General features: G+C 47.0%; 7 protein-coding genes across 9 annotated transcripts; 3 read left to right on the plus strand and 4 right to left on the minus strand.

The window, feature by feature from the left end:
* Nucleotides 1–6,983: 6,983 nt before the first annotated feature.
* On the minus strand, nt 6,984–124,323 carry PPIL2 (peptidylprolyl isomerase like 2). Its single transcript, XM_064168356.1, has 20 exons — nt 124,156–124,323; nt 123,976–124,025; nt 122,738–122,783; nt 120,332–120,394; nt 119,032–119,083; nt 95,970–96,021; nt 88,535–88,626; nt 85,859–85,948; nt 74,441–74,516; nt 71,638–71,798; nt 68,955–69,030; nt 66,450–66,556; nt 41,423–41,512; nt 38,661–38,694; nt 26,162–26,279; nt 23,080–23,136; nt 10,729–10,801; nt 10,506–10,568; nt 9,886–10,025; nt 6,984–8,292 (listed from the first exon to the last, which is right to left on the minus strand). The coding sequence occupies exons 1-20, from the start codon at nt 124,185–124,187 to the stop codon at nt 8,199–8,201; spliced, it is 1,566 nt and encodes a 521-aa protein (XP_064024426.1). The 5' UTR covers nt 124,188–124,323; the 3' UTR covers nt 6,984–8,198.
* On the plus strand, nt 100,571–108,788 carry LOC135188919 (calmodulin regulator protein PCP4-like). The gene is made up of 3 exons (XM_064168711.1): nt 100,571–100,733; nt 107,766–107,882; nt 108,700–108,788. The coding sequence occupies exons 1-3, from the start codon at nt 100,571–100,573 to the stop codon at nt 108,786–108,788; spliced, it is 369 nt and encodes a 122-aa protein (XP_064024781.1).
* Nucleotides 124,324–128,583: 4,260 nt separating the features above from the next.
* LOC135189004 (protein HIRA) lies at nt 128,584–176,409 on the minus strand. Of its 3 annotated transcripts, none has more exons than XM_064168901.1 (25): nt 176,203–176,409; nt 166,144–166,206; nt 165,331–165,441; nt 164,463–164,553; nt 162,908–163,002; nt 161,400–161,495; nt 159,666–159,826; nt 157,502–157,669; nt 156,546–156,659; nt 154,246–154,316; nt 151,170–151,275; nt 149,445–149,672; nt 147,868–147,953; nt 147,198–147,395; nt 145,662–145,832; nt 144,021–144,225; nt 143,186–143,290; nt 141,650–141,798; nt 140,981–141,142; nt 139,807–139,865; nt 138,440–138,545; nt 136,523–136,645; nt 133,904–134,067; nt 130,999–131,087; nt 128,584–129,404 (listed from the first exon to the last, which is right to left on the minus strand). In XM_064168901.1, exons 1-25 carry the CDS (start codon nt 176,294–176,296, stop codon nt 129,288–129,290), a joined length of 3,132 nt encoding a protein of 1,043 aa, XP_064024971.1. In that variant the 5' UTR covers nt 176,297–176,409; the 3' UTR covers nt 128,584–129,287. The 3 variants fall into 3 exon arrangements, with proteins under 3 accessions (XP_064024971.1, XP_064024972.1, XP_064024973.1); XM_064168902.1 differs by having other exon boundaries at nt 176,260–176,408; XM_064168903.1 differs by having other exon boundaries at nt 176,226–176,407.
* A 415-nt stretch (nt 176,410–176,824) lies between these two features.
* On the plus strand, nt 176,825–179,772 carry MRPL40 (mitochondrial ribosomal protein L40). The gene is made up of 4 exons (XM_064168904.1): nt 176,825–176,993; nt 177,668–177,751; nt 178,736–178,891; nt 179,248–179,772. The coding sequence occupies exons 1-4, from the start codon at nt 176,920–176,922 to the stop codon at nt 179,555–179,557; spliced, it is 624 nt and encodes a 207-aa protein (XP_064024974.1). The 5' UTR covers nt 176,825–176,919; the 3' UTR covers nt 179,558–179,772.
* A 1,026-nt stretch (nt 179,773–180,798) lies between these two features.
* C30H22orf39 (chromosome 30 C22orf39 homolog) lies at nt 180,799–181,853 on the minus strand. The gene is made up of 3 exons (XM_064168905.1): nt 181,751–181,853; nt 181,476–181,643; nt 180,799–181,073 (listed from the first exon to the last, which is right to left on the minus strand). Exons 1-3 carry the CDS (start codon nt 181,847–181,849, stop codon nt 180,948–180,950), a joined length of 393 nt encoding a protein of 130 aa, XP_064024975.1. The 5' UTR covers nt 181,850–181,853; the 3' UTR covers nt 180,799–180,947.
* Nucleotides 181,854–182,720: 867 nt separating this feature from the next.
* Nucleotides 182,721–190,991, minus strand: UFD1 (ubiquitin recognition factor in ER associated degradation 1). Its single transcript, XM_064168217.1, has 12 exons — nt 190,737–190,991; nt 190,145–190,277; nt 189,224–189,256; nt 188,296–188,417; nt 187,841–187,971; nt 186,953–187,025; nt 186,183–186,251; nt 185,487–185,552; nt 185,152–185,199; nt 184,723–184,811; nt 183,952–184,033; nt 182,721–183,336 (listed from the first exon to the last, which is right to left on the minus strand). Exons 1-12 carry the CDS (start codon nt 190,920–190,922, stop codon nt 183,262–183,264), a joined length of 1,107 nt encoding a protein of 368 aa, XP_064024287.1. The 5' UTR covers nt 190,923–190,991; the 3' UTR covers nt 182,721–183,261.
* Nucleotides 190,992–191,289: 298 nt separating this feature from the next.
* On the plus strand, nt 191,290–205,908 carry CDC45 (cell division cycle 45). Its single transcript, XM_064168216.1, has 19 exons — nt 191,290–191,440; nt 192,784–192,843; nt 193,134–193,226; nt 193,633–193,770; nt 194,379–194,522; nt 195,837–195,892; nt 196,548–196,596; nt 197,349–197,410; nt 197,752–197,802; nt 198,977–199,096; nt 199,488–199,619; nt 200,000–200,098; nt 200,343–200,504; nt 200,697–200,835; nt 201,193–201,276; nt 202,448–202,566; nt 203,001–203,077; nt 203,793–203,859; nt 204,907–205,908. The coding sequence occupies exons 1-18, from the start codon at nt 191,390–191,392 to the stop codon at nt 203,855–203,857; spliced, it is 1,701 nt and encodes a 566-aa protein (XP_064024286.1). The 5' UTR covers nt 191,290–191,389; the 3' UTR covers nt 203,858–203,859; nt 204,907–205,908.
* Nucleotides 205,909–219,814: the final 13,906 nt, after the last annotated feature.

Consider the following 219,814-nt stretch of genomic DNA (forward strand, 5'->3'; position numbering starts at 1 on the left):
GATGTGCTCCTGCTAGCTGGCATGCCAGGACCTGGACAAGATGCCTGGGCACGTCTCTGGGCAAAGGAAAGCTGCTGCACTTTGACCGTTGAAGTTGGGGAATCCCATTCACTGCCAGCCCCTTTTCCACAGCGACCCTTGCCCTGCCATGGCTGGCCACAGGCTTGGCCCCCATCTCCGTGCCTCCTTGGGGTGCCTTATTGTGGGAAATGTGAGCAGGCTGAGCCCAGGATCACGGCACTGGGATGGCTGAGCCATCCCCCCCCCCACAAGCCCTGGGTTCCCTCTCCCGTGCAGTGCAACCCCAGGCTGTCCAGCAGCTCAGAACGGGGGAGCTGGGTGGGCGCCAAGGACTTTGATCCTCAGCCATAAAAACCTCCTCCACAAGCTGACATCTCTTGCAAAATAACCTCCTGGGGGGGGCTGAGCTGCCGTGAGCTGCCCCCACGGCCCCGGCAGCCCCAGAAGAGGAGGTCTGGCTGTCAGGGAACGGGCTTGCCTGCAGCCTCTTCCCATAGAAGAGCAATGCTGGTGCCAAGTGCCAGCGCTGGGCAGACGTGTGTGGCACCAAACACATTTTCCTTGGACTGCTCCCAGGCGCTGCTGTGCTCCTCCCTAGGACATCTGCACATGCCGGTGCAGCAAAGCCAGCTGAAAACCTTCCCAGTTGGGAAACACCAAGCAGAGAGCATGTGCCCAGCACAGCACCCAGCCCCTTCTTCCAGAGATGCCCATCAGGACAGGACAGGACAGGACAGGCACAGTTGCCTGCCTCAGTGCTGGGTGGATGGGAGCCTGCCTGTGCCAGGGTAGCAGGCACAGCACCACAGGTGTGTGTCCAGAGCTGCTGCACCAACAGTGGCATTAGCAGGAGTGGATGCTACTGTCTGCTCTCAAACCCTTTAAAAAGTGGCTTACCTCTTAACATTGATTTTCTTTTTTAACTTCTGGGGGTGCTCAGCTGCCACAGCCCACCCAGGCTTGGGGTGAGTGATGCTGAGCTGTTGGGTGTGAGCCTTGTGCTGTGCTGGCCATGAAACACCAGCCAGAGTACGAAAGGGCTGCAGGTGCTCTCTGCTAAAGGGCTCAGTGACCTGCTGATGAATAATTTCTTTTTCCCATTTTGGCAATCTTTGAAGTCCAGCACCTTCCACCATGCTGGCAGAGCGAGGCCTTTTATGTTATTTAGAGGCAAAGATGTGAAAAGAGGGATTTTTTTGTGAACACCAGACTGCAGCTTGATCAAATCAAGGCAAGATGGGGTCTGCACAAACACAGATGTGTAAAACAACAGCAAAAGAGGCCTGAGGCTCTTCATAGCAAGAAGCCTTCTAACGAGGCAACCATAAACCTTATCCTGTAGTCCAAAACACCACCAGATCCTCAGAGGAGGTGCTGGTCCCCCCTGAGTTCCTGCTGCACACGTCCTGGGTTCCCAGGCAGACACAAAAGGTTCCCTGTTCTTGTCAATTTTATCAGCACTTCTGCTCTTTATTTGTAGCTGCAGCCTCCTGTCTCACACCCACGCAGACACCTGTCAGTGGGACACCTCTGCACTGGGGCTGGTTGTACTGGGGATGTGCTTCAGCCTGCTACTGCACTCCTGACTGTCCCTCGGGGCTGGGAAGTTTAGGGCATTGGTGTTTTTAATACCATTCCAGCATCACCTAGTCGTAGCTTTCCAAGCTTGGCAAGACCTTGGAGCGTTTTTGCACTCTGCCAAGTAACCTGAGTGACTTCAGCACTCCTCTGTGTGTCTCCCTGCAGCTGGGCTCCAGCATACACACCCTGAGCCTCATGGCTTTGCAGCCCAGGGCTGCTCCCCTCCATTGGAGCACTTCAGCCTGCAGCACCCAGCTGGCCCCGCCCCGAGTTTTGGGACCATTTGGCTGCTGCGTTCCTGGTGCTGGCTGGGACTGAGCAGAGCTCAATGCAGTGGTGCTGAGCTTGTGGCAGAGCTGGGGCCGCTGCTGCTGGTGCCCACGGCGCAGCAAGAGCTTGGCAGCGTGGCAGAGGTTTCTTCCTTCATCAGTGAGAGCACTGAACTGCCCTGTACCCACCGCCAGGATGCCATGCGTTGGGGTGAGAGCAGGCTTTGCCCCTGCGCGGTGCCTGCAGAGAGACAGGCGTCTGCCTGCCTGTCTGGTCCCAGGGGAGAGGATGAAGGCACCATCCCTAATACACCTTTGCCCTCTTGCCATGCCAACCGAGGCCACAGCCTCCACCAGCTCCTCAGAGCTGGGCCTGACTCTTTCTGCAGCAAAAGGAATTCGGTGGGTTTGGGGTTTTGGTTTTTTGTTTGTTTTTCTTTTACACACACAAAAAAAAACCCCAAACTCTGAAGACCTTTCTCAAAGAAGAAACAAAGATTAGCAATACTGTAAGCAGTGGAGACCAAGCACCCAAAATAGCAGCCCTGGTTTCCTCGCCGCGCTCTGCCTGCAGCCTGCACTATATTTGTCTCCAGCTGCCGTTTCTGCTGCAGTCAATCCGCGGCTGCCGCTGGCGAGGAACCCATCTATTAAAAGCTCGGCTGAGCCCCGCGGTGCAGATGTCTGTGGTAAAACACTCTGGCCGGTCACTTGAAAAAAAAAAAGGCAAACAAACAGTGTCCTTCTCTGCAGATCCTCCCAGCCCCAGCGAAGTCCCCTCAACTCCTCACCGCCCGCATCGGCCGGGCTCGGGAGCAGCTGTGGAAGCCCAGTGCGGGTTTCCGTCTGCGTGGGGAGGGATCTGCTGTGCAGCCGCTCAGCGCAGCTTTGGAAGGGCTGGCCCCTCGCTGTTGGTGCCTTAATCTCCCTGACTTGCTGCAGGCCACCCTGGCGAGGTGGATTCCTCCCGGGTCAGTTGCTGTTATCACAAAAACAAATGGATTTTATCATCCCTTTCACCCTGGGATGAAAGCGCAGATAGAAAGCCCTCGACTTGCCAAGCTGCCTTGGTGCAGCTGATGGCTGCGCGCTCTGCCCCCAGAGAAGTGGGCAGAAGGAACGGGGGAGGCCTGGAGCCATCTCTGCCTTTGCCTGGAAAATGACCCCGCGGGGCTGCCTGAGAGATAGCCCCAAGAGGCTCTTCGGAGGCTCACGGCTCTGCCCGTGGCTTTCTGCCCCAGGGCATCGTGGCCAGCGCTGCTATGATGCTAGACCCAGGCAGCGGCAGCGGCTGGGTGCTCTTCTGAGTGGCCCCAGCAGGAGGAGGGGATGCCGAGGGAGGCAGGAGGGCGAAGAGGCCGTGCCGAGGAGGCTGGAGGCAATGCAGCCTCTGTGGCCAAGCAAAACAGCGGCTGCGGGGGGATACAGTTGCTGCCTATAAATAGCGCCGGGAAGCAAGCCTTAGGCAGGGCAAAAAGCTATTCAAGCTAAAGGACAATGTTGGCAGGAAAGCAAATAGATATAATTAGCCATTAATAAAGGGAGGCCAAAGATTAGAGAAAGTATCTAATATCAGAAAAGTGAGAGCTTGGAAGGCTTTCCAGGGGGAGGGGGAGAGGAGAGCTGGACCAGCCTTTAAAACAGGCTGTGGCTATACTTTAAAAGCCATTAAGTTATGAGCTGTCAGATGCAGCCTGCTGTGATTGCTGATGAGCCTTTTTCTCTGTGCAAAAGGGAAGGTTTGGCCTCACCATGATGTCAAGAACTGCAGAGGAGCTTGGGAAGCTGCCCAGTGCACAGCCTCATGAGTGCAACTAACAATCCCCTCAGGGAACAAACTTGTCTGGAGGGACACTTTAAACCCAGAGCTTCCCAGCAGTGCTGGGAGGGTAAGGCAGGCACCATTACCTTATCACAGGCATGTCCCAGCCCAGGAACGTGGGACTTGGGAGGCTTTTTCTCACCAGGATTAAGGCATCCTGCTGGCAGCAGGAGCCCCTGCCAGCCAGACCTGCAGATGCCAGCGAAGCACTGCTGTAGCAGGTCACATCCTGCACAGCCAGCCCAGGCTCCTGCATGGTCAGCCAGGCATGATGCCCCTGCACCCTCCCAAACTCCACAAAATTCAAAGGTGCCAGCTTGAAGCATAGAAGAAAACCTTGCAGAGATGGAATCCCCTGGGCCAGTGGTGCAGGACCTTTTCTTTCCTTCTTACAAAGGCAAATTTGGACAACCAAGTACATGAGGGACACACAACAGCAAGCAGCAAGCCTGCTCACCCCAGCCCTGCTGACCTTTAAACAGACGTGGTGGGAGCAAAGTTGGTGCTGGCATTGCAGCAGCGCTGAGACTTCGCAGAACTCCTGCTCCCACCCTCACAACAGACACCAAGTGGCCATCATGCCTATACATGCCCTCATGTATGCCCTGTGGCAGAGCCACCAAGGCAAGCAGCACAGTCTTGTACCAGATGCAGGGACTGCTGCTTGCAGAACACCCACTTCGTGCCAGTGCCAGCCCTCCACCCTGGCCCCGGCTCCAGGAGTCCTGTCCCTGCACTATCCCCTTGGGAAAGACCAGGATGGAGATGCAGAGAGTTGACTGAGGGAACTCAGAATACCCCTGGCCTTCATGGCAGGCCCACTCAGAGATTGCTGTGAGCAGTCAGCAGAGCTTCGCCTGAACAAAGCCCAGGACAGCTCTGCTCACCCACGATAAGAGCAAGAGCCTGACACAGGCAGGGCACAGGCAGATGGCCCTGTTATCTGCTCCAGGCTGCTGTGGTGGCTTTGCTGCTAGGGGAACTGCAGGATTAATTTCCCCTTGAAGTCTCTGCAGAGAGCCCTGTGCCTTTCTGGAAGACAAATTTTAGCTGAGAAGTTGTTATTTGGCTTGAACTAAAATTGCATTGTGTGTGCTGGACGAGCAGGTGGGGCAGACAAAGCCATCATCTCCTTGGCCTTGAAACTCCTCGACTCCACTGGCTCATGCCATCAGCCCTGCATGGCTGCAGGACCCTTCCCATCCCATGTCGCATGGAGCACCTCCAACATGTGCCCAGGCTGGGGCTGAGACCAGAGGGCTGCTCCTCCTTGAGGCTCAGCTGGGTCCCACGGCTGGAGCTGGGGTGCAGGGAGCAGTGCAGGCAGCAGCAAGCTCTGTGTGCCTATCTGGGCATGGTGGTGACAGGGAGATGGTTCCTCCCTACTTGCTATTTCCAGCAGATGAAGTCACCAGGCTTCAGTGCCTGAGCTCAGCAGAGGGTGAGTCAGTGCTGGCCTCCCCAAGGCAGCTGTGTGCAGCCCCGCGGTCACCATGCCCCGTGCTGGCGCAGCAGCACTGCCATGCCTGCAGCCTCAGCTCCCTGCAACGCCCAAGGGTCCAGCTCAGCAGCGCTCAGGCTTTGCAGCAGTGCTGCAGCCCACAGCCCCACTACACTGCAGCCCCACCAGCAGCTCCGGGCAGCACAAAGGAGAAGCCTTTCAGAGCCAAACAGCTACACCTCCCTTCGGTGGGCAGTCCCTGGCAGAGCCATGGGGTGCCCCAGCCCACGACCACAAGTAGCCTTTTGTTTAAATGTCACACCCTGTTGGCTGCCAAGGGCCAGGCTGTGGCTGCTGGCCCCAGAGCAGCACAGCTGCCTCTGGTGAAGCTGTCCAGCATGGACCTGCATACTGAGGTCAGTTTTGACACTGCATGGCTACAACCACTGCTCACTGGGCACTAACAGCCACAGCTGGACCCTCCCCAAATCCGCCTGGGCTGGTCATGGGATGTATGGAAGGTCAGGGTTGTGGGAACGGGGAAGAGGCTGAGCTGCCATGGCACCTTTCATAGCAGCACTGGGGCTGGGCTGATCCTACCAGGAGCTTCTCTGAGTGAGCAACTTTCTCCTTTTCAGAGGTTTTCCACTGCAGGGCTTAAGGCCTGGGCAGCAGACCCACTGCAACAGACCCTGTGGTTCTGCTGACTGCCAGATCTGCAACTGAAGCCCATCTGACCAAGTATGCACAAGTACAGGTGTGGGAGGGTGCAGAGTGGTGGGAACTCAGAACACAAATTCGCTGCAGGCCTGGCTGAGCACTGACAGCCCTCACTCGCTGCCCTGCAGAGGCTCTCAGTGCAAACCCCAGCCCAGCTGCTGACTCAGCACATGGCCTTGGCTGAGCCACTTGAGCTCCGCAGTGAAGCACACTGGGGACAGGGACAGGCCAGGGCCAGCATCTCCCAGCCTGGGAGGTACCAACAACAGCAGGGAGCACTAGCATGGCTGTGGGTCGTGTGGTGATCAGAGGCTAAAGAGCTTCACCCCTGCTTAGAGCACAGCTAAAAGGGTTACACTCAGCCTTTCCCACAGGCAGGAAAGGGCTCTTTATGTCTAACCTTATGGGAGGACCTTGTGATGAAACGGCCGTGCAAAGGCAGAAGGGCAGCAGCCAGTGCGACCTGTGCTTTGCACTGCAGCTCTCCTTCGTGGAGCGCAGGGAGTGCTGCCAAGAGGCTGGAGTGGCAAGGGAAGGCAGGCAGTTATCTCTGCAGCCCGCTGCTGCCGCAGGAAACTGCCCCTTACAGCAATCTGCAACAGGCGCTCCTGCTGAAACAGGACTCCTTGCCACACCTCTGCTGCCTTCCTCGCAATCAAAAGCTCCTTTCTTTTGGAATAATCCCCGTTTGAATCGAGTACAAAAAGAATTTCAGGCTTAGGGATGTCATTAAAGTGCCTGCTCCAGCTCTAGCAGCACTGGGAACACAACAACTGCAAAAGGTGCTGGAGCACAAGTTAGGGAGAGGGGATCAGGGAACGGCCAGCCCAGGAGGAACGAGAGGTTTCAGCAAGACACAAGAAGCACAGCTTGAGGAAAGTCCCATCACATGCCCTGTTCCAGGAATCAAACTCCTGTTATTTCAAACACAACCCCCTCCTCCCCCCATTATTCTTTCGGACTGGTTAGAACTTCCTATCATTTAACCCAGACGTAATCACACCCGCAGCAATCCCAGAGCTCCTTCTGAGGATCTCAGAAGGTAGGAATGAATCATTTCCTTGCACAACAATCACCTTTGCAATGCCAGGCTCTTGGAAATGACAACTGAAGAGTCAAAGGAAAGCACTGGAAAGAAAATAAAAGCATTTAATGCAAACCAGTTCACCAAAAGTTGTTGCAGCAATCTTCTCTCCCTCGCAGCACAAAGCCACCAGCCCAGAGGCGTTGGTATAAAGCTGACTACAAAACTACCTCCTTGGTCACAGGGACAGGCAGGGAGAGCCTCTCTGCCACCTGAAAACAAGCAGGATGAACTGAGAAGCAGCGTTCAGATCTAGCCTGCTAGGTCTCTGTGATGGCAACACCCAGAGGCTTCTGGATGGCAGCTCCACAGGCTGCTTCATCTTTACCCCAGAAGGCCTTTGTTAAGCTTCCCAGCGCTGCGTGGCTGTGCAGTGGACACAGCTGGGCTGCCTGCAGTGTGTGCCCCTGCGAGGAGCAGACTTCAGGGAGGCTTAAAAAACAGTAGTAAAAGTTGTTTCTGCTGCCACTCAGGTGCTTCAGGCTGCAGCTTCTGGGGCCTGAGGCATCATGGCCCCCAGGGCTGCCCAGTGGCTCAGGGAAGGCCAGCTCCTGAGAGAACAAGAGATGCAGCTACCCTAGGCTCATCTAGATTCGCTGCATCCCAGGCTGTCAGAGGCTTAAACGGGTACAGAGTGAGCTCATTCTGCAGTGAGCAAGGCCCTGCAGAGACTGGCAGCAGTCACTCCAGCCACGATCCTGGCAAGCCCACAAAGAGCAAGTCACAGAACTGGTCCTTGTTGAGAAGCAGCAAGCAGCTGGAAGGGCAGGGCAGGCTGAAGCCCTCTCCTCCCACCCCCAAAGCACTGCAGCAGCACAGGCACCTCTCCAGCAATGAGTCTATTCCTTCGTTTGGCAGCCTTGGCTCGCCTGGAGGCCATTACCTGTCAAAGGAGCTCTTTCACCAGCAGGACTGCTCACTGGAGGAGTGTCCTGCAAGGCCGAGCTCTGCCTGGTCTGCTGCCAGCCCGGCAGAGAAAGGCTCCAGCTAATCCCCAGTGGAGCTGAGCTGCCTGCTCCCTGCCTAGCAAAACAACAACAAAAAGGCCTTCGAGGAAGATGCAGCAGGGGGAATGCAGCTCTCTAGAAAACAAAGCCACATTAACCAGCCTTAACAAAGCCACAGTTCTGTCCCCCCGTGGAAGGGCAGGCTGGTGGCTTCCCTCCCAGGACAGACTGTCTTTTGGGCTCCGTGGGGACACATGGGAGGCTGCCTCCTCTTTTCTTGCTGTGCTGCTCCAGTGCTAGGCTCCCCACGCTGCTACCAGGAGCTGAAGTCCCCAAAGCCTGTGACCTTCTTCTCCTTCTTTGCAGCTGTGCTGGTCGAGGGTCCATCATCTCCTGCGCTGCGCTTCCTGCAGCCAAACACAAACAAGTCTCAGGGGTTACTTACTGCTCGGTGGGGCCAGGGCAGTTGGATGCCTTTCCTCTCCTAGCAACTGCTCCAGCAGAGCCAGCCCATCCCTTAGCAGTCAGGGAGGAGCACAAGCTCTGTGCCAGCACAGGGACTGCAGGTTTGGGACGGGGTCCTTTGGCAAACCCAAAAGAGGGAGAGTCTGTCAGTCTGTGCAGATGGTTTGGGTCAGGCTTTGAATGTGTTCAAACCCCAACAAGCTCTCCAGGCCAGAACTGAGGATTTAACAGCTGCACTGCTTTAGCACAGTCACAATGAACATGTGAGCCCATTTCTCTCACCACTTTCTCACCTGCCTTTGTGCAGCACAAGGATTTATGGGGCATTAGGTGTAAAGCAGCTGGGCAAGTTTGTCCGACCCTTTCCTGTTTCTTCAGCACAGCCTGTTGCAGTTGCTGCTGCTATTCTTAGCCTCTCTAAAGCAGAGCTTACAGCCCTGTGGAAACACTGTGCAGCCAGCTCACGTGCTGTGGGTTTATGGTCAGGTACCAGTAGCTGATAGGGAGAACCTGCCAAAGGGCTGCTGCAGCCTGAACTCCTGGTTTCAAGGCAGGCTGCAGTGAGTGAAGAGCTAGGAAGGAAAAGCTTTTTCTCTACTGTTTGGCCCCTTCCACAGAGCTGCAAGCACTGCCTGGGCTTTCCCTGCACACACAGTGCAGAATGGCAAGAATTTTAAGCTGGACACAGTATTTTAAGGGGCAAGCAACACTTTGTAGCCAAAACACCTAAGTGACCTACATGGGCTAAGGTATTTTTGTCCTCAGTGAGGCAGACGAAAGTCAGACGGGCACAGGGAAGCTGATTAAACAGCTGCCCAGGTCTGCTGTCTGCAGCAATAAACACCTTTGTGCAGCAGACAAGCAGCATTTCTGCAAATGCTTCCAGAGGAATCTGCAGCAAAGGAAGTGGGAATCATTTATTTTAATCTGTCCAAAACTCATGCAAAGCTGCCACGCAGGGGGGATTCTGTAGTGTCCACAGGGGAGCAAAGGATGGTGCCAGTCCCAACGGGTGTACAAAGGGTGTCTGGGAGAGGATGCTCTAGGACAAGCCTGTAGAACCAGCCAGTCACCCTGGAGCTGCTTGCCAGACACCCTGCACTCCCATGGCAAGCCTGGGAAGCTGCTCCCTTTCTGATCCTTTCAGTTGTGCTGCTACAAGGAATCAGAGCCACAGGTTGATCTGGGCTCAAGGCTGCGACTCTGTACAGGAGAGAAGCTGCTAAAAGAGAAGTATCTGTGGGACCATGGCCTTCAGAAACAGCTGCAGAAAAGGAAGAGAATAAAAGATGGTGTAGGAAGTGACACAGAACAGTTCCTCAAGGCCATCTTGGTCACATTTGAGTGCTAAAAGAAAAGCTCAGTTAACTTGTAATCCTGAAAAACAACAGAAGCAGAGGCAGCTCCTGTCTGTTAGGACTGCATGAAGATGTCTTTGCAAAGCCTGCTGGCACAAAGCAGCTTGGACAGGGCCAGTGTCCAGCAGGAAAGAGAAGTAAAAGACCCAGCAAAGATCAGGTGGGCAGGGAACTCACGCTGCAGCCAAGTTGATGTACTTCCCAATCCCCTCTCGGTATGTTTTAGGAGTCTCAACCTCTTTCTTTGGTGGGAGCACCTCAGCTTTTGTTTTGGCTGCTTCTTCTTCCAGCTGGACCTTCTCTCTTTCTGCAGCAACCTGTGGGTAGCAAAGAGTGCAATTCTGTTGCAAGAGCTAGTTCAGAGTAAGGAGAAAATGTCTACAAATCTTTGAAGCTCTAAAGCACTCTAAACCAGCAATCAGCACCGCTATGATTACAGAGCAGGCTTTAGGAGACAGACCTCAAGGGCTGCTATAAACAGGCTGTCTGCAGCCTTCAGCACAGGACTTGTCTCTCTTCCCACCTGCAGCTACCCACAGCTACTGTGAGCATTTGTAAAAGAAGCCATCCTAAGCATGCTGGCCTGGGAGCTGTGCCAGACTCAGTTACAAGACCTCTCTGCTCAAAGAGCGGCAGCGATCCTGGCACACAAGGCAATGCTGAGTGGCAGCTGTTTAATCTTAGCTTGCAACCATATGTGCCAGGGGGGTGCCCACGTTGAAAGGAAAGGCATTAAGTTACAGCAGTCTCCAAAGCTTTGGCCTTTCAAAAACCCTAACCACCCAAACTCTCCTCACCTGAGCATCTGCCTCTTCATATGGGTCCACGAAAACAGTTGTTGTCTCGATTCGTATTTCCTCCTGGGAGCAGAAGGGAAGAATTGCAAATCAGGCTACTGATGAAGCTGTGCCACCTCCCCCACGTCTGGCTTTCAGAGAAGCAGCAGCTGCAGAACTGCACTGCCATGAGGCCAAATGCATTTGGCTCCCCCCTGCATAGCCCTTGGTGCTTCACATCTACCTTAGGACGATCTGTTTTTGGGTCACTTTCCACATTCTCCATAGCAGTCAGAGTCTCAAAGCCACCAACTACCCTAAAAGAGGAAGGACACAAATTCCAGCTGTCACAACACACTCAAAACGTTCCCTACAACTCATATATCCAATTTGTACACATTACACCAGCGTGCTTGGGGGAAGGGGAATCAGCAGCCCAACAGACTTGGTCAAGAAAGTAAAAACAGTTTCATTAGCTTCTCATTTTCCACTTCCCCCCTGCCCCAAATTCTGTGGCAGACCAAAGAGTGATATGAGGAAGAAAGTGAATTATAACTAGAGCACTATGGGAAAGCAGTGACAGAGGTGTCCACAGTAACATCAGTAATGCAGGAAGCAAAGGACTGATCCAGAAACAACAGAGGCTGGGGCATGACCAAGTTGAAAGCAGCCCTGCAGAAAAGGACTTGGGAGTACTGGTGGGTGAGAAGCTGGGCAGGAGCCAGCAGTGGGGACTTGCAGCCAAGAAAGCCAATGGCACATGAGCTGCACCAAAAGCAGCGTGGCCAGAGATGGAGAGAGAGGATCCTGCCCCTCTGCTCTGCTGAGACCTCACCTGGAGTGCTGCATCCACCTCTGGAGCCCTCAGCACAGGAAGAACATGGACCTGAGTGTGCAGGTCCAGAGGAGGGCCAGGAAAATGATCAAGGGGCTGGAACACCTCTGCAATGAGGACAGGCTGAGGGAGCTGGGGGTGTTCAGCCTGGAGAATACCCCAGGGAGACCTGGTAACAACCTTCCAGTACCTGAAGTGGGCTACCAGAAGGCTGCAGAGGGACTGTTTGCAAAGGCCTGTAAGGATAGGCCAAGAGGCAATGGTTTGAAATTAGAGAAGAGAATTAGATTGGATGTTAGGAACAAGGTCTGCACCTTCAGGGTGGTGGAACACTGGCACAGGTTGCCTAGGGAGGTAGCTGAGGCCCCACCCCTGGAGATCTTGAAGGTTAGGCTTGCCAGGGCTCTGAGCAACCTGCTCTAGTGGAGGATGTCCCTGCTGGCTGCAGCGGGGTTGGACTGGCTGACCTTTGGAGGTCCCTTCCAACCCAAACCACCCTACGGTTCTGTAAAACACACACCACAACCACCAGCTTGTGAGGACTCTGGGGAAGTGCAGAGCATGGAGTCACAGCCATGAGCTGCTGCTGGGACACTTTTCCTGGCAGCCTTTGTGCACGAGGACATTTGATCCTTGGCCTCTCATTTTTCAAGTCAACATATCCAAGTAGTTCCTTCAAACTGTCTAAGAAAGGCTGAAGACTTTCTGGACTGTTGCATGGTCATTAAAAAAGAGGTGTGTGTGTGGGGGGAAGTGTGTGGAACAATGGGAAAGTTCCAGAAAAAGATATTTGGAAAGGATAAATGGGGTGACCCAGATAATTCTGAGCCTGTCATCCTGGCACCCATCCCAGCAAAATAATGGAACAGTGGAGACAGGACATGATTAAGAAAGAAAGGAAATAAGTAATGGCAATCAACAAGGGCTGTGGAAAACAGCCTGCCAAACAACAGATGTGGTACACAGGGACAGCAGTGTCTGTGGAGCAGACTGCTGCAAGGGGGTGATTGAAAAACCAGAAGGCCGTGGAGCAAACACAGCACACACGAAACAGAACTGCCTGCCAGGTGTCAACATCCAACTTTAAATAGGAAACACTGAGTCAGTTACGTTTCCAGGGGGGTCCTGCTGGGATCAGGTCTTGGTCCCAGGGTATTTAACACTTTTCTCCACATCATCACTCCCAATTACATTTGAAAACAGCTATATTTAGAGGAGCAGTAAATAAAGATGCAGACAGGTCCTGATGCAGAGCGATCCAGACCCCTTAGCACAGCAGACTGCTGCTGGACAACAGCTGCCTGAACAGAGCCAGGCAGCAAAAGTACAGCCCCTGCTCAATGGCTGTGGGACAGTGAGAAACAGCATAACTCTCCAAAACACTGCCCCTGGAGCCAGTGGAGCTTGGGGCTGGGAGCCTGGCAGCAAGGGCAGCACCTGCCCATCAAGGACTGCAAACCCCAAAGCGAGCAAGCCTCCAGCCTTAGTGGGGAGGCAGCTGCTCTGAAGCCTGACTGCTGCCACTGCTGGGGCTCAGGTACCAGCACAGGCTGCTAAGAGCTGGGCAGACAAAGTGGCAGAAATATCCAACCAAATGAAGCTAGTGGAGTATGTTGAGGGTTTTATCACCTAGCTCTACATTTCTACCAAAGAGATGAATGCTACCTTGGCCAAAAAAGCCATCACCTTCACAGGTGTCTGGCACAATCATACGCTTACACTATGGCACCTCACTCTGGCAGGCGTCTGGCAGCCAGACAGTCCTCTCCAGTCCTGGCAGAAGCCTGCCCAGCTGGCACCAAGAGAGATCCACGACCATCAGCTCTGCTACTGACAATCCACACCACACTACTTACACGGCTCACACACTCCTCCCACAGGAGTCACTTTAGCAAAGGTGGCCTGAGAGGCAGGCGGCTCCTCCTCATTGGACACCCCTTGTGCTTAGTGCCACCACCCTTGTGCTTAGACCCCACCACAGCAAAGGATGCAAATCAGAAAGGATGCTGCTCAGCACATGACCCAAGCAGACCTGTCCTTGCTAACATCTCACTGCTGCTGTGCTCCTCCAGACTTCTCCCCTTTGCTCCCCAAGGGCCTGTCGATACTCTGTAATCAGGCTGTGGCTTTTAAGAGCAATTAAAAGCATGCATGCAGGCTACAACAGCCTCGTTCATCAGCACCTAGAGGTAGCACGCTGGGGAAGGCTGCAGAGGGCTTGAAGACCCTGCATGAACTTTGGAAAGTTCATCATGAAACCTCGGTTTTAAAACTCCTCCTCCAGGCCACCAGCAGAGTGGCTTACACTACTGACGATTAACACACAGCCTAAGGTACACACACACTGTGTTTTAATTGCCCCTAAAGGAAACTTCTGATTTAATACTGGAGGATTTTCTAGCCAACAGCTCCACTCATTATCTGCTTGTATGTTCTCATTTAATTAGGTTCTGATCATCTGCAGCAGCCAGATCAGCTATGCACTGGCAATCTCGGCTGAGTAATGCCTCAGCCCATCGCTGGACCTCCCATGGTATTAGCCCTAATGCACTTTGGTGAAGCTCATCAATCTGCAGCTGCTCTGCTAATTAAGCTTTATTGGCAATACTCTGTCACTTGCACATGTCACAAGGGCTGTGACAGAAGTGGCATTCACAGGTCAGCAGTAAATGACTTAGTCTATTTTGAGATGATCATAAAGGGCTAAGGGGTAGAAGACAAACTTGTTGTGCCTGCAGAGCAGGCAATTCTCTTTTCTTCTTAGCTTCTTGTCTCCAAAAGACAAAATTGCCTTTTATTTTGCACCTCTGCACTCTCTAAGGTCTTGCAGAGCATCTCTAGACATACTAATGTCAACATGACCAGCTCTCAACATCACAGGATCACTGGATGTTAGGGGTTGGAAGGGACCTCCATAGATCATCAAGTCCAACCCCCCCCCGCCACAGCAGGACCAGACAATCTAGCTCAGGTTGCACAGGAACAGATCCAGAGAGTTCTTGAAGGTCTCCAGAGGAGATTCCACAACCTCTCTGGGCAGCCTGTGCCAGGGCTCTGTGACCCTTACAGTAAAGAAGTTCTTCCTCATGTTGAGGTGGAACTTCCTGTGCTATAGTTTCCATCCACTGCCCCTTGTCCTATCACAGGGCACAACTGAGAAAAGTTTGTCCCCTCCCTCTTGACCCCCAGCCCTCAGATATTTATAAACAACGATTAGATCCCCTCTAAGTCTTCTCTTCACCAGAGCAAACAGCCCCAGGTCCCTCAGCCTCCCCAGTGCCTTCAGCATCTTCATAGTTCAACCCTAACCCTTGGGCTGTCTCCAGCAGATTCCTGTCCCTGCACTCTCTTAGATTTTGCAGAGCACCTCTAGACAATTTAATGTCAACATCACCAGCTCTCAATATAGCTTTGTGTCTTTAGACAGTGCCACAATACCAATAAAAAAGAAGAAACTACTTTGAATGCCAACCACCAGCTCAGGGAAGAGAGCTGTGACCAGAGGAACTGAAAACAATTGAGTAGTCACTTTTGTTCAGGGAGCCCTTGGCAGGTCCAGCTGAAGCTGGCATTTCATCAGTAGAAATTAAAGTCCAAGCAGGGTGAGATCTGATTGTGAGCATCACCCAGCCAGGGAAAAATTAACTCCACCCTCACCAAGCAAGCTCTCTAAACATTACACCTCGTTAAAGTCAAACCCCAGCTGTTACACCGCTGCCCTGAAGTCACTTGGAGGATACAAAGTGCCTAAGCTCATGCACTGACATCTCTTACAGCAACTGCTACTCCAAGGAGGAGGAAACCAACAGGCTGGAGTGGTTTGGGGGATTCTTTGTGCGTCCCACAGAACGAGCTCTGGGTGTTAAGGGCAAAAACTCACAGCCATCTCACCACAAAAAAAGCCCACCAAAGCACAGGCAGAGATGGCCATGGGATGGCTAAGGCATAACCCCCCCACGCAGGGGCACTGTGCTAAGAGCCACTAGCTCTGGGCATAAGAGAAATAAAGACCATTCTACAAACACATCTGAGCCTGGGTTAAGGAGGGTCACAAAGAGGATCAGGGAGCACCTCTCCTGTGTCAAAGAATTTGGGCTGTGCAGCCTGGAGAAGACCTTAGAGCAGCTTTCCAGCACCTGAAGGGGACCTAGGGGAAAGGTGGGCAGGGACTGTTCAGGTGATAGCCTGTGGTGACAGGATGAGGGGCAATGGTTTGGAACTGGAGCAGGAGAGACTTAGGTTGGACATCAGGAGGAAGTTCTGCACAATGAGGGTGGGGGCAGACGCTGGAACAGGTTGTCCAGGGATTTGGCTGAGGCTCTATCCCTGGAGGCATTCGAGATCAGACTGGAAGTGGCCCTGGGCAGCCTGCTCTATGGGAGGTGTCCCTGCTGACTGCAGCGGGTTGGGCGAGATGCTCTTCGAAGGTCCCTTCCACCCCAGTGCAATCTGTGACTGTAATCAAATCTGTTCTCCATTCTCATTAAAACAAACCACAAAATGCAGGCTCCCAAAGTTCAGGCCACTGCACCCCTCAGATGTGCTACAGAGAGGGTGACAGGTCACACTGTGTTAAGTCTTCTTCATGCAACGTCACCGTGCCAAGCTGGGAGCACAGCAGGGAAGGGCAGAAACAAGTCTAACCTTTTCTGTGGTTTCTGGCTCTGTTGCCTTTATCAGGTGCCACAAAGGCTTTGTCCTCAGTCAGCCAAGCGAGGTCTAAGCAGATGCTGAGCTGACATTCAGTGGTGAAAAGGACATCACCTTCCAGACACCATTTCCACGAGAAGAAATGGTGAAACCGAGGGTTTGCCATGCACTTCCAGTAGATGCTGAACAGAGAAATGATGATCTCAACTATATATTTAGCTCAGCATCCCTGAGACAGCTTGTTGTATTTTTAGAGGAGCTTGATAAATGTTGCATTACATTTAAGCATGGACAAGGAGGGAGCTACATTTAGGTTGGTTGGGGGTTTTTTTTTCCTGTTAGCATAGTAATGAAAACAAAAATGTGCCCTTCCTTGTGCAATTCAGCTTTCTTGAAAACCAAGCTGGAAACCTTTGCATTTCAAATTTAGAGCTGTTATTTAAAAGCTTCCTTCCTTTTAAAGCTCCTTTATGCAAACTACTAACCTTGCTTCAGTGTCTTTGTACTAAGTCTAAGTGAAATATCTGGAGCAAGGTCCTAGCCATTTGCAAGACACCAGCGAAAGTCTTGCTGAACAGGAGTTAGTGCTGCCCTGAAAGCAAACTGCAGCTCCCCAGCAGCCTTCACAGGCTTCTCACACAGAGACTTCCTATTCCTCCTATTTGTGTTGAGCAGATTTATAGGAATGAAGCCTTATGCAAGGCTGGGGATGGCAGAGGTCCAAGGGGATAGTGTCCTGGTCAGAAGATGATACAAGAACAACGGACTGCACTTCTGTACAAAATGCTTTCAACTAGCAACAGAAACCAGCAAGGCACAGTGTTGTTATGTAAACACAGTCAGCCCTCAAGGTTATTTTTATAGAGTGGAATATGTACATTTAGATACACAGAGAGAGAAAATAATATAGACATGCACAAACAAGTACACTCGGGACAAAGTATCTGCCGTGTAGGCACCCGGCCTGGAATGGAGCAAGCAATCTGAACGTGCACCGAGGCTGCAGTGGGAACATCATAAGGGCTTGACCTAGCAGGCAAGACACAGTAATGACAGGTGCTGAGAAAATAAAGCAGCTTGCAAAAAGGCATTTTGAGAGCAGACTTGACAGCTGAACCTGGCATGTAAGGACTTCTCTGCTTTGGCACAGGGTGCTCATTCTGGAAAGGACGGCAGCCCTGGCGCAGCCCAGACAGCCTCCACTTCTCATGTGCTGCAGGATGCCGTGGCCACAGCTGCCACAGGGCAGCTTGCTTTATGTTCCCACCTCCCTCTGCACTCCTGTCCTGGTGTCTGGACAGCAGACTCTACACAGATTCAATGCAGAATCAGCTCCTCTGGCACACAATTTCTCCATTCTTCAGATGTACTAAAGCAGAGGAGCAACAAGAACCTGATTTTGCCAGCTTAGAAGCTATTGGGATTCAATGATTCAAATCATAGAAGGAAGTGGAAACAGCCACTGTAACTTAACTGCCCCTGGGTAACCCAACAGTGCCTGGGTCTATGTAGCTAATTACTTTAGAGGACAGGAGTTACTTTCCTTGCCTGGTTCTACAGAACTGCAATAGAAAGCACTGAGCACATGAAGGAATTCTTAGTACCAGAGTGATACTTATCCAGAGAAAGGATCTTCTGAAGAGGAGGGAACAGAAGAGAAGTGCATGTCAGCGACTGACCAACGTGAGCAAGCCTGAGGTTTTTCCCAAACCACCTTGTTCATTAATTCCAGGAACAGGAGAGTTGAAGAATGAGCAGCAGAAAGCTCGAGGGACAGTTCAAAGTCAGCTGCACAAGCAGATATGTGCAGCCCTGTATGAAGGGGAAAACTGTCTTCCATGCACTCATCTCCTGTCTCAGTTGCCACATCCTTTCCTCAGTTCCTGACAAACACAAGTGATGCTCTGAAAAACACACTGAGCTGCTGCTCAGATCATTTGCAGCTTGGCCACTCTCACCACAACACTTCTCATTTCACTCCCTCTACTGCCCTTCTTTTTGTCACATCACACACCTGAAACGTGCCCTCCCTTTCAAGCCCATCATGCTCTGCTTGTCTTAAATCTTCCCAAATTCAGAGGCAGCATTTCTATTTCTCTCCTCCTATTGATCTGCATGGCTCAATCACCTTCCATTATTTTAAACATGCACTCCTTCTTGTGCCCCTTTAGCTCTGGAACAGGCTCTCTAAAAGCATCCCCAAAGCATTTTCCCTGGGACTTTCTCTCTCCTGGATTCTGAACAGAGCACAAACTTTTGGTGCAAGGCAGGCTGAAAGACTTCACTGTCGTGATTTCCCTGGATCTATATGCAGCCTTTTTAGTACTTCCACAGCTCTCAGGGACAGAGCTGGTTTCTGTTTCTACTTATAAAGGGCAGGAGTGGTTCACAGGAGCTGTGAACCACTGGGGCATTAAAAAATAAAGAGCGAGCATGGCTGGGATGTGCTCTCATCTAAATTTCATACAGCACCAGCCAGGAACGTGAGTTTACTGTAACTGTAGGCCATAACATCCCTGTAGCTCACACAGCTCATGCAACAGCTGAACTCCCAGTTATAGCATGGCTAAGGGGGAGCCCCCCTCACCCTCAGACCATGACAGCAGCAGATGGGACCTTCCCATGCAGCAGTCCCCTGCAAACGCTTCTCATCCACTCTCCGCAGAGCAAATGCATCTTGGGTTACATCACTTGAGTTTCTAAATTAAACCTCTTGCAAGCCAACAAAAGCCACCAGTTAGCTTCCATGTTAATTACATCATTCTCTAAGTCAAGAGAAATGGTAACTACTAGAAATGGTAATTGCTAATTTAATCTAGACAGCTCTGCTGGAGAAGGAAATCCATGCAGCCTGCAACACAACTCCAAGGGGAGGCATTCTTCTCTCCTTCTCTGTCTTTGTTTTTGCTCCCCATCAAAGCCAAAATATCTCCTTTATTTTCAGTATCATCTGTCCTCATTATTGCTGTGGTGGGCAGGACAATCATGACAAGACCCTTTCCCATCCTTCAGCCACAGCCTTCTCCTGAGATGTGCACATTCCAGTGCAGCAAGCCAGACATGACACCTCTTCCTAGTCCCACTGCCTGCAGCTGCTGTGTGTTCCAAAGAGACTTAACAGCCAAACATCCAACATTAATAGCTGCTACTATGCAAAAAATGTGTTTCAGACCAGTGGGGACATGAACAAAATGCAGCTCCGGAGAATGAATGTTGCAATGTTTCACCCTGCACAGAGGAAGGAGTGGGGAATGGTTGCTCTTTCTCTCTTTTTTGTTCTCTGAAGTGTGAGAAAACAGTTGAAAAGTTCCACACAAACTACAGACAGGTCAAATGCTGCTCTCAAAGATATGTGACACTCACCACCATGAGTCAGAGTTGCATGGAAACAGCTGAGGTTTTCATGTTAACTGAAATAAGTAACCCTCAAATCTATACTAAAGTCACAACAGGCCAGTAAGCATCCAATTAAGACAATCAAACTTCAGCATTCAAAGAAACAAAGAATTCTGATTCTATTCTTATACCTAGATATCATTCTTAGATATGCTACCCAGCCATTATTGTGCTGTACAGTCTGAGATCAGATATGGCCACCAAATCCTGGCAACACCCAACATCTGAAATAGCAGACTGAAGCTGGAGTTTCACTGGATGCAGTCTCTGGAATATTTTGGCTTTTAAAAGTAAATGCAAGGTGAAAACAGCCAAAGGCTTTTAAGGATGGAAGAGAAATCTCAAGGGCTGCACACATCAGACTCTTCTGTTAAATTTGGGAGTAAATTCAGTTATTCAAGTATTCAATTTGTAGATGAATACAGTGACTGGAATGGATTTATCCAGCATTTTAGGTTTTTCACATTCTTCATTTACATGCAAGAGAGTCCAGAGGGAAATTTACCTGCTCTATGTTCATATGAGGATGTTTTCATGTAGTTCTCATGCAAGGAGCCAAATATGATTCTAAAGCAACATACTTTATAGTTTTTCCTTTGTATTTCAGCTAAGAACATTTGCAGTGCTGAAAAAGCAGAACCACTTCTTTCCTCTGACAACTAAGTTAGTATTTCCTGCCTTGGCAGGGCAACCAGACTCGATGATCTCTGGAGGTCCCTTCCAACCTCTGAGGTTCTGTGATTCCTGAGTAGCAAAGGACAATTCAAAAAGCAAAGAGTCTTTGCTAAAAGTGTGCAAATTTCTGCTCTATACACTGAACCAGATCTACTTGGACAGAAGGGTTTAGGAAGGGCAGGTCCTGCCTCACCAACCTGAGCTCCTTTTATGATCAGGTTCCTGCCTGGTGAATGTGGGGCAGGCTGTGGATGGAGTCTACCTGGACTTCAGCAAAGCCTTTGACACTGTCTGCCACAAGCTCCTAGCCAACGTGGCAGCTCATGGCTTGGACAGATTCACTCTGTGCTGGATCAAGAACTGGCTGGATGGCAGAGCCCAGAGAGTGGTGGTGAATGGTGCCACATCCAGCTGGCAGCTGTCACTGGTGGTGTTCCCCAAGGATCAGTGCTGGGCCCAGTCCTGTTCAGTATCTTTATTGATGACCTGGACGAGGGGATTGAGTCCAGCATCAGTAAGTTTGCAGATGACACCAAGCTAGGAGCAGGTGTTGATCTGTTGGAAGGTAGGAGAGCCCTGCAGAGGGACCTGGACAGGCTGAATGGGTGGGCAGAGGCCAATGGGATGAGATTGAACAAGGCCAAGTGCAGGGTTCTGCACTTTGGCCACAACAACCCCAAGCAGCACTACAGGCTGGGGACTGAGTGGATGAGAGCAGCCAGGAGGAAAGGGACCTGAGGGTACTGATAGAGAGTAGCTGAAGATGAGCCAGCAGTGTGCCCAGGTGGCCAAGAGAGCCAATGGCATCCTGGCCTGCATCAGGAGCAGTATGGCCAGTAGGACAAGGGAGGTTATTCTGCCCCTGGACTCAGCACTGGTCAGACCACACCTTGAGTGCTGTGTCCAGTTCTGGGCTCCTCAGTTCAAGAGAGATGTTGAGGTGCTGGAGGGTGTCCAGAGCAGGGCAGCAAGGCTGGGGAGGGGCCTGGAACATAAACCTTATGAGGAGAGGCTGAGGGAGCTGGGGGTGTTTAGCCTGGAGAAGAGGAGGCTCAGGGGTGACGTCGTTGCTGTCTACAACTACCTGAAGGGACACTAGCCAGGTGGGGGTTGGGCTCTTCTCCCAGGCAACCAGCAACAGAACAAGGGGACACAGCCTCAAGTTGTTCTGGGGGAGGTCTAGGCTGGATGTTAGGAGGAAGTTGTTGGCAGAGAGAGTGATTGGCATTGGAATGGGCTGCCCAGGGAGGTGGTGGAGTCACTGTTCCTGGAGGTCTTCAAGAAGAGACTGGCTGAGGCACTTAGTGCCATGGTCTGGTTGACTGGCTAGGGCTGGGTGCTAGGTTGGACTGGATAATCTTGGAGGTCTCTTCCAACCTGGCTGATTCTATTCTCTTCTCTTGTAAGGAATTCCTCTCTAAAGGGCAATGCACAGTGTGAAACATCACTTGAGCTATTTTGCTCCTAAGGTACTTGCGGTGTTGTACATGGTGCGAAGGCTTTTGGGAGCACACAGTCCCTGCGCTGCAGCGAGCTCAGCTACTCTCTCAATTCTTTCCTGGTGAATTATGGTAAAACTGGAGCACAGCAAAGACACTGGAGGACTATACAGGATGCTCACTGAAGCCAGGTTGCATCCAGAACTGAAGAACAGCCCCAGTTTCAGCTGTCCTAACCCAAACGCTGTTTGACGAGGTGGCAAGCTCAGGTTAACAACATTACTGTATGGGATTTAATGGGATATTTGCAAGGAGGACTCAAATTGTAGCTTAAGTGAAATAGTCTTAAGAGATGTGTAATGTATCTCCTCCCAAAATACATTTGCTTTCAGCTTTCTGTATTAGAATTTGCTTTATTTATCTGCTTGCACCAAATGACAAAGGAACTTAACATTTATCTAGGGCAGGCTTGAGACAGGGAAAAGAAATACATTTCAAAGGCTGCAATTATTGCAGAGATTAGTATTGGAACTAACAGCAGTGAAATAATTGTTTCAAGTGAAGGCAGTTTCTGCCTCAAGAACTCACAGCCAGAGAAGATGAATTAAATATATCACTTCCACTGTCCAGCCCCGTTGTGTGACATCCAATCAAAACAAGCAGCCCATGCATTCATTTTCAATTGCTGCCTTTCAAATGGATAAAAGTATGAAAAGAATAACCCCCAAATCTTCATTTAAAAGTGCCTGTAAAACCCTCAGGAGCTACCAAGAAGGCAGGCTTAGCAAAACTCCCCTTCCTGCCGTTTGCACTGAGGCATTTGTTAGAACAGCTCTGCAGGATACAGCAAATCCCACAGACCTGCAGCAGGGGAAGCAGGGATTTTGTAACATAAAGATTCTGTAATATCTTCTGTAATTAATATCTTGACATTTAGCATGTGAGGGCTTGACTGGAAAAGGTTTCTGGAAGGGAAAGATTTTGGAAGGAACATATTTTGGAAGCAGGTTCCCTTGCTGCCTTGGCATTGGTAGTATGTCTCTACGTACACATCAACACATCTCTGTGCACACACCCCTGTGCACACAAAAACACTGATTTTATACCAGTGGTAATTGTCAGGAATAAAAGTAAAGAAGTATAGAGTGAAAAAAGAATAAAAGGGGCTACAGGAGCCTCTGCAGAAGCCCTGGGATCTATGCTATGAGGAAGCACAGTCCTGTCATAACTGATTTCCTGGTTGACAGCTCTTAAGAGGATGAAAGCAGTGTTGAAGAGGTAATCTCTTGTGTCCCAGCAATTAGCATGCACAAATATTAACGTGGTTGGTTACAGGATGATGATTACTTTGTTCATGACTCCCTGGAGAGCCACCTACAGAAGGGAAGTAAGGCAACTTACAAACAGAGTAAGTTAGGGATGGAAGGAGAAAACAAGAAGTCTGACGACTGGTGCTGAAACGATGCTGGCCACTTTTGACCAAGAGAACTGGATTATGAGACAGTTCATGCTCCAGATCAATGGTGAGAACCAGTAGCCTCTTCTCTTTAGGCTTCAGACACACAGGAGAGTATGCCTGCTTCTAACAACCTTCACTCACCTTCCAAAAACTGTATGCTTCTTGTCTAGGTATGCACAAGAGCGGAACGTGATGAAGCTGGAACGAACAAAGACATAACAGTTAGCAAATGGACTCACTGGCATTCAACAACAGCCAGGCAGCACTTCAGAGATAACTGCTCCAACCTCCCTGCCATGGGCAGGGACACCTCTCAACTGGACTTTGTTGCTCCAGGCCTTGTCCAACCTGGCCTTGAACACCTCCAGGGAAGGGGTATCCACAACCTCTTTGGGCAACTGACTCCATAGTCTCACCGCCCTCATAGAGAAGAACTTCTTAAGCTCCAGTCTAACCCTGCTCTCCCTCAGCTTCAAACCATTCCCTCTTGTCCTGCCACTAGACACCCTTATGAAAAGTCCCTCCCCAGCCTTCCCACAGGATCCCTTCAGGCAGCAGCTCTAAGGTACCCAGAGTCCTCTCTTCTCCAAGCTTAAAAGCACAAAGTTTGAAGCTCTCTGAGAGAAGACAACTTCCTCTCTGGCTCCTCCCTGGGAGGCCTGCTGGCCAAGCTTCCTTTAATTCCTCTGTTTTATCTGGCATCTCTGAACCTTCTGACTTCTCATTTTCACACCTCACTAACAGCTCTAAACAGTACTTCAAGCATGGTGCCTTGCACTAAGTCCAGACTTAATCTGACCTCCTGCCCCTTCCATTCACCCAAGTGAATCTTGGGGATCCATTTGTGCTCTGGACACAGCAAACTCCTGCTTTGAACACAAGCATGGTAGCAGAACACTCTGAAGTGCCAAAAGGAATGAAAACCTGTGAAAGCTGGAGTTTTACTTAACTGGACTTCCAATTGGGGTTGGATTTTTAAGCATGGGAATTAAAGCAGCAAATCCAAAGCAATCCTTACTACTAAACTTTGCTCTAAAGCTGAATGCTTCTTTGGAAGACTTGGACTATGAGCCTATGAGACAGAGGTTTCCACACTGTGGTCTGCAGACCACACTGGCCCATTTTGGCTGGACATGGAGTGCTGGCTCTCCTCCCTGTCTCCATCTGCTACACTACATTAGAGACAGCTAAAAATACATAAGCATTCCAGAAGCACTTTTCCATATAAGCAGCTGCCTCAGGAAGTTATATGGTTGCAAAGAGGAGGGGCTGCAATCTGCCAGACTATCCATAGCTTGCTCTAGGAAAGCTTTGAGATGCTGTGCAGAATGCAAACTCCTACAAAGGGCAAAGAATACAACTTAGCCTTGTGGAAGGTCTTTGCCCCACCTGAGTGTCTGACATCCAGTACTTCAGATCATCAAGTGGTCAGTTATGTAGCACTGCAATCTAACAAAATCTGAGCAGTAGTGAACATGCAGAGAAAGCTTCTCATCCATCACCACTTCTCATCCATCACCACTTCTCATCCATCACCACTTCTCATCCATCACCACAGCCAAAATAAAAGGAAAGGTAATGGAATGAACATAACTCAGGCTGATCCTGGAGGAGAAGTCCTAAACATTACTCCAGCTACACCTTACCCAGGGCATGCAGCTCACTCTGCACCACAGTGCCTCATGTGTGGGGAGAGCTTCTCACCCAGTTCCTAAGGTCACAACAGTTGCCAGAAGTGTCTAAACACTGCCTAGGGAGCTTTATAAATATGGGCAGCTGGAGTCTCTCAAAGACTTCACAGATAAAGGAATTTCCCATTTCATTTGCAAACTTGCAACAGGGAAACAGAATCACATTCACAGCAGCAGGTGATGTGACTTGCTATGGCACAGCACTCAGGAACTCTCTCTGTAGCTTCTGTTTCTAGACTCCTTGTTTGCCTTTAAAAGACAAACACAAAAGCCTCTATTCTCTCCCAATACAGCACCTGAGTGCTGGCACTAACATTCAAATGCAAACTCAGCTCTACAGCAACTCCATCCTACAAAGTGCCCAACGTGTGCTTAGCCTGAAGTATGTGAGGAAGCCTATTAAAGGCCCTGAGACAAGCATTTGTGTTTAATTCATGCTAACCACACTCCTGCATAGTTTTCAAGCCATAATAATGCTTAGCATCAGGAAGATCAACAGCAAGAAACTTTGCTCTGCTTCCCTCTCCAGGCCCAACAGGCAGCACTGTACACAAACAGAGACCCTCTTTTCATTAGCAGCTTCTTCTACTGTTAGAGTGCAACCAATAAACAGTTGCCTCAAAGTGACACAGAGCATGTTCAAAAGATTGCAGGCAACTTCTCTACTAATGCTACACATAAAGGAGGTTATTACAGCTTCAATGTCTTTACATTTCATTTGTTGTTCCTTCTGTTTCTTCATTTCCCCCACTCATTTTAGTATTCATTCTGCTTTGGTACATTGGTAAACAAATTCTCAATCCCTGAGTCTGCAGTCTGCTACCTCTGGGTTCTACACATTTCAATGTGCAGAGCTGTTCTCATCTATACAGGAATTAGGAGAGTGAAAAGAAGCAACATTTCCACAGAGTGCACGTTCCATTTCATTAAGCCCTTTCAAGAAGTTCAGCATGGGGCTAAATCTAAACAGAGTGGAGAGGTGGAATCATAGACTGGATATTAGGAAGAGGTTTTCAACAGCAAGAGTGGTCAGGCTTTGGAATGGGCTGCCCAGGGAGGTGGAGGCTTTGGAATGGGCTGCCCAGGGAGGTGGTGGAGCCACCAGCCCTGGAGGTGTTCAGAAGTCATTTGTATGTGGTGCTTGGGGATATGGTTTAGGGTGAACCTTGTAGAGTAGGGAATTTCAGTTGGACTTGGTGGTCCTGAGGGGCTTTTCCAACTGGAGGTTTCTGTGATTGTTTGATACAGCAGGGATGCTGAAAAAAAAGGAACAAAAACTTCAAATGATAAGATCAGAAGAGAGAAATTAATGATATAATCAAGCTAAAGGTCTTTTTGTAGTGTCCACTTTGCTCCTGGCTTGGGCAACAGCAGCTGCAGCTACACTGATTTCAACATGCAGCACTCGACAGAGTATTTCACTTGACTGAACTTTAAAGAGCAGCTCGTAAAATGCCATTTGTTTTCTTAACAGAGGAAGACACAACGTCTAGAGGGGAACAATAAAACACAGAAAGCCAGTGACTACTTACAACTGGGATTTGTTTGTGTTGGGTCCTGAATTGGCCATACTGAGAACACCACGTCCTGTGTGGGACAAATTTGGCTTGAACTCATCTTTGAAAGGTTTTCCCCAGTAAGATTCTCCTCCTTAAAGAGAAAAGATGACAGAAGAAATGTTTGTTTCCACTACTTTCCCCACTACATTTTGTAACAGGCACTGACATGAAATTCAAGGATTCTGGCACTTCTGATCACTTCATGTATAATATATTCTTACCTCATCCCATGGCTGGGCTTGAAATCAGATGCTTGCAGCTGGCAGCACAATTCTCTGTCCTACAGAATCACAGAATTGCCAAGGCTGGAAAAGACCTCCGAGATCAGCAAGCCCAGCCTATAACCACGGTGTGCCATGACATCAGCTAACCCACGCCACCAACTGCCACATCTCATCCTTTCTTACAGACCTCCAGGCATGACTGCTCCACCACCTCCCTGGGCAGTCCATTCCGGTGCCTAACCACACTTTTGGTGAGGAAGTGCTTCCTAATATCCAACCTAAACCTCCCCTGGTGCACCTTCAGGCCATGCCCTCTTGTCCTGTCTCAAGTTGCCTGGGAGCAGAGCCTGATCCTCGCCTGACTACAAATTCCCTTCAGGTAGTTGTAGAGGTCCCCTCTAAGTCTCCTCCAGGCAGGACATATCATAGAATGAAACTGATAAGAACAGATACTACACCTGATAAGAACTACTACCTGATAAGATACTACAACCGATAAGAACAGATACTACACCTCCATCTCCCTCAGCCTCTCTTCATCAGACTTTCCTGCTCCAGCACCTCAATATCTCTCTTGCAGTGAGGGGCCCAGAGCTGCACACAGTGCACAAGGTGAGGCCTCACCAGTGCAGTACAGGGCAGAAAGACATCCCTAGTGCTGCTGGCCACACTGTTCCTGACACAGGCCAAGATGCCACTGGCCTTCTGTGCCAGCTTGGCAGACTGCTGGCTCATGCCCAGCCAGCTGTCACCCAGCACTGCCAGGTCCCTCTCTGCCAGGCTGCTCTCCAGCCACTCACAGCCCAGTCTGCAGCTGCATGGGGTTATTGTGCCCAAAGTCTAGGAGCCTGCACTTGGTCCTGTTGACTCTCATCCCATTGGCCTCAGCCCATTGACCCCCAGTCTCCACACTGCCAACTGTTTGTCAGCAGCACTGTATACTGTGTGCTAAAGAACTGTCAAGGATTTAGTATTTTACTGTTGCTCCACCATAGTTTTTTTTTGAGACATTCTATCTTTCAAAGTGGCTTCCTGACAAAACAGAGAGCAAAGAATTACTCATTTATTTGCACTCTGGCTATAGCACTGCTTCTGGGAGTAAAGCATTGTGAGCTAAAACATGTTCAGAGAATCAGCCACAGTCAGGAGCTACAAGCTCAAATGCTAATTCCTGCTAAACAATGAAGAATGCTGACATATATTGCTCCAGAATACAAGGCAAGGATTAGATATTTGGCCTACATACTCAGATGATGCAAAGACTTAAACACAATGAAGTCAGAAGGATGATAAAACTTTGCACCCAGACCTCCACAGCCTATTTCTCTGCTGTGGATAAAAAGAGGGTCTGGGAGACCTCTCCTCCTGGCTGTCATTTGTACATCATTTATGACAGATCTGACATTTTCATTTGCACTCTCCTCTAGGATCATTCTTAACAAGGAAAAAAAAAGGAGGCTGAGATGAGTCACAGTTTGAGAGTCAAATACATAATCTTGCTTGACAAGCCATGAAAAAATACTTCACCCTAGGACAGTATTAAAAATAAACCAAACACAACTACCCAAACAGGCAGCAAGAGTGGGCCAGCTGCAGAACTGGCTCAAGAATCCTCCAGAGTAACTGTAGTGCTTGTGAAGCAGGAGGTCAGTAAAGCACCTGCAGCACTCAGATCACCAAACTGCTTCTCTGTATTACATGTGCATGTGTAAAACAGAAAAGCAATTTGATGATGTGACTGCACAGGCAAGTGGCAAACAAAACTGAGCAATCAAGCAGGACCCTACTGAAAACCTTATACAGCAAATCACAAGAGTGAATCAAGTGAGAAAAGAGTTTGAAGTGACACCATGAAAACAAAGCATCACATGTGGGCAGCTGCAAGGGGAATTAAGTAAGCAAGAAATGCTGGAATCAAGCAAGCAAGGAATTTTGGAAGAAACCAACCCATTTAAAAACCCAATTAATTGTGTTCAAAAAACCTATTAATAGAGTTGAGTGTTGCCTGCTCTGCAATTTGACAAGAGGCAGCAGAAGGGGACAAGCCCTGTAGGGATTTCCTGCAATCAGTAGAGGAGTGATTACTTCAGCAATCTCTGGCTATTGAACGCTTTGAGATCAGCTAAATGACATCAGCTCAATCCCATATGCCAGTCCCTCTCAACAGTGGGTGAAAGGGATATGGCAGAGCTGTGCCCAGGGATGCTGCACTGAGGATGGATGCAAACCCCAGCTATTCTAGCCAAATCTAAAGTGTTCAACCTATTAGAAAACGTTCTGCCTAAAGCCAGTACCCTTCTTTGCTAATGAATCTCCTCATGTGTGCAACCTTACTGTGTCCAGAAAAGCAATGCTCCTGTAGCTCACTAAACAAACAAGTTACACTCAGCTACAGCAAAGCTCCATGCCAACAGGTGCTGCCCAAACCCAGAAACACTGCAAAGCCTGCAGACCCACTGGCCATCAACAGCACCATGCTCTGCACCACTTCTCTTCCCCTCCTTGCCTTTCAGTTTCCACCTTTCCACTTCCACCTGGCCTGGAGGAGCACCACCAGGGCTGCACCACTATACGCTGCAGTGTGATTATTTCAAGCCCTGTCTTTTTGCTCTTGGTCATGGCCAAGTAACAACCTTCACTTGAGCTTCCCCTAGAGAAATACATCTTTCACTTCAAAGGACTCCTCATGATTTGTAAAGCAGAAGCAGTTGCTATGAGCCCTAACCTAGAGGAGCATTTGCTGTCTAGAAATGTTGAGATGATATGCAAAGAACACAGCCCCCTGAGAAGGTGCACAGCAGCAAGTGGCCAAACCCCTGAGTCTGTTACACCCTTCATATGCTTCCAGCTGATGCTGGGATTACAGTGTTGTAATGCTGAAAGAGCAGAATCAAGCCTGAAGCCTTTGCTGGTCAGGAAAAGAATTCCAAGGGAAAGAGAAAAAATGATGAATGACAGAGAGACTCTCTCTTCCTGGCACAACAGGCAAGCAGACCCAAGAGCCTGGAGACAGGAGCAATGAGCCATGATCTTTAGGGGCTTGGGTATTTATTTCTGTATGATTCCATTTCAGCTCACACACTGCAGGGCAGAATTAATCTCCCATGTAAGCAGCCTAACTTTGGTTCATTCCAGCTCCCTGGAAAGAAGTGCTAATATTTCTGCAGATAGTTACAGAGATGAGCTCCAGTCCCTGCCTCCTCTTTGTCTGCCATACTGCTGTTTCCAAAGCTAATTCTGTCTGCCCAGGAGCTGCAGCAAGAACAGAGAATGGTCTGGGCAGCATGGAGGACATAGCTGAAGTATGGAGGCCTGGCAGAACAGGCTGCCAAGGGGCAGTGGAGACACAGCAAAGGCAGCAAGAGAGAACAGGCTGCCAAGGGGCAGTGGAGACACAGCAAAGGCAGCAAGAGAGAACAGGCTGCCAAGGGGCAGTGGAGACACAGCAAAGGCAGCAAGAGAGAACAGGCTGCCAAGGGGCAGTGGAGACACAGCAAAGGCAGCAAGAGAGAACAGGCTGCCAAGGGGCAGTGAAGACACAGCAAAGGCAGCAAGAGAACAGGACAGAAATAGTCTGGGGGGTTCTTATTTTGGTTTAAAGAAAAAACAAAACACCTAATGTTTAAATTAAAAATACTTAAAAAAAAACCCCAAACAAATCAAAACAAACAAAGGGGAAAAAAAAACCTCCAACCCAGGAGCACCACAAACAAAAAAAACCCAACAAAAACACCCCAGCTGTATTCTCCTTAACTTAAAAATAGCCCCAAAGTGCTGTTTACCAAACTCCTGCTAACCTCTGGAACGGTTCCAGGCTTCAAGTGTCTGCTTGAAGCAGGACCAGGCAGAGCAAGGCAGAAGATGGTGAGTTAAAGGTATACATTTTTCAAGTACTGAAGCCCAGAACCACCTTCTCCCTGAAGATTAAGTACAGATCCCTCATTGATCTGCAGCTGTGACAGCACAATGCTCAGCCAGAGGGGCCTGGAACAGGGATTTCAGATTCTTACAGAGCTCAGTGTAAACTTGGAGAAGTAACTCAGAGGCTCCAAACCTCCTGCTGATAATTAGGAAGCCTTGAGAAGCAGGGAGCAGACTGTCCTGTTTACTCTCAGCAGGGCTGGGAGGGGTGGCTGTGCCATCTTCCTCGTTTTCTGAAAGCAGAGTGGATGCAGACAGACAGACAGGAGGTGAGACCACAGAACCCTCAGACATTACACTTCCAGTATATGCCCCTGGGAGAGGTGGCTCCTCCTTATATTCCTCAAATCCTCTTCTGAAAGCACAGGAATCACCACTCACTCTATATGGAGTCAGGATGACGCAAAAAGTCTCCCCTGAAGCTGCCCCAGCAGCCTACAAGCAAAGCCCAAAGCAAACAAGTGGTGGCTCTGGGTGTCAGATTCCCAGCGGGCAGCACTGCCTGTCACTTCACCTTCCTCTCAGGTTACTCCTTGATAAGAATATCTCCTGTCACAGTGGAGCTGTGTGCTCACTGGACTTGCAAATGTTTCTGAGCTCCTGTTACAGAAAGTGCTGGGGAACAAAACAACCTGGAAAGTGCTGAAAGTCTGAGGGGTTCCCATGGCAGCAGATACGGCCCCGAGTGGGTGCTGCCACTGGCTGCATCCCTCAGCACCCACCCACAACCCTGCCCACGGTGGTCTCTGGCAAGCACAAAGCTGCAAACACACCTGGGATCAGCCATGGAAACACAGTGGCCCTCTAACAGCATTTAATCCATGCAATGCAAAGCCTTCAGAAGGCAGGAAAAAACCCAACCCTCATGCCTAGCCAGCTGCCCAAGGCAGCTGGGAGCCACTTCTCCTCACTTTTAATAAGAGAGAAACACTCTCTTCACCTAAAGAGGTGTTTAGCTAACTCTTACAGAGATGAAACCAACCAGACCACAGAGCTCACAGGGAAAATGAGACTGCATTCATCACTTCCATGGGCAGCCAAAGTGCTGAGGTATATTTAGCTTGTAGCTGAAGCATGGTTAGTTATTCAGCCTTGTATCTGCATCTTGTGCTGATGGTGAAAAGGTGACTAGATCTAAACTGACATCTGAGGCAGTCACACATTAGCAACTGTACAGAAGAGTCACATTTTCAGGCTGGATTTGAACTAACCCACCCCTATTCTTTGATAGTCTTTGTTCCTCCTAACGACATTCTCTTCCCTAAAGTAATTTTTAGGTGAAATTAAAGTAGTTGTACAACTTTTTTTTTTTTCTCTGCAAAGAGCTAAGAGCTGCACCTAAAGCTGGAGCAATGTAGCATTCCTAAAGCCAGGTGTGGGCTGGGAATCATCATTCATGACAGTTGTGATTTTAAATAAATCCTTCCTTTTTCTGGCATAAAAATTGCTAAGCAGGGGTAAGGAAGTGGGAGGGCTCTGATTCACAAAAATGATGGCTTACTTTCTGTAATTTTCTTCTTGTCATTTGGAACAAGGAGGTACATAATAACATCTGACACTTCTGCAGAGCTTTCCAAGTGAGAGTCTTGAATCGTTTTGCAAATATGAAAGCCTTAGCCCAGCCAGGAAATGTTGCTCTCCTTTCAGATAAGAGGTTATGGTAGGTGCTTCTAACCCCACACAGCACAGGCTGGATTTTCAGAGGGGCTGCAATTTTAGAGGAGTATATTGCCAGATAAAAAGGTCTTGCTCTTGGCCTCTCTCTCTGAGCTTCCATCACGCAAGAAAAAAACCATTAAATGGTAGAAAATCACATTGCAGAACTGACCAAGTTTGTTCACAGTCCATTGCTATTGACAGTTCAGAGGAGCTCTGCTTGTTGCCAAGGAAAAAGCAATTCCCATCTACCAGTGGTATTTGGGGTTGGAATTTTACAGCCAGTTTATGCCTCTTTTGTGCCCTCCTGGATTCATAATGGGCAGAGGCACACACAAGCCAATTTATGAGACCTTCCAACAGGCTGCAAGTAAGAGTGGCCAAAAAACACCTGTGCTGCTTTGAAAATGCAGTGCTCTGTGTATAATCTCCCTCCCCATACAAAAGCTTTAGGAGAAGGTAATGCTCTGTGTAGTCTCCCCCTCCCCATACAAAGCTTTAGCAGAAGGTAATGCTTTGTGTGGTCTCTCCCTCCCCATACAAAAGCTTTAGGAGGAGGTAATGCTCTGAGTAGTCTCCCCCTCCCCATACAAAAGCTTTAGCAGAAGGTAATGCTCTGTGTAGTCTCCCCCTCCCCATACAAAGCTTTAGCAGAAGGTAATGCTTTGTGTAGTCTCTCCCTCCCCATACAAAAGCTTTAGCAGAAGGTAATGCTCTGTGTAGTCTCCCCCTCCCCATACAAAGCTTTAGCAGAAGGTAATGCTTTGTGTAGTCTCTCCCTCCCCATACAAAAGCTTTAGGAGGAGGTAATGCTCTGTGTACTCTCCCCCTCCCCATACAAAAGCTTTAGCAGAAGGTAATGCTCTGTGTAGTCTCCCCCTCCCCATACAAAGCTTTAGCAGAAGGTAATGCTCTGTGTAGTCTCTCCCTCCCCATACAAAAGCTTTAGGAGAAGGTAATGCTCTGTGTAGTCTCCCCCTCCCCATACAAAAGCTTTAGGAGAAGGTAATGCTCTGTGTAGTCTCCCCCTCCCCATACAAAGCTTTAGGAGGAGGTAATGCTTTGTGTAGTCTCCCCCTCCACATCCAAAACTTCAGGAGAAGGTAATGCTTTGTGTATAGTCTCCCCCTTCCCATCCAAAAGCTTTAGGAGAAGGTAATGCTTTGTGTAGTCTCCCCCTTCCCATCCAAAAGCTTTAGGAGAAGGTAATGCTTTGTGTAGTCTCCCCCTTCCCATCCAAAAGCTTTAGGAGAAGGTAATGCTTTGTGTAGTCTCCCCCTTCCCATCCAAAAGCTTTAGGATATGAATCTCATTTTTCCTACAAGCAACATTCCTGCCATTATTTGGAACACAGAAAACTCCTAGCAGCTGCTTCACTTGCACTAGCATGAGTTAGAATTACTCACAATACTCAACCACTGAGTTGCCATGAGCAGGAGAAAAAAGGGCTGGATGACAAATCTAAAACTCATTTGCAAATAATTAATCACTACAAAGACTGACCATGACTCAGCTGATCACTCTGAATGCTGCCTCTACGGGGGATTGTTTTGTGAGGAAAGAAAGAAGCTGCTGCAGCACCATGAAATTTCTCCCAGTAGTCTGAGGAGACATTAAGTTGAAGGCTGTAGAAAATTAGGTTGGTCCTCTAAAGCAGAGTCAGCCTTACAAGACCTATCTAACTGCTCTGGCAATGCAGGTCTGCTACCTAAGCTGGGCTAAAGCTCTATTCCCCACGCTCTTTCCAGTGTGTATCTCAACTTCAAGGCACCATAATGCTAATTTCCACTCTCCTTCACCTCAAGGTTAACTGCTGAGTACCAGGAATCAGTTGTCCTTCATATGCCTGCCAGGTCACAGCTACTTTTGCCTAACGTAAAAAGGACACAGTGGGAGGCTGCATAACAAATAGAAACAAGAATCAGTGCTGCTTACAGCTTGGACTCTTAGCTGGGGTGGCTGTGGAAGTGGACAGTCAGTGACCACCAGCTTGGCATTTTACATCTGTGAAATGGCTCCAAATCACAAGCATGCTTAGCTAGGTGAGCTGAGAGCAGAGATGTGCACGTGTGACACAGAACCTTATGTCATGTTGGACTCAGTGTGCCCAAATCCACCCAGAAGCAGAACAGTCCAGGGCTTAGCTAGCACTGGAGTGGGTGATCACTCAAGCATTTGGGTGTTGCAACCATAAACCCAGCACCTGCTGCTGAACATGGGATGAATGTCAGATGCCAGAAACCAAAGGGTGGGAAGGTTTTCAAGCAAGTCTGTTCCAGTTCCTGAGCTGATTAACAGGAATAATTAAATATGCTGAGGTGCTGGAAGGTGTCCAGAGAAGGGAGACTAAGATGGTGAAAGGCCTGGAGCACAGCCCTGCGAGGAGAGGCTGAGGGAGCTGGGGGTGTGCAGCCTGGAGGAGGCTCAGGGCAGACCTCATTGCTGTCTACAACTGCCTGAAGGGAGGCTGTAGCCAGGTGGGGTTGGGCTCTGCTGCCAGGCAACCAGCAACAGAACAAGGGGACACAGTCTCGAGTTGTGCCAGGGGAGGTCTAGGCTGGATGTTAGGAGGAAGTTGTTGGCAGAGAGAGTGATTGGCATTGGAATGGGCTGCCCAGGGAGGTGGTGGAGTCACCGTCCCTGGAGGTGTTCAAGCAAAGCCTGGATGAGGCACTTAGTGCCATGGTCTGGTTGACTGGCTAGGGCTGGGTGCTAGGTTGGACTGGATGAGCTTGGAGGTCTCTTCCAACCTGGTTGATTCTATGGTTCTATGACTCTATGTATTCAGAAGGAAAAGAACTGTAAAACATATACAGGCTTAATACAGCTTCCACACACCAACCTGGAAAAGGTGTGTGGGTCTTTTAACAAACAGACAACCAAATCCCCATCTCAAACCTCTTAGCCAGAATGTTTCAGTTAAAGCTGAAGTTAAAGTTTCTTCGTCTGTGTGGAAGAGGAAACAAAGGATGTTCTTTTTTTTTTGAAGTCTTCCCACAAAAGGCTCTAACAGGAACAATTCTGGCAGTTGAAAATACTGCCAATTAAAAGGTAACTTCCACAGAGTCTTTCTTATTGTCAAGTGAAATATCTGGGAAGAAAGCCCTCTCCTACTCCTCATATGCTTCACTGATACTACAGAAGTCAAGTAAACCTCTCAAGGCCATTACATCTTGTGGACTTTTCAGCTTTCAAAGATGCATCTTTTAATTTCTTTTCCTAAGGTGAGTCAAAACCCCTGAATTTCCTTCCAGCTGCCTTGAGAAGCTCCTCAATTCAAGAGAGATCTTGAGGTGAAGAAGGTGTCCACAGAAGGGCAACAAGGCTGGTGAAGGGCCTGGAACACAAACCCTATGAGGAGAGGCTGAGGGAGCTGGGGGTGGGCAGCCTGAAGAGGAGGCTCAAGGCAGAGCTCATTGCTGTCTACAACTACCTGCAGGGAGGCTGTAGCCAGGTGGGGGTTGGGCTCTTCTCCCAGACAACCAGCAACAGAACAAGGGGACACAGTCTCAAGTTGTGCCAGGGAAGTGCAGGCTGGATGTTAGGAGAAAGTTCTTCACAGAGAGAGTGATTGGCATTGGAATGGGCTGCCCAGGGAGGTGGTGGAGTCACTGTGCCTGGAGGTGTTGAAGCAAAGCCTGGATGAGGCACTTGGTGCCATGGTCTGGTTGATTGGATAGGGCTGGGTGCTAGGTTGGACTGGATGAGCTTGGAGGTCTCTTCCAACCTGGTTGATTCTATGATTCTATACTACAAGACCCAGGTAAGAAGGGTACAAAGTACTGAACCCCTCAGTGCTTTGCTCTAAAGCTTGAACACTTGTGATCACAGCATGGAATCACTGGTGCTGGAAAAGATCTTTGAGATCACCAAGTCTAACCAGGGCCACTACTACAGCATATCACTGAGCACGAGAAAGCCATGGGATCAACATTTCTACACCACAGGGGAGCTGGAGAGAGCATCACTATATCTGCCCTGAGTTGTACCTTCATCTGGCCAAGAGAACACAAAGCCAGGCAGGCACCTTGGGTCTGGTCACCCTCCTACAGCATGTGGATCAAGATGCACAAGTGACATTTCTGCCTCCCATTCAAGGGCCCAGGATCTAGCAGGCAGTCAGGAACAAATCCTTACAGATTGCTTACAGGGTGTGCACTAAGTGGCTGCATTTAAGTGAGTATTAAACACACAGGAACGAGGGTTCAGAAGCAATCTAGCAGCCCACCAGGCTGTCCATCTCCAGCATTCCTTTGTCAGGTTATTTATTCAGCAGGTGATTATGTGAGAATATCTAAAATTCAGCTTTCTCAGAGAAAAATCAAACCCATTCAGGTGCAAAGAGGATAGTTGCATTGTTTGGGCTTCACAATAACTGCCAACAGCCCCATCAGATCTGCAGCACTCACCCATCTGAGTCTGCTGTCCATCCTGTTAGACCTTTAATAGCCCTGACAGGCATTTGCAAGGTGTAATGTGCTCATATCTCATTGAGAACGACAAGGAGGGAAGCAAGACCGAAAGGACAGGAGGTCATTAGACTCCTTTTTAGAAATAAAGGACTATACACTGGAGGTCTTCCCCCTCCGTGGGCTGATTTGCATTGCATTTTACAGCAGAGCTGAGTCTTGACCTGCAGTGCAGCTGCACTGCCAGCCCTCTGCCAACTGCTAATTGTGCTGTCTCACAACACTGCCACCGCTTGCACAAACAGAGACAAGGACGACAGCAGCAAGTTCATTTTCATTCCATAGCAGGATCTGAACTCTACCCTACAAGGGTGAAAGGTGTCTGAGTCAATCCATTACATTTCTCCCATCTCCTGACACCTCTTTAATTTCTCGTTTTAAAAGATGTTCCTAATTACATCTTTTGGGATTTGAACTGAAACTTTCCTTGTAACAGAATCAAATCACATTTCTTTTGACAGTCCAAGCATAGACAGTAAGAAATCTTGTTAAAGGACTTCTGCCATCAGAACATGGAACTGTAAACTAGTCTCAAATCTTAAGAGTATGCAACTGATGATTATTACATGCAATAGAAGAAAAGCTATTAGGCAATTCAGACTAATATTGTTTATGCAGTAAATAGAGCTATTTAACAACTACAAAAACAACTGTTTTGGATGACCTGTGAGCACAGAAGAGCACAGTGCTTGCACCTACAAGTGACACATGTATGAACTGGAATGAAAATGCAGAGAGCCCCACAGGATGGAGAGAGCAGCTGTGGAGGCTGCTGGCATCTAGCAGTGGGTAGATTAAAGGTGCAAGTGGAAAATGAGCACATAGCTAAGTGTGGTGAGCAATGCTCTGAAGACCCTTCAGCTGCTATGTCTCCTGCCCATTTCTGATACAACTGTCATGCAGATCTCCAACTACGGAGAAATTCAATGAAATTCAACAAGGGCAAGTGTAGAGGCTTGCACCTGGGAAAGACCAACCCCAGGGATCAGTATAGATTGGAGACTGACCTGCTGGAAGGCAGTGAAGGAGAAAAGGACCTGGGGGTCCTAGTGGATGGGAGTGGATGGATCATGAGCAGGCAATGTGCTCTTGTGGCTAGGAGGGGCAATGTCCTCCTGGGGTGTATTAGGAGGGCTATGGTTAGTAGATCGAGAGAGGTTCTCCTCCCCCTCTACTCTGCCCTGGTGAGGCCACATCTGGAGTATTGTGACCAGTTTTGGGCCCCTCAGTTCAAGAAGAACCTCAGGGAACTGCTTAAGAAAGTCCAGTGCAGAGCCACAAAGACTATTAAGAGAATGGAACACCTGCCTTAGGAGGACAGCCTGAGGGAGCTGGGGCTCTTTAGCCTGGAGAAGAAGAGACTGAGAGGTGACCTCATTCATGCTGATAAACATGCAAAGCCTGAGTGCCAAGAGCATGGAGCCAGGCTCTGCTCAGTGATGCCCAAACACAGGACAAGAGGCAATGGGTGAAAGCTGAGGCACAGAAAGTTTCATATAAACATGAGGAGGACTTTTTAACCTGCGAGGGTGACAGAACCCTGGCACAGGCTGCCCAGGGGGATTGTGGAGTCTCCCTCTGGAGATACTCCAAACCCTCCTGGAGGCGTTCCTGTGTGATCTGGGGTAGGTGATCCTACTCTGGCAAGGTGGGGGTGGACTGGATGAGCTTTTGAGGTCTCTTCCAGCCCCTGACATTCTGTGATTCTGTAAGGGAGAAAAACCAAGCAGAATTATTTAGTAACAGTGAAACCTGAAAGTTAGCAAAAGAGCAGCTTGGGCTTTACACGGCAGCTAGCTGGGAGAACAGATGGCACCTGGCCAGCCACCAATTCTGAGGCAGGTCTCAAGTATTTCATTAACACTGAATTTTAAAGCAGCTTTTCATGAATGTATTCCTTCCTTTGTTCTTTGCTCTTGGAGGCCAGCTGTAAAAGTATTATCACTGTAATTTATTTACTTTCTGGAAGGAAAAAGGAAGTACAGACCCAACAAGAATTCTGTGCACCCAAGTTTCAGAGTGAGAATTTTGAGCACAATTAAAATAGTCATAAAAGGATAACAATAAAACTGCTTTCAGGAAGAAATACTCACAATGGACCACAGATGACTGGTTAGGAAATGTTAATCTACAAGGTGTCTGGAGACAAACACAACAGTGCATAAAGTAAAAACAGTTCACTTGACTTGAACTCAGCCTTACCTGTTCCTGTTCCAGTTGGATCACCTCCTTGGATCTGCAGGATTAAAACTGTGGGTTATATATCTGTGTGAAAGACATTCAGTACATAAAAGCCAGCTCTGCTCAGTGGTGTACAGAATCATTGAATGGTTTGAGTTGGAAGGGACCTCTCCAAAAGTCATCCAGTCCAACCCTGCGGCAGTCAGCAGGGACTAGGGTTGCTCAGAGCTTTGTTGAGTCTCACCCCCCTTCAGGGGCCTCAACTACCTCCCTAGGCAACCTATTCCAGTGCTACACCAACCTCATGGTAAAGAACTTGTTCCTCACATCCAATCTAAATCTGCTCTTCTCTAACTTCAAACCATTGCCTCTTGTCCTATCCCTGCAGCCCTTTGCAAACAGTCCCTCTGCAGCCTTCTTGTAACCCCCTTCAGATACTAGCAGGCTGCTTTAGGTCTCCCTGGAGCCTTCTCTTCTCCAGGCAGAGCAACCCCAGCTCCCTCAGCCTGTCCTTGTAGCAGAGGTGTTCCAGCCCCTCGATCATTTTTGTGGCCCTGCTCCATGAGGTCCATGTCCTTCCTGTGCTGAAGGCTCCAGAGGTGGATGCAGTACCCCAGGTGAGGTCTCACCAGGGGAGAGTAAAGTGGCAGAATCCTCTCTCTCCATCTGCTGGCCACACTTCCTTTGATGCAGCCCAGCTGCCATTGGCCCTCTGGGCTGCAAGTGCACACTGTTGGCTCATCAAGTCCAGCCTCTCATGCACCAGAACTCTCCAGTCCTTTTCTGCAGGGCTGCTTTCTCTCAGCTCATGTCCCAGCCTATACTGACAATGAGCCAGGGGCAGAACCCTGCACTTGGTCATGTTAAGACTTCTTCTATAATGTGTCATGTTGATAAATCAGTAACAAGGAAACCATTAGCACCTACATGGAGGTTCTTTTACCTGCTGCTGTCATCTTCTACATTACTTGTCCCAGAGCAGAAAGTTTAATAAACCTGATTGGTCTCATGTGGGTGAAGAGTGAAAATGAGCAGCCTCAAATGGGTTAACCAGGTCATCCTTTCTGCTAGAAGCTGAGTCATCAGCTGCTTTCTACCTGATGATGCACTGCTCTTGGAACTGAAAATGCTTTCCATCTTGCTACCAATCCTCCTGATGACAGCAAAGCAAGAAATTAGGGAATATGGAGTATTTTCTGCACCTGAATCTGTAATTGCCAGCATCTCCCTCACTATCTGCAGCAAGAAAAATCCTCAGGTGAAAGCAGCCTTTCAACGGCAAAACAAATCACTGTGTATACATAGAGGAACTAGAGAGAAAGGATTCTGTAGTCCTATGCCAGCAGAGGGAGTGTGGTGTGACTCGTTTCAGAACAGCAGCACAAAAGCACAATCTGAACTGTGAGTCCAGCAGTGCACTGAGATCTATGCAGTGCTGCCAAGAGAGAAAAAAGAGCTTTTCTGAATTCTTTTTTTCTAGGATGAGAGGGAGGAAAGTAACATCCAGTGACATGCCCTGAAGGTGTACTCTGCCTAAGGATCAGCTTGTTTGGAAGTTACAGGACAACTACAACATCCTAAACTGCCTGGATAGTACCTGTGTAAATAAAGACCTCTGAGGACCAAGGCCAGTTTGCTGGTTCATTAGGTGCTCTTTAACTCCTTTACAAAAGGGTCTGGACACCTAGACCTGGAGCACACTCAGGAAAGGACAATCTGACAGTATTCAGGCTGAGGGAGCTGGGGTTGCTCAGCCTGGAGAAGGTTGCAGGATACCAATGGCAGCTGGGCTGCATCAAAAGAAGTGTGGCCAGCAGATGGACAGAGAGGATTCTGCCACTTTACTCTCCCCTGGTGAGACCTCACCTGGGGTACTGCATCCACCTCTGGAGCCTTCAGCACAGGAAGGACATGGACCTCATGGAGCAGGGCCACAAAAATGATCGAGGGGCTGGAACACCTCTGCTACAAGGACAGGCTGAGGGAGCTGGGGTTGCTCAGCCTGGAGAAGAGAAGGCTCCAGGGAGACCTAAAGCAGCCTGCTAGTATCTGAAGGGGGGTACAAGAAGGCTGCAGAGGGACTGTTTGCAAAGGGCTGCAGTGACAGGACAAGAGGCAATGGTTTGAAGTTAGAGAAGAGCAGATTTAGATTGGATGTGAGGAACAAGTTCTTTACCATGAGGGTGGTGTAACACTGGAATAGGTTGCCCAGGGAGGTAACTGAGGCCCTATCCCTGGAGATCTTCAAGGTGAGGCTCAACAAGGCTCTGAGCAACCTGCTCTAGTGGAGGATGTCCCTGCTGACTGCAGGTGAGTTGGACTAGATGACCTTTGGAAGTCCCTTCCAACACAAACCATTCTGTGATTAACATACCACAGCCTGAAACAGGAATTCAGTTGCTGTCTGAAGTTTCATCTCAATGGAATTTCAACAGGCCACAGCACTATTTACCCAAATGAGCATTTCTCTTTCTCCCCTTCTGTTCATTAACCACCCACCCACAGCATGGGGAAGCTAACAAGAGCCTTGCCAAGGCAATGACTCTCAAAGGCTTTGTCTGGAACACCAGCAAAAGCACTACTCAGTGCAGTGATGCTCCAATATTAGTCAGAGACAGTTGTTACTAAGACTAGCAAGTACGAATGCACTAAGTTGGCATCACCCTTGTTCTGATAGTGTATTTATTATGCATCTACTCCAAGTTGTCATGCATGAAGAAACTAAAACTGAATTAAGCTAAGTAAGTATTCTGTGCATTCCACTTGACCTGGTCAACACTCACCACAAAGTTACGAATTGATCTGTGGAAAATTGTTCCATCATAGTAGTTCTTCTTACACAACTTGATAAAGTTTTCACATGTCCGGGGGGTCTGAAAGAGAAGAAAGCAAGTTCTGATTAACCTTTAGGCAACCAAGTTGGTCACTGCTAACAACAACCACTTTTCATTTGTGCCTTCCAAAGAACCCATCAGGAAGCTGAGAATGAGTTTCTGTCTACAGGAAAACAACTCCAACCAGCTCTTTTAAAGTACACTGCAACACAGAGTGTTGCCTAAATTAAACCCAGACCTTCCAATTAGCACAAAGAAGTCTTGAACACTAGCTCAGGTAAGATGACCTCCCAGTAAACATAATGATGGTGAAAGGAGGCAGTCTCAGAGATGTTCTGGTAACATATTGCAACGTGTCATAATCCTGTTCCAAAGGTGGACTTCAAGCACTGACAGAAGATAATTTCCCAGAGAAAGCAAGAACCTGGCTTCTTTGCCACTGGAATGGGCTGCCCAGGGAGGTGGTGGAGTCATCATCCCTGGAGGGGTTTAAGAAAAGCCTGGATGAGGCACTTGGTGCCATGGTTTAGTTGACTGGATAGGGCTGGGTGCTAGGTTGGACTGGATGATCTTGGAGGTCTCTTCCAATCTGCTTGATTCTATGATTCTCTGATTCTCTTCCACCAGTTCAAAGTGAGCACATTGAAGCTAAGAGAGAAATATTTGGTCCTCTTCATTACTTGGCACTAAGAATGGGACAGACCCCACAAGTCACTAGACCACAGAAGAAATAAAAAGACAATCTGCTTTCCAAAACCTGCTATCTCCATAATTAGCCTTCCACTGCACAGATTCTCTTCTCTGCAATACTAAACTCTAGCATTTCATTTTGAATTCTCGCAGGCAACCAGCAACAGAACAAGGGGACACAGTCTCAAGTTGTGCCAGGGCAAGTCTAGGCTGGATGTTAGGAGGAAGTTCTTCACAGAGAGAGTGATTGGCATTGGAATGGGCTGCTCAGGGAGGTGGTGGAGGCACTGTGCCTGGAGGTGTTCAAGAAAAGCCTGGATGAGGCACTTAGTGCCATGGTCTGGTTGACAGGATAGGGCTGGGTGTAGGTTGGACTGGATGGTCTTGGAGGTCTCTTCCAACCTGCTTGATTCTATGATTCTACTCTACAATTCTAAACTATCTTCAGTTTAGAAGAAAAAAAAGCTGAGGAAGGACTTTTCAGGCCATTAGGGAGTGGCAGGACTGGGGGGAATGGAGCGAAGCTGGAGATGGTTAGGTTCAGGCTGGACGTGAGGAGGAAGCTGTTCCGCATGAGAGTGGTGAGAGGCTGGAATGGGTTGCCCAGGGAAGTGGTTGAAGCCCCATCCCTGGAGGTGTTCAAGGCCAGACTGGATGGGGCTCTGGCCAGCCAGATCTAGGGTAGAGTGTCCCTGCTCATGGCAGGGGGGTTGGAACTGGCTGATCCTTGTGGCCCCTTCCAACCCAGACTGATTCTATGATTCTATGTACAAACACAAACCCAGCCTGTGTCCTAGACGTGGACATGCTTTGAGTTCCACTGTGGATTGTGTGCATAAATGTACTGCAGTCTTACAGAAGAAGACATCTAACTCATCTGAGTTGTTACAGGCCTTGAAAACATCCTTACTCTTGCATGTGCTTACATGGAAAGCCCTAGCATGAGTCATGATGTCTGCAAATGAACACACACAAGCCTTGAAGTCTGAAAGACACTGATTCACTCTGCACTGGTGTGACATCATTGTTGGTCTGAGAGCTGCAGTGGGACTGAGCCATGCCACCTCAAGTGACTTTAAAAGCCAGAAAATTCAGATAAGGCAAGCCTGATGAAGATAATGTAAGGATGACATAAGCTGAGTCTCTTTCAAAACAGATCCACAACGACCTTCACTTTTCTGTGCTTTCTCATCTCAAACAACCATTCTCACCCTTCTTTATTGACACTGAAAAGTCCCTTAATTAGCCAAACAAATTCAACCTGCCATTATAAATTCTCTATAATGATCCCTTCTTAATTACTTTACACAGATAGAGATGACAGTTGTCAGCTGGGCCAGAACTGGGAAAACAAACACATTCTAATGCAGTCTTATCCCAGCTATTACTGAAAGAGTGCCCAAACATCAGAACAGACTGCTCAGGGAGGTGGTGGAGTCACCATCCCTGGATGTGTTTAAAGGTCATTTAGATGTGGCACTTAGCCATACAGTTCAGTGGTGAACTTGGTACAGTAGGGCTAATGGTTGGGCCTGATGCTCCTGAGGGTGTTTTTCAATCTGAATGATTCTATGATCTCAGATTTCCTATGGAATTCACTACTGGGTTAAAATGGTAATAGCATCAGAGTGGCTTTATGGTAGAATGCCACTGGGAAATGTATTTTGGTAGCATCTCAAGGGCAACTTGTAAATAAATGTATTCCATAAAGTTGTGTCAAGCTATAGGAGGTTTCCCCACAGTTCCCATTTTAGAGGATAATTGGCAGTCTTTGTACACAACCTTCCAAGGAAAATTTGACCCCTGAGCAATCATTTGTGCAGTGCATGTCTCCTTTATATGCCACACCTGGAATACTGCATCCAGTTTAGGGCCCCTCAGTTCAAGAAGGACCTCAGGGAACTACCTGGGAGAGTCCAGCACAGAGCCACAAAGATGCTGAAGGGAGTAGAACATCTCCCTTGTGAGGACAGGCTGAGGAAGCTGGGGCTTGGAGCTTAGAGCAGAGGAGCCTGCTGGGGTGACCTCATTCACGTTGATAAAGGTATGCAGGGCAGTGTCTGCAGAGGGACCTGGACAGGCTGGATGGGTGGGCAGAGACCAATGGGATGAGATTTAACAAGGCCAAGTGCAGGGTTCTGCACTTTGGCCACAACAACCCCAAGCAGCACTACAGGCTGGGGACTGAGTGGCTGAGAGCAGCCAGGCAGAGAGGGACCTGGGGGTGCTGGGAGAGAGGAGCTGAAGCTGAGCCAGCAGTGTGCCCAGATGGCCAAGAGAGCCAATGGCATCCTGGGCTGGCTCAGGAGCAGTGTGGGCAGCAGGACAAGGGAGGATATTCTGCCTCTGTGCTCAGCACTGGTCAGGCCACACCTTGAGTGCTGTGTCCAGTTCTGGGCTCCCCAATTCAAGAGAGATGTTGAAGTGCTGGAAGGTGCCCAGAGAAGGGCAGCAAGGCTGGGGAGGGGCCTGGAGCACAGCCCTGTGAGGAGAGGCTGAGGGAGCTGGGGGTGTGCAGCCTGCAGAAGAGGAGGCTCAGGGCAGAGCTCATTGCTGTCTACAACTCCCTGAAGGGAGGCTGCAGCCAGGTGGGGTTGGGCTCTTCTGCCAGGCAACCAGCAACAGAACAAGGGGACACAGACTCAAGCTGTGCTGAGGGAGGTCTAGGCTGGATGTTAGGAGGAAGTTCCTGGCAGAGAGAGTGATTGGCATTGGAATGGGCTGCACAGGGAGGTGGTGGAGTCACTGTCCCTGGAGGTGTTGGAGCAAAGCCTGGCTGAGGCACTTAGTGCCATGGTCTAGTTGACTGGATAGGGCTGGGTGCTAGGTTGGACTGGATGAGCTTGGAGGTCTCTTCCAACCTGCTTGATTCTATGATTCTAGGGATGGACAATGATAGGGCAAGGGGAAATGGGTGCAAGGTGGAGCAGAGGAGATGCCATGGGAACACATGGGAAAACTTTTTCACTGTGAAGATGACAGAGTCCTGGCACAGACTGCCCAGAGAGGTTGTGGAGTCTCTTTCCCTACAGACATTCAAAACCTGCCTGGATGCATTCCTGTGTGACCTGACCTAAGTGCTCCTGCTCTGGCAGTGGCGTTGGATTTGATGATCTTTGGAGGTCCCTTCCAACCCATAGCATCATGGAATCAACCAGGTTGGAAGAGACCTCCAAGCTCATCCAGCCCAACCTAGCACCCAGCCCTAGCCAGTCAACCAGACCATGGCACTAAGTGCCTCATCCAGGCTTTTCTTGAACACCTCCAGGGATGGTGACTCCACCACCTCCCTGGGCAGCCCATTCCAATGCCAATCACTCTGTGAAGAACTTCCTCCTAACATCCAGACTCCATCCTAACCCCTAACACTGTGTGAGGCTGTGACAGCACCCTAACAGCCAGCATCCCAACACAGTGCTATCAGGTACCAACGATGAAAAATGTCAGCAAGCATAAAAATGAGTTAAAAAAGGCTCTTTACAAATTGGAAATACCATCAGCAGTTTTTAGCCCAAGGCACTTTATCTCCTGGGAGCCAAGGACTCTTTGGAGAGAGAGACATAGTTAATAAGTTCTCTGGGGGGAATACAGCAGCCTGTAATTAATTCTTTAAGAAAAATGAAATCAGGCAAAAGCCTGAGCCCCCTAGGAACAATACCAAACCAGCTGAAATTTGCACAGGCTTGATCACCCACTGCAGATTTCCTCTTTATACATTTTCAAAACACAGTTTGTAAAATATACATCAAAAAAACCCCAAACCCCTTGCTGTAGTAATGTAATTTTTTAGGCAGGACTTAGTGTTGACCCTTTCCTCTAAATGGCTTAGAATCATAGAATCACAGAATCAAGCAGCTTGGAAGAGACCCCCAAGATCATCCAGTCCAACCCAGCACCCAGCCCTAGCCAGTCAACCAGACCATGGCACTAAGTGCCTCAGCCAGGCTTTGCTTCAACACCTCCAGGGATGGCAACTCCACCACCTCCCTGGGCAGCCCATTCCAATGCCAATCACTCTCTCTGACAACAACTTCCTCCTAACATCCAGCCTAGACCTCCCCCAGAACAACTTGAGACTTGTTCTGTTGCTGGTTGCCTGGCAGAAGAGCCCAACCCCCGCCTGGCTACAGCCTCCCTGCAGGGAGTTGTAGCCAGCAATGAGCTCTGCCCTGAGCCTCCTCTTCTGCAGGCTGCACACCCCCAGCTCCCTCAGCCTCTCCTCATAGGGTTTGTACTTCAGGCCTCTCCCCAGCCTTACTGCCCTTGTCTGGACATCTTCCAGCACATCAACATCTCTCTTGAATTGGGGAGCCCAGAACTGGACACAGTACTCAAGGTGTGGCCTGACCAGTGCTGAGCACAGGGGCAGAATAACCTCCCTTGTCCTACTGGCCACACTGTTCCTGATGCAGCCCAGGATGCCATTGGCTCTCTTGGCCACCTGGGCACTGCTGCCTCATCTTCAGCCTACTCCTGGTCCCTCTCTGCCTGGCTGCTCTCAGCCACTCTGTCCCCAGCCTGTAGTGCTGCTTGGGGTTGTTGTGGCCAAAGTGTAGAACCCTGCACTTGGCCTTCTTAAATCTCATCCCCTTGGCCTCTGCCCACCCATCCAGCCTGGCCAGGTCCCTCTGCAGGGCTCTCCTACCTTCCAACAGATCAACACCTGCTCCTAGCTTGGTGTCATCTGCAAACTTACTGATGCTGGACTCAATCCCCTCGTCCAGATCATCAATAAAGATATTGAACAGGACTGGGCCCAGCACTGATCCTTGGGGAACACCACCAGTGACAGCTGCCAGCTGGATGTGGCACCATTCACCACCACTCTCTGGGCTCTGCCATCCAGCCAGTTCTTGACCCAGCTTTCTAGTTGTTATTCCTTTTCCCAGGAACAAGCTTGTTTTCAAACGTGGCTGCAGAAATATTTAGTCTACACCAAATAATAATTTCACTGCAAGGCTTTCTTTAGATAATTGCCACCAAATTGGTTCCCATGGTCACCTCATGCATCAGACAGACACACTGGGCAGGTAAACAGCTCCTTAGCAACATTACCATTACCTTTTATAGCACTGCTTTTGTAGACACAAATAAAAAGGTGTGCATGCAATCAGTAATAAATCCCAGTTTCCATCATGCAGTTGAACCAGAATATCTGGCTCTCATTATCTGATCTACTCAAAGCAGTTAAAGTTCTCCCTCTCTGCTCTGGTGAGACCCTCACCTGGAGCACTGTGTCCTGTTCTGGAGCTCCTATTACAAGAAAGATCTGGAGGTGCTGGAATGTGTCCAGAGAAAGGCTACAAGGATGATCAGAAGGCTGGGGCTGCTCTGCTATGAGGACAGGGTGAGAGAGTTGAAGCTGTTCAGGATGGAGAGGAGAAGGCTTCAAGGAGACCTTACTGTGGCCTTATAGTATCTGAAGGGAGCTACAGGAAAGCTGTGAGGGACTTTTCAGGCTGTCAGGTAGTGATGGAGCTGCCCAGGGAGGTGGTGGAGGCACTGTCCCTTGAGATCTTCAAGAAAAGCCTGGATGAGGCACTTAGTGCCATGGTCTAGTTGACTGGCTAGGGCTGGGTGCTAGGTTGGACTGGATGAGCTTGGAGGTCTCTTCCAACCTGCTTGATTCTATGATTCTATGATATGACTGGGAGGAATGGAGCAAAACCAATAGTGTGTAGATTCAGATTGGATGTTAGGAAGAAGTTCTTCACCATTAGGGAACAGATTGCCCAGGGAGGTGCTAGGAGCCTCATCCCTGAAGGCCAGGCTGGATGTGGCTCTGAGCAACCTGCTCTAGTGTGAGGTGTCCCTGGCCATGGCAGGGGTGTTGGATCCTTGAGGTCCCTTCCAGCCTTGACAGTTCTGTGGTTCTATGATTCTTGCCAAACCTCATACACTTCAGGAACTTTTTAAAGCAGTGTCCTGTCCAAAGCAGGACAGAAAGGCTGGAGGGTTGTGGGGAAGGTCTGGGTCCTGGGCACGGAGCTCCACTCTGCACTGACCACACAAACAAGGGCAATCTTTGAAGTTTTTGTTCCAACTACAAAGGATGATGAGAAATAAACAAACCTGACTGCTATCTGAGTGTAAGATCTTCTGGGAGATGTCAGACTTGGAGTTTTGGAATGCAAAGCTGCCTACTCCTTCTGAAACCTCCTTACCACCACTTCCCTCACACCATTCCTGGAGGAGGAGGGGACGGTCAAAGCCCTTGCAAAGGCAGAGTGCAGAAGGCACCAGCAGCATCTTGCTGCCTCATGACTGACAGTGGGCTCCAGGCTCTCTTCTTACTTCTGGCTGCTCTTGTCTCAAGATGACCTCAACAGCAGCAGCTGACCTGCTGCCCTTCATTCACTAAAGAGGAAATGATTTAAATGGTTTTAACCTGCTGACGACGACTTAGACTCACATGCAACAAAGTCAAGAGCAAAATGCTGCCTTAATGTGTTAGAACTTTGATCTGAAAGACACCAGCAAAAAGAAGGTTCAGCTTTAAATCTACTGCAATATCTTCTCAGAGGGATGCAAAGACAGCCCTGAGAAGTCAAATGTAAAAGCTGTTAAAGGCTTTCAGGCTTTTGTCTCCACAGAGTGTGCTAGGACAGGCCTGACAAACCCTCCTGTTCTTCAGACAAGTTGGGACTGTGATGTCCTTCAACTTAAACCACTTTGCTCTCCAAAATACAACCAGTTAAATCAATCAGTCAATCATATTTATACCCAAAATGAGTCTCCTGCTCCAGCTATGCTCCTCATGTATTGTGCAGATGCCAGAGAACTGCCTTCCAACTGCTGAAAATTCACACCCAAGACAAGTGGTGGATTTTAATAACCAGTTTGAGACAGGAATCCAGGAGAGGCCTTAGCCCAGAAGATGGCACAAATGGGTGAGCAGAGACCAATGGGATGAGATTGAACAAGGCCAAGTGCAGGGTTCTACACTTTGGCCACAACAATCCAAAGCAGCACTACAGGCTGGGGACTGAGTGGCTGAGAGCAGACAGGCAGAGAGGGACCTGGGGGTGCTGGTGGATAGTAGATTAAGATGAGCCAGCAGTGTGCCCAGGTGGCCAAGAGAGCCAATGGCATCCTGGGCTGCATCAGGAGCAGTGTGGCCAGCAGCACAAGGGAGGTTATTCTGCCCCTGTGCTCAGCACTGGTCAGGCCACACCTTGAGTGCTGTGTCCAGTTCTGGGCTCCTCAATTCAAGAGAGATGTTGAGGTGCTGGAAGGTGTCCAGAGAAGGGCAGTAAGGCTGGGGAGGAGCCTGGAGCACAAACCCTATGAGAAGAGGCTGAGGGAGCTGGGGGTGTGCAGCCTGGAGAAGAGAAGCCTCAGGGCAGAGCTCATTGCTGTCTACAACTCCCTGCAGGGAGGCTGTAGCCAGGTGGGGTTGGGCTCTGCTGCCAGGCACCCAGCAACAGAACAAGGGGACACAGTCTCAGGTTGTGCCAGGGGAGGTCTAGGCTGGATGTTAGGAGGAAGTTGTTGTCAGAGAGAGTGATTGGCATTGGAATGGGCTGCCCAGGGAGATGATGGAGGCACCGTCCCTGGAGGTGCTCAAGCAAAGCCTGGATGAGGCACTTAGTGCCATGGTCTGGTTGACTGGATAGGGCTGGGTGCTAGGTTGGACTGGATGATCTTGGAGGTCTCTTCCGAGCTGGTTGATTCTATGATTCTTTGCTTGGCCCAGAGGCATGCAGAGAGAAGGGGCAAAGGCTTTCTCTCTATGGTTAGCTAACACACTCAGTAGGTAAGCCTGCATGGAAATAGCAGCCCCAGCAGCACCTGGGCTACTAGGCCCAACCAAGTTCCAGAGCTGAAGAGAGATTGCTGCTTGGAATGCTCACACAGCAGGTGAGCTTGTGGCTGCCTTCCAACACCTGAAGGATCTACAGGAAGCTGCAGAGGGACATTTCATAAGGGTGCCTAGCAGTAGGACAAGGGGGAATGGTTTGAAGCTGAGGGAGAGTAGGGAGTTTAGGAAGAAGTTCTTCAGTACAAGGATGGTGAGACTCTGGAGCAGGGAGGGGACTGTCCCCTTGTGCTTGGCTCTGGTGAGGCCACACCTCGAGTATTGTGTTTTGGGCACCTCAACACAAGAGGGATGTGGAGGTGCTGGAGCCAGTGCAGAGGAGGGCAAGGAAGCTGTGAAGGGCCTGGAGAATAAATCTGATGAGGAACAACTGAGGGAGCTGGGGCTGGTTAGTGTGAAACAGAGGAGCCTGAGGGGAGACCTCATCACTGTCTGCAGCTACTTGAAAGGACCTTGTGGAGAGGCTGCTGCTGGGTCCTTCTCACAGGTAAACAGTCACAGAACAAGAGGGAATGGCCTCAACCTGCTACTGGGTAGGTTTAGTCTGGATATTAGGAAAACCTTTTTCCCAGCAAGAGTGGTCAGGCACTGCAAGGAGCTGCCCAGAGAGGTGGTGGAGTCACCAGCCCTGGAGGTGTTTAAAACTTGTCTGGATGTGGTGCTTCAGGATATGGTTTAAGGGTGAGCTCTGCAGAGTAGGACTAACAGTTGGACTTGGTGATCCTAAGGGACTTTTCCAACCTGAATGTTTCTGTGACTCTGTGAATAGGCTGCTCAGAGATATTGAGGATGTTTCCTCCCTGGGGTGTTCCAGGCCAGGCTGGATGAGGGCTTGAGCAGCTGAGTCAAGTTAAGAGATGTCCCTGCCCATGGCAAGGAGGTCGGAGTAGATGATCTCTAAGGTCCTTTCCAACCTAAGCCATTCTGTGACTCTCAGAGACTGACTATGAAATCATGGTTGCAGGGAAAACACTGAAGAAAGGAATATACAATTTAGAAACCCAAAGCAAAACAGGGAAAACCCCTGATGATAAAGTTCAAGGAGAAATGCAGATTTTATTTTGTTTCACTTCTAAGCATCAGCTGAACCAATTTTAGTTCCATTTTGCCAGAAGTGGCAGCTCCAAACCAGAGAAAATTCATCTCTCTTGCTGCACCCTGAGACCTGAGAGGTAAGACTAATTAAGCCAGGTCACCACCTGATTTCTCAGCTTGCAGCTCTCCTTCCTCATCAGTTAAAATGGGTCATTACATTAGTAAAAGTAACCTCAACTCAGAATTTGTATTGGGCAGCTGAAAAGCCACCCAGGGGTAGATGAAAAACCTGTGGCACTCCTGTTGCCAAGGTACAGGAGATGGGAAAGGAGTTGTTGCCATGACGACAAGCAAGAAGGCTTTACTATGTGAAGAGCTAATAATGTTGAAATGCTCCCTCCCTGGGGGAATCTGCATGAACCTCCAAGAGAAATTTCACACTAAGCATTCAGAAGCTGCCATTCACCTGTCTGTATAATTTCCTTGTGTTAATTCCACTTCCCTTTTGTTTCTTTTTGCCTCTCTAAATTGGATGAACTGTAGTAGATGCACTGAGCGAGGCAGCCTCGGTGTGTGCTCACAGACCCCTATGTTTCAAAGCAGAAAGAATGTGAAATCATGACAAGCTCATTCCTCACAAATTAAAATGGCATTCTGTAGCCTTCATCTTATCACACACAAAGAGGTGGAACTAGAGGTGGAGATTTCTAAAGCTTCAAATGGTGCTGCAATTTCTCTAACACAGGTTTGTAACGTGCAAGGTGGATTTTGTTTTGCTTTAGTCCATAGGGTTTGGGGTTTTTTTTACACAGAGCATTTTCACTCTTGGAATTGTTCATTCCAGCATCTCTTCTAATGCACAAGCCCGTAAAGAGGTGATTTAATGACTCCATTCACACAATCACAGAATGTCAGGGGCTGAAAGGGACCTCCAAAGCTGATTCAGTCCAAGCCCCCATGCCAGAGCAGGATCTCCTATACCAGATCACACAGGAACGCATCTGGGTGGGTTTGGAACATCTCCACAGAGGGAGATATTCTCCCATCCCTTTCAATCTGCAACCCTTGTAGCCCACCCATCTCCCAGGAAAGAAGATGTCCCAATAAAAGCTTAGTCAGAGGCAAGTGGAGCAGTGGAGTGGTTTCAGGAATTGCCATCTATTGGGTGCTAATGTCTGTTCTCTCCACTGAGTCATGGAAAGAAACTGGACATATGAATGCTTCTGGAGTATCTCAGTGCCTAATACTGTACTGGAAGGTGATCTGAGCTACCCTGCTTCACTGTGCACTAATTCACCAGGAGCAGACTCCATTTGCTTCGCAGTAAAAGGGCCAAGAAAATCCCAAACTCCACAAAGCCCACTGCAAAAGCACAGGGAGACTTTCACTGTGGGAAGCCCATAACGTTTCCTGCAGGAGAAACATTTACTACAGACCTGCACATCACCCCCTGCCAGCTCCACTTCCCTGATAACAGCTCCCCTGTGTGCAAGGGGGTGAGCCAGTGGCAGGTTCTGGTGGCAAAGAGCAGCTGCCTGGAGTGGCTCTGTTCAGAAAAGACACAGTTCATAGAAAGGACACCACTCTCAAATGTGGTGGGGTCAGTGTGAGATCTGTGATCAGCAGAACATGGTTCCAGTGAGTGAGCACTGGGAGGCAGGAAAAAAGCACTGTGGGGTAAAACACTTGGCCAGATGCATAAAAAAGAATCAGAATGAGCAACTTGTGCCTCAGGTAAGAGATTGCTGAGTTGATAACAAACATTTGCCTGTGTTGCTACCTCAAAGCTTCAAAGTTGCTTAGAACAAAGAGCAGAATTATTGCATTCTCACTGCACAGGACCTCACTGTCATTTAATTAGCTGCTTAGCAAAGATTTCTAGCTAAATTTCACTTCTCTTCTGCAGTACTGCCATGAAAGTTGCTAACCCAAAACTTTCCCAAAGCCTGAGCAAGATGTTCAGCTTAAATAAGATGCCAATAAAAAATGACACACTTGGGTTTATTTTTCACTTGGACAATCAATCAGTTTAGCTGAGTGCAACTCAAGTTAAATAAGGCAGTTAATGCACTCATCTTATTTGTCAGTGTTAACTATTACCTCTCCAGAGGCAGAGTCATCATCCCTACCCACAGCCATTACTTTTCCTCCACCATTTACTCTGCTCTTGTCAGACCCCACCTGGATTTCTGTGTGCAGTTCTGGAGCCCTCAACACAAGAAGGACATGGAACTGTTGGAGTGAATCCAGAGGAGGCCATGAGGATGCTCAAAGGGCTGCAGCAGCTCTGCTATGAGGACAGGCTGTGAGAGTTGGGGGTCTGTAGCCTGGAGAAGAGAAGGCTTCAAGGAGACCTTATAGTGGCCTTGCAGTATCTGAAGGGGGCTTCAGGAAGGCTGGGGAGGGACTATTGAGAAGGTCTTGTAATGACAGGACAAGGGGAAATGGGTTTCAGCTGGCAGAGGGGAGATTCAAACTAGATGTTAGGAAAGGGCTCTTTCAAGTGAGGCTGGTGAGACACTGGCATAGGTTGCCCAGGGAGGTTGTGGAGCACAGAATCACCCAATGTGATCAAAGATCAGATTGGGGGATTCTGGGCTCAGCAACCTCCCTGAAGATGCTCAAGGGCAGGCTGGATGAGGCCTTGAGCAACTTGTTCTAGTGGGAGGTGTCCATGCCTATGGCAGGGAGTTGGTAGTGGATGTGAGGTCCCTTCCAACCTAAATCATTCTATGATTTATTTACTGCAGTGGGAGAAAAGAAAAGAGTTCTCTCCCCTCCCTCAAATGTGTCAGTCACTGGAGGGTTGAGGAGCTTGTCAGACAGGGTTGGGTGCTGATGAGGATGGGGTCAGCAAGCACAACATAGTACCTACTCTGCCCTGGTTAGACTTCACCTGGAATATTGCATTCAGTTTTGGACTCCTCAGTTCAGGAGGGACAGGAACCTACTTGAAAGAGTCCAAGGGAGGGCTATGAAGATGCTGAAGGGGCTGGAGCACTGACCTGTGAGGAGATACTGAGGGACCTGGGGCTGTTTGGTCTGGTGAAGAGAAAACTTAGAGGGGATCTGATCAATGTTTATGAATATCTAAGGGCTGAGGGTCAAGAAGGAGGGGACAAACTCTACTCAGTTGTGCCTTGTGACAGAACAAGGATCAAGGGATGTAAACTACAGCACAGAGAGTTCCACCTCAACATGAAGAAGAACTTCTTTACTGTAAGGCTCACAGAGCACTGGCACAGGCTGCCCAGAGAGGTTGTACAATCTCCTTCTCTGGAGACCTTCAAGACCTCTCTGGATCTGTTCCTGTGCAACCTGAGCTAGATTGTCTGGTCCTGCTCTAGCAGGGGGGTTGGACTCAATGATTTATGGAGGTCCCCTCCAACCCTTAACATCCTGTGATGCTGTGACCAGTGGGTACAGTTTAAATGAAGATGCAGCTTTAACTATTTCAGCAACCCCTAGAAGCTGTAAAACTTGGAGTATCCCAGATCCCACGATGGCTTCCTGGCATTTTGTCAGTCTGCAACTGAGTGCACATAAATTCTACCTTTTCAGAAGATGCAACCACTTCCCCACTAGACAGCAAAGCTCTGGTAGCTGTCAGCCTCCCAAGGTCATCCTGCTCCCATCAGAGGAGCCAAGGTACAAACATGTCAGAGAAAGATGAAGAGCAGCAGCTGTGTAGCTCCAAAACATCCCCCTCATTCTCTGGTTTGGGATCCCTAAGTGGCAGACACAGCTGGTATGGGATGCCTGCACTGTCAAATGTCACCTAGACAAGTGACACAATCCAGTAACAATTGATTCCTTCCCCAGACCCAGCTTGTCAGAGAGGCTGGGGAGGCAGAGAGGTTCAAATACACAAAAAGCCTTCCCACCAATTACCCAATGCCAAAGGCTGCCAGGAAACCATGCAGAGATGGCCAAGGGCAGCAAGCCACACAGTGCAGGGACAGGTCCACAGAGAGGTGACTGAGCACCTTCCTCAACCCCACGCTGAATGTGCCCTGGTGTTCCCCACCAGGGACTTCCACTACCCCTTCACTGCTGCAGAAGAGCACTGAGGACAAGCACACAACAGCAACATCCAGATGAGCCACTTCTTACTACCATTTCACATCAGTGCATTTCTCCTTCCCCAGGCATGGCTGTTCTGCCCCTCCAATTAAAAACATTCAAACGATTAGTTTCAGAACAACCTAGAAGTGACCTGCTGGTCAGCATGGCTGTGAAGAGCCTTCTGCTTAGAATCACAGAATCAACCAGGTTGGAAGAGACCTCCAAGATCATCCAGACCAACCTAGCACCAAGGCCTGTCCAATGAACAAGACCATGGCACTAAGTGCCCCAGCCAGGCTTTTCTGAACACGGTGACTCCAGCACCTCCCTGGGCAGCCCATTCCAATGCCAATCACTCTCTCTGACAACAACTTCCTCCTAACATCCAGCCTAGACCTCCCCTGGCACAACTTGGGACTGTGTCCCCTTGTTCTGTTGCTGCTTGCCTGGCAGAAGAGCCCAACCCCACCTGGCTACAACCTCCCTTCAGGTAGTTGTAGACAGCAATGAGCTCTGCCCTGAGCCTCCTCTTCTGCAGGCTGCACATCCCCAGCTCCCTCAGCCTCTCCTCACAGGGTTGTGCTCCAGGCCTCCCACCAGCTTTGTTGCCCTTCTCTGGACTTCCAATAACAAAGAAGAGCAATAGATTGCTGTAGCACCTCAAGTTAAAAGCACACCAAGAAACAATTATTTTATCCAGCTGTTCTCCCACTGGAAAAGGACAGTTTGGGGTTTCTTGGCTTTCAGTTTCTTTTGACAAGAACTTTCACAGTTGGAAGTTGCAACTCTGTCTTACAATGCCCTGTTTTGATGAAAAGAAATAATGCACTAAATAATTTGCAACCATGTCAGGATCATGTACTTGATCCCTTCAACCAAAATACAAAGTCAACAGAGCCTGGTAAGACATCAGCCAGCTATGTGCCATACAGTGCCATGATGATGCTGGCAGAATGGATGGTTAAGAGAGAGAAGGAGGGATTCAGAAAGAGTGGGGTATCCTAGCATGCCAGGGGGCCAAAAGAGATTTTCAGCAACTCACTTCTTTCCCACTGGAAATGGATTAGAGGTTTACAGGCTTCTGATCTTCAGAACAATCCCTCATCACACAAAAGGAGAGACGATTTCAGAGAAGAGGGGCTGGATGACACATTGATAGATCAGAGGCATATTTAACAGGTCAGAGGGCCTCAGAAGATTAAAGCAGCAGTGTTTGTAGAATAATGGCTTCTTCAGATAGTTATGCCAAGACATCATCATTAAGCACAGTTTGCCAGGTCCTAAAACCTCAAAAAGCATTTCTGGAGTGCTGGATGGAGCTTTGAAATCCATCTCACGTTCTTCTTTGTGATGCCAACTTGCCCTTAAACCTTATTAAACCTTAGAGACAGGTGAGCTTACACACAGCCTGCCATGCTCAGCATGCAGTTGCCACTGTGGGTATGTCTTTAACCACCAGATCATCACCCAAGAGCAACCACTTGTATGAGGAGAACTCACAAAGGAGAGATGAGAGAAGAGCACCAAATCATAGAATCATAGAATCAGTCAGGGTTGGAAGGGACCACAAGGACCAGCCAATTCCAAACCCCCTGCCATGGGCAGGGACACCCTACCCTACAGCAGGCTGCCCAGAGCCTCATCCAGCCTGGCCTTAAACACCTCCAGCCATGGGGCCTCAACCACCTCCCTGGGCAACCCATTCCAGCCTCTCACCACTCTCATGCTGAACAACTTCCTCCTCACATCCAGCCTGAACCTACCCATCTCCAGCTTTACTCCACTCCCCCCAGTCCTGTCACTCCCTGCTATCTTGAGAAGTCCCTCCCCAGCTCTTTTGTAGGTCCCCTTCAGATACTGAAAGGCCACAAGAAGGTCACCTGGGAGCCTTCTCTTCTCCAGACTGCACAGCCCCAACTCTTTCAGTCTGTCCTCACAGCAGAGCTGCTGCAGCCCTCTGAGCATCCCAGTGGCCCTTCTCTGGACACGCTCCAGCACGTCCACATCCTTCCTGCAAAGGCTCCAGAACTGGACCACCTGGGGATCATTTTGACAGGCTGTTGTGGACTGGTTTAATATCTATTAAAACCCACCAAACTTATTTTATATATATATATAAATCTGTGATATTATATGATATTTTTATATATATGTATGTATTTCCATGGCACAACAAAGTACAAGCACTAAACAAGAAAGGCTCAAAGCAACCTAGAGGCAAAGACAAGAATTTTTGTTCCCTTTCACAGGTACAGAGACAAAGAGTCTGCTGCTGTTTACTCTTAGGCAGGGCTGCTGTTTCCAACAGGCAGCCCAGGTTATTTGCACAGCTGCACTCCAGCAATCACACATCTATCAAAGATGTTACTGCCTGGGAACTCAGAATTGCAGCTACATTTATTGCTAATCAGTAAATCAAAACTGGGATGCCATTGATTTAAAAAACCAAATAACACAGCCACAGCCTGCAGCAAACTCAGGGTTTACCAGCTCCTAGCTCTCCACTCAAATCCTTGCACCATATTGCTGTGGTACTTCCACATCCAAGTCCATTTGACTTTAAGCACAGGATAAAAGCTCTGCCTTGTGCCTTAGAAGGCTGCTCCACTACAAGGTGTAACTGCTTCATAAGCAGAATACACACAGATTGGGTTGTTCAGCCCAAAGAAGAGAAGATCCTGGGGGACCTTAGAGCTATCTTCCAGTCCTAAAAGGACCCTACAGGAAGGCTGGAGAGGGACATTTTATAAGGGTGTCTAGCAACAGGACAAGGGGGAATGGTTTGAAGCTGAAGGAGAGCAGGGTTAGACTGGAACTTAGGAAGTTCTTCAGTACAATGGTGGTGAGACTCTGAAATAGGCTGCTCAGGGAGGCTGTGGATGCCTTCCCTTTGGGGGTGTTCAAGGTTATGTTGGATGAGGCCTTGAGCAGCTGAGTCTAGTTGAGAGGCATCCCTGCCCATGGCGGGGGGGGGTTGGAGTAGATGATCTCTGAGCTCCCTTCCAGCCTAAGCCATCCTAGGACTCTGTGATGATACAGGCAGTTGTTCCCTGCAGCACCCCGACTAAAGCAGCTACAACAACTTGAAGAGAGTAGAAAGATCACAGTGACTAAACCACAAGAACTCCAGTGACATTCACTGCCTTTCATCAGCTATTTCTTACGTGTTTGGCAATGCATAAGACCAGAGCTACAGGACTAACACTTGCTGGATGCTGTTAGAGCTCTGCACTGCCATCGGTACTGCTGGCAGGCAGAATTTCTGAAAGGTTTGTTTCCAATTAGTGTATACAACAATTGAGGCTTGTGCCCAGCTGAAGTCAGCTTCCTGGAAAACATCCCTAACAAATGGCTATCTGATTAGTCCCCATCAGGAGGAACAAACCTTATCAGAGTCAGGAGAGCGGGAGAAAAACAAGCAGGCACACCACTGGGACACAGAGAGAACAGCAGTGTGCCTCTGCTCATTTGAGGCTCACACTCAAAAGGGTGGGAAAAGAAATATCTAGTTTATCTTCTAAAGCTTTTGCATTGCTTTTTCTCAGGTCAGTGACTTAAGTCACACATCATCTGAACATGAGCCAGCAGTGTGCCCAGGTGGCCAAGAGAGCCAGTGGCATCCTGGCCTGCATCAGGAATGGTGTGGCCAGCAGGAGCAGGGAGGTCATTCTGCCCCTGTACTCTGCACTGGTTAGACCACACCTTGAGTACTGTGTTCAGTTCTGGGCCCCCCAGTTTAGGAGGGACATTGAGATGCTTGAGCGTGTCCAGAGAAGGGCAACGAGGCTGGGGAGAGGCCTTGAGCACAGCCCTACGAGGAGAGGCTGAGGGAGCTGGGATTGGTTAGCCTGGAGAAGAGGAGGCTCAGGGGTGACCTTATTGCTGTCTACAACTACCTGAGGGGTGGTTGTGGCCAGGAGCAGGTTGCTCTCTTCTCTCAGGTGGCCAGCACCAGAACGAGAGGACACAGCCTCAGGCTGTGCCAGGGGAAATTTAGGCTGGAGGTGAGGAGAAAGTTCTTCCCTGAGAGAGTCATTGGACACTGGAATGGGCTGCCCGGGGAGGTGGTGGAGTCGCCGTCCCTGGAGCTGTTCAAGGCAGGACTGGACGTGGCACTTGGTGCCATGGTCTGGCCTTGAGCTCTGTGGTAAAGGGTTGGACTTGATGATCTGTGAGGTCTCTTCCAACCTTGGTGATACTGTGATACTGTGATACTGTTGTACTGTGATCTTTCTGATGCTGGTGCTCTGAACAAGTGATTTCGAACACAGAAGGTATTTGGATTCCAGCCCTATTTCATGCTCTGTTTCTGAATCCTGTCACAAAGTAACTGATGACTTCAATCACACTGCAGTGCTGATTTCCTGCCCTAGATCAATAGAAAACATTTCTTGATTAGGTTTTTGGTGCTGGGAAAAAAAATCTCGTGGCTATCAATCCCATTGATTGGCACTTTAAAGGACTGCTATTATGAAGATCTCCAGATTTATTTCTAAATCAAAGTTACATATGGACTGAACTCCAGATAAGCCATGCTGCCAGGTAGCTCTCAGAAAGCAGGGCAAAGAAAGAACAGGAGCCCAAAGAGCTGTGAAGGGAGAGGCAGTAAGAACCCAAGGGGGGTGCTGAATACAGAGAGGTACTGGGTAGATCTCAGAAGCAGACTGCTGAGAGCACAACTGCAAGAATACTTTGCTTAAATACAGTCCACAGGAATGAATCATAGAATCAGTCAGGTTGGAAGAGACCTCCAAGATCATCCAGCCCAACCTAGAACCCAGCCCTAGCCAGTCAACCAGACCATGGCACTAAGTGCCCCAGCCAGGCTTTGCTTCAACACCTCCAGGCATGGTGACTCCACCACCAACCTGGGCAGCCCATTCCAATGCCAATCACTCTCTCTGACAACAACTTCCTCCTAACATCCAGCCTAGACCTGTCCTGGCACAGCTTGAGGCTGTGTCCCCTTGTTCTGTTGCTGCTTGCCTAGCAGCAGAGCCCAACCCCACCTGGCTACAGCCTCCCTTCAGGGAGCTGCAGACAGCAATGAGCTCTGCCCTGAGCCTCCTCTTCTGCAGGCTGCACACCCCCAGCTCCCTCAGCCTCTCCTCATAGGGTTTGAGTTCCAGGCCCCTCCCCAGCCTTGCTGCCCTTCTCTGGACACCTTCCAGCACCTCAACATCTCTCTTGAACCGAGGAGCCCAGAACTGGACACAGCACTCAAGGTGTGGCCTGAGCAGTGCTGAGCACAGGGGCAGAATAACCTCCCTTGTCCTAGTGACAGAGCAGATGAACACTGTGAGGCAGCAAGAGTGTCACTTGCTATTGTCTACTTCAGCAAGAAATAGACACCTCACAGTGTGTACTGAAACCTAACCCACAGGGCTATTTTAAAATGTGATTTGGCTGTTGCAAGTCCTCCCTCTGGACACAGGTACTCATTTCTCACATTTATATAGCAGCTTCACCCTCAAGCTTCCTAAAGCATTTCACAATCACACATTTGCAGCACTGTGCAAACACAACCACTGCTATGGGTGGCTTCCATAATAACCAGAGCACTGAGTATCACTCAGCAATTAAAAAGGGAGCCTGTGGTCAGGCAAAGAGAAGAAGAGGGCAGGCTGTGCCCAGCCTGTAAAAAGACAAGCCAAGCACCACTGTAATGTGCCTTATAAATCATACACTTGCTCCTCTCCTGCAGTTGTGCCACTTGAGAGAGCAGATGGATGAGTTCTGCCAATCACAGGGATTTTGTCTGTTCAAACAGCACTGACAACCTAATACTGTTATTTGCTCTCAGTGGCTCAAGTAGCACAATCCTGTGTGTGCAATCCCGAGGGTCCAATTTTGCTGGTGATCTCAGTGTGCATAAACACAGAGCTCTGGGCTGGAATTTGCTCCTCCTTTTCTTTCTGAAAAGCTGGGCTACTACCCATGCAAAATGTGTTGAAAAGTCAGGCACCAAATACCTTGGGCAAGCATTATGACAGAGTCCAGGTCCCCTGAGTTCATTTAAGGACCTTTCCCAGATTGTGCACTTCTTCAGGAAAACCAAATCCTGCATATAGAATCATAGAATCAACCAGGTTGGAAGAGACCTCCAAGATCAGCCTGTCCAACCTATCACCCAGCCCTAGCCAGTCAACCAGACCATGGCACTAAGTGCCTCAGCCAGGCTTTTCTTGAAGACCCCCAGGGACGGTGCCTCCACCACCTCCCTGGGCAGCCCATTCCAATGGGAAATCACTCAAACAGCTCCCAGAACTGGTTCAACCTGTGCCCTGAATAAGGCAGGAGAGCTGACAAAACACTTGGTATGTGATTCATTAAGACTATTATCATGCATATGCACAAGCTGAGTGAGCTGGATGTGTTTAGTAAGACTTCATTTTGGCATTTCCCAGAATCCCAGAACTTCTTAGATTGAATCATAGAATCAAGCAGGTTGGAAGAGACCTCCAAGATCATCCAGGCCAACCTAGCACCCAGCCCTAGCCAATCAACCAGACCATGGCACTAAGTGCCTCAGCCAGGCTTTGCTTCAACACCTCCAGGGACAGTGCCTCCACCACCTCCCTGGGCAGCCCATTCCAATGCCAATCACTCTCTCTGACAACAACTTCCTCCTAACATCCAGCCTAGACCTCCCCCAGAACAACTTGAGACTGTGTCCCCTTGTTCTGTTGCTGGGTGCATGGCAGCAGAGCCCAACCCCACCTGGCTACATCCTCCCTTCAGGCAGTTGTAGACAGCAATGAGGTCTGCCCTGAGCCTCCTCTTCTGCAGGCTGCACACCCCCAGCTCCCTCAGCCTCTCCTCACAGGGTTTGTGTTCCAGGCCTTTCACCAGATAAGAAAAGACCTTCAAGGCCATCAAATCCAACCATTAGTTTCACACTGACAAGACATTTTCCAGGTCCATCTTTGCAGTCTCAGTAGACCCAATGGATATGTTTGTGACATATACTTGTGTTATATGCTTGTAAGGATAGGCTGAGGCTGTTCAGCCTGGAGAAGTGAAGGCTCTGGGAAGACCTAATAGCACCCTTGCAGTAGCTGAAGGGGTCCTGCAAGAAGGCTGCAAAGAGACTATTTGCAAAGGCCTGGAGCAATAGGACAAGGGGCAATGGTTTGAAATTAGAGAACAGCAGGTTTAGACTGGACGTTAGGAACAAGTTCTGCACCATGAGGGTGATGGAACACTTGGAACAGTTTGTCCAGGGAGGTAATTGGGGCCCCATCATGGAGCTGCTCAAGGTCAGGCTTGACAAGCCTCTGAGCAACCTGATCTAATGGAGGATGTCCCTGGAGACTGCAGGAGGGTTGGACTGGATGACCCTGGAGGTGCTTTCCAACCCAGACCATTCTATGCTTCTATGTTTGCTCTATCTGCACTGAGCTACCTTATGTGTCTAACCACAGTGTAACACAGGAAACCCAAAGTTAGAAGCACAAACTCCTTATATAGTAAAGGCAGTAAATCAGGTCCCTCCCAGAAGAAGTGATTTAATAGACCTAGGCTGATGACCTAAAGAGGATGTTGTGAAAATGTTCTCAAAGCAGCAACTTTTTCCTACTTCTTCTAAATATACATCTTTTTTCCTCTCCAGAGTGCCAAGGGTCTGCTTAATGCACTCAGATTTCACTGACACAAAGAAATGAAAGACACAGATAGCTCGAGGCCAGAGTTGGAGCAGGTCTGGTTGTGTAAAACAGTGCACACTTCCAACCTGCACAGGAGGAAACAGTGTGTGTGAATGGGAGGAGAAAAGGCAACACAATGGGTACCAGACAGAATCACAGAATGGTGGGGGTTAGAAGGGACCTCCAGAGATCATCCAGTCCAACCCCACTGCCAGAGCAGGATCACCTGGGACAGGCCACACGGGAACACATCCTGGCAGGTTTTGAATGTCTCCACAACCTCTCTGGGCAGCCTGTTCTAGGAGTCCATCACCCTCACCATAAAGAAGTGTCTCCTCATAGAATCACAGATTCAACCAGGTTGGAAGAGACCTCCAAGATCATCCAGGCCAACCTAGCACCCAGCCCTATCCAGTCAACCAGGCCATGGCACTAAGTGCACCATCCAGGTTTTTCCTGAACACCTCCAGGGATGGTGACTCCACCACCAACCTGGGCAGCCCATTCCAATGCCAATCACTCTCTCTGACAACAACTTCCTCCTAACATCCAGCCTAGACCTCCCCCAGAATAACTTGTGACTGTGTCCCCTTGTTCTGTTGCTGGTTGTCTGGGAGCAGAGACCAACCCCCACCTGGCTACAGCCTCCCTTCAGGTAGTTGTAGACAGCAATGAGCTCTGCCCTGAGCCTCCTCTTCTGCAGGCTGCACACCCCCAGCTCCCTCAGCCTCTCCTCACAGAGCTGTGTTCCAGGCTCCTCACCAGCTTCGTCGCTCTTCTCCAGTATCTCAACAACTCTCTTGAATAGAGGAGCCCAGAAGTGGACACTGTGGAACTTCTGTGCTCCAGCTTGTACCCTTTGCTCCTTGTCCTGTCACTGGGCACCACCAAAATCAGCCTGCACCTTCATCCTGACACCTACCTTGCAGATACAGGTAGCCTCTCAGCCTCCTCCTCTTAAGACTAAACAGCCCCAAGGCTCTCAGTCTTTGCTCAGAGCAGAGATGTTCAATTTCCACAGTCATACTGGTAGCTCTCCACTCGACTCTCTCCCTGTCTCTCTTGAACTGGGGAGCCCACAACTGGACACAATATTCCAGGAAGTTTATAACAGGCAATTGAGAGAGGCTCCTCAGGACTGAGTGACACCAGTGACACACGTGGCCAGAACACCCACACTAGTAGGAATAGCTGCAGTCAGCCTGCAGGAGCCAACTTGAGAACATATGGCAAACCAAATGATTCAAGGCAATCTGCTCATTCTACTGCTTCCCCCAAATATTGCTGTACTAACATCCTCTGCTTTTTGCCTTATGACACAGTGTTACTATTTAAGAGCACGGAAAACACCTGCAGGGATGACAGGCACCTACAGAGTCACTGGCATGGCAGCTGCTGTGGAGATTCTCCTATGGTTTCCATAGGTCAGCCTGAGATGTTTACACATATCCTGCTCCTTACTCGTGTGAGAGAAAGGAAGAGAAGGGAAAGCTTGTCCTGTTTGCTCCTTTTTCATTCTCCAAGGCTAAAAAGGATGCATTCTCCCAGAGCACCTCTGCATTTCACCCCAGCTCCTAGCCAGCATCGCTCTCCTGAAATTCTGTGAGGGTCACAACAAGCAGAAATTTTACCATTTAAATCCCTCTTCTCATCCTTCTACTTCCTAAAACCTTCAGACCTATAACCTCTTGAGATAAAAATCTCAGTAAACAAGGGAAGGTTTGGGCTTTTTACACTGAAAACTTTGTTTCCTTTTATAGATGTGGCTGTCCAAATAAATAAGCAAGCAGTGACGTCGGAGACATCAACGTTGCCACAACTCCTCGGTCTGGCATAACTCTTCTCGTGTTTGTTATTCTAAGAGTCACAGATTTCCCCCAGAATCAGACTCTACAGACTATAAAAACACTCTGCTGGGTTTTAAAATGAATCTCTACCTCTCAATGGCAAGGGGAAGATGTTTGAAAGCTTGAACCTTAGAAAATGAAGTAAAAAAGAAGTAAAAAAAAGGTATGATAAGGGTTTGTCCTGTAAAGCTCAGGATTCAACACTGGTCAGGCCACACCTTGAGTACTGTGTCCAGTTCTGGGCTCCTCAATTCAAGAGAGATGTTGAGGTGCTGGAAGGTGTCCAGAGAAGGGCAACAAGGCTGGTGAAAGGCCTGGAACACAAATCCTATGAGGAGAGGGTGAGGGAGCTTGAGTCTCTCAGCTTGAGATGCTGAGTTTAGCCTGCAGAAGAGGAGGCTCAGGGCAGACTTCATTGCTGTCTACAACTACTTCAAGGGAGGTTGTAGCCAGGTGGGGTTGGGCTCTTCTGCCAGGCAAGCAGCAACAGAACAAGGGGACACAGTCTCAAGTTGTGCTGGGGGAGGTCTAGGCTGGATGTTAGGAGGAAGTTCTTGCCAGAGAGTGATTGGCATTGGAATGGGCTGCCCAGGGAGGTGGTGGAGTCACCATCCCTGGAGGTGTTCAAGAAAAGCCTGGATGAGGCACTTAGTGCCAGGGTCTAGTTGACTGGATAGGGCTGGGTGCTGGGTTGGACTGGATGAGTTTGGAGGTCTCTTCCAACCTGGTTGATTCTAAGATTCTATGAAATGAACTATTTCTGGGGATCTTAATTGCATGTACTCATAGAATGGTTTAGGTTGGAAAAGACCTCAGAGATCATCCAGTTCCAATCCCTTGCCATAGGCATGGACACCTCCCACTAGAACAGGTCGTTCAAGGCCTCATCCAACCTGCCCTTGAGCATCTTCAGGGAGGTTGTGGAGCACAGAATCACCCAATCTGATCTTTGATCAGATTGGGTGATTCTGTGCTCCACAACCTCCCTGGGCAACCTGTGCCAGTGTCTCACCACCTTTGCTGGAAAGAACCCTTTCCTAACATCTAGTTTGACTCTCCCCTCTGCCAGCTCAAACCCATTACCCCTTGTCCTGTCACTACTCAGGCTGACAGACTGCACTGATGCTTTATTCCTTGTCCTGCTAGTAACCTGCTGTGAAATCTTGGGTTATTCTCTCTTCTCTGTCTTCTTTCTTTTTTCTCACTACTTTTCTTGTCACTGTTTGGGTCACTGACCTTTCAAAGCTCTAAACACATACCTTGACTCACTGTAAGTGGTCCACTAAAATGTGTGGGACTGCTCACAGAGATCTTACAATATATCTCTATTACATACATAATATTATCTTATATCTATAAATATCTGAGGGGTGGGTGTCAGGATGAAGGAGCCAGGCTCTGGTGGTGCCCAGTGATAGGACAAGGAACAATGGGAACGAGCTGGAACACAGGAGGCTCCACTTCCATATGAGGAGAAACTTTATGGTGAGGGTGCTGCAGCCCTGGAGCAGGATGCCCAGAGACGCTGTGGAGTCTCCTTCTCTGGAGGCTTTCCAAACCTGCCTGGCTGTGTTCCTTGCTGTCTGCCCTAGGTGATCCTGCTCTGGCAGAGAGGCTGGATTCAATGGTCTCTAGAGGTCACTTCAAACCCTTAACATTCTGTGATTTATACATAGAGTAGCATAATATATACCATAATATAATGCATTCTACAGCAAAGCCTTGTGTATGTAATGAAAAGGCAGCAAAAGAACTGACAGCTGCTTACTGGTCTCTCTTTCAACTACACACTATTCCTTTCTTTGGGCAATTCCACTCCCAGCTCCTTTTCAGCTTGCTGTTTAGGGGGATTAGTTCTGTGGGGCACACAATACCATGTCACAGTGCAGCTCCAGGTTTAGGTCTCCTTTATTGGTGTGAAGTCGCACGTAGCCTTTCTTCTTCACGTATTTGTACCTCACAACATCCTCTTCAATAGCAGCTGTACCAAAGCAAAAGACAAGAATTAGCTACCTGGAAGCTTACTCTTTAATCTTTACAAATCATCAGAAAACAAATTGCTGGTTTCTACTTTCATACAAGCAAAGAATGGTTTGGGTTGGAAGGGACCTCCAAAGGTCATCCAGTCATAGAATCACAGAATCAATCAGGGTTGGAAGGGGCCACAAGGATCATCTAGTTCCAATCCCCCTGCCTTGGCCAGGGATATCCTACCCTAGACCAGGCTGGCCAGAGCCTGTGCTGGCCAGCCCAACCCCACTGCAGTCAGCAAGGACATCCTCCACTAGAGCAGGCTGTTCAGAGCCTTTTCAAGCCTGACCAGGGATGAGGGCCTCAACTACCTCCTGGGGCAACCTGTTCCACCACACTCATGATGCAGAACTTGTTCCTAATATCCAATCTAAATCTGCTCTTCCCTGATTTCAAACCATTGCCTCTTGTCCTATCACTCCAGGCCTTTGCAAACAGTCCCTCTGCAGCCTTCCTGTAGCTCCCTTCAGATAGTGGAAGGTTGTTATTAGGTCTGCCTGAAGCCTTCTCTTCTCTAAGCTGAACAACCTCAGCTCCCTCAGCCTGTGCTTGTGGCAGAGGTGTTCCAGCCTCCTGATCATTTTTGTGGCCCTCCTCCAGACCCACTCCACTAGGTCCATGTCCTTTCTGACCTCCTCCCCTGGAGCACTGGATCTTCAGGGACTGTACTCTGCAATTAATCTATGATAACCTCACATTAATGTCTGTGTAACACTTTCCATTAGAGAAAACCTCCAGCTCCTTGAGAGCCAGCAGTATCATTATATTTCTAAGTCACAGAGGCATTCATCACAAATTGTAATTTTCAAGTAGTGCCTACCAATCAAGAATGTTATTTTGAAACCAAATTGGTTCTTGTTAAACTTGAAAGCCAAGCAGGTACTCATCAGTCAGGCACAAATTGCTGACACACGAGCACCTAGCCAGCTCTGAAAACAAATGAAGCTGTTACTGGAAACATTACTGGCAAGTTAAACCAAAGGATCTAGGATGTTCCCACTTCCATTCTGTCATAATGTCCAGTTAGGCATTTTCAACACTCACAGAGTCACCTGCAGACCACTGTAATCTAGCACCAAGTAAAGGAACTCAGCTTGCTAAGTGCAGTTGTGGCAGTGTACTCAATCTTTGCCTAAGCATGTGGCAGCTCCATGTTAGTGCCCAAAGCTAGACAGAATCACAGAACTTCTTAGACTGGAAAAGACCTTCAAGATCATTGAGTCCAATCATTAGTTTCACACTGACAAGTCCTTGACCAAACCAAATCCCTCAGCACAACATCTCAGCACTATGAATTGCTATGGTTGGAAAGGACCACCAGGATCAGCCAGTCCAACCTTCATCCCAGCATCCTTCATTACCAGACCACAGCCTCAAGCACCACAGCCACTCTCCTTTTAAACACCTCCAAGAATGGTGACTCCACCACCTCCCTGGGCAGCCTGTTCCAGTGCCTGACCACCTGCTCAGGAAAGAACTTCCTCCCAACATCCAACCTAAACCTCCCCTGGAAGGAGGTTTAGGCCTTTCTCTTCCAACTTGGAATATTCACTGCTCAGCTATTTAATCATTATTAACACTAAATAAATTCTATACATTTGTGTTTAGGCTGGAAAACAAAAGGAGAAGTTCACTGCACTAAAAGCAGCAAATTAAAAGTTATTACCACTGTGCTGCTTTGAGGCTAACTGGAATATTCTGAGAGAAATTAGATCATTGGTTGTAAAAAGAAAATAATGATCAAGTCAGTATCATTCAGTGGTTTGCTAAGAGGAATAAAAAGCCAAAGTATAAACAACTTGCTCTCTTTTGCCTCAGAGCCCTTGTTGTTTTCATTTCCCCTTTGCTCTGCTCTCATATCTTCCACTAACAGATAACAAGTCAGCTTTGCTGATTGTTTGTCAGTATGGGAGAGAGAGGGTATGGCTCTCAGCCCCTTCTGGGCTTCTTGGTTTGCCCAGGAGGGGATTTTTAATCAATCCTGGGTGAAGCCAAAAGGGTGGTAAAGATTTTGTATGCTATTTGAGGAGAGATTGTATTTCATTCCTAATTTACATAAGTGGATATCCCATTTTGTGGTCCTCAGGCATAGAAAATACCTCATTAATTTCAGTTCAACCTAAGTAACTGCCAATCAAAGCTGAAATTAATTCATAATTGCTCCATTATTTCCAGAATGAGCTCACTGAAAAGTAAGGATGTATTTGCTCAGGGAATACATTTCCATGGTTTCATTACTGACCAATTATCAATACATGCCTTTGGCCCTCATAAATGTACATGTGCTAGAGAGGACACTTTAAAGCTGGCAAGTAAATAACAAGCTCATGGCTAGGTTGTTCTAGTACCTGCTTCGTGGGTAGTTTCAGGCACCATTGCAGTGGAGGTGAAGGAAGCACTTACTGCTCCAGTGGAGTAGTGAGCCTGTTCCCAAAGAGAAAGGAGAAAAAGACATCAGATCTAAGAAGCTGTCAACTCAAAATACTAGAGAAGTACTAGAGATGCACAAATGTCATCCCAATCATAGAATCAACCAGGCTGGAAGAGACCTCCAAGCTCATCCAGTCCAACCTAGCACCCAGCCCTGGCCAATCAACCAGACCATGGCACTAAGTGCCCCGTTCAGGCTTTGCTTGAACACTGACAGGGATGACAACTCCACCACCTCCCTGGGCAGCCCATTCCAATGGTAAATCACTCTGTGAAGACCTTGCTCCTGACATCCAGCCTATACCTCCCCCAGCACAACTTGAGACTGTGTCTCCTTGTTCTGTTCCTGGTTGCCTGGGAGAAGAGACTGACCCCCTCCATCCTGCTGAAGGCAGACTTTCTGCTCTAGCTCCTAAACAAACAAAGGTATGATGCAGCAATAATTCTCCCCATAACATCTGCTCTGATGGAGCTCTAGTTTGGGAGTTGAAGGAGCTTTCTGCTTCCATGACAGTTCAATATGCTGTTGCGCAAGGATTCTATTACAGGACTTTATTTGTATGTCCACAGGTGGAGATAAGAAAGAAGTGCTTCTGGCAAGACATCTGTACAATTCTCCCAATGTTGCTGAGCAAGTGGAAGGAAAATCCAGTGAACCACAGCAATGCTGTGGTGGAAAGTAAACCACCCCCCCTCCCACACATGGCCCTTCTGCACGCAGAGGCACTGTCCCTTGGCTCCCAATGTCTATTCTGAGCTTTGCAGTTCTCCTGCAAAAGGAAAGGTGAGCCTCACACAGGGATTTTGTAGCAAATTACAGAGCTCTAATAAATTCAGCAATGTGGTTGGTGACTCTGGGGTAATGCCTGTAAAAAACCACAAGGTTAGATTGCACCCATGTAGGTTTACAGTTACACTCATCCACACTCTGAGCTGACTCTCTGACTCTCCAACATACAGAGTTTGCCTCACATTGTCTCTCACCTCTTTTTTTTTCTGCCAAGCATCCTTTGTTTTCCTGTAGCACTATGATGCCCTGACAAAGGGGCAAATCATAGAATCACAGAATCAAGCAGGTTGGAAGAGACCTCCAAGATCATCCAGTCCAACCTAGCACCCAGCCCTAGCCAGTCAACTAGACCATGGCACTAAGTGCCTCATCCAGGTTTTTCTTGAGCACCTCCAGGGATGGTGACTCCACCACCTCCCTGGGCAGCCCATTCCAATGCCAATCACTCTCTCTGACAACAACTTCCTCCTAACATCCAGCCTAGATCTCCCCTGGCACAACTTGAGACTGTGTCCCCTTGTTGCTGGGTGCCTGGCAGAAGAGACCAACCCCACCTGGCTACTGCTTCCCTTCGGGTAGTTGTAGTGAGCAATGAGGTCTGCCCTGAGCTTCCTCTCCTGCAGGCTGCACACCCCCTGCTCCCTCAGCATCTCCTCATAGGGTTTGTGTTCCAGGCTCCTCACCAACTTTGTTGTCCTTCTCTGGACACCTTCCAGCACCTCAACATCTCTCTTGAATTGTGGAGCCCAGAACTGGACACAGCACTCAAGTTGTGGCCTGACAAGTGTTGAGTACAAGGGAAGAATAACCTCTCTTGTCCCTACTGGCCACACTGCTCCTGATACAGGCCATTGGCTCTCTTGGCTACCTGGGCACACTGCTGCCTCATGTCCAGCTACTACCCACCAGCACCCCCAGGTCCCTTTCCTCCTGGCTGCTCTCCAGCCACTCTGTCCCCAGCCTGTAGCGCTGCTTGGGGTTGTTGTGGCCAAGGTGCAGAACTCTGCTCTTGGCTTTGTTAAATCTCATCCCATTGGCCTCTGCCCACCCATCCAGCCTGTGACTCCTTGGTCACCCATGTTCCTCAGTCACTAAACCTCATTCAAAGCCATATGCTGCATCACACTTCATTTTGAAGTAAGTGTAATCAAAGCATGGAGACATGCACCCACTCCACAGTTACTGAAGGAAAGACTACTCTACCTTGCCCATCTCAAACAGCCTCTGACATAGAAAACCCAGGTGGAGATGAACTGTTTCTCCTGACAACTATGAACACACAGTAAGATGCACCTGGAAAAAACAGGCTTTAAAATATTTCACTAAAAATTCTGAATTCCAGTGGGAAAAAACTGGAGGAGCAGCTGTGGATGATTTATATATTTGCCCAGATGAGAAATGATTCACTTGCTCTGGCCTTAAGGTGTGTTCTCTCTGCCAGTAACTGCATGAAGCGACGATAAACAAATTCAAAGGGAGAGATCACAACCTGGGAAAAAAAGGTTCTGCCAACAACACATACACCATAAGCACATCAAAAGAGAGTCTTCCTTTTTATTGTGCTCCATGTCTAAAAGGTTTAGGCTCCTTGACAGTGATTTAACAAAAAGAAGCTCACTGACACATCCAATGTGCTTCTAAGGAAATCCCAACACGATTCTCACACTCTCACCTATGACAAACTTCCATGTAACAGCAAACAGAAGGAGTAGTGTCTGTTTGTACTGCAATATGGCCTCTGAGATGGAAAGCATCCAGTACCATTCCTGAAGAAGTCAGTCAGTGCCAAGCTACAAATTAAGTCAACTTACAGCATTCAGCTTATCCACTTTCTTCTTTTCAGGAGCCTTCATGGTGGCTGCCAGGATATCATCGCCTTTGAACTCCTTATAAAGCTCCAGTAAGGTCTCCCTGGTCTCTGTATTTGTGTTTTTCAAATAGTAAGAGGGATCCAATTTTGCTTTTTCTTCATCTGGATAAAACAAAGTTAAACCATTCAGAGTTAAAAGCAAAATTGTACCTTGTTCTCCTTTGGTTTGTTACATATCTAAGTTACACGACAATCTTCCAGCTGCTATTTCTGCTTGTTTATTAAATACAAAGGTCTAGGAACTGCATTTCTTCCTGCAGAAACACTAACAAATAGTAATAGATAGCACTAACAACAGCATAACTTGAAATACAGCACAATAAATGCCAGTATGGTGAAGTACAACAAAGAAAAAACACAACTTCAAATCAATTACTGCAAAAATGTCTTTGAAACCACAAGAAACCCTTTAAATTCATGCAAGTCTTGTAAACTACTTTGTACAGAACAATAAAAGCAACACAGAGTTGGGCATGAAATAAACTCCTCTCTTTGTCTCCTCAATGAATGGCCTGCCTTGTGATCTCCTGTTGGGATTGTTCCATCACAGAATCCTAGAATGGTTTGGGTTGGAAGGGACCTCCAAAGGTCATCCAGTCCACTCCCCCTGCAGTCAGCAGGGACATCCTCCACTAGAGCAGGTCACCCAGAGCCTTGCCAAGTCTGACCAGGAATGGGGCCTCAACTACCTCCTGGGACAACCTGTTCCACCACACTCATGATGCAGAATTTGTTCCTAACATCCAGTCTAAATCTGATCTTCTCTCATTTCAAACCATTGCCTTTCATCCTATCACTGCAGGCCTTTGCAAGAGGTCCCTCTGCAGCCTTTTTGCAGCCCCCTTCAGATAGCAGAAGGTTGTTATTAGGTCTGCCTGGAGCCTTCTCTTCTTCAGGCTGAACAACCCCAGCTCCCTCAGCCTGTCCTTGTGGCAGAGGTGTTCCAGCCCCCTGACCATTTTCATGGCACTCTTCTGGACTCACTCCACCAGGTCCATGTCCTTCTTGTGGTAAAAGCCCCAGAGCTGCAGTACTCCAGGTGGGATCTTATCAGAACAGATTCCAAGTGCCACAATCACCTCTCAAATGTGATAGAAGTGGGACAGAACTTTATTTTATTTTACTTTCTTTCATTTTACTTTATTTTATTTTACTTTATTTTAAAGTTAAGGTTTTATATTTCCTTTGTTTTTCACAAGATTCACTTATTCTCTGTCTTCACACATCTACTATTCACTGAATATTAAATAATCCATCTCTGAGCTTATTTTTAGTGAGTAAACAGGAGAGCTGCTTGCTTGCAGAACTAGTAGCTTTAAAAAAAACAACAGAAATGAGCATAATAAGGACCAGAAAAACACATCCTGCTTAGAACCAGCAATTAGATCTCATTAGAAACACTTCTAAAGGAAATCTCAGGGGCAAAGGAGAGAATGTTTTTCCCTTCAGTAATTTAATATTAACAGATATTACTAAGCACTTAGCTATCAAAAAAACAACCACCCCAAAATAATTGAGAAGCAAATGGCATAAATATCCAGAAAGAAAAAAAAATCATTTGTATTATTAAAATAATGGTGGGAATACTTCAGAAAAGATTTAGAAAAGCCCTGTGAGGAGAGGCTGAGGGAGCTGGGGGTGTGCAGCCTGCAGCAGAGGAGGCTCAGGGCAGAGCTCATTGCTCACTACAACTACCTGAAGGGAGGCTGTAGCCAGGTGGGGTTGGGCTCTTCTGCCAGGCAACCAGCAACAGAACAAGGGGACACAGCCTCAAGTTGTGCCGGGGTAGGTATAGGCTGGATGTTAGGAGGAAGTTCTTCCCAGAGAGAGTGATTGGCATTGGAATGGGCTGCCCAGGGAGGTGGTGGAGTCACCATACCTGGAGGTGTTGAAGCAAAGCCTGTCTGGGGCACTTAGTGCCATGGTCTGGTTGACTGGCTAGGGCTGGGTGCTAGGTTGGACTGAATGATCTTGGAGGTCTCTTCCAACCTGGTTGATTCAATGATTCTGTTCTATGATCTCTAATTTGGAGGATGTCCATTGCCATCACAGAATGTCAGAGGCTGGAAAAGACCTTGGAACTCACCCAGTCCAACCTCCCTGTCAGAGCAGGATCTGTTACAGGTCACAGCTGCACCTATAGCAGATCACACAGGAACACATCCAGGCAGGTCTTGAATACCTCCAGAGAGGGAGAGGAGACTCCACAACCTCCCTGGGCAGCTTGTTCCTGTGTTCTGTCACCCTCACAGTGAAAAAATTCCTTCTCATGTTTACATGAAACTTCCTGTGCCTCAGCTTCTACCCACTGCCCCTTGTCCTGTCAGTGGGCATTACCTAGCAGAGCCTGGCACAATGGACAATACACTGCTGATACACATGGAAGAGATCCTGGCAGCCAGGCAACGAGATGTAGGTTTCCTCATCTTGGTTCTGGTATATGCTTAACAGACATTTGGGCAAATCATTTTTCCTCCTCTACCTATTCCTAGAGGATATGGAAGGCTTCCCATGTTTGCACAACACTCAATAGAGAAGTTAATGATTTCTCAAGGCACCATGCCTTTGCTTCAAAACTTCTGGACACCTTGTGATGTGACAGGGACAGTTTCAGCAAATTATTCATGCTTCCAAGAAGCCTTCAAAGTTACCAAGAGCCACTGAGGGATCCATCCAGTGTCAATTCCATACCATTTGTGCATTTGGGTTGGTGTTTTCTCAGCCTACCTTCAATTCCTCCTTACCTGGATCAACTACTTTGATGTTGTTCTTGACATGAAAGAAGTTTGACACATTGAACTTATCCAGGTTTGTTGGATCCTGAAAATAACAAGCAAAAAACCAAACCACATGTCAGAGAGCTTGGCAGGCACCCACTGCATGCAACAGACTGGTGTGAAGGGCAGACAGCACAAGAAAAAGTGATCAGGGAGAGACTTCCATGCTCCCCAAACCACAGAAAGATGAATATAGAAAATAATCAACCCCAAGCAAGATCAGCAATGAGCCTGTTCACAGGAGGGCCCTTAGGGATCTCGAGTTTACTTCCAAACATAGCATTACACATATTTTGCCTACATAAGTTACTAACAGAGCTAAGCTGAATCTATTAATCATAGAATCATAGAATGGTCTAGGTTGGAAGGGACCTCAAGGATCATCCAGCTACAACCCCCTGCCATAGGCAGGGACACCTCCCACTAGAGCAGGCTGCTCAAGGCCTCATCCAACCTGGCCTTGAACACCTCCAGGGAGAGAGCACCCATAACCTCCCTGGGCAACCTGTACCAGTGTCTCACCACCCTCACTCTAAAGAACTTCCTCCTAACCTCTAGTTTGAATCTCCCCTCTCCCTGTTTAAACTCATTACCCCTTGTCCTGTCACTACAAGACTTTCTCAATAGTCCCTCCCCAGTCCTCCTGCAGGCCCCCTTTGGATACTGGAAAGCTACTACAAGGTCTCCTCAAAGCCTTCTCTTCTCCAGGCTGCAGAGCCCCAACTCTCTCAGCCTGTCCTCAGAGCAGAGCTGCTGCAGCCCTCTGAGCATCTTCACGGCCCTCCTCTGGACTCACCCCAACAGTTCCATATCCCTCTTGTGTTGGGGGCTGCAGAACTGCACACAGTACTCCAGGTGGAGTCTGCCAAGAGCAGAGTAAAGAGGGAGAATCACCTCTCGTGCCCTGCTGGCCACACTGCTCTTGCTGCAGCCCAGGACACAGCTGCCTGTCTGGGCTGCATGTGCACACTGTGAGAAGAAAGAACGAGGAGCTGCAACCCCCTGGTTCTTTCCTTCCTTCTGTGGTTTGGCCTCAGATCTATGCAAATTCTCCTTCTCCTTCTCCTTAGCTATCTCCTTCTATTTTTAACAGTGTGCCTGATTTGCACATGCTCTGTGAACATTTGCAATGCATTTCAAAATCCAAATAAACCTCCTAGCAAGTTGTGGCACTCACAACTGTTCCCATCTGTGCTGACAACTGCATATAGGAAGAATAAAAAATGGGGGGGGGGAAGAGCAAGTGGTGTTATGAAAACTCTGTGGAGTGACTACTCAAGATAGGGATTTGATGGGTGGACTGTCCAGTGGGTAAACAATTGGTGGATGATTGCATCCAAAGGGTACTGGTCAATGGCTTGATGTCCAGATGGAGGTGGGTGACAAGTGGTGTCCCCCCAAGGGTCTCTGTTGGAATCAGTGCAGTTTGTACCTTCAACAATGAGATCAACAGTGAGATTGAGGCACCTGCAGCAAGTTTGCATATGATACCATGCTGAGTGGTGTGGCTGATAAGACTGAAGGACAGGATGGCATCCAGAGGGACCTAGACAGCCTGCAGAGGTAGGCTGAGAAGAATCATGAGGTTCAATAAGGCAAAATCCCACACCCGCGTCAGGGCGATCCTAGATATCAATCCAGGCTGAGGGATGATGACATTGAGAACAACCCTGCAGGAACTGGGGATGCTGATGGGTGAGAAGCTGGACAGGAGCCAGCAATGGGCACCTGCAGTCCAGAAGGCAAACAGCAGCCTGGGCTGCCTCAGAAGCAGCATGGCTGGAGATGGAGAGAGGGGATCCTGCCCCTCTGCTGTGCTCTGCTGAGGTCTCACCTGGAGTACTGTGTCCAGCTCTGGGGCCCCCAACACAAGAGAGACATGGGCCTGATGGAGCTGGTCCAAAGAAGGGCAAACAAGACAATCAGAGGGCTGAAGCACCTCTCCTATAGATACATGCTGAAAGAATTGGGGCTCTCAGCCTGGAGAAGAAAAGGCTCCAGGGAGACCTCAGAGCTACATTTCGATCTTTAAAGGAGACCTACCGGAAGGCTGGGGAGGGATTGTTGAGAAGGGATTACTGTGACAGGATGAGGGACAATGGTTTGAAACTGGAGCAGGATAGATTTAGGTTGGACACGAGGAAGAAGTTCGGCACAATGAGAGTGGTTTAATACTGGAACAGACTGCCCAGGGATGTGGTAGAGGCCTCATCCCTGGGCAGGCTCCATATGGCCCTGGGCAACCTTATCCAGTTGGAGGTGTCCCTGCTGACTGCAGGGGGGTTGGACAAGATGACCTTTGAGGGTCCCTTCTAATCCAACCTGTGAAAACAGCAAAACCACACAGTCCATTAACTGTGAGTCTTTATACCATCTCTGGGCAACTTTCTGCACAACTCTGACCTTTTGCTAAAGAGAGCCAAGGAATGCCTGCTGGTGATCTAGGTTGCAATGCACTATTATTAAACAGTCCTTAATACTCTTCCTGTAATGACTTCAAGATCTTCTTCTCAAGCTCTTCTGCAGAATAGAAAGGTCAAAACATCAGCCCAGGACACCTAAGTCATTTCCAGAAATTCTACCAGGCATAAACCCATTCAAACTCCAAGCATCAAGACATGGACTGTCAAAAAAGCCTCTATCTTTGTCTTGCCTTACTGGCATAGAACTGCCAAGGAATAGGAAATCTGGACCTGTTTTCTAACCACTTTTCTATCCTCTGATACCATCCCTCAGGTGTATCCATTATTTATTGCCTCACACACATGTTTATGTATGTATCAAGAGATAATTTCAGCCTTGCTCTCTGACAGTCAACAAGCTGCATGGAAACAGGCTCAGTGTGTTTGCAGAAGATGTAAGTAGCCTCCTCCCAAATACTTTTTAGTAATCAGGAGCTGGAGCTTTCCCAGACAGAAGTCATAGATTCATAGAACCAACCCGGTTGGAAGAGACCTCCAAGATCATCCAGTCCAACCTATCCCCCAGCCCTAGCCAGTCAACCAGACCTTGGCACTAAGTGCCTCAGCCAGGCTTTGCTTCAACACCTCCAGCCACGGCCACTCCACCACCTCCCTGGGCAGCCCATTCCAATGCCAATCACTCTCTCTGACAACAACTTCCTCCTAACATCCAGCCTAGACCTCTCCCCAGCACAACTTGAGACTGTGTCCCCTTGTTCTGTTGCTGGTTGTCTGGCAGAAGAGACCAACTCCTCCTGGCTACAACCTCCCTTCATGTAGTTGTAGAGATCAATGAGGTCTGCCCTGAGCCTCCTCTTCTGCAGGCTGCACACCCCCAGCTCCCTCAGCCTTTCCTCACAGGGCTGTGCTCCAGACTCCTCACCAGCTTCATCACCTTTCTCTGGACACCTTCCAGTACCTCAGCATCTCTCTTGAATTGAGGAGCCCAGAACTGGACACAGCACTCAAGGTGTGGCCTGACCAGTGCTGAGTACAGGGGAAGAATAACCTCCCTCGTCCTACGTGTCCATGAAGACAGGAATGAGAGAAGAAGCAAAACCCACCTTTCTCTCCACAGTAAAGTGAAAACACAGTGATATCTTCTCACCTAGTAAGACAAACACTGAGCTCTCAGAGGGGGTTCAGAGATTTTGATGCGATCACTCAAGGTCTGGTGGGTACACTGCAAAGTCCATGGCACATCTGAAGTCCATATGCAGGAGCATCTGCCTGAGTTTCTGCTTCCTGGGCTTTGCTTTCCTTCTCAGACAGGCAAGTCACAAATCAGCAAGAAGAAAGTTAAGTTTTTCACTTTTTTTCTGCAGCAGAGTAAAGGTACTGGGATTCAGTAGAGGGCCTTGCACATAAATGTACCACCTCAAAAGGTGGAGGAAGAAAGGCTGCTTACCCTTTCCAGGGAAGGAAAAATCAAGACTTGTGTATTAATATCAATAGAGACAAATGGATTTGTATTAGAAATGCTGTATCCAGCAGAAGCAGGGAGGTGATTGTCCTCTCGTACCTGGCTCTGGTGAGGCCACACCTTGAGTATTGTGTTCAGTTTTGGCCACCTCACTACAAGAAGGATGGAGAGGTGCTGGAGTCAGTGTTGAGGGGGGCAAGGAAGCTGTGAAGGGCCTGGAGAACCAATCTGATGAGGAGCAACTGAGGGAGCTTGAGATGGTTAATGTGAAACAGAGGAAGCTGAGGCAAAACCTCTTCACTGTCTAGAGCTGTCTGAAAGGACCTTGTGGAGAGGCTGCTGCTGGGCTCTTCTCACAGGTAAACAGTGATAGAACAAGAGGGGAATGGCCTCAACCTGCCACTGGGTAGGTTCAGACTGGATATTAGGAAAAAAAAATTCCCAATAAGAGTCATCAGGCACTGGAATGAGCTGCACAGGGAGGTGGTGGAGTCATCAACCCTGCAGGTGTTTAAAAGTCGTTTGGATGTGGTGCTTCAGGATATGGTTTAAGGATGAACTTTGTAAAGCAGGGATAAAGGTTGGATTTGGTGATCCTGGGGGTCTTTTCCAACCTGAATGTGTCTGTGATGCTGTGATTTGTAGCAATCCACATTCTGCCACCTGGGGCAGAGCTGAAGGGCAAAACTTCACCTAGGTAGGCAAACTGCTTAAGCTGCATTAAGCATCATACACACAACCCACTGAAAAAGCAGGTTAAAAGAGGCACAGTTTTACACCATGTGATTTCTTTGGGGCCTGATTCCTCTTGCCATGTGGCTGGCCATGCTGCATCCCTAATTATCTTTGGGACTCTTACCCTCATATGCTGCCTCTGTGCCCCAAGTGTCACTTCTTCACCAGCCACTCTGTGCACACATCAATGCAGGATTTGCCCTCAACAAGCCCTCACCCACAACTGAGAGGAAATCTGCTCTGACCTTCTGTCACACAAAGAATGAAGGAGAAATAGCCGAGGAGTGAACTATCAATTAACAGAGTGCAGCTCAGCTCCCTCCAGCTTTGCTCATTAGTTATGCTTCCTGCCACAAATGCCAGTGGTGTTTAACAGCTTGTCGGGAACCTCGCCTGGTTCACGGCTGATTAGGTTATACAGAAACAGTAACACTGCCATAAGGAAGCACAGAACAGTATGAGCCTTTTTTCCCCTTTAGCTGCAGCAAACTTGTTTGCATTCTACCCAGGCTTTCCTTTTTGTCTGTTTATTTATCCAGGAACTCCCCACCCCACTTCTGTGCTGCAAAGCAAATGCATTCGTTAATGCACATCTACCAGGCAAAGCTCTCAGCAGGCTGCCATCAGAGGACTGTGACTATCACCGCTGGCACAACAGGGCTGGAGGAGCTATTGCCATTCTTCTGGAGGAAAGGAACAGACCACCTCTGCCTCTGCCTTACCTGCAAGCACTGCCACTGAGCAGAGCCACGTTTCTCACTAGCTCCCCTCCTCTGCCAGCAAGCAGCCCAGCAATAGCTCCTAAGAGTTTCCAGAGGAGGAATAATTTGTGCCTTATCTTACACATGTGAAAGCTGTGGCTTCTGGTTTATGAACAGAAACACAATGCAGCATGAAGAGCTAAAGGGGAAACTCTTCTTAGTTCCTCCAAACACCTCCTACCAAACAGGGTGTGAAGCCTCTCCTATAAGGACAGACTGGAAGAGTTGGGGCTGTGCAGTCTGGAGAAGAGAAGGCTCCTAGGTGACCTTCTTGTGGCCTTTCAGTATCTGAAGGGGGCCTACAAAAAAGCTGGGGAGGGACTTCTCAAGATAGCAGGGAGTGACAGGACTAGGGGGGAATGGAGCAAAGCTGGAGATGGGTAGGTTCAGGCTGGATGTGAGGAGGAAGCTGTTCCGCATGAGAGTGGTGAGAGGCTGGAATGGGTTGCCCAGGGAGGTGGTTGAGGCCCCATGGCTGGAGGTGTTTAAGGCCAGGCTGGGAGCTCTGGCCAGCCAGATCTAGGGTAGGGTGTCCCTGCTCATGACAGGAAGGTTGGAACTGGCTGATCCTTGCGATCCCTTCCAACCCTGACTGATTCTATGATTCTATGAAATCAGGGTATTGCAGCATCCTTACTTTGCTCTCCTCAACTCACACTTGTTGCAATGGGAAGAAGTCCACAGGACTGCCAGCTAAGCACTACCTGAGCCTGTTTCACTCTGTGCTTGTTTCAGCCTGCCCACTTTTACATGAGGGAATCCAGATTATACTTATTTATGTGCTTGCTAATGAGTCCCACATCATTATACAAGGAATAATTTGCAAAACATATGACTGAAGCAGACAGAGAATTGACAGTAGCACTAATGAATAATAATCATTTCTACCAGACTGTTGACCAGATTTTGTCACAAAGATTAAATGAGAAATTTACTTGGAAGAGAACTTCAAATCAGATTAAACATTTAGACTGAAAGCTATCTGCAAAGCTGTAAGACACAAGACTGAAAGAATCACCTAGTTCTGAATCACAGCCTAATGGAATCTTATGATGTCAAAACTCTTTCAAAGCTACCTTTAAAACAACTGCAACAAGGAACAGTAATGTAGCAGAATGGGAAACAGAAAAGGGAGGTAAGAACACTGCAAATAAGCTTCAACAGCACCAGCCTTGCTCTTGCAGATACACTGTCTCCACAGACATCCAAGTGCTCTACATTATACCTTGCCATTGAGTATAACTACTAAACCCTCAAGTACTTGAGCTGCCTGTCAGTTGGTAGCATATTCATGATACTTGCAAGGGATGCTAAGTTAGGCTGAGCTGATCATCTTCCAAGGTAAGAGAATCACAGCATCATAGAATTGCTTCAGTTGGAAAAGACCTGTAAGATCATCGAGGCCAACTGTCAAGCTAACACCACTGCGGTCATTGAACCATGTCCCCAGGTGCCATGTCCACACGTGTCTTGAACACCTCTAGGGATGGGGACTGCACCACCTCCCAGGGCAGGCTGTTTCAATGCCTTCAGTAAATCATAGAATCATAGAATCAACCAGGTTGGAAGAGACCTCCAAGATCATCCAGCCCAACCTAGCACCCAGCCCTAGCCAGTCATCTAGACCATGGCACTAAGTGCCTCATTCAGTCTCTTCTTGAACACCTCCAGGGACAGTGCCTCCACCACCTCCCTGGGCAGCCCATTCCAATGCCAATCACTCTCTCTGCCAACAACTTCCTCCTAACATCCAGCCTGTACCTACCCCAGCACAACTTGAGACTGTGTCCCCTTGTTCTATTGCTGGTTGCCTGGGAGAAGAGGCCACCTCCCACCTGGCTACAATGTCCCTTCAGGGAGTTGTAGACAGCAATGAGGTCACCCCTGAGCCTCCTCTTCTCCAGGCTAAACACCCCCAGCTCCCTCAGCCTCTCCTCATAGGGTTTGTGTTCCAGGCCTCTCACCAGCTTTGTTGTAAAGACTCTAATATCCAATCTAAACACCTCCCCGTGCAAATTGATGCCATTTCCTCACATCCTACCTCTTGTTCCTAGAGAGAAGTGCCCAACCCTCACCCCCCACTACAACCTCCTTTCAGGTAGCTGTAGAGAGCAACAAGGTTGTCTCACCTCAGCCTCCTCTTCTCCAGATTAAATGCCCCTGGTTCCCTCAACTGCTCCTCACAAAACCTGTTCTCCAGGCTCTTCACCAGCTTCATCACCCTTCTCTGGCCCTACTTCCAGCACCTCAATGCCCTTATTGTAGTGAGGGGCCCAAGAGTTATAAGAAACAGTCAAAAGACAACAGCAATATTCCATTTACAAGACATACAAAGCAATACAGGAGAAAGAAAAAAGGGCTGAAATAAGGATAAACTCTAAAGATCACAGCATCACAGTATCACCAAGGTTAGAAGAGACCTCATAGACCATCAAGTCCAACCCTTTACCACAGAGCTCAAGGCCAGACCATGGCACCAAGTGCCACGTCCAGTCCTGCCTTGAACAGCTCCAGGGACGGCGACTCCACCACCTTCCCGGGCAGCCCATTCCAGTGTCCAATGACTCTCTCAGTGAAGAACTTTCTCCTCACCTCAAGCCTAAATTTCCCCTGGCACAGCCTGAGGCTGTGTCCTCTTGTTCTGGTGCTGGCCACCTGAGAGAAGAGAGCAACCTCCTCCTGGCCACAACCACCCCTCAGGTAGTTGGAAAAAAGTGAACTCTTGCCCTGTAGAAGATGCAAAGCTTGACTTGAGTTTGTGGTAAGGTCAAACAGCTAAGCAAAAGAAATTTCAACTTGAGGGTAAAGAGCTCTAGTCTAAAAAACAGTCATAACAATGACTGCTGCTGACTAGGAAGGGTTTCATATGGAATCACATCACAAGTATTTCTGCCACTGTCAGCAAGATAATCAACTAGAACCCCTGACATCTTTTGCCTGAACAACTACATTCCAGTTTTGGTAGTGCATCTTGCACACCAGGATATGGTATTAGTCTTTCCCTCCTGCCCTTAGGCCTGACAATGTTGCCATATGTTGATGAAAACCTGCCATGCTCTACCCCAGGACATCTGCATTTCAACAGGGAACAAAGCAGTTTCTGTCTACAGAAGTGCAGCAAGCACTGTGGATTCCTGTACAAAGAGAAGGACATCACAGATCAAAGATAATTTCAGTAGTAACTAAAGTTAGGATTTTGCTTTCTTTACTTCCAAATCCAAATGAATCTGTCCTTTAGAACAAGAAAACTTAAAAGCAACAGGACAGAAATAACTATCACTAAAATCAAAGTGACCAGCTGAGATGGTGCTCGCCAGGGAAGATTCACAGATGCACTGGGTTTGAAAGGACTCTCAAATATCATCTTGTCCAATCCCCTGGCAGGCAGCAGGGACACTTCCAAATAGATCAGGCTGCCCAGGGACACACTGAGTCTCATCTTGAATGTCTCCAAGGATGGGGCCAGTAGGACAAGGGAGGTTATTCTTCCCCTGTACTCAGCACTGGTCAGGCCACACCTTGAGTACTGTGTCCAGTTCTGGGCTCCTCAATTCAAGAAAGATGTTGAGGTGCTGGAACATGTCCAGAGAAGGGCAACAAAGCTGGTGAGGGGCCTGGAGCACAAATCCTATGAGGAGAGGTTGAGGGAGCTGGGCCTGTTTAGCCTGGAGAAGAGGAGGCTCAGGGGTGATCTTATTACTGTCTACAACTACCTGAAGGGGCATTGTAGCCAGGTGGGGGGTGGCCTCTTCTCCCAGGCAATCAGCAATAGAACAAGGGGACACAGTCTCAAGTTGTGCCAGGGTAGGTATAGGCTGGATATTAGGAAGAAGTTCTTCACACAGAGAGTGATTGGCATTGGAATGGGCTGCCCAGGGAGGTGGTGGAGGCACCGTCCCTGGGGGTCTTCAAGCAAAGCCTGGCTGAGGCACTTGGTGCCATGGTCTGGTTGATTGGATGGAGCTGGGTGCTAGTTGGACTGGATGATCTTGGAGGTCTCTTCCAACCTGGTTGATTCTATGATTCAACCACAGCCCTGGGCAGCCTGCTCCTGTATTTCACCACTCTCATTGTGCAGAACTTTCTCCTGATGTCCAACCTAAGTGTCTCCTGCTCCAGTTTCCAACCACTGCTCCTCATCCTATCACTGCAAGCCCTTCTCAACAGTCCCTCCCCAGCCTTCCTGCAGGTCTCCCTCAAAGATTGCCATGCAGCTGTAAGGTCTCCCTGGAGCCTTCTCTCCTCCAGGCTGAACAGCCCAAATTCTTTCAGCCTGTGTTCATAAGAGAGGTGCTCCAGCTCCAGCCCTCTGATATCTTTGTGTCCCTCCTCTTGACCTGCTCCAGCAGCTCCAAGGATGGGTTATGATTAGTGTCTGAATAATGCTTAGCACAGAGAACAGATCAAACAATTTTATGTCATTTTCTCTCTTCTGGAAAGAGCAAACTTTTTTTTTCTGGTCTTGCTTTTAATATCAGACATTAGAAGAGAGAGGTCAAGCTTGAAGTAATTAGTTATTCTGATAAAGGAACATCCCTGGCCATTGCAGGATCACCCTTTATGTATCAAAATAAAGAAGAATGTGAAGGGACAAATAAACTACAAACAGACATAATTCAAATTCTCCATTCACCACATTGTATTGCACTACCAAACACAGGTACCTTGGCTGCTTCCTAGGACATTCAGAGCCAGCCCCTGGAAATGCTACTCTTTGTTGGTGAACACAGCTATTACAGACAGCCCTCCTCAGCTCTTACTTACAAAGCAAAGTATGGGTTGTTTTTTAAAGCAACTTCCTTTAGATCTCCTTCTTTGCCAAACAGCAGGGCCAGTGTTACCATCTCACTCTCAATTTCAGCTCTCTCAGCTACCACAGTGCTCAAATTACACCAGGGGAGTGGGAAAACAACAGTGAGAAATTTCAACACGGAATCGAAAGGTTTTTAAGAGAAATAAGGTTTGAGATAGAGCTCTGGAGCAACAAACTGAAACACAGCAGATTGCAGTCAGGAACTCTGGCTAACAAACAAAGCCACAGGTGGCAGAGCTTGGCAGTGTGAAGCCACCATGCTGCCTGCAGTGCTGTCAACAAGAGAGCTCGTAGAGGAGACAACTGGTCTGTCTTTCAGCAATTCACACGACAAAATAACAAGAGATTCCAATCACACACACACACACATAAGCAATTTTAATGCCCATCCTGGTCATACCACTTCAGGTTGAGTTCTGGCCTCAGCAAAACAAGCTAGGATAGGGCAGCATTTGAATAGGAGAAGTGGAGTTTGCAGTGGGTGTTGTGCAGTGCATTAAGTGGCTTTTTTTTACCTCCTTCAGTTTACAAAGCTGAACAATGTTCTTATCTACAAAGCACACAATAAGCACTCTAGAGATCTGTCAAGCTCTAAGTTACATCTTTGTGGCTCACCTAGAGACATGATGTGAGAGTTGGGGCTCTGTTCAGTCTGGAGAAAAGAAGGCTTTAGAGACTTTGGAGCAGCCTTCCAGTACCTGAAGGGGGCTAGAAGATAGCTGCGAAGGGACTTTGTACAAGAGTCTGGAGTGATAGGATGAGAGGGAATGGATTCAAGCTTGAAGAGGGCAGATTTAGACTGGAGATGAGGAAGAAATTCTTTACAGTGAGGGTGGTGAGACACAGGAACAGGTTGCCCAGGAGGTCATGAATGCCCCCTCTCTGGAGGTGTTCTAGGCCAGGTTGGATGAGGCCTTCAGCAACCTGCGCTAGTGGAAGGTGTCCCTGCCTATGGCAAAGGGCTTGGAAGTAGATGATCTTCAAGGTCTCTGCCTACCTAAACCATCCTATGAATCTGTGAGAGCTAATTAAATACAGCAGTTCTCCTTCTACTCACACCCAAGACACACACACACAGAGTGTTCCTCTGTTCAGTGATTCCAGAGTCCTGCTGTCATGGTGTTAACAGCAACATTTCACCCCCTGCAAAAAGGCTGTACAGGAAGACAGGCAGCAGAGAGAAAAGTTTACCTGCAGTGTGACAATGTCTTGCCTTGTGAAGGGCTCATCAGTCAAGAGATCCTTGTAGCTCTTTGGTTTTATGTTCAGCTGCTCAACTGCCTAACAGCCAGGCAAAAGAGAGAGCCATTAAAAGATGAGATTAGAATATGTGAACATTACAAGTAAATATGTGAAACCAATACAATTTGAAAGTACAAATGATAAAAAACCCAACAACTTCAGCCTTCAGCTTCAGCTGGCAGCTGCAGTATTTTCACTGTGGACTTTAACAGCTGAGAAGCTTTTGTCTTTCATACTTACAAACCTCCACAGTTGTTAGTGGTTCATTGTTTCAAACCAAAAAAAAGAACCTTTCAGTCTGCATTCTAAGGTCAGACACATCATGTTAACCAAATTCATCACTAAAGTGCTGCCAAAATAGAATCCCTTACTTGCAGCTTTCTAAGTTAAGTATTTTACAGATGGTATAAGACAGGGAGCTTTAACAACAGGGTCGTGTCTGCCCCACTGTCAGCACCCCTCAGGAACACACCAGTGTCCCAGGTCAGCTTGTACAACAGTTGTGTTACTCCCTCACACTCTGTCCAGACTGCACCCAGCCTGCTGCAACACTTCTGGTCACCTGAGAAGGAAGGCACCACAGAGAGATCTGGACAGGCTCAATCTGTGGGCTGAGCTCAACACAGTGAGGTTTAACACCACCAGGTGCTGGGTCCTGCACTTTGGTCACAACAACCCCAAGCAATGATACAAGCTTGGAGCAGAGTGGCTGGAAAGCTGTCCAGGGGAAAAGGATCTGAGGGTGCTGGTGGATGGCTGAACGTGAGCCAGCAGTGTGCCCAAGTGCCCAAGAAGACCAACAGCATCCTGGCCTGGATCAAAACCAGTGTGGCCAACAGGACTAGAGAAGTGATGGTCTCCCTGTACTCAGCCCTGGCGAGGCCACAGCTTGAGCATTGGGTTCAGTTCTGGGCACCACAGGATAGGAAAGACATTGAGAGGTTGGAGCATGTCCAGTGAAGAGCAACAAAGCGGGGCAGGGGTTTGAAGGGCATTGTATGAGGAGCAGCTGAGGGAGCTAGAATCATAGAATCAGTCAGGGTTGGAAGGGACCACAAGGATCATCTAGTTCCAACCCCCCAGCCATGGGCAGGGACACTCTACCCTAGAGCAGGTTGGTCAGAGCCTCATTCAGCCTGGCCTTAATAAACCCCTCCAGGGATGGGGCCTCAACCACCTCCCTGGGCAACCCATTCCAGCCTCTCACAACTCTCATGGTGAACAACTTCCCCCTCACATCCAGTCTGAATCTCCCTACCTCCAGCTTTGTTTCATTCCCCCTAGTCTTGGGGGTGTTTAGTCTAGAGAAGAGAAGGCTAAGGGAGATCTCACTGCTCTCTACAACTGCCTGAAGGAGGTTGCAGTGAAGCTGGTGCTGGCCTCTTCTCCCAGGTACCAGTGACAGGATGGGAGGAAATGGGTTTAAGTTGTGCCAGGGGAGGTTTAGATTGGACATTAGGAAAAACTTCTTTACTGAGAGAGTGGTGAGGGGTTGGAACAGGCTGCCCAGGGAGGTGGTGGAGTCACCATCCCTTGAGATGTTCAAGAAGCTGAATATGTGGTGCTTCAGGATAGAGTTTAGTGGTCATGGGAGTTGGGTTATGGTTGGACTCAGGGATCTTAAAGGTCTCTTCCAACCTTAAAGATTCTATGTTGCTAAACAAAGCAGCAGAGTGTTATTTCACAGTGAGAATAGATGTGGAACAAAAGCTTTTCATCACAAACAAATGCATCATTCAGAGAGAGGACTACGGAAGTCTACCTGCAACAAAGACTGCTCTTAAGCTCCTTCTTGCCTTTTAAACACAGCAATCAAAGCATCAGACTTTCAGAAGGAACAGAAAATACTTTCTATTTTAACCTAATCCTGACTGCTCTCACAGCTGGAATGAAGACAGTTCAAGCACAAAGGAGCCAGCTTTCAAAACCGTGGTGAAATCAGCCTCTTCCTTGATTGCAGTGGCTTCACTCTCAGTGCCTGCAAGTCCTACTGGAATTTCTCAGCAACAGATTTCAAAAAGCAGAAGTTTCACTGCTCAGACTTGTTGCAGCACTGGATATGGATCCACCAACTGAAGGTTTTACTTGCTACTGAAAAAGAAATGATCCTTGCTTTTACAGTAAGGGTTATACAAACAAATCACAACTAAATTGCTACCTGGGTTTGCACAAACCACAAATTTAAATGCAGTTCAACTGTCCATTAAGGCATTCTGTCAGCTTCCAGCTCCAGCTAAAATACTCTTTTTTGGATTATTATTAATTGTAATAAACAGAAATGAAGCAAATGTGGGTTTGTGATGACTGTATCAGAAAGAAGACAACAGAAAAACTGCCTGTTAGTTCAAGTGAGGAGCACATAAAAGTTGGCCTAGAAGATTCAGTGCTTGCAGATTAACTTAGGCAAAGGTTTGGAAAAGAGCTTTTAAATCATATTCCAGGGTTGTTCATTTTTGAAGCAAAAGCTGGACACCAATTTGTGAAGTCAGTTCCTTTCCTGGTGCTTTAATTTCCCTGGCTGTAGAACAAGAACAGGAGTTACCTCTCTGTCTAAAGCTTTTTCTGATCTTGAGTGGAACACATCAAATATCAATTATTAATAACAAAATGCAGAAGAGAACCTACCTCATAGGCAAACACATTCCCAGTTGTCCTGATGGCCACAATGTGGGAGTTATTGGTGAATACAGTAAACAGCACTGGACAGTGGTATTTACCTGGTGGAGGAAAGAAAGGTTTCAATTTGCTATGAAGTCCCTTTGACTGGTTTGAAACAGCTGATGCAGGCTGAACATGAGCCAGCAGTGTGGCCAGCTGGCCAGGAGAGCAAATGGTATCCTAGCTTGGATCAGGAACAGTGTGGCCAGTAGGACAAGAGAGATTATTCTGCCCCTGTACTCCACACTGGTCAGGCCACACCTTGAGTACTGTATCCAGTTCTGGGCTCATCAATTCATGAGAGATGCTGAGGTGCTGGAAGGTGTCCAGAGAATGGTAACAAGGCTGGGGAGGGGCCTGGAGCAGAGCCCTGTGAGGAGAGGCTGAGGGAGCTGGGGGGGTGCAGCCTGCAGCAGAGGAGGCTCAGGGCAGACCTCATTGCTCACTACAACTACCTGAAGGGAGGTTGTAGCCAGGTGGGGTTGGGCTCTGCTGCCAGGCAACCAGCAACACAACATGGGGACACAGTCTCAAGTTGTGCCAGGGGAGGTCTTAGTTGGATGTTAGGAGGAAATTGTTGGCAGAGAGAGTGATTGGCATCGGAATGGACTGCCCAGGTTGGTGGTGGAGTTGCCATGCCTGGAGGTGTTGAAGCAAAGCCTGCATGGGGCACTTAGTGCCATGGTCTGGTTGACTGGCTAGGGCTGGGGGCTAGGTTGGACTGGATGAGCTTGGAGGTCTCTTCCAGCCTGGCTGATTCTATGATTCTACAGTTTGATTCTTCAGTGCCAAATAGAAAAACTAACACTCAGGAGAATGATAAAGCAAACAATGAAAGTGCAGTTTTGAATCTTCTGCCCTCAATCTCCCAATCAAAACTTTGTTCAATTTGGTATCTGTGAAGTGTCAAAATACAAATGGTACTGGAGCACTGTGTCCAGCTCTGGGGCTCCCAACACAAGAGAGACATGGACTTGCTGGAGAGGATCCACAGGAAGCCACAAAATTATCAGAGAGATGGAGCACCTCTCCTAGGAAGACAGGCTGAAAGAATTGTGGCTGTTCAGCCTGGAGAGGAGAAGGCTCCAGGGAGATCTTACTGCTGCATTTCAGCCTGTGAAGGAGACTGTAGGAAGGCTGAGGAGGGAGTGTTGAGAAGGGACTGCTGTGGCAGGGTGAAGGGCAATGGTTTCAAACTGGAGAAAGGTCGATTTAGGTTGGACATCAGGAGGAAGCCTGGAAGAATCTGAGCATTGGGTCCAGAGAAGGGTCACAAAGAGGATCAGAAAGCACCTCTCTTGTGTGAAGTAATTTGGGCTGTTTAGCCTGGAGAAGACTCCAGGGAGACCTTAGAGAAGCCTTAGAGTACCTGGGGGAGACTTGCAGGAAGGCTGGGCAATGGCTGTTTAGGTGATAGCCTGTGGTGACAGGATGAGGGCCAGTGGTTTGAAACTGGTGCAGGAGAGACTTAGGTTGGACATCAGGAGGAAGTTCTGCACAATGAGGGTGGTGAAATACAGGAACAGGCTGCCCAGGACTGTGGTTGAGGCCCCATCTCTTGAGACATTCCAAGGTCAGACTCAGTGTGCCCCTGGGCAGTCTGACATAGCTGGAGGTGTCTCTCATGACTGCAGGGGACTTGGATAATCACAGAATAAGTCAGGGTTGGAAGGGATCATCTAGTTCTGAACCCCTCTGCCATGGGCAGGGACACTCTACCCTAGATCAGACTGGTCAGAGTCCCATCCAGCCTGCCCTCAAACACCTCCAGGGACGGGGCCTCAACCACCTGCCTGGGCAACTCATTCCAGGCTCTCACCACTCTCATGGTGAACAACTTCCTCCTCACATCCAGCCTGACTCTCCCCACCTCCAGCTTTGCTCCATTCCCCCCAGTCCTGTCACTACCTGAGTACATGACCTTCGATGGTCCCTTCCAACCCAATGCAACCTGTGAGTCTGTAACCACAGCACTCCTGACAGCAGGAGCCTGTACCTCCTAACGTGCCCACTGCTCTATTTCCAGTGCCATTCCCAGGAAGAAAAGTTTAGCTTCTCTCTTGCCCCCGAGCTGAGAGCAGTTGTAGTGCTCTCAGGAGGGCAGAGCCCGCAGCATCCGAGCGCGGCAGCAGAGCGCCATTAACTCCGCACACGTTACTCAGTAAGGAACTCAGTGTCTGCTCTAATCAAGCTGTGACTTCTCCCAGGAGGGGCAGCACAAATATGAAGCACATCAACAATGAGCAAACTGATGGAAGGCAACGTGCAAGGCAAAAGAAAAACGTCTGGGTGATCTCAGCAGAAAGCAATTAGAGGAAGGTTATTAGCACTTATCAGTTTGATAGATCTGGGGTTGGGGTGGGATTGGTTTAATAGCTTGGGCCTATTTGCTTCTTTTTTTCCTAATTACCATCTGAAAATGGAAACCAGCAGGGCCTCCAGAACAGAGACTGCTCACAGCACCTGCAAAGCCAGCAGAGGCAAGCACCTACTGAGTATTTACCATTAACTGCCCAGCTGGAGGAGCCACTCTGACCTCCAGCACACAGATGCAGGTAAAAGCAGAGGGCCGCTTCTGTTGATGTCTCCAGAGCTGAAGGAAAACCTCTGCCACAAAGGACTGACATTGAAGAGTAATTCTGGAAACAGACTTTTGGAAGTGGCATCAGGTTATGGCCCAACTGCTGGACACAGAAACACACTGATAAAACGTGAGGGCTCAGGACCAGCTGCAGAAAGCAGAGAACATCACCATGTCTGCAGCTCTAGCAAGAGCAGAGCTGCTGAAGGCACACGCTGCTCCGCAGAGAAGGCACACACTTGCTGCTCTGCAGAGAAGGCACACACTCGCTGCTCCGCAGAGAAGGCACACGCTCGCTGCTCTGCAGAGAAGGCACACACTCGCTGCTCTGCAGAGAAGGCACACACTTGCTGCTCTGCAGAGAAGGCACACACTCGCTGCTCTGCAGAGAAGGCACACACTTGCTGCTCTGCAGAGAAGGCACACACTCGCTGCTCTGCAGAGAAGGCACACACTTGCTGCTCTGCAGAGAAGGCACACACTCGCTGCTCCGCAGAGAAGGCACACACTCGCTGCTCCGCAGAGAAGGCACACGCTGCTCTGCAGAGAAGGCACACACTCGCTGCTCTGCAGAGAAGGCACACACTTGCTGCTCTGCAGAGAAGGCACACACTCGCTGCTCTGCAGAGAAGGCACACGCTCGCTGCTCTGCAGAGAAGGCACACGCTCGCTGCTCTGCAGAGAAGGCACACACTTGCTGCTCTGCAGAGAAGGCACACACTCGCTGCTCTGCAGAGAAGGCACACACTCGCTGCTCTGCAGAGAAGGCACACACTTGCTGCTCTGCAGAGAAGGCACACACTCGCTGCTCCGCAGAGAAGGCACACACTCGCTGCTCCGCAGAGAAGGCACACACTCGCTGCTCTGCAGAGAAGGCACACACTCGCTGCTCTGCAGAGAAGGCACACACTTGCTGCTCTGCAGAGAAGGCACACACTCGCTGCTCTGCAGAGAAGGCACACACTCGCTGCTCTGCAGAGAAGGCACACACTTGTTGCTCCGCAGAGAAGGCACACACTCGCTGCTCTGCAGAGAAGGCACACACTTGTTGCTCCGCAGAGAAGGCACACACTCGCTGCTCTGCAGAGAAGGCACACACTCGCTGCTCTGCAGAGAAGGCACACACTCGCTGCTCTGCAGAGAAGGCACACACTTGTTGCTCCGCAGAGAAGGCACACACTCGCTGCTCTGCAGAGAAGGCACACACTCGCTGCTCTGCAGAGAAGGCACACACTCGCTGCTCCGCAGAGAAGGCACACACTTGTTGCTCTGCAGAGAAGGCACACACTCGCTGCTCCGCAGAGAAGGCACACACTCGCTGCTCTGCAGAGAAGGCACACACTTGCTGCTCTGCAGAGAAGGCACACACTCGCTGCTCTGCAGAGAAGGCACACACTCGCTGCTCTGCAGAGAAGGCACACACTCGCTGCTCTGCAGAGAAGGCACACACTCGCTGCTCCGCAGAGAAGGCACACACTTGCTGCTCTGCAGAGAAGGCACACACTCGCTGCTCCGCAGAGAAGGCACACACTTGTTGCTCTGCAGAGAAGGCACACACTTGTTGCTCTGCAGAGAAGGCACACACTCGCTGCTCTGCAGAGAAGGCACACGCTCGCTGCTCCGCAGAGAAGGCACACACTCGCTGCTCTGCAGAGAAGGCACACACTCGCTGCTCCGCAGAGAAGGCACACACTTGTTGCTCTGCAGAGAAGGCACACACTTGTTGCTCTGCAGAGAAGGCACACACTCGCTGCTCTGCAGAGAAGGCACACACTTGCTGCTCCGCAGAGAAGGCACACGCTCGCTGCTCCGCAGAGAAGGCACACACTTGCTGCTCTGCAGAGAAGGCACACACTCGCTGCTCCGCAGAGAAGGCACACACTCGCTGCTCTGCAGAGAAGGCACACGCTCGCTGCTCTGCAGAGAAGGCACACACTTGTTGCTCCGCAGAGAAGGCACACACTCGCTGCTCCGCAGAGAAGGCACACACTCGCTGCTCTGCAGAGAAGGCACACACTCGCTGCTCTGCAGAGAAGGCACACGCTCGCTGCTCTGCAGAGAAGGCACACACTCGTTGCTCCGCAGAGAAGGCACACACTCGCTGCTCCGCAGAGAAGGCACACACTCGCTGCTCTGCAGAGAAGGCACACACTCGCTGCTCTGCAGAGAAGGCACACACTCGCTGCTCTGCAGAGAAGGCACACACTCGCTGCTCTGCAGAGAAGGCACACACTTGTTGCTCCGCAGAGAAGGCACACACTCGCTGCTCTGCAGAGAAGGCACACACTCGCTGCTCTGCAGAGAAGGCACACACTTGTTGCTCCGCAGAGAAGGCACACACTCGCTGCTCTGCAGAGAAGGCACACACTCGCTGCTCTGCAGAGAAGGCACACACTTGTTGCTCCGCAGAGAAGGCACACACTCGCTGCTCTGCAGAGAAGGCACACACTCGCTGCTCTGCAGAGAAGGCACACACTCGCTGCTCTGCAGAGAAGGCACACACTCGCTGCTCTGCAGAGAAGGCACACACTTGCTGCTCTGCAGAGAAGGCACACACTTGCTGCTCTGCAGAGAAGGCACACACTTGTTGCTCTGCAGAGAAGGCACACACTTGCTGCTCTGCAGAGAAGGCACTCAGCTATGGAGGGCTCATCAAATGGCACAAGCTGCAATATCTGAAGGCCTCTTTTCTCATGCAGGTGTGGACAGAAAATACTATGTGTGCAGAAACCACTCTACACGGTAGGATTAAGAGAAGTTTGCTGCTAGGCAGAAATGCAACGTTTGACTCTTCCTCTTTTGTAACATTTCCTCTTGAAATGACACAGTATGCACCTTTGTAAGGAAAGGCTTCGGACACCGCAGGGCTGCCACCATTCCACCCCAGAATTGTGAACTGGACTTCTTGAAGCAAAGCACAATGTCAGAGCATCTTTCAAAAACCTTGGCCACAATGACTACTGTCATTTTTAACACCCTCTCTTGAGACAGATGGAGCACAAAACACAGAAGAAATCCATCAGTCAGAGAAAAGACTTTGTAGTCCATGGAATTTACTAAGATACAGAGAATCATAGAATGGCTCAGGTTGGAAGGGATCTCAGAGATCATCTACTCCAGCTTCCCTCCCATGGGCAGGGACACCTCTCAACTAGACTGGTCTGATCCAAGCCACATCTATCTGACCTTGAACACCCCCAGGGAGGACGCATCCACAGCCTCCCTGGGCAGCCTATTCCAGAGTCTCACCACTCTTGTACTGCAGAACTTCTTTTAGGATCCAGTCTAACCCAACGCTCCCTCAGATAAACCATTCCCCCTTTTCCTACTACTAGGAAACACTTTCATGAAAAGTCTCTCTTCAGCATTCCTGTAGGATCCCTTCAGGACTGGAAGGCAGCTCTAAGGTCCTCCCAGAGTCTTCTCTTCAGGCTGAATAACCCCAGCTCCAACAGCCTGTCTTCATAGCAGAGGTGCTCCAGCCCTTGGATCATCTTTGTGGCCCTCCTCTGGACTCACTCCAACAGTTCTGTGTCCTTATGATGGGGATACCAGAACTGGATGAAGTATTTGAGGTGTGGTCTCACAAAAGCAGACAGTCCAGAATTTGATCCCTATCTAATCTTTGCCACTCATAAAAGATTGTATCATCTCTCCTTTTCATTTCCTGGCATCCTCTCCTAGCTGGCAGATTTTGTATCTTGAACCCCATGGAAACTCCAGGCTGCTCTCTTGTGTGCTGCTACTGATAAATTCCCACATGCTCATTTAAGTCCAATTCATTTTATAAACAAAAAGTTGCTCCAAATCAAGTGAACAGCAGCTCTTGCCTCAGGCAAGTTAGAAACTTCAATAACATGTTAGAGGAATTCAGCTTTTTCTGCCATTTTCCCCTAAACAGTAACCTGGCTACAGCAGCACAGTATGACAGTATCACAGTATCACCGGGGTTGGAAGAGACCTCACAGATCATCAAGTCCAACCCTTTACCACAGAGCCCAAGGCCAGACCATGGCACCAAGTGCCACGTCCAGTCCTGCCTTGAACAGCTCCAGGGACGGCGACTCCACCACCTCCCCGGGCAGCCCATTCCAGTGTCCAATGACTCTCTCAGTGAAGAACTTTCTCCTCACCTCCAGCCTAAATCTCCCCTGGCACAGCCTGAGGCTGTGTCCTCTCGTTCTGGTGCTGGCCACCTGAGAGAAGAGAGCAACCTCCCCCTGGCTACAACCACCCTTCAGGCAGTTGTAGACAGCAATAAGGTCTCCCCTGAGCCTCCTCTTCTCCAGGCTAACCAATCCCAGCTCCCTCAGCCTCTCCTCGTAGGGCTGTGCTCAAGGCCTCTCCCCAGCCTCCTTGCCCTTCTCTGGACACGCTCAAGCATTTCAATGTCCCTCCTAAACTGGGGGGCTCAGAACTGAACACAGTACTCAAGGTGTGGTCTAAGCAGTGCAGAGTACAGGGGCAGAATGACCTCCCTGCTCCTGCTGACCACACCATTCCTGATGCAGGCCAGGATGCCACTGGCTCTCTTGGCCACCTGGGCACACTGATGGCTCATGTTCAGCAGCTACAGTAAAGGAAAACTGATTAATTATTTACAGCCCCCCAGTGTAAAGAACAGCAGAAATGGAATTTCAAGGGAAAGATGTCATTCACAAGAATCAGTGATTCTCCAGAAAGAAAACCCATGATAGAGAACACAAACTACAGAACTTTACCATGAGTAAGACAAGCTTGGATTTATCAAGGCATTCCTCCACCAAAACAACAACACAAAACAACCACTACCAAAACCCCACGGAAAATCACTGCACTTACCTTCACTGTTTTTAGCAAAATTCAGCTTGATAAGTGATTTGGCATCCAGTTTCTAAAGAAAATGAAGCAGTAAAAAAAGACATGATTAATCCTAGCAGAATGGAACCATGAAAATAAAAGGGAGCTCTAACATCACTGTTAGGATTTTAATAGTACATAATTTACTAGTAATATAATGTGAGTTGTCTGAATCATCAGAAGCCTGGGAATGGAAGTGACTGCCAGCCCACAAAAGCAAGGCTCACAGAGCCTGACAGCTGGGAGAGGTTTACTCTCAGCACTGCATTCTGACAGTGCTACCCCAAGCTAAGCAGCCTGAGAAGTTGCACAACTCCCTAAGCCGCAACCGAAAGGGGAGCTGGCATGAAATGCTGAGAGGCCAAGACCACTGCTGCTCAGCAGCAGCAAAGTGTTTTGGCAATCACTGTCTTCTCTGAAACAACTCAAGTCTTTCTTTCACCTCAGGAAATGGGTAGCAGAGCCCACAGCATAACTACCTGTAGTGAAGAGAAACAGAGGCACAGACTCTGGAGAGGAGGACAGAGTCTCAGGAGAATCCTTTAGCCACTTAATTCCCAGGCAGCAACTCCATGGAACTGGGATGGCAGCTGAAGCTGAGGTGATGTTCTCTGTCGCTAGAGAGGACACCACAGACTAAGTTCTTTCTCTCTGAGGCTTCATCAGGCAAACATCTGTGGCATTGTTCTGCTGCCCTTGCTCTGGAGGGGCTTTCTGACATGGGAAGAACTATCAAGCTGGCAAAGACTGCTGGATGATCAGGCTGCTCCCTCCCCACAGCCTTCCTCAAGATGGGAAAGCTTCAAGCACACCTGAAGTACCTTGGGTAACACGAGAGGACAGGCCCACGAATGGCAGTCATTTCACCAAGCCAGGATGTGATTTGGGCACGCTGCTGGCACGACAGGGCATACTGCCACTTGGGTCATCCCACCAGTCAGGTAGTCCTCAAGTGAGGCACCCAAATGGAGACAAAGTCCAGCCCAGCAAACTGCAGAACCAAGTCAGGATCTCAGGTGTACTAAAAAACCCCAACCAACAAACCCTCTGATTCTATCATCTGTCAGAGATGGTTTTGCTGCCAAATTGATGCTTAAAAGCACACAGAGCAGAGGCCTTTTAAAAGAAACAATGGGTTCTCTTCTCAAAACAGGCACCTGAACAGATTAAGGAGGTGTTTATAACCCAGACAGCTCTTTATAAACAGCCAGGAGTGGAGACCTGCCAGCCGCAGTGGCAACACTGCTCCTTCAATCATCATGGCAAAGAGTGGTACCAAAACCAGGAGAAACTAAGTCTGTGGGCTTCTGCCTGATCAAAACTCAGGTTCTTGGTTCATGGAGTACACACTGTGACAGCTGGACTCATTCATTTAGAAGGCACTTCTCAAACTGTTTCCAGCCAACTGGCAGGATTGTTTGCTGCCAGAAAGGTAATCATCTCTCATTTATAGCAAGGAAAGTGATGAAAGCTACCAGGAACAAGATAGGAAGGGGAAAAAAGAGGCCAGGTTAGGTGGTACTTAGTCTGGAAAACCAGTGCTGTTCTTTTTCCTTAAGTGGATACCCAAAACCCCCAAACTCACACCCCCCATGCTGCTGGAGTCCAAAGAGAGCAGACAAAGGCAATGACAGCTTCTAAAATGAATCATAGAACCACAGAATCAACCAGGTTGGAAGAGACCTCCAAGATCATCCAGTCCAACCTATCCCCCAGCCCTATCCAGTCAACCAGACCATGGCACTGCCTCATCCAGTCTCTTCTTGAAGACCTCAAGGGGCAGTGCCTCGGCCACCTCCCTGTGCAGCCTATTCCAATGCCAATCACTCTCTCTGGCAAGAACTTCCTAACAACATCCAGCCTAGACCTCCCCTGGCACAACTTGAGACTGTGTCCCCTTGTTCTGTTGCTGGTTGCCTGGGAGAAGAGACCAACCCCACCTGGCTACAAATAGACAGCAATGAGGTCACCCCTGAGCCTCCTCTTCTGCAGGCTAAACAACCCCCAGCTCCCTCAGCCTCTGCTCATAGGGTTTGTGTTCCAGGCCCCTCCCCAGCCTTGCTGCCCTGCTCTGGACACCCTCCAGCACCTCAACATCTCTCTTGAGCTGAGGAGCCCAGAACTGGACACAGCACTCAAGGTGTGGCCTGACCAATGCTGAGTCCAGGGGCAGAATAACCTCCCTTGTCCTGCTGGCCACACTGTTCCTGATACAGCCCAGGATGCCATTGGCTCTCTTGGCCACCTGGGCACACTGCTGGCTCATCTTCAGCTACTCTCTATCAGTACCCCCAGGTCCCTTTCCTCTTGGCTGCTTTCTAGCCACTCAGTCCCCAGCCTGTAGTGCTGCTTGGGGTTGTTGTGGCCAAAGTGCAGAACCCTGCACTTGGCCTTCTTAAATCTCATCTCATTGGCCTCTGCTCACCCATCCAGCCTGTCCAGGTCCCTCTGCAGGGCTCTCCTACCTTCCAACAGATCAACACCTGCTCCTAGCTTGGTGTCATCTGCAAACTTACTGATGCTGGACTCAATCCCCTCATCCAGATCATCAATAAAGATATTGAACAGGACTGGGCCCAGCACTGATCCTTGGGAAACACCACTAGTGACAGCTGCCAGCTGGATGTGGCACCATTCACCACCACTCTCTGAGCTCTGCCATCCAGCCAGTTCTTGATCTGATTTATAGCAAGAAAAGTGATGAAAGCTACCAGGAACAAGATAGGAAGGGGAAAAAAGAGGCCAGGTTAAGTGGTATTTAGTCTGGAAAACAAACCAGTGCTGTTCTTTTTCCTTAAGTGGATACCCAAAACCCCCAAACTCACACCCCCCATGCTGCTGGAGTCCAAAGAGAGCAGACAAAGGCAATGACAGCTTCTAAAATGACTAAGTGAAGGCAGAGTTTTACTCATTTATTTTCTTCTTATATGAATAACATTGCTCAAGAAGTAGCAGGAAAACAGCAAAGTTGCCAAAATGAACATATGATCCTGGACAGATCTGTTCAACCTAAACAACTTATTAACACAGAGCAGCATCCATCTGGGCACATGTTGTGCAACAGCCCAAAAATTATGTTCCAGAAAAGGCTTCTTTAGAAATACAACCCCTGGAAGCATGGATAACTTGGAGGAAAGCCTTCAAATGATCTTCTAGCAAGCTTCAGCATAGGGAAAAGCAACCTGAAGGTCCTGGTGGACAGAACGATGACCATGAGCCAGCGCTGTGCCCTTGTGGCTATGAAGGCAAATAGTATCCTGGGGTGGATTTAGAAGGGCTGTGGTTAGTAGCGTGAGAGAGGTCCTCAGCACCATCTACTCTGCCCTGGTGAGGCCACATCAGGAATTTTGTGTCCAGTTCTGGCCTCTTGGTTCAAGAAGGACCTCAGGGAACTGCTTGAAAGAGTCCTGCACAGAGCCACAAAGATTCTGAAGGGAATGTAAAACCTCCCTTAGTATGAAAGGCTGAGGGAGCTGGGGCTCTGGCTTGGAGGAGCCTGAGGGGTGCCCAGATACCTGTTTATAAAGGTGTGAAGGGCAATGACAGCAGGATGGAGCCAGGCTCTGCTCAGGGATGTCCAGCGACAGGACAAGGGGCAATGGGTGCAAGCTGGAGCAGAGAAGGTTCCATGTGAACACAAGGAAAAGCTTTTTCACTGTGAGAGTGCCAGAGCTCTGGAGCAGGTTGCCCAGGAAGGTTGCGGAGTCTCCTTCTCTGGAGACATTCAAAACCCACCTAGATGTGTTCTTGTGTGACCTGCCCTAGGTGATCCTGCTCTGGCAGGGGGCTGGACGCTAATCTTTTGAGGTCTCTTTCAACCCCCAACATTCTGTGATCCCCAAAACATAGGAGCAAATCATCTTTAAACAAAAAGGTGACACAGTTTAGCATGACTGAAGATTCAGATTTCTATTGTGACAGAAATGTAGTGGAAAAGGCAGAGCAGACTGCTGAGAGGGCTTTGAAGGCAGCAGAAGCTCCATACGCAGCTTCATCTGTCAGCACATGATGTATTGTTAGAAGTGCTGCCAAGCCCTTGGACTCTTACTCTGTACCCAGAGAAAGAGGATGGTATTTCTGGTCACATCAATCCATAACATGGGAAAAGGTTAGCTTGCAGCATCAGTTCCTCATGGTGCATCAGCGGCTTCTGCTCCCCACTGAGACCAGCATTTGTGCCAAGAGAAAATGTAAAGAGTCATTTTAATATGGGAGTTAAAATACACAACTGCTAGGAGCCCTCTTCCTGCATGAGAGCTCCTTGCTGAAGTGCTGCTGGAGTGTTACAGGCACAGCCTGGTCTCCTTGCAAGCATGTGTTAAAGAAGTGACCTCAGCATGCCAGCTCATGCCCTTTGGAGTAGCTCTGTGCTTTGGTTCAGCTGGCAACAGCTTTGTGCCCAAGCACTCCCATGCCATATCAGGAAATTTCCCACAACTGGTAAAGGATGCTGCTTGTGCAATGTGTTTATGAAAAGGGATGGAAAGGGACTGAGAGTTGCACATGAGAAAATATGCAAGGGAAAGAGAATTAAGGCAACTCCTCAAAAGTATTTTGAGAAGGTGAATGGCAGCTCTCAAGGCATGGCAAGCCAGGAGGATACAGTCAAAGCAAATCTTTGGAGCACTGAACCAGCAAAAGCAGGCAATGACCTGCTACAAGGATTGCCACAGCCTACAAAGGCAGCACAGTGCCCAAGACCAAACTGCAGGATCAGGCAAGCCCATGCACAAACTGGGGCTTGCAGTAGGTCCAGTTTAGGAAGACCAACACTTTACACAGTAAACTATGACAGACCACAACACAGGAAGCCTGTGTCATATATTGTTTTCCTCTCAAGTTCTTAATTTCACATGAAAACAGGGTTATCTTGCACGTGGGTGAATCTGCCTTTATTTGTCTTCCAGCAAAAGGCAAAGCTTTCCAAGCACCATCACAGTTTGTTGCCATGGAAATCACCATTAAGCCACAAACAGGTGCCAGGCTTCATGGAAAGAGATAGGAGGAGGGAGTGAATCCTAAAATAACCTGAAATACTTGATTTTATGTATTTCTTATCACTTATAAAGCATAAGAGAGAATCACAGAATTAACCAGGTTGGAAAAGACCTCTGAGATCATGGACTCCAACCTATTACCTAATGTCTTCTAAGTAACTAACCCATGGCACTAAGTGCCTCATCCAGTCTCCTTTTAAACACCTCCAGGGATGGTGACTCCACCACCTCCCTGGGCAACCCATTCCAATGCCAATCACTCTTCACAGAAATAACTTTCCTAACACCCAGCCTGAACCTGCTCTGGCACAGTTTGAGACTGTGTCCTCTTGTTCTGTCACTGCTTGCCTAGAAGAGACCAACTCCATCTGGCTACAATCTCCCTTTAGCTAAGCTGTAGAGAGCAATAAGGTCTCCCCTGAGCCTCCTCTTCTCCAGGCTGGACACCCTCAGCTCCCTCAGCATCTCTTTACAGGGCTGTGCTCCAGGCCCCTCACCAGCCTTGGTGCCCATCTCTGGACACATTCAGCACCTCAACATCTTTCTTAAATTGAGGGTTCACATACTGCATACACAGGACCACAGGATATTAGGGGTTGGAAGGGTCCAACCCTCCCTGCCAGAGCAGGACCAGAGAATCTGGTGCTGGTTGCACATGACCACATCCAGACAGGGCTGGAATGCCTCCAGAGAGGCAGACTCCACAACCTCTCTGGGGAGCCTATTCCAGTGCTCCATGACCCTTACAGTAAAGAAGTTCTTCCTCATAACCAAATGTACTTCCCACTTGAGTCTTCCCAACACACACCCACCCATCAAGCTGCAGCCAAGTGCCAGTGAAGAAAGAGATTTAACAAGGCCAAGTGCAGGGTTCTGTGCTTTGGCCACAACAACCCCAAGCAGTGCTACAGCCTGGGGACAGAGTGGCTGGAGAGCAGCCAGGAAGAAAGGGACCTGGGGGCACTGGTGGATAGTAGCTGAAGATGAGGTAGCAATGTGCCCAGGTGGCCAAGAGAGCCAATGGCATCCTGGCCTGTACCAGGAACAGTGTGGCCAGTAGGACGAGGGAGGTTATTCTGCCCCTGGACTCAGCACTGGTCAGGCCACACCTTGAGTGCTGTGTCCAGTTCTGGGCTCCTCAGTTCAAGAGAGATGTTGAGGTGCTGAAAGGTGTCCAGAGAAGGGCAACAAAGCTGGTGAGGGGCCTGGAACACAAACCCTGTGAGGAGATGCTGAGGGAGCTGGGGGTGTGCAGCCTGGAGAAGGTTCAGGGGTGATCTCATTGCTGTCTACAACTACCTGAAGGGAGGTTGTAGCCAGGTGGGGTTGGTCTCTTCTCCCAGGCAACCAGCGACAGAACAAGGGGACACAGTCTCAAGTTGTGCCAGGGGAGGTCTAGGCTGGATGTTAGGAGGAAGTTGTTGTCAGAGAGAGTGATTGGCATTGGAATGGGCTGCCCAGGGAGGTGGTGGAGTTGCTGTCCCTGGAGAGGTTCAAGAAAAGACTGGATGAGGCACTTAGTGCCTTGATCTAGTTGATTGGCCAGGGCTGGGTGCTAGGTAGGACTGGATGATCTTGGAGGTCTCTTCCAGCCTGGTTGATTCTACGAAAGCCAGGGCAAAGCAGAGTTTATCAAATCCACCTGATCTCATGAAAACACTACCTGCTTAAGAAAAACCGAAGGCCAGGAGCATCCACCACTTCCCCTAAGCAGAAAGCAGAGCTGCACACTCACTTCCAATAACCTATTCTGCCAAGACACTGGGAAGCAGACCCATCTCAGAGCAGCACCGCCAGCCGCTCTGCACCAAGCACAGGCTCGGAAAGCTAAGGCAGAACTCTCGCGAGCTCTTCTTTCAGCTGACTCCTCTCTCCCAGGCACACTTCCAGAAAGGCAGCCAAGGCTACTTTTGGCCATGACCTACTTTCTTGCAGCAGTGAGAAGCCCCCACTGCTCTCCTCCATCAGCTGCCAGCACTGGCTCCTGCGGGATCCCAAAGGGCAGCAGCCTTTATCGATACCCCAGGCAGAGGTTATTAGTGGGGCACTGTGGCAGCTCGGGATGGAGTGTGCCCATTGCTCCAAATTAAATCATCCTCTGTCATCGCTGGGTGCCTCATGGAGGTATGACCTACAATCCCTGTGCATCAATTAGTTACACTCTCTGAATCTCTTTGCTCTGTGGCTGCATGTTCTTCTTGTTAATGAGGCTCTGACCCTGTTGGATATGCACCAGCCTGAAAAGCAATCAAAATGGGCTCGTTTGATTCTCTGTCCACACATGGATAGAGAGGACATGCAGGAGGAGCTGTGTTTGGTAAACAGAGACTTTCCCACTCTATCAACAGGAACCAAGTCAGCGTTAAAATGCTCAACACTTGGGGACTGGACGCTTCTGAATGGGCTCTGGCAGGAGCACACAAGGAAGCTATCCTAGAGAAAAATTAACCTGGTCACATCTGGTTGGCAACACAAGGACAGAATCATACACCTGAAAGGAGGTTAGAGTGAGGTAGGGATCAGTCTCTTCTCTCAAGTAACAAGCAACAAGAGGAAGGAGATTCACAGATTGCATTGGGTTGGAAGGGACCCTCAAAGGTCATCTTGTCTAATGGCCCTGCAGTGAGCAGAGAGACCTCAGAGTGCTCAGCACCTCAAGTTGTGCCAGGGTTAAGTTTAGGTTTGATATTAGGAAATGCTTCTTCACCAAAAGGGTTGTGAGGTACTCAAACAGGCTGCCCAGGGAAGTGGTGGAGTCACCATTCCTGCAGGTATTTGGAAGATGTCTAGGTGTGGTACTGAGGCACATGGTTTAGTGGTAACCTGGCAGTGCTGGCCTAACAGTTGGGCTTGAGGATCTGAAAGGTCTCTTCCAATCAAAATAGCTCTAGGATTCAACGATGCATTGCTGGTGCAGCCACTTGGGAGGTTCTTATCCCACCACAACAAGCAACACAGTTACCTCAAACAGAAGGAGAGCAGCCAGACAGAGAGGGATCTGGGGGTACTGATTGATATCCGCCTGAACATGAGCCAGCAGTGTGCCCAGGTGGCCAAGAGAGCCAGTGGCATCCTGGCCTGCATCAGGAATGGTGTGGTCAGCAGGAGCAGGGAGGTCATTCTGCCCCTGTACTCTGCACTGCTTAGACCACACCTTGAGTCCTGTGTTCAGTTCTGGGCCCCCCAGTTTAAAAGGGACGTTGAGATGCTTGAGCGTGTCCAGAGAAGGGCAACGAGGCTGGGGAGAGGCCTTGAGCACAGCCCTACGAGGAGAGGCTGAGGGAGCTGGGGTTGTTTAGCCTGGAGAAGAGGAGGCTCAGGGGTGACCTTATTGCTGTCTACAACTACCTGAGGGGAGGTTGTGGCCAGGAGGAGGTTGCTCTCTTCTCTCAGGTGGCCAGCACCAGAACAAGAGGACACAGCCTCAGGCTGTGCCAGGGGAGATTTAGGCTGGAGGTGAGGAGAAAGTTCTTCCCTGAGAGAGTCATTGGACACTGGAATGGGCTGCCCGGGGAGGTGGTGGAGTCGCCGTCCCTGGAGCTGTTCAAGGCAGGACTGGACGTGGCACTTGGTGCCATGGTCTGGCCTTGAGCTCTGTGGTAAAGGGTTGGACTTGATGATCTGTGAGGTCTCTTCCAACCCTGATGATACTGTGATACTGTGAAGAGAAATCCAATGCAATTACTAAAGCACAATGTTGCCTCCCAAGTACCAGATTTATCTTAACAGCAGCCAGTGAGTCTTTTATTAGGTTCTTCGGTTCCTTTACAGATGAGATCTGTTACTCTTTGCACACAGCTTCACATTTTAAGACACCCTCTCACAATTTTCCCTGATATAAAACCTTCAAGAAATATGAGGAGAAGAACTGAGTAACTACTACTGGAATAACTCCACATATAATGTTAGTTACTTCACATCTTGCACATGGGTTTAGGGATGACAAAAGGCATTGGAAATCCTCAGTGAGTCTACACTGTGGGAATGTGATGGGAAGCAGCAGCACTGTTTTAACAAGATAAGCTTGGGTGTAGTTCAGTGTTGCATTGAGAGTAGCTCTGAAGAAAGAGACTTGGGTGTATTGATTGAGGAGAAGCTTGAGAGGAGCCAGCAGTGCCCTCATGCAGTACAGAGGGCAAATCCTGTCCTGGGCTGCACCAAGAGGACTGTGGCCAGCAGGGCAATGGAAGGGATTCTGACCCTTTGCTCTGCTGAGACCCCACCTTGAATATTGCATCCCATTCTGGTGTCCCCAGCATAAGGACACAGAGCTGCTGCAGTGAGTCCACAGGAGGGCCGCAGAGATGATCCAAAGGCTGGATCACCTCTGCTATGAGGATAGGCTGAGAGACTTGGGGTTGCTCAGGCTAGAGTAGATTTCAGGAGACCTTAGAGCTGCCTTCCAATAGCTAAAGGGATCCTACAGGAAGGCTGCAGAGAGACTTTTCTTAAGGGTGTCTAGGAGTAGCACAAGGGGGAATGGTTTGAAGGCTGAGGAGAGTGGGATTAGAATGGATCTTAGAAAGAAGTTCTTCAGTATGAGGGTGGTGAGATTCTGGAATAGGCTGCCCAGGGAGGTTGTGGATGCCTCCTCCCTGGGGGTGTTCAAGGCCAGGCAGATGAGGCCTTGAGCAGCTGAATCTAGTTGAGAGGTGTCCCAGCCTATGACTGGGAGGTTGGAGTAGATGATCCCTAAGGTCTCTTCCAACCTGAGCTTTTCTATGACTCTATGAAGAATTTGGGGTCAGCATCCAAAAGACCAGAACAGCCTCAAGACACTGTTTCTATATTCAGCTCAAGAGTAAAAGGGCCAGACACTTATCTTGTGGACAGCTGCCTACCAAATGCTAAAGAGATACCTTCCAGTCACATTTTGGATGAAGCTGCTGTTTAACTGCAGCTTTCATCTACAACTGAACTAGTATGGACATGGACACAAAAGATCCTTCATTGCCCAGTTCCAGGCCACTGTATTTCCATATTTAAATTTGAATTAAACTGACACCATATGGTCACCAAAGCTTTGTCCAGAGAACCATGAAGATATGCTTGCTAACACACATGGCTCACAGATCCTACCAATAATGCTGCTGCTGTGCTAGGAGCACAGTAACAGAAATTACCAAGAGATGAAGACAGGCAGCTTCACGTGCAAGATTAAACCTGCAACCTTAATGAAGTCAGCAGTCTACCAATCCAGAAACCCACAGCCAAATACAACATGGTTCCTGGGGAAAGAAAAAAAACAACCAAAAGCTTTGCAGAAGCATCAAAAAGCTACCCTCCAATTTCAGTGAAAAGCAGGCAAGTAAGGATCCATGGGAAACCTCCTGCTGCACCTCATTTAAGGCCAGAGAGTTTCACAGCTGCTAGCTCTTTTAAGTGTCACAGTCACAAAACCCCAGCCAATGTGCACACTACCATCAAAACATGGAAAGGGGAAAAAGGAGACCATCTGTTAGGTCTGTAAAACCTAGATGCAGAGACTTTTTTTTCTTGCTGTAAGGGAAATAATGCATTAGGAATGATGCTGTCTGCCTGTGCCCACAGCTGACTTCCTGGATAAAACACTGCCCAGCACCACCACAATCCCCTTCAGCAAGGTGTGAAGATGGCCCAGCAGCTTGGCCAGCAACTGATGATACCAGAGGAGCTGGTAGCTCCTTTTGATAAAGGACTTGGACAATAAGTCTAGGGAAAGCTCATCTTCTTCACTCTCATTGTTTTCTCACTATACAGGGAACTGATAAAGGTTAACTGAGTGCTGCTGCGTACACTGCTGTAAAACACAGATACAAGAGGAGGGGGAATGGCTTTAAGCTCTAGGAGAGATTAAGCCTGGAGATTAGGAAGAAATTCTGTGCAGTGGGGATGAGGAGTCTCTTAAACAGGTCACCCAGGGAAGTCAGGAACGCTCCCTCCATGGAGGTGTTTGAGGCCTGGATGGATCAGGCCTTGAGCAACTTGGGCTAGTGAAAGGTGTCCCTGCCTATAGCAGGATCTTTAAGGCCCCTTCCCACCCAAATCACTTCATGAATCTATGAACTCTGGAAAATAAACAACCAACCACCCAGGTATTTGTAACACAGGAGGTATTTGTAACTCAGGAGAGCAAGAAAGCTGCAGGAAACTCAACTGAGACATGTGCCAGGTCAGCAGCCTCACAGAGACCTTCATCCTCTTGCCCCTCTTGTGTTTTATGACCATTTTCAGTTAGAACATACACATTTCTGGTCATTCCTTTAGGCAGGAATCATGTCCTCATATGTTTCTATCCAGGGGCCTTGAAAATTTATGGTCACTGGTCAAATATTAACTCACTTAGACTGTTGACTAAAAGCTAATAATTTCTGAAGCAAATGAGGGAAGATGACATGGTTCAGTTGCTGCATATTGAAAAGTTCATCTTGCTCAGAGTGGATTCCAGGCCTTTGAGCAGCAGCCTGTGTCTGCTGCCTCCAGACAAAAATGCACCTGAAGACAGATGTTTCATGCTGATGGCTGTAACCACCCATGCCTGAAAGGCTGCTACAGGCCACAGAAACAGAGGCAGCAACGTTCAGCTGGAAGCAAAAGCTCATCCTGGCTAACTCTGACTTAACTTCTAAGTGCTTGCTTCTGAAATCATAGAATCAACCAGGTTGGAAGAGAAATGTCCCAACTTATCAAGAGAAAACTCAATGAATGATCACCTTCTGAAAGCAACTCTCCTATCTCAACACATGCACTGAAACTGCTTTCTGTCTTACACTGCCATGTGCAGGATGGCTGCAGCTGTGAGCCCGGCTGCTGCGCGGCGTGAGTGAGGGACAAGGAACCCAAGCTACAAATGGAAGAGACAAGACAGCTGGGGAGAATCATGGGCAGAAGAAGGGTCAAGAAGAATTTGACACAGAATCATAGAATCAGTCAGGGTTGGAAGGGACCACAAGGATCAGTCAGGTCCAATCCCCCTGCCATGGGCAGGGACACCCTACCCTAGAGCAGGCTGCCCACAGCCTCATCCAGCCTGCCCTTAAACACCTCCAGGGATGGGGCCTCAACCACTTCCCTGGGCAACCCATTCCAGCCTCTCACCACTCTCCTGGCAAAGAACTTCCTCCTCATATTCAGCCTGAGCCTACCCACCTCCAGCTTTGCTCCATTCCCCCTAGTCCTATGTATAGGGTTAACACTCCTGGGTGAGTAACCCTGAACCTGACCCTAGGGGCCAAGACCCCCTCCCCAGGGGTGGGCCACACTCCAGTTGATGGTTAGCCCACTCCCCCCACTTCCTGTGGTATAAAAGAGACAGGAGCTGCCCATCTCTTCCTCTTTTCCTTGGCTCCCTCTGGACACACACACTCACACTGCATACCAGCACACCACGTGGCAGCCAAGAGGCAGAGACACCATCACACAGCTCGGGTTGTATCCATCCCTTGTTGTATTTTGCTGTTTCCCCTTCCTTATCCTTTGTAAACTCCCCTACCTCCAATACCTTTTCTAAGTTATTGTTAAACTTTTCCTTTTTAACTTCCAAATCGAGTGAGATTGATTTATTTGAGTGTCCTTTCCTTTCTCCCTCTCCCTGTCTTTTGGGAAAAGGAGGGGGAAGAGAGGAGGGCACTCTATAAATTCTATAAATTGTCATTGGGTCTATTAAATTTATTAGAGTCTCTGGGAACCTGCATTTGAACCCAAGACATCCTATCACTACCTGATATCCTACAAAGTGGATGCACCAGAGACAGAGCAGGCGGCTGTGATGACACAGTCCCAGTTCAGAAAATTCCAGAAGAAAAAAGCAGGCTCCCAGCCTTAGTAGCTACCTCACAGCTTCAAAATGAAGTAATCCTGAAATGATATATCAAGAAAATCAGAAATAACACAAAGATGCATGTACAGAAGTTATCTTTTATCTAACTACATTTAAAACCCCATTGGCAGATAACAAACCATGAGCTTGTGTGCGACTTTATCCCAGATGTTTCATGCCCATTTTCCTCTGTAACTCACTGTTGTACTCAATGTTGTAATAAAAAGTTAGGGTGAAGTAAAACAAAAATGTTCTCCAATCTGGTGAGACCCCACCTGGAGTGCTGCATCCAGCTCTGGAGCCCTCATTACAAGAAGGATGTGGAGATACTGGAGCATGTCCAGAGAAGGGCCACTGGGATGCTCAGAAGGCTGCAGCAGCTCTGCTGTGAGGACAGACTGAAAGAGTTGGGGCTGTGCAGTCTGGAGAAGAAGAAGCTCCCAGGTGACCTTCTTGTGGCCTTCCAGGATCTGAAAAGGGCCCACAAAAAAGCTGGGGAGGGACTTTTTAGGCTGTCAGGGAGTGACAGGACTGGGGGGAATGGAGCAAAGCTGGAGGTGGGTAGGTTCAGGCTGGACATGAGGAGGAAGTTCTTTGCCAGGAGAGTGGTGAGAGGCTGGAATGGGTTGTCCAGGGAAGTGGTTGAGGCTCCATCCCTGGAGGTGTTTAAGGGCAGGCTGGATGAGGCTGTGGGCAGCCTGCTCTAGGGTAGAGTGTCCCTGCCCATGGCAGGGGGGTTGGAATTGGCTGATCCTTGTGGTCCCTTCCAACCCTGACTGATTCTATGATTCTAATACAACCAAGTATTGCAGGAAGCCATTAGAAAAGATTTCCACCACCGTACCAGGCATTCACCCATTTATTGTGAAGATTAGCTCTGTTCAAAGGAGATAAAATAAAATGAAGCAGATACAGAGAAGGACTTAGACCATTTAGGGTACAGAGAACTGAAAGGCAAGAAGAACACCTGACAGCAAAACACAAGCCTCAACGAGACCATGTCAAGAAAGCATTAAAGTCCTCTGTACCAAACACAGAGCTGTAAAGACTAACAGAGAGAAGAGCAGTTCTGGCACAAATACAAACAAGACTAAGCTGGTCAAACCCAAAATTTACAGATGAGAAACCATCAGGAGCAGCTCTTGGCAGTCACAGCAGGAAGAAAGCAAACACAGGTTCAAGGCAGAACACACAGCCTGCAGAACTGACTCCGAGAGAACCTCAGAGCCTTCCAGTTGTCTGTTCTGGTATTTCAGCCTTCTTTCTGCCACACAGGAAAAGCAACTAAACTGGGGTTGTCGGAATCATTTTTTCAGCAACAAAGCTGCCCTTGGTTTTATTTCTGTAAGCTTTGTTCTCCACACTGTAATAAGCTATTACTCACCCAGAACAAAACTGTATTCTCACCCCCCACTGCAACTTCTCTTACAAATAAACAGGAACAAAACTCTCTGCTTCAAACGTGCAGGAAAAAATATGGCAAGCTGAACAAAAGGAGGGGAAAAGAGAGCAATTAACATTTAAACCTATGCAATGTTTGAAGACTTAACTGAGCTGTATCAGATGAAGAAATATACTTTGAATTTCAAAGCTGAAAATGTGCAGGTTCCTTCCGACAAGGATGTGAAAAGTGTTCTCCAGAGAAGAATTAAGAGTCTCCTTTCTACGTCAGCTGTGCTACAGCCAAATGAGACCTGAAGTTACTGATCCACCTAAATGACTGCTCATTTCCAAAGCTCCAAGGAGAAAAGGTAGCAGACTACTTGGATTTCAGGTGCTGTGCTCTGATCCTGAAGGAAAACTCAGGAACAGGCTGCCCAGGGAGGTTGTGGATGCCTCCTCCTTGGGGGAGTTCAAGGCCAGGGTGGATGAAGCATTGAGCAGCTGAGCCTAGTTGAGAGGTGTCCCAGCCCACGGCAGGGAGCTTGAAGCAGATGACCCCTCAAGTCCCTGCTAATCTGAGCCATTCTAGGATTCTATGATGCATCTCCCCACTGAATTTTTCCACATAATGAAAAGAAACTCCACTGGTGAAATTCTTTTCCTCTTAGACAATCCCAGCACTGCAGATATGGAAAAGTGATGTAGAGGTAGTCTAACTACAGAGAGCTTCAGAACATTTTGCATCTAGATGAGAAATAAAAATGCTGAGAGTAATGACAATCTCTTTGGAAACACCAGGAGGCAAGAAAACTTTTCAAAAGATGGGAAGTCACAAGGAAAATCTGACTCTGGCTGCAGTATGCCATCTTTAGAGGACCATCCATAGTCTAGAGAAGGCTGAGAAGGGATCTTATCAACATCTACAAATATCTGAGAGGTGGGTGTCAAGATGAGGGTGCCAGGCTCTTTGCTGTGGTGCCTTATAAAATCACAGAATCAACCAGGTTGGAACAGACCTCCAAGATCATCCAGGCCAACCTATCCCCCAGCCCTAACCAGTCAACTAGACCATGGCACTAAGTGCCTCAGCCAGGCTTTGCTTCAACACCTCCAGGGACAGCAACTCCACCACCTCCCTGGGCAGCCCATTCCAATGCCAATCACTCTCTCTGACAACAACTTCCTCCTCACATCCAGCCTAGACCTCCCCTGGCACAGCTTGAGACTGTGTCTCCTTGTTCTGTTGCTGGTTGCCTGGGAGAAGAGCCCAACCCCCACCTGGCTACAACCTCCCTTCAGGTGGTTGTAGACAGCAATGAGGTGACCCCGAGCCTCCTCTTCTCCAGGGTGCACACCCCCAGCTCCCTCAGCCTCTCCTCATAGGGTTTGTGCTCCAGGCCCCTCATCAGCTTCATTGCCCTTCTCTGGACACCTTCCAGCACCTCAACATCTCTCTTGAATTGAGGAGCCCAGAACTGGACACAGCACTCAAGGTGTGGCCTGACCAGTGCTGAGTACAGGGGCAGAATAACCTCCCTTGTCCTGCTGGCCACACTGCTCCTGATGCAGGCCAGGATGCCATTGGCTCTCTTGGCCACCTGGGCACACTGCTGGCTCATCTTCAGGAACAACTGGCACAAGCTGAAGCACAGGAGGAGACACTTCTTTACAGCAAGGTGACAGCACACTGAAGCAGGCTGCTCAGAGAGGCTGTGCAGTCTCCTTCTCTGGAGATTTTCAAACCCCACCTGGATTCGCCCCTGCGTGGCCTGCCCTAGGTGGTCCTACTCTGGCATGGGGGTTGGATTCAGTGATCTCTGGAGGTCCCTTCCAGCCCCTAACATCCTGTGATCTAAATCCTGAGGCAGTATTACCACCACACTACAGAAAGGTCTAGATGAGCACTCTGAAAACAAATCACACTGAACATTACCTGCAGCTATTACATTTCCCTGACAATGTATTCCAACAGCAGCTACTGCTACGCTGGTGTGAAAGAGGTCACCTTCAAACCATAGAGCCTTGTCTGATGACATCCATTATTTGGTGCTCATTATCTAGAAACACACCTGGAATAACCCAATTAAAGCATCAACCTGCAGTAAATTACCACACAGGCCATAGGAACCAAGTTAAAGGGCATCGTCACTGCCCACGTAGCCACAGGTCACGTGGAATTTGAACTTGTCCCCTCCCTAGTTCAGGACCAGGACCCATTCCACTGAGCTTAGTGCTGGGTGAGTTTTGTTTGTGATCTTGATCTCGACACCTCTGACTCAGCAGTGTGTGAAGCTCATGTAACCCACTGACAGGAATCCATTCCCAAAACACGCAGCCTCGGTGCTGATTACTTGACAGAGATGGAGAGGCAATTTGTAGTGATTTACAAAGTCCTGGTTGGAACTTGCCCTGTACTTCACCTGTCCCTACAGTACCTGACATTTCCCACACTCCTGATATGCTGCAGAGTCTTTATTCAGAGTCTTGCACTTACATCTCACTTCTTTAGTGAAGAAACAATTGTCAGTGCTTTCCAGTTCTGCATCTGTGCTTTCAAAACATGTAAGTAATAAAACCACTTTAATGTTAAAGGAAGCTTCACCTTTGCTCTGATTTCTGCAGCCTTTTCAGGCAGGATTTCCCTTATTTAGGCAGCCAAATACCTTTTTAGTGGTTAAAAAACAAAGTGCTGTGAGGTTGGTTGGTTTGGTTTGCAAGTGGAATTACTGAATTTAGCAGCAGCAAAGTCATCTCCAGATCTTCTCGGTTAACCTGGTCAGCAAACTTCTCTCACTGTAGGGCCTGCAACCATTTCCATGAGACTGACTGGAAATGAGTGGTCAAACTGAAAAGAAACCTTCTGTCCAGTTCTGAGTGCAGCTTTGGTGTCCTGCAGCATAAGAGGGACATGGACTTGCTGGAGCAGGTCCAGAAGAGGGACACGAAGATGCTTGGTGGGATGGAGAACCTCCCTTATGGGGACGGGCTAGGAGAGTTGGGGCTGTTCAGCCTGGAGAAGAGAAGGCTCTGGGGAGATCTTAGAGCAGCCTTCCAGGTGAAGAGGGCCTATAAGAAAGCTGGGAAGGGACTTTTTACAAGGACTTGTAGCAACAGGCCAAGAGGGAATGGATTGAAGCTTGGGGAGAGGAGATTCAGACTGGCTGTTAGGAAGAAATTCTTTACAGTGAGGTTGGAGAGACACTGGAACAGGTTGCCCAAGGAGCCCTCAAATGCTCCCTCCATGGAAGTGTTCAAGGACAGGCTGGATGAGTCCTAGTGGAAGGTGTCCCTGGCCATGGAAGGGGTTGGAACTAGATGATCTCAAAGTCCCTTCCAACTCAAACCATTTTACGAATGAGTCTGTGAATCTTTTCACAATAAAAGGACAAGCAAAAGCCATCAGGAACTGTGAGAGGAATTAGCTAATAACCATACAAGGAACATATTTGAGAATGACTTCCCAAAGTTCTCAAGTAAGAGACATGGTTGCATTTTCTTCCTTTGAGGATAAGAAGTTACTGGTTATAAAGTGCCTGTAGTTTTCCAGGCAAGCATCACCTCACCAACCTTACTTCAAACAAGGGATTTAGAATGGGGCACTGGAGTGAGGAGCTGTCTGCTCCCAGCCCTGTCATTGCTGCAGGCTGTTGCAGGTACAAGATGTGCATCTCTGGGTGCTTCCAAAGCATGGATCAGACAGGCTTACTGCATGAGGCAGGCACCTGTACTGCTGCAGTTATTTGATCATCTTAGACAGAATCTCACCCCAAGTCATTTTGGTTCAGTAAATACAGGATTAAGAGTGCAGAAGAACAACAGCAAATATTTATCTTGTACACAGAGTAAAACCTAGGGTACAGCTTTCTCTTTTAAGAAGGCAGATGTCCTACTGGGGCAAGTCACAGATTTTCAGTCTCCCAACTTCAAGGTTAGTCCTTATTTTCTGTGCCTTCTACTCCTTTACATGGCCCAGACTCCTTTTTACAGTTATCTTCAGAGGCAGCCAGGCAAAAGGCTTTCCCAACCCTAACAAAAAATCCTCAGCATCTATGAAAACTTTCCTATTCTACCCAATAAGAAGCTAAACCCTTGTGACACTTACTAAAAGGCTTTCTCTGCCCTGTAGGTCTGAATCCTAACCTTGCATGAAACCAAGCACAACACAAATTGTGTCCTGCCTCATTTGGATCAGGAATGCGACTTCCAGTCCTATGCATCCAGCACACAGCATCTGCAGCTCTCTTAGAATCACAGAATCAGTCAGGGTTGGAAGAGACCACAAGGATCACCTAGTTCCAACCCCCTCAAGTTGACCCTGAGGCATACAGCCCAACTAACTTGTCTGAACCCCGCTTGCCGTTCAAGACACACATAGATGACACCCAGACAGCTGCATGTGGCCCTTACCATGGGGATTGCCTCTCTGGGTTGCACAGGATCAGGAGACACACAGTCTGCTCTGAGCAGCGAGCCCTTTGGATGCATTTAAAAGCACTTAAAACAGTCACCAAACTGACTTTGGACCAAAGCCTTAGGAGCAAACACCAGAGATGAACTGACTTTCAACTGTCCAAAAGAACTCAATTCCCACAGAATACAAGGGGCAAGGAACAAGGGACAAAGATCACAGCTACTTCTGAGACAGGGGAAGAGAGATATTTGCCCAAGGACACCCAGAGCAAATCCTGAATGGAGCTGAAGTGTCCCATAATAACCTGGCCTGCCCACATGCAGTCAGAACGTTACTGAACCAGAATGAGAAGAAGTAGGTATTTCTATCAGAGACACTACAATGCAAAGCAGCACAAGAGCTCAGCCCACACAGAACAAACAGATCCACGCAACAAAGAACAATTCCCATCAAATTCCTGTCAAAAGGCAGGCTGCTGCCTTCATGCAGATCTATCATCTGTTCAGATCTGAGATTCCAACAGACCAGACATGCTCTGACCAATCTCACTTCTTGGAAGCAGGCAGTGCCGAGCCCAGCTGGCTGGCGTGCACAGGCATGCTGGTCACTGCTGTCATACCCATGCTACACGATGCACTCTGGCAAGCCTGCAACTATGTGCAAGCCCAAGAAGCCAAAGTGCTGTTCTCAGTAAAAAGGAATGAGCCAACTGTGACTTTTCTCTTTATTTCATGCAGCTGTAGTGTAAACACAAATTAGGAAGAAGTTCTTCACAGAGAGAGTGATTTCCCATTGGAATGGGCTGCCCAGGGAGGTGGTGGAGGCACCGTCCCTGGGGGTCTTCAAGAAAAGCCTGGATGAGGCACTTAGTGCCATGGTCTGGTTGATTGGTTAGGGCTGGGTGATAGGTTGGACTGGATGATCTTGGAGGTCTCTTCCAACCTGGTTGATTCTATGATTCTAGGGCTGTGTCCTGACAAAGCCAGCCAAAACCAAGCCAAGGCCATCTGACAAGCTGTAGTTCAGCTGCAAGAGATGCACTGTTACTTCCAAAATTATTGGTATAGTACCAGAAGTCTTTTTTACCAGTCCACATTATTAAAAGGGGAGGGAGTGGAACAAAAATCAAAAGCCACTTTCTCAAATTGTAGAATGGTTTGGGTTGAAAGGGACCTCCAAAGGTCAGCCAGTCCAACCCCCTGCAGACAGCGGGGACATCCTCCACTAGAGCAAGTTGCTCAGAGCCTTGTTGAGCCTGACCTTGAGTATCTCGAGGGACTGGGCCTCAACTACCTCCCTGGGCAACCTGTTGCAGTGTTCCACATCCCTTGTCCTTAACATCCAATCTAAATCTCCTCTAATTTCAAACCATTGTGCCTTGTCCTATCCCTACTGTGATAGGCCTCTGCAAACAGTCCCTCTGTGGCCTCCTTCAGGTACTATGAGGCTGCTATTAGGTCTCCCTGGAGCCTTCTCTTCTCCAGGCTGAAGAACCCCAGTTCCCTCAGCCTGTCCTCTTAGCAGAGGTGCCTCAGCTCCCTGATTGTTTTCATGGCCCTCTTCTGGACCCTCTCCATCAGGTCCATGTCCTTCCTGTGTTGAGGGCTCCAGAGCTGGAGGTATTACTCCAGATGAGATCTTAGCAAAGTAAACTGAAACACACATGACAAACTCAAGACAAAAGCCAGTGATTTCTTCCTTTTAAATGGATCCTGGTGTCCATGTTGCACCTCAGGAGAACATTCAGAAAAGCAAGAAAAAAATAAAACTACAAACCATGAGGGTGGACAGGGAAGGAAAAATACATCACATATAATGTGTCAGAGAATAACTGTGACCCTGACACCACCACACCTCTTTAAAAGGGAAGGCTGGGCCAGGATTGGACTCAGAATACTCAGTGAAGTCACTTGCAGATCAGCTCACAAACATCTAATTAATAAAAGACTAGCACAGTCCTGCCCTCTGGGAGCACTGTGAAGATAAATATATTAATGATTGCAGGGCCCTCCAAAGCTCCACTGAGAGATCCACTTCAAAAATAAGACAGAATTAGTGAGTACCAAGAGTGCACCATTAACGATGCCCTTTCCAAGCAGCCCACTGACTTCTCTAAAATGTTTGGCCTTTAGCAAACCATAACATCAGAAGCCACAAAGGATTTAATTATCATTTTTACCTTTAGGATGAAAAGAAAAGAGAAAACTTCTCCCAAGCCTCATCACTAGTGGTGAGCCATCAGTCTGCATGAAGTCACCTCAAGTCACTACACAAGCCACAACACTGCAGGCAATGTGGCTCATTCCAAAGATTCATGGAATGGGTTGGAAGGGATCTTTGGATCATCTAGTTCCAACCCCCATGTCATGGGCAGGGACACTTCCCACTAGCCCAGGTTGCTCAAGGCTTCATCCAACCTGGCCTTGAATAGCTCCAGGGAGGGAGCATCCACAACCTCCCTGGGCAAACTGTTCTAGTATCTCACCACCCTTACTGTAAAGAATTTCTTCCTCATCTGCAGTCTACATCTACTTCTCCTCAACCTTGAAGCCACTGCCCCTCCTCCTATCTCTACAAGCCCTTGTAAAAGGCCCCCTCCCAGCTTTCTGTAGGCCCTCTTCAGGTACTGAAAGGCCACTGTAAGGTCTCCCTGGAGCCCCAGAGTCCTGAGTTTCTGTAAAGTCACCAACTCAGTAAGAAAATCTTTTCTGGTTTCCGCAATCAGGGCACTGTACAAGTAACAGGAGGTGCACACACAGTGACAGACTAAATATAGGGCAGTACAGTCCACACATTACCAGGATCAACTCAGTGACTTCCTCTGCCACCTACCCTGCCTTGCCACAGTACCCCCATCTCCTTCCTGCCCAACACTATCCTCTCCTTCCAGAAATCAGAGCAAGCCATCTAAGAAACACTTCCTTCAACTCCATGTGCATTGCAGATCAGCTACAAAAGCATAAATCAGACCAAGCTAACAGATCACAGAACCAGAGAATATATTTGGTTGGAAGAAATCTTCAAGATCATCTAATCAAAGTCCAAGCCAGCACTGCAGAGGCAACACTAAACCATGTTCTCAAGCTCCAGGTCAACACAGCATTTAAACACCTCCAGGGATGACGACTCCACCATCAGCCAGACTTTATTTGAGCACTTATGGTTCACCAGGTCTATTCTGCACACTCTCCCTCTCTCCCTCTACACAAGACCACAGACACAGCACACTTCTTGCTTAGAATTTACCTGAAATAACACTAAACCACATCATGGTTCACAGCCTGAAATGAGAACAGGCACCGTGAAGCTGTTTGGAGTGAATAAACACATTGCCTGGCAACACCCCAAAACTCCCAACCAATGCACAAAGCAGCAAGGTGGTGGGAGGCTGTGAAAACAAAGGCAGTAGCTGTAATTCCACTCCTGCTCAACAACACATTGGCCTCTTCATGTTTGCAGGAAGAACTTCAGTCATCTCCCCATCATACAAACACACCTGCAGTTTGCTGTAACTGAAGACACTGAGTCTCAGACAGCCGCTTCCTGTTTAGAGTTTGGAATGCTGCACCTGTATTTAGCTTTTCCTCTTATCTGTTTGCTGGGAAGATCTTGAATCAAACACAAGATGTTTCACAGGTAATCTCATACCAGCGAGCCATCTGCAAAGCCACCACCAACCTTGTGCAATGGCTGTCACCTAGTGCTCGGCAGAGACACTGCACTTCACTGAAGGAAGACAAACTTCCAATAGCTCAAGGAACAAATAGGCTTTCAATTTTCCCTCTGTGCCCTCACAAACAATGCATTCTTAACACACTAGAAAAAAACTGTTATTCCAACAATTCAGTATTTCCAGTACTTCATCTTTATCCACTGCTTTACAGCTTCACACTTACAGAAAACAGATCGAGAGAGGCAATTCTACCACTTTGCTCTGCTCTAGAGAGAGCTCACTTGCATCCAGCTCTGAAGCCCTCACCACAGCAAGGACACAGACCTGACAGAACAGGTCCAGAGGAGGGCCACAACAATGATCAGGGGGCTGGAATGCCTCTGCTACAAAGACAGGCTGAAGGAGCTGCACATTGCCTCTCTCATACCATTCACAATTCCGTGCAAAGAAATTAAACTAAGTAATGCTCTCCTCTTTCTCCCACACTCACTTGCAGCCTGAGGCTGATGCTACTACAAAGATCATTATCAAGATGACAGAGAGTGGATATCATATCTCAGATCTCAAACCCAGAAGCTCATTCATCTCTTGGGTGAGCTATAAAAAGATCCCTGCTAAATCTCTACATTAACTTCAGCAAAGCTGATCTCACAAATACCATCCCTCCAAGCAGCACACCCATTCAACTTATTTAGCTTTCATTTAGGCATTTTTGTTTCTCCTACACATTAAGTAGGAAACTGAGCATAAAACAGCATGTGGATGCAGCCATCATTACTTACTTCTCCTGTGATTGGATTGGTTCCATATTTCTTTATCCAAGGGACAATACTCCTGAAAAGAGAAAGGATAAAGGAGAAAATGACAAGCAGCAACAGAAATCTGTCAATGGGTATGATCATTTTGGGCAGCTTGCTAAAACCAAGTGATGATTACATAGCTGTAATCTGAGACCAAGTCCAGGCTTTTGCTGTTTTGACTAGCCTAGTGAGAACTACTGGATAACCAGAGAAGTAAAACCTGCATGATTTCCTTATCCAGCAGAAAAGTGGCACCTATAGAGAGCACTCCAGTTTGTGCCATAACAAGGCACATGTGAGCCTGCCTTTCAGAAGATTGTATTCTTCCCCTTTTTTTAAGGGCAAGGCAAATGTGGAAACTGAGCAAATGCTTTGCCAGCCAGCATGAAGCTGGCAGATCCAGAAACAGATCCTATGTTTGCATTCACAGATGAAGTGAAATGGTGAGCCTGGGTGTTCCCTCATCTCTGTTCTTAGTTGGAAGCTTTGTAACAATAGAGCAATGATTCACAATACTGGGAGAGCTAAAATAAAGATAGAATCAACCAGGTTGGAAGAGACCTCCAAGCTCATCCAGTCCAACCTAGCACCCAGCCCTAGCCAGTCAACCAGACCATGGCACTAAGTGACTCAACCAGGCTCCTCTTCAACACCTCCAGGGATGGTGACTCCACCACCTCCCTGGGCAGCCCATTCCAATGCCAATCACTCTCTCTGACAACAACTTCCTCCTAACACCCAGCCTAGACCTCCCCTGGCACAACTTGAGACTGTGTCCCCTTCTTCTCTTGCTGGTTGCCTGGCAGAAGAGACCAACCCCACCTGGCTACAGCCTCCCTTCAGGCAGTTGTAGACAGCAATGAGCTCTGCCCTGAGCCTCCTCTTCTCCAGGCTGCACACCTCCAGCTCCCTCAGCCTCTCCTCTCAGGGCTGTGCTCCAGGCCTCTCATCATATTCACAGAATTTTTAGTGAGAATTACTTGTATATTGCAGACTGTTTAAATCTGCTCCATCCCTCTAACAGGAGCCAGGATCCAGGAGCCTAGAAATCATTTTTGGATACACTTGAATCAGCCGTTTCATAACTGAAGATTTTTTCCTCAGTATCACCTGAATCACCACCTGGATGTGTTCCTCTGTGATCTGAGCTAGACTGTATGGTCCTGCTCTGGCAGGGGAGATGGACTCGATGACCTTTTTGGGTCCCTTCCAACCCTGAACATCCTGTGAGCCTGTGGTCCAGCCACACAAAACACAAAGCTAAACAGAGAGAAGAACTTACAGTATATCAAAGACTGTCCCATCAGGTGTGCAAACTGGGTATTCAAATGGCTGCAGAGACAAACTGGAAACAAAAAGCACACTTTTTTTTAGCAAAATCAAGTGCAAATCATGATGGTAGAAGCAAACAACATTTTTGCTGATTCTCTTGCACATGAAAGTAAGAGCTACAGCAATGACAATATTAAGTGGCTGCCAGTGCCTTCTACCTGATCCTACGTAAATTATGTTTAAAACAAAACCCATGCAAGGAACTGGAGCAGCTCAGTGACATGCAGCTGCCTGCACTCACAGCCACGGAGCCACACAATGCTGTAATGCTCTCCAGCCTGGTTCCATTGCCATGTTGGGCCTCACCAGCATAAAAGATCATAGAATGGTTTAGGTTAGAAGGGACCTCAAAACTCATCTAGTTCCAACCCCGTGCCATAGGGGCAGGGATACCTGCCACTAGAACAGGTTGCTCAAGGTCTCATCTAACCTGGCCTTAAACACCTCCAGGGAGGGAGCGTCCATAACCTCCCTGGGCAACCCATTCCAGTGTCTCACCACCCTCACTCTAAAGAACTTTATCCTAACCTCTAGTTTAAATCTCCCCTCTGCTGGTTTAAACTCATTACCCCTTGTCCTGTCATTACAAGTTCTTGTCAGTAGTCCCTCCCCAGCCCTCCTGTAGACCCCCTTCAGATGCTGGAAAGATACTACAAGGTCTCCTCAAAGCCTTCTCTTCTCCAGGCTGCAGAGCCCCAACTTTGATAGCCTGTCCTCATAGCAGAGCTGCTCCAGCCCTCTGAGCATCCTCATGATCTCCTCTGGACTCGCTCCAACAGTTCCATATCCTTCTTGTGCTGGGGATTCCAGAACTGCTGGACACAGTACTCCAGGTGAGGTCTCAGGAGAGCAGAGTAAAAGGGGAAGAATCACCTCCCTTGCCCTGCTGACCACACTTCTCTTGCAGGAACCCAGCACACAGTTGCTGTCTGGGCTGTGCATGCACACTGCTGGCTCATAAATCATAGAATCAACCAGGTTGGAAGCTCATCCAGTCCAACCTAGCACCCAGCTCTATTCAGTCAACTAGACCACGGCACTAAGTGCCTCATCCAGGCTCCTCTTCAACACCTCCAGGGACGGTGCCTCCACCACCTCCCTGGGCAGCCCATTCCAACGCCAATCACTCTCTCTTTGAAGAACTTCTTCCTAACATCCAGCTCCTGTTGAGCTTTTCATCACCCCAGACCCCCAAGTCCTTTTCCTCAGGGCTGCTTTCAGCCATTCACCACCCACCCTGTATTTGCGCTTGGGATTATGCCGACCCAGGTGCAGGATCTTACACTTGGCTTTGTTGAATGTCATGGGGTTGGCCTGGACCCACCTCTCCAGCCTGTCCAGCTCCCTCTGGATGGTATCCCTGTCCTCTTGCAAGTGGACTGTGCTTCAAGCAGAAACCCTCGATGTTTGCACTGAGATGGGCTAGGAGGTAACCGCAACCACATTCAGCAGCTCCTTTAAGGGACTAACCCACTTTGAGTAACACCCTTGTTCACTCCAGAACCTGAAGCAGTAAATTCTAAACACAAAAAGTCAGCATAAATATTCCTTCCATCTACCTAACCATTGCCTCAGAGAGATGAGTGACTGACCAAATATATTCTGAGCAAGGAAATTCAAGTCCTGAGCACACAAATTTGAAAGACTGGAATGTCTGTCTACAGCTATCCGAAAAGATGGTGTGGAGAGGCTGCTGCTGGAAGCTTCTCACAGGTAAACAGTGACAGAACAAGAGGGAACAGACTCGAGCTGTGACTGGGTAGCTTTAGACTGGACATTGGAAAAATGTTTTTAACAGCAAGAGTGGTCAGGCACTGGAATGGGCTGCCCAGGGAGGTGGTGAAGTCACCAACCCTGGAGGTGTTTGAAAGTCATTTGGATGTGGTACTTGGGGATATGGTAGAAGGTGAACCTTGCAGAGCAGGGATATCAGTGGGACTTGGTGATCCTGAAGGGCTTTTCCAACCTGAATGTTTTCTGTGATTCCATACACAATAATCACTCTGAATTATTTTACCACTTGTGTATTCTTGCAACTAACAGCTCCAACCTCTGCAAACACTCACCACATATCTTTTAAGTTCTGAGGCCTTGAGCAACCTGCTTTAGCAAGAGATGTCCCTGACTGTTCCAACCCTGTGAGGGGCTGGAACTAGATGATCTTTGAGGTCCCTTGCAACCTAAACCATTCTATGATTCTTAAAGATCTATTCTTGCTGCATTACTATTGTAGCAGACCCCAGTTAAGCAACTACCTTGGAAGAGTTTGGCTTCAGTAATATTCCAGTGTTAAGAGTCTCATTAACAATGTTATCATACATCACTGAATTACAATAAAGTAAATTTGCTGTCTTACCTGCAGTGATCAAATGACAGACGTCTAAAATTAGTTTGTGGAAGGTCTGTTTGGAGGGGAGGAAAAAAAACACCATGGAATTTGAGTAAATACATAGTATCCTAAGGAACAGAGAAACATTTGGAAGTTCCACTTTGATACAGGCACAGTAGCAACACACTTCAACTTTGCAAAAGCATAACTAACATTGAATTGAGCCTGCAAAGCACCAGAAGGCTCCTCAGCTACAATTACAGTCAGAAAAAAACCAACCCAGAGCTCTGACTGACAGCACAGAATCATAGAATCAACCAGGTTGGAAGAGACCTCCAAGATCATCCAGGCCAACCTAGCACCCAGCCCTAGCCAGTCAACCAGACCATGGCACTAAGTGCCTCAGCCAGGCTTTGCTTCAACACCTCCAGGGACGGTGCCTCCACCACCTCCCTGGGCAGCCCATTCCAATGCCAATCACTCTCTCTGCCAACAACTTCCTCCTAACATCCAGCCTAGACTTTCCCCGGCACAACTTGAGGCTGGGTCCCCTTGTTCTGTTGCTGGTTGCCTGGGAGAAGAGACCAACCCCACCTGGCTACAGCCTCCCTGCAGGTAGTTGTAGACAACTGAGGTTAAATGTGAAAATTCACTCCTCTTCATACTGCAGCACCCAGAACTGGACCCAGTACTCAAAGTGCAGCCTCACCAGTGCAGATTACAAGGGGACAATCACCTCTGTGGTCCCGATGGCCACACTCTGGCTGATGCAGGCCAGGATGTCACTGGCCTGCTTGGCCCCTCGGGCACACTGCTGGCTCACGTTCAGCCGCTTATCAACACCCCCCGGTCAGTTTCTGCCCAGCAGCTTCTCAGCCGCTCAGCCCCAAGCCTGTAGCACCCACAGGGCTGTCCTTACCCAGGTGCAGGAGTCGCGCACTTGGCCTGCTGAAGTCCATGTGGGTTGGCCTCAGGCCATGATCCAGCCGGGCCAGAGGGAGCTACCCTGCAGCAGATCAACACTTCCACCTAAGCTGGCGTCATGTGCAAACTTACGCGGGGTGCTCTCAGTCTCCTCGCCAAGACCACTGCTGAAGACGTTAAACAGCAGCGGCCCAGCCCTGCGCCGCGGGGCACACCGCCTCTGACCGGCTACCGCTCGCTAGGCCCGGCCACCCGCCAGGCTTTGACCCAGCGCAGCGCACGCCCGCCCAGGCCATTGAACGAGCACACCGCAGTCAGGGGCAGTCCCACTCACTCCGTACCTGCTTTCTTGCCCCCGTAGAACTGCGTGTACTCAGCGCATGTGATGTACCTGCCGAGACAGAGGAGCGGGCTCACTAACGGGCGCCCGCAGCCCTCCGCGCCCGCTCCGCGCAGCCCGCAGACACCCGGCCTCCCTCTTCCCGTCCCGCCAGTCCGTCCCCCCGCACGACCCCGCTCACATCTTATCCTTCTGGTGCTGCCTCTTCCCCATGGCGGCGGCTGCTCAGCGCGGGCACCTCCGGGAAGCGCCTCCCTGCGGCCCGCCGCGCTCTTCCGGGACGGGTGCGCGGCCAAAGCCGCTCCGCGGGAACTCGGGCAGCGGGCGGCGTTCCGGGCTGGGCGGGCGGCGGTCCGGGCTGGCGGGAGGCGTTCCGGGCTGGGCGGGCGGCGGTCCGGGCTGGCGGGAGGCGTTCCGGGCTGGGCGGGAGGCGGTCCGGGCTGGCGGGCGGCGGTCCGGGCTGGCGGGAGGCGTTCCGGGCTCGGCGGGCGGCGGTCCGGGCTGGCGGGAGGCGTTCCGGGCTCGGCGGGCGGCGGTCCGGGCTGGCGGGAGGCGTTCCGGGCTCGGCGGGCGGCGGTCCGGGCTGGCGGGCGGCGGTCCGGGCTCGGCGGGCGGCGGTCCGGGCTGGCGGGCGGCGGTCCGGGCTGGGCGGGCGGCGGTCCGGGCTGGCGGGCGGCGGTCCGGGCTTGCGGGCGGCAGCACGGGAGCTGCCGGCAGGATGGGGCACTCACGGGAGCTGAGGTGCGGCCTGGAGACGAGCCTGTGCCCTAGCGCTTGGTGCCCAGCTAGATCTAACGTTACTCCGGTTTCAGCTCTCGCTCCGATGGGCCCTTCCTCACCGGCCGGGGCAAGAGCGCCAGGGAAGAGCTGAGGGAGCCTTGGTAGGTGTGCTCTGTCCAGCTGTCCCAGTGACCATGTCGAATCCGCCGTCTGATGCTCCCCTGTCCCTGCTCAGGACACTGCCCGACCTGCCTGCACCGAAGCGTTGGGCACAGACACGGCCCGACCTGCCTGCACCGAAGCGATGGGCACAGACACTGCCCGACCTGCCTGCACCGAAGCGATGGGCACAGACACTGCCCGACCTGCCTGCACCGAAGCGATGGGCACAGACACGGCCCGGCCTGCCTGCACCGAAGCGATGGGCACAGACACTACCCGACCTGCCTGCACCGAAGCGATGGGCACAGACACTGCCCGACCTGCCTGCACCGAAGCGATGGGCACAGACACGGCCCGTCCTGCCTGCACCGAAGCGATGGGCACAGACACTACCCGACCTGCCTGCACCGAAGCGATGGGCACAGGCACGACCCGACCTGCCTGCACCGAAGCGATGGGCACAGACACTGCCCGACCTGCCTGCACCGAAGCGATGGGCACAGACACGGCCCGGCCTGCCTGCACCGAAGCGATGGGCACAGACACTACCCGACCTGCCTGCACCGAAGCGATGGGCACAGGCACGACCCGACCTGCCTGCACCGAAGCGATGGGCACAGGCACGACCCGACCTGCCTGCACCGAAGCGATGGGCACAGACACGACCCGACCTGCCTGCACCGAAGCGATGGGCACAGACACGGCCCCACCTGCCTGCACCGAAGCGATGGGCACAGACACTACCCGACCTGCCTGCACCGAAGCGATGGGCACAGACACTGCCCGACCTGCCTGCACCGAAGCGATGGGCACAGACACGGCCCGGCCTGCCTGCACCGAAGCGATGGGCACAGACACCGCCCGACCTGCTTGCACCGAAGCGATGGGCACAGACACGACCTGAACTGCCTGCACCGAAGCGATGGGCACAGACACGACCCGACCTGCCTGCACCGAAGCGTTGGCCGGCACGACCTGGGAGGCGATCGTCCGCCTGTACCCGGCACTGATGAGGCCACACCTTGGTGGCAAGCGACAGGAGCGGAGGAAATGGTTTCAAGCTGTAGCAGGGGAGGTTCAGCCTGGATGTTAGGAGATATTTCTTCGCAGAAAGGGCTCTCAAACCTTGGAATGGTCAGCCCAGGGCAGGGCTGGAGCCACCCCCCGTAGATCTGGTGCTTAGGGTTTAGTGTTAAGCCTTCAGTATGGGGTCGAGGGTTGGACTGGATGAGCTTTGAGGTCTCTTCCAAGGGGAAGTTTTCTGTGATTCTGTGTTTTGCTGCAGGGTTCCTTTGGTAAGGTAAAGCAGCCTTAGAGGGAGCTTGCACAGCCCTCAGCTGTAGTTAGATGATGTTGAGTGTAGGCAGAAAATTATAAAATAGCCAACTTAAGAAAAAAATTAATTTAAATATGTTTTGTGCCTGGGGTTTATGTTTGTGTTCTTCACCTGCCAGGCAGCGTCAGAACTTCCCAAGAAAAAGTGACTAAGCTGGTGAGAGGCCTGGAGCACAGCCCTGTGAGGAGAGGCTGAGGGAGCTGGGGGTGTGCAGCCTGCAGCAGAGGAGGCTCAGGGCAGAGCTCATTGCTCTCTACAACTATCTGAAGGGAGGTTGTAGCCAGGTGGGGTTGGGCTCTTCTCCCAGGCAGCCAGCAACAGAACAAGGGGACACAGTCTCAAGTCTTGCCAGGGGAGATATAGGCTTGATATTAGAAGGAAGTTCTTGACAGAGAGCGTGATTGGCATTGGAATGGGCTGCCCAGGGAGGTGGTGGAGGCACCGTCCCTGGGGGTCTTCAAGAAAAGCCTGGATGAGGCACTTAGTGCCATGGTCTAGTTGACTGGCTAGGGCTGGGTGCTAGGTTGGACTGGATGATCTTGGAGCTCTCTTCCACTCTGGTTGATGCTATGAAGACAGCTCTTCCTAAAATGCACTTTGGCATCTCTTCAAGCACTTCATTACAAAGAACTGACTTTCCCTCAGCTAGCTACCTTAGGTCCTACTAAACAGCATTCAGGACTGGTATGAACAGCACATGACCAAATAGAGGGTGGCCGAAATCAGACATCTTGCCTTTGGCAGGAGGAGATGGGCACCTGTCTGAGCTTTCCCTTTTCAAACACCTCTAAATCTATCCACGTTTCTTTGCTCTTTCCTTGTTAAAACATCACCCTAGCAGCTGCCTAGACAGAGCAGGCTGAGTGCTGTGCCTGGCTTTGGGCTGGCCCCCTTGTTTCCCCACCACACAGGGCCCAGCTCCCGTTTAATCGCTTCGATGGATTTCTTGAGCACAACCTGATGCAGTTGAAGATGTTCCTGCTTATTGCAGGAGGCTCACACTAGATGACCATCAAAGGTCCCTTCCAACCCAAACCATTCCATGATACAGTGGGTTGGTGATTCTGTCCTGGTGAATGTGCCTGTTCCCATGAGTGTAGACTGTGTGGCAGCAGCATGAATCATTCGCAGCGCTACACCACCTGGCTGGCACAGTATTAAAGTGCTTGGACTCCTGGCTGGGGGAAGTCGACTGGCTCCCCTTAGAACCTTCCTTATCTCCACCAGCTACGTGCAGAATCAAACTCTGCTATCACTACACATCTCACTACTTGTTGAAATCTCAGTGATGCCACACTGAAGAGTAGCTGCTAAATTAGTTGGGTTTATTGCTCTTCAAGACACTTCTGCCAGCACGTACATGAGATTGCTGTACAAAGAAGTAATCCAGCATGTACTTGGTCTGCCAGTTGAATACAGGAGACAACAAAGCCCTCCAGCTATGGGGGTTTGTTGCCTTAAAGAACACGTCCTTCCCTCTAGGATCCAGACAACTACGTAACCACAGAACCACTTCTCTGGAGAAGGTCAGTCCCCTTCAGCCGAAGTCCACAGGAGCACAGCTAGTCCTTGTTCTGGCTGAGGATGAAAGACATTGTTTCTGCTCAAAGCTTAGGGGAGAAACAGCCCTTTTATAAGGGTTCAAATACACTTAAGTCATTTCAGTATTAATTTTCTTACTCAAAAGCATCTCAAAGTAAGGCAATAAATGGAGGCACACCTGAATACTTGGGTCCCGGAAAGCACACACACATACATGTGCTTCTTTCCCAGCACCAAACATGCTTTGGGAAAGAAAACAAGTTGATTGATCTGGTTTCAGTGGAATTCCAGAACCACTCCACAGGTGAACTGCTGGCAGGGCACCAGCACTACTTTGCTATTACAAAATGCCATGCAAGGAGCATGGCTTTAACTGCACAAAGCACATTTCTTGTTGCAGCGCTGAGCGCGTTCGGCCTGGGGAGTCCGTTTCACTTGGTGCTGCCCAAGATAATGAGCACTCCCACACACCTCCTGCCCCCTTAGCTGAGATGTGGATCCAAGAGGAAACTTTTTAGCTGGTCTAGGGAGAACACAAGGACTTGTCTGATCATGCTTGCAGAGGAAAGATCATCCAAGCAGTGCTATTTATTTCTAGACACATTAACATGATTCAGCCTGCGTTGACATTGCTGGAGATGCCTGAGCCCTTTGCAATAATTCAAGACCATGTTCTTGATGTTTGTTTTTTAAACCAATGCAATGTTCATTTATTTCTGTACTTACAAAAAGAGCCACCCCATTGTATCCCACCCCCTTTTCCCCCCACCCCCCTCCCCAAAAAAAAAAAGCCTTTTACAAACATTTAAAAATTAAAAAACCAGATGATGACAGGTTAATTTGGTAGAATTATTTTGAAACATAGCTTTTGTAATTAAGAGTTAAATTTCCTACAAGATGACTTTGTAGAGAGCCTGATTATTGGCCAAATAAAATTCCATATCACAAGTTAGCAAATTCTAGTACAAAAATAGTCCATGTGTTAGAACAGCCTCTTCTTATTCTTATATTCACAGGAAAGAGTCTATTGGCTGCATAATACCTTAATATTTATGAAATTTCTTTTTTTTTTTTTAACTTGGCTCATTCATCTAATTTAATATAGTGTTGAGCCTCAATAAATCCTCAGGCAAAAACCCCTAAACAGGGTTAAATATGCTGTTCAGTGTACTCTGAAGTACTGTGCTTTTCACAGGACATCCAAGAAACCCCACAAACAGTTCTCAGCTAGTTTTGATATTAAAATGAGATCCAGATCCAAAAGGACCCCCCCCTGAAGTATATATCCACGACTTTCCACAGAAACAGAGGCCACAGCTTCGATGGTGAAGTTTCACTGGGGCTAACTCATCCACTCATCCCTTCCATGAATCCACTCGTGAGCTTCTTTGAAAACTAAAGCAGGTCACTTCCGAAGCATCCGGGACCCTTACGGCACTGCGCTCTTCAGGAGTGTCCCCACCGGCTGGGCTCTCCCTCCTCTTCTGTCTCTGCTTAATGCTGTCCAGCAGTTTCTCTCGGACCAGGCCCCGCAGGCAAAATCTAGGGAAATGCTACTTGTCTCTCAAGATGTCTAGCTGCTCTTGATACTCTGTGAAAAGCCTCTGGAAGCGGAGGTTCTGTCCAATAACTGGCAGAAGCTCTTTCAATAGTTCTCTCTTTCGTAAACCCTGAAAACAACAACACAGAAGCATCCTCAGAATCATACAATCAGCCAGGTTGGAAGAGACCCCCAAGCTCATCCAGTCCAACCTAGCACCTAGCCCTAGCCAGTCAACCAGACCATGGCACTAAGTGCCTCATCCAGGCTTTGAATGCATTGTTTGATAGCACAAAAACACCTGGCAGAGCTGATGAGCATTCCTGCCTGCCTTCCTGCCTGGACAGGGCTGGGGACTGTTGGCTTCTCACTTTGCTTACGTGACTGACAGACTATAAACTGTCTTTACAGCCATGTACTCACAAAGCTGGGGCAGACTCTGCAGCTACAGACTCCAGGCATGCTCTGGAGAAGGGAAGACATTTCATGAGCCTGCCACTATTCCAAAGCTGCTGCCTGAGGAATGTGGAGGCCTGAGTGGGCAAGCTTGGCTCCATCTGCATGATACTCAAGACAGCACCATAGAATCACAGAATGTCAGGGGCTGGAAGGGACCAAGAAAGCTCATCCAGCCCAACCTTCCTGCCACAGCAGGATCACCTAGACCAAATCACACAGGAACACATCCAGGCAGGTTTTGAATATCTCCAGAGAGGGAGAATTCACAGCTCTCCTGGGCAAACTGTTCCAGGGTTCTGTCACCCTCACAGTGAAAAAAATTCCTCCTCATGTTTATATGAAACTTCCTCTGCCTCAGCTTCCACCCATTGCCCCTTGTCCTGTCATCAGGCATCACCCAGCAGAGCCTGGCTCCAGCCTCCAGGCACTCACCTTTACATCTTTAGAAACACTGATGAGGTTGCCTCTCAGGCTCCTCTTCTCCAAGCTCAAGAGCCCCAATTCCCTCAGGCTCTCCTCTTAACAGAGATGTTCCATTCCCTTCATCATCTTTGTAGCTCTGTGCTGGACCCTCTCAAGCAGTTCTATGCCCCTCTTGAACTGAGGACCCAGAACTGGACGCAGTACTCCAGGTGTATCCTCATCAGGACAGAGCAGTGGGGGAGGGGAACCTCTCTCGACCTACTAACCACAGCCCTGCTAATATAGCCCAGGATGGCATTGCCCCTCCTGGCCACAAGAGGACACTGCTGGCTCATGGTCCCATCAACAGGACCCCCAGATCCTTTTTCCTTTCACTGCCTTCCAACAGATCAGTCCCTAACTATACTGATCCCTGGGGCTGTTCTTTCCCAGGTGCAAGACTCTACACTCGTCCTTTTGAAGTTTCATTAAATTTCGCCCTGCCCACCCCTGCATCCTGTCCAGGTCTGGCTGAACGGCAGCACAGCCTCCTGGTGTGGCAGCCACTCCATCCAGTCTGGTGTCATCAGCAAGCTTCCTGACACTGCACCAGAGCCCAGACAGGTGGCACTAAGAATTTGTCTACAGCTTCACAGGAAAGGAATACAGGTGCCATGGGTGGGAACCTGCTCATGAGCTTAGAGCAGAGTATGGAAAGGGTTCCAGGATCAGCAAAAATAATTTGTGACTGCTTTTTTTGCCACTAAACTTAATCATATTTTACATTCTATTTTCTATCCAGATTCTGCAACTTCCTTGGGAAACTCTGCCTCATTCTTTATCAAACTATTATCAGCACTTACCATAACTGTTGATTCCCACTGACTTCCAGCTGAGTAATGGACTGGACCCAGTAAATCCTTGCATAATTCTCTCAAACGATATTCAAACCCTGAATATTATCAGAAGAGAAAAGCACATTTGTAAGCATCTCACTGCAGAGACCTACTCCACAACATAGCTGACACCACTCAGAAAGTATCCAGAATGAAAAGTCTTAGCCATTGATTATTGCATATTATTCTTCTAACAACAGATGTCTGAAAAAGACAAGATGATTTTTAAAGGATATATTTTAGAGTTCTCAATGGGTTTATGTTTTCAAAGACACAGCCAACAGTGAGCTACAAGGGCACAGCCAACAGGGAGCTACAAGGGCACAGCCAACAGGGAGCTACATCAGGGAGAAAATCATAGAATCATAGAATCAACCAGGTTGGAAGAGATCTCCAAGATCATCCAGTCCAACCTATCACCCAGCCCTATCCAGTCAACTAGACCATGGCACTAAGTGCCTCATCCAGTCTTTTCTTGAAGACCTCCAGGGATGGTGCCTCCACCACCTCCCTGGGCAGCCCATTCCAATGCCAATCACTCTCTCTGGGAAGAACTTCTTCCTAATATCCAGCCTAGACCTACCCTGGCACAACTTGAGACTGTGTCTCCTTGTTCTATTGCTGGTTGCCTGGGAGAAGAGGCCACCCCCCACCTGGCTACAATGCCCCTTCAGGTAGTTGTAAGACAGTAATAAGATCACCCCTGAGCCTCCTCTTCTCCAGGCTAAACAGGCCCAGCTCCCTCAACCTCTCCTCATAGGTGAGGTAGTTCCTCCAGCTTAAGAGCTGCCCTGATAGCAACCTCGCTTCTCTCTCCTGCAAATACAACAGCTAAGAAACAAACACACACACACAATGGAAAAACTGATAGGCTGACAGCCAGAGAACTAACAGGGAAGAGATATCACAAGAGTTGGAAAGCCACAAATTGGAGACCAGTGAAGTTGGTAGGCTGCATTTTAGTGGCAAAATATGAAGCTGAAAAAAATAGAGCAAGCAGTAGAAAAATAAATGTGACATCCTTCTGCAACTTGAAAATATCAGATGAAGAGGTCTCTCAAACCCTCAGCAAAAGAGCTCATAACAAAGTTAAACCCAGCTATTTTAAAAGATAATACCACACAGGGTCATCAGAAGAGGGAAACTCCCTTGCAAGTCACAGTCATCCTGTCAAGAGCAGCTGGTTAATCAAGGTAGAACAGATGGAATATTTTAATGGACTCGAATTCATTAAATGTTTAAACCATCATAGACATAAAGGGTTGATAATAGGATGTGCCATGGAAAAAAAAATACAGCAGACCTAGAAAAGTAGGGAATCAGTAACACCTGTATGGCAAAGCAGAGCTGGCAGTGACCTCCAGTGCATGCACACACACGAGGCAGTGACATTAGCACAGTGCAAGATGAACCCTGCACACACAACAGAGAGGCTCTCAATTAGTGAAGACATCTGAAAGTGTAACTGTCTCCCTAACATACAACCCATTTGTTGGACATTTTAATTTCAACTTAGGAAGGACAAGAGACTCATGTGCAGTTCATCAAGTTTTCTTGTTAGATAAGGTTGAGGTCAAAGGGCAAGAATTAATGAGCTCAAGTTTAATTCTGCCACCACCTATTAGGAGGGCTAACATGAACCATTTTGTTTTCCTCTGTGTAAAATGATTATGGATGGTGAGCAAAAAGGCTGAATTAATACAATGGGAACTACTAAATTTGGAATGCAGACAAGCAGAGGTACAACAGAGATCTTTATAGAGTCCAAGAAACATAAAGTCATTTGATTAACCTTAGTTAACATAACACCAGAGAGCTTAATCAAATATACAGCAGACACAAGCAACCTCTCTTTTGGATTTCTTTCCTTGCAGAATTTAACTTGTGGTGCTCACTAGCACAGAGTGTTGACATTTGGCAATGTAAGAAAACAGTATAAAGCTGAAGGAACACAGGCAATTGCTCTGCAGCATTATGTACCCAGGTACAAAGTGGCAGAGACTGAGCAGCTCCTCCATTTCACAGCAGGCAGTGATCATCGGTTGGCTGAGGAATGTTATTTGGTTTGCAAGGTGCTGCTGCTTCCTCTGAAACATCTGTAGCTGCTGCCAGATAATGCCTACAATTCACAGATCGTCCTGGGCTGGAAAGGACCCTCAGGTCATCTGTCCAACCTCCTTGCACTCAGTAGGGACACCTCCAGCAAGCTGCCCAGGGCCACATGGAGTCCAGTTTTGAGTGTCTCCATGGATAGGGCCTCAACCACAGCCCTGGGCAGCCTGTTCCAGTATTTTATCACTCTCACTGTGCAGAGCTTCCTTGTGATCTCCCCTGCTCCAGTTTCAAACCATTGCCCTCACACTATCCCCACAGGCCCTCCTAAACAGTCCCTGTTCAGCCTTCCTGTAGGACCTCTTCAGATACTGAAATGTAACTCTGAGGTCTCCCTGGAGCCTTCTCTTCTCCAGGCTGAACAGCCCCAATTCTTTCAGCCTGTATTCATAGGAGGGGTGCTTCAGCCCTCTGATCATCTTTGTGGCCCTCCTCTGAAGCCACTCTAGCTCCATGTGACAGACCACTTGACCTTTTCCACAAGGCAACTGTGAAGTCCACAGATGGCTCTTTCCCCAGACCATGACCTGTTCACACTCAGTGTGACAGAGCAAGGAGGGAGCCCTGAAGGGAGCAAAGGCACTTGAGCAGTTTGTTTTGCTTTATGTAAACAGTGAGACCAGAAGCTAAGTGCTAAAAGGAGGACGTTAAGTGCAATCATACCCACACCCGAGAGGAGCAGAGCATTTGTTACAAGCCCAGCAGAGCTGCAGAGCAGCAGCAGAGCTGCAGAGCAGCAGCAGAGCATGGGAGGCCTCACCTTCATTAACTAGGTACCGTGCATAGATAAGGAGCCAGTGGCGATATTCGTGACTGGATTGGAGCGTAAGTGCTGCTGCTATCTGGTTCTCCAGGTATGCAAGTGTTGTCTCTTGCTGCACTAAATGAGGCATGGAGAATAATCTTGCAGCTTGCCTTCCTGAACTACAAAACCAAAGAATTAGTACCTGGTTATAAGGCTGGAATGGTAAAGAATAGATATTTCAGCAGTATAAGGTAGTCTATCTTTCAGTGTTCACAGCCCAAGCTTTTAATGACAACATAGCAAACTGCCTTCCCCATCATACCATAGCATCCATATCAGAGAATCATCTCATATCACACAATGGCTCAGGTTGGAAGGGACCTCAGAGATCACAGAATCACAGAAACATGCAGGTTGGCAAAGCCCCTCAGGATCACCAAGTCCAATCTAGAGCCCTACTCTGCAAGATTCACCTTAAACCACAGCCCTAAGCACCACACCCAAACCACCCTTAAACACATGCAGGGTGGGTGACTCCACCACCTCCCTGGGCAGCTCATTCCAGTCCCTGACCACTCTCTCTGTGAAAAACTTTTTGCTAATGTCCAATCTAAACCTCCTCAGCCTCAGCTTGAGGTCATTCCCCCTTACTATGTCTCACATGACCTGTCAGATGAGCCCAGCAACAGCCTCTCCACATTGTTCCTTCAGGCAGTTGTAGACAGCAATGAGGTCTCCCCTCAGCCTCTTCTTCCTCAAACTAACCATCCCAAACCCTTCAGCCTCCTCTTCCTCAAACTAACTATCCCAAACTCCCTCAATCTCTCCTCATAACATTTATTCTCCAGGCCCTTCCCCAGCTTTGTTGCCCTCCTCTGGATCCACTCCAGCACCTCCACACCTCTCCTGTACTGCAGTGCCCAAAACTGAACAGATCATCTGCTCCAACCTCCCTGCCATGGGCAGGGACACTTCTCAAACAGACTCAGCTGCTAAAGACCTCATCCAGCCTGGCCTTGAACACTCTGAGGAAGGAGGCATCCATGATGTCCCTGGGCAGCCTATTCCAGCATCTCACCATTCTCATACTGACAAACTTCTTTCTAAGATCCAGCCTAAATTTATTTTCCTTCACCTTAAAACCATCCCCTTGTGCTGTTGCTAGATACTCTAAAGAAAAGCCCCTCTTCACCTTAAAACCGTCCCCTTGAGCTATTGCTAGATACCCTAATGAAAAGCTCCCCTTCATCTTAAAACCATCCCCTTGTGCTGTTGCTAGATACCCTAATGAAAAGCTCCCCTTCACCTTAAAACCATCCCCTTGTGCTGTTGCTAGATACCCTAATGAAAAGCTCCCCTTCATCTTAAAACCATCCCCTTGTGCTGTTGCTAGATACCCTAATGAAAAGCTCCCCTTCACCTTAAAACCATCCCCTTGTGCTGTTGCTAGATACCCTAATGAAAAGCTCCCCTTCATCTTAAAACCATCCCCTTGTGCTGTTGCTAGATACCCTAATGAAAAGCTCCCCTTCACCTTAAAACCATCCCCTTGTGCTGTTGCTAGATACCCTAATGAAAAGCTCCCCTTCACCTTAAAACCATCCCCTCTTGTGCTGTTGCTAGATACCCTAATGAAAAGCTCCCCTTCACCTTAAAACCACCCCCTCTTTTGTTGTTGATAGATACCCTAATGAAAAGCTCCCCTTCACCTTAAAACCATCCCCTCTTGTGCTGGTGCTAGATACCCTAATGAAAAGCTCCCCTTCACCTTAAAACCATCCCCTTGTGCTGTTGCTAGATACCCTAATGAAAAGCTCCCCTTCACCTTAAAACCATCCCCTCTTGTGCTGTTGATAGATACCCTAATGAAAAGCTCCCCTTCACCTTAAAACCATCCCCTTGTGCTGTTGCTAGATACCCTAATGAAAAGCTCCCCTTCACCTTAAAACCATCCCCTCTTGTGCTGGTGCTAGATACCCTAATGAAAAGCTCCCCTTCACCTTAAAACCATCCCCTCTTGTGCTGTTGCAAGATACCCTAATGAAAAGCTCCCCTTCACCTTAAAACCATCCCCTTGTGCTGTTGCTAGATACCCTAATGAAAAGCTCCCCTTCACCTTAAAACCATCCCCTTGTGCTGTTGCTAGATACCCTAATGAAAAGCCCCTCTGCTGTCTTCCTGTAGGATCCCTTCAGGTAACTCAAAATTTCTAGGTCTACTCCAGAAAGCTGGTAAATGAAAAACTGAAGTGCAAATGTAACAAATCAGCAAAACTGAATAGTTTAATCAATCTTGAGGTTCTTTGCAACTTCCTATTCTATGATCAAGATGACATGTACAGAACTATGAAACAATTTACTCCATGTCTTAAGTTCAGGGCATGCTTCCCTGTCCCCTAATAACCTCAAATTAACATTAAGATATAATCTATAAATGTCTAAAGGTTAAAAAAAAAAACAAAACAAAACCAAGCAACCAACAACAACAAAAAAACAACCCAGTGTGAGCTACTGAATTTTGGAGCCATTTAGTATGTTCAGAACTAAGTGACTGATTCAAGCACATGAATAAGTCATAGGAAAAGCCAAAAAGACAGACAAAGATGGTGATCCAAGGAAGCAAGGGAGTGCATACTTTGATGTTCGTCCCTGTATTACAGCTAAGGGCCCAGAACACAGCATGGCTTCTTGGGATGGTAAACTATTCCTGAAGTCTGCACATTGTGCTAGAGAGTCCTGTTTGTCTGAAACAAGATTCCTGGGGAAAAAAAAAGCAAAGAAAAATCAAGTGTGAGGAGAGCAGGCAGCAATGTTAGGGGATGCAGCTGTGTTCTGCCTCAATGCCCCACCTGGGCTTTCACAGATAACCAACAAAACTATCACCAAGGTTCTCAGGAATTCCATGGGCCTCAACTACTCTCACTCTGTTACCAAATTCTGCTCGTGCTGCCAGGGAAATGGCCCTTCACAACATTAATTATGGAATACAATTTAGCAGTAGTTTTGAAGGCACTGAAATTTCTACTTGTTATTTTGTGTCTCATGAGAAGTCATGTTCACTCTGGTCTGCGTCTCTGGGGCATAGGTAATGACTTGGGCATGAAGAGCTTGATTTTTACCTCACCCACCAGACAAGCCAGCACAGCTCACACATGTTGACAATCTCTCTGTACATTACAGCTGTTCCTTCACACAGAGTTGACAGTTACAGCTGGCATTTCCACACCTAATCACGGGTATCATTTTCACTGGTTTGAGATGCCAAGGGAATCAGCAGCCTAAGCTGACACTAAGTTTAGACCTTGGGAAAGCTCAAAGGTAAAATGGCAAAACTCTTTGAAACACCCTTTAATGCTTTATCATGTTTGAATGTGATGAGTAAAGGGCTTGCTCTTTTACAGATGTCCAAAGCTGTGGTACAAACTAAGAGATGACAGCAGATTCAGAAGCATGCCTGAGAGCCTGCCCTTGGCTCCTGACTGGCTGTGAAAAATCCTGCATGGGTTCTCAGTTTAACTGAAGGAGAAATAAGGTGGGGTTTGGGTTTTCTTTATTTTAGAGAAGATTCACAGCAAGCAGCTGACTAATAGCTATTATGCTAAGGAGCAGTGAAAACAACAATGCTCATTACACTAAATGAAATCATTATGTTAGGGCTGCAACAGTTTTTTTCCTCAGCAAGACAACAGAGAAACAATTTGGAAAGGACACTACAAGTAGTTTAACCATGGAAGCTTTTGTATGGGAACTTATGCCCTTGGCAGGAGGAAAAGTATCCATGGGGAAAGCCCTTTTGCTACCAATATGACTCTTCTGTAGCCTTACTTTATGGTTAGGACATCAGTAATGACTCTTCCATGCCAATTCTAAGGGGCACATTGATTTTTTTCCTTCCATCCCTACCTGACTTACTATCTTTATTAAACTTTCACATCCTGGAGGCAAAGAGCTCTCAAAACTGGCTCAGCATCAAATAGAAAAAAAAAATAATATGAAGGAATGATGAGGACTGGATAAAGGCAGGCACATACACATTTAAGATTGGAGTGCTCTTATTTGCTCTGGAAACTGAGCAAAACCACTGTAACATGTCTGAGCTGCCAAGAAACTCTGAAAATTGTTTGGACAAATGTTCCAGAACTGCATTCCCCTTCACATAAATCTACCCTTACATTTCACTTCTTTAATCATTGCCAACTGTTTAACAGATTCAGCTGAGGTACATCAGCAAAAATAATATCTAGATGCAAGTTAATAAATGAAAAAGTATGCACTGTGTAGGAAAAAGTGGTTAACTAAGCTGTAGTTTAACTTCCTTATTTTCAGTAGTTACTTTTAACATAACAGATCAGAATATGAGTAAAGAGTAAAATCTGGGCACAGTAAAAATATCAGAGTGAAGCTTAGACATCCAATAATGAACCAGAGCAAAAAACTAAGGCTGGGATGTGACCTTACTCAGACTAACCCTCACACGGAGGAGTGAAACAGTGAATCAGAATCCATCACAATTCAGCTAAGTTGTAAAAGCAGGAAGCAGTAACTAACTCACCATGTGGAAAGAGAAGGATTAAAACAGTATGCCTTGCCATCAGACATGCTCATTACAGGTATGCCATGCTGTGTCAGCAAGATCTGAGAGACAGTTGCATCACTTCCTGCAAGGTGAATCAGACCAAAGTATTTGAGTCTTGCATAGCATTCAGCGTGGTAAAAAACTGCTATCCACCATTAATTATCACACACAGCAACCAATGGAAAAGGCTTCAGTCAGTGGTATTGTGAAGGGCTGACAGGAAGGTCAGGACACAAGGCAGAGAAGGTAACAGAGCACTGGAGCAGGCTGTCCAGAGAAGCTCTGGAGTCTCCTTCTCTGGAGACATGGATGTGTTCCTGTGTGGCCTGCCCTAGGTGATCCTGATCTGGCAGGGGGACTGGACTGGATGCTTTCTCAAGGTGCCTTCCAACCCCTAACATTCTGTAAGCATCAGGCTGAGTGCAGTGGCATTAAAATCACTCTTTTGTAAAACACATCACTTGATGCTGCAATTTACACTGCACAGAGGCTTTCTTGGCTCCACGTACAGGCAACAATACCCAGGACCCTCTGCCCTATCCTCTGTAAGAAGCTCTTTTCTTGCCTTTTGCCCAACTAAGTTAAAGTTCTACAACTCTGCACACTTGGAAAGGTGTGCTCTCCAAGAATGCAGTATAAAGACTCTCAGTATATTGCAAGCCCAGAGCCTGTGCATGCAACAACTAATGAAGACGTCTGTAAACTGCTACTACAACTACTTCAGGCAGTTTTGGTGAGCATGAGTTGAAGCTAAAAGTGAAGGCCAAATGCTCTGAGACACTGGCTTTTTTTGGTAATTTGGTTGATGCCAGATACTGGCACTTCCAGAAACTGAAGGATTGCATCAATGAATCAGAAGATAATCAACTGCTCTTCTTTATTAAGATAACATGCAAAGCACAAGCAGAGAAACTGCTGTAATAGCAGATTTACATTAAAAACTTCAGTTTATGATCACAGGATGTTAGGGGTTGGAAGGGACCCAAGGAGATCATCAAGTCCAACAACCCCCTTTCCAGAGCAGGACAATGCTATCTAACACAGATCACAGAGGAACACATCCAGACAGGCCTTGAAAGGCTCCACAGAAGATCTTCACAACACTGTTTTCATATTCAGAAGCAAGCCCACAGTATCTTGTACAAGTCTGCTTCCCACTGATATTCACATCTTGGTTACTTCTACCATATTTCAACACTGCAAATGACTTGCCTTTGTGACATCAACAACGAAGGAAGAATATTTGGTTTGGCTTTTCAGGTTTTGTATAATTACAGCATAACCCTAAAGGACACAAAAGAGGTTGGCTCAAAGGATGGTAACTCAATGACCCTTTTTATTACCTGAAAATATTGTTTGCAAAGACTCATCTCTAACGATGGCTGTCTGCTTGTGAACATCCCTGAAAGAGACAAAAGGAGAGATCTGCAGTTTAGAAACAACTGAAAGCTCAAAAATGATTTCACAAATGAAGTTCTTCACAACAAAGTGAGGGTTCTGGGGAGAAGTTTGCTTTTTTGTTTGTTTGTTTTGACATTTTCTTCATTGTTTCAACAGAATTATTTTGGCAAACTCGAACACTTTGCAGCAGAAGTCAACAGCAGAGGACAACTCTCATGGCTTCCAATAAGCAAACCTGGCTACAGCTAAGCAAATATTGAGGATCTAAATAACTCCTTTAGGAGCTCTGAACTGTAGGAGACATTAGACTAAATTCAACCACCACAAACAAGTAGTGCAGTTTTTCTCTTGGTATCTCAAAGATGACTGCAGCAGTGTAACTCAAGTAGTTCACTGGCTAAGTATGATGGAAGTTAGAAATTCCCACATTTCTCCTTTCCGCCCCTTCAATCCATTCTATACACAGAGTAAGTGTATCCAAGGGATTTTGTTTTCAAATAGAATCACAGAATCAACCAGGTTGGAAGAGATCTCCAAGATCATCCAGTCCAACCTAGCACCCAGCCCGAGTCAATCAACCAGACTATGGCACTAAGTGCTCCACTCAGGCTTTGCTTCAACACCTCCTGGGATGGTGACTCCACCACCTCCCTGGGCAGCCCATTCCAATGTCACTCACTCTCTCTGCCAACAACTTCCTCCTAACATCCAGCCTAGACCTGTCCTGGCACAGCTTGAGACTGTGTCCCCTTGTTCTGTTGCTGGTTGCATGGCAGAAGAAACCAACCCCACCTGGCTACAGCCTCCCTTCAGGGAGTTGTAGACAGCAATGAGGTCCCCCCTGAGCCTCCTCTTCTCGAGGCTAAACAACCCCAGCAAATAGTAAGACAGTAAATAGTAACTTTTGGTTGATCCTTCTAGAGTCAAAATCAGTTTTATGGACTGTCCTAGAACAGAGAAGCAGCAGGAGTCGAGTCCTGCCCAGCTAACTCTGCACTACATGCAAAAGTGGACTTGCGTTCAGCCGCGTTGTGGTTTAAGTGCGAGTCTCAACGGAACTGTATTGACACAAGTGAACAATTAACCCACAAAAAGCAGCCCAGACTGCTTACTTACCAAACAGAGAGCGTAGCAGCAGTGGTGAGAGCCATGATGTAAGAACCTGTGCAATGTAGGGTGGAAATGGGTGTATTCAGTACTATAGGAGGAAGAAGGCGACGACCACAAGCTGAAAATACGGACAAGGTTCGTTTCTCACAGGCTACACTTACAATCTCACTAAAAAATAACAGATCAAAAAGAAACACTTACATTTGGTCAAATGCAAGCAGTAGAAAGCCAGACTCATTTAAGTTAGCATACACCTTGGGCTAACTCTCACAAAGGTACTACAGCTTTTAGAAAAAGTCCTGGGTACAAAAAGGAGAGGTCAAAGCCTAAATATATTATACAAATAAAGTGCCTTGCATGCCTCCTTAATTTGATGAGAGCTCTGATGGTGTAAGGAGGTGGCAAGAGAAGGTCTGCAGGCACAGAGAGGATCTTTTATCAGACTGAGGGAAATGTCAGCAAAGCATTTTGGTATATATAAGTCCTTCTTTGGATCTCGACATGGCTTGGGCTTCAGAAAAACACTTTAAAACTCTTAGTTGGAACTAAACAAGGTGAGGAGCAGCAAACCAGAGAGCTACTACTTATTTGTGAAGATGGGGGTTTAGGAGCAAATAACTTCCTGTAAAGTGTATTTCTGTGCCCCTAAAAATGTCTTCTGGCCTTCTCTCTTACCAGCTTCCTGCTGCAGTGAGAATTCGACTGGTGAGGACTGTCTCCCATTCCTTTCCTTCTCGATTACACTTTAACCTGCTCAGCTTTGAACCTCCTACTGTGGTCATTTCATTCTCCACTTCAAGGTACATGGATGGATCTGAACTTACCTGAAATATAAAACACCAAGATGAGTTTTGGAAGAGGAAAAAGAACTACTCAAAAAAGCAGCAAGCACTATTAGATTTAAATCAAGGTTGTCTTTAAGCTTAGATTTAAGTATGGCATTATCTGTTTAAAGTGGCCTCAAAATATTCTGTGGTACTTCAAAAGAAGCAGACCTCTTAAAATCAGTCTTGGCTAGAACAAAAATAATTTCTCTGTATTTGAAGCACAAGAATAAAGAAAGGTTGTGCTAGTCTGTGCCCCCTAATTAGGGGCACCAGATCAAGTCTAGATGTGCCCAGTCTCCCTTACCCTTGCAATTAGAACCAGACTGCCACGGCCTAAACAGAGAACTTCTTTCCAAAATACCTAAAGCAAAGCCACTTGCCAGCCTCTTCAGATGTGGAGCACCTCCAGAGAGCTCTGAAAAGACTTGTTTGGTTTTTTTCTCTTCAGCAGCATACTACCATCACAGCTCTAAAAATGCAACAGTTACTCCCATCAGAGACTCTTATCTTTATGACAGTTGGGTTAACCAGGAGGATGATGGAAGAACCAGAGGGATCTCTCTGAAGTTTAACTAGTTCAGAAGTGTCCTATTTTTATCCAATTTGCTTTTAACTTTTGCTATATAGACAAATTCTTAGAGATATCCACAGGGAGATTGAGGCACCCTCAGCATGTTTGCAGGTGATAGCAAGCAGAGTGGTACAGCTGATAAGAGACTGAAGGACAGGATCTCATCCAGAAGGACCTGGACAGGCTCGAAAGCTGTGCTGAGGAGAATCTCATGAGGTTCAATAAGGCAAAGTGCAAAGTCCTGCACCTAGGTCAATCCTAGATATCAGCCCAGGCTGGGAAATGAGGACACTGAGAGCAGCCTTTCAGAAAAGGGCTTTGGGGTGCTGGTGGATGAAAAGCTGAACATGAGTCAACAGTGTGTGCTTGCAGCTCAGAAGGCCAGTGGCAGCCTGGGCTGCATCAAAAGAAGTGTGGCCAGCAGATGGAGAGAGGGGATTCTGCTGCTCTGCTGAGACCTCACCTGCAGTGCTGTGTCCAGCTCTGGGGCCCTCAACACAAGACACGTGGACCTGATGGAGCAGTTGCCCAAGAATACAGTTGAGGCCCCAGCCCTGAAGATAATCAAGGTCAGGCTCACCAAAGCTATGATCAACCTGATCTGGTGAAGAATGTCCCAGCTCACTACAGCAAGCTTGGACTGGATGACCTTTGAAGATCCCTTCCGACCCAAACCGTTCTGTGATCTTGCTTGAACCAATACAAACATTCTAACATTAACCTATCCAAGGATCTGAATAATACTGAAAAAAAGGCAAGCAGGACCTTTTTTTTTGAAGTATTAAGCTTCCCCACCCCCCCGAGTCTACTTACTTGCAAAGTAAACGATTTCTGTGGGATTGGGGTTGGCAGTTTAAGTGCTAATGCTGGTGCAGAGATGCAAGCAGCATCCTTCTCAGAGGCCAGTGCAGCTTGGGACTGGAAAGAAAACCAAATGACAGTTGCAAAAGGAGTTAAAATTTTCCATCCAAAAAAGTTAAACTCAAAGATATTCCAGAATATCAAGAGATGTGAAAGAGAAGGTTTAATTCCATATAATTGCAAATATTGATCTTTTCCCAGTTAGTTGTATAAATGCAGGCTTTTAAATACAGCTTCTAAGAATGAAACCCAAAACAAACTAAGTGTGGTCTTTTTTGTTTAATATCCCACCCTTTTTCAGCTGCAACTAATTAATGGAGATGCTGCTATACTGCATGAAAAAGCTAAGCTCTGACTGCTGAGAACAGAGGGAGCTGTGTTCCCTAACATGATGGAAACTAATACAGCTCACTACTTCGTGGATCCTAGGAAATTCAGAGCCATTTCGGTTCCTGTATCCAAGTCATCCTCTTGAGCTTGGGCCACTCTCCATCGAAGAACACCGAAAGCCATCGGGGTTTCATTTTATTGCACAGCCACTTGGCAGGCTATCACTGCTCAGCATGCTGATATCATTTAAGAAGTAGCCACTCTGTAAAGGACAGAGGCATTGCCTGCATCTGCTTTTTATAACCTTCAACTCTAAAAACAATAACTTTAGACGCAAGCGGAGGGACGGTTACCAATTCTAAGGGACTAGCACTACTCGTGTCGCCCTGACAAGTCAACGTGGGACTGACTTTATTGAATGAACACTGAAAGGCAGAGTGATTGTTATTTCTTTCACCTGAACAGTTAAAGTTACTGGTACAAGTCTGGAGTCTTTTCGGGGCCTTCCTTTTTTCTTCTTTTCTACCGTTTCTCCCTCAAGTTCCAGTTTCCGTTTGGGTGCGCTGAGTGGTTTAGCAGCTGGAATCTTCTCTTCGCTGTCACTGCTGCTCTCCAGAATATCCTTGGGCTTGTTATCTTTAATTAAATTCTGATCCTTCAGTCTGAACAAGGGAAAAACAGGTATTCCACATTAAGAATAGGCTGACTCCAAAAGCTGCCACATAGGCTACAAGCTGCGTTCTTCTATATACATTCTCAAGCCTCGAGTGTAAGAGGAGGAAGCTGAAGAGGTACAGCAAAGCCTCTGCTAAAGTACAATGTGCAGTATCTATGTAAGCTCATCAGAGATTCTCTCCTTTGAAAAAAACGAATCAAACTAGTAGTTAGTAACTGGACAAAGCTGTGAGTAACAGCTTTATTTTTAGCATTCAAGTCCATTATAATCAGAGCTCTTTCTCTGGGTTGATATAAATAATTCAGCACTCAGTAAGATGCAAGAGAAGTTCACCCTTTCCCCTCCAATGGACATTACACTTTCTGCTTGCTCATGCAGAACTTAATTTGTCATCCTGTTGTCTATCCCCCAAAGTTGTTCTAGTCACTTCTGACTACTGTAAGTAAGAGGTGTATCTGCAAACCATACAAATGACCTCGATGCCGCATGTTCCAGTTCAGGAACACAATACAACTGAAGAAAACAGAAGTACAATACTCTGTGAACTCTTAACCATTATACCCTAAACCAGGTCATTTAATCATACTCTTCCCATTCCCTCCAGTGGCTAATTAACAGCTCCTAAGGTTTTGCCACTTTTTCCACTTCCACTTGGCTTCCTGCAGGTCCCTTGTATAATCCAAACCTTTCTTCCTTTGGCATTTGAAAGATGTCAAATAGTACACTTTGATCCACCTCTACTGACACATTAGAAACGAGCAATATAATACATCTTTCTTCTGCATTATATGGTGAAACCCTTTGACATTAAAATGTTGAGGTGCTTAGCAAAAAACACATTTTATTGATAATAAAAGTGAGGATCTACACACTTCTTTCTCTCCTCAAGACTGCTATTTTCTCTGTCATTTGTTTTGGTGCAGCAGGAATGCTTATGCCATAACACTGTCAAAAAACAAAGCATAATTATGTGTGCCCAGAGCCAAAACTCCCTAAAATCAAAGCATCTTCCCTGCATGCCTTCCAGGCATACAAGTGAAACACAACTGCAGCTATTATGATGATAGGCAGTCCACAGACATGTCTGGTAATTTATCTTGAAGGCAATCTCACTCTGGTACAGAGATACAGGCTAACTATTTTTGTCTTCTAAGGAGCAGAGATGCATGCAGCCACGCAAGGAGCCATGTGCACACACAGCCCCTGGTAACAATACTTTGAACTCAGAATATCTGCTTGATCCCAAGTGCCAGAGACATATGTACAAAGGGATTATCCTAGCAAAGAATTTACCTAATTGCAGCTGTTTCTGCTTCCAGTTGTGGAAGAGGCCCAAGATGATTTCCAGAGTGCCAGCACCGTGACATCCACACCACAGAGAATCAGCACTTCCATTCTCTGAGTTACTTTGCCCTGTCTTACCTGTCCACAACAGTCTGATTCGTATTTGTGACAACAGCAGTCCCTGAGGTGGCTTTGGATCGTTCTGTAAATCTAGAATCAAATGCTTTCATGGGTTCAATCTTTGATGGAGTTGTCAACACAGAGGAAGACGATGCAGGAGGAGCAGCTGAGGCAGAGGTAGCATTTAGACTGTCAATAAGAGACAGGAAAACAAGGACTGAATGAAATTTACTACTGGTAACCTGCCCTGCTCAGAACTAGCTAGAAACCACACTGCAAACCTTTCAAGTAGACATAGGAATTACAACATGCTTCTTCCTCTTTCACACATCAGTATCTTGCAACCATTGCCTCCACTCAAAAACAGTTTATGACACATCTCAGAGCTTCATGTGGCCAGAAAAATACATGTAGATTAAAAGCTTTTATATATATATATATATATATATATATATTTCAATTCAGGAATTAAATTCTATTTTCAGATGGTGCTTATGCACCCAAAGGGAAAGGATGACTATTTTAAATGAGAACTGGAAAGTTCCTGGTTTTACTGCTTGTTCAGATTACCAAATAGTTTCCATTACAAGAAGATATTCCTCTGGTTACCAATCAATTTGGGCTGGAAAGATTCACTCCGGGTTTCGATTTTGTTGTTGCAGAATTCAAACGAATTATTAGGCCTTTCCAAGCATAACTCTAAGGCACAGGAATGTGTTTTCCCCACACTAAAGCATTCCTGGGATCTGTTATTTGAATAGCTGTTTACTTTAGAGACTTTTCAGAGAATGAATTGGAAGAAAGAATGGCTCTAAGATAACTCATGTTTGTACTAAAAAGCTGTTACAAGTCCAGATTCCAGAGAAAAGGAGACTTAACAGTTTCATCTGTCAATCATTTCTCATTGCCTACCCACTCATTTTTTAATCTGTGGCCAATTTCAACTAACTTTGATGGAATGGCAGAGCTTCCAATGACATTGTGCTTTTATGAATGTTATAAAAAGCCACACACACAGAGGAGAAGAAACCAAGTCAGTGTTTGAGGGAAAAACAAGTATAATTCAGCTGTATTCTGCCATAAATTAATCTGAAAGACACACTGGCATATCTGCATTGATAAGCCAATAGCACTGTGCTCTGATGGGGGTAGTTCCACAGGGAAGAAGTATTCTCATGCTTGAAGAGAGGAGATCTGCAGGACACAGGACAGAGTTTGATGGAAAATAGGCTTCATTATTTCCATTGCTAGAAAACCTTCTACTGTTTATTAATGTGATCTATAAGCAAGTCAATGTGTCAGAGCAACAGCAATCAACTCTCTACCTCATTGCACTGCAGTTCATTTCCAGGACTATGCATATGGATTTCATTCATTTATCACTACTGAAAGAATCCAAATACTGAGCAAGATCAATGCTTTCAGGAACGTTAGCTTCTTGGAAGTTTTGCAGTAAGGAAAGCATTTGACTGATTGCTTGATTACAGAATTGAAACCAGAAATAATTAAGTGAACAGAGTCATAAAAGTGAGGAACAAAACTGCAAATACTAACCCATCTTTATCGGCTGCATCATCTGTTGGTTTTATACTAGCTGCTGCTGTTGGCTCTACAGAAGGCTTAGAAGTATTAAGGGAATTTGCTGCGTTAGAATCTAATGAAATGAGCTGCTGGTTACTTTGAGAAGACATCATTGAGCCAGACAGAGATCCAGAAATTGGGATGCTATTGAAAAATGCTGTAGAAAAATCCCTAAATGAAAAAGACAAACCATAAATACATATTTTCTTGAAAACACTTCTCAAAATCCCTGAAAAGGCTTGAAAAGGAGTCCTTCTAACTGAACTATTTATTGCCTTTTGCTCCTGCAGACACTCACACACAACCTACAGAAGCCACCAACACCTAACTTCCCAGAGACAATTCTCACATACAAAGGATGCTAAAGCCAGTATTAATGCAGAAATGAGCCTGCCACACACTAGAGCATTGTTCACTCACCTATAAGGTTAATTCTCTATGACTGTTTATTAAAGGTGAGATCTTACAGCTAAGAGAACATAGACTGAAACTGTATTCTCTAAGTATACACAAGGTATTTCAAGCAAGTGCATTCAGATACCCTAAGATTAAAATCAATCAGAATTCTCAATTCATTTCAGGAGATAAAAAGAGAAAGGTGAAAGAGTCAAGAAGGATTTGTAAAGACAACTTCCAAACATACCCAGTGTCCAGCTGAGCTATGCAGAGAGGTGTGATCCTTCTCCGGCCATCTGCTGTTCGTGTTTCAACTTGTTTTTTTAAGAGATTCTGGTGAAAAGAATGATTTCATTGTCATTTCTGATAAATAGGAAAGGCCTTTTTTATGTTCTCTTCTCTTTTTTTTTCCCCTCCAACTGACAAGAACAAAAGTATTAAAAGAAAGATGTTCCTGAATGAAGAATCTGTTAAGGAAGATATTTCCCCGTGTGGGCTGCCCAGGGAGGTGGTGGAGTGGCTGTCCCTGGAGGTGTTGAAGCAAAGCCTGGATGAGGCACTTAGTGCCATGGTCTAGTTGATTAGATAGGGCTGGGTGCTAGGTTGGACTGGATGAGCTTGGAGGTCTCTTCCAACCTGGCTGATTCTATGATTCTATTTCCTTTGGTTCAGATTTTGTTCTTTGATGCTGTTGTTGTATAAACAGATTTAATTTTTTGTTAATAAAAGCCTATTTTGATGCTACCACTTTTTTTTAACCAATGATAGGTGGTTGTGAAGTAGGTCATACAGTACAAGGTACAATAGAATTCTGGTTCTGATTACTGCTCTGAGGCTGTAGCATAACAGAGATTCTTTTTAATTTAGACACATGCATTTCCAATTCAGGGTCTATTCATCTGTAGAAAAGGCATCTGTGGAGAATGGAATCTGTTCTCCACATCACAGAGTCAAGCCTGAAATGTTCTCATCTGTGTGCACTGAATCCTTTATTATAAGTTGTGCTTAGGGGAGAATGAAATAATGCTTTCAGTCTCCTGCAATGAGAAACTGAAGGGCAGTTCTACTGCTGCTTATTAGTTACCTTTCAACTCCTTTCTGCACACTGAGACTTTAGCATCCATCACAGAATCTCAGAATGTTAGAGGCTGGAATGGATCATCCAGTCCAACCCCTCTGCCAGAGCAGGACCACCTACAGCAGATCACACTGGAATGCATCCATGTGAGCTCTGAGAATCTCCAGAGAAGGAGACTCCACAAGCTCTCTGGGCAGCCTGCTCCAGCACCCTCACAGTAAAGAAGTGTCTCCTCATGTTGAGGTGGAACCTTCTGTGTTCTAGCTTGTACCTGCTGTTCCTTGTCCTATCACTGGGCACCACCAAAAAGAGACTGGCACTTTCATCTTGACAGCCTCAGGTATTTATAGAGGTTGCCCTCTCCTCTCCAGACTAAACACCCCCCAGGTCTCTCAGTCTTTCTTCACAGGAGAGACATTCAAGTCCCCCAACCATCCCTGTAGTCCTTCATTGGACTCCCTCCAGTAGATCCCTGTTTCTCTTGAACTGGGGAACCCAAAACTGGACACAGTATTCCAGATGTGGTCACACCAGGGCAGATACATCCACAAGCCCTATTCCAGTGTCTTACTTCTGCTTAAAATCATTTTCACTTTTCAGCAAGTGCCAGGAATGTCAGCAGGACGAGTCACTGGTTGAAAAGGAACAATGCAACACAAATAAGGAAGTAGAAATTTATCCTAAGCAGTTTGGTATTTATCAGTTTAATACTTGCCACTACAAAGGGACTACCCAAGGACACCTACCTTTCTAATGTCCTCCAAGCTCTCCCCATTAACCATGCTTGCCACTTTGGGAGCCGCTGTTGCAGTCCCAGATGCATCCCTGATGGATGCATTCTTCTGCTCCACCTGCTGCTGTTGCTGTCTCTGTTGATACTTGAGCATCTCTGGGTTCTCAATAATGGTGGTAGACAACTGAGCTTCAGTCATTATTGCCAGGCTTTTACCATAGGTGGACTGATGAATGTTGCTCTGTTCACATTAAAGAGGGATCACACAACAAAGAGTGACTACAGCTGCTAGCACACCACCACCAGCTAATGCAAACACACAGACCTCATGGAATCCATAACATGTAAATGCTCTCTGGATCATTTTTAGACTAGTGGTAGGTTTCTGTGGCCGTTTTGGTAGTGAGTGAGGGGTTACAGCAGTGGCTCCTGTGAGAAGCTGCTAGAAGCTGCTAGAAGCTTCCCCAGCTCTGCGTCAGTGCTGCCTCTGGCCAAGGCTGAGCCAACTGCTGGACAGTGGTAGTGCCTCTGTGACAATGCAGAGGAGGAAAATCTGCAGCAGAGAGAGGAGTGAGATGTGAAACACTTCTGTGGACATGAAGGTCACTGAGGTTAAGAGTGAAGCAGAGGCCCAAGTGCAGCCTGTGGAGTGCCCCACACTGGAGCAGGTGGTTGTGTCCTCTGAAGGAAGCCTGTGCTGGAGCAGTCCATCACTGGGAGTACTGCACCCTGTGGAAGGGACCCAGGCTGGAACAGTTCATGAAGAACTAGAGGCCTTTAGGAATGACTTGTGTTGGAGAGGTTCATGAAGGACTACCTCCCATGGGAGAGACCTCACACTGGAGCAGAGGAATAGTGTAATGAGTCCTCCCCTTGAGGAGGAAGGAGTGGCAGAAACATTAGATGAACTGATCCCAGTCCTGTTTCTGATCCCCTGCACCACTGGATGGGAAGATGTAGTAGAGAATTCAGGGGTAATGCTGAGCCCAGGAAGAAGTGGGGATGGAAGAAAAGGTGTTTTCAAAATTTGGTTGTATTGCTCGTTATCCTACTCTGATTTGATTAATAATGAGCTAAACTGATGGAGATTTTTCCCTCTAGCACAGCCTGCTTTGCCTGAGACCAGAGCTGGCTAGTGATCCCTCTCTGTCCTTGTCTCAATCCAGCAGCCTTTTGTTCTATTTCCTGTCCCCTATCCCACCAGGAGGAAAGAGTGAGCTAGAGGCCATATGGTGCTTTGTTGCTGGCTGGGCCTAAACCATGACAATCATTTATCCACCACAGATTTATTTATTTGTTTTTACTATTTTCAGCTAACAGAAAATCAATATGTGAAACAATTGGAATTCCAAGCTCTAGCTGTTGATAGCAATGAGAAGAAAAACCAGCCAAGAGCAATCAGTTTAAAAAGATCTGCAAGTCAAAGACTAATTTTCCTGAAGTGTTTTGAAGGATCCTCTGCTTCTTTCCCTGGCCAAATAATTACTTAAAAGGTATAAAGATGTATAAGCAAGTGGATCTTTTCCAAACAGACTTTCCTTCCAGAATAGAAACTAATATCACAAATTCATTTCTTGACTGCACTTTTTTAATGATTTGAAAGCAGAGGGGAACAGATTCTCCTGCCATATGGACTAGCAGTCACCACACACTTCTCTTAAACACTCCAATATTTTCACTGATACAACACTCCTTAAACACAATCACAGATTCTCTCACTGTACAGTGCTTACTGTACCTTCTCCTCCTCGCTGAGTGGATCTCCAAGTTCATCCTGGGAGAAGTCCAAAAATGCCACTGATCCATCCATGGAACACACCAGGATACCAAGTCCATTAAGAGTCCTGAAGGAAATAAAGGTCCATCCTTGCTTTCAGTCTCTTTCATTGACACAAAGGTGCAAGACAATAAGTTACTCACTAAAAATCTTAGCATAAGATGCATTATCACAGCAACTACTGATGGAACTAAAGAAGTGGGACAGCAGGAGCCCAGGTGCTTGATATTCCTTTGGAGGCTGCACACAGAAAGAGCAATACACCTACCCATGGCACTGTCAGCACCATGAAAACCTTTCTGCAAGGGCAAAACAATGAACAAGGTGAGAAAATTATAAATGGTTTTGCTTCAAAAGATGTCTAAAGTGTGTGTGCTATTGGAACTGGATGCAGAGAGGGGCCTTCAGCAGACAAGCAATCCATACACTTCTTTTAAGGCCCTATAAATTGCAATTTGAGGCCCAAGGAAGACAAAGCTTCATCACACATGGGAAGTCAGTAGCAGAGAGTCCATTCCCATGCAAAGCTTACAGTCCAAACAAGGAAAAGGGATGAGACCCTTAAGAGAGAATCTCTGCATGTTAGGTAAATGCCTTTAGCATCATTACCTGAAGTGACAAGAACAAAAAGACAGCAAGATGAGCATCTGAGTGGTCAAAAAAACCTCTGTACTAGGCAAGAACAAGATACTGGTTCTGTAATTGTTCATTCTCTGGGCTCTTAAGCACACTGCACATTCTTGTATATATGGAGATGTACTGGAGGTCTCCAAAGGTTTTTTCTTGGTAGGAACTATCAATTCTAGACTTAATGGAATGAAAACCTTCTATATATAACCTATTAATGCACACTTGAAAAAAAATAGTACTTGATGAGTTTTGACTGCCAATCCAATCATAGAGCTCAGAGCCAGCAGCACAGACTTGTAACAGACAACAGAAGAGGACAGGAGAGCAGGCAGAGCTCTGAAGTCCTGTCCAAGTCAGTCCAGCTAGGCTTAAAATACTTTACATGCATCATCACGGCTACAGCTGTTTGAAATCATCTTTTTTTCCATCGTGGCTGCAGCCCTGATAGCATCACATCCAGAGAAGTTAGCCTCAGCACTAACTAGGTTAACTAATATCATCCCAAGGCAGAAAATGATAAAATCTTGTTTAGTTTTCTGCTTGCTTAGCAGACAAAATTGTTGAGCTCCTACTGATTTCTGGACCCAAGTGATTGTTCCACGAAAACATAATCAGGTTCAGGTATTATGAAGATGGATCCAAGTCTAAAACTCTAAAATAGAAACAGGACAGCTCTAGCATGATAATAGTATCTGATTCCACTGAATGTTCTCAGTTTGTCTTCAGACTGGAGCAGCTTTCTGGGAACAATCCATATTATTACCATGTCAGCCATACATTCCCATTTGTAAACAGGATCCAACCCAGCAACCTTCCTTTGTCTCTCCAATACTCCACAAACCATTTCCTCAGAAATTGCAATTGTTAAGCAGCTATTTGCAGGTGGAGAATTAAAAAAGCAGTATGAGGAAAACAGAACTATTCAAAGCTCATTGTGCTGCAACAACAGCAGCACTTCTCATGAAATACTCTGCTTCGTGGCTCTCTACCCTGCTTGTGTAAATGGAAAGAACCATGGTTTGGTTTTGAAAGCTTGATGGTGCTCCACTGAGCTTTGTGGCACACAGAAAACAACTGTAAGCTTTAACATTTACAGCATAAAAATCACCAATACTGCTTTAGTTAAAGTAGAACTTCAAAAGTTAGGCCCTGCTAGAATGAAGGGGACATAGAATCAGCTGTCTGCCTCTCATGAGAAAATAGTCTTTACCTACACACAACTCTTAACTGTGAGTCAGCTGAGGCATGGTGCAGAGCATTTTAAACCCCATTTACATCATTATTTCTCCCTTGTTATTTGAATCTTGCCGTGAATGCAGAACTATTAACTTCTGCAATTTTTATGACCATGCCTTGGAAAGAAAGCAGGATTGGAGAGTGCCTCTAACTGCAGGAAGAAGAAAAGTTTTGGTAGATAGACTGCTGGACAAGTGGATTGTCCAGCCCATAGCACTAGAGATCATAGAATCAACCAGGTTGGAAGAGGCCTCCAAGATCATCCAGTCCAACCTAGCACCCAGCCCTAGACAGTCAACCAGACCATGGCACTAAGTGCCTCATCCAGGCTTGGCTTCAACACCTCCAGGGACAGCAACTCCACCACCTCCCTGGGCAGCCCATTCCAATGCCAATCACTCCCTCTGGGAAGAACTTCCTCCTAACATCCAGCCTATACTTCCCCTGGCACAACTTGAGACTGTGTCCCCTTGTTCTGTTGCTGGTTGCCTGGCAGAAGAGACCAACCCCACCTGGCTACAGCCTCCCTTCAGGTAGTTGTAGACAGCAATGAGGTCACCCCTGAGCCTCCTCTTCTGCAGGCTGCACACCCCCAGCTCCCTCAGCCTTTCCTCACAGGGTTTGTGTTCCAGGCCCCTCACCAGCTTTGTTGCCCTTCTCTGGACACCTTCCAGCACCTCAACATCTCTCTTGAATTGAGGGGCCCAGAACTGGACACAGCACTCAAGGTGTGGCCTGAGCAGTAAACATTAGATAACTCTCTCGCCATTTTTGCTGCACTCTCTGGCTGGGCTCTGGCTGAGCTGCATCTCCCTAACCTCACCTTCCACTCACCTTCGCTTCTTAACCTCTTGGCTGAACCTCCATTCTTCCTTAGGACTGGGGTAAGGTTGAGAGGGGCAAGGGGAAGGTGCAGGCATGGTTGAGAGCCCCTCCTGGGGACTCAGGTTTCTGGGAGGGGAGTTGTGTTTCTGTATTACTTTTACCTTGTATATTTCTGTCTATAGCTGTATATACTGTAACTATTTGCTTGTATATTGTGCTAGGTGTAAATAAATAGCTTCATTTATATTCCCAGAACCGGCTGAGTCTAGTTGGGTACTTCTAAAGTGTGGGGGGGGCAGGGTAATACCCAAACCATCACAGTAACAAACAGCAGAAATCAACTTACCAGGAGATGTCCATGATAGACTTGTCAAACAGCTCGTGTATGACAACTAAGGGTCGTTTCAGACACGTCAGCTTAAGACAGAAGAAACAACACTCAGCGATTTAGAAGTCCTATAGGACCACAGGTATCACCACATTACCACTCTCTTGTTCACCAGACAGGATCTGGTCAGCAGACAGTTGTATGCCTGATGGTCTACCTGAAACACCCAGCTGCCCACTCCACTACTGGCACAGAAAAGCCCTGGAGAAGAACAGCTGACATTTAACCCTCCCCTCCTTTCAGAAACACAGACTGAATTTCTTCACCAGCTCTGCCTTTACATCACAGTCATAGAATGCTCTCTACCACTCAAAAAGTAGTTTTGCAGATGCTAAAGACAGCTTCTATTCTAAGCTTTGCTGAGATAAGAATGTTGTAAACTGTCAGCACAAGAAGACAGAAAGCAGATTAGGTTTCCATGTCCTAATGAGCAAAGGGAACTCGACTCACAAAGAATATTCCTCTACACTTAAAAATCAGCTTAGTAATACAGAATATTTCCAGCAACCTCTTCTAAATCAGACACTGTGTGCTCTTTAATCATAGAATGGCTTGTGCTTGAAGGGACCTTAGAGATTACCTAGTTTCAACCCCAATGGCATAGGGAGGAACAGCTCCTACTGGACCAGGCTGCTCTAGACCTCATCCAACCCAGCTTTGAACATTTCCAGTTTTGGAACCTCCACAACTTCTCTGGGCAACCTGTTTCAGTGTCTCATCACTCTCACAATGAAGAATTTCTTTCTAATGTCTAAATCTCATAGGAGAGGTGTTCCAGCCCTCTGATCATCTTTATGGACCTGCTCTAAGAGTTCCATCTCCTCCTTGTGCAAGGGGCTCCATAGCTGGACACAGTAATCCAGGTGGGAATCTCATGAGAGCAGAGTAGAAGGGGAGAATCACTTCCCTCAACCTGCAGGCTACACTTCTTCTGATGCAGCCCAGGATATGGTTGCCTTTCTGGGCTGCAAGTACACATTATCAGCTCATGTTTGGTTTCTCAACAACCAGTGTTAAACCACAGAATCACAGAACAGTTTGGGTTGGAACTGACCTCCAAAGGTCACCTAGTCCAAACCCCCTACTGTCAGCAGGGACATCCTCCACTAGATCAGGTTGCTCAGAGCCTTGTCAAGCCTAGCCAGGCATGGGGCCTCAACTACCTCCCTGAACAACCTGTGCTAGTGTTCCACCACCTTTATGCTAAAATCTTTTTCCTCACATCCAATCCAAATCTGCTTTTCTCTGGGTTCCCTTCCATAGTTATTTCCTTTACATATCCACAGGTCCATTGTATCTATTAAACTCTTCACCTACAGCTTTCCATCTCCACAATATGTAATACAACCTCAACAGGCCCCATACATGAAATCACAGTATAAAATCCAAAGTAAAATATGCTAAAGGTGATACTTTGATATGGGTATGCATTGGTGACATTGCCAGAAAGAGACTGAGTGTTATGTGTTTAGCAATTGATGAATAAATATCACACTGGAATCTATAAATAGGAGATTGCAGTCAGCAATTGGTGTGTCCTGACACGTGCTCTCATCACAAAGCTTGACAAATCAGTTAAATTTATTCCTTCTCCTTTGCAGTTGCCAAACAATCTGCCTTGGAGTTATGTATTTGAGAATAGCTACACTTCTTTCAGCCAGAGTAACAACTTCAGTGTAGATTTTAAAGTCAAACCCAAACTACATACTGAAAACTGGGAAAATACACTTAAACAGCTCATTCATTTCTCTCCACAGCAAAGACAGGAGCCAGGGACTGAAGGCAGAACAAAGCAGAAAGATGATCTGTATATATGCTCAGAAACAGCTACCCTGTGCCTGTTGCATTGTCCTTGGACCCATAAAAGACAAAGATAGGCTTCAAGAGTGATCAATGGATAGGTAGGCTAAACATAGGGAAACAAAAAGTCCTTTTCTTAACACACTCACATGGAGAAGGAAGAAAAGACACAGGAAAGAGAGCAGTGCTGAATTATGTGTATTAAGTGTGGTAACACATCCCTTCCTTCCACACTTCCTCCCCCTTCCCAAGGCAACATAACTCTGCCGCTGGCTTCTCTGTGCTTCAGACAAAAGAGCTAACACCAATCTACTTCCTTCCCCCCAGCTAATCCTGTGACAGAGAGAAAAACACCTAAAAATCCATCTAAATGTAATGCTGTACATGTGACCTTTGTGCTAGATTCCCAAGCCATCCAAATGACCACATTTGTTCATAAGGCAGTTAAAAAAACTCACCCAGACAGAAAGAGATCGATCCTTACTACCCACAGCACAACAGCAGTAGGGACAGCTTGACTTGGTGGAGCTTCCATTCTTCTGTTTCTTCTTGAAGATTTTTGGATTGAATTTCTGAATAAATGAAAACACCCCAAATTTTATTATAGTGATTACATTTCAGTAGATCTGCTTTAGAAGCAAATTTTCTACACAGGGATGAAAAAAAGCTCTTATTTCAGAGAGCAAAGCCCCAGGCAGATTCTAGAGGAGCACTGACAAAAGCCACCTGTGCTTTCTTAAGGAGCTTTCTGAATGCCTGAATAGGAACAAGTAATATTAATTTTACTAGTGATGAAGAACTTAAGTCAGTTCAATTAAGTCACCAAACAGCTAAGACAGACAGTGTTTGGCACTCCTAACATGCCCCTTTATTCCTCCATCTAAACTTGTCCAAATCTCTTATCTCAAGAAGAAGTTGACTGCTTCCAACATCATAGAATGGTTTAGGTTGAAAGGAAGCTCAAAGCTCATACAGTTCCAATCCCCTGCCATAGGTAAGGACACCTCCTACTAGAGCAGGCTGCTCAAGGCCTCATCCAATCTGGCCTTGAACACCACCAGGGAAGGAGCATCCACAACCTCCCTGAGCAACCTGTGCCAGTGTCTCACCACTCTCACTGTAGAGAACTTCTTCCTAACATCCAGTTTCAATCTCCCCTCTGCCAGTTTAAACCCATTACCCCTTGTCCTGTCATTACAAGACCTGGTAAATAGTCCCTCCCCAGCCCTCCTGTAGCCCTCTTCAGATACTGGAAGAGTTGACTTGTAGAGTTGGACTTTAAAAATCACCACCAAGCATTTGCTTTGCTAATCTTGATACTCCTCTTCACCTCTGCTCCCATTTAAGCACAGAATCATCCAAAAGCTCACATTAGGAGGTTTACTTCAGGGATAAATTACTATCACTCACTCACCACTACCGTAACTGCCTTCCGATGCCCTACAAAGTCCATGTTGGTTTTCCATCCATCTCTCTCAATGATCTGAGCAGTAGGTCCAGAATTATTCATGGCATGAGCAGAAACCAGATAGTGACCATCAGGTGACCAGCTAAGACGCAACACATGAGTTGTCCCTCCACACTGACCAAAAAAAACACCAACCCAACATGTTAGAGCTTCAGAGGTGTTTGGCAAACAAAAGAGATCAAGTACAAAGTAGTTACAATTTCAATTTAGGGAATTCAACTGCAAGTAAGAGGTTTGGGAATGCATAAAATGGTATCACACAATATTCTCAGCACTTCAGCCATCTCTGTGCTGGTGATCTGCTGCACTTTATGAAGCCCTTATGAATGAGGAAAGGAACCTAGAGATCTTTTTAAAGGAAATCAAAGTGTATTTGGATAATCAGAATGGTCCACCCTGGAGGGGACCTCCTAAAGTCGTCTAGCCCAACCTCCACAGCAGTCAGCAGGGACATCCTCAACTAAATCAGGTTGCTCAGAGTCCTGTCAAGACTCACCTTGAGTATCTCCAAGGAAGGGGCCTCAGCCACCTTCCTGGGCAACCTGATCCAGTGTTCCAGCACCCTAATAGTAAAGAAACCGTTCCTAACATCCAATCTAAGTCTTCTTTTATCTCAATCTATTGCCCCTCACCTTGTCACTGAAGGCCTTTGCAAACAGTCTCTCTCCATCCTTCATGTAGCCCCCTTTAGGTACTGGTGGGCTGCTATTAGGTCTCCCTAAATCCTCCTCTTCCCCAGGCTGAACAACCCCAGTTCCCTTACCCTGTCCTCATGGCAGAGATGCTCCAACACCCTGATAATTTCTGTGGCCCTCCTCTAGACCTGCTCCATCAGGTCCATCTCCTTCCTATTTTGAGGGCTTCAGACCCAGACACACTACTCCAGGTGAGGTCTCTCCACAGCAAAGTGGCAGAATCACCTCCCTGGATCTGCTTGCAGTGCTGCTTTTGATGCAGCCCAGGTTGCCAATGGCCTTCTGTGCTGCAAGCTCCCACTGTCTGCTCACATCCAACGTCTTGTCCATCGGCACCCCTAAGTTCCTTTCTGCAGGGCTGCTTTCTATCTCCTTATCCTCCAGGCTGTATTGATAGTGAGGATTGTTCCAGCCCAGGTGCAGAACCCTGCACTTGCTTTTGTTGAACCTCATGAGATTCTCCTGGGCCACTTCTTCAGCCTGTACACTCAGTACTCCTCACAGTCCTAGCAGTGTGCCAACTGCTAATAACCAGACTTCAGCTTGCAACACCAGCTCATATGAGTTTAGGCACTTACTGTCTATTACAAAGTGTAATTGCACCAAACACAGTATCTTAAGATCACTGCAAAACACTGCACTCACTGAGCACCAGCTTCTGTCCCCAGAAATTAGATCTCTCAATCAAAGACCTCACATAAGAGCTCTATGATGCCAGACCAAAGATCTCCAAGTACTTATCTCGTTTCCAATAGTGGCCAACAGAAGATGCACGGGGAAGAACACAAGAACAATGTCATTCATGTGCCAACACTGCTTTGGAACAACCTCTCCATTTCCAAGAATTGACTCCATTGTTTACATAACCCAAGTAAACCTTTGGCATCCACAACACCCAACTGCAACGAGTGACTCGATGTAATCCATCATCTGATGGCTCTCGGCACTGCTAAGTTAACAAATCCCTGTGTAGCATCACAGATTGCACTGGGCTGGAAGAAGCCCTCAAAGGTCCAATCCCATGGCAGCAAGCAGGGGCACCTCCAACTAAACCAAGGCTGCCCAGGGCCACAGTGTATTCCAATGTCTTCCTTGGAGTGAGGGCCTTAAAACTGAACCCAAGACTCAAGGTGTGGCCTCACTAGTGCAGAGTCCAGAGAGACAATCACTGCTCTGGTCCTGCTGGTCACACTATTTCCAATCTGGGCCAGGATGCTGGTGGCCTTTTTGGCCACCTGGGCACACACTGGCTCACCTTCAGCCAGCTGTTGACCAGCACCCCCAGGTCTTTCTCTGCTGAGCAGTTTCCACTCTGCCACAAGCCTGGAGCCCTCACGGTGCTGTCAAGAGTTGTCCTTCTAATTCTCATTCATTCTACAGGAATTAACTAGAAGTAGTCACAGGTTCTGAAGTACCTCATCGAAGGGCTTTGTGATGCTGGTTTCCAGCTGCCAGTCCATGGTCCTCCACACCTTTAAACTTCGATCATCAGCCTGAGAGGCGATGTATTTTCCAACAGGATCCCAAGTCAGCCCTTTCACCAAGCCAGAATGCCCCTTCAAAGTGGCAAGAATTTCTGCCAAAACAGAGAATAGCTCCTGAAACCTCTTTTAGCACTGACTGTTGAGCAGATACATCAGACCTTTTTGAAGGAGCATGTTAAATATAACTTCCTTTAACATTCAAACAACAACACATCAACCAAACTGGAACCTGTACTTCATCTAAGAACGATATAAAAGGTGGTAAAGAGAACTCTGGTCAGAATAAATGATGCAAAACTCTTTAGAATAGACAGATGACATCAGGAAGATCAGGAGATTCCAGGCACTTCTAAGCTATGGAACACAGAAATCTAACTGCTTCACTTCAATTAAACATTCACTCTTTCCTGAAAACCTAAAGATTATCACAACAAACTTAGCTTTGTGCACTGAATGTGAACTAAGACCAAGCTGTAACTGAAGAGATACACAAGCCTGGAACACCTGGTAACCTACTTTCAGTGAATCTCTTGCTTATCAGATTGTGAGAGGCTGAGAGCATTGCACAGGCTACACAGCTAGCTTGAAAGTGTAAAAACTCTGATATCAGGATAAGAAGCAACCCTAAAACAAATGGCAGTGAGTAGGCACCGCACAAAGGGAGTTTTAGCCTGCACCAAGTTATATGGTAAGAAGTAGCCACATCAGTGCATGTGCTCTCTGACTGCCACAGGCCTCTGCAGGTCAGCTAAAGCTGTCCAGTGCACAGCTGTGCCTGGCAGTGTGGTCCCTGAAAAAAAGAGTATGTGAATTCCCAGTGCTGCAGCAAAGGAACAAGGAAAATGGCAAACACAAGACTTGAAAGTTTCTGCTACTGTGAAGTCTGTCCTTCCTCTCCTTCATGTAAAGTCACACTGCTTATCAAGCAGCAGCACTTAAAATAGTGTAAATAAGATCATGCAAATGAATGGAAAGTTCTGTAGGTACAAAGGCAACAGGAAAACAGTGTATGCATACATAGAATCACAGAATGGTCTAGGTTGGAAGGGACCCTCAAGGATCATCCAGCTCCAACCCCCTGCCATAGGCAGGGACACCTCCCACTACAACAGGTTGCTCAAGACCTCATCCAACCTGGCCTTAAACACCTCCAGGGAGGAAGCAGCCACAACTTCCCTGGGCAACCTGTGCCAGTGTTTCACCACCCTCACTAGAAAGACCTTCCTCCTAACATCTAGTTTAAATCTCCCCTCTGCCAGTTCAAACCCATTACCTCTCGTCCTGTCATTACAAGACCTTGTCTATAGTCCTTCCCCAGCCTTCCTGTAGCCCCCTTCAGACACTGGATGCTTTATCAAGATACAGATGCTTTATCAAGCTGAGGTTCCATTGGAGACTTTGCAGAGAAAATGAAAAATGTAATAATGACCTTCCTGTAAAATCAGCAGCACAACTTGAGTAGGGTTTTGGTTTACTGCAGAGCAAATCTACAGCTGGTTGCTATCCAGACATGGAGGGACTGACTCTGATTGCAACCATGTCACCTCAACACAGGCAACCCATCCCCACAGAGAGATTTTCACAGTCAGTGAAATACACCTATGGAGGGAAGAGTTTGTCACAAAGCACATCATATTTGCACATCAGAAATGTAAGAACTCTCACCTGGAAATTTGACAGCATTCCAGATGACAACAGTGTTATCCACACTACAGGATGCCAGCCAGGCGTCGTGCGGAGACCACGCCACATCCATGACATCTGTGTAAAAAGCATTTCCAGCTAAGACTTTGATGGTAATCAGGCAGTCCAAAAAGCTTTCTAAAAAGAACTTGGGTGGCAACACTTTTTTCTGTCACCCAGAAATGATTATTGCTAGACTGGAAGAAAAGAAAGACCTGAGCAACACTCCTTGGGAGTGAGGCTCTCCAGCTTACAATGTTCAATGGGGAACAAATGCAGAAAGAAAATCCAAAGTAGAGTGTGCTGGTTTGAGGCTAACTGGAGTATGTTAATGAGAAAAAATAGATGATAGGCTGTGAAAAGGAAACAATGATGATGTCTACTGCACTCACAGGCTTGTTGAGATGTATAAAAACAAGAACACAAACTCAGATAAGACAGTGTGTGTCTCTGTCTCTCAGAGTGTGTGTCTCTGTCTCTCAGAGTGTGTGCTTCCCTTCTGCTTGGACCTGTGCAACTAATCCTTCTGCTTCTAAGTCCCATTGCCAATCCTCCAAACTCACCTTGCACATAAGGCAGACCCTGGGACAAAGTCAAGGGGTGGAAAGAAGGTGGAAGGATGTTTGGGAGCCCCTCCTGGGAACTCTGATTCTGGGAGGGCTGTTGTGATTCTGTATTACTTTTAACTTGTATATTTCTGTCTACAGCTGTAGATATTTGTAAATATTATAAATATCTGCTTGTATATTGTGCTAAGCTGTGAGTATAAAGCTTCATTCCTTAACTTTCAGCCAGCAGAGTCTAGTCTAGGTGATTTCATAAGAGTTGGAGGGAGTGGGTAACTCCCAAACCATCAGAGGATGCAATGTTTGGTGATTACAGGAAGCAGTAATGTCTGTATAAAAGCATTGCCTTGCTTCAAATGAAAAGCAGCAGCAGCTGTTGCACTGCACCTGCTTTATTCACGATCAAAGTGATTTCAGTCTTGATTTTAATCACAGCTCATGTCAGCAGGTGGAAAATGCATTTGAAATTACCTGGGTTACACATCTTTTGCATTGCTTTTTAGTTGTTGTTTTTTTTTTTTCTAAATAAACAGTAACATTCTTTGGTTTACCAAAACTTCATCTTTTGCCAACCAGGAGATGGTTCACTGCAAGTGTAAATAGTGATTTAAACAAAAACACACTTCAAGCTACCTTTATTCACCTTAATTCTTAAGACAGCAAGCAGCAAAACAGAAGCTTCTTAGTTGCTATTTTTTTCTACTCATAGTTGCAAGAATCACTACTAAATTGCTGGAAGATATTTGTATGAAAATTGGCATTTCATTAAGAACCAAACACTTTTAGCATTTCATTCTTGGTCTTACAAAGTAATTTTTGACTTTCCACCATATATATATTTTTTGAGAGAGAAAATGTGACACTGAGAAACGTTTTGTTTCCAAACACCTACAAATTATGTACATTCAACACCTATTAACTTACCCCCTGAATGGCTTCTGAGAATTGATACACATCTCCACTGCTCAACGTTAGTGAGTTTGCTACTAGAACCAAACACAGTGCTAGGTCCAATATACCTAATGGAAACAGGAAGAGTCATCAACAGAAGCACCTCCAGCTCTGCAGACTTTCTGTCTAAAAAAGTCATCAGCTGCACTGTACAATTTTTTTTTGAAGGCAGTTATTCTTGCAATGAAGACTGAATCACAAAATGGCTTAGTTTGGAAGAGACCTTAGAGATCTACCTCCAACCTCACCGCCACATAGAGGGACACCACTCAACTCAGTTGCACAAGGCCTCATCCAACCTGGCCTTAAACACCTCCAGAGAAAGGAAATCCACAACCTCCATGGACAACCTATTCCAGGGTCTCATCATCCTTGTACTGAAGAACTTCTTCCTAAGATCCAATTTAACTCTACTCTCCCTCAGCTCCAAACCATTCCCCCTTGTCTGACTGCTGGACACCCTTATGAAAAGTCCCTCTGCAGCCTTCCTGCAGGTTACCTTCAGGTATTGGAAAGCAGCTTTAAGGTTCCCCCAGGTTATTCCTTCCCAAGGCTGAACAGCTCCAGTTCCATTTCCTTCAGCTTGTCCTCACAGCAGACATGTCCCAGCCCTTAGATCATCCCTGTGGCCTCCTCTGGACTCATTATTGGAAAGCAAAAATGTGGACTGCCCCTCCCCCATCTTATTAAAAATAATAGCTTCAATAAAATGTACAATTTGAGAGGTAGCAAAAATGTTAACAGTTAGGATAACTCTTCAAGTCTCATCATGAAGCATTCTTCAAGGACAGATGCCTCAGCTCCTTATGAGGAGAGAGACTGCCCAGGCACACTGTGCTAGTTTGAGCCTAGCTAGAATATTTTGGTGAGAAGAATTAGATGACAGGCTGTGAAAAGGAAACAATGGTGATGTCTACTTCACTCATAGGCTTGCTGAGATGTATAAGAACAAGAACACAAACACAGATAACAGAGTTTGCTCTCTGGCTTTGGGGCTGCACTTCTCTCTCTCTCTCTCTCTAACCTGCTAATCCTTCTGCCACCTAACTTCCCTGGCCAACCCTCCAAACTCACCTTGAACATAAGGTAAAGTCTGGGGTAAGGTAGAGGGGTGGGAAGAAGGTGGAAGGGTGGTTGGGAGCCCCTCCTGGGGACTCTGGTTTCTAGGCAGGGGAGTGTTGTGTTTCTGTATTACTTTTTAGCTTGTATATTTCTGTCTATAGCTGTATAGATTGTAAATATCTGCTTGTATATTGTGCTAAGCTGTAAATATAAAGCTTCATTCAGCTGAGTCTAGTCTGGGTGATTCTCTTAAGTGTGGGGGGGACAGGTAACACCCAAACCATCACATAGACACACACCGCATCCCAAGAGACGGAAGAGACCAAATCTCCAGTAGCAGAGATGTGGTGTCAGAGTTTCAGCTCCTTACTCACCGAGCCAACACTGGGAAGAAGCACAAAGAGATGTGCCAGAGCAGCCTACTTGAAATGCAATACAAAAGGAGGAAGGAGGAAGAAATGCTTACGCAGCTCGTTTCCACACCATAATCAACTTGTCGTCTCCCCCCGAAGCCAGGTAAACTCCATTGTTTGACCATCGCACACAGTTCACACAAGCTGCAACGTGGAAAAGAAAGTTGATGTAAGGTGAAACATGAGAAAAGTGCTTCTGGAGTGAGGACAGAGGTTAATTAGCATAAGCAAGACCCGACAGAAGATGTTTAGGGTTTTAAGTGTGCTTTCGCCACTCAAAGCAGTTGCTCTGTCTGCTACAGATAAATGAGCTGGTACTTATCTTTCAGAAGCAGCTGAGGAGCTTCTTAAAACCCCTATTCTTTATTTTAGAAAGCTTTGCCAAGAGTAGCTCAGAAGAAGAAAGATTACTATTGATCTAATGAAGGAAATGGCATGTGGCAAATGAGGTGGGGCTAAGGGGGGCAAAGAAGGAAAGGCAGATCTTGGGGAGGAAAAAAAGAAGGAGATGTATCTTGGAAGAAAAGAGGGACAGGGACAGCTTGTTTAGGTAGCCAAACTTCTTTCAAATCTAGCATGTGAAAAATCCAGGATAATTTAGAACTATAACCAAAATGCTTCATGTTTCCTTTACACCTATTTCTTCTCTTGCCCCTTCCCTCAGAGCTCTCAGAATGTGCATTATCAGTCACTGGAAAAAGCTCCCAGGGAAGTGATTTCCAAAGGCATCTGCATTTCTCTGTGCATCTTCCCACTTTGAACAATATTTTCTGCTGAAGAGCTAAAATAAATACATGGCCAAAGTATGAGACTGCTCTGTTGTATTTCACTGATTCCTCACCACTGGCCAGCTCATAGATTTTGTCATTACAAACATCTAATGCTTAAGCTTTGGCAAATGACCAGCAGTCATTTTGTTACCTAAGTGATTGTCCATCTGACAAAGCATCTTGGGAATATTTTCATTCTTTTCATCTTCCTCTTTCAGGACAGGAGCCATATTCCAGATCACAACTTTCCCAGAATCCTGACCTGTAAGAGAACAAATACTTCCTTTTCAATATATGCATAGAAAAAAAAAAGCTGTTCAGACTTAATCTCTGTTCCAGAATAGAGGCTAAACTTCAAGCATTACTACAGTGAGAACTATCTGAATACAGATTACACTGACTATAATTACACTGAGTCAGAAGTGGTTTGGGGTTTTTTAAGTTATTAGAGTTTTACAGCCTTGATAAAAAATGATAAGCATATAGAACTGGTACAACTGAAATTTGAGTTCAAAAGAGAAAAGATACATCCACATCCTAAACTGCAATTATTGTAGCCAACATAAAAGTACTCTTCTGATCCAAACAATATTTTTGCACATATTTCTTGAGCTATTTCATTTATATAATTTGATTTTTTTTTTGGTCCCAATAGCTCTACTATTTAGCAAGTCAAAAAGCCCAATTTCCCATTCAGTTCCTCTTCAAATAAAGAACTTTGGCCAGAATGGCCACAACTCAATTACTGCAGCTCTTATCTCAATGATGTCCAAGAGGATGAGTACAGCAGAAAACACTACCCTGCCTTCTGCAGTCACAGCAGCAATTCTCAGTGACTTACATAATTATCTGCTTCTTAGAGATGTAAGTGATGTGGTATTTAGAGGGTCAAACCCATTAAAGTGTTGACAGCACAAGGTCATAACAGCCCCAGATTCTGCCTTCTATCAGTATTCAGGCATACCTTGTCCTCCTGTTGCAAACTTGGTCCCATCTGGGTGAATGTCCACTGAAAATATTGGCTTTCCTGGAACCAGAGAACAAACAGCAACATACTGAATTGTTTTGCAGATGACAGAATGCAGTAAAGCCAAAAGAAGCACAACTTTTCCATCCAGTGAGTAGCTTTCTCCTTCTAAACACTGTAGTTCTAAGAATTAGCAGGTGACTACCAGTGGAAAGCAGCTGGATGACAGAAACGACAGCCTGTTAGATGTGTGTTTGGAGTTACTGTGCCACAGCAAACCAGTGACAACCAAGGACATGCCAAATGACTCAAAGTGACACAATCCCACAAAGCAAGTGTGCCAACAAGGCAAAGCTGTATCTGAGCAAGGAATTTCTTCCAGGTTTCTATAGTTCACCAGCTGATGACCTGAACCAAAATTTGGTTTGGTTTCTGGGTTTGTTTGTTGGAGTTTTATTTAAATCCTCCCATCTCAGCCTGCGTCTTGAGCACTGTGTTCAGTTCTGGGCCCCCCAGTTTAGGAGGGACATTGAGATGCTTGAGCGTGTCCAGAGAAGGGCAACGAGGCTGGGGAGAGGCCTTGAGCACAGCCCTACGAGGAGAGGCTGAGGGAGCTGGGATTGGTTAGCCTGGAGAAGAGGAGGCTCAGGGGTGACCTTATTGCTGTTTGCAACTACCTGAGGGGAGGTTGTGGCCAGGAGGAGGTTGCTCTCTTCTCTCAGGTGGCCAGCACCAGAACGAGAGGACACAGCCTCAGGCTGTGCCAGGGGAAATTTAGGCTGGAGGTGAGGAGAAAGTTCTTCACTGAGAGAGTCGTTGGACACTGGAATGGGCTGCCCGGGGAGGTGGTGGAGTCGCCGTCCCTGGAGCTGTTCAAGGCAGGACTGGACGTGGCACTTGGTGCCATGGTCTGGCCTTGAGCTCTGTGGTAAGGGGTTGGACTTGATGATCTATGAGGTCTCTTCCAACCTTGGTGATACTGTGATCTGTTTATCACACAATTACCTGCCTCAAATTAAAATCCTGTTATGAAATTCTACTCCCCAAGGACTAACTTTACTTTTCTGGCTTCCATATAGACAGAAGAAGACTAACCAAAAGCTACCACTACTCTTCAATCCTTCAGTTCTCCACATGCTAAATACTTCAGAAGAAAGAGAATGATTTTATGAAAGCACAAACTGTGTAATAAATAACTACCACAGCTGTGGAACAGCTCTGGAGACCAGACAACCCTCACGTTCAACCTGTTCTGCTGTGCCCACAGCATCACATAGGCTCTCCTACACATTTAGTTCTGTTAACCTTTAGAGAAGGGGAGAAGTAAGCTTACTGCTTCCAGTGATGCTCGAAAAGCTACCACAAAGGCTTACTTGAAGGAAAACACATATGATTTCCACATTCAAATCACTTTTGGCAGCAGTCCCAACCCTTTCAAATTGGAATGCTTCTGCAAGCAACATCACACACATGCCAGTGTAGAAGACAATTTATCAATCAGCCAAAAGAACTAGTACCCACATACCAAGATTAACCAAGAAATCTGCCACATATATCAGCTCTTGCATTCTATCTTCACAAGAGAGCAGCCAAACAGAAAGGGATCTGGGGGTGCTGATTGATACCCGCCTGAACATGAGCCAGCAGTGTGCCCAGGTGGCCAAGAGAGCCAGTGGCATCCTGGCCTGCATCAGCAATGGTGTGGTCAGCAGGAGCAGGGAGGTCATTCTGCCCCTGTACTCTGCACTGGTTAGACCACACCTTGAGTGCTGTGTTCAGTTCTGGGCCCCCCAGTTTAGGAGGGACATTGAGATGCTTGAGCGTGTCCAGAGAAGGGCGACGAGGCTGGGGAGAGGCCTTGAGCACAGCCCTACGAGGAGAGGCTGAGGGAGCTGGGATTGGTTAGCCTGGAGAAGAGGAGGCTCAGGGCAGACCTTATTGCTGTCTACAACTACCTGAGGGGAGGTTGTGGCCAGGAGGAGGTTGCTCTCTTCTCTCAGGTGGCCAGCACCAGAACAAGAGGACACAGCCTCAAGCTACACCAGGGGAAATTTAGGCTGGAGGTGAGGAGAAAGTTCTTCACTGAGAGAGTCATTGGACACTGGAATGGGCTGCCCGGGGAGGTGGTGGAGTCGCCGTCCCTGGAGCTGTTCAAGGCAGGACTGGATGTGGCACTTGGTGCCATGGTCTGGCCTTGAGCTCTGTGGTAAAGGGTTGGACTTGATGATCTGTGAGGTCTCTTCCAACCTTGGTGATACTGTGATACAATGTTAAGACATGAACCAGAGAACTTATCCAGAGATGGATTTAACTTTGCAGCTGCAGCAGCTGAATTCCTCAATGCTAAACTGCTGACAGGATTCTCATCCAAGCAGCCAGGATTTCTTGCTTGTTGAGAGAGAGCCATTTTGCTTCATGCCAACTTTATGTTGATTTGTTTTGAGGTTTATTTTATTTGGATTTATATTGCAACTCTGACATGTGATTCCCCTTAAAAACTTTATGGGCAGCCAAGCAAAGACCTTAAATACAGCAAGATGGCACTCAAGTTACATTCCTTCCAAGTCCCTCAGATCACTTAAAACATATTAGCTAAGGCTTAGCTGTGACTTTTCTTCAGCTTATTGTGCCTGGTTCTATCTTCTAGTAATTTCAATGCAACATACAGGGCTAAACTGAATATTTAGAGAGGCACAGGCAAGAAGAAAACACATATTTTGCCCTTCCCAAGATGTGGAAGTTGCCTTCAATGAAACAGGAGAACAGTGAATGAAAATCCCTTGACATTCAGCCCTTCTCTGCCACTCACGACTCACCAGATTCATAGAACAGTTTAGGATGGAAGGGACCTTAAAGATTATCCAGTTTCAGCACTCCTGCCAAGGGCAGGGATGCCTTTCACCAGCCCAGGTTGCTTAAGACCTCATCCAACCTGGCCTTGAACACCTCCAGGGAGGGGGCATTCACCTTTCCCTGGGCAGCCTGTTCCAGTGTCTCACCACCCTAACTGTAAAGAGTTTCCTCCTAACCTCCAGTCTAAATCTCCCTTCTTCAAGCTCAAAGCCACTGCTTCTCATCCTATCACTACAAGCCCTTGTAAAAAGTCCCTTCCCAACTTTCTTGTAGCTCCCCTCAGGTACTGGAAAGGTGCTGTAAGGTTTCCCTGGAGCTGAACAGCCTCAGCTCTCATGTCCTCATGTCTCTTGAAGCTCTTTAGTTTGAAGAGGAGGAGACTGAGAGGTGATCTCATTAATGCTTATAAATACATAAAGGCTGAGTGCCAAAAGGCTGGAGCCAGACTCTGCTGGGTGATGCCCAAAGCCAGGACAAGGGGCACTGGGGGGCAGTTGAGGCACAGGAAGTTCCATGGAAACGTGAGGGTGGCAGAACAGTGGAAGAGGCTGCCCAGGGGCGTTGTGGAGTCTTCCTCTCTTGAGATACTTAAGACCTGCTCGGATGCAATCCAGTGTGATCTGGTATAGGTGATCCTGCTCTGGCAGGAGAGTTGGACTGGATGAGCTTTGGAGGTCCCTGCCAGCCCCTGACCTTCTGTGATTCTGCCTCCACCTCCACCCTCCCACTTCCAGCCCAGCGCCCTCCTCTGCATTGTCATTCCTTGCACAAAAGCTGTCCCACACTTCTGATCACTGCAGTCACTCCACTACAGGCTTCTCTCAGTGCTTCTGCATTTTCTGACACGGAGTGGAAGTGGCAGTGGAGGCAGTGTTCAAAGGCAAAGCAGCTGTGTACTCACAGAGAATGTCTCCGTTTGACTTCTTTTCCTACCACAAATTTGGGTTTCGATCTAATGAGCGCTGAGCAGACATTCTGATGAACTATTCTAATCCTCAAACCTTAGACCTCAGTGGAAGTTGTCAGGGGGCAGGGAATGCATTCTTCTACCTGTGAAGTTTAGAAAGGGTATGGACTTTGCACTTGGGAAAGGCAGTGGTAATAAATGAAGCCCTCAACAACAAAGCGAGTTTCCTACGTGGCTCAACTGTGATCCAGGAAGGGATCTTAATCCAATCATAGACAATGATCTACCCAGTAAGACTGGAGTTTTGCACAAGGTTTGCCAAGGAGCTTAAAGCTTGACTTGTGCTCAGGAGGCCTGTCAAACCAGAAGCACACAAATATGGTTTCTATTTGATGGAGAATTCCTGATAATAACTGGCCTAGTTTCGTACATCTCCGTCTCACCAGCAACATCCAGTGGTTAACCTTTCAAGACATGCTTTTCCTCCCTAGCTGACTAAATCAAGTTCCAGACTTCTAGAAGGTTGCACAGATGAGTCTTTCATTTCCCATACAGAGGAAATGTCAAACTACACCCAGCCTCAACCTGTCCCACACCCTTTTCTTAACAGCCACTCTGCATTAAGCAAAATACAAGGAGCAATGCGAGATGCCATTGCCATACACAGGCACAGCACAAGGCTTCACTCGACCTGGGGGAAATGATATCCACAGCTCAGGTTGGCTTTAGGTATTATTCCAAAATCCAGGGGTAATAAAAATCACAGAATCATAGAATCAACCAAGTTGGAAGAGACCTCCAAGCTCGTCCAGTCCAACCTAGCACCCAGCCCAATCCAATCAAATAGACCATGGCACTAAGTGCCCCATCCAGTCTTGAACACTTCCAGGGATGGCAACTCCACCACCTCCCTGGGCAGCCCATTCCAATGCCAATCACTCTCTCTGCCAACAACTTCCTCCTCACAGCCAGCCTAGATCTCCCCTGGCACAACTTGAGACTGTGTCCACTTGATCTGTTGCTGCTTGCCTGGAAGAAGAAACCAACTCAGGTAGCTGTAGACAGCAATGAGGTCACCCCTGAGCCTCCTCTTCTCCAGGCTAAACATCCTTCAGCCTCTACTTGCAGGGCTGTGCTCCAGGTCCCTCACCAGCCTTGGTGCCCTTCTCTGGACATATTCCAGTATCTCAACCTCTCTCCTGAATTGAGGAGCCCAGAACTAGACACAGCACTCAAGATGTGGCCTGTCCAGTGCTGAGTATAGGGGAAGAATAACCTCCCTTGTCCTGCTGGCCACACTGTTCCTGATGCAGGCCAGGGTGCCATTGGCTCTCCTGGCCACCTGGGCACACTGCTGGCTCACGTTCAGCTACTATCTACCAGTACTCCCAGGTCCCTCTCTGCCTGGCTGCTCTCCAGCCACTCTGTCCCCAGCCTGTAGCACTGCTTGGGGTTGTTGTGGCCAAAGTGTAGAACCCTGCACTTAGCCTTGTTAAATCTCATCAAACATGGACTCTTCAGTTAGAGCTTTCAGTTCACAAGACTTTCACTGTGCAGCAGGTTTTGATACCTGCAGGAAAGAGAAACTATTTGAGTTTCTACTTTAGCTAAAAAGATAATTTGCATCCATTTTTAAGGCAGTTGTAGAGCTCCTAAGTGTTTCTGTACCAGAAGGCGTAGACTCTGACAGTGGTGTCAATCAGACTGGAGAACATCTAATTTGGACCCCTTGGTCAATGCCCAGAAACTCAAGCTACAGCTCCTATTCATTAGAAAGCAGCATAACAGTGCCACAAACAATTCAGCTCCTATCTAGCACTAACACTGTATGAAGCTTCAAATCAGTTTTGTTCCACAGTCATGTTCAGGATAGGTGAAATATGAAGCTCAAAGTGGCAGCAAGAGGCATTTTAACATCAGCATATCAACTTGGAAAGGGAAATCTTCCTGTTCCAGAGTTACATGTGCTTGTCTTGGCTACTGAAAAACACAGGGCTCGGTACAACAAACATACATTAACTCTTTCATGATCTAGAAGAAAATTCTTTATGTTTTTAATAACCTTGCTCTCTCTGCTTGCCTTTGGCTCATCCCTTAAAACACAGAACAAGATCAATAATCATTATTGTTTGCCCAATAAACCAAGATTTACCTTTCTTTTCAGGGGTGTCAAGCAATTATAACCAAACAAAAAGAACAGAGTAAGTGATCACAAGACAGAAATTTAGCAGGACAAAGCCAATACCAGGGGTTTTTTTCCTCCAGAGAACCATCATTAAGGGAATGCTCATTTAGAGTGGTGGGTAACTGTCACAGGTTCTGTGCTACTTGTGGTTTACAAACTGATCACAGATGCTAGGGGTTTCCTCATTTCCTCTCAAAATAATGGAGGAGTCATTCTATGATAGAAACTGCTTCCTTCCCTGGGTCCAGGTCCTTATCTGATTACATTGTTAGATCCTGCTCCAACGAACCAGAAGGCACAAGGTCCCTTCTTCAAAGTGACTGAATGCTTTCCCATGCTCCTAACTGGAGACGTGTTGGATTTCCTAACGCCATGCCACGACACTTAAGCAGTAACACTGAAATCTCACTTAGTGTATTTTAAAGCATTTTGCCCTCTCCTATTAATTTCTAAACCAAATAAATCAAGTTTAAATTACTGAAGCTCTCAGCATCACATTGAAGCAAACCAGGTTCATCAAGAACAGATGTCCTGATGGATTATTTAAAGAACCCAAATAGACATTATGTACTTAAAGAAATAACAATAATGAAACAAGCTTGGAATGAAAAGTGCCAAGTAAGATAGTTCAAAAGCAAGGAGAAGATCCCATCTTTACAAAAATACAGCAGTTGAATGGAAAAAAAAAGGCCAAGCCCTTAAAAGACTTCAATACTTTTGACTGCTATTTAACTTTAGGCAATAAGCCATGAGATATAGAGCCAATTTTAGGTGAATTCCTACCACAATATGAATGTTTCTATTCATTTTGCCTCCAGCCCATCTGATACACAACATCCAACATGAGTCACAAATCAATTCAAATATTTACATTCCACCATTACAGCTTGGAGAGGCACTAAACTCTGTGCCTACACTTAAACAAATGGAGGCTCCAATTTTTACAAGTTGTTAGGCATGAAGAGCACCTTGGGGTTTGCACAGGTTTCTTGGAATGGCAAAGCACCTCCTTTCCTGCAGGGCTCAGTGTCTGCATTTCTCATCTTTAAGTACCAAGGCTCTCAAAACCTTGTGTGCTGGACATGGTGGATGTGTGATGCATCCTTACAGAAGCACTGAATGGAAAACTGGGAAGGAGAAGCAAACCACACCATCTGTATCTTACAGTCATTAGCTCCTGATCCCATCATTAGAATACACTTTTCAATACTCTTCCATGCTCTGAGTCAAAGAAACATGGAAGAGAACATCACAATAATGAGAATTACATGCAAAAATGTGACAAACCCATAATAAAGTGCAAAAAGCTTAGGGCAAATGCACCCAAAGAAGAAATATTTCCAGTAAGTACTCAGATAAAGCAACATTAAGAATTCCAGGAAAAAGAAACCTGTAGAGCCCAAATGTGTTTAAGTGCCTTGACAGTAAACGTGCAGCATCTCAGCTGAGCAGCAAATGATTCCCAGGTGTATGGAGCTCCCTGGCTAGGACACCAATTCCTAGTGTCTGTTAGGGAATATATGTCTGTAAGCATCATTAAACCCATTCTAGTCCATACAGCAAAGTATAAATCCTAAAACTGAGTGGAGAAAGGGAAAGGCAGCAATAACAGCTCCTCAACATTTCCCATTGGAATAGGCTGCCCAGGGAGGTGGTGGAGGCACCGTCCCTGGGGGTCTTCAAGAAAAGACTGGATGAGGCACTTGGTGCCATGGTCTAGTTAATTGGTTAGGGCTGGGTGCTAGGTTGGACTGGATGGTCTTGGAGGTCTCTTCCAACCTGGTTGATTCTATGATTCTATGAACATGTCCAAGAGTCAGCCTTGCTGTCAGGACTCTCACAAACCACCACTGAGCCTCTTGAGCTTGTGGAGAAAAGAAATGGAGGAAAACATCACAATGAGTCTCCAGCACACACAGCAGAAATCTTCTTTACCCTGCTTACAGAGAGGTTTCAGAGCAACTGCATAAGCCCATTAAGAGTGATGGAGACTATCTGCATGCAGCGATGCCTGCAGGATCTGGAACCCGAGCGTGTTAAAAGAGGCCAACTCGACTCCCCAGCTTTTATCCTGCACTCCTTGCTCCCAGGAGAAGAGCACCTGAATGTTATTTAGCCCTGTATATCTCAGCAGACCTGAAAGCCTTTTACAAATGAAGCCAGTGATGAATGTCTGTTTTGCAGGTGGCGAAACCATGACAAAGTGACTTGCCCAAACTCATCCTAGCAGGACAGTGGCAGGAACAGGAATAAAGTCTGGGATTATCAAGGCTCTGTGGAGTGCATTATCCACAAAGCAAAGCATCAGAGGGCTTCCTAAACAGAGCTTTGCTGCAAGCTGTTCAGCCAAGGCCTGCTTTCTGCGATGTGGTTTGATGCATTTTTACAGATGCTGTGCACATATCCTTACCAAAAGGTGTATCCTTTAAAGAAATAAGCAAAGGAGCTATAGATCTGTGATGTGAAAAGATTTAGCCCCGAAGTTTTTATTCAGCTGCTCCTAAGGTGCTTCCACCAAGGATCCAGACGAGCAGAGGGCAGTCTGCCCGCAGGCAGACAGAGATTAAGATGCAAATGCTACATTTGTTTAGAGTAACCAAGCAGAAGTGTAAAAACCCTCTCAAAGAAAGTACTTCCACATTTCTTCAGTTCACTACAACCTCTCATTAAAAGGCTCGGTCCATCTGCATAGGGCCCCTGGAGAGCAGTTCAAGTCAAGATGCATGCAAATTGCAACTCAGGCTTAAGTTACTGCTCTTGAAATCTGCAGCATGATTACAAAGACAACACCACACGCAGAAAGGCAGCTGTAAAGCTGCAGCTGCGGTTTGTAACTCAAAGCACACTATCCCAGCTCGAACAAGCTCTTCTCTGGCTCAGCTCTGTTCCAGATACCAATCAGCTAGATGAGTCCAGCTACTGACATTTACACCAGGATACAAAATCTGCGGTTTAAATAAAGCTGTACCCGTGAATCTGAGGACAAAGCCTGCAAAAACCCCACAAATTAGCTATTCACACTAGAATTTCTTCTCACTGCTTTGCTAGAAGCAGCACAGGTATTCCTGCAGAAACGTATGGTCAGTGGTGGGAGCATGCAGCACTGAAGCTAACCTGCACTCGCCATAGCAGGAGAGCAGAAAGCCTTCTGTCAATCCCAACGTTTGATTCTAAAAGCGTTTAGCTCACAACAACTCTACAAAAATCACTGAAGTGGCAGACAAGACACCATATCAATTTGAGGCCTTGCTCTGAAAGCACTGTTGGAAGAATCTTTTCCCCCACGCCAGCAGCACAGAGGACCAGAGCTGCAGCTCACTGCGTTTGAAGACTTTAACCACGGGACTTGGCTTGGTGCTGTGCGTTGGCATGGGACGTCCACACATCCCCAGGGGTACCTCGACCACGGCACGGAACTCACCCTCTCTCTCTAACACAAACTATGCTCGGTCCAAACTACCTCTCTCCACTTTCACAAGCAGGAGGTTGCCCAACATTCGTTGCTATCAGGTAAAAGCAATTCGACTCTCAGCAAGCAGCCCTCACCCCTCCCTGCAAAGCCCGAGTGCTGGCCGTGCCCCTTCTCGCTTTGCCGGGCGCGAACTGTCTGCGGGGCCGCCACCAGCACAGCTCCGAAGCGGCTGGCGCGGCATCCTTCAGCCATCTTCTGGAGGAGGGGCTCTGGCCGAGCCCCCCCCCCGGTATTTTGGAAGTCACACTTCTCTCGGAATCCCGCTTTCGTTTCCGCACCTCCATCCCCCTGCGAGCCTCCGAGCCCGCCGCCTCCGCACGAGCCCACCGGTACCCCCGAGGGGGCAGAACTTGTTGCTCCCCGCCGCCGCCCGGACGCACCTGCCCGCCGCCGCCGCCGCACGTTCCCCCGCGGGTCCCCACGGCTCCGGGGCCCCGAGCACGCCACGGGCGCCCCGGGGGAGCCAAACGGCCGCCCCGCAAGCTGCGAGGCGGCAGCTCCAAACGGCTCCGGCGGCCCCTGTAGCCGTCCCCGGTTCCCCGCCAGCCGCCCCTCGCCCGCGTTCAAATTCGCCCCACGCGTATGCCGCGCCCCGGCCCCGCGGCCCGCTCCCTTCCCCACCCCGGTGCCCTGCCGCACCTGCCCGCCCGACCCCGCGGCACCTGCTGCCCGGCGGCGCGGTCGGCCGGCCCTCACCATTGTGGTTGACCCAGGTCGGCTTCAGGAGCTTCATTGTTCCCCGCCCGGGGCCCCCGCCGGCCTCCGCCCTCGGGACCCCAGGGCGGCTCCGCCCGGGCTGCCTCCGCGGCCGAGCAAGCGGCGGAGCTCAGCGGCCGCCGGCCACCATGGGCCCCCGCCGCGCGCCGCTCTGCCCGCCCCCTCCGCCGGCCGGAGCCGCCTCAGCGCCGCTCCATGCCCCGGCGCCGCCCGTGCCGCAGCCCCCGCCGCCCGGCCGCATCCCCCGCTCGGCTCCCGGCGGCTCCCGGCAACGCCGGAACTCGGCGCCTGGCAACCGCCTAACCGGCCCGGCGGGAAACAGCCGCCCCCGAGCCCCGGCGTTCCCCAGCCTCGGCCGGCGGGGGGCGAGATCCCGCGAGGCGCCGCCGCCCCGCCTCCAGGGCGGGCGGGCGAGGACGGACGGACAAGCGGGCGCCCCCTGCCGGGCGGAGCAAGACAATGGCGGCGGATGGGGCGGGGTGCGAGCGGGGCCTTCCCTCAGGCTTGGCGTCACGGCGGCAGCGCGTCGAGGCAGGGCGGAACGTTTGCGAGAGGGCGGAACGTTTGTGATACGGAACAGGGGCGCTGCAGCGTGGCCGGCAGACGGGGCGGGAGCACCGCTGGAACCGTCGGGGAGCCATGTTGGCGGCCGCTGCCCGGGCGGGCCGGGCGCTCCGTGGAGCTTCGGCAGCACCCAGTGGCGCCCGGCTAAGGTAGGCTGAGCAGCGGGCGGAAGCGGCCGTCCGGAGTAGTCTGGATCGTTCTGTTGCTGCCACTGCGCCTCGCTGCCGCGGGAAGAAAGCTTGGCGGAGGACGCTCTGCTCGGGGCTCGGGGCGAGCCTAGGCCCACTCCCCTCCCCGGCGCTCTGTCAGCGTCCCGGGCGTGCGCCGCGGGCCCGGGAGGAGGCTGTGCTGTGCGCCGCGGGCCCGGGAGGAGGCTGTGCTGTGCGCAGACCTGGTTCCGCATTTCGAGGAGCCGGAGCGCGCACGTGGCCCGCTTCTTCCCCTCCTGACACCCGCCGGGATCTGAGAAACGGCATCTCGCCTCCAGATTTGACAGAGGAGAGCTTACCCTCAGAATCAGCACTTTCGAGAGGCTATTAACATGTATTGGCAATAAATCTGCTCTATTCATTGGTTTAAAAACCCGAATCTGCTTCACCCTGGGCTACCCTGTGGATTCGTAGCGCTGAACAGCCCAAAATGTAGGTTTATTTACCGTGCTGATGAGTTGGTTATCGTTTCTGGGCAAGCACTGTATGCTGTCACGAATTAAGTAAAGAAAGATGATTTGAAATTCAGTATTTATGGCAAATAACTTTTGTGTCCTGCAAAATCAGTGTCATCAATCAGTTTCTCCTCATGCTTTGTGTTCCTTTTTCTAAAGCTTATGGCTGCCCCAGATGGCTCCATGCCGAGGAAGTCACTGGGAGACTTCATTGCTGGCCTTCAGAGCATCTCTCCCTGTGAGGTGAGTGCTGCTTCCATGGAGTTACACTGAAGTGTTCTTAGCCTTAGGAGAAGACACGTTTTGTCAACTCCAAATTCACTTTTAATTGCAGATGTTTCCTTTTAAAGTTATTATGAAAAAGTAGTTCAGAACTGTTAGCCTTTTGAGGGGGTTCTAATGGTTAGCTGTACAATTCTCTCTTTGTGCTTGTGTGTAGTTGTATTTTCTTTCTCAACCACAGGATGTGGTTGGAGATGTTCATTTTAGGCAGTACACCAGAGTTCCCTTTTGTGCAACGATGCAAATGGAAGCCTAGAAGAGTGGGTGTGCAAGACAGCCTGCGTTTAGGTGTTGTATTTTGGGACCCATGTTTTGGTTGGATGCAGTAGCTCTGAAGTATCCTGATAGCTGTTAGTTTCTACTGGAAACTGTTTCGCACCATAAAGGTGTTTTGATCTGCAAAGCAAGAATGATACCCCACAGGTCCACTATTAAGATGGGTTTGTGTTTGTGCAGTGTGTCTGTTACCGTGGGTAGTGAATCTGCGTGGAGAAGTACAACAGGAGGGTAACAGCTACAGCCTGAATTTGGTTCCAAACATGAACATTTTAGAATCCTGTAAAACCACTCACTCTGATCTTTAATGTGAGGTGGCAGGAATATAAACATGTTACCTGCCCTGCTGCTCTCTGAGCTAGCATCAAACAATTCCAATTCATTTTTTCTGGAACTTCCTCAAGTCATCCTGATGTTCAGCACAAACTCAAGAGGTTGTCTGTCTCAGGCAGGAACAGTTCTTTCTGCAGAAAATCTGCAGAGACCTATTACCTATTACTCCTGGAAAATGCATCACTTGAATATAACTAGTGTCTGGAACTTGTCTTAGGGATCCAATTAAATAATGGGAAGGAACAGCCCTTAGGAAAGTAAAAAAGAATGGGAAGGCTGCTGGTGGGGGATTAAATTACAAAATATTTTTCATTTAGATCTTTACTTCCCTTATAGAGCACAACCCAAAAAAAAGAAGAAGGTGGATTTAAAGAGAGAGCAGGCACAGAAGGACCGTATGAAAAAGAAGATTAAGAAGTTGGAAAAAGCAGCCCCAGAAATGATTCCAATTGAGGATTTTGTAACACCATTGAAGTACTCAGATGGCAGCAGGTAAGTCAGAATGGCTTTCACCATGCAACTTGCATTCTTGGTAGAAACACTTCATGTTTATTTCTCTACAGAAGTGCAACGTGCAGCAGCCTTGGCACAAAACTTTATCTGCTTTCTACCAAGACAAAAACGCAGAAAGCTAATGTTTGCTCCTGCTGAAAGCAGTGAAAAAATAGGAAGATGGATTTCCTGTTGGAATGGCTGCAAAACCTCACACAGACCCTGCAGGAATGAATGCCTTGTCTGGGTTTGGTGGGTGTTTTTTGGTTGGTGGTGGGGGTGTTGGAAGTTTCTTAGAAATTTGCTCTCTGGGGTGCAGGTTCTTTCTCTATTAGCGTGACTTTATTCTTCATCAGGGTGCGGAGTCTTCCCCCTCTGTCATTTGAAGAGACAGAAAGAAGAGTTCTCCTTCTGAAAAAGTGGACTTTGTTTAAGCAGAAACAAGCTGAGGCAGAGAAAAAAGCAATTCAGACTCTTGTGGAAGCTCAGCAAGAGGCACTAAAAGAACTGCGCCTTGAGTCTGAGGAGCTGTATCAGGCAGCAATCAAACGAGATGAGGGACTCTTCCCCTTCGAGAGAGACGGACCTAATTACACCCCACCACTTCCTGGCTATGATCCTCCTGAAGGAAAATGCATTGATATCACCAAAGTGTACACACAGTGATGGAGGAATGCCTTCTGCATCTGGCATGAGCCACTCAGCCAACTGAAGGAGACAAGAATAAACAATGCCTTCTGCAGGTGTCTGACTGTACACACACATATTAATGAAGTATGTTTGCTGGGGCTTAAAAGCAGCTTCTCTAGGCAAAAAGGCACCCAGCAACACTACACTGGCCTACATTTGTGCCATGCTAGAATAAAAGAAGTAGTATTTCACACAGTAGTTCTGTTTTCCTGGGCTTATATCACTCATCTGTCCATACACTCCCAAGCAGCTCTTTTCTTGGTTGTTTTTGTCATTCTCTATAAACCAACTTGAAAGATTCCTGTGCTATGATGAAAGTATGTCACCATCATCCCACCAGAGCCTTTACTGTAAAGGGAGAGGGCAGTTTACTGCCTTTCTTTGCCAAGTTCACTGGAGTACTTTTGCATCTAAGAGGGAAAACAGATGGAAAATACACTGTGACAAAGCCAACACTTGGTTGGTTGGGGGTTTTTAGTATTACTATGTAGCTACTGTAATTTGTAACTACATATAAGCCAAACCAGGTCTCTACATTACTTATTGTGGTCTTCCAGAATCTTAAGGGGGCCTACAAAAAAGCTGGGGAGGGACTTTTTAGGGTAACAGGCAGTGACAGGACTAGGGGGAATGGAGCAAAGCTGGAGGTGGGGAGATTCAGACTGGACATGAGGAGAGAGTGGTGACAGCCTGGAATGGGTTGCCCAGGGAGGTGTTTAAGGCCAGGCTGGATGAGGCTGTGGGCAGCCTGATTAGGGTAGGGTGTCCCTGCCCATGGCAGGGGGGTTGGAACTAGATGATCCTTGTGATCCCTTCCAACCCTGACTGATTCCATGATTCTATACTTTAAACCTTTATCTTGCTGCAGTCATTTTGAATACTGCTGTCAATACCACAATTTGAAAGCAGTTCCACAAAGGGACAAGGCTGGTTTCAGGGTCTGCAACATCATCCCACCATCTGAGAAGCTCTTAACCCACAACAATCCTGAATTTGTGGAGTGTGTTTTAAATGCCAGTGGTTGTGACTGTCCTAAACTGACAGGGAGGAATCCCGGCTTGCTTTTGGCAGGCCTGGGGTGGGTACTTTGTTTCAAAATAGGCAACATAAGGAAAGAGGTCCTCATCTAACAAGATGGGCTGTATCAGGTATGCAGCAATTTGTGAGGTGCTTATCAAGTTGCAGAGGTGAAATCCTGAAGTATTCAGAGACCAGAATCAAACTAAGCAGCTCAATTCTCCCTTTAAAAAATACTGGCTGTTTTAACAAACAAAGTAGTTCAGATATGAGCTATGTTTGTATGATTTCAAGATGACATAGGAGAAAACCCCAGCATAATCTGACCAAACACAGCAAAATGGTGTTGCTAATTTGGTTTGTCTTGGTCAAGTGGAAGGTACCAGTCAGGTGGTGGTTTCTTCCTGAGTTCCCACACTGGAGTGTATTTCTGTTGTTCCATAACCCGAGCTCTTTCACTCTTGCACAAAGCTTCCTGAAATACAAGAAAAAATGGTTACAGTGTTGGATGGTCCATTCCCATGGAGTTTATTTTCTGCTGCTTCCCTATATCCACCTCAAGCAGACTTTTCCGAGCAGCACCCCGTGGCGTGACCGGGGTCTCGCCTCTGCCACCACCATGGCCGCACCAGGCAGAGACGCCGGCTCTCGCCTTTCAACGACGTGTGCCGTTCAGTGCAGTACGTTGTGGTACTTGAACTGTTAAAGGCACTTTATTAATTACAGATAGAGATGCCCGCAGACGGCTGCAAGGCTTCTGTCCCACCCGCACAGGCCTGAAGCCGCGGGCAGTGCCTGCGGGGGCTCGGACAGTAGATTCCGCCGCTCTCTCCCGAGGCGCGCCGGGTCAGACAAGGAGCAGGAGCAGGAGCAGTACCTGCGCGGCGGGCGAGTGGCCTTTCTCCCAGGCGCGGCAGGCCTCGTAGTCGTCTCGCCAGCGGTCGCAGACCGGCAGCTCCCCGTGCGCGTAGTAGTGGTGGAAGGCGTGCCGCAACCCGCGGCAGTGCTTCCACTCCCACCAGTAGTCCTCGCACGACCGCGGCGGCTGCAGGCAAACAGAGAGGAGGGCCCGGCGGAGCCGCGCCGCTAGCTTAGCCGAACCCAGCCCTGCCCCGCCAGCCCCCTAGCGCCGGTGGCGCCCGCTCCGCTCACCCGCCAGGCCCCGCCGCCCGCCATGCTGCCGAAGGCCGCCGCGAACCGCCAATCCGCGCCGCGCTCTGCCGGAACAGCCTCCGCTCCCGCCAATGGCATGGGGAGCACGGAGCAGCTCGCCCCGCCCCCGTGCTGCGAGCCAATGGCCGCCCGGGGGCGGGGCTGTGTCATGGCACGTCACTCCCACGCCCCAACCGCCCTTCTCGCGGGGCTGGCGGCAGGAGGCCAAAGCCACTGTGGGAGGGACCCCGGACAGGGCTCGGGGACCGCTACTGGGCCTCCCGCGAAGGGACCCCCCCTCCCCTTCACGGCTCAATACCCACACGCCGGCACATGAGCGGCCGCGCAGTTTATTACCGACACCGTTACTCCGCAGTGCAGGACGCCACAGCTCTCTACTCCGTGGAGCAGCAGGCAGAGACGCCGGCTCTCGCCTCTGCCACGACCATGGCCGCACCAGGCAGAGACGCCGGCTCTCGCTGCCATCAGCATGGCCGCACCAGGCAGAGACGCCGGCTCTCGCTGCCATCAGCATGGCCGCACCAGGCAGAGACGCCGGCTCTCGCTGCCATCAGCATGGCCGCACCAGGCAGAGACGCCGGCTCTCGCTGCCATCAGCATGGCCGCACCAGGCGGAGACGCCGGCTCTCGCCTCTGCCACGACCATGGCCGCACCAGGCAGAGACGCCGGCTCTCGCCTCTGCCACCGCCATGGCCGCACCGGGCAGAGACGCCGGCTCTCGCCTCTGCCACCACCATGGCCGCACCAGGCAGAGATGCCGGCTCTTGCCTCTGCCACCACCATGGCCGCACCAGGCGGAGACGCCGGCTCTCGCCTCTGCCATCAGCATGGCCGCACCAGGCAGAGACGCCGGCTCTCGCCTCTGCCACCACCACGGCCGCACCGGGCAGAGACGCCGGGTCTCGCCTTTCAACGACGTGTGCCATTCAGTGCAGTACGTTGTGGTACTTGAACTGTTAAAGGCATTTTATTAATTACAGATACAAAAAGCTACGGCGGGGATGGCTTAGAGTGAGTTATAATCCAACACCTGAAGCTAACATCAGAGACTCCTTGCACAAAAGCCCTGAATACCAAGGCCTTTGCCTTCAGCTGGGCCACGGCGAGCTTCTTACCTGAAACTGTGGCAAAATATAGAGAGGAAAAGTATCAAGCACAGACAACATGAGATCATCACCGCTCAGGATGTAAGAGGGCAGATGCAGTCTAAGAACTCTACCTGTTAGTAAGGTAGATCTTGTTGGGTTTACTTCTTAGCTTTCTCCAAGATCCACTGTCCCTCTTTGCAACACATACAACAAAAAACTCCTTTGGAGTGTCTCAATCTTAATTTTCAAGTGAAAATTACAACAGTCCAGCAGCTCTGGTTTTAAACATGAAACCAGAATCAGTAAACGGTCCTGTGCTGCAAAACAATCTCTCAACAGCAATAACTAAGATCCAATATGCTGCAACTCTTATTTTATTTTCCTCCCGAAGGTGCCACAGCTCAGGGTTTTCTTCCCTTCTTGCGCAGAGACTGGCCCTCTCCTGAAAAGGCAACAAACCGGCTTCCAGACTCATCCTGGAAAAGAGGGGGAAAAGCCTCTTACCTCTTTGCACACTGCTTGTGTGTGATGACAGCTGAATGAGTGCTAGAAAGAATATTTCATCAGAGCAGCAACTGGCTGTAGAGAGTTCTTATACTTAATCTATCTAATAACCACTTTCTACCTGAAAGTAAAACACAAACATTCCGGCCACCTTCCAGCCAGTGGGAACAAGGATCCACTCCCTTATTATTTTTTCCCTCACATCAGCAAGCAATGATATTGGAGGCTGCTTTCAAACTCAAACCACTTAATTATTATCACTTTTTAACAGAAGTGCACAGTCTCAAGTTGTGCCAGGGGAAGTATAGGCTGGATGTTAGGAGGAAGTTCTTCACAGAGAGAGTGATTTCCCATTGGAATGGGCTGCCCTGGAGGTGTTCAAGAAAAGCCTGGATGAGGCACTTGGTGCCATAGTCTAGTTGACTGGATAGGGCTGGGTGCTAGGTTGGACTAGATGAGCTCAGAGGTCTCTTCCAACCTGGTTGATTCTATGAAGAATCCAGTATGGAGAGAGGAGCTACCATACTGGGCAGTCATTCCAATGTTCTAGTTCTGTGCAAAACTGGCAAAGATCCTACTTGATTTACCTCTTCAGCTTTCTTAACTGCTGGACGTGAGTTCCTAATGAATGTGATTTTACCAATCTTGAAGTCATAGTTGGGGATTCCTCTGGAAACAAAGCATAAAAATGTTATGAATGAAGTTTTATACCTCCCATCCAATTAAACACAGTCAGACCTAATCTATATCCATCAGAACTGTACCAACACTGGCTGCAAATTTTCATCTCCCAGTAATTCCAGAGTTAAACTTCTACAGATGCTGCTGTAGAAGCTTGGCTGTGGGCATGTTTCCATGTATCCTGTGGTTTCCACAGACCAACAGATATGCTTTCCCACAAGGCTTCAGTTTACTGTGAGAAGCATAAATAACAGAACACCACAGGAACCACAGCCCTGCACACTTCCACTAAATCTGAATTTTTAAATTCCCTTCTAAGGACAAGAACACCACCACCACCAAACCCACACATGGCTCAGCTTCAGTTATCCACTCAACTCAGAAAGATTTCACTCTATGCCAAATTTCACTTTAGAAAATTGGCAGAATTCAATGCTTGAGTCCAGTCTGGACTTGCTGCCTTTCTCTACTTGTCTTCTACAGAACTAGAGTCAATTTGGTGAGTTTTGGCAGCATTAAGTTAGAATCTGCATCTTAAGTAGACAGGGGCATCACAGTCAGATTAGATTAGACTATTTGCTTGTTTGTATTGCAGGAGCAGGAAAAAAATAAACCAAACAGCCAACACCTCTCTCAAACACTGCTCTGCCACTTACTGCCAAGAGAAGCAGACATACCTCCGAATGTCTCCTGGTTTAATTGGTGATGGACTAGGCTCAACACCTTTCTTCTTGCCATCCAATCTGTTCCCAGAACCAGAGAATGCCTATGTATAGAGTTTGAATTTAGCCATATTTTGAAAGCACACTGCACAGGGGTACTACTATCATTCTCACTTCCTTATTTGATTCTGCATCTTTCTTTTAGGTACCTGTGAGCTGATGAACCCTGGGTGTAGGAGCAAGTTACAGTCTCTGATTTACAGGCTGCGCTCTTAAGGACACCAAATCATACTGACTACTGGTTCTAAGCACCACAAAACATGCACAGATCCTTGCCAGTCAGTTAATGAGCACCTCTAAGAACAGGTACTAGTATTTTGCTGTTGTTTGAAACAACTTTTCTCACTGTTTTACAACTGAGACCACCAGGAAGAGGGAACTTACACGAAATCCTGTGTCATTCACATATCCACTATGATCTGCTTCAACATCCTGTCAGGGTTAAAAACAAATACTTTGTCTTCATGTCACAATATACTGAATGCAGCAAAACTGTTCCACATATTTCCAACCAAACAATACTTCAGAACAACACTTGTTGAACAACCATCTCCTAAGCACCACAAGCAGGAGCATGTGGCAAACAAAATTTAGTCTTAGAAAATTATTCCAGGGGGAAAAAAAAAGGCCAAGGCAGAACACATCAGTGTTCACTGCTCCATTAGAAGCAAGGCTGACCTCCAGGGAATACATTTTTGGAGAACAGAAGCTTAACTTACTGTGGTCTCTTCATGTTGTGTACTTCTTTCTGGTTCCTTGTACCCCAAAGGAGCATCAAAATCCACCTATTTACACAAGAAGCATGAAAATAAGCATGACTCATACTTTTTTACTGCTTTTATACTTCATACTATTGCCCCCCCAAACACCACAAACTATCACTATTTTTATCTAGAAAGAGGTGAGGTTTCTTAAAACATTTTAACTCCTAAAGAGACTAAGACTCTCAGAAATGTCTTAACATGGAACTGAAAGAGCAGTAAAACAGCACTCCACAGTAGTTATGAGGGTACATCGGGTACCCTCAAATGAGTCACCCTCCCTATCCCATCTGACTTTACCTTTTCTGCAGCATCAAAGGTATCATAGTATAGTATCATAGTATCATAGTATCATCAGGGTTGGAAGAGACCTCACAGATCATCGAGTCCAACCCTTTACCACACAGCTCAAGGCTAGACCATGGCACCAAGTGCCACGTCCAACCTTGCCTTAAAGTGCCCCAGGGACGGCGACTCCACCACCTCCCCGGGCAGCCCATTCCAGTGTCCAATGACTCTCTCAGTGAAGAACTTTCTCCTCACCTCGAGTCTAAATCTCCCCTGGCGCAGCCTAAGGCTGTGTCCTCTCGTTCATGCCCTCTCTTTCTGGGAGGACACAGTAAAAGCAGACTTTCCACATCAGCTTTAACTTACATTCATATCACATTCTATGATGGACACAGCCTTGTCTGGTTTGGTCTCCATTACCCGAAGCTCATAGATCTGAAACAGTAATGAGTACTTTAAGATTGCACATGGAAGAGCTGCATTTGTACCTAAGAAAACCTTATCTAAAGCTTTCCCTTTAGATAGCTCCAAGAAAATGGAAATAAATGCTTTTTATGTTGAGGACTGGACAGTGCAGGGTCTCTACAGAACATGAGAGCCAAGATTTTTAACCTGATAGAAGAATGTTACATGCTGGAGAATATACCTTTTACTGTACTTTGCAGGACTCTTACTGTGCCCTAATCTGGACTTTTGAAAGCAAACAATGAATTTAGGATAAATTCTGTCTCTTGACTTACAAAAACATCAGCAACACAGAATTTTATTTTCTTATGTGCTGAAAAAGAGTCCAAAGAGCATCCCAGGAAGTGACTTCATTGACTCCTTTTTTCCTCCAGTAAAAAAACAATTGCAGCATTTACCATCTGAGATTACTTGTCAACAACACTGCACAAGTCTGTGTTGATTGTTTGAGCACCTACCTCTAACAACTGAGTTTAGGCTACAACCCCCAGTGACCAAATGTACACACATGCTGCCAAAAACACTCAAATAGAAAATCTGATCTCAAGATGTAGTCAAAGTACTTAGGTGCTCACAATCTACTGAAATACAGTGTTACATTTTCACATGGGGCAGAATTTATGTCCTCAAAATGATGGTAACCAAACCTTGCATGGTGTTGGATACTGTACCTTTTCGTTGTAGTTGATGGCAATAACATCCCCAGTAGTGAGACAAGCAAAGTTTCTCAATGCATTTTCTAATCTTTGAAGAGTGTTAAGATGAAACATTTGTTTTCAATGTAAGAACATAGCTTTAAAGTTACTATGTTATACAATTCTGATCCTTGGTCTGTTACTTGAATCACTCACCAGTACTGTAGATAGACAAGAATCATGCTTCTTCACCTCAGCCTACACTTGGTGCCAACGTTCAGCAACAACTCTACACATAAGCTGTCCATCCTTTTTTGTTTTAGGAGAAGCAATCATAGAATGGTTTAGGTTGAAAGTGATCTCAAAGCTCATCCAGTTCCAATTCCCTGCCATACGCAAGGACATCTCCCACTAGAACAGGTCACTCAAGGCCTCATCCAACCTGTACTTGAACACCTCCAGGGAGGAAGCAGCCACAACCTCCCCAGGCAACCTGTGCCAATGTCTCACCAACCTCACTGTAAAGAACCCTTTTCTAACATCTAGTTTAAATCTCCCCTCTTCCAGTTTAAACTCATTACCCCTTGTGCTGTCATTACAAGACCCTGTAAATAGTCCCTCCTCAGCCTTCCTGTAGCCCCCTTCAGATACTGCAAGGCCACTATAAGGTCTCCTCAAAGCCTTCTCTTCTCCAACTGAAGAGACCCAGCACTCATAGCCTGTCCTCACAGCAGAGCTGCTGCAGCCCTCTGATCATCTTCATGGCCCTCCTCTGGACTCGCTTCAACAGTTCAATGTGTCTTTCTTGTGTTAGGGGCTCCAGAACTGCACACAGTACTCCAGGTACTGGGAAAGTATGAGCCACACCTGATAATCTAGTTCTGCTTCATCATTCCAGATTGTGAGGTTCCATAGGAAGGATACACAGCTTTGGGATTGGTGATGTCAAGAAAATCAGGACTCTGTGGCTGAAACTTTGAGTAAGTAGCAACTTGAAGATTAACACTCTCCACCTGAACCAGTCCTCCCTCTTCCAAAAGCAAGTTCTGCATCATCTGCAAGGATGAAAACAAAGACACAAGCTGCTATCTCTGTGGCTGCTTTTTAAAATTCTCTTTCCTTGCATATACTTATTTCCACTGGGACCAGTTTATGATGGTTCAGTTTCAGGCAGAACAGTCAGGTGCATCTTAAAAAGCAGTCTGCTTTGCTTAAACTCTCATGGAGTAAAACCTGAGCTGTGACTAAAAGCTGTTGTAGAAACCACAACACCAGGAAAGACATGCAGTTTCAGGGAACATTCTGCCTCTTCACTATTAAACTGGCAGCTCACTAATCCTACTTTTCAGGTTTGGACAGTTCAACTTGAGACAACTCACCCAGTGTGGAAGGTAACAGATGCCCTCGTCGGCAACAAACTCGAGCACTCCGCAGTGTGTCATTCGGTCTGAATTTTTATTGGTCAGCTTGAACAGCATTGGATAAGTAATATTGAGTCGGCCTGGTGAGAAAGCAGAAAAGCATTTTGGTAGAAGCCACTCACATTTCTGGAGCTTTCAGAGATTGAATATTAGCAAGAGAATGAGCCAGACTGTAGGAGAGGATTCTGCTCACACCACTATTCTAATTGCTCGAAACTACAAATCCAGATATGCAAATAAAGTGTTACCATCACACTTAAGAGCTTTAAATGCCTCTCCAACATCCCCCAACAAGCTCAGAGATGAACAGGCTGCAAGTAGTAGCAGAGGAATCTATTTCTGTTGCATTCCTGTGCTATTATCAGCTGTCCTACACCTAATGAATTTTAACAGGCCCTGTCTGCTTTAAAAAGTAAATCACAACTAAACTAATTTCTCAAAGAAATTCTATTAAGGCTAAAACTCAAAGAAGGTGAAAAGTCTTTAGCTAAAAAGGCCAATAAAAATTGCTCATACTATTGATTCAATTGTCCTTTCCCCCTTACTAAGTTAATTATAACTTATTTTGTCTATAAAATAAATTTTCCTCCAGACAACAGAATCCAGAACAAGCAGGTTGAGACTAAGAATTTACTACATTACCTGTAACCATTACACATTATTAATAACTAATATTGATTCATGCTTCAGGTAGTCCAACACTTCACACCTCTATATGATGACAGGCAAGTCCCATTAACAGTCAAAATATTTCCAAAGTAGTTTTCTTTTTCAGCTAGTTTCATATTCCTTATGCAAGTTTGATCTTAATAGATAACAAAACACTGTTGTATTTAGGCATTTGTTCCTACTTCTAATGTTATTCCAGAATAAAATAGTCACTTACTGAGTTGATCCAAAGCTGATGGTGGCATAATTACTGCAGAAATGAGTAAGAATGCAAGATTAGGAAAAATATGAGTGCTTGAAGAGTACATAACATACAGTTTTATCACTCCTTTTACAATTTTTTGAGCCAGAGATTTTATAGAATCATAGAATCAACCAGGTTGGAAGAGACCTCCAAGACCATCTACTCCAACCCAGCACCCAGCCCTATTCAGTCAACCAGACCATGGCACCAAGTGCCTCATCCAGGCTTTCCAGGTGACTCCACCACCTCCCTGGGCAGCCCATTCCAATGCCAATCACTCTCTCTGGGAACAACTTCCTCCTAACACCCAGCCTAGACCTCCCCTGGCACAAATGGAGACTGTGTCCCCTTGTTCTGTTGCTGGTTGTCTGGGAGAAGAGACCAACCCCACCCCACCACAACCTCTCTTCAGGTAGTTGTAGACAGCAATGAGGTCTCCCCTGAGTCTCCTCTTCTTCAGGCTAAACAACCCCAGCTCCCTCAGCCTCTCCTCATAGGGTTTGTGTTCAGTAGAATCAGTTATGATAAATACACCAGAAATTAAAGAGATATTAAGGGTTTACAAAACCTACTCCTACAGGCTTTCAAAAGGTAAGTCTGGACTTTTAGGTGCTCTTAAATTGACGTCTGTTCAAAACAACACAGCTTTAGCCTGACAGCCTAATGCTCACGAAGGAGGCCTCTCCCTCGGTAAGTTTTTTAATGACACACTTATGAGATCCACTCATCCTCCTTCCTTCTTAAAGCCCCACCCAGGATGCTCTCCTAGCCCCAGCCACAAAGCCAACACATCTCCCTGTTGTTCAGCGATATTTCTGCAGCCGGGGACAAAAGCTGCGTTATTCACACCAAGTCTTCTAAGCGGTTATTAGTCAAAATAAAACATGCACATACTCTTCCCTCCTTTCTCCACATCAGACCTGTCATTCGGTCCAGCAAGCATGGACACCGAGAAGCAGCGGTATTGCGTGGAGAAGCGGTTCTGGAAAACCCGAGGGATGGTGTGATCGAACATATTAAAAGAGAACTGGAGCGGGAAACACAGATAACAACAAAGAGAAGAGCGCATTAATGGGGCTCCCACAGCGCTCCGAGGCGTCCCAGCGCGCAGCGAAGTTCGCTTCAGACGACGCTAAGGGGCCGCACTGCTGATGTCGCTGCGAGCTGAGGTGCCCCTCTTCGCCCCCCCGGGGAAGGACTTGTGCGTGCGGCGCTGCCCGGGGAGGCAGCAAATGGAAGCAGCGCACTGCCAGGCGACGCTGGAAACTTGCTCGGCTGAGCAGCCGACCTGGAGGAGGCAAGGCGCCTCGGCGAGGAGAAGCCGCCGAACCCACCGGGCACTGCCCGCAGCTGACGCTTCCCAGCTGCCTCGCTGCTCGCTGGCTTTGAGAACGCGCCCCAGCGGGGCGGCCAGCGGCGGAACGCGGGGCCCAGCCACCCGCCCGCCGTGACTCGGCACTTCCCCCGGCCGCCCCCCGGGCCTCACCATGGTGGCAGCGCAGCGGGGCAGCTCTACAGCTGCCCGGACAGGAACCAGCGGGCGAGAGGGCCGAGCTGCACCCCTCCGCGGCGGGTCGGGACTGTGGCCGCCGCGGCGCAGCCCACCGACGGCCCACCCGCCCGGCGTGCCCCTCCCAGCGTGCAGCGCGGTGCCCGCCTCTCGGGCGGCCATTCCGTGTGAGGGCGGAAGAAGAAGCCTCGCCCCTGCCAGAGTGGCCTTTGCGGAAACTTCCTTTGGCCACTTGGCAACTCCTCCATCGTGGGGGACTGGTGCGGGCCCTGCTGCCTCTCGGACGGGCTCACCGGGACGGCAAAGCACACAGTGTGCCGCAACAAAGATGGCAGATGTGGCAGCCAAAGCCCGTGCGGCACTGCCGGCTGAGCTGCTCTCGGGATTGGCCAGCTGCACGTGTCGCCACTGTGTTTTCCCAATGCCATTGGCCAAGACCCGGAATGGGCTGAACAGCCTTGTCCAATGGGCTCTGCGAACGGGGGACGAGCGCTTTTCCACTGGCCAGCCTGCCGTGACGAGAGACCAATGGGGAGCGGCGCTCGTTTGGCGCCCAGTTTGAGTGGGGGCCGCTCGGGGCTGCCGCTGTTCCTCTGCCGCTTCGCTGCAGCTTCTCTACCGCTCCCGCCATGTTCATCTCCGACTGCCGCCGGGAGTTTTACGACGTGATTGTCAACCAGGTGCGGGCGGCGGGCCGTAACCGGGGAGGGGATGGTGTCGTCGTGAATGTCCCGGAGGCGCCTCGAGTTGCCTTTCCTCAGGCCGCTCCCCTCAGGGCTGCGGCTTTTCCCGCCGCCTCACGGAGCGAGGACGACGCCAGGACGTCCCTAGCTCTTCTGACGGCTGCTGAGGCGCTCCAGTCCTGTGGCCGCGGAGGCTGTGAGGGCCGCGATGCCCGCGTCCCGGGGCTGCGGAGTCCGGCGGCGGAGAGCGCTGCTCTTCGGGCGGACGTAAGGCCCCAGGCCGCGCTGCGGCCTCAGACCTGCCAGTCTGCCCGGATTACAAAACTCTCCTCCCCGAGCCTGTCCCGGCGTTGGAAACCAGCGCCAAAGCTGCTGCCAGCGCGGCGGAATCTCGCCAAAGGTTTCCTTCCCTCTCGCGAGGGCTTTGGGCATTCGTGTGGATCTTTTGTCTAACCAAGACTTCCCCAGCTATTTTGGTTTGTTCCTTTGTTCGTCTTCTTTACGTATTTTTTAACTGCTTAGATCTTGTTTGTCCGGACGCTAAAGCTTTTTAATTCTCCATTCTCAAAGGTTTGTTTCTTACCCCGTTGGCTGCTTTCATTTTTCACCCGCAGTTAGCTTAGCTCTGTTCAGAGGGGATGTGCATGCTGAAGTGATAACGCTTTTGTTGGACAATCTCTTGGTATGTCTACTCGTGAAACGCTGTTATGGATTTGCAAATGAAAGCATTTCCCTCAGCAAAATAACCACCAAAAACCTAAGCCGCAAAAATACCTCCAGAGAAACGTTTTTGCCTAAATCAAGGTCATTTCAGGAGTTGCCTTCCTCTTCTTTTTTTGATGCAGATTTTCTTCGGCCGAAACTGCTTCAGATCCCGTGCTGAAAACAGATCTTTCCAGTTGTAGGGCTGATGAACTCGGAACCTACCTTGCTATGTGCGGTTCGTAGGAGTCTGAATAGTTAGGTACCTTTCCTCAGAGCAGCTGACTGATTTTGAGTATGTGGAGTTTGTTTTTATTTACAGGGATGCAAATCATTTAATCTTGATTGCGGCATCCATTCAGAAGCAGTTCTGGTTTCTGATTAGAATGATCTGTAACCGAGATTTTATTCAACGTCAGACTCGCTATGGCCTTGGGCAGGCTGATCTAGTTGGAGGTGTCCCTGCCGACTGCAGGGGCATTAGACGAGATGACTTTTGAGGGTTCCTTCCAACACAATGAAATCTGCAAATTTCTCTCTTTGTGGTTTCATGGCGAATCCAGGCATTTCCTGTACCAGCACGCTAGATTTGGTGCCCATCTTAATGTGGTCATGCTGTATTATTTTTTATTTTGCAGCGTGTTCTTCTTCTTGTTGCTTCAGATGTGGATGCACTGTGTGCTTGTAAAATACTGCAAGTAAGTCTTTGTTCATTATCATTGTAAATCTAACAGCAAAAGAAAAAAACATCCTGGGCTCCTCTTAATAGGAACAGGGGAGAGATTGAAGGTTTAATCTGCCTTTGTAGCTTGTTTTTTCTATGAGTTGTGACACTGAAATTTTGAAGTTGTACTCTGAAAGTTCATGAAGATTTGGCATTTAGAATATCTTCAAGATATTTGTGTGAAATAGAATTATAGTATGACACGGCATTGTAGAGGAGGTTGTTGCCCTTAACCTTTGCTAACAGCTGTTCGTTTCATTTCAGGCTTTGTTTCAATGTGATCATGTGCAATATACACTCGTCCCAGTGTCTGGATGGCAAGAACTTGAAACTGCCTTTCTTGAGCATAAAGATCAGGTGAAAAACACTGGAATATTCTTAAATTGCAGATCTTCTAATCTAGACATAAACTTATCCCTTTCCCTGACTTAAATGACCCATATTAGTCACCTCAAAACAGTGGTTAAATTTTAACATACCAATTACAAACTTCTAACATCAACTTAAACTAATGTGTTGTAGTTTTGATAGAGTCAAATTGAGTTTGCACATGTTTTGTGACATAAGAGCTGGTGATATTGGATGTCCAACAACCCCAAATTTGCTGTTTTGTCTTCCAAATGTTTTCTTTCTCAAGGACCTCAAATATCAGAAACAAAATACATGTGCTTTGGAGGGTTTGTGAAAGGGTTTCAGTCTTCTGTGATTCCTGCTAACTGAAGTTAAAAGCATCTTTTTTTTTCTTTTCTACTTTTGCTGGCAGTTCAAATATTTTGTCCTTATTAATTGTGGTGCCAATGTTGACCTCCTGGAGATCTTGCAGCCTGAAGAAGATACCTTTTTTTTCGTCTGTGACAGCCACAGACCTATCAATGTCGTGAACGTTTACAATGACACTCAGGTAAACTCTTTTTTTGCCTAATAACAAACTTTGCACAGCGTGGGGGTGGGTGGTGTTGTGCTTTGCTGTGTTGTGCAAAACTGCAGCATTAGCTGGACTGTCACGAAGCACAGTTCATGGATATTTATAGTAGTATTGCACATGATCAGGAAAAAAATCTGCTTTCAGTAATGAATTATATACTGCTAGCAGGGTGGTTATTTTTCAATAGTAAATGCCTGTTAATGCTGTTGCTATAGATCAAACTGCTAACAAATCCTATGATTAATGTCCTCCAGAATGTAACCTGTATTATTTCTCAGCAGCTAGCAACACGCAGAATTGGAGTTTAAGCAGAGGTTATTTGACAATGTGACTTTTAACAACTATAAAAGATGATCATTCTTTCAGTAGTGCTGTAACAAAACCCTTGGGGTTTCACTCTTTTCTAAATAAATATGGTCTTTGAATTAAAAAGCAGGTTTTTTGTTATGCTAGGAACTGGTCATAGCTAAGATTAATTTCAGTTTCTGTTACTAAATATCTGAAGTGTTCTCTTTGATCATTTGAAATGTATTTTAATCATTAAATAAGATTCTTTATTTAAACTACTTTTTTTTTCTTGCTAGATTAAGCTGTTAGTTAAACAAGATGATGATCTTGATGTGCCTGCTTATGATGATATCTTCAGAGATGAAGAGGATGAAGAGGAGGACTCAGAAAATGAAGGTGATGAGTCAGAACCTTCAGAGAAACGTAGACGTTTTGAAGAGGTGTGTTTCTGCTACTTTGTTATGAAAAGAGGGGAAATAAGAGAGTTTTATGTACTTTACACCATTATAAGCAAGACATTTGTGTTTTATGTTCCATTAGATCACAAATTCCACTGTAGGATTTTATAACAATCTATTATCACCAATAGAGTTTTGTGTGCACAGAATGTTCCTGCGTCTGAACTGCACACAAATATTTTCTCTTTATAATAAAAAATTGATTCTGCCTTTTCAACTGACTCAAAGATTTCTGATTTTGTGCTGTGGGCTTTTCAGTCTAGCAGTACAACTTCTTTAGATATAAACTTCTGAAATAATTGTTTGAGAGAAGCTCACAAATAATTTATTGCTACATTTTTTTTCTGGACTTGTAGCAGCAATCTAACAAAATTATATTGTGGTAGGCACCAAAAATTAAATTTTGCATGCCTTATTTGTGGCATTATTTTCTATTTATGCCATATAAGGAAGCAAAAGTTTGAAGCTAGAATTTAAAATTACCATTAAATACATTAAAATTTAATGGCAATTAAAATGAAGTACACTGTCAGATTTCATACACATTCGATTTTATTGTTCTACTAACACTGTGCATTTTCTCTACTACTCTATAAAGGATGCTAACTCAGCAAAAAAAAATTTAAAGAAAATCTATATATTATATACAGAAGAGTTAGCCTCAAATCTGTTAAGTATTTCACAAAGATCTTGCTGATTTATTTGAGTTTACAAGCTGCTGCTGCTATTTATGGAGCTTAATTACACAGTCAGTGCCTCTTTTTTTGAGCTTCCTTAATTATCTCTCTTTTTCCTCATTGCCCTTTTCACGATATAAAATGATAGGGTGCTATGTTACTAGTTTGGAATATACTGGGCCTCTCATTTGTGAAGGTCAGCAAGACTCTCTCTTTACAGAGAGAGTGATTTCCCATTAAAATGGGCTGCCCAGGGAGGTGGTGGAGGCATCGTCCCTGGAGGTGTTCAAGAGCAGACTGGATGAGGCACTTAGTGCCATGGTCTAGTTGACTGGATAGGGCTGGGGGATAGGTTGGACTGGATGATCTTGGAGGTCTCTTCCAACCTAGTTGATTCTATGATAAACACCAGCACAGAAAGATGTCATGGCTTTAAAAAGTGTATTCCTTGGAAAAACGTTTGATTAGTAATGCTTTTCTCATTAGGTGTCACTAATAAGAAAAATGCTTTTTTTTAATGAAGACTTTAATTAGTCTTCTTAATGCAGATTCAATCAGTAAAGTCTCTGGATAGGGGCTGCTTTTTTGCTAGCTTTTTAACACCCAAATAAATTTCCAGGATGTGATCGAGAGAACAATGAAAAGACGACAAAGGCGAGAATGGGAGGCACGCAGGTGTGTTTAACTTTTCTATCTTGCTTGTATCTCTTATTCTTTGATTAAAATCTTGTCAAGAATACAAAAGCATGACACTATGCTGCTTGATTTGCCAGATTCTTTGACTCAAATTTTATTATGAAACTGAAGAGATGCATTTACTGTATAAAAGTAAAATGCATAAAGAGAGGGTAGTTGTAAATAGTAGTTTATACATTTGAGTAGCTCTAGGTGCATTGCTTCACTTCTTTAGGAGCTGTAGTATTCTTGTCTACATTCAGGTAAAATTGATGCTTCTGTTTTCTTCTTTTACAGTCTCACTACTGTCAATAGGAATAAGCAGGAGAATATTAGATTAAAAATGTGGGATTTAAAGAATCATTGGATAAGTTTTTCCTTTTTACTTTCTGAGAACATTCCAGTGTCATTTTTCACATCATTACTAAAATCTAAAAAAATCCTTCTTAATCTTTCTGTCTTGCAGAAAAATCTTAAATCAAAACACCTCAATCTTTCTTCCTTACAGAAAAAAAACAATTTGTAGCTCCTGTTATTTATTTTTTAAGTGCTAAAATGAAATCTAAATATTATTTCATGGTTCTTGCCTTTTTAATTTGCTTCAAGGACCAGTTCATGACTTAGTGAAATGTGGCTTTTTTTTTTCCCTTTTCAGACGAGAAATTCTGTTTGATTATGAGCAATATGAATATCATGGGACTTCAGTAAGTATAACTCTTGTCTGCCATAAAACACAAGGTGCTTATGTAGAGGCAGTTGAACAATATCTAATGTTCTAGTTATCTAATATTTCTTTACATTATCATAACATATGAACCCAATGAGATATAACAATGTTCTTACTATATATAAGATAAGTCATATATGTACAAGTAGCTGTACTTAGTACTTTAATGTTTTCTGGTCATGCCCATCCAATGTGCACTGATGAATCACAGAAACAGTACTGCTAGACTGGCAGACAACAGCCAAAGCTAAGTCACAGTGGCAGTGGGGAGAATGATAAACCAGAACTGTTAACATTTTTGCTGTTTAATATATTTAATGTATGCATCAAAAAAACACTAATGTGATTTTTGTAGATCTTGCAAAACTATGTAGAAAATACTTTCTCAGAAGGACTTAATCATATGGGGAACTTATTTGCCTTTTGAAATGTCAGTGCATTTCAAACAACTCTTAAGACATCAAACTGTGCCTTCTGTCATCTGGCCTTTGGTCTGATTATTTTTATATTAAGTGTTGTTTTATTTTTAATTCAGCTTTGCAAAGCTCTATAAAATATTTTTCTTGCTGCTAATGTCTTAAAAAGTTACACCAGCATCGTCAGTCAAGTGTGATTTCTAGGGCTTTAGTAGCAGCCTAATGCTAGGCAAATTTAGCTGTGTTCTGTTTGTTTAATGAAGTGAGAGGTTTGTGCTCATTTATCCTGTCTTTTCGCTTTGCCCTCATATAGTCTGCAATGGTGATGTTTGATCTGGCGTGGATAATGTCTAAAGACTTGAATGACATGTTGTGGTATGTTTCCATTATCAATTTTCATGGAGGCTAGAAGCTTAAACTCATAGTAAAGAGAAGCAAGATTTCCCCAGATTATGTAATTTCAGTATGAGGCTGCAGTATTTCATGGAGGAGACATCTATGTAGATTCATTGCAAGCAATAGATATTGGGTGTGTGGTACCATAAGTGTAGGTCTGTTACAAAGGGAATAAATATGTAGCTTTGTAATTAACTTCTAGGTACAGCTGGTGGGCAGGGCTTGTGGCTTGTTCCATTATGTACTTAGTGTTAAATATCATCTGCTCTACTAGAAACTTTTTCTTGCTTTGACATTTATTTTTTCCTTCCCAATTTTAGGTGGGCAATTGTTGGCCTAACAGATCAATGGGTCCAAGATAAAATCACTCAGTAAGAAAGATTATTTAATTTATCTTCCTTTTTAATTGTCTGTCTATCTATCTACCTGGCTACCTTTTGAATCTCATTTTTAGGAGCAACTAAAAGCAATTAATAGAGATCAGGAAACATTTGGGAATGAACATATTGCAAAATAACTAAATGACAGTGACATTCATTTTCTTAATCATGGAATGTGATCTGATTCCATCAAAAAATGGAAATATTTTTTTTTCTTTTTTATGGTTTCAAATGAATTTTAACTTCTGCAAAATTTTGAAATAATCACTTCTAATTCAGGAAGAAATGGTGTTTAATAGTGGTCTTTTTTTCTACTCAAGGGAAAAAAGAATCACAGAATCTCAGAATTTCTTAGATTGGAAAAGACCCTCAAGATCATCGAGTCCAATCATTAGGTTCACACTGACAAGTCCTTGACTAAACCAAATCCTTCAGCACATCTTATCACTATGAATTGCTATGGTTGGAAAGGACCACCTGGATCATCCAGTCCAGCCTTCATTCCAACATCCTTAATCACCAGACCATAGCCTCAAGCACCACATCCACTCTCTTTTTAAACACCTCCAGGGATGGCAACTCCACCACCTCTCTGGGCAGCATGTTCCAGTGCCTGACCACCCACTCAGTAACGAACTTCCTTCCAACATCCAACCTAACCCTCCCCTGACACAACTTGAGGCTAATTCTTGTATATGATGCTGGGGGGCGTGGTTTAGTGCTGGGTTAATGCTTGGACTTGATGATCTTAAAAGTCCCTTCCAACCAAAATGATTCTATGAACCTCCAGCTTCCTTTTTATTACTGAGTTTCAATTTTTCTCCTTTTTTTCACTGATCTCTTATTTCCTACTAGGTGCCATCAAAATTCTAGTAGTAAATGTGTGGGTTGTAATTCTGCTGTTCTTTTGTTACTCCTCCACTGACGTTTTTAAGCAGAGAAATTGAATAACTAATTTAATTTGTCTCTCTGTATTGTTTTGATTTTAGCTTTAATTGCTTGGGTGTATGGCTCAATAGGGAATGGTTTTCAAAAAGCTGTAGCTGCACTTTTCATGTTGCTGACTGTCCAATGCGTCATCTTTAGGAAGCATTTTTTTGTTCTCATGATTAAGTATAAAAATCCACAGGAAGAAAGCAAAGTAATATATTTGCCTTTGCTTAAGAATGAAGTACGTGACGGATATTGGAATTCTCCAGCGGCATGTGTCTCGCCACAACCACCGCAACGAGGATGAAGAAAACTCTCTGTCCATCGATTGCATGCGGATAGCATTTGAGTATGAGTATCCTTGCATGACAACTGAGCAAAATGAACTCTATCCACTTGATGAAACCCATCTGGATTTTTATCTATGGAGGGGAAAAAAAAATCCCAGCATGATCTCTGCTGCTGAGAATGGAATTGAAAGAAATGCTAATTTGAATGCTGATTGTGAATCCCTCTTCCAGCAGCCTTTGTTGCTTCAGCTCAGTTTAACCTCTCAGGATTAGTTACAAACCAGCGTTGCTCGTTCTGTGTTACAAGTGCCTGCAGCTTGGAACTGTATCTTATGTAGGACAAAGATGCAACATATAAGGGCAACCAAAGACCGAACTATTAGCTGTGGAGTTTTGTTACTTTGTGACTTTAAGTGCTCTCTGTGTGTACCATTATTTTCCTTAATTCCCATTCAGTCTACGCCTGGCACTGTACCAGCACTGGTCTCTATATGAAAGTCTCTGTAACACTTCATATACCTCTGCTAGCCTTAAGCTTTGGTCTGTGCAAGGGCAGAAGAGGCTCCAGGAATTTCTGGCTGACATGGGGTGAGTTCTAAAACTCTGCAGCTCTGTAAAGGGTCATTTTTTTCAATTAATTATGGGAAAATATTGAGAATATAGCTTGTGAATACTCAGCTTGTTAGTCTTCAAATGATTGTGAGGCTCTAAGTAGGTTGTAGTTTCTCTTTGAGTTGAGTTGTACAACGTGTGCCTTGGTGTGTGTACTTCATCTATGTGCTTTTATGGATTAATATATTAGTAAGGACACTGCTTTCTCACATCCAGTTTTCAATGACTAAAGACAAAATGCAGACAAACTTAATCAGAGTTAACTTGTATTGAGAAAATCTTACAAAAGGAAGGCAAAGTATTTGTTTCTATTATATTCCTTTTATTATTTTCCTTTATTTTCCTTTTGTTTTAAGTTTACCTTTGAAGCAAGTGAAACAGAAATTTAATTCCATGGACATGTCCTTGAAAGAAAATCTTCGGGAGATGATTGAAGAATCAGCAAACAAGTTTGGGTAAATTGTCTGAAATGCAAATGTTTTATCTGAAAATACTTCTCAATTAAGTTTAAATTTATTGCTTTGAAAACTGTACAACATCATGTTTTAAAGATATATTTTTTAGATTGACAAAGTAATACTAGGCTCATTGCAAATGTTAGTGTATGATTTGTCTTTATGTTCTTTATTTGTTCTGAGGAGATGGCAGATCAATGTTGATAATGTTCATAATCTTCAGTGATTCTATTCCATTTGGCAGAATGAAAGATTTAAGAGTTCAGACCTTCAGCATTCACTTTGGCTTTAAGAACAAGTTCTCAGCAAGTGATATAGTATATGCAACAGCTTCTCTCATGGAGAATGTAGAAGAAGAGAGGCCTGAAACAACTAATTTCATTAAAGCTTTGGACAGTCTCTCCAGGTACTAAAAATGTCACTTCATTCTTATACAATATCAGTTAGAGAACATGAGTTGCCTATCTGAAAGAAGCATTGAATGCTTCATAAGCCATTGAACAAACCCAAAAATATTCCTATGAATAGTGTTTAGATTACCCTTTTGTGTGAAGTGCTTATATGTGAAAGTGTCTGGTTTTATTCTTTTACATTGCAGAGGTAACCTGGACAAACTGCATCAAGGACTGGACCTAGCCAAAAAGCAGCTACGTGCCATTCAGCAGACAATTGCCAGCTGTATTTGCACCAACCTTGTTATTTCTCAGGGCCCTTTTCTCTATTGTTCTCTCATGGAGGTCAGAATTCTAGTTTTTGGCACTCTCATTTGGCTGTCTTGTAGTTGAATAACAATGTTTTCCTAACTGCTTGACTCAGAATGATTCTGTCAGAAAGAACCTGTTTATCTCTACCATGCTGTCCTCCATGGGTCAATATTGACATCCACTCTGAACTTCCCAAAGGAAGAAAGAGTTCTCTCAGTGGGGGAGGGCTTCATTATGAAGTGAAGTGGGGGATCTCAGACTCCTGGTTTGTAACGCTTCTTGTCAGTGTCTTTTGAGTCACACAAAACTTTAGACTTATCAGAAGACAGTAAAATGAAAGAAGTGGAAGAATCACCCTGGAATGTAATTGAAATATTTTTTTTCTCCTAGGGCACACCTGATGTGAAGCTGTTTTCCAAACCAGTGTCTCTGTGCCTGCTTAGTAAATACTTACTCAAGTCTTTTGTTTGCTCTGTAAGTAAATCAAAAGCTTTTTGACTGGCTAACTTCTGGCCTGTGTAGTAGTTACTGTTCTGTTGGATACCTGCAGCTTATTATTAAAGAAAGCAATGAGAAATTAAAATCTTAATAATGCTTTTTCTGCTAATTGATTGGATAATTTTTGCACATCTGTGAATGCTCCTTTAGCAAGGCTATCTGCCTGAGAATATTTGTAGGATTAGAAAAGTATAAACATCTTAGTAGTGAAAAATCTGAAGTTTTTGTGTAATTCTCTAAGTTTTGAGGGATCTTATTGCTCAATATGTACTTTGAAAAGTTAACCTGGCATTTAAAGTGCCACATTGTAGGACTAGTAATTGTTATCTAAAGATTTGTCTGATTAAATAAAATCCTCTGATCACTACAATTAATATTGTAGTGAAATTAAATTGCATTTAGTTTTTGAGCTATTAGTTACCCAATTCAGATGACAATGAAGTTTTAAGATTGAGAACTGTTAGTGAGCACTACTCAATTTGTCAGTTACATCTCTAGTGGTCCATCCATGTCACATTGCATCTGTCTGTTCTCATTTTGACACTTAAATGTCAATAACTCCAGGACAATACTACTAAAACTCACTGCAAAACATTTATCTTAAGAGCAGAACACTTTAAACAAACTTCTCTTTCATCTGCTTAAGTGTCTAAAAGTGTTAACATCTTCCAAATTATTTGTGAATTTCATTGCATTACAACATTTGTTCAAGTGACAACTTGCTGCTGTAAAACAATATGATAGGGGAAAATAATTTCTAGTGAAGACTGTTGATGTTGCAATGTAAAATGATTATGAAGAAAAAAAAAGCCTAGCCTGGATTTTTAGATACTGGTACCTGCAGGGGTTTTTGTTCTGATTTATTGGGAGTTTTAAGAGCTTTTTTGTTTTGTTTACTGTAAATTATATCTTGTTTGTGTTAAAATGGAATGTAAGATCAGAGAGACATTAAATTTCTACTGGTCTTGTAAGTGGCTTATATTGTAAGAAAGAAGGGGACTGAGTAATTATGTTAAGAAACCACCTTCTGCTGTACTGCATTACAGCTGTATCCTTAGATGACTATTTGTAGTGCTATCTCACATGGAGAGCTGAAACAAAACTGTTTCCTGAGCTTTGTCTAACAAAGAGGCTTACTGACTTGCAGACAAAAAACAAGCGTTGTAAATTGCTGCCGCTGATAATGGCTGCACCCATGGATGTTGAACAAGGAACTGTCATCATGGTGGGGATTCCTCCAGAGACACAAAGCTCTGACAAAAAGAAGTAAGCATATTGTTTAACAGCTCCTACTAAATGTTATCTGTAGACTTTTCCTGCTTCTGAAGAAAAAAATCTTTCCTGTACCTATTTAACACTGAATATGTTGACTTGAAGGAAGCATTCTTAAAAACATCTCTCTTGCATATGGTATTCAAAAGAGATACTTCAAAAGAGGATACAGATGTTCCCTAGTTTCCTTGCAAATTTGTTTTCTCTCATGCTTAACTACTTATCTTAAAATAAGGAAATAGTTTCTTATATGACAGTCTTGCAGTGCTAAGGTTTTTGCACCCGCATCAGTGTGATGTATGTTGAATAAATGGCACATAAAAAACACCTGACAGACATTTTCAACTCTTGGCAGGGAAGAAGTCTTAGACCTTAGTAAATACCTCCTTTTTTTCTAATGCTTATGTTTGTATCTGTTCATCTTCTAGCTTTTTTGGAAGAGCATTTGAGAAAGCTGCAGACAGTACCAGTTCCAGGACTCTGCACAACCACTTTGACATGTCAAGTGAGTAACGCTGCTTGTCGCTTGCGTCAGTCACCACAGAGCCCTTTAGGGGTCAGTGTTTACGCAGCCTCCATAAAACAATGGCTGTAGATAATGTACTCTTTGTGTATGTCTTAGATGCAAACATCGAGGTGTGTATGTGATGCACTGTTCCCGAGTCTAAGATAAACACAAACGTTATTTGTCAGTCTTTTTTTTAAGTACTGTCCTGGGCAAAAATGAGAAACTGCTAAGCAGAGGCTTTCATATCTCTGAGGCCAAAGTGCATTTTGCATGAAGTAATCATCATCTTTTGTGCAATTCAGTTTAAAATCGGTGAGGTTATCTGAGAGTTTCTATATTTAGCAACCAAACCAAGTATAGTATTGATGTTTTGAGATACATTCTTTATTATCTCTTTGAAAAATGAGATACTTATGCAATAAGATTTACCTGTCTTTGTATGTGCTTACAAAAGAGGCTGGTTTTAACAACACAAAGAGTCTGGGATTTAGAAAGTGGCTCCTCCATCATGTAGTGAGTGCCTAGAAAACAACTGGCTGTAATCTAGAAGCAAAAAAAAAATATCCTTTGCACTTTATCCAAATAAATATTTGTTTTCTTCTTCATGTTGATTGAGAGTATAAATAAGTATATTTGGAACTAATCTTCTGTGTGACATCTGATTATGTCTTAGAATTACTTACATCTTGTACTATAATATTTCACATTTTAGTCATTGAATTGAAAACAGAAGACAGGAGCAAATTTCTGGATGCACTCATTTCTCTCTTGTCCTAAAGGTAAGATAATTCAAAAACTAATTACAAATCCAGTTAGTAACCAAATGGTATTTGTCTCCTATCTGTACTGTGTTCTAAGCAACTTCTAGTGAAACATGAATTAAAGAGAAGAGTTTCTTACAAAGACAATTGTTAGTTTTTTGAGAGAGGAGGCAGACAATGTAGAAGCAGATTTTTTTTTTCCCCTGAAGAGATTTATTAAAGATGAGTTGGTTGAGATCACAGTGGAATCTTGGCCATAGCAGTGTCATTCTTGGTTTTAACAGTAGTGTAGAATTGCATTTTTCTTTCACAGTATTAGGGTTGTAACCTATATTAGTGTGTAGTTTTTAGCTGGGATAAAGATGTGGATATAAGTTTTGAATTGTAGTTGTCACAGTTAGCTTTATACTAGTTCAAAGTCTGTTTCAAAGCTACTTTAGGGCAAGACAGATTATACTGTAGGTCTGATGAAATCGTGAAATTGTTGCAGTTGTCCTGAAGATTCACTGCTTTTCAGTAATGACCTGCAGTTATTGGTTTGAGTGCATTTATTTAACAGTGATTGCTTTCTCCTAGAGAAGTCAAAGCCTAAATTATTTTGTAAAGTCTGTTCAGGCAATCTATAAGACTGTTTGAAATTACACAAAGTACCTCATGGCTTTTTCATGCCTGTATAAAGATTTGACCTTTAGTATTGACATGTGAAGTAATCTTACAAGATTATCTTCGCAGCATATGCCCAAGTGCAAAGGAGTAAGACTGTGAATGTTGGCAGCCCTAGCCAAATGACAATCTGATTTACCTTTTTACAAGGGGTATCAAAGCAATGATTTCTTTTTACTCCTGTTCACTCAGAGGTGTCAAGCAGTGGGGCAATAGCTGCAATTGTTGTTTGCTAGGCAATGTAGTCATGCATAGCTTCCAAGGTTTTTACATCTGTTGTGTCTTTCTTTACACTGGCTGTAGAAGGGGTTTGGACTCAATCTTTTGAGGCCACTTCCAACCCCTAACATTCTTTGATTCTCTGCATCTGATTGTTTTGGTTTTGTCTTCTGCCTTTGTTAGAGTGATGGGTTTTGGCTCCTTGTGCTGGAAACTGAGGATCAGACGCTCTGAAGTTATTTTGGATGTTCCAGAGTTCATGGTGCTGCAATTGTGTCTTGCATTGTCTTAAATGTACCAGTACAGGCCTGGACTGTTGTTTTTATGCCTTATGGGAAGTCAAAAGGATTTTAACATTAGCATACAGATATTGAACATGGCTTCTTGGTAAATGTCCCATCCTTGTAATGGAAAAAGTCTCAGACAGGACTACTTTCAAATTGGACTTCTGTTTGTCAAACCTGGTTTTATTAGTAGACTTGCTCTTGTGGTGTTTAGCTGTTGGCTAATAGCAAAAGAAAAATAGATTTTGAAGTTCAATATTCATATTGCCACTCTACTGCCATTCTGATGTTCCTTTAAAATGGTCTTGAATACTTTTTATTTATTTATCTTTTTAATGAGAAAATTTGAAACTTTTCCTTGAATTTCTGTAATACTGAAAGCTATTTTAGTACTCTCAGGTTGAGGTCTTGTACTTTAGCTAACTGTTGAGACAAGTGTTAAGATTTTAAGACTTTTTAAATCCAAGTACTGAGAAAAACTGCCAAATACCCAAAGGAAAAAGTGGAGAATTCTACTTATTTAGCCATCCATTATGATCCTGTATGGACACTTGTAGCTTGGCTCTGGGATGAATTTTCCTGGGAAGAGTCTATGATAATTGTGTGTAGTGTTATAAATATTGGCAGACTTGCTCAATCCTGTTCCATAACAGAGCTTTCATTTCACTTTGGTTGTATGAAATGGTCTGGTTTGTCAGACTTCACCTGCAGTGCGTTGGGTGTTCACTTGAATTGTGTGTGAGTTCCTTGTTTTCCTGTATTATAATGAATATGTAAAGGTTATGTATTATTGTGTCATACTTTGTACAGATTTTGAATACAAGTTAATTTAATATTAGATATTATTGAAATGTAGCCAACAGGCAAGCTAATTAAACTATATATTTTTATTCAAACAGAAGTTTTCGGGCTTTGGGTTATTTGTTTTGGGGTGTTCTAGGCTAACATAGCTCACTCACAAGTCCCCCGGACAGGAGGGAAACACACACAAAACACTGTGGTGATATAAAGAGCAGAGATGAGGAGTTTTACTGGAACTGATCTAATGCACAATTACCTTTGGCCTATTTGCAGAAATGCAGAAGCAGCAGCAGAAGACAATAAGAAGGTTGCCCCCTCCCAAGCATGCATAAGCATAAAAAGAGCAACACCCAAATCCTGAAACCATTAGCAGCACCTGGCACAGGAAGCCTTTTGCATTCCAATCTGAACTTCAAGTCTCATGATACTTTGCTCCAGCCAGCACTTTCCTTTTGAAGCTGGCACTACAGCAGCATGGTATGGAATATCAGCTGCAGATTCAACTCGGGCCATGACATGGGATGGTGGGGTTGGGCTGGTTGGTTGTTTTTCCAAGCGTTTTCACTGACTTTGAATATCTCAGGGATGGGGTTCTGGGCAGCCTGTTCCAATGTTCCATCACCTTCATGATAAAGAACTTATTCCTAACATCCAATATAAACCATTGCCCCTTGTCCTATCACTGCAGGTCTTTGAAAACAGTCCTTCTGCAGCCTTCTTGCAGTCCCCCTTCAGGTACTGGAAGGCTGCTCTAAGGTCTCCCTGCAGCCTTCTCTTCTTCAGGCAGAACAACCCCAGCTCCCTCAGCCTGTCCCTATAGCAGAGTTGCTCCAGCCCCTCAATCATTTTTATGGCACTCTTCTGGACCTGCTTCATCAGGTGCATGTTTTGTCTGTGTTGAGGGCTCCAAAGCCGGACACTGTACTCCAGGTGTGGTCTCACCAGAGCAGAGTTGTTGGTACACACTGTTGGCACATGGACAGCTTCTTGTCCACCAGCACCCCCAAGTCCTTTTCTGCAGGGCTGTTTTCAATGTTATCATCTCCCAGCCTGTAGTGATGTGTAGGATTGCCCTGACCTAGGTGCAGGATCTTACCTTTGCCTTATTGAACTTCATGAGATTCTTCTCAGCTCACCTCTCCAGCCTGACCAGGTCCCTCTGATCCTTCAGAGTTATTACCTTCACCACTCAGCTTGCAGACTTGCTGAGGGTGTCTCAATCTCCCTGTTGATATCATTGGTGAAGGTGACTAGATAGATGTGTAAGCATTACTTGAAGAATCATTGTACAGGAAGATCCAAAACCGTGGCATCTTTAGTGTGGGGATACAAAAGTATCTCCTCTAAGCAGCAGTGAATTGCTGGTTTGAGTGGCTCAGCATTGGGTAGGTTAGTTTAAATGGTCATTTCTTACAGTTAAGTGTTGGACAGGGACTCCATGCCAAGAACTCTTGACATCTCTTCATGAAGAGATTATTCTGCTTTGGATTTATTTGCCCAAACAGAAGATGTGGCTCTAAGGAGTTGCTTTAAAACAAGCAGTTAGAGCAGTAAAAAATCGGCTTACCTTCTTGGATGGCGACATTCCACCTAGCTATGTCTGAACACAAACAGAAACATTCCCTAAGGATTATATTTGAGCAACTTTCTTTTCCTCTGCTATGTTTGCTTGCTGTAATGGTACTCTCATAAATCAGCTCTCTACATTACTTCTGCTGCTGCTAATCTGTTTGGGCAAACAATGAAAGTATGAAACAAATCCTTTAAAATACCTTAGCTTTTTAAGAGAATAAAATAATTAAAATCCTTAAATACCAAAGTACTGAAGTAGCTGAACAAGCTGACTAAATTATACCATTCCTGCAGAGTGATTCATGCCCTGTTTTTTTTTTTTCTGGGGTCATAAATTTAAACATCATTGAAGTGGCACAGTGAGAACCTCATTTGATTGGAATTACAGTGAATCCCTTCCCCCAGAAGAATGGCAGTGACTTAATGGACTTGTACTTACTAACATTAAAGTTGTGTAGTGGGTAAAATTTAATTCTTAGCTCCTTTACTCTTCCCCTTAAGAGTATAAAAAGTATTACATCTTGTATGAAAGAGCAACTGAGCCCATGGCACTTTAAATGTGCCATGGGGGGAGCCCATTGGGCCTTTAGGCCTGTAGATTGACCTTTATAATGTCAAAGGCAGGTGCTAGGGAAGAACAAATTGCATATAGAATCATAGAATCAACCAGGTTGGAAGAGACCTCCAAGATCATCCAGTCCAACCTATCACCCTGCCCTGCAGATACAAACACAAGCATTCTCCCTGTCCTCCAACTCAAAGGACATCCTTACTCAGCTGTGGTTTCTGGGTAACTGTCAGTGATCACCTGTCAGCTTGAATAACTTACTCCTGAGTCCTTGTAAAATTCTAGCCTGTGCAAAATTCTGATCTATAGATCAACTGGACTACAGCTGTAGGTAAAGTAGTCCTGGGAAGCACAGCATAAATGCTGGGAAGCTTGAGGTGGTACATTGCATTCTGGCATTTGTTTTGAACGTGGAAGTAGGTAATACACAGTTTTAACCTTCCTTGGGTCTCCAAATTTTGCAGTCAAAGTGTTATTACAAAGGTGTATATTTCTTCCTTCTACGGTCATGAAAGAAGTAATTAAACAAGGGCAGGGGGAAAAGTACCATAGAAATAGCATATTTAGAATCTGTGATCTCTGTGTCTTAGACTACAAAGGGAAAAGTAACTTTGAGACGTTTCAATACACTTTTCCTGCTTCCATTTCACTTTTTTTCCACTTCTGTTTTCAGGATAGCATTTCCAGTCCTCTCTTGACCATAAACACGAGATAAATAAAATGTCCCTTCTTCCCAGGAGAGGGTTTTAATCACTGGTCTGGAGTACCCCTGTTTTAAGTTCTGAAAAAGGGAAGTTTTGAAATCACTCTCTTTTGTTCAGGAGTTCTTTGAAGATGGCTTTGTTGAGTTGAATTTGCCACTCAGGACATGCCAGCTTGCAAAGATGGGAGAGGTACACAACAGTATTTATCAGAACGGAAGTAGAGTAGTAAAATGAGTATTGCAACTGAGGAAGAAAAACAAAGTAAAGCACTCGGGGCTGTTCTCAGGACTGTAAACAAGAACGTTTGATCATTGATTTTATGTGTACATCTCATTCATGATTGTTTTGATTCCCTTGTCATATTTTTGAAAACATCCCTCTGGAAGTTGCACTGTGAGTCTGACTTGTTAGAGAGAAAGCAACCAGTGAAGTGTTTGTTTCTTTAAATGGAAAAATCAAAGTCCCTCTTGGCTCTCCTGTACCATTGTTGACTTCAAGGTGGTACTGAAAGTTCCTTTTGGATCATATTCAAGGGCTAAGGAAAAAGTGCTGCCCAGGGTGGAGCTCAGAGTACAGTGCCACCTTTATGCACAAGCATTTGGGTTATAAACACTTTCCTAGCAGGAAATATTACAGAACATTCACTAGGGAAAGAAAATTATGTAAACTTCAGACTGCAGTCCCATTCTTTTCAATTATTTGAGGTCTGACATTTGTCATTCAGATGGCAACATTAGAGAGGCAAGACAAAGCTGGAACATTTGAAGCAGGCAAGAGATCCTGTACCAAACTATACACAACTTCATGGCAGTCCCAGTGGGTCTAACAGCAGAGAAAGTTAGATTCCTAGTCACTGCTCTTCTGTGATAAAGTCATTCTTATTTCCTCTGTCCTCTCAAGGCAGCTGTGTCTGATGGGTGGCTACCTTGGCACATGTTCCTTTGACTTGCTACATATTGAGCACTGTGTTCAGTTCTGGGCCCCCCCGTTTAGGAAGGACACTGAGATGCTTGAGCGTGTCCAGAGAAGGGCGACGAGGCTGGGGAGAGGCCTTGAGCACAGCCCTACGAGGAGAGGCTGAGGGAGCTGGGATTGGTTAGCCTGGAGAAGAGGAGGCTCAGGGGAGACCTTATTGCTGTCTACAACTACCTGAAGGGTGGTTGTGGCCAGGAGGAGGTTGCTCTCTTCTCTCAGGTGGCCAGCACCAGAACAAGAGGACACAGCCTCAGGCTGTGCCAGGGGAGATTTAGGCTGGAGGTGAGGAGAAAGTTCTTCCCTGAGAGAGTCATTGGACACTGGAATGGGCTGCCCGGGGAGGTGGTGGAGTCGCCATCCCTGGAGCTGTTCAAGGCAGGACTGGACGTGGCACTTGGTGCCATGGTCTGGCCTTGAGCTCTGTGGTAAAGGGTTGGACTTGATCTGTGAGGTCTCTTCCAAACTTGGTGATACTGTGATCTTACCTAGTCAGGTACCTGGGCAATCCATGAATAATGAAAGATCAAGACTGGCCCAGTAATTTGTTACCACAAGCAAGCATGCTGCTTCCTGAAGGCACTAAAGACATCCCAAAATCAGATTTAAAATATGTAGAAGTCTTCAGTTGTAGGAATTTGTGGGCAAACCTAATTGTGCCTCATCAATTGTGCTAAGATAAAGTGTACACACAAGCTGTATCACAACAGAGCTCCTTCAAGTTCTGGGAGTTTTGTATTCCTTTGTTCAACATTTTTCTCTCAAGTCTTTGCCACTTGTTTAAGAAGGGTGGATTACTTCTCTCTGTATTCATAGATTCATGGAATGGTTTAGCTTGGAAGGGACCTCAAAGATCATCTAGTTCTTTCCTTCCAGCATGTCAACTGATCACACAGCTTGATGTCATCCACAGACTTCCTGAGGGTGCCTCAGTCTGTGCTGCTGACAAAGATGTTGAACAGCAACGGTTCCAGTACCAGCTCCTGAGGGATGCCGCTTGTCGCTTCATGTTGTCAGTCACCTGCCTTAGCTAAGTGCTGTGATATTCTGGGTCCTTTGTTTTCTTTTCAAAACTAGTTTTAATGGAGATGATTCTTTCCTGGTCCTTGCAAAAAGAGATGCTGTCTTTTTAACTGAGTGAAGCACTCTGAGTCACCTCTTCTCATTGATACAGCTTGCTGTTCTTTCAGTCCCAGTGGTGTTGGTGTCTCTTTCCACTATTTAGCTCAGTGGAATTCACTTTCATTTAATCATTCATTTGCAGCATGTCAGTGGAAAATCCAAGGCACCTGCCATTGAGCTGGAAAAAATTCTCAGGGACATTCAGCTCTTGCTATGTTTTATTTGCTGAAAGAAGTCACTGAGAAGCTCCCAAAATAACTATGTCAATAATTATGTCCTGTCTGATCTGAAAGTCTATCTGGAACAGTAGCCTATAAGGAATGGGCAGGTAAAATGGTATTTTCTTTAAACACTGCTGTGGTCAGTGTGGTAATTCAGGGCTCACTGGCTGCAGAACAGATGTCATGTTCTTATGATGTTTTGTAGCAACTGTTGGTAACAATCTGCCTGAGTATTTGAAGTTGTAGACGTTTCTAAGGGACTGTTACATTCCTGAGTATTGGTGTATGTTACATGTGGCATTACAGAACTGGAAGTTAAAAATACTTTTGGTTCCAAGGAAGTTTTTTTTTCAAATTGATGCAGACTAGAATAAATGTTGGTGAAGAGAGGGGCACAACTCCCTTGGGAATATATCCTTTTAGGTCAGTGAGGTTGTTTTAATGCAGCATTTGAGCGTGGGGAATAAACAAAACTTTACATGTAAAGCAGCAAAGATCATAGAATCATAGAATGATTTAGGTTGGAAGGGGCCTCAAAGATCGTCTTGTTCCAACCACCCACTTTAGGCAGGGACACCTCCCACTGAAACAGGTTGCTCAAGGCTTCATCCAACATAGGCTTGAACACCTCCAGGGAGGGAGCATCCACAACCTCCCTGGGCTACCTGTTCCAATGTTTCACCACCTTCACTATAAAAAACTTCTTCCTAACATCTAGCTTTAAACTCCCCATTACTCCTCATACTGTCATTTAGGACTTTGTAAATAGTCCCTCCCAGCCTTCTTGTAGGTCCCCTTCAGATACTGGAAGGTCACTACAAAGTCTCCTTGAAGCCTTCTCTTCTCCAGGCTAAAAAGCCCCTTACTCTTGTAGCCTGTCTTCATAGCAGTCCTGCTGCAGCCCTCTAATCATTCTCCTGGCCCTCTTTTGGACTCGCTCTGACAGTTCCATGTCCTTGTTGTGTTGGGGGCTCCAGAACTGTACACAGTAATCCAGGTGGGGTCTCAAAAGGGGAGAATCACCTCTCTTGCCCTGCTAGCCATGCTTCTCTTGCAGGAACCCAGAACATGGCTGCTGTCTGGACTGTGTGTGCACAATGACAGCTCACGTTGAGCTTTTCATCACCCCTTACCTCTAGGTCCTTTTCCTCAGGGCTGCTCTCAGCCATTCACCACTCAGCCTGGATTTGTGCTTGAGAATGCTCTGACCCAGGTGCAGGACCCTACACTTGGCCGTGTTGAATTTCATGAGGTTGGCCTGGGCCCATCTTTCCAGTCTGTCCAAGTCCCTCTGGATGGATCCCTGCCTTCTAGCAAGTCGACTGTGCCACACAGCTTGGTGTCATCTGCAGACTTGCTGAGGGTGCACTGGATTCCTCTGTCCATATTGCTGCCAAAGATGTTAAATGGCACTGGTGCCAGCACTGACCCCTGAGGGAAGCCACTTGGCACTGGTCTACAAGTGGACATTGTGCCCTTGATCCCCACTCTCTGTGTGTGACCATCCAGCCAATTCCTTATCCAGCAGTGCTACACCCAGCAAGTTTGTGTTTTTCCAGTTTGGTGACCAGAATGTCATGTGGGACAGAGTCAAATGCCTTACTCAGGTCCAGGTAGATGATGTCAGTTGCCATCCCCTTGTCCACTGTTGCTGTGACTTCATCATAAAAAGCTACCAAATTTGTCAGGCATGATCTGCCCTTGGTGAATCTACCAATCAATTCTTTGTTTTCCATTTGCCTTAGCAGAGCCTTCAGGAGGATCTGCTCCGTGATCTTGCCAGGCACAGAGGTGAGACTGACTGGTCTGTAGTTCCCAGGGCCTTCCTTTTTTCCCTTCTTGAAGATGGGTGTTATGTTTCTCCTTTTCAAGTCAGCAGGAACTTCACCAGGCTTCCATGACCTTTCTCAGGGTGCCTCCACTCCGAGAAGCATCCTGTTTGTCTGAAAAGAAAGACTGCTAATTGCCACTCTGGCAGAGCTGCTCTGGGTGCTGGAGCTGGTCCTGGTGCTGCTGCCTCTCTAGAATCATGGAATCAACCAGGTTGGAAGAGACCTCCAAGTTCATCCAGTCCAACCTATCACTCAGCCCTATCCAATCAACTAGACCATGGCTAGTCATTTCTCTAAGAGCTTTGGTCTGTACTTTTAAGACCCTACCTAAAGAGGCCTGATCAGCACTGAGTATTTTTTATATCCGAGGAGTTAGCAATTTATCCTCAGAGGTCTCTTCCAACCCCTACCATTCTGCTTCCCTAGTTTATGGATATTGTCAATCATTCTGCTTCAGAGTGTGATGGTGAGAAACCACTGGTGCTTTTAAGATACTCTTGGGTTATATCTGCTGTTACAAGTTATCTGTGAAGAGACCACAGGATTAGACCTAGGCTGCAGAACAAAGCTCTAAAGGGATGGTGAAGGAAGTTTAAGACTTTAAAGGCAGTATCCGGCATTTCTAGCTTCACTTCCTCACCAAAAGCTTCATGACTGAGAAGATTTTCTGCTTTAAAACATGCAGCCCAGTAGGTTCTTCTTTATTTATACTTGTTGTCAGTAAAATCCATTACCTCTAGGGCTAATGGCACTCTGCAAGGGTTTGCTATCAGAACAGCAACCATTTCTGGACTGTGTAAAAGTTACATATTGAAAAATTAAGCACAATCACTTAAAGAGCTCTATAGACAAATTGTAAAGAGTGGTGGAATTTCCCAGACATGTCTGTTCAAGGGAGGGAAATACTGTCCCCCTGAAACAGTCTGAGGAAGACAAAAGCCAAATCATCCTGCACTTTTCCTCTCTGTTCTCTCTCCATGGGAGATTTTTCTACCTACATATTACCTGTAATGTTAAACTGCCTCTCATTTTTCCTGCTAGAGGTCTGCATCTCCCTCCAGTGTTTAGGTTTCTTTATCCTGTTAGTTGGCTGCAGTTTGCTCACACCCACAAACCCAGCATTTGCTCATGCATGGGTGTTGGTATAGGGTTACCTGCTTTGCAAATCCAGTGTGCACTGCTTCGTGAACATGAAGAGGAGGAAGAGTATTGTTGTTTCAGCTGGTTCCGCCTGCAGTGTATCTGTGTAAGTAGTTTGGCCAATATCAGTGCTAAGGGCAGAGCAGTTAGAACAATAACTTGATGAACATATCCTTTACAGAGACTTTTCCTTGCAAAAGCCACTGAATTCAGTCAGTCTCACTAACTGCTGTTGTAGAGTATACCCTCAGCAAACTCTCTGAGCATAGCACATGCTGTCAAAGGGAGGCTTTCCTACTGTTGCATGGAAAATTGAGAAGGGAATGTGAAAAGGACTGAAAATGACAGGGTGAAGTACAGAAATAGGAAATAAAGCACTAACAGGAAAAGAGAGACTGGGTAACAATAGAGGGGGAGCAGTAAATCCGGTTTGCCTTTCTAGCTCAGGAAGGTGTCTTGGAATCTGTATTTCAGGGCACCCACTGGGTGGTCACCAGAGCTCTTTTGAGTGTGTGAAATGAAATGGAAAACAATAGCTCAGCAGCAATTGCTTTTTTTCCTCTGATGAGGTGTTCCTTGAATTACCAGCACGACTCCTGCTTGATTTAGCAGTGAATACAGCCAGGCATTTCCTGAACTGACAGCACTACACGGAGCTATTAGAAATGCTAAGTGAAAGGATCTGCTATGAATGAGGAAGGAAAGGGAATAAGATATGGGACTGTGTCCCACTAAACTGTCTCTGCAACAAAAAGGGCAATGAAATGCAGCACAGCTGCACAGGGGTCAGCTACCCAGTCTGAAAGTCCTCATCTCTTTGCACAAATGGATGATAGGAGTCAACAAGATCTTTTAGGAAGAGATGTTTCTTCTTGGAGTGGTTACAAGCTGATGGCAGCATTGTTTGTCTGCATAGCTTCTGATTTTGTGTTGCACTATCTAATCAACTCCGAACTCTGCACTTCGTGGAGTTTTTTACCAGTAAGGGTAGATACTGTTTGTGTTCTTGGCCAGTGTCCTGTTGTGACTAGTCTTCATGTACCTATTTATCTGCTTGTTCATCTGTTCCACTATCTCCAAATAACCAATACATGTTTCCTTTTTAGAAAGGCTATCTTGTCTCAGCCTTTCAGAGATAACAATACTGCACATGGCTCCAAGAGTACTGCACTGACTTGGCAGAAACTGCTGAAGAATCGCTCCTCCTCCTCCCTGATTACAGACTTTAGGAAAAAAAAATGTGATGAGCCCTCATTTTTCTGTCGTTCTGCACATTTTTGTGGCTTTTGATTTCATTAAACCTCAAGCTGGTTTTATTTCCTCCTTGCCTCACCTTCTCCCTTCAGGGTGGATGTTAAGGGAGTGTCTCTGATTCAGATGGACAGGGAGACCCAAAAGAATATTCCTGAGACAGATCAATTAATTATTAAGTAAGCTGTATTGAGTTTCATCAGATGCAACCTATATTTAGTAACTTGTGCTGCTTTTTATTCAGTGTCCAATCAATCATATTAGTTCTATATTTTTGTTTTTAGAAAAAAAAAAACCACTTCTGCTTTGCTGAGATCACACCTAGAGCCTTCCAGCTGTCCAGGACATTCCCCACCTTACCTATAAACTTGTTCTGTATGCTATGTTCTAGTCTATTTGTTAAAAGAAAAACCCAACTTCCTAACTTACCTCCTGCTTTCTGAAACAGATTAATTTTAGTCCTACATTTACAGCCTAAGCTGACTGAGCTCTTTAGCTTTTGCTTCTGCCCTGGATAGTTTAATTTCCATTTCCAAACTCTCCTTTTCTTAACCATTTGTCAGTTAACAATGTATGTGTTTTCACTGACACTTCAGGCAAAGATTTCACTCAGATTGGTGTCTACAGCAAGGTATTACCTTGCCTCACTTTTGCTCATTATAAAGCACCCAGCACTTTTATTATGGCTTTCCTTTTTCTTTTATTCATCTGAGCTAAGATCCTTCTGTTTGATTCAGACTCACTTGCAAGGTCAAAAAGTGAAGTTTCACAGCAGTTTAAATGCTCTTGCCCATGTTACTGTGTGGAGGAGTAGTGAGATACTGGCTAGTCAAAAGAAGCCATTGTGTATTGTTCTGCTGGGTTTGCTCTCCTTGGTCTCCTTCACTCCTCACACCGCATGTGCCTGTGCAAGGGACAGGACTGAACCACGTGGCTGATCTATGACTGATCTCTAAAATATCTGTTCTGTTGGGTTTCATTCTTTGTGTGCTCTGCTTGCTGTTTCGTGTTCTCTGAGCTGATTGAGCTTCAGTTCTGTCTGAGGCCTGGTCTTGTAGTTCTAGATTTTTCCAAGGATGTTGAGGTGTTTTGTGTGCACTTTGAGGCCTCAGCAGCAGCTGTCTCTTTTTTATTTCCTCTTGGATTTGCTCCCCTTGGTCTAAATTACTGAAGTAATACAAATAAACTCTCTAAGAACTCAGCTTGCATTTCAGAGTTCACATTCATTTAGGTGCATACAGACTAAAAGCACTTCTGCTAGTTTGGTCTAGTTGACTGGCTAGGGCTGGGTGCTAGGTTGGACTGGATGATCTTGGAGGTCTCTTCCAACCTGGTTGATTCTTATGCTGTAGTTCTTGGCTTATTCCTGGTCTGCATGTGTATCTGATATGCCTCTTTATGTACTTTCTTTATAGAAGGGACAGAATGCAATATCAGGTCAAAATAGGTCTAAGACATTTTGGTTTAGAAGGAGGATTGAAGTTTGCATTTTTCTTTATAATACAAAATTCCTGTGTAGCAACAGATAATAAAACAGGAATTCTCAACTCCATATTGTGACATGGCACAGACCTTAGTAGTTCTATTAAAGGATAAAAGTGTTGTCTTACTATTTATGACCCCTTCCCACCCTGCCTTTCACGTGGACTTGTTTTCTGTACACCAGTAAATCTCAGTACTAGCATTGCAATCTACCAAGGGGCCGTTTCTGCAAGGCCAGGAATACATTTTGCAGACAGCAAGAAAGTAAAATCCACAATTTTGTGAGTGGCAAGAGACAAAGTGTTCTTCTCACCACTGATGATCAGCCTCTGGGACAGACAGCAGTAACTGCTTCAGAGCGTGAAATGAGCCCATGCAGCAATCCAGGTAGGAAGTTGATTGCTGTACTGAACTGAAAGTGCAGGTTAGGGAGAATGTAATCAGCTCTGGAGGAATCTGGGCAGGATGCCATGGATAATAGCTTTCTTTTCAGGAGGGACACTATAATGATGATATGGATATCTTAAATAGCTGTGGTCATTAATTACCCCAAGCAGACAAACAGTCTCTTATCCATATTATCCAGACAGCAGCATTTTACCCCTACACTGTTAGCATGATACTGGCTTCTGGGAAAATCCAGTATCTATTGTTGGAGAACCAACAGTTTTAACAGTGCCTCTGTTTAATTTCTTGCTACACCATCCAGTGAAACTAACTCATTCTCTACAATGGTGCTCAGTCCACATTGTTACAGTAGATTAAGATTATCTTCATGGGGAAACTATTTCCATATATCTGAAAAGGTGCCCTCATTCATGTGTCTTATACTTTTTTGTACAATAGAACTGTCTCTTCTGTGGCAGAAGCTGTGGGAGTTAAGACTGTTCTAAAACTGAGTCAAGAAGTCTATTGCAGGTCACTTTTTGGAAAGCAGTCTTGCCTTTATCTGACATTCTTATGTCTATAGAATGGAAGAGATTTTTAAAAATGGGGGTTTTATAGTAAATAAGCTTGAAATAGAAAGGAACAAACTAAATAACATCCTTTGTGGAGCACCATTCTCTTTAGAACTACTCAAGTTTGCAGGCATGGACTTGGACATAAGAAGTTTCATCTAAACATGAGGAGTTAATTTAAGGATGGTGAAGCACTGGAACAGGCTGTCTAGAGACATGGTGGAGTCTCCATCTCTGAACACGTTCCAAACCCACCTGGACATGTTGCTGTGTGACCTTCTCTAGGTGACCCTGCCTTGGTGGTGGAATTGGACTTGGTGATCAGTCACTAGCGGTGTCCCTCAGGGATCAGTGCTGGGCCCCATCCTCTTTAACATCTTCATAGATGATCTGGATGAGGGCATGGAGTCAGTCATCAGCAAGTTTGCAGATGACACTAAGCTGAGGGCAGATGTGACTGGGTTGGAGGGCAGAAGGGCTCTGCAGTGGGACCTTGACCGCCTGGACAGATGGGCAGAGTCCAAGGGGATGGCTTCAATATCTCCAAGTGCAGGGTGCTGCACTTTGGCCACAGCAACCCCATGCAGAGATACAGGCTGGGGTCGGAGTGGCTGGAGAGCAGCCAGACAGAAAGGGATCTGGGGGTGCTGATTGATACCAGCAGTGTGCCCAGGTGGCCAAGAGAGCCAGTGGCATCCTGGCCTGCATCAGGAATGGTGTGGTCAGCAGGAGCAGGGAGGTCATTCTGCCCCTGTACTCTGCACTGGTTAGACCACACCTTGAGTGCTGTGTTCAGTTCTGGGCCCCCCAGTTTAGGAGGGACATTGAGATGCTTGAGTGTGTCCAGAGAAGGGCAACGAGGCTGGGGAGAGGCCTTGAGCACAGCCCTACGAGGAGAGGCTGAGGGAGCTGGGATTGGTTAGCCTGGAGAAGAGGAGGCTCAGGGGAGACCTTATTGCTGTCTACAACTACCTGAGGGGAGGTTGTGGCCAGGAGGAGGTTGCTCTCTTCTCTCAGGTGGCCAGCACCAGAACGAGAGGACACAGCCTCAGGCTGTGCCAGGGGAAATTTAGGCTGGAGGTGAGGAGAAAGTTCTTCCCTGAGAGAGTCATTGGACACTGGAATGGGCTGCCCGGGGAAGTGGTGGAGTCGCCGTCCCTGGAGCTGTTCAAGGCAGGACTGGACGTGGCACTTGGTGCCATGGTCTGGCCTTGAGCTCTGTGGTAAAGGGTTGGACTTGATGATCTGTGAGGTCTCTTCCAACCCTGATGATACTGTGATGCTGTGATCTCCAGAGCTCACTTCCAATCCATTCCATTCTGTGATTCCATGAAAACTGGCACATAGGCATTGTCAAGTGGATAAGATAATGACATTAGGAGAGAATGGGAGCAATGAAAAATAGTTTGGGGGCCCAAGAACATGATAGAATTCAGAGTAGTTTTTTACATTTTTAAACCTTTAGTCTTGCAGGCCAACAGTTTTAAATGTCAACAGGCTAACAAAAATAAAGTAGATGTAAACAGTGGCATGTATTATGTTGCTTTTATCTTGGCAGTCACCTCCAATGAAATAATAGCAGGAAATTATAGAGAAAAAAACCATGATGAAATCATTCTGCAGCCATTGGGTATTCATGTGAGTCTTCTGTGCTGAGATAACACTTGGGTTTATTTGTATTACAGAATGAAAGATTGCTGTTATAATTGGAAACTGTTAAAGGTTTTGTAGCTCAGGCTAAAGGTTATCCAGGCTGCTGCAGCAGATATCCTAATTCTAACAAAAGATATACAGTAAGGACAGAACATTATAACTGGGAGAGTTGTCTAAAAATATACATAGCCCAAGAATTCTGCCGTGCTAGGCACTTGCTAGAGCTGATAAGAGTTCTGATTGTTGGTTTTTTCTCCCCAAACCTTCAAATATGTGAAGCTATATTGAAACTGATTTGTACCATGTTGAGATTTCACATATGCTCTTGTCAAGCAGTAGCTATTTTTCTTTCCTGACTGATCTCTTTTGTTGTCCAAGCCTAAAATCTCTTCAAGTTTAACCTTCTCTGGAAGTCTTTTGATTTCAAATATTGTTAACGCTAATGTGTTAGTTTTGAGTGTAATAGAGGGGAGCAGCTCAGAATGTTTGACCCATAGGTATCCACACACAGTCAAGTTGTTTGCCACAGT

Source organism: Pogoniulus pusillus, chromosome 30 (genome assembly GCF_015220805.1).
Source record: "Pogoniulus pusillus isolate bPogPus1 chromosome 30, bPogPus1.pri, whole genome shotgun sequence".
NCBI lineage: Eukaryota > Metazoa > Chordata > Aves > Piciformes > Lybiidae > Pogoniulus > Pogoniulus pusillus.

Coding starts and splice junctions, on each gene's coding strand:
- LOC135188919 (XM_064168711.1), top strand. CDS start 100,571: ATGGCAAGCCAGGAGGATACAGTCAAAGCAAATCTTTGGAGCACTGAA. Junction 100,734..107,765: donor TGCACAAACTGGGGCTTGCA/GTAGGTCCAGTT, acceptor TGCAGCTGTGAG/CCCGGCTGCTGCGCGGCGTG. Junction 107,883..108,699: donor AGAAGAATTTGACACAGAAT/CATAGAATCAGT, acceptor TATCCTACAAAG/TGGATGCACCAGAGACAGAG.
- PPIL2 (XM_064168356.1), bottom strand. CDS start 124,187: ATGGGGAAGAGGCAGCACCAGAAGGATAAGAT. Junction 38,695..41,422: donor GATCAATTCGTAACTTTGTG/GTGAGTGTTGAC, acceptor TTAATCCTGCAG/ATCCAAGGAGGTGATCCAAC. Junction 10,026..10,505: donor ATGAAGAGGCAGATGCTCAG/GTGAGGAGAGTT, acceptor TGCTACCCACAG/GTTGCTGCAGAAAGAGAGAA.
- LOC135189004 (XM_064168901.1), bottom strand. CDS start 176,296: ATGAAGCTCCTGAAGCCGACCTGGGTCAACCACAATGGTGAGGGCCGG. Junction 149,673..151,169: donor CACTCAGCGAGGAGGAGAAG/GTACAGTAAGCA, acceptor TAATGTGAACAG/AGCAACATTCATCAGTCCAC. Junction 141,143..141,649: donor CTCACTGCAGCAGGAAGCTG/GTAAGAGAGAAG, acceptor GTTATTTTTTAG/TGAGATTGTAAGTGTAGCCT.
- MRPL40 (XM_064168904.1), top strand. CDS start 176,920: ATGTTGGCGGCCGCTGCCCGGGCGGGCCGGGCGCTCCGTGGAGCTTCG. Junction 176,994..177,667: donor CCCAGTGGCGCCCGGCTAAG/GTAGGCTGAGCA, acceptor CTTTTTCTAAAG/CTTATGGCTGCCCCAGATGG. Junction 178,892..179,247: donor AAGTACTCAGATGGCAGCAG/GTAAGTCAGAAT, acceptor ATTCTTCATCAG/GGTGCGGAGTCTTCCCCCTC.
- C30H22orf39 (XM_064168905.1), bottom strand. CDS start 181,849: ATGCCATTGGCGGGAGCGGAGGCTGTTCCGGCAGAGCGCGGCGCGGAT. Junction 181,644..181,750: donor CGGGCGGCGGGGCCTGGCGG/GTGAGCGGAGCG, acceptor GTTTGCCTGCAG/CCGCCGCGGTCGTGCGAGGA. Junction 181,074..181,475: donor GCCACTCGCCCGCCGCGCAG/GTACTGCTCCTG, acceptor CTTGTATTTCAG/GAAGCTTTGTGCAAGAGTGA.
- UFD1 (XM_064168217.1), bottom strand. CDS start 190,922: ATGGCCGCCCGAGAGGCGGGCACCGCGCTGCACGCTGGGAGGGGCACG. Junction 190,278..190,736: donor CCCGCTGCGCTGCCACCATG/GTGAGGCCCGGG, acceptor TTCCCGCTCCAG/TTCTCTTTTAATATGTTCGA. Junction 185,553..186,182: donor TCATAGAATGTGATATGAAT/GTAAGTTAAAGC, acceptor TTGTGTAAATAG/GTGGATTTTGATGCTCCTTT.
- CDC45 (XM_064168216.1), top strand. CDS start 191,390: ATGTTCATCTCCGACTGCCGCCGGGAGTTTTACGACGTGATTGTCAAC. Junction 200,505..200,696: donor GCTTTGGACAGTCTCTCCAG/GTACTAAAAATG, acceptor TTTACATTGCAG/AGGTAACCTGGACAAACTGC. Junction 201,277..202,447: donor TCAAGTCTTTTGTTTGCTCT/GTAAGTAAATCA, acceptor ACTGACTTGCAG/ACAAAAAACAAGCGTTGTAA.